Below are 233,833 nucleotides of genomic sequence, written 5' to 3' on the forward strand. Positions count from 1 at the left end.
GTTAGAAGCACTTAAAACCTCTAGCCTACTTGGTAAACTTCACCGGAGTCGGCTCTGTACAGTACTTGTTCCACTCTTTTCCCTCTACACCAAATCTCTGCTGAAAACTGCATATCCACAAGCTTACAACACGTTGTTGCAAAGCGGCACATTGTGAGCTTATACTGTAGATCAGTGGTTCTCAACCTTTTTAAGCCGCGACCCCCAAAATAATCATATTTTAACTGGGGAGTGGGGACCCCCCCACCCTACGAGCACTAAGAGTTGAGGCATTAGATTTTGTATAACACGGTTCTATTGTGAAAATAGCAGATCTACATAGATCGGCTATTTTCACAATTTCTGCCTCTAATATTTGACAATGTTTAATTTGCCATTTTCTAGTTATTGAAGTCCTTAAATTGTCACTTTAGAAATGTGCATATACCCTCTATACACTTTGTTTACTGTTGAGTGAGAAAGCAATGTTGCACATTAAGTTAATCATCTGAGGATCCCCCAAAATAATTTGGGGACCCCTCTGGGGGTCCCGACCCACAGGTTGAGAACCACTGCTGTAGATGTGCTATTTCCTGCAAATGTTCTCCTCCAGAATAGACCTGGACAATGGCCTCCCACTTTTACAATGGCGCCGTTTCCAGAAGAGAATCTCCCATTAATTTACTGCATAGATGTTTCAGAAAATCCTTAAATAAAGATTTTCATGCCTGGAACCTCGCAACCAGGCCCCTGATGAATCATGACCATAAAACATTTGATTGTTTATAAATATAATTAGAAAACACAAAAATAGATTGTTCGATTGTTCTTCCGCTTGCTTCTTCAACTATATTGATTTCATACATACAGTATAATGTCATTTTACAACCTGGACAATATAGCTGATAATGCAATTCTGTATGGAGAAAATGAATGGGAAGTTTACTTGTGGAAACTTACTCTACAGCAGTGGTTTTCAACCCTTTAAGGTCTATTACATATTAGCTGTTTGAGCCACGGACCACCATTTGATTAGATTTAGCCTCTCAGACCCAAAACGTAGAATATTATATTATCGTTGAATAAGATTTTGTCCACAATTCCACGCTGTCTTGATGTTTGTACCAGAGAGAGAGATAACAGACAAACATGGATCACAATTCTCCTATGTTCTCCAATTGTGTAGACTTCTTGTAAATTAAGTAATGTCGGATGTTTGACAATAATGTAACTCTTGAGAGCGTAAAATGAAACCAAGGGTCCATTTGGTTACCAACTTTAAGATCGGGACCACCAGGAACCCCCTCAAGGACCACGGGTTGAGAACCACTGCTCTACAGGGGACGCTAGAAGAGATTTTTCAAAAGGCATTTTCCAAATGGCACCCAATCAAATGTCCACCAATCAAACAAATACAAATAAATGTAACAGCTCCTGATCAGTATCCAACATCTGTTCCATGGAGGTGACACACGGCTGGCTACTGTACATGTGTGAGCGGTCTGAGGTCAGGAGTAGTTGACTTTCACACAGAAGGTCTCCTCCGTCTTCTCGTCCAGGTCGTTGACGTAAACCATGATCTCGGCAGAGCCGCTGTTGTGGCACGGTGCGAAGCGCAGTCCTATGGTGTAGCTCTCACCTCCCCCGAGCTTTAAACAACACACACACACACACACACACACACACACACACACACACACACACACACACACACACACACACACACACACACACACACACACACACACACACACACACACACACACACACACACACACACACACACACACACACACACACACACACACACACACACAGGGAACACATCAATGTTAATGTCTGTCACGGCAGTTCATCAAATGTTGCGGTGGTGGATGAAGTGCTCACATGTTTTACTTAAGTAAAGGTATCAATACTGCAATAATCTGTTGGTATTCCTGTTGGAATTCCCGAATACAAAGACTAAAAAAGTACAAAAGTATTGGCGTCAAAATATAAAGTACTCGTTATACAGAATGTCAGATTTCACAAGCTTTCAAATGTTTACAAATCTTTTGAAAATAGCAGATCTACAAGCACCCAATGTGTCGCATAATGACACATTGTGAGCTTGTAGATCTGTTATTTTCAAATGGCCGAAATGTATATATGTATGTAGCTGAAGGGGTTAGTAACTAAAAGTTTTCTAATAATTTATTGTAGTGGAATAAAAGTACACTATTTGCCTCTGAGAGAGTGGAGTAGAAGTAACAGAAATTGGAAATACTCAAATAAAGTACAAATACCTCAAAAAGTCTAAATTGTACAGTATTTGAGTACATGTACTTTTCCACCACTGAAAATATTGCACACCGCTGGCCTACTGGTCCAGGCACATATCACATGGGCATTGATGCCTGGCGGCGGTGCCGTTTCGATTCCCGATCTGGAGGACCTTTGCCGCGTGTCACTCCCCGTCTCTCCATGTCAGTCTACTGTCCTATCTAATAAAGGCATAAAAGCCCAAAAACAAATATAAAAAAAAAAAAAATATTGCACATTGAGCTGTCATGTGGTTGTTTGAGGGGTTTTGCAGGTACTGTAGAACTGCAATGAAACGTATCCATAGGGAACATAACAAAAATGTAATCTATAACTTTGTACCTAGGATGTGTTCTCCACTATAGTAAGTGTCAAACTTTATGAGATTTGTCTTGTACAACAAAATCATTGCGTGAGGGTGGCATATTGACAATGCCTGAAACTTTGTTGTTTTAACAACTTTGGGTTTGTTGTTCGTTTCTGCAATGAAGGCTACTCTTAACAGAGTTCTAATGTGGCTATTAAGGTCTCCAAAGTGAGCAAAAGGTCTCCGTTTGGTCATTCTGTCTGTTTTTTTCTTTTTTTACAGCATTTCAATAAGGGCTAAACTCGCTGGCTGTATTTTCTTTAATAGCCCGCAAAGGATACATGGGTCAATTTGGGGGATTTATGCTGTAATCTGCCCAAAAGCACAGCCGAATCGATCTCCCCTTTGCTTTGCTTCTACACAATTGCTTTTATTATGGCACAGCAGTTACTTAAAAAAAAGGAAACTGCATCACCACATTTCCTTAAAGCTATATAGTGCCTGTAAATTCTTTATTGAACACCTGGAGCCATGCTGACAAGATAAAAAGCCAGTAGTTCTGCTCTGCGTCCGCTATCTTTGCAACAATGTCCTCTATGCTGGAGAGAATCCATGTCCTAGTCATTTCTGTGTTCATGTAACCGCTTTCAACCTGCCATCCGTATTTTGGGCATGTCCTGGGCAAAGATTGCCAAAATCGTCCAACAATATTACAACATTTTCCAAATGTCACAAACTTCAAATATTTTTCCAATATAGCAGATCTACAAGCTGACAATGAATTGCATCACGTTTTGTGACTTTGTAGATCGGGTTTAAGTGGTTAAAACACCACGATTTCCATTGGATTCGCCATTTATTTCAAACCTTGGCAAATGACAGCGAACGCAAGGCAAAGACACCAGTAACATGTCTGCATGCTTTATTGAGTTGTTTACGAGTCAATAAAACTGCTATCACAGACACCGAAGCTAATGGCTCAACATATAAAATAAATCAACACCACTAATGGCTTCATTATATTTCACCTATGCAGTGATGGGCAAGCTACTTGGAAAATGTAGTAAGCTAAGCTACAAGCTACTCTTGATGAAATATAGCTTAAGCTACAACGAAGCTACCCACAGAAAATGTAGCAAAGCAAGCTACAAGCTACACGGCAAAAGTAGCTAACTACTACAAAGCTATTTTTTTTTTTTTTTTTTTTATCAACTTCATGATCAAGTACAACTTTCCACCAAACAAATAGGCAGGCAAAAAATGCTCAGTTCGGTTGATTATTATAAAACTGGAAACAAGCCCTTAAGTCTGGCTTTTTGTGTCATCCTTTAATTTACTTTTTTAAATTTACTTTACGTACACATTAAATGTGTACCTTTTCAGGCTGTGACCCCCCCAAAAATCATTTTTGAACTGGGGACCCCACCCTGACAATCAAATGGAATTAGGAGTTGAGGCATTACATTTAGTTTCACTCTGTTCCACCGATAAATATTGTGAAAATGGCAGATCTACAAGCTCCAAACGCCTTGTGTTTCAATGTGTGCCTCTTTTACTATAGTCAATTTGACCAATGTTTTTATAGATGATAACTTTTGATGCAGTTTTGGTCTTTTATTTATATTTGTATTAAAAATGTCTAAAAGGTCCTTAAATTGCCACTTCACTGTCATTAGTTAGCCGTGGACAAAAGAGTGCACTGCAGTGACTTGTGTGCTGTCGAAACAGTTGATAAGCTGCAGCCAGCGGTGGAAATGTACTTTTATTTGTACTTCAAGTAGCTTATTTTTAAAAGCATGTACCGGTATGCACTCTTGAATACATACGTTTATTTAAAAGCAAGTACTTTTTTTACTCTTACTTGTAACATTTTGACTGAGTTTACTGTGGATTGGAGTGTGACCAGGAGTACTCTGTACTCTTACTCAAGTACTTCGAGTACTGTCCATCTCTGGCTGAAGCCTGATTTATGCTCCGCCCCCGGAGATCTACAAGCTCACAATGTTGGCATTTGCAACGTGATGTGAGCTTGTATGCCAGTTGTCAGTGATCGAGTTATACCCACAGAGCTATGGGAGCCCTATTCTGGCGGCGCCGAAGGCGCCGCCAGAATAGGGCTCCCATAGGGGGAAAAAAAATCGGGTAATTGCGGATATAAAGTCGCCTAAAACGGGTACTTTCCTATATTAAATCATATTAAATCGGGTATTTCGCGGATATAAAGTCGGCTAAAACGGGTATTTCCTATATTAAATCATATTTTTCCTTTCACAATATTAATTCGGGCTTCACATTGGCTATGTTGACAACTCCAGGCAGTCTTTTCTGTTCATATTAACTCACCATTATTGCTCAGCCTCCAGTTCCCAATTCCTCCATCTGATGATCTGAGCTCTGAGCCATCCAGCCAAAAGTTCCCGTTCTGGTAGCATAAAGTCGGCTAAAATGGGTATTTTTCTTTCTCAAAACAAGGCGGGTCGGGTTCATATTTATTTACTAAAAAAAACATTGTCACGGGCACAGGCACACTAAGGCTACAGTCTTGCTAAGACAGCGTTGTTTTGTTTGGTTGTTTTGTTGCTGTCCGGCGTGTCCGCCTTCCTTTGCCGTCCGGGCCGTGGCTAGAAGTGCAAAGACTCGATGCAGTGGTTCCTAGCTTAGCCTATGCCCAGGCCATGGCGAGACCACGCAGCTGGGTAGGTCTGCATCCAGGGCCTCCTCGGCCCTGGGGGAAAGGTAGGAACCATTGCAGCGAGTGTGTTATAACCCGGACGGTAAAGGAAGACTCACACCCCACATTAAATGCGCCTGATTTATAATAATAAAATGAATAGTAGGATTAAACGGTGTGATGTCATTGTTCAGTCTTACTGTCTAACATGTTTATTTAGTATATCTAGTTAACATAAATAATATAAATTCTTCCAATGGAACATAAAAAAAAAAAAAAAAAAACGAGAGAAAAAAAAAAAAAAAAACACACTTAGAAAAAAAGAGACCCCAAAGGGGGTTGTTGACTATGGGGTCCCAGACTTTAACTATGGGAGCTAAGACCCCACTGGCACCCACGTAACTCGAACTCTGCCAGTTGTTCTCACTTCTCAGACGTTCCCTGAACATGGTGCGGGCATGCAGAGGTGGGACGTTCGCGAACGAATTGAATCTTTTGAACGGCTCTTTGAAGTGAACGATGGGATCCGGTTCGCGCAGTAGAGAGTGCATAGTAGAGAGCGCATAGTGAGACAGATCCTTGGCTCGGTCTCACTTCAAAGAGCCATAAATCCCTCTAGATGCGGGCTGAAGTGTCACGCTTTAGTCGCTGTCGCTTCTCGTTCTCAACACAGAGGAGGTTCGTTGAAATGAAGTGAAAGCATGCAGCGCTGTGCAGAACAACATGTTTGGGGATCTGTTGGGAATTATTTTCCTCACAAACTTTATTTAGCAGTCAAATTTCGCCGGGATAGTAACGTGTAGCGTTTGTTGCACGCTACGTCACTACTGGGTTCTAAAAATAGCTACGCTACGCTACAGCTACGCTGGTTCAAAAGGAGCTGCGCTACCGTGACGCTACTGAGAAATGTAGTTAAGCTATGTAGCGTCGCTACTTGTAGCTCGCTACTGCCCATCACTGCACCTATGTTGTTACATGATCAAACGAGAATGTACTGTAACCAGTTATTATTACTTGGCTTCTTGATTCTTGGCGACATCGCTGAACAAAATGCAGGCCTGCTCTTTTTGTTTAATCATGGAGCTCTTCTTATTTATTTTAACACTGGCATCCCTATTTGTATTTTATTTTAATATACAACAAAAAAACTTTTTCCCAGTTCTTTGAAGACTAGAGGTTTTGGGGCACCTACGTTGCACCGCCGATCCGATCGATATGTCTGAGTGATACTGTCTGGGACTGGGTTTTTGTCAGAGTACCCGTTGTACCCGTCTGTCTATGTGCCTTTTATACCCATTATTAAGTCCTTGCTGATGCACAAGCCAGTTTGGAGTAGATCGTCCTATATATGCGCATGATCATATTTGGGAATATCAGTCGGATCTGTGGCTCTGGACAACCAGATCTCCATATATGCCTATATATGGGCGTTTCGGCTTTGTTTATGGTTATGTATGATTGATAGTGACATGGCTGTGGTCTGCCCGCCGGGCCGCCAACCCTCCCATCAGTCAATTTTAATATAGGATAGCAGAGCTACAAGCTCACAACATGCTACTATGCGACACGTTGTGAGCTTGTAGACAGGCTATTTTCGAATAACTGAAATGTAAAACAGGGCTTGACTGGTTAAAGTAACTGCTTATATTCCAAACCTTCAGGGTCCAATTATTCCTTCTATCAAGGTTTGAGAAAAGAAACGATGGCCTTGCATGGCTTCACCTTCACTAGAATACATTGAATGGTAATTCTAATCAAACATTTACAATAATCTGTCTAATAACACATGCACTGAAAGCAGTCTGAATAGCTGTTTGCACAAATCTAATCAAATTCAGATTAGATCCACACAGTTTGTGGTATTACTGTATGTGCCTGTGAACACTACTGACATCTGAACAGAAGATGATGAAAACATATGTGTGATAAATGTGAGATTCAATACAGTTTTAGAATAAATCTTTGAGGCAAAGAGACAGGAAAAACTAACTGAGGTCTGTTTCACTTAGAACAGAGGATTTAAGTGGTTATGGGCTGCTGTCTTAGAGCCGTGGTTCTCAACCTTTTCAGGCCGCGACCCCCAAAATAATCATATTTTAACTGAAATGTGCAGATACCTTCAAACCACTTTATGTTGGTTTGTTTACTGTTGAGTGAGAAAACAATGTTGCACATTAAGCTAATCCTCTGGGGACCCCCCAATAGAACCACTATGGTAGAGAACCTGGAAGTGGTCTTCCTTGAACTGGAGCAGCTCTGGGTGGTCGGAGCGCAGCTGGAAGTCCCTGGTTCTGGGGTAGGGGTTGGTGTAGGTCAGCCTCCTGGAGCTCCCCTTACCTCCCCCCGCTGGGACACACACCTCGAAGGCCTGGATAAACACACGCACACACGCACGCACGCACGCACGCACGCACACACGCACACACACACACACACACACACACACACAAAATTGTACTGCAGGCACATGCACACATCAAAGAGCCCCTGCCCTTTTATCCGTTTGTAAAAAAGTGCCCTATCCAGACCATGAATGCAGTTTTCACTATGGTGAAAGAAATACTAATGCCCTCTTTCCATGCCATACCTGAAGGCAGCATTCAAGAGAATTGCCTTGTCCAAACTCTCCTGAACTTGAACGCAGCATCTTATGTTGAAAGACTTGCCCTCTCTGTGTAGTAATCAAGCATTGAAAATAGCAGACCTCCAAGAGCTGCGACGCGTTGTGAGCTATTTTCAATAGTTTCACCAAAAGGCCCTTTAAGAAATTTCAGCCCCTGCCTCTCTAGCATTATCTGCACGTCCCTGTTGTACTGCTATTATACTTGTGAGGAATTTCAACGGACCCTACTTTGACTAACCCTTCCACTGCCAGGCTTAACATATGGCAAGTCTGTTTCTATCCCTGAACCTAAACCTATCTGTAAAGCCAAGTCCTGACGCTGGAACAACCTCTTGCCAAGCAAGGCGCAGCAAAATCCTTCCTAGTTCTCACTAAGAGAGGAGTATGCACACCCCTCAACACAAATCTTGGCTCCTAGTCTTATACAGCCAGTGCAGCTCAATCCAGGCTAATGTGTCCCATTTGTCTGACTGCTAGCACAGCCCTTACAGTTAATGGCAAGAGGAGAAAATACACATAAAGGGGAAGAAAGATGTAGGGGAAGCACAAGAAAGAGGCAGGAAGGCAAACGGAGAAAAACAGTGAGACATTTCCTCTGTGCCTCAGTCGAGAAAAATAAATGTGTAAAAAGACGTGCTCTTTTAAACTGGGCTCCGGCTGACAAGTGGTTCAGGTGTTCAAACGGGCCTCTGTTCGAATAATATACGGTGGCGCAGTGCGGATTGAAAGCCACAAGGACCTGTGCATTCCGCATTGCAGTCGCGCCTGTTTTCCCCTAAATGATGCACTTAAACACTCTGAAATGGCTGCATAAGTCATTACTGGGGAAGGATTTTGCTTCCATTCACCATCTCTCTCTCTGTGTTGTTAATGGACAAACCCTTTTCAGTGACAACTTTGCAATAAAAAGAATCTCATAAATAGGGCATTTTATCTAGCATCACCAGCGCCTATGGTAATCTCAGACTTTTTCGATCTGCAGCCTGATAAAGGCTCTGATTTTATCCCTGTCCTCAAGGACAGTGATGTGATGAATGGCTCCCTTAAAGATGAGTCCCACTCCAACAACAGTGAATCCCAACGGAGCTCATCTGGGCCAGTCTGCAGGACCACTGTGCTGAGCTGGCACTAGGGCTGCCTAATATATCCATATTATATCGATATTGTTATGCAAGATTAGATACCATCTGGGATTTTGGATATCGGAAAAATTGTGGGCGTTATCTTTTCCTGGTTTTAATAAGACCTATTTTAGGCAGCAGGGGTGGAAAAAACTCAATTCTGCAATACACAATTCTGTTAATGTCCTTGTTTTGCTTCATGTGGCTCACAGCCTTTATCATGCTATTCGTCTACAGAATGCCTGGGCCCTTATACAGTATGTCTGTCCTATGACAGGACTGGGGTTCTCAAAGTGGGGTCCCTGGACCTTTGAGGAGCTTCCAAGAGGTCAACAGCAAAATGAGGAACAGTGTAACCACTTTAACCCTATTTTATACTTCGGCTAATAGCCAATCTCTAAGCGCAAAACTTGTTGTGATGTGATGTGTTGTGAGCTTGTCTTCCCTTATGGCGGCCCCTTGCACAATACCTTTTCAGATGAGGGTCTGATTCAACTATTCGAATACTTTGAGGTAGAATAATTCGAATACTAAAAATCACTATGTGTGAATGCCCTAGTGTGTGTGTGTGTGTGTGTGTGTGTGTGTGTGTGTGTGTGTGTGTGTGTGTGTGTGTGTGTGTGTGTGCGTGCGTGCGTGTGTGCGTGCGTGCATGTGAGCGTGCATGTGTCTGTCGTACCTTGGACAGCACAGGTCTGTGTATGTTCAGGCAGAGCAGCCATGCGGTCACCAGCCTGCGCTGCTCCACGTCCACGGCGTGCACGTACAGGAAGCGGCTGCCTGCACGCCACGCCTGCACCTGCAGCCGCAGCTCCTGCACCGCCCCGGGGGGCAAAACAAACACACCTGCAGGGTCCACCTGGGGACAGGGATGGCAGAGGAGAGAGAGAGAGAGAGAGATGAATCTTTGAATATTTCAAATCCTTCTAGGTTTTTTGAAAAGCCTTTGTTTGTATGTCAGTGGTGCTCAAGCTTTTTCATGTGAAGGACCCCCAAAATTATATGTAATTTGGCCACGGACCCCCATCTCAAAATATTTCGTTCCAGGGACCCCCCCAGAAGCAAAATTTGAGTTACAAATGTTCGCTTAAAAATACATATATTCAAAGATTTTCAAAAATAGCAGATCTAAGCTATCTGCTATTTTTCAATAGCTAAAGCATAAAATAAATAAGGCCCCTCCACCTTGGGCACTAGTAACTCAGTCCCCCCCCCCCCCCTTGAGACGCTCCTGGTGGGGTGTGGGGAGTAGACAATTAAAGATCATGAAAGGAAGTGGAAAGAAGAGCGAGCGGATGTGAGAGCGGGATTTGCAGTACCGCTCCCTTTCAGTGTGGAGAGAAAAGCTGTGTGGCGGTGAGCTTTATCCCGCTTATAAGGCTCCTCCAGTACACACACAACGCACGGCTGACCTGGCTGCCAGACTCACATCAAAGAATCCACAGATACATATGGTGAAATCCTTGGGGAAGTAAAAAGAAAATAAAAGACTGCATCTATCGAGTTTTCCAGTCAATACCCTATTTCTTTGAGGGGGGAGAAAACACATTTGGATCATATATTGTATACGTCCACAGCCGGCTGCAACAGCCCATTGCTTTTTGAATACAAAAAGCGAGGAGTATGAAATCGCCTTCCTTCCTTCAGCTGTGAAACTTGTTGCCCTCGTGGCTCCGGGGACCGCTTAATGTATGAATAAAACATTTAGACGGGAGACAGAAGAAATGAAGTAAATCTATACATGCAGTTAGAATTCTATAATACTGTACCTCGACTCAAACGATACGGAAAGTAGGGAAATTTAACACCTCAGCGAGATTGTTTTAATCGGGGGAACGGTTGAAATAGCAGTAATAGGATTCCCGCTCAGTCTTTACATGTATTTACATAAGCATGTACTCTACAAGAGGTATGTCCAATGTATTCCCGTCTTTCAATGTGTGCGTGCGCATAAATATCTCTGTACATAAACAATATCAACGAATGTAGAAGACTTAACAAAACAAACCCTAAGGCAGCATACTGTATACTGTATAAACCTGCCTTATTGTCAAAGCCTGGTTATTCCTAGTAAAATCAATAATCACAATTTGTGTAAAGCTTGATTTACTGTATACTGACAGGTAGTTGTGCACTTAAAATAGCAGATCTACAAGCTCACAATGTGTCGCATTGAAACTTGTAAATTGGCTATTTTTGCAAGCAATACTGGTGCAGCTAAGTACAAACTAGAAAGGCACAATTCCGGGAAAAATGTGTCCTAGTGTGGTTGGACTGATGCGAGTTGCGAGGAATCAGCTGGGAAATGAATTCCTACTTACCATTTAACCCATTTGTAGCCGATCCCGAGAATACTCGTGAAAAATACTCGAGTATTTAGAGTGCCGATCCCGAGAATACTCGCGAAATATACTGTACAGTATATACAGTAAAGCTGGCAAGCTTACCGTACGGTCCGTTGGAAAGTCCTGGCACGGATGGACTCGCCGATTCATCATCATCGCGCATCCACGTGCACACAATAGTGATTCCTTAACATGGAAGCCGACGGTCTATCTCATCTTTGATGTCCATTTTCTCCGAAAAACACTTTTGAAGCCAAGGATGGCATTGGATTCTCGCTAAAATAGCACAAGCTGAAAGGCAACGATCCGCCATTACTGCACCCACATGGGACGATGATCACTTCCCGTCGTCAAGTAAATGACGTCAAGAAGGAATTGTTTGCGCAATCGACTTCCGGCCTTCAAAATAAGAGACTGGCCGCGGACGGAGCCTGCGAGAGGCAGCCTGTACATTTTAACGCGTTCATGTCTGGAGCACAAAATGAGTTAATAGATATAGTGATGTGTGAAGCATGAGAAAAGGTACAGAAAAGATCCATTGAACTCAATGGACCTTTGGGATTACAGAGAGGTTAAATGAAAACAGGTTTACTTTAGGTGACAGAAAAAGGTTAACAGAAAACAGGTTTGCTTTAGGTGACCAAAGTTCTCGGCTCTAGAACAATAGTCTGGTTGCTTAAAGCAGTAGTTCTCAACCTTTTCAGGCCCGCGACCCCCAAAACAATCACATTTTAACTGGGGACCCTCCCACCCTGAAGAGCACTAAGAGTGGAGGCATTACATTTTGTATAACACAGTTCTATTGTGAAATTAGCAGACTATCGGCTATTTTCACAATTTCTATCTTTAATATGTTTAATTTGTCATTTTAGAGGTATTAAAAAAAAAGTCCTTAAATTGTCACTTTAGAAATGTGCAGATACCCTGCCTATACACACTTAAACTTTATGTTTGTTTGTTTACTGTTGAGTGAGAAAACAATGTTGCACATTAAGTTAATCATCTGGGGACCCCTCAAAATAATTTGGGGACCCCCCTGGGGGTCCCGGCCCACAGGTTGAGAACCACTGGCTTATAGCAACCACACTAATGATACAACTACTGTAAGTACAATGATACTGCGCATGCCACGGCAAGAAGTGAAAAGGATGTCCTGTACCTCGATCTCCCGGGGGTGTGACGAGAAGCACTTCACCTTGCGAACGGCCTGCCTCCCCCTCAGCACCAGTGATTGACAGCTGCGCTGGCCAGCCACACAGCTCACATCCACCCGCTCCAGGAAATGCACGTAAATCTGCCAGACTTGGGCGGGTGCTGCCAGCCACTTATCGCTACGGAGGGAATAAAATACATAAATAAAGACATCAGCGGGGACAATTGAGTGGTGTCGCCCACCTCGAGCGGCGGCATAAAGACAACAGGGGCGGAGGTGGTGATCGGTCAGTCTTAATGATTCTGGCTGACTTCAGGGAAATGACCGTGGACTGTTCCTTCAGGCAGGGAAGGCTCAAACAGCAATTTAGAAGACTCAGGCTTTGGCCGAAAAACAATTCCCTAATTTGTAAAGCCATAAAAAAAGAGTGTCTACGGTATATCTACTGTAAAAGTGTTAATCTAACTCAAATGGACACATTAAAACTGAGGATTTGACTGTGTAGGGCACTAATTATAATGTAAATCACAGATTATATGACCGCAATTCGGTCAAATTACTATAATCATTCATCATCAATCTGAAGCTTGTGGTCATGTAAAAATGTCAACTTTATGACTTTATGACAACCTACTGTAAAATGCAAGATGTCTATCTCCATACATGGGCATAAAATGGATTCTGTTAGAGTGGTTCCCTTGACATCACAACATACAATATATTTTATGCCCATACATGGAGATCCCTATCTGAACCAGCCACACGGATATGGGCCATGTCTGACATCAGGGATCTTCATATATGGGCATAAAAGGGATTCTGGGGAATACCCATATATGGACTTTTACATAGGTAATGTCACCTGTGATATCACCTGTGATGTCACAGTGATGTGTCAAGGGAAACAACCCATGGACTGTAAACATCTGTACACACACAGTTTCACGGTTTCACGTCTACACGCAGACAAGCTGTGACATTTCTCATGGTAAACTGTGTCCTTCGGTTGCAATAATAACGTCTCGATAAAGGATCAAAATAACATGAAACAGTGGACAGGTCGGTACTTTGCAGTGCATTGGAGTCCATTACAGTAACAGAGATGTAATGACTGTTAAAGAATGGTAGTGTAATAGCACACTAAAAGGTAAATAGTGATCGTTTTTGTACACAGCCTTGGGGGTTTGAATTAGGGACATACTGTGCCATGTGAAGCAATCAGCCACACTCCAGATTAAGGCAATTAACTTACACAAGGCCGAACTACATCACGTCTATTAATAACACTTACGTGTAAACCATAACATAGAACATTTTCACTTGTGGGCTGGGGCATCCTGGCACTTTCAGGTAAACATCCTGGGGCTCTCCTGAAGCCTAGAGTACACAGAAAAAAATAAATGACAATGAATGTGAAAATGTCTAAAAAACAATCCCCTATTTGTCCAAGCATCACAGAATCACTTCTAGGAATTGTGCTGAAAGGTTTGTCTATATTCTTATTTCCAGAGTGGGACATGAGAGGTAGTTACACTCCCTTTCAGACAGCAGTGGGGGTTCTCTTTTGAGAAAGAATGACACTTATACTGTACACTTTAAACCACACTCAGAGCCGCAAAATGGAAATCATGATGATGTCTATAGTTCTTACTGAGTGTCTAGAAAAGAAAAGAAATCGACTGCCGAAATCGTTACAAGATGCAGTGCCATGATTTTGTTAAGCGTTGGGGTTTTAATTTATCTAAGTAAATGTGCAAGGGTGTGTATCTTTGCTTTCCAAGTGTAAGCGGCAAGCTTCTCTGTCAAATGGGTGAACAGAAACAGACTGGCCTCCAGATGTACCTCCCTTCACACTGACTGAATATTGAATTACGTCAGTCCAAAAAATGATTGCCTGATGTGAACTCAACACCCAGGAGATGTATAGTGAAGAGAATGCAGATCATCTTGACAATCTGTGCAATCCTCTCTAAAAAGCTCTCTAAATTGTTTAAGGTAATATCTTAGTTACTGTACACAAGAATTGTTGTTGTAAAGAAGTTTTAAGCAATAGTAAACAGGTAAACAAGAAGTGTTTAAAAAGATTGCGGTTTCCGTTTAGCAAAGGAGACAGACGGTATTGTGAATGCGCCGTTACTGTAAAAGTACCGTTTGTGGAAGACAAAAAATCAGGACATCTAACAATAATACCCAATGATCATTATCAGTATTTAGGAGGAAATAATGCCTGTGGCACTCCAACTTTAAACAAATGTCATAATCATAGGCGATTTATCAATTTGCTATTAGTATTTGCATAGCACGATGTCAACTGTGGCCAGCCACTCTAAATTATTCAAACGTTCCAATGAGGAAAGTTGGAGAGCAGTCCTGGGCCAGTTATCTACAACAGGGGTCTTCAATGTTTTCAGCCCAAGGACCCCTTAGTTGAGAGAGAGGTGAAGCAGGGACCCCCACAACCTGTTGATATATTCCATTTAGTTTCATTGTTTGACAGCACAATCATCAGTGTATTTTGGATTATTCATGTCAATTTGTGTTTTCAGATATTTAACCACTTGAACCGTCAATACTTAATAAACTTGACCTTTCACTCTGTACTTAGTCTGCTCTTTTTCCCCTCTACACCAAAGCTTTTTGCCAAAAATAGCCGATCTACAAGCTCACACTGCGAGGCGTTGTGAGCTTGTAGATCTGCCATTTTTGGCTAAAGTTCTCAGAATATGGACCCTAGGGTTCAAGTGGTTAATATAAAAAAGGAGAAAACAAAGTTGCTATCACTCAAAGATTTGGAGGACCCCCTGTAGTAACTCTGGGGACCCCCCAGGGGTCCCGGACCCCCTGTTGAAGACCCCTGATCTACAACATCAAGGATGATACCGCCATAACCAATTTGTAGTATTGCTTTCCATTCGTGTGCTGTGTGTGTTCTCGTCCATGCTTGGAGCAATATGCGTGCCATCTATGACACCAGAACTCCAGGGAAACCGGTGATTTGCATAAATGCAGCTTGTTTTTACATCACATCATGCTGAGTGGTTGGGAAATGAATTAACTAATGAAATTAATCATCTGAGGTGGAGTCTGCGGCAATTACAGTAGCTGCTACTCCTTGGCTTCGTAGAGTAATTGAGAAATCTAAATCAAATGCATTTTAAAAAGGAAATTAGTTGTTGATTGTCTTTTCACTGAATCCAGAATTTACTCTCAGACTATTGTTATATGCAATTCCATTGCAATAATGCACAGAATTCATATTCTGGATAGGATGAAAAGCCTGTGATGTTAATAGTGTGTGCACTAGGGATGCAGAGATATACCGGTACGGATCGTAATCGCGATACAAACGTGCGCGGCTGTGCACACTATGTGAGAGCAAAGTGTGTGCTGTTAGATTTGGGAAACCCAACTGGTCTTCAGTGTAGCATTATTATGAATATATTGCTGCATGTTGATTGCTGTGGACTGTATTACACTACGGCCTATAATAGGCCTACATTACTGCAACGGATTGAAAAGAAGGCAAGCAATTTGTAATCGTAACTGCCTATGCTGAAATATAGCCCTTGCTGTAAAGGGACAGTCACGGAAAAAGTTATACTTTTTTATCAAAACATTATGTTAATAAACTTGTTGTCAAGAAAGCAAAGTAATATTGATAACATGCTCCTATTCCATTGTCTAAAAGTAGGACCAAATTTGATTTATTTTCCTTCTCTGAGAGGCTTTATTAAAATATGGGCCCTGTTTCCAAAATATTCTGCAAGTCTTTTTTTATAATATGAAAACATTTGTCATTCGATAGCAAACTATAGTGGGTTTCTAATGTCTTGGTTCAGTAATTCAGTCCTTTGCTCATTTATTGCTTGTGAATGTTTTATAAGCGAGCAAAATAAGAAATTGAACCCCCCCCCACACACACAAACAATTTGATTGAATCCTCTCACCAACATCTTAGTCTGGCAGATGACATTGGGGTCACTGCAGCGCACGGAGAGGTAACGCCCGCCGTCTGGTTCTGCCACAGGTGTGTCTGCGCCACAAAGAGCGGGGGGGAGGGAAGTCAACGGAACATCAGATAAAACAGCTTTGTTGTACGACAGTGTCGCTTGGTTAAAATTGCTGATACACAAGCTCACAACAGGTCACCGTTCTATTTTCTGTCCACCACACGCACAGAAATAACATCCGTATCATGTCCAGACACAGGTGGGTGGAGGCAGGGAGCTGCGTAATGGGGTTAATTGGAGTCACCTGGCGGGCTGTGCCAGGGGGGCAGGCGGATGGCCTTTTTCAGGAAGCAGCGCTCGGGGTGGTAGAGGCGGAACGACTGGTCAATGACATGCGGCGTGGGCTCCACGTTCACCTGGCAGATGGCCAGGGGCTTGCCGTCCTCCGCCCTGAACGTCACCTGCGAGGGAGAGGGGGCGGGTTAGAGGTGTCCAATAAGCAGGCTGATAGAACTAGAAAATCATGATATTTATGGGCAAAATGTCCATATTCTCAATCTCACATCACCTCATTTCCTTAGTTCCTCAGTAAATGCATTTTCTTAAAATCAGACTTGAAGTGTGAGTCAAAGTCATTCTACATTCTACATTCTACATCCCATCCCTGATATATGACTGACATACTTTTTCTTTATTTATTCAATTAAAATCCAGTTATTTATTTAACCAGGTATTACACCATAAAATAAAATACATTACTTTTGACCTTGAATGTTATTGGGCCAGTACAAGTTTCTTGAACATACAGCCATTCATTCTTGAGTTATTTTGCTAACAGACAGACAAAGACACAGACCAATAACAATACCCTTCCATACATTGCTGGCAGTGTAAAAACTGATTTTACTTGAACGGTTCATATTGTTCACTGAAGTAAATCCATTGTATTGAAGAATGCAGTATAGAGAAAAACATTATATATGGAGATGGAGGAAAAGAGAGGTTAATGTACGAAGGTTTGTGAGCAGGAATAAAATCCAGGGCAATAGTTTGTGCCATGCGACCTCAGCATCCAAAAAAGCAGATCTACAAGCTCACAACAAGTTGCATCCTTGATTTTTGGCGCACAACACTGCCATACAACAGAGCATAAATCGGGTCTTACAAGGACACCCTGTATTTTCCCCAGCCGTTTTCTACAGATGATAGTGTAGGACTATCATCCGTGATGATGCAGACTAAATTCGACTGCAATTTATGAAAACAGAAGCACACTTGGCAGAGTACCGGGCCAAAACGGAAGCGGAACAGACAGGGTAATATCCTCCCTTCTCTGAAGAAGATATATCTTTTTTTAAAGTATAAGAACATATTGAGTTGGAAAACTTTCGACTGTGTCAGCACGATTTTCTTTTTTTTTTAAATGAAGGTGTTCTTATTCCTTCATGTTAGACCTGCGCTGACTGAACCAACATCTTGTTAATGATCACCATTTGTCAGACAGACACAGCCCTCAGGAAGATGACAGCTGCGCTTTAAACACAGGCCAACTCCATTTAATGAAATGAAGCGATGTCGCCATGGTGCCATTTCCTTTCTCAGGTAGCCTACCTCATCTCTACAAGCTTGTTAAATACAGGTCTAAATATAGGAAAAAGCAGCCTTTTAAAGAATGGAGTTATATTTAAAGATTCATCAGAGAACGTGATAGAATGCTGTTTGGTATAATGCTACATTTGCCTTCACTCTGATCCCATTCCCTTCCATGCATTGAAGCCCCCATAGACCTATAGGATACACTTTGAAGTGAGCTGCATTAAAACAGCCCTCAGGATCTGTGTAAATGAATGTATGCATATATATATGGACTAATTACATCCTTACATATGCTAGCCTCTGCGCGCCTGCGCAGGCATGCACACACACACACACACACACACACACACACACACACACACACACACACACACACACACACACACACACACACACACACACACACACACACACACACACACACACACACACAGTAGACTAACACATGCTAATTGCTAGCCTACGCCATCCTTGCACACCATCTTCCCTTCAACAGGGTCTGATTATTGTAATGCTGGTTATTGTAAGACCATAACATTAGCAAATTCCACCTCACACTAGGGCATTCACCAAATATTAGAATATTTTTTTTTCTCTTTAAAAAATATATACCGGTAGTTTATAAAGCTTGGCTAGATAGGAAGTCATAAGAATGAGTCGTCAATGCCCCTGGTGGATGAATTTGTTAATGCTCTATACCAGGTGTTCTCAAACCTTTTTAGGCCATGACCCCCAAAATAAACATATTTGAACTGGGGACCCCCACCCTGAGAAGCAATTGGAATTGTAGGTATTACATTTAATGTGACTCGGTTCCACAGATAAATATTGTGAAAATAGCAGATCTACATGCTCACAACGCCTCGCAATCTGCTATTTTCACAATGTTTGCCTCTTGCTTATTTAATATTTGACAGTTTGGCCAGTCCTGTCGAGTATTCGACTATTCGAATACTTTGAGGTCGAATAATTCGAATACTAAAAATCACTATTCGTGAATACTCTACCTCTGAAAAAAAAAAAAAAAAAAAAACAACAACAAGGTGTCCAAATCCTTGATGGGGCCTCCATGTGAGGCCATGCCGGCCAATGCGAACCAGCCTGTACATCTGACTTTGGACGGAGCATGCCTGACTGACAGGCACTTCCAGCGCTGGCACCCTGACAGCAGTACTATTGGGGCCTGTCAGTTTTAGCAGGACATCCATTTGATCCAGACATGACCTCTGGATGGGACGGCTGTTCAGAGCCGTAGTGCCAAAACCCATGCACACACACACGCACGCACGCACGCGCACACACACACGCACAGCACAGCCGACTGGGCAGATTGGCAAGCATTGCATCAGCTACCCCATGCAACAGGGAGAGCTCCAGGGTGCTCAGCCAATACCAACGGCAGGATTATGGCAAGGCAGGTTTACATGGCGGGATTGTTGAGAGGGAATCTGATATGGAGCTCTGGGTGTTTTGATGGCTAATAGAAAGACTGTGCCGATAAGAGGATGCTTGGATTCAACCCCACGAGTGGAATAAAATCGTACTTGATTGCATTTATAAGCCACGGGATCTACTGTAGATGGACTGCACATATTTACCCATACTACTGTGGAAAGATTGCACACATAAACTTTGACTAGACTACATTTAATATTTATACCTGTTAATATCTCGTGGACCATGGAAAGGCAAGACCTTAAAATTTTTTAAACCTAATTTCTAATCGCTTTTCGTTAAGTACCTGTTTAATCAGTTCTCTCTACCTCCATCTGTATCTGTTTTGTGTTTAACACTGCAGTGCTGCTATGACAACTGAATTTTGCCTATATCCGTCTGTCTATCTAAAGAGCATTATTGAGAGCTGGTAGGCACAGGAGCTTCAGAACATAAATTATTTTGTTTCTCCCTCCTCTCTGCTTCTTGTTGCGTATAATGAACGGATGATCAAGTGCATGAAATGGACAAAAAATAGCTTCATGCATGCTTCATTTAAAGTAGATTAGCCAGACGCACTGCGCTGTCCTCCAACTTTTAAGCTCAACATTTGTCAGTTGGAGTAGACAAACATTGTTCGCAGAGATAAGTAATATTCAGCACATAATTTGTGCTTTACAAACTTGTTTAGCTTTGTGCAACTTTAGTTTTTATAGTTGACAATTCCAAGTGTTTGTGTTTGTTTTATGAGCAGTCGCTGAGTGGAGGGGTAAAAGGGTTCTGCGTGTGTGTCTTGATCGAAAATGGTATTTAACTAAATAGTGAATGTAGGCATCTCAAAAACTAAACCTCTAATGTGAGCTGAGCGTCTGATTGTTGTTTTGTTGCTGCTCATTATACTATATAGACCCAGCAAACAGATACAGGATTATGATGCATATACCTGCAGTAACAGAAATTTGGATGCAATTATTTTGGATGCTCTGCCTTTTATTCCTAAAATTGGATGTGGTGCAGCTAGGTGCGCTTCAGTAATACTCTCCTCAGGCTGACGGAGGGAAAGAAAACAAAAACCTCAATCAGAGAAATTATGCCGCTCTTATTGTGTGTGGGGGGAGGGTGTATGTACAATCTTCAACCCAGATTCATAGCTTATCATAATTCCAGCCTGGAGACAGACAAAATGGGATTTGAGCACCGAGACATTCGAGAATAAGATGGAGATGCAGAAATATAGAAGAGTGAGCTGAGGCAAAACTGCGTTACCTTGATGGACTTGGCCAGCACGATGTTGGACGGATGCCGTTTGGCCACCTGTGCATTTTCGCCTGCGGATAGGAAGCTCGGCCCCTGTGAGAATTTGATAAGAAACCGCATGGTTAGTGGAACTGATTATCTATCCAAAAACTGATATTCATCTCCTGAATGTAGGCTAGATTTGCCTAGTCCGAGACACAACTAGAAAGCACCCGAGAATGATAAGAAAACATCAGCATGGAACCAAACCAAAGGGCAGAACAAAACATTTGAATGCGGTCATCTAGCAGAGATAAGAGCAAATCCTCTATAAATGACATTTATCATCACTTCTCTTTGTGTTGCAACCACTGCCGGCACCAAATTAACCCTGGGGCAGGGGTTGATATTGCATTTGCATGACTTGCCCTTGGAAAAGATCAGCTGTGCTTATCCCTCAGGCTTAGAGGGAATACCCTGCAAAGTAAAATCCCCAATGTTAATTTAACTCTGAGTTAAATTCACACTGAGGATTTTGCTGTGTGCTGTCCCGCTCTAGTGGGCACATTCAGCTGCACAGTAAATAATGACAGAAATAAGCCAACATAATGCAGATATGGATGAGTGTAGAGATAACACCACAGCCAGCAAGGCTCCTCACTAAGACTTTCACTGCAGCCAGTAAGCCTCCTCACTAAGACTGTCACTGGAGTCCATTTTTTGATTGATTGATTTATTAATCATTGATTTATTAACAGTTAGCAAAAAGTGCAGCGATACAGTTATACAATAATGCTAAAAAGATAACACAACAAGCCCTGAGGGCATGTTTCCATTATAGTCCTATGTACCGTATTCAATTCATCAAGACATAGAATGCTATACAAGAAATCATCAATGCTAGGAACAGTAAAAATATATTACAGAAAAGGGGGCTAATTTCTTTTGGCAAGCTAGAAGACTTGTCAAGGTCCAGTTGCAAATTACAGACAGGTGCTCTTTTATGGTGCTTTTTAAGGGGTAGGGAGTCACACTTTTCCATGAGTGGTGGCAGGGCATTCCACATTTTGGTGGCATAATCGCAGAATGACATTCACCACGATGTACCCAAAACTAGTGTACAATCGTACATTCCTTGATTCACCCTCCCACCAATGAACCAAGCTAATGTGCACACTGTACCTGGGGGGCCATGTTGTGGTCACACAAGAAGCTCTGGTACTTCAAGGGTATGTGGACACTCTCCTTGGGGCGCAGGTAAACACGGGGGGGCTGCATCTCATCCTCCCCCAGGTGAAACATGTCCTCCTCCAGTGGGGTAGGCGTTCTGGTCAGCTCCTTGAAGTAGCGCCACTCGTCCGTGTTGGTGATGACACTGTGTGGAAAGAGGGTAAAGTTAATATTCAGAATTGGAGTACGCACCACACCTCGGTTGATCCAGCACAGTAAAATCCTCAATGTTAACGTTGTGGGAAAATATGTGTGTTTGCCAGACCCATGAAATGGGTAGGCCTACATAAGCAAATGTCGGTCTGTCCCTTTTCTATATAAAGGGTATATATGATGATGACATGATGATGACATGCCTACAAAAGGCATGATGTCATAAATGATGATGACAGACAGGGGGTTGGCAGAACCGGGGTCTGGCACAACCAGGTTGACCGCCAGACCCAGAGGGTCGGCCTACATAAGGCTTTGTCTGTCTGTCCTGTTTTTCTCCATAGATGGTCATGATGATGACATGATGATGACATGCCTACAAAAGGCAGAATGTCACAAACGATGATGACAGACAGACCCTCAGACCGACAGACAAAGCAAAAGGCTTTGTCTGTCGGTCTGTCCCTCCCTCTTTTCTCCATATTTGGTCACAATGATGTCACAAATGATGATGACATGAGGGAGGGACAGACAGCCTATAAAGGGACAGACAGCCTATAAATGTACCATTAAATTTATAGGCCCAGAGGGTTGGCAGAACCGGGGTCTGGCACAACCAGGTTGACCTGGTCTAGTTTTGAGTACAACTGGCACGTATGCATGTCCCACACTTGACTCATTGGTCAAGCTTTACGGAACACTTGAAATGAACTCATGAAAAGCACCGCTCACTTCACACTGGGTGTGATTTTTACAAGTTGCATCAGTTACAGTATGTCTCCTTCCCTCGCTCAGTCATGACATAATCTCTTAGGCATGGCGCCCTCTGAACTAATAGCAACAGCATGTGTGACGCCCGGGATTCGAAACCCGGATCTCCCGTGAGAAAGTCTAACATCTTAACCATCAGACCAAAGAGACGGAGGGAGATTCTAGGCTTTTGAGGCCATCACACTGAGGCAGTCACTCTGCTACACATGCATCTTTTGTAGTGGCTTGTAATAACGGTCAATTGTTACCTTTCAATTACCACCATAATTCAGACTGAATGTTCCAGACTGAATGTACTAGGTTCGAGTTTATGTGCCCTGTGATTTTGGTTAACGTGAGGTTATATTTGGACCACAAGTAATTATGAAGTATAAAGGTCTAGGAATAATGTGTGTTGTTAATAACAGATCCATGGAAATCCCGAAATGAGATAAATCAAACTGTTTGCGGGCGGGAGTTTATGGGCTGACTGAAGGCCTCGACCAAATTACAGATCAAAAGAAGCCTTGAAAATGAAAGGATAGCCTGGTTATGCACCATGTCAACTACGATGAATTCAATGTAAGAAATGATGAATTAAAAATGTGTTTAGACGCTTTGACAGTTTAGAACAAAGCTCTATAAAAGATGCAACCCAATAGGTGTAAGACAGCTATCTACTGCAACAAGTCGCATGTTACTATCTGTGCATAACCCTGTCCTCCTATATAAAAATTGCCTAAGGGATAGGTCGAACATGGAGCACAGATATCAAACGTAACATCTGGACTTGGCACAAACACTGTTCAGGGGACTGCCATGATATTAGTCACACTGGGGGCCACAGGTGTACCTGTGCCCTAATCCGTACTAAACCTCAGTCAGTGCAGTGTTACAGCAGTGTTTAACACTTCAAATGGCCATAACGTGGTGACTATTGCTCTTATCAGTGCAATACAGGGCGTAACAGCCTGAAACTAGACTATTTAAGCAGATTAAAGCAGATCCTCACTCACTCTTACATGCTTAACATCACTAACTGCTGCCACAAATGTCAGCTTTTCAGTGATCAAACTCCCCCAACCTCTCCTCCTTGTAGTAGTATTTAGCTTGTCACTTTGACAGCATGTCACTCAATGCAGGTTCATATTGCATGAGGTGTTCCAGGGGCGTCAATTGAGTATGGCAGGGGTATGCAGCTGCCATACCCTGGGTCCAGGGGGGAAAATAAAAGTTACTTTTAAATATAAATCCATGAATGTCTCTTTGTCTATCTGTGCTGGTTATTATGTTGTTAAATTACAGTAAAATAACTACAAATGCAAAATTTTACAAAATTGTAATTATATTCTCCACACTTGTATTCTCCCCATCTTGACAAAATGGTATATTCCCAGGTTCCGCAGGTAAGCTGCACAGGTGGAATGCATTATTGTTAATTGTGGCACATTTATTAACTCATTCTGAGCCCAGGACATTAACGGATTAGGGGGTCCAGAGTGCCCCCTCCCGGCCCCATTAACGGCCGCTGTCTTATTTTGAAGGCCAGAAGTCTAGACCGGAAGTACTTCCGGTCTGACGTCATCGGATCGTGCGCCGGAACCGATGCGTGTCCACGTGGAGTTGTGTAATGGCCGACCGGGAGCTTTTATAACTGTGTAAAATAAGCGAGCATCTGCCTCCATCCTAGCTTCTAAAGTGTAGTTTTGAGATAATGGGCATTAAAGATGAGATCGGCCGTCCACCTCAATGTTATGGGATGACTATTGTGTGCTCGTGGAGCCGTGATGATGACAAATCAGCGCGGATTTCGTCTCCGGAGCGTCGGCCATTGTACTAGGTATTTTTACTCGCCGTTACAGTAATATATTACTTTTCCCGCGACATCGCGTGGATGGCACTATAGATACTCTATTACTTTTCCCGCGACATCGCGGGGTTGGCTTTTAATGAGTTAACATGACAAGTTTAGCTGCACTTGAACAGCCGTTCCAGGCTGCCATATCCAGCAAGAAACCGTAGAAACGCCATGACCGTAGAAACACCATGACTGGTGTCTCCGTCATGTTGCTATACCTTAGCTTTTTCTGAACTGACGCCACTGAGGTGTTCATACTGTATGTCTTTTATCATGTAGTGTAATAACCGTGGACTTGGGCTCTGCTGTGTCATGCTTGCGCAGATGATCAAATCCATGCCACCAAATGCAGTGACAGACACTCATAATGTAATACTGGTTTGTCCCTGTATGCATTATTTATAAACATTTCAGAACAATAGACATAGTAATAGTAATAGATAGAAATAGTGTTGTTACAGAGAACAAACCTCCCCTTTCTAGAGTGCGTGGCATTCCAAAAGCAGATCACATTTCATTGCTTTGTAATTTGTATGTTGTTTGGGACCCAGCCATAGAAAACCCTATTATCAAAAAGAAAAGTAAACCAGAAAAAAAAACAACATCATCCGTTTTTGCCCAATAACTCCAAACTAATGCTGTTAGTGTATCGTATTGAGTTTAACCGTAACTCAAACAAGACAGAGCCTGATAATGGCACAGCCTTCCTGTCCAATCTTTAGCAATCAATTGCAAGTACACACCTAGTAAGGTGTGTACTTTGTGAACAATTTATTTCGTGCTGTGGGTTTTCTGCTACCATGTGTTACACTTGGCAGTGTGGGCACTGATCAGGTTTTGTAACCTCATGCACGTGGTATCATGAGCTGTGATTGGTTTAATTTTACGGGACTCACAGCCATCCAAACCAACTTGGCCCTCGGACATGCCATATAAATGAACCCAAAGAATGTTATGGTTTAACAGAGCAATAATCTCTCACATAATCATTTTATAGAGCTGCATGAACAAACCCAGAAATGGTCCAAATTTATTCTCAAAAATCATTGTAGGTAATTAAAGCTTCACATTCATCTCAATGGTGCTCTTTATTGGTGTGGTATAATGGAGAGGCTAAAACTACAACAGGGTTATTATCCTTTTTATGCAACAAAATAAAAATGATTACTGCAGTGATAAAGATTCTTATTTCTTTCTTGTTTACAAAAGAGCTATTGATAAAACAACAACAAAAAACAACTACTGTGATTTGTATTTGGTCCAAGATAGAAGTGGGGCAACTTCCCAAGGTCTAGAGTCAATACTCTGAGTACAATGCTTGGCTTTCAATTACCATCCGCAGCTTTCATACAAAGCTATAGAGGTCAATGCTAGTCCCCCAATCCCCATCAAATGGATTTGGAGGGAGAGTGTTACAGGAAAAAGATAACACACTCTGGCAGAGGGGAGTCATTTTCACCCTCTCCTCCACACTCCACTTTGCCTCTTTTCTTTGAGTGGGAGAATTTCACACACAAATACATAAAGGGACGGACTGCTTTAAACTTCAAAGGGTCCACACCCCCGGGGGCATGGAGAAGGGAATTTCGCGCAATAGCAAATGGAGAATTTATGAATTCTTCAGGAACCCACCTTGCTAACATTAGCCTTGTGACTAGACTACTCATTTTAATGAACCTTATTTGGATTTTTACCAAGCTGCAGCCACAAACCATTTTGCATGTATCGAGAGAGAAAGAGAGAGCGAGAGAGAGAAAAGAAGGGCAGCGTGCATGCATATGCATTTGTGTGTTCTACAGTACACAAGTAAAATCCAGAGTGTATTCTGATACCGTGAAAATGGCAACTCAAAAGAAAAGACATGAGATGCTGCTTATAGACAGAGAAAACAGCAACACAAGAGGCCAGCAGCATGAATAGATTTACTGTCGATGGAAATAGGAAGGGGAAAAAAAGGAAAACAGTAAGAGAAGCTGTGGGAAGATAATGAAACAACAGCATGAATGGAAGACAAGAGAAACAAGGTGTGTGAGAGTGTGTGTGTGTGTGAGAGAGAGAGAGAGAGAGAGAGAGAGAGAGAGAGAGAGAGAGAGAGAGAGAGAGAGAGAGAGAGAGAGAGAGAGAGAAATGGCCTCATTGCTGGCGACGCGCTGAGGAACTACACACAGCACATCCCAGCTTTCCCTTTGCTAGCCGCCAGCTATGGCAGGCAAGGGGCCCGGTGAGGCATTACACATGAACGCAGCCATGCAAAATGCATGGCAACAGGTAGAGAACGTGTTCTCTCTACTGTAGAGGAGCCTTCAGGCTCCCTACTGCTTCAGCGAGGCGAAAAAGAAAAAAAAAAGAAGCCCCAGCAGTGCACATCAAAGGTAGAACTCTCTGTTCCCCTCTGTCTCTAAAGTACTCTCAAAGGCCGGGCTCTAAATTTCAGGTTACAGCTGGGGTTTTTCCATGGGTTTTGTTTGTGTGTGGAAGAAGTGTGATTCATACTTTGTTGTAGAATGGTGTCGTGTGCTGAAAACAGCTGACCTACAAGCTTACAATGCATTGCAATGTGACACGTTGTGAGCTTGTAGGTTTGCCATTTATGGAGTATAATAATATTAATCGTAACTTAGGCCTGGACCTCACCTGGACCAGCAACAGAAGTATCTATGTGTATACTTTACATGTATATTGTATATCAAGTTGGCATGATCTAGTCTAATATTCTATGAGTCCATAATGCACCAAGCCTACAAATTAATGTTTTCCATATCTTTGCATATTAATCAATCACTGGGCCTAACTTTGTCCATGTCGGTATTTTGGTTACATAAAGCACTTATTATTTTGTTTTCTATATACAGTATATTTTGTACATCATGGAATCAATTAACCACTCGTTATTTTATACCTCGTTGCACAAGCTCTAAAAGCTCACAACGCGCTCACAAGTGTTTTAACATTTTCGCCTGGAAGGACACTATGACAATAGGGATCAATTCAGTCAATTATTGATTCTCGATAATTAGAAAATAGATATCCAACGGAGGATGCTTCAGGATGACTCATCCCTTGGCACAAAACAGTTGAAATCACGTTGCTTCAACACGAGAAAAGCTTGGTGAGCGGGGGCCGAAGAGGAGACGGACGCTTGGCAGCCCAGCTGTGCTGCTTCCCAATCCCCAATTAGACCTGGTGGGCCTTCTGGCTGCACTAATGCCACAGTGATTCATGCACAGCACAATCCAGCCATTGTTTGTCCACATGAAGTGTGCTCAAAACTGCTCATCCAAACCAAAGACATGCAGCAGAAATGACACAACTGGACCATGCTAGTCACATTATAAATCACTGGTTCCCAAACAGTGGGTCGAGAACATTTGTGGGTCACAGACCAATTTCTATGGATCACGGCTTGATCTTTTCCTACATTTAAAAAGAATATATTTGTTTTTTATGATTTAAAAAATAATCATTGTATACACTTACTTTTAAGAAATAAGGGGCACAGAGTGCCACCATTTCCTCCCATAAGCCTCCGCTCTTATTTTGAAGGGCTGGGAAATTCAAAATGCAAAATGTATTTTTTAGAGATAATGAGGATTATTTGATGGAAGATCCATGGGTTTCTATGGAGCAGCTTCACTTTGCGTGCACGCCAACGTGCGTTGTAAACAAATCGCGGAAATTACCGATGCACAATGGAAAGCCCAGACCGCAAGGTCATTTATAACCACCGTTATAAATGACAATGGACCATGCCAGTTGCATTAGAAATGACACTTGAACCATGGCAGGTTACATTCGAAATTACACAATAGACCGTTTACACTGTGAGCTCATAGATTTCCTATTTTCAAAACCATTGTATAGCTATAGCTACTGTAGCTACTAGCGCTTAAGTGGTTTAACAGCATAGTTGTTTCAGTAGCATTCCACATGTACAGTATGTAGTTCAAGGACAACTGATGTACTGCTGCAGGAGCTAAATTATCTCCGTCTCAACTCTCAAGTGAGGTGAGATGCATGAATTAACGCAGCACTAAGAGTGTGGTTGCCAATAAAAACCATTTGAATGCTAAATAAAGCACACATGAAAGAAAAAGAAAACACCAGGCAAATGTCCTCAGGTTCTAGTTAGATGCTGAAAAGTCAAACCTTCCAGCTTTTTAAGGACATTTAGTTGCATTAAACATGTATACACTGCACGCGGTATCCCAGAAGCCTAATGTCTGCCTTGGCCAAGAGGGATTCCCCTTTGGCTGCGCTGTAGATGTTTTCCCATGCAGAACATATGGGATAGAGTCCAGGTGTTTACACACACATTTTCACAATTTATTTATGTCCACACAAAAGGAAATGTATACAAGGACACAAATATAACGGTGCAGCAAGATTACATCCACAAAGTGAAGGCATACAGTATGTCTTCATGATACAACAAGCATGTCATGTGCTGCCTATGGAGACACTGCTCCATAGGCAGCAGTGTCTCCCCTAGCTTGGTGGCTGACAATCGTAGCAGAGACAGCACAACAGACAACACTATGCCAGCCCTCCTACCTCGTTTCTGGGCACCCCAAGTTGTCAAAACCCCCTTTACAACCAGTCATCTTGTATGCAAGCTTGCATAATGAAGCACATAGTCCCCAGAAGTTGCTAATGCATCTTAAATCTGCACCTAATACATTGACAACTTCTCACCCATATGAGCACCACACCCACGGCACTACCTGAGTTCGGGGTCTTCACTGTGGATCCGGACGGTCTGTGGAACATTGAAGGGGTTCTTAAGTACAAACTCCATGTACTCCGCAGTGCCCAGGCTGGCATAGAGCACATGTTGGGTGGTGATGGCCTGGCTCAGCATGTTGGCGATGCCCTCCATCTTGCTGCGGTCCTGGTAGGCCTCGATCACACGCAGGTCCCTGTCCAGCCGGGCTCGCACTTCCCGCCGAGTCTGAGAGAAGATGGAGAAGGTTATTTGGTGTTGAGTACATGTGTTTATATGGTTAGTTTAATCAAAACAAGACAAAAACCTTGCCATTAAGCACTTCGGCTTCCAAGTCCAGGGATGCCAGGCTGTGGTTGAAGATCAGGTAAACATAAATCCTACAGATAAGCATCAATGGAATTTCTAAAAGTTGCCAGACATGATTAACTATAATTACATTTTCATAGCTTTTCAAGACACATTTCTGATGGTTTTCTGTAAACTGAGTAATTTGCAAGCATGGATTGGGAAGGGAATTGGAAAGCAGTGATTTCTAAACTCCTTGTTGTCAAAACATTAGTAAAGGTTTCACCGACTTATTAACACATGAGAGCTAATCTGGCCACCTCGCCACTAAGCTTTGGATTGGGTCAAATTGAAATAGTTCCACATTCCTGAACTATGACATGGATTCTATAAACTAATAACATTATTAAGCCACCCCTTAGACCAAGACCAACTGAAATAAAACAAAAATATGTTTTTCACACTTTTAGAGAATGCGTGGTCATAATGGAAACTGTAGTTATATGCCAAAAAAGAAAGAAACTGTGTTATTCCTGACACTGGCATAGCATAGTGACCTCAGGCCCTGATGAAGGCTATTTAGGATCCTCCAGTGCACGCTGGGCCCTGATACGACTGCATCCCCTGCTTCCCCTATACCTATGCCACTGATTCCCGATATCAAAAGTCCCTAAAAGGCCAATCATAATGACTTCCTTTCGAAAAAAAACACAAGAAGTGATTGCATTGACAGGTACGAACTAATTACAATCAATAATATGATGACTAGTACCTGTCAAGCACTCTATGATTCATAATGATAGACAATTGAGGGCGGTGCTACTCTGTTGAATGTCAACAAGATGGCGGAAAGCATTAACATACTTTCTTAGTTATAAAGTGTACTAAAACATGTTTCAGAAAATATTTCAGGTGAAAAATAGGCAATGCAGTAACACAGACACTTGGTTCAGCACTATCTTGGTGCAAATCATGCGTGCCTGAAGGAGTTTACAATCCCATATCCTGAGGGAATAGGACAATCAGTTGAACATGTTGCACTGACTGAGTCAGTACAATTTACAATTTAGGCAATTGGCAGACGCTCTCAATCGACTTGCAATAAACAAGGTAATACATCAATACATCAACACGAATACATCAAATGCAAAGAAATAGTAATCTAAAAAACATAGGCAGACCACACACCATATAAAAAACGTTATAAAAAATTCTATCTAAATTACATGTATGGTCATTTAGGGTTGGCAAGTGCTATGGTAAGAGCTATGGGCCAAGGTGGAGTCTGAAGAGGCGAGTCTTCAGACCACGGCGGAAGCTAGGGAGTGAGTCTGAGTGAGTCAGTGAACAAGTGAAAGACACCCACCCAGCCAGTTTCACTAGGAAAAAAATACTATACATAATGAAATGGTTGAAAAAAAGCCATTTCAACTGTTCTTGAAGTCTCATTTGCAAGGATGAAGGTTGTTTAGTTCGAAATATTGTAATAAACTATTGTTTGGTGTTAAGTGAAGACTGTGTGCGGGATCTCACATTTTAAAAGTTTCATGCTCTGGTTGCCTGCTCCTACGCACCTGCTCCTAGGTGTGCAAAAAAAAAAAAAAAAGAAAAAGAAAAGGACCCTTTTCCACAAACGCTGTGTAGGATATCCCATAAGGTGCAGGTGTAGTGAGGCGGACGACTGATGAGGCAGACCAGTTATTTTAACAGTTTATTCAATTTTAACATCCTTAGAGGCTCAAAAGCTTGAAAACGTAGTCCATAAATCTTTGGTCAGCTCATCTATTGCACTAGAGACTTGAAAGGGGCCAGGTGCGCAAGATGCAGTACTTTCGATTACGTGCAAGCTGCTTTTCTAAAATAATGTAAACATTTGAACAAACCGGTACTTAACAAGGCATTTTTGGACAAACAGGTACTTAACAAGGTTCTTTCCTAACTAGGCTATCACCTTAAACTTTAATCAGGTTCCTCGATTTTACCAATGAAATTTCAAACCTTTTCCATAACCTTTCATGTGACTTTCAGAGAGAATATTTTACATCTGTTGCCTCAGAAGTCTGTTGTTTGTCTTATGCTTTTTGCCTTTGGCATATGGCTAATCAGAGCTTGTTGTTGCCAATATCGAAAGGTTGGGTGCATACTGCAGCCTGTATCCAGTCTTGCTTTCGAATATGTGGTGTTCGAAAGCCATACATAATTGAATATACACATTCAAGGCATTTTAGCAGATAAGCAATCTGCTTGCGCTTGTAAAATTAACATCCCCTCTGCCAAGTGCATACACACCAATGTGTATCACATGACTGATTTATACTCCATTGCGCAAGGGTGTCACATGGCAAAAAGAACATATCTACAAGCAACAAATATATATATACTGTATATATAATATATTTGCGTCATAGGACATACTGTACAGTATGTAGTAGGCTAAGGCTACACTGATGCAGTCCATGCAGTGCAGCACAACATTTTTATACAAATTACATAATTTCCATAATATTATACATGTTTTAAGACATGTTTCTATGAACATAATAAATTGCCAAAAATAATGTATATTCAAACCTCAAAAACTGTTCATTCTAACCTGGAACCTGGAAAACACTTTCTCTGTTGAGTATCACATTACTAGTATACAGTATACAGTGAAGCAAATGAAACAAAGTCTGATAACAAGAAGACTCAATGTCAGACAATCAAATATGCATTAGGTGCATGGTCAACATAGAAATGAAATTAGGTGGAAATGCTTAATAAGCAAGTAGAGAAACATTTTCAGCAGATATACTGTATATAGCAGCATATATGTACGTACTGTAGTCATAAGTGTTAAATGCCTGTGTGATGGCCTGTGTCATCAAGACTGACATGGTGACAGATAGAAAACCTTGCAAATGAGACACAGCCACTTTAACAAAATGTATAGGCCTATAATCATAAAATAATCAAAGAGCAGAATATTCTAATATTATTATTAATATTATTATTTTTTTCTTCAAAAAACGAATTGAATTTCAAACAACCACCAATTGCACAACACTTAAGGTAGGACAGTCTATCTGGGACAAAGCAATGTCACGCAGTGACTGCCACCTTTTAGGTGTGAAATCATTCTTTTGCATGGCCTCTGTGAAGTTGTGGCATGAATATTTCAGTGCTGTTCCCCTTGAGATGGCTGTTGCAAAGTGCCATGAACACACTACAACACTGGTCTCAGGAGAGGAAGTAGAACATGTGACACAGCAGCGTACCAAAGCCAAAATTGCATTTAGCACGTGTCCCCGTGGGTAAAAAAAAAAACAAGATGTGCCCGTGGGTAGTGGAACAATGAACACCTGCCTGTTCGGTTGCCACAACGCAGAGGGCTGAGGGGCATGTTCCCAACAGGCTTGTGCCACCGCCTGGCAGCCCGAGAGAGACACTTCACATCAAAGGGCCTCCCAAGACATATTTCATAACGCAGTGCACCAGAATAGAAGTGATTAACTTGCCTTAGTTGTCCATTTGAAATTTGAGTTAAGAGGACACACATGGACCAAAAGAGCAAGGCTGTGCTTTGGAGATAGGAGCTTGGCTAAAGAACAGAGTCGGACCTTACCATGACCTTAGTCGTCTTGACCCGGCTCTCCGCGTCTTTCTTGGCCTCCTGCTGGTGCACGGCGGCCATGCGGTCAAGCTTGCGCCGGCGGATGTCGTCGGGCTCGTCCGCGGCACGTCCGTCGGCCAGTGGAGACCCGCTTCTGATCCTGCTGTTGAGCAGAGCCACCAGGTCCCCGTCAACCTCCACCAGCCGCTGCGCCCGCGCCACGTTCCTCGCTGCATCAGACACACATCCCAAGTCATGAATATATTCATTTGGATCATGTAAATTACCTGTGTGCTTTAGAGGTTTTTGACTATTTCCCCAAAATCTTGTGATCCAAACAACACTCAGTCAGACATTGCCAAACTTGAAACTGGAGTGCTGCTGTCGAAATTCCATGTTCCCACGTAGAGCCTGAGAGGCAGCACTCGAGCCACATTCCAATCCCCAGAACTCGATGCGTTGCCATGCGATGCAGGACGCGTTATCGCTAGCTGCGAACGTGGTCACAAATATAATCTCAACAGGAACGGAAGCACAAGAGATAAAGTGAGAAAGAGAAAGAGAGCATTTAGAGGTAGACAGTGTGTGTGTGAGAGAGAGAGAGAGAGAGAGAGAGAGAGAGAGAGATGTAAAAAGGAGGTAAGGATGGAGACAAGAGGGAGACGTGGCCCTCTGGTGTGAAGTCGCGTCTCCCCTCTTCTAACATAACACAACAGAAGAGTTGGACTGTGTTGGTCCTCAGTGACAAGTTCAGCCAACCAAGAAGAGAGAAACTTCTTCTCTGCTCACTCACAGTGTCCACACACACACACACACACACACACACACACACACACACACACACACACACACACACACACACACACACACACACACACACACACACACACACACACACACACACACACACACACACACACACACACACACACACACACACACACACACACACACACACACACACACACATAATAACATCTCCCTTACACCACATCTCATCCCACCCCACCCAACCCCCCCCAACAGCTATCTTCCTCTGTGGACATTTTCCCCCCCTTTTTCCATTCCTTATCAGAGAAGCACTGGGGCTCACTGCCAATCACCTGAGAAGATAGTGCCCAGGTAACTGCACTACTTCCACAGCCACAGGCGGCCCTGTCACTGGAGTGCCAGGCAGCTGCTGGAGTTGAGTCGCACACCGAACGTGGTCACTTTCCATACATGGTGGTACTGTATGTATCGCTACTTTTTCTAAAAGGACAACTTTGTTTTTTTTACAACAAGGGTTCATATTTTAGATTGTACTAAAAAAAGAAAAGAAGAAGTGAGAGTTAAAATGTTTTCATTTGCTTCATTCTATTGATTTATCACGTTTACTGTGCTAAAATGTGGGGCATGCGTACGCATGGGGGCATGTGTACAAGTGGCTAAATATGTATTTCTACACACAATAAGCCAGCAGTTTCTTTATTGCTATTTACAGTAACACTTCTAGCCCCCATAATAAGTCACATCCAACCATGAAAGGTTGCATTGTATCTTGGGAATGGGCTTATTCTGTGTAAAATGACATATTTAGACACTTGTACGCATGCCCCGAACCACTGAAATAAGAATCTCTAAAACAATAGAAAGTAAATGAAATAATTTTAAAACTCATCGTTTATATTCTTTAATTACAATCTAAAATATGAACCCTTGTTGTAAAAAACTAAAGTTGTCCTTTAAGTAAAACAATTGGGAGTGATTCTTTCACCACCGCTTTCCCGTCTGGCTGCGGTGCACTGTAAAATTCTCTGTGTTCATTTAACTCCAAAGAGAAAGTAAAGAAAACAGAAGGTTCCATTACTCTTTTCTGAGTTACGGGTCCATTTGGGTCCATTTGTACTCTCTTCAGTCTTAAATGAACAACACTAAGGATTCTACAGTGTAGGTTTGCACACCAAAAACTCTGGAGTGTTCATTCAACTCACAAGAGAGTGTGAGAGCTGTGAGGTGTGAGGTCCATTTAATTAAAATCAACACTCCGGACTTTGGTGTGTGCATCAACTGCAGGCCGGTGAAAGCAATTCTGTGTGCTTGTTTGTGCAGTTAGTCTTTTCCACAAGTTATTGAGTTATTTGTGGTACTGTGTGTAGTGTAGAACACAGTGCAAGCAGTGGTACTGACGGCATGTCACAGTGAGAGCTGCTCCTGTTTTGTTGTATCCATTTGGGCGACTCTCTCTCTTGTGATACACCTTTTAAATGCTAGGAGTTAAAATAACACAAAGCATTCTGTTTGCATGTGCACATGACATGTTTGTGTGTGATCTTATTTGACATGCAGTCGTGGCAGTACAACACCGTAAATAAATGTTTGCTGAAATGCCAGGCGTTTCTCAGGTTTGTTTACACACCGCACACTGTGGAGTAATTCTGGACCATCCTCCCACACTTAATCACATCATTAGAAGCATTTATATCTGTCTCCCTCCTTTAGCTATTATGTGAGGGTGCTGACAGCTCCAATTGTGTGTGTGTGTGTGTGTGTGTGTGTGTGTGCGCGTGCGTGCGTGCGTGCGTGCGTGCGTGCGTGCGTGCGTGCGTGAGTGAGTGAGTGAAAGAGAGAGCGCGTGCATGCAATGATGCATGGATACTCGTAGTGCAAGCACACAATTGCATGTACATGCATGCACAAGCACACACGCAAACACACACACACACACCCCAGATATGCTTGTGCAGGCTCGATTAGGTTGCAAATTGAGTGGCTCAGTGGTGGAGCCAACAGACAAGATTGTGAAATTCACTAGATCTGGATGAGCTGATCAAGGCAGTCAGAGGCATGTTAGAAAACACACACACACACACACACACACACACACACACACACACACACACACACACACACACACACACACACACACACACACACACACACACACACACACACACACACACACACACACACACACACACACACACACACAATTAAGGCCAGTGCACACCAATGCAACTCCGTGCATCATGCAACTACTTGCAACCATTATTCCCAATGGCAGTTGCAAGGAGTTGCATTGGTGTGGACTTGCAACTGTTGCAAGGAGCTGCGTTTGGCCTTTAAAGGGCCTACACCATGCTTTTAAAACTATATTTTTTGTATAAATATATGCTCAAAATTGAGTCTTAGACAGGTCTTAACCCTCAAACACACACTCTTTTCAAATCTTTTTTATTAAAGGTACAATGTCACAATGAGGCAGGTATAGTGATGGCACCCCAAATCACATTCCAATCACAACAATCATTGGTACAAAATAGCACAGGATCTGAGGCGATCACGGTACGTACACATTCAGTTGTAAGGAAGAGAAACCCTGCCCATAAGAGATAATAAAAGAAAACATTTTTCCCCATATACCCAATTTAGTGTCAAGCCCTCAAACACACACTCTGACCATTCCTTTTGTTTCTACTAGCTGTCCTATAATTAGGCTCTCAAGCTGCAATACCAAAACGGCCTTTGTTTGCTCAGGGGCGCATCTAGCGGGGTTTTTTCCTCTCCTCTCCAACGTTGACAACAAATATATTGGGCCAATTAAAAATAGGATAATGTTGCAGCTCTGATTATAGCCTACTGTAGGCCTATGTTGTATGATATAAGCCTACTGTCAAATGACACAGGGCGACCGTTGCTAGACCAGACATTAGAGAACGTTAATCTACATTAGACAATCAACCCCACCCGCATTGTATTTATGTATAATGTATAAAAATGTATGAAATATAACGGCCCATTTATTTATTTATTTTGGCGATAATGAACCATCTGCGCTGCAGATGAAAACGCTCCAACCAGGAGGAAGAGGAGCGGGTCGAGCGATCAGACCGAGCGTAGTTGCCCGACGTAGGTGCACCGTCTCGGGCTGCGCTCGCGGGCCGCTCGCGGGGCCCGGGAGCCCGGCTCGCTCGCCACACGAGCTCCGGGGATCGCGGGGCGCCCCGCGAGCGGCCCGCGAGCGCAGCCCGGAGACGGTGCACCTACGTCGGGCACCTACGCTCGGTCTGGTCGCTCGACCCGCTCCTCTTCCTCCTGGTTGGAGCGTTTTCATGGTTCATTATCGCCAAAAAACATTGTTCTACCATGAGAGATACGTAGTATGCAGTGAAGAAAAGAATATAGCCTGGTTTATGGGCTGTTATATAGCCGGGGATAATGAAAGGAAGGACCGGGGTGTTTTAGCTCACTCTAGCCGCGGACAGTGACAGAAGAGGCGGGCTGTGAAGCTCTCTCAAGCCGGGGACAGGGAGGGGAAAACCGGGGGTGGGACAGCGATAGGAGAGGCGGTCTATCACGGACACGGAGGAGGAGGGAAGGGGGTCCGATCGGCATGGACCCCCTGCGGGCCGGGGAGCAGCATGAGGAGGAGGAGGCCAGCGGCGGCCGCTTAGCGGCGCTGGGACTTGGAGCGGCCGGGGAGGAGGGAAGCTCCATGGGCGGCGGGGACACCGTCTGCTCCCTGCCCGGGGAGAGAGACCTGGGCAACGGGGGAACGGCGCGGGCCGGGGCTGGTTTGTGGTTTGTGGCAAAGGCAAAGCCAAGATTGATCTGGGCTTTTCTTCACAGCCACAGACAGGACCATTGCCATTAAAAATAGTCTTTTGTTTCCTTGATAGAAGGGACGAAGCTTGGGTCCTCGCAGTCTATAACGTCACATATATAGTGCAATCCAGGAACGTTAAGACTTCTCCTTGGACAAGTTGATAGCAAAAATGTTGATAGAATAAAAGAAGGAAATCACTCTGTCTACTATACAGGGAGGCAGAGTGAGAGCACTGAGTGAGCAGCCCCAGAACAGTAAGCCAGCTGCAGATGGAGGTGGAGGCTAAGCAAATTAGAAACAAATGAGGGGCTGGGTTTACAACAGTAGCTCTGGTTTTTACCTGAAGGGCGGGGGGGGGGGGGGGGAATCCGTGTGACGTCACACGGATCAACTCTCACAACAGCACTGTTCTGAGAACCCGTGGAAAGCTTTTCAACTCTGCCTTCCCAAAAACAGAGAAAGACACAATGGTCAGAAATAGGACTTTGTGAGGATAGAAGTAAGCAATTTACCCCGAGTGAGAGGACATTATGCTCTGATAATGTCCTGTGTGAGGGGGTGATCGGACGAGGCGAAGCCGAGTCCGATAACACCCTCACACAGGACATTATCAGAGCATAATGTCCGACCCCGAGTGGTAAATAGCTTTTCTACCACTTTTTTCCGTATACATGAAAGAAAACACATAGTTGTAACTTGCAAGGATATTAAGTTACAATCATTATTGCCTATAAAACTTCCGCGACGACAGCAAATAGTTCCACAAACAACATCTTCTACTCACCACCAGATGACGCCAACTCCATGCAGAGAAAGATGTCTAGCATACAGCTAAGCTAACGTCAGTTAGAAGGACCGTTCCGGCCGTAAATAGAGGCTGTTCGCTTCCAGAAAGGCATAGGTTCAGAGAAAAGGGGCTTTAAAGTTGGCGGATTGCATTGGATCCAAATAAATCGGCGACGTCGTACGCACGTTAGTAAACATAGGACCGCTACGACCGTCATATGTTGGTTGGGGGAAAGGTGTTCCGACTACCTCCTGAAGTCCCCGGATGTACACTGAGGCGCATTGATCTCGTCCTCACACAACTGCGGCGGTTGTTCTGCCATAACCTCCGGAATTTAGCCAATCAGAATCCAGTATTTGAACATGTGACTAGAAAAAGTGGTAGAAGGTGCCACTGGGACCCCAAAAAAAGGTTTTAAAATAGAAAAAGTGAAATTTCATGGTGTAGGTCCTTTAAAGACAGACCAAGTATAAAAAGAAAAAGTACCTCAAAATAGCAGTCAAGTACAGCGCTTGAGTATTATGAACTTAGTTACGGCCCGGGCGGCTGGCGTAGCTGTCCGGGCACCTACTGTAGGATGCTACCGCCTGTTTGTCGCGGGTTCGACTCCCGATCCCAACAACCTTTGCTGAGTGTCTATATCCCTCCCTCACCCCATTTCCTGTCAAAAGCTTTAAAAAGAAACGTGGTTACTTTCCACCACGTGGCCTCAGGTTCTTACCGTTGCGTCGGAGGACACTGCGTCCCGCCAGGCTGCCCCCTCTGAAGCCCACGGTGCTGCCGTGAGGTGTGATGATGTGGGAGCGCGGTGGAGGCAGCTCTCTGCCGCCGCTCTTCTTGGCGTCCATCGGGCATCCTGAAGACAGCAGAGACAGGAATGAACCATTTAAACCCAATAGTGTAGTCTAGTGAAAGTTGAGAGGCAATAGATTATTGCACCTATTAATTACCTGTATTATTACACTTATTTACATTTATTCATTTATCCTCATTTATTCATCGGGTGTACATTTCCATAATTATGTTTCGTTATTTCTCATTTGTTTGATTTTCAGTATTCAGAGTTTGTTGCGTTGGGAGGAAAAAGGATTTGGTCTCAGCAGTTCAGCTTTCTGCCCTGAATATCACAGGTTATAAAACAGTGAGCTAGCTTGCCACAGGGTTTATACGATCCTACACGGTGAACAAGATGGTTTTAAAGGAGCAAAGAAGATGAATGCAGAGGCCTGTCCACATAAGTGAGAAAAATAATAAAATTTGAAAGTTCGCTGTGTCCCTCTAACAATGGTTCTATTAACTTTGGTGGAAATGAGGGATCATAGACGCCTCTGGCTGAAGAATGTATTCCCCATGAAACATTGTAAAGTATAATTTTGTTACAAAGGCACAGTGTGGCGATCTTTCAAAAGTTCTGGCCATGACAATCTGGTCTTTCAACTCATCTTAGCTGTGGCACCTCTTCAGGTAACAAGCCAAAGTTTGATCTAAAGCCAGATTCTGCCATTTCACACAAGAAACAAAATCTATTTTCTTTTAGCCCCGAGGCACCTCTCGCTCTTTGAGGCCAGATTCGGAAAATGTGCATTTTTCACCACAGACAAGGGCTGTAACTGAAAGTTCAGGTCAATCAATGGCTTTAAAGCCTTTCGGTCTGAACCAATGTGCTGTATGGAGACACGGCCAGGTCTATTCATTAGAAAGGTTTGGACGCGGGCAGCTGGCAACATGCTAGGTGTCACGCTGACTGATGGCTACTATTGGCTGCACTGGACACTGTTTGGCCGAGCGGTCAGTGTGGAAAACAGCAGATAGGAGCTTCCAGGGCAAACATGCTAGATGTGGTGTGCTACCGGATGCTGTTAACCCATTTAGGCCTATGATTATTGAATGCTTTAACCAGTGAAAAATAGCAGATATACAAGCTCACAGCGCGGCACCGAGTGCCGCGCTGCGAGCTTGTAGATCTGCTATTTTTGAAAAAAGTCATGAAAATGTGTGCAAATCTTTGAATATATGTATTTTCAAAGCGAACGTTTGTAACTCAAATTTTGCTTCTGGGTGGTCCCTGGAACTAAATGTTTTGAGATGGGGGTCCGTGGCGAAATACATATCATTTTGGGGTTCCTTCACATGAAAAGGTTTGAGAACCACTGACATAGTAGTCTCTCAAGAACAGACTAACTGAGCTCCAGTTAAGTGAAAAGGACCTTTTCTTTGACGATGGCTAGCCAGATTGCCGACACAGAAACATGGGTTTTTCAAAAGACACTTATAGAATCGGGTCAAAATTCTAATGTTCACGACTTTTCAAAAATAGCAGATCTACGAGCTCGCAGCGCGGCACTCGGTGCCGCGCTGTGAGCTTGTATATCTGCTATTTTTCAATAGTTAAATCATAAAATAATGATACACAAAATGTGTACCCGTTCTAAATGGGTTAATTCCTTTTATCAGGTGGTGCTCATCACAGGCAAGCCTGAAAAATACACGCCATCATGAAATGCCAAAGAAGACGTTGATAACTCTCCACACTGTGTTCAATTGGAAGCCCTTCCTATAAATTTGAATATGGAAATCACACCAATGACTGTAAGCGGCTCTATGTCTTTGTACGAATAGCCAAGCTGTCAGCTTGGTGCTCCTACACAGTAAAACCCTAAGTGCTAATTCACCCATTTGTACCACTGAAAGTGTACAGATGGAACCAAATGGACCCTGACGGGGTCCATGTGGGATCCCTACTGAGGATTTTACTGTGTATGTCTTTGTACAGATAGCCAAACTGTCAGCATGGAGCTCCTATCTACTCGAACCTGCCCCTTGGCACGTTCGGGTGGTCGTGAGCCAAAGGCTCCCTTTGGCTCGCAACCCCTTCTGTCTCCGTTCCCTGCTCCGAAACAGCAGCACCCCACCGTTTGTTCGCCCTCCTTCTCAGGGGCCGGTGGGTGAGTAAACACTTCTGGGCACGCTCGTGGTGGACTGCAAACAATGATCGATTGCAGGTTCTCTTCTCCAGTGCCGGACAAACACTAATTCATTTAACACTGGAGTCCTACAAGATCATTGCTGCGGGGAGAGGCTCTGCACGCCACACGTAACCACAAGTAATGGAGGTATCGAGGATGCTGTTACTCATTCTGTGTTTCACAGTCACAGCCGTGAATATACTCCCAAAATAACACAGGTATTATAGTCAATGATAACTTTTAAGATTTATTTTTTGTATTTTAAAGCTTTGTTTCAGATACATAGGTCAGTGTAGAGAAAAGAGAGACATGAAAGACAAGACAAGACCACTAGTCTGCCTGAGGCTCCTTCAAAAATATATTCTTTTTCTAATTTAAGGGTATTCCTAAGCGGCTGCTTGCTACGCAGATCCTTTACACAATCTGCAAATCGGTTGATTGAGGTGGCAATTAAAACAAAAGGTTACATTGCCACAATGCTCCAGTCTCATTAAGAGTTTCTGGGCTTTGGGAAGTCTTAGCTTAACACGACAAATTGTCCCTCTTTAATTGTGGTGGGAGAGATTTCGGCATTTTGTTTAAAAAGGCTTTAGGACACATCACAGAGGACACTTGACGAAGTGAATCTCTGCGGTCGCAGCAATTAAGTGGCTTTATCGGCCGTAAAGTGACGTCTCTGCAAGTTGGTGAGAGTTGGAGGGGAAGTAAAAGCAGCCTCCATGTCTCTCAGAGACCAGACTCCTTTATCAACACCCTGATAATAGGCAGCGAGGAATGAGGGAGCTTCTGTTGCCATGCAAACAGACACAGACAGCACAATTCTGCAGATTAATGGGCGAGGTGTCTGCCTTCCCTTCAACATCCATCTCCTATCCCCGACCACTGAAGTCAACCCAAATATAAATGTCACATTTGCTTGAGTTATACTCCCCAGTACTACTGTGAAGACATTACTTTTGCCGCTGTATATAAACATCTCCGATCGATAACAAAGCTCATAGAGAGATCCCATTCCCAGCGCCTCATTACGAGCCTTTCAGGCCCACTTCCGGTTGGACGGGCATACTTTTATGATTGATGGGTTCCGGCAATAAGCCTGCAAGAACGTGATAAGACGAACGCGAGTCACTTAACGCCCACGAGCAAACAAATGGATCAGTGATGGACTGACTTTGCAACCCCCGTAGTTCGACGTGACCATTCAATCACGCTAATTAATTGACCGTGAGCGGAATTATCACATGGATCATCGGAAGGTAACGACTCAAGTGCCAATCCACGTCGACATGGACGCCTTGCTCGTATTTCACTCGCTAACTGTTTAATCACATTTGCAGGTTGGTTATCCTCCCCGCTGAAATTTAAGCTGACGCCCCGGCTTTGTGGTCCCAGGGGGCGTTCAGGCCTAAGCTGTCCGTCCAGAGCTGAGTAATTATTGTAGAGGGAGTGCCAAGGGCCAAACTCTTATCAGATTTATTGAGTAGCACTCGCCGTCGTACTACATTACATTACAATACCGTACCTCTCTTCCCCGCTCCCTCATCACTGCTCCGCTGGCAATACTTAGGGTATAAGGCCACAACAAAGCGCTGATTTAGTGGGTCCCCAAAACAAATGGGAGCAAGTGCCCGAGGGGGTTTCAGAATGGTCTGCGATGTTCGATTTCTCCTGCCTTCACGTTCCAGGCCAGCAGCCTTTCAGAATAAGCATATTCAGGTCTGGCCTGCAGCGTAGACGGCCACAGCTTCTAATGAGCGCGACAAATTGTGCGTGCGTGCACCCTTCGGGCAAAAGCACATGGTCTTAATTCACCCTGCTAAAGTATTTTGTCAGGCGGATTTCATTGACATTCTGTTCCAATAGGTGTGCTTTGGGCAAGAGTCCCCTCTCCCGCAGCAGCTGTGGGTTTCTCTAAGGCTTATCAGGCCACTGCAGATGAGAACTGTGTGTGCGTGTGCGTGTGTGCGTGTGTGCGTGTGTGTGTGTGTGTGTGTGTGTGTGTGTGTGTGTGTGTGTGTGTGAGAGAGAGAGAGAGAGAGAGAGAGAGAGAGAGAGGGGAAGACGCCGCAAAAGGCTGTGTGGACTTTACACATGTCATATTTTTGTCATTTATGCTCTCTGCAGGTGTGGGATACATGGTTGCGTGTGTGCTGTATGCGAGTAGAAAAAGCTAGATTACGGTAGGCATTTGGTATCTGTAATGGGATATATGCCGCTGAAGTTCGATGTTATTATTATTTTTTATTTTTTTCTGATGCCAAGGTAGTAGCATGAGTTGTCACTCCAAGCTGTCACCCAAAACAGGACTGGATCACAAGCAATAAGGTGGGATGACATCTCCTCAAAAGCCCATCACACGGCACTGTGGCTGGTGCATAGCCGCAGGCAGAAGCAGAACACCAGTCAGAGCTGTTCTGGATTGAGTTCAATGGCCTATAGGAGGCTAAGCTCTGGTACAACGTCCTCGTTCAGCTAAAATAAGCCAGGTGTCAACGTGTCTGACACCTGCCAGTCATGTCATCGTAGTGAGATTGTAAGTATAATATGACAGGGCCAGTTGGACAAGGATTGATTTTGTCTCAAAGCAAATAAAAAATAAAAAAGTCGATGTGAAATAAGCTTGTCATTGTTTGTCCTGTGTCTCCGCCATATTGACGCAACCTAGCTGGTTTTTACAAGGGTCTACGTGTGGTGTACATTCTCATGGTTAAATTAACACATTTTACTGTGCTATAAGCAAAACATAGATGGGCAACAAAGAGGGCATGACCTGTGAGCCTCATATCGTCGTTGTCGGGTGGAAACCTTGTATGTCCAAAACCGTTCGTTTCGTATTTATCATTTTAAAAATGATTTAAACTAGTGAAAACGCCTCGCACCACGAGGCGTTGTGTGCTTGTAGATCTGCTGTTTTCACTACTTTTGTGCAACGGCCTTGTATGGTGAACCAGGGCTTTACTTTGCGAAAAAATGTACACATTTGAAAGTTGTGAGATACAAGGTTTCTGCCCGACAGTGACGATATTCAGCTTTAACCACTTAAGCCCTACTCATTGACCGGGGTCTGTACTTGAACAGCTCCTTTTCCTCCCTACACAAATACTCGCCGAACATAGTTCATCAACAAGCTTGTAAATCTGAATCTAAATCCCCGAATAGGGACACTAGGATTCAGACGATTTCAACGAAACAGCAGGTGGATCTAATATTTATTTCCCTCAGCATTGGTGAATTTCCAAACTGAGCAGTACTCTCCCTTTAGGGGACCAAAACCTTATCCAACAGTAAAGCATGCCACAATGTTACATTATGCAGGTAGGGCCTTTCAAGCTATTAAGCACGGTTGCTTTATAGAAATGATTGAATGGACCTGACAGCATATATCATTACCATTTAATTAATTACTTGTCAATCCCACCTCATCATAATTAAAAAGGATATTATTTGGTGTTTCGCTCTTTGTCATTTGGCTATGACGTTCTGTCACTCACCGTTTCCAATAAAGGCTAATTCTGATGAATTCCCACCAGGGCCAAAGTACAGACATGATTAATAGCACGCATGCTTGAAACACATTAAACTCAAAAAGAGAGAAAGCATTGGTGTAGGTTTGCTTCTTGAAATATTATTGCAGAGTATAAGTAGCTATAACCAAATCATTTTAGTGAAATCTTTTTTATCAACTGCTTTCAACCTGGCGTCCCCTATTTTGGGCATGTCACTATACCAACAAATAAATAAAAATAGTGACAATCTCACAACATGGCGCATTTGTGAGTCACCATATTGTATGACAAAATCTAACCTGGACCTGAGGCCTTCAAAATCCTGACCTAAGTTCTCTGAAAAACTTGGCCAATGTGACCCTGGGCATACAACAAACCTGTTGTACAAACAAACACTTTGTGCCAAGATGTAGGCCAGATAGGCCAGATGTAGGCCACGCTTCAGAGGCCGGACATTTTTTGGTGCCCGGACAAAGCCAAATGTTCCAGAGCACCGCTCAAAAATGAATGCTGTATAGCAACAACTACACAAAAAGGGGTTCCCGAATTGAAAGGTATAATACTGTAACACATGTTCCAGGTGGTTACTATAGTGGCTACAACCATGATGCTGATGCCAATGCATTGCTGCTTATAAATAGGCACATTAATCCAAATGAGCAAAACCGGTTCAACAGAAATATAAGTAACTGTTGCTCATGTGCCAATGCCTAACATGTCCATTGTCCCTCTTTCTCTCCTAGTTCTCTGAGCTCACACCCCAGCATACCAATCCACGCACCATAGAAACAACCTGGCCATGGTCTGCTAACCCCTCTGTCTGTCTGGAAGAAAGCGCATGTGGGTGAATGCATAGTACATGCACAGAGCAAGTGATGCTGTGTGTGCATGCATGCGCGCGCGTGTGCGTGCGCGGCCGATGGCTGTGCGTGCTTGTTTGAATGCGTTCATGTGTGTGTCTTGGCCAGCAAATCCCTGTCAGACTCTTGCGCAATCTGTCTCAGTGTGGGTAAAAGTCCTCATTCCTTAGGCTTTTCTTCAGCAAACACTAATGACTACGCCTCGCACCCCCTCACCGCCATGCAAATATCACCACCTATCCATTACACCTTGATGAGAGACAGACAATGACAGAGATGTGGGTGTGGGGGGGGCAGAGAGAGAGAGAGGGGGAGAGAGAGAGAGAGAGAGAGAGAGAGAGAGAGAGAGAGAGAGAGAGAAATGGACAACATACAGTACGGTAGGGGAGGTGAAGGTGCCAGAGAGGTGAGCGGAACAAAGAAATGAATCGAAGAGAGAGGGGAGGGGCAGAGAGGTGGGGGAGATGGAAATGGACAATATACTGTAGGGAAGGTGAAGGTTGCAAGAGAGGTGAGCAGGGGGGAAAAAAAGAGATGAATAGAAAGAAAAAGCTCTGCGAGAAACAGAGACAGAGAGAGAGAAAAGGACAAAGACTGAACTGGGGCGCTGTGGTGAAGGTGAATTTGGCTGAAGGACTGACAGACAGGAGAAAGCACTCACCCAACCCGTCTCCCTCTGCGGCGGAATTGATTCGGGGGCTGTCAGCTGGGAGGCACCAGGCGCGGCCCGGGGCCTGATGGATATCTAACTCCTTGATTGAAATTTACATGCCAGATACTCTCCTAATAACTCACCACGCTCTCGCCCTGCTTTGGGTGATGAAGAGGCGAAGAGAGAGCAAGAGAGAAAGAGAGAGAGAGCTAGAGAACGCGTGGGCACACCGACGTATCTTAAGCTAGCAACATTGGGATGGCGCGGAGCTTCCAAGGCCCACGAGACCGATGCATTGTTTATGAGAGGGGGGGAAACGTCGTCTCTCCGCCTGAATAACGGCAAGGAGACCACTATCGCACCACAATGCCTTGTTGAGGACAGATGGTATGACATCATTGACCATCAAGTGTGACACCAGTCACACCACCCAGTGACCCACGTACAGTACGACTCCATAAGTGTTTTGACCTAAAGCCTAACACAAACTCCTTACCCCCCACCAGTAACCCTGCCTAACCTCACAGAAGCAGTGACTAAACTAAAATAAACTAAGAAAAAACAAAACCATAACCTAAACAGACATTCGTCTAACCACAAACAAAAGTGACAACACATCTAGTGAAACAGTGGAAGGATTGTTCGTTATGACACTCATTTTGAATTTGTGAAGACAGTGCTTTTCTATTAGTATTATATGTATACGTTTCTCCCCAATTTAGTAATTGATTCCTCCCCACACACATCTCTGAGTGTTGTCACTGCTGTTGTACTGTCCTACTGGCTCACCTGCCAGTGAGGCCTCCCCACCAGGAGGATGTAGAGCCTTCATCCTACTCTTCCTACCCAACACTCCCTGCTGACTGCTGCCCCAGCCTGTAGGAGTACAGTATGTGCAGTGACGAATATCACCCTCCCCGGGGGAGGAGAGTGATATTAGTCCACACGGGCCAATTGTGTTTGTGTAGACATTTGACAAAGCCGGATGCACAGCAATTCGAACCCCCAGACTCTGCAGTGGTGGGCAGGTACTTAACCATTGCGTCACCTGAGGGAGATACTATACTTTTCAGAGGATATATACTATATAACTATGAACCATTGTGAGAAGAGTTCAGATCTTATGCAACAAACAAAAATGACTGACTAATGGGGTCAGATGACCCCTCTGACTTGAACTGGCCCTCTCAGCAGTTCATTAGCAACAGATAGCCTTGGTGGCATAAAAACTGCAACAAAAGCTACGAAGGACACTCGTGCTACCCGCTTGCCTCCTTTTTCCATACCGCTCCACCTAGCCCCCACCCCCGCTAGCCCCCACCCCCGCCTCCCCGCTCTCCCTCCTCTGTCCCACCGTCCCAGTCCACAGCGCACACGTGTGAGTTTTACATTATAGACATGCAATTGATCACAGCACAATAGAAAATAACAAATGTGTGCTGTAATAGCAATAAAATGACAACATGGCTATTTTATAGCGTCATTCCCACCGGGTAAAAATAGCGTTTTAAAAACAAATTCTCAACTAAAGAGGGTGATGGCATCATGCAGTGCGCATCGCGGCCGAAATTGATTAGCTTATGACTTTAGTGTTTTATAATAGACTAATAATCAAAATCTAAAAAGTAACTAGTAAATAAAGCGTCATGTTGTCAACAGCAGGACAACAGGACGGCAGTAGACGGCAGTTGTTGTTAATTATCGATATAGTTATCTTTATCGCCGCTTAATTATGTTCTATTTGTAATTGTTTTCACAGAGAAGCGCCTCTCTTTCCCCTTGTTAGTGAGCGCCGTGTTTTGCTTCATTTCATTTCATTTTGTTCCGAGTGCAAGGGTCAAAATCTAAAAAGTAGTCTAACTATAGTAAATAAAGCATCATGTTGTCAGCAGCAGGACTTTTTCTTCGTTCCATTTCCTTCTGAGTGAGGTCTTGGACAGAGAGGGAGAATGGGGAGGCGGGGGTTAGCGGGGGTGGGGGCTAGGTGGAGCGGTATGGAAAAAGGAGGCAAGCGTGCTACCCACTTCTGCCAACCTGGCAAAGCCGTGGATTCATGTAGCAAATTGGGCTCGTTCATCAGTGGCCAATGTCAAGATCCATAATATGAAGGATCATCTGCTCATATCCATTATCACTGGAGATAGGAGCGATCAACGGGCCTATTGAGTTTTAAAACCTTTCTATTCATAGACCATTTACTGCACCAACTTTGCCCATTATTATTCTCAATTGCACAGTTAAAAAAATATAAAAATAAATCTTTGCCTCCTGGAGAAGCTCCAGGTTTAGTCATTTCTCTCCATTATCTCCAGTGAGCGTTGTCATTCCAGAGGCTCATACACCCAGCCGGCGGCACCGTTGATCGCTCATGCGGAACAACTTACGTACGTGTCAGTAAAGTGTCACACACACCCATTCAGAATGCCAACCCAAATGTCAAAAACTGATGGGAAATGAGGACAATTTGAAGCTTCGCTTTCTTTCTCTTTTTTTGTCAAAAACATTTTTTTTTTCTCTTTCCTTTTTCAAGTCAGTTGTTGGAGAGGTGCAGAATGCAGCCAGGGCTGTGCTGTGAAGCGTCGCCGTGATCAGTCAAGAGGCACCACAGGCAGAGTGTCCTGTCTCTTCCCTGTCGTCCTCTGTTGTATTGTTGCATTTAAAGTCGGAGTCATCAATAATCTCTCCTCCACACATTCAAACAATGAGGAGAGTCATCGGACCGGAACGTCCCGATTGTCTGCCAACAAATAAGGCCCACTGGGTCAAGGCCATGCCTTTGTTTTACGTCCCCAGAGGTCCCACTCAGCGCTGTGTGTGTTCTTTTTGTTGTCGTATCTCGGCTTCGTCTCGCGTGATCCCCGCTACGTGCTGATGCACACATCCACAGGATCAACATAAACGAAAAACAGACAATACACAATTTCCCTTCCGGGATCAATAAAGTTATTTTTGTTTTGTTTGAGTTTTGCCTCTGAGAAAACTGTGAAGTCCTTACCGATGTTGCCTGTTCGCACGTGCAGCCGGCCCCGGACGAGGGTGTGAACGTTGAGGGGTGGCGCGGGGGACCTCTGCCGGCCAGGCTCGCCGCTACTCGTCAGCAGGGTGTCCTCGCCCACGTAGTCGGTGGTCAGTACCTCCACCTCGTGGAGGGCCTGCACTGCCGAGCGGCCCTGGCGCAACATGTGCTGTGGAAGCGGAATGGACAGAAGGTAATGGAGGCGATGCAAACACACGCAAGCACAGGATGACCTGGAAAACAGATCAGTGGTTCCCTAAAATGTTTTATCCTCGGAGTCTGACGAAAGCCGAGACCCCAGGACGCATGCATGCACGTGCAAAAGTTGACCTGATGGTGGTGCCAATGTGAAAAGGGTGGCATTTGTTCCTCGAGTGGGAATGTACACCGCAATCGGACGCTGCGTTCATGATATGCAACATTTTGTTCACAACGGGCCACCCCTCAGCTGTGTTGATTACATGACTATATAGATATTGTGCACCGAATTGCGTGGCAAATGTTTTTCCTTGGCTTCCAGAGAGTGTACATACAATGTTTTACAGGGTTCTTTGCATTTATAGGTACAAAACACTAATCAACCTGTTATATTGCCACCCTGAGGCTAATTTGAAAATTTCCAAGTGGCATTTATTCCTTGGCCTAGTGTGTAAAATGTCATGGAAATCGCATGCTGTGTTCATGATTAGAGGCATTTTGTTCAAAACTGAGCATTCCTGCAAACCTTGGAAGCCAATCTTAGACAAGCAGGATGGAATATGAAAAGACCCGTTTCGTGTTATGACTATAGAGATACTGATATGTGTGAATGTTTGGACAAAATCTGTATTCTGTCCAAAAATGTATTTGCACAAATCTGCCTCCTGGTGGCGCTATAAGAGGCCCATGTGAAAAATGTGGGGCAGATGTTCTGCTCTGGTACCAAAAGTGCCTTTTGGCCTGGTGGAGACAATTAATACCTAAAAAACAATTTGAAATATTTGACAAATCCTGAAAAGCTTTGAACTGCGAAAAATAGTCAGTAACCCTTCCGTCTCAAAGCACACAAGAACTCACCCAACACAACCCCCAGACCAGACCTGTACCAGATTACACGCATGCACACAAAAAAAAACAAGACCCAGACGATAAGCGGAACTCTACAAGCAGTCAAGCGGACAAACAGAAGGGAAGGAGAACAAGAAATGTGTGCAAGTGCACAGAAAAATCCTCAGTGTCAATTTAACATGGGAGTGTAGAGGAAACAGACCATTTTTACACACCAAGTTAAATCAACACTGAGGATGTTTTCAGCGTGAGGGGACAGAGGGAGGTGGAATCAGATTAAACCGGGTGCTAAATGAACAGTGCTGAGGCGTAAAGATAAAGTAAAGAACAGCTGCGTCAGATGAAAACCAATGCCACATACTGTACTGTACTGGCAAGAGAGACATTTAAGTCCAATGAATAAAAAATGGTGTTGAGCAGAGGAAGGCTGAAACAAGCCTTTAATCTGCAGCTTGTTTATTTAACCAATTTAGGCCTAGAATTATTGAATGCTTTAACCAGTGAAAAATAGCAGATATACAAGCTCACAGCGCGGCACAGAGTGCCGCGCTGTGAGCTTGTAGATCTGCTATTTTTGAAAAAGTCGTGAAAATGTGTGCAAATCTTTGAATATATGTATTTTTTAACGTTTGTTGTAACTCAAATTTTGCTTCTGGGTGGTCCCTGGAACTAAATATTTTGAGATGGGGTCCGTGGCCAAATACATATCATTTTGGGGGTCCTTCACATGAAAAAGTCTGAGACCCACTGACATAGTAGTCTCTCAAGAACAGACCAACTGAGCTCCAGTTAAGTGAAAAGGACCTTTTCTTTGACGATGGCTAGCCAGATTGCTGACAGAAACATAGGGTTTTTCAAAACACCTTAGAAGGATTCAAAAGACACTTATAGAATCGGGTCAAAATTCTAATTTTCACGATTTTTCAAAAATAGCAGATCTACAAGCTTGCAGCGCGGCACTCGGTGCCGCGCTGTGAGCTTGTATATCTGCTATTTTTCAATAGTTAAAGCATAAAATAATGATACACTATAATGAGTACCCGTTCTAAACGGGTTAATAGGATAAAATAAACAAAACCGATAAGAACTCCAGTATAGCCCTTAATCGTTGGTCAGGGGTCCAACATGAAGAACTCCCGGCACAAAGGCAGCTGTGTGTTTGTCGGAGAGAAGGCAGCCCCTCTGAGTAATGCCCTGCAGCGCCTCGGCTGTTTCATGTTTAAAAATCCAAACGTGCGGGGCTGTCTCCTCGTCTTACTCACGCCATTCTCTTTGAACAAAAAACCACAGCATTTGCATACTTCCTAAGCGTAATAGCTGACGACGTACTGAGTGGAATGCTGAAGCGAATTCATTTCAATTACTCTGAGCATGTGCATTAGCTTGCCCGAGGACGGGAAGTGGGTGCGCGATTGCCCGTTTCAAAGCACTCCCCACTTAGTTCCACGGAGCCAAGCAACATCAATAGACTACGGGAAAACAAATGAATTCGTTGCGAGGAATAATTAGAAAGATCTGTTATCCGTGCCAAGTATTTGGACATGCTTTCTAGCTTAGCCTGTTTTTTCCAGGCATGGGGAAAAAAGGCAGGCATCGCAGACACAGCTCTGAAAGAACTGCAGACAAAAATGGAACTGGGATCAATGCAGAGAGGGAAAAAGTTTTGTTGACTGTGTTTTTGTTTGCGGGGTAATTATGGTTTGGTTCGCCATCTGCTCCTATTTTCAGTCCCATTGCAGGCAATATCAAAAACAGTAGATATTACAGTAAAAGCACTACTTCTGAACTATTTCTAAAATACGTATTTGTTTTCGAGGAACCGCAGGTGGTAATATCTAAACCGTTTCAACCTGGTTTTTCAACATGTCATTATAGTCGCACTGTAACACCATGTGACACTTTTTTTTGTTTTTTTTGCTATCTGTCATACGATGAAGTATATAGGGCGGAAGTGGTTAACAGCAATGGTGGTTTGACACTGAAGTGGGTACAGAGTGAGCGCTGTACTTGGGAAGGGGACATGTACTGTACCTTGAGCTCGATGGCTGTGGAACCGATAAGGAGCAGAGAGCTGCTGTCCCAGATGTCCACCTGCATGGTGTGAAGGGCCAGGTAGCGCAGGAACCAACGCTTCTCTCCGGGTCGCAGGAAGGACTCGTCCACCAGGAACTGGACCTGCAGCCCTGGGCAGCCTGCGTGTCACATAGGAGATGGTGACTATGGACCATGAACTATGGTTCTATGCATTACAGTAAGCAAGCAAGCAAGCACACGCACACAAACACACACACACACACACACACACACACACACACACACACACACACACACACACGCGTGCGCGCACACACACACCAAGCTCGCTCAAACTTGTACAGTAGTCTGGCTCCTACATCCGCACAAACCTTTGTATGCAATCATGCCAATGTTATAATTCAAGCAAATCCACACAAACACACACAAGGCCACAGACACACAATAACTTGTGCATAAGCAAATGCACACATACAGAAAGAAAAGCCATGTGCAATAGGCAAACAATGGAGAGCTGAAACAGTTTTGTATTCAGAACGTCATCCATTATGTGCAACAGCAGCATCAACAACAGGAAGTGTGTTTCCTGCTATTGCGAAATTCCATTTATTTTCATAATATGCTTACCAGTTTGGAATGACCAATGCTGTATAGACTGATTTTAAAGAGCACCAACATACTCCCAATACATTTTATAAAAATGATAGTTGTTCATAAGAAGGTCTGTTTGTCTGTCTGTCTGTCTTTCTGTCCAAAGCTATACTGTAATTGCAAACTGCTGGATAGATCAGCGCCAAATGTCTTGCCCACACTGCTAGTAGGCAGTGTGGCTTTTTTTTTGGGGGGGGGGGGGGGGGGGGGCTTTTATGCCTTTATTGATAGGACAGTAGACTGACAGGAAACGCAGAGAGAGATGGGGAGTGACACGCGGCAAAAGTCGTCCGGATCGGGAATCGAAACGGCGACACCGCCAGGCATCCAAAGCCTAAGTGGTATGCACCTGGACCAGTAGACCAGCGGGTCTACATGGATAACCTTTTAAGATTTGATAACTAAGGAATTTGGACGTGGCACTAGGCCAGACACCAGAGGGGACTGTGAGGTCCATCGTAGGCAGACCACATTTGGACAGAAAGTCCTCTCCAAACCAACATCCTGACATAGGTGTACAGAAAAACACACACACTCATGCAGGGAGTTTAATTTCCAAAAGACGAATGCTGAACACATCCAAAAGTAATCACAGTCTATTTTATTTTATTTTGGTTTATTTGATGTTTTCCACATTTCCGTCTGTATACTGTTCCTTTCTCACTGCTAACTCCTACAGTTGGTCCTATAGGGAGACTAGACCATAATCCTTTTTGATAAGGGTGATGTCAAGGCTGAGTTTTAGTGGGCTGAGAAGACATAGGAGGTACAAACTATTTTTCCCAGTTTCACGCCCCAATGAACAGGCGCCCTGAACAAACCCACAGGAGTCACTAGTACAGCATCAAAGATCACCCTCCCTGCCCGGCTTCCCTTCCTTGAACACTGCCAATTGTGTTCGTTGGAACACTTAGCCAAGCTGCGAAGGTCAGGACACGAACCCCTAGTCTCTGTGGTGGTTGGCTGGAACTTTACCCCTGTACCACCCGAGCGCCCTGTCTATTTCATTTTCATCAAGTCCATTCTAAGTATTCAGATTCAATTTGAGAAGGTGAAGCGACTGCTTTGTGATTCTGTGATGAGGGCTTTGTAATGTACAAACTGAAATTTGACTCATCCTCTGACGGGAAGAAGTTCAGATGAAATTGACCCTACCCTCTAGCTCTACTTGAATAGAGAATGGGTGCAGAGTCGCAATGCACACGCACACTGAATGGACGTGCGCATATGCACGTGTGTGTGTGCTTCAGTATGTCTGCACGCAGGTTAATCATGTCTGCCATTCTCAGCCGTAGGTTAAGGCATGCATACATGGACGCACGGGTCGCACGCATGCTGTCCAGAGTGTTGTGTGCATGTGTGTGGCTGCGCAAATTCGACTTCCAGATTCCCCTTCCTGCCTCAGTATCAAAGTCCCTGGCTCCGTCTTCTTTATTCCCTGACGTTGAATGTGAGAGGCAGCCAGCCGGCTCCAAGTGAAATAATGAGGACCTTTGGTGACAGTCTGACTGTGTTAAAGAGACCTGCAAGGCCTTGTAATGCACACACATGCAAGCACACAAACTCACACATTTGTATTATATATACTAGTGAGGACATAATATTTTTGAGTTATACTTAAGTACATTTAGCTGAAGTTGTGGGGACATACTTGTGGGGATTATTGGCCCACACAAGTATTATATTACAAGAACCACACACACACACACACGCGCGTGCACACACACGCACACACACACACACACACACACACACACACACACACACACACACACACACACACACACACACACACACACACACACACACACACACACACACACACACACACACACACACACACACACACACACACACACACACACACACACACACACACGGCTGGGCTTGTTACATGAGCACACATACTGTAGTCACCATTCACCATGAAACGTTTTCTCTCCGTCGGTCTCACACATAAATCCTGCCAGTAAATCCCCCCCCACACCCCTGACGTGCGTCCTCGCATGGCCTGTTGCCCAAGCGAAGGGCTGTGCCAGTCAGCTAGTCCACCCGCTTGCACGTGCACAAGCACAAGCACGCACGACACAGAGAGCTGCTGGCAGCCCACCCACAGGGGGGCAGCACATTATCGACATGCATCTTTCATGTGACTGCCACCACGGATTTAAAATGAAAAAGAGCAAAGAAAAGAAAAGGGAACAGCTCTTCTGACAGGGGAGCAAGGGAGACGGGAGTAAGGGGAGAGACCAGGCGAGGGAGAAGGGGAGAAGAGATGGAGCAAGGCAGAGGGGAGGAGAGGGGAGAAGAGCAGAGACGAAAGGCGAGCCAGCCAGACGTGTCTGTGTGGCTGCAGGCGTCTTCTTCTTCCCCTCTAACCTTACCCCCCCCACACACACACCCACGCCTCTGCACCCTCCTTCCTCCCTAAACCCCCGCTGACTTCCTCCGCTTGGCCCATTAATTCTCCCAGCATGCCTTGAGTCTGTGTGCGGTGGGCGGGTGGCAGCAGAGAGCATAGGGGGTGACAGATAAAGAGAGGGAGGCAGGGGAGGTGGGGGCAGACGTGTGCATGTGCGCGCGTGTGTGTGTGTGCATGTGTGTGCTGTGTGTGTGTGTGTGTGTGTGTGTGTGTGTGTGTGTTCATGGACACAGGAGGGTGGAGGGAGTGGTAGCCAACAGACCAGACCCTCTGGGAGTGTACTGTATGTGTGTGCATGTGTGTCTGTGTGTGCATGTGTGTGCATGTGTGTGTGTGTGTGTGTGTGTGTGTGTGTGTGTGTGTGTGTGTGTGTGTGTGTGTGTGTGTGTGTGTCTGTGTGCATGCACACAGGAGGGTGAACAGACCGGACCCTCTTGGAGTGTACTGTATGTGCGTGCATGTATGTGTGTGTGTGTGTTTGTGTGTGTGCATGCGCGTTGGTGTGTGTGTTTGTCCACTGTATGTGAGATTAGTTTTTGTTTTGTTTATGAGTGCAGAGACCGGAAGAGGAAGGAGGATCCTTTCTCCTGGGTCCTCGTGTTCACTAGGAACATGTGGTCTGTGCACTAACTGGCTGATTCACCAGGCACCCTGTACATGTACACTGTGTTCGTATCTGTGCATGTGTTTGAGCAGCCAGAGCTGCAAACAGACAACGGCAAACGGCAGCTTAATTCCTACAGTATACTGCAGGGGTCTTCAACAGGGGGTCTGGGACCCCAAGGGGGTCCTCAGAGTTACTACAGGGGGTCATCCAAATCTTTGTGTGATAGAAACTTTTTTTCTCCTTTTTTATATTAACCACTTGTCTTGAACCCTAACATCCATATTTTGAGAACTTTAGCCAAAAATAGCAGATCTACAAGCTCACAATGCCTCGCAGCGCAAGGCGTTGTGAGCTTGTAGATCGGCTATTTTCGGCGAAGAGATTTGGTGTAGAGGGGAAAAAGAGCAGACCAAGTAGGGAGTGAAAGGTCAGGTTTATTAAGTATTGAAGGTTCAAGTGGTTAAATATCTGAAAACACAAATTGACATGAATCCATAATACACTGGCGATTGTGCTGTCAAACGATGAAACTATATGGAATCTATGAAGAGGTTGTGGGGGTCCCTGCTTCATCTCTCTCTCAACTAAGGGGTCCTTGGCCTGAAAACATTGAAGACCCCCGCTATACTGGGAGGGCCATGGTGGTGTGGTGACACAGCCCAGGACAACGGTCACACCGACTGCCCAGATGTCAGGAACTGGACAACCTGATCACTCCAATCAAACAATCGCAGTGGCTACTCACCCTGGCCACAATATGACTTCCGGTTGGTTCTAGCGGAAGTGGCGGAAGTGCTGTGTTTAACGGAAGTTACGTCATGCGTTGTAGTCTTCCCATGAAATTCTCACAGCGGAAGTTGAACGGTCTCTGCCTGATATTGTCACCAGGCTTTTCACTTCGCAGATGAGTAAGCCTGGCTACGCGAGGCTAGTGGCTACTTGGGGAAGTGTCCGAGCCTGCCTGAGATAGGCCTACGCAAATGTCAGAATCGATAAAAAGAAAACTCCAAGGCTAGGCCTGGCACTAATATGACTGCAAGTCGGGCTCTAGCAGTTTATAGCTAAGCATCAAATACGCCTCATACAGTTAGAAGGGCAGCTCTACATGTACAGTAACCATGCACAGACCCACGCACAGAACTGATGATGATGACTCATGTACCGTGTGGGCTGGGTCTCCCCAGGTTCGAGCCAAGTTTCCTCCTCATGCATGTCTGTCCCATGTCCAACACCACGCAACTCCTGTGCCTCAGGTTCCTTCCCAGCGCTGTCTCTGCCTGCCTGCCTCGCATGTCAACAAGTATGCCAGTCGAGTTGGAAACTTGGTTCAGAAAACCTTACTGATATTCAACATAGCCTTACCTTAAAGGGGATACCACTAATTTTCAACATTAAACTATGTCATTTATATAACTTAGAGCTGATGTGTGGAAGTAAGCACAAAGTCTCACCCTTTGCCTTCTGTGTTGCCTAGAACCAGAGAATATGTATGTCCCCTTTAACAAGATGAGCCAATGCGAATGCATCTTCATGCACACAACACTGTGACATAGGAAATAAGAGGCAGTCTGCGGGCAAAACCCTGTTTTTCAAATAGCAGAATTATAAAATATGGCTTTAGTGGTTAACCTACTGTATAGATTATCAGATTATGCTTTATTTAGGATAGTTGCATTTAGGGGAGTGGCAGGAAACTGAGACCAAAGAGCAGGAAGGACATCAAACCAAGGATACTGCAGTTATGTGTTGAACGCGCCATCCAATCACCTTAGTAGTTTGATATGTTCCAAACATCACCACAATATCCTAGAGAAACATTAGTGTGTCTGTGTACTGCATTGTAGAAAACAATATACAACCTTATTCAGAGACAATGCGATATGACGTCATGATGTCGCGAATGACATCACAATTGACTATAAGAATAGATGAATCGGCCTACTTTCTCAGATCAAGATCATAACAGATTAAATCACCACAGTATAGACCAGACTATAAACAGAGACTAGAGATTACAGACTAGAGATCAGATCAGATCAGATCAGAGAGAGCTCAAGGAACCAGACCTGGTCTTGTGTATATTGTTGAACGCAATTGACTCTCGCATGGCTCATACTTAATAATTATTAACATTGGCGGGTGAAGGTAGCGCACCCAAACTGAATCCTATTCAATATGGATCCTACATATTGAATCCTTCGCTACAGCATTATTTTCTGGATGTGAGCGCTGGACACTCACAGTGGACACTGAGCGAAGGATACTGTGGGAAAGTCCTTTGAAAACAAGTGCTACAGAAGGATGCTACATATTTTCGTATCATATAAACAGAGAACACTGGACAACTGAGTATGTGAGACAGTTAGTTACCACCTGTGCTGGAGAACAGGAGTCTCTACTTGAGTCCGTTTACTGAGTCCGGAATTCAAAATCTACTTGAGTAAAAGTATGAACGTTTTGGCATCAGAATGTACCAAAAGTAAAAATTTGAAAATCAGATCTACAAGCTCACACCGTTGTGTGCTTGTAGATCGGCTATTTTCAAATAGCCAAGGAATAAAATAAGGCTAGCGTGGTTCATGTATGTTTTATAATATTATAATCTATATCCTCAAAGTAAGTAGTAACTAAAGTTTTCAAATAAATGTAGTGGAGTAAAAGCACAATATTTGGATCCTAGATGTAGTGGAGTAGAAGTAAAAGTATTGGAAATTGGAAATACTCAAGTAAAGTACAAATACAAGTAAATGTACTTAGTTACTTTACACCACTGTAAGAGAGTGAGAGTGAGTATTATTCATCTCATTCTGTGGAAGAATGGCTGGGCTCACTTGGAAAACAAAGACACTTAATGTTATTATTTATAAATACCGGTAAGTATATTCTCAGAATATAACCAGGTCCAGGAATATGAGAGACACGCTCAGCCGTCCAAAACACACTGCTGCATTTTCTCATTTGCAGGGTAAAGGTTTCAATTATCTACGAAAACATTTCTGCTCAGCACAATCAATAGAATATTATATTCACACCAGTTTTGGTAATGAATCCCCCAGTGGGCTAAGAGCAGTCGTTTCACAGGAGTGAAGGTCTGGATAAACGGTCCTAAGACACTCACAAGCTCCCAAAAGCTGTTAATGAATGTGCCCCGGGTCTGCTTGAGGGGATTCTTGCTTTTCCCAGAGCAAGCTTTTTTAATTTCACAAATACATGGTTTCCCAGACGTTACCACCCAACGTACAGTATGAGAACATCATAATATTCACCCTGTCCACGGTCGCCTCGCGTCCAACGATTGTGTTGTTGCGTGATTATGTAAATCACGGCTAGACGTGTAATTACGGTATACCTTCAAACTGGGATTGGACAGGGATTGCTAACGTGCATCTGTTTGGGGAAGCATCTGACGTTTACATGGACAAACATTTCACAGTTGTACACACACAGAGCAGCAGGAGACCATGGTGTGAAGTACGCAGGGTGCATGCATGAAGACACATCCAGCCACTGCCTCGGTGAAGGAGAAGAGAGATGGACCCTTAAGCCCGTATCATAGTAGGGTCCGCGGTGGAAGGCTTTACACCGCGGTGTAGTCTTTTCGAGTCTTTTTGAGTCATGAAACTACAACGTTACATCATTCCTCGCGGTGGAGAGCTTTCCACCGTGAGTCCCAACACATCTCTCTGTTTTTACTATCAGACAGGCAGGCTCTACACCCCGTTCACTGATTGGTCGACCTGAACCGGTCTAGACGGGGTAAAGGACTCCACTGTGGGCCGTGACTATGATGGCCTGCACTTATTTTCTGACTTGAGGTGGAAAGCTTTCCACCTCAAATTTGCAGTGGATAGGTCTCCACCGTAGACTCTGATACGGGCTTTAAGCCCCTATCATAGTAGGCACCATGGTGATAATAAGCTATCCACCGTGGTGTAGTCTTTTTAAGTCATAAAACTACAACATTGCGTCATTACTCGCGGTGAAGAGCTATCCACCGCGAACCCCGACACATCTCTCTGTTTTTACTTTCAGACAGATCGACCCGTCACCCCGTTCACTGATTGGTCGATCTAGACCAGTCAGTCACAGTGATAGGACTTCACCGTGACTGACTATGATGGCCTCCACGTGTTTTCTCACTTTAGGTGGATAGCTTTACACCTAAAATTTGCGGTGAATAGCTCTTCACCCTGGACTCTGATAGAGGCTTTACACGTTCATTTGGCTACACAATAACACACACACACACACACACACACACACGCTTTTGCAAACACGTTCACCCACATCATCATCATCACATGCACTGATGTAAATTGAAGACTTGGGAGGTCATATTTCACATGTGTTAACTCATGCAAATAATTTATACTATAAGCTACTGTTCCTTTTGGGCTTTCTGGCTGCCTGGCTTGTAGAGTTATTACTCTGTAATTCTATATCAGTGTAGTATTTCTGAAATACTACACTAATACGGAAGGAACGTGGAAAATTAAACAATTTAATACACTGTTGAGCAAATTGATTTGAATACAATTATTTCCATTACCATCACTATTAAAATTGGATTTTAGTTTAGCATCAAACTAAACAGCAATAGTGTCTGTTGCTCCGTAATAATGATTTTGTACAGCCTTAAGGTCTACAAAAATCGCCAGTGAGTATCAACCTCGTTCCGAATAATTGCTTCATTTATCGCCGCGTACCATTCGCGTTCTGTGTGGATGTACTCACGACACAAACAGCGTTAGGAAAATAAATATTTTCATGTGACTTAATTACACAAGAAAACCCCCGCCTGGTTTATAGCACCCTCTATTCCACGCAGGAATCATTTATGCACTAACGAAAATAACACACATGCACCACGCAGACACAAGTGCACCAGCAGCATGCTAAAGCAGCCTGCACTTCACAGGGCGCAGGCATGGTGGGCTTAGCCTCCGAGGACTGATGCATTCTGCATGAACACAGTAAGCGGCGAGCGGATCAATGATCATACACAACACTTGCATCATTCATGGGCAAACTTCGACTGCAGCTGGTGCACGTTAAAGCACAGCACAGCCATCGTGTGGAGGGGCTCTTCAAAGACATGCCCTCCAGTGTCAAAGGTTCTTTGACAGGTCACGTCATGCAGGAAAATAACATATATTATACAGTAGGCACTATATAGACATACGGCACATTGCTCCTTTAAATTCTTTGTTCAGTGTGCCCGGAGGATCCAGGTCTGTGCAAACACCCGCGGTGCTTTCGATACGAAAAGCTGTTTGGATTTATAAGCTTATTGTGAGAACAGGGGTTACCTATAATTTTTTTCTGGCGCAGAAGAGACCAGACTTCCTAGGGCGGCAAAGAGGACAACACACAGTACAGTACAGTAGGATAGTGTGCAGAGACTATGGTGGATATGTTTACTTTGATCCCAGCTCTATTCAGACCTATTGCAGCCATTGCAACTACTGTACTGTAGGTCACTTTGAGCAGGGGTTCCCAACCCGTCCCATGCCAAGGATCCCCAAAAAGTCATGACCACTGGCTGAGGCCCCTCTATTGCAAAATGCCAAAAAATAAAGAAGAAAGAAAATAGCAAAAATATATTATTAGTACTTTTTTTATATGACAAAGACGGGAAAATATAAATCTCTCCGGACATCCGGTTGACAATGACACGGCAGTTCATTATAATAGAAAGATGCAATTGGAAATTGCAAGTGTGGTTGCCGTGACGCGAATTTCGCAAATGAAATTCGTCAATGGGGAAAATTAATTCACTAATAAATTAATGGCCATATATGGAGATCTCTGTGTCAGTCCTTGTCCCTTTTATACCATCCCTGATATCATCAATATTAAGCCCATATCTTGGAAGGCCCAAATATGGACATACTGTACTGTGTCAGTCTCAGTGATCTATGATGTCAGACATCTATGATGTCAGCCATATCCATATTTGGGAAAAGTAAAGATTTTAATGGAGAAAATTCATTCACGAATATATTTATATAAATTAAACTATATAACGTATCTCTTATGCACGCATGCGTGTCCCGATGAAGCCGGCCGATTTGACATATGGCACAAGTATGTGCAACCAAAAATGTGGGCGGGTGTAGCGTGGCAAAAAAAGTTTACTTAGGAGACGATTGAAGATGGAAAAGTGGCAACCACACTAATAATCATACTGTACTGTACGTTTTGAATCCTCTGATTCCCAAGCTCTCTCTCTCTCCCACAAACTCACACTCTAGTAAGTTACACCTGTTCAGGCGCTGCTTTGGGAGGTAAATGAGACAGCTTTATTGTGAAGGTAAGACTGGAAGAAGATAGTTGTAAGGAAATCCACACTGCGACTGTCGCATCCAGGTGAAACACAACGTTAATCATAAAGGTGGACACATTAAAACGTTACCAGTTGAACTCAAAAGCTCTAAGATTGCCACAAATTCTTCATCAACTTAACCAAAGCGGTCTCAGCCAGGCGAACGGTCGGCATGGTGCCGTCAGCCCTCATGATTGCCTATTACAGTATAACCTACTGCCTATAATTTATTGACCATTGACGAACCTGCTTGTCATTAATATGAATATTTTACAATAATGACCTGCCCAATTATATATATATATGTGTGTGTGTGTGTGTGTGTGTGTGTGTGTGTGTGTGTGTGTGTGTGTGTGTGTGTGTGTGAAATTACCACCCACATCTCCTGCTATATATATATATATATATATATATATAATATATATATATATATATATATATATATATAAAATTACATGCTATATTATTATCTTATATTGCAGCTTGTATTAGCAGAAATATCAAACTTTTTTGCTCTCTAAATTGCAAGTATGGGGGAGGAAATGAAATCCCCGGAAAACCCAGGGGCTTTCACCAATATAGACGTGTCCAATTGTGATATCTGAGGCATTGACTGCTGAGGGGGGTCGGGCTTTGGAGGGCGTAATGGGAGCTGTCAGATGAGATGGGGACCGTTTCGGCGCTCATCAACGAGGAGGCACAGTGGTTCGCAGTCATGTCATTAACGCAGGACAGGAGCTCTTAGACGCGGGTTTGATTCCTTTGGAAGTCTACTAGACACGGAACGTGAGGTAGCGCCGGGGATGCGGTCGGGCTGGGTGTGCGGTTGACTGTCTAGATTGGAGGCGGGGGCAATTAACCCATTTAGGCCTAGAAATGATTGAATGCTTTAACCAGTGAAAAATAGCAGATATACAAGCTCACAGCGCGGCACCGAGTGCCGCGCTGCGAGCTTGTAGATCTGCTATTTTTGAAAAAGTCCTGAAAATGTGTGCAAATCTTTGAATATTATGTATTTTCAAAGCGAGCGTCTGTAACACAAATTTTGCTTCTGGATGGTCCCTGGAACTAAATATTTTGAGATGGGGGTCCGTGGCCAAATAAATATCATTTTGGGGGTCCTTCACAGTGGTTTGAGAACCACTGACATAGTAGTCTCTCAAGAACAGACTAACTGAGCTCCAGTTAAGTGAAAAGGAGCTTTTCTTTGACGATGGCTGGCCAGATTGCTGACATAGAAACATAAGCTTTTCAAAAAATCTTAGAAGGATTCAAAAGACACTTATAGAATCGGGTCAAAATTCTAATTTTCACGATTTTCCAAAAATAGCAGATCTACAAGCTCGCAGCGCGGCACCCGGTGCCGCGCTGTGAGCTTGTATATCTGCTATTTTTCAATAGTTAAAGCATAAAATAATGATACACAAAATGTGTACCCGTTCTAAATGGGTTAAAGAAAGAGATACAATGAGAAAGAGAGACAAAGACAGAATGCTGCAGATGGTGTGGAAGTGAGCAAGCGAGAGAGAGACAGAGATAGGGAGAGATAAACCGAGACAGTCGTGAGCAGTGTGCATCTGCAAGGGGCATGCGAAAAGTGAGTAGGCGTAGGTCTGCGGATCATGGGTTGTGCGAGTGTGTGTGCTGGGAGGGGCAATGTGCGTTCAATATCACGCTCTGTCAGAAGCTGTAATATCTCTTCCGTTTCATTAGCCGCGACATGAATAGAATTGACATCTTTCAGGCCCCAGCCGGCTGATGGAAAGAGGACTGCCTCTGCGCCTCACAACGCAGCGGAGACGACGAGCATCGCAGCTTGGCACCGATTATGCAAAGCGTTAACATGGGAGAGGAACCCATCTACCATAAGCGTTGGCCGCATGTCTTCTTGGCAACTGCTGTACCAGTTTTTTTTTCTAAATGCAAAAGACCATTTGCTGTGGACAAATAGTGAAATGAGCAACAGTTAATTAAATCATGCATTTCCATGATTGTCGTTTGTCAACTGCACTCAATAGATGTATACAGTGTTACAATTGCCAATATCAGACCCAATACATTAGCTTGTGAAACATAAACAAAAGTAGACATACCACATACTACATCATTCAAATAACCAGTCGGAAACTATTCATGTGAGCACAGTCGATTTGATTTCAACCATAGCTTGCGTCCTCTGTAAAACACATTACCATCCGTCTCTAGTTTTAGAACCGTAGACAAAGAGTTCCAAAGGTTTGCCCCCTTTACTGAGAAGGCAGACTGTCCAAATGAGTTCTTGCACGTGGGGACAGTACTGAGAGCCAGCGCCGACAGTACTGTCACCATTTGCTGAAGCTTGTATAGTTGCTCTACCAGAGTCTATGATTCATTGTGATTCATGTGTCTTTGTCTTGCGGTTGTCCTGGATAATGATTCATTATGATTTATTATGTAGAACAACCAAACTCTTTCTACAACACTGCCACCAAAGTGTGGAATGCCCTGACACCATCCCTTAAAGGAGTAGTTCACCCCCAACATTACTTTTTTTCTATTGATTACTGACGCCATGGAGACTTGACTTCAATAATATTTGTTGTTATTTGTCGCTATTTGTCGTTATTTGTCGCAAGACAAAACATTGATTATAGTAAATTTACCCCCATTGATTTCCGGATATGAATTGAATACTCATGTACCAAGTGAAAACTTTCTCATAATTATGAAGATCCTGCCAACTCACTGAGTGCACAGCCTCTCTGTCTGATAATCTGGCTAGTCATATTATATCATACTGTATATGACCTCTCCATTCTTGACCTTCTGACCTTGATTGTGATTTTGACCCTTAATATTCTTTTTTATATTCTTACCCGCAATAATGTCTTGACAGACAGAGAGACAGACAGACACACACACACACACACGGCTGAAGTAATAGTGGTGTTAGTAATTGCAGCGGTAGCAGTAACTGGTCGAGCATACTATGTATTCATATATGCATATACATACTGCAGACAGAGAGACAGAGACAGACAGATAGATACAGTAGATAGATAGATATGCTCAAAGTGCTCAGAGGCAGAGTGAGGACAATCTGAAGCGGCGTCTATATTTAGCTTGTGGCAGGGTGATATATGACTGTTGGCTTATGCCAGAACTCTTTCAGCATGTCAGCGGAGAGGTGAGCACTATCTATCATCCTCGGCGGTCGACCCTTACCGGAGTTGAGTGTGTCGTCCTTGTTGAGGGAGGCCAGGACACAGGGCAGTGGCTGGCCGGTGTTCTGCTGAGCCCTGCCTGCACTCAGTAGCTTGAGTTGCTGAGTCGTCACCGGCAGGAAGCGGTAGAACTGGAACGTGAAGTAGACGCTGTCGGGCCAATCAGCGCCGGCACCAGGCGTCCCCATCCTGTCAAAGGTTAGATCAATTATTGATCCCAGAGTAACCAACACGCAGTTTCCTACTAAATGCATCCTGAAGCCTGATTTATACTTTGCTGTATTAATGCACAAACTTGCCGTTGTGTCTTTGGCCAACGACCGTGGCGTTTTTGAGGCAATGCACAGCGGTAACGTGATCCGCCTCTTACTAGCACAGCGGTAACATGATCCGCCTCTCGTTAGCATAGCGGTAACGTGATCCGACTCTCACCCCAAACAGACATAGGCTTGACGTTCTCCTACTAGATGCTCCCTGACGGTCGCAAATATTTTAAAATATATTTTCGTGATTTCCTGTAGTTCCAGACTAAATAGCATTCAGAGATTGTGGAATAACTGTCTGGCTACGCGGAACTACAAAATCTCTAAATGGACTCCCAACATGCCTTCGTGTGATGATCCAGGCCATTATGTGTGATTTATTTTGATGTGCATTAATGTTGCGCTGCTACTGTAAGTGTGATATTCTCAGCACGAAATGTAAGTGTTGAGTGGCATATTTGTATTATTTGAAAACGACTGGTTGAAAATGTTTTAACATGAGTGGGAGTAAATCACGCCACACTCAACGACTTCGGAAAACTAAAAAAAAGAAAACTCTAATATTTATTCCCCACACAATCCGCATAGATGCCCCATCAGTCAGTTTTACAGCTACATAAAAGCCCAAAACCAATAATTAAAATGAGCGCCATAGGATTTAGTGGCTAAAATCACTTCTTAAAGATGACCGTCCATCATGCGGCTGATTGAAAAGGCGCCTGCTCAGCGCTCCACCTATGATTCATGATGAGCGGATGACTTGGCATCGCATTAAAAACCAAGAGCCGTGTCGAAATCAGTTATTACATCTGCAGAGGACCAAAATCCAACTGCATCCAGCAGTCAAAGTGGTACACTTGTATGCTAAATGTCCCTTTCACACTTTTTGGAAACAATGTGTTCCTTGGCGAACGGGACTCCTATTGAGAGAGAAGAATGTGTTTGTCGTTAAAAAGAACCTCCTAGCGTTGTCTATTTTGCCTCCATCCAACGCCACCCTCTGAGTGCGATTTCACACACACAAATACACTCACTTCACTTAACTCTGGGTGGTCCACAAAAAAAAAAAAAAGAAAAGAAAATTGCCAACAAGCCAGCCGGCCCTCGACTCACTGCAGAATAAATTAGCAAGATTAGCGACGGAAAGGATTGCTTTTTTTCCCCGTTCCTTCGGAAGAGTAGATTAGCAATCAATCATTGCGTATTAGATAAGAAGCAGAGAGGAATGGGCATTTGCGGGAACCACTCTGCATGCTCCCTGCTAGCATGGATCGACCAATCAGAGCCGGCGATTTCAGAGTGGAATCTAATAAGAGCAGAGTATGACCTCGCAGTCAATCACGCCCTCTTGATATTCTCGGGTTCAAAATGGCTCCTGCGCGCCGACTTCACAGAGATGCCTGCATTAATATTCATTCTGTACACAGACAAGATTGATAATTACGGCAGAAATTACGCCGTCGTTCCGGGAGTCTCCTGCCCGCCATGGGAGCTGCTGCATGCCTCCGCGGCCCCCGATGCCTATTCATCATATTTATGAAGTAATACCCACAAAGAAACATCCCACCAAACCCCCCTCCACCCAGCCCACAGCGAAGCCCACTTCCCCCTCACCCCCCACCGCTTGTTAAGTAGTATACGGTTTGAGGTTGCTTTATTATTGTGGCCCTCGAGAGAACCAGTGAGGAGGACCTTGCGATATGCGATGACAGGTGCTGCAAATGACAAGACAAAGCTGTCAAGAAGCGGCCTCCCGACAGCCTCCAGCATGACGTCTATTGTCAAATAAAAGCTGGATCATTGCCAGACACCCTAGGGTGCAAGCCTACGGTGAATGTACAGTAGCAGTAGTACTGTGAATGAATACACGTGCAAATTGTTCAGGGAAATAAGACTTCCTTATTAGCCTGCATATCTGTACGTGCAGGATGCTTGGATATACAGCAGGCGTTTATCAGCCAACAGTTTCCAAAATGACTTTTAACCACTTCAGCCTGTACTGTACCGTGATCCGTTCCACATTTTGCAGGACAGTCCAGAAAATGCTTGTTCTGTTCCACAATTCAATGATAGAAATATTGTTGGTTAATTGCTGTTGAAAGGTTTCCTTGTTAAAAAAAAAAGAAGAATAAAATAGAGAGAGAATATGAGTGACATCCACTGCCCTTCCACTCCATCTGCCCTGACTGCCAGCCCACAGCCTGGGGTTTCCCAGCCTCACAGCAAGAAGTTGACGACACTATCAGCTGGACGAAGCCTTCCATATGCCTCTCAAGGTGTTGGAGAAGGTAGTTGCCGTCCAACTGCAAGACCACCTCAACAGCAACAACCGCTGTTTCTGCTCTGCCCACAGCACTGAAACACCAGTGGTGACAAACCACATTCTCATGACAGCTGACGCCGGCTCCCCTTCCCTCCTCATCCTCCTGGATCTCATCGCAGCAATCGATACAGTCGCTCACGCCATCCTCCTAAATCGCCTTCACTCCACCATCGGACTCTAACCTGGACTGGTTCCCACCCTACCTATCTGGGAGCGAGTGCTTCTCCTTGGGAGGCGCTAAATCCCGGACCCAACCCGTCACCTGTGGTGTCCCCCAAGAATCCGTAGTTGGCCCTGTTCACTCTGTATACGCTTCCCCTTGGCCGTGTTATCAGCAGCCAATAATATCTTTCCATTGTTATGGTGATGACACACAACTCTTATATGTAATTATATGTATTTGGCCACAGACTCCCATCTCAAAATATTTTGTTCTAGGGACCCCAAGAAGCAAAGTTTTGAGTTAAAAAAATATATAGGCCTTTTTATTTTTTAATAGCAGATCTACAAGTTCATAGCACAGCACAAAGTGATGCGCTATGAGCTTGAATAGCCAGATAAATGACACAGATGCAACAATGGGGGCCCTATCCTACATTACCGGTTTGCTTTATCTGTCTTTTAAGCCTGTCTATTTTAAGCCTATTAAATTAAGAAAGAAAAAAAAGTGATACACACAATATACCATCGGATAGTAAACTGAGGCATTTAATAATAAATAAACAAAAAATTGTCCACAGTAAGGGTTAATGTGGTTAATCAAAACCATAGATTAGTGAATTGTGGGTTTTCTCTGTACATTATCAGGCATATCACAGGCATGAGCTGAATTTGGTGACCACTGAACAGAAAAGACAGAGGTGTTTCATGTAAATGTCAATAAATGTTTCAACTCTGCAATTTCCTCCACCCTGGGGGATATCGAAGGCAGTTTTCTCAGCTCCTAAAGTTAAAAGAATAGTTCACCCCAAAAACGATTATTCATAGGTAGATTTTCTTTTGTTTTGTCGTATTTCGATTGCATTTGTGTCTCCATCCGGAATCAAAGGCAGTATATTTATTATAATAAAAAATTGGCTTAACAAAAGAACAAAAGTCTCCATGGGGTGAGTATTCGATAAAAAAGCGGTGTTCACTTTGCATGGTATGACACCCGTGCATATCTCCTTGTATTCTGTCCGTGACATCAGCCGTGTTGAGGTCGGTCTTTCTATGACATTAATCTCATGCTCATACGGACATAGGGACATTATAGGGACCTACGGTACAAACAAAGCCAGACATACTGTAGGAGCGGTTAGAACCGCTCAAATCACCCCTCCAAAAAATGACATTACGTTTTACATGGAACCTTTACAGTATGGAGTCGAGTTACGGTGAGCATGTGATGGACATGACAAACGTGGGCTTTATCGTGTGGCTGACAGAGATTATGACAAGATAGAGGGGCACAAAGAGGGCGTGTCTGTATCCATCCTTTCAGCTGGGCCCCTCCAGTGTCAGCCTCTGACAGAGGGGATGGCGGCTCCGGAGGTCTCGGTGATGCGCCGTTGACAGGACAGCCACTGAGATGGATAGTATTCACGGGTGCGCCGGCTATGAAAGTTGAGGGGATGATTGGCGGGACTCCATTCGTCGCACAAGTGCACCAGTGTCTCGGTCGCATGTCAGACAAAGCGTGGGGCGGGGTGGCGTCCTTGGCTGTCAAACCGAAAGTGCGGCAAGCATCTATCTATGCCCACATGCAGTACGGCTACGAAAGGCCTGTCACCTCAGCTCAAAGTGAGATGTCAGGGAAAAAGTGCAGAGAAATCACAGACTTCTTATTTCTGCAGACAGACAGCTTTCTTGATATAGAGTACGACTGGAGACTGTGAAGTCTCCATTTGTTGCATAAATTAACACCCACCATTCTGACTTTTCTAACCCCACCAATGGACACGTTCGCTGTGATACCTTGAATACATATAACTTGGCATTTCATTTCCTCTCTCGCACACACACAAGCTAGATCCATACCAAGCTCTCAACAGCATGCTTCAACAAATTGTCAGACCGGTGAGCCGCTGCTCCAGATCAATATGAGCCGAAGGCGGGCGACAACACCACGCGCTGCGCGGAAGCCTGATTTGAACCCGGCCCCCGTGAGCTCACCTGGAAAATGCCAAAAACTGGAAGACCAGCAGATTGCCTTGCAGGGGGTCTGCTTCCTCGCGCTGTTGGTCAAAGTGCGTGGGCTCCGTGGGGTCCAGGACCTCTGCCACCTGCCCATTATAGTCTAAGATGTCTGGGAAGCCGGCGGAGTACAAGTGGGCCAGGGAGCTCCGGGAACTGGCTGAGCAGGAACTGTAAGGGAAATCAGAAAGAAAACAAGAGCATTCAGTCAGAGCAGTGGTTTTCACACTTTTTGTGCCCGAGGCACACAATGGGCAAGTCAAACTCTCAGGGCACACCTGTAGGCATACACAGCTAAAATAGCTTAGTTAGTGAAAATGAGTGGTAAAATAAATACATTTAAAAATGTCTTACCAAAATAAAGACACAAAATACCAAGGCACACCTGGACGTGTGCCACGGCAGACCATTTATGGGAACCACTGAGAGAGCAAGAGCAAACGCTGCTCATTTGTTCTAAACAAACTAAACTACAAAGACTTGAGCAGATGTTATTTTGGTCCACCAGGGCTCCCAGCAAGAAGGGGCTGTGACTGTGGTACAGTAACATGGTTAGTATCCATGCTCAGGGGCGTCACAAGGGGTAGGAAAGTGGGACTGAGTTACTGGGGCCCAAGGTGGAGGGGCCCTATAGTAACTTTATCTATTGAAAAATAGCAGATATACAAGCTCACAGCGCGGCACCGAGTGCCGCGCTGCGAGCTTGTAGATCTGCTATTTTTGAAAAATCGTGAAAATGTGTGAAAGTCTTTGAATATATGTATTTTTTTAAGCGAACATTTCTAACTCAAATTTTGCTTCTGGGGGGTCCGTGGAACTAAATATTTTGAGATCGAGGTCCGTGGTCAAATACATATCATCTTGGGGGTCCTTGACATAGGTTTCTTGCACACATTTTCAAGATTTTTCAAAAATAGCAGATATACAAGCTCACAGCGCGGCACTCGGTGCCGCGCTGTGAGCTTGTATATCTGCTATTTTTCAATAGTTAACATTCATGGGGGCCCCGCAGTGAATCCTTGTACCCAGGGCCCAGAATTTGGTGTGACGCCCCTGTCCATGCTGCACCGAGCTATTGCACCCCCCCAAGCATTTTAGGCCTATAAGTAGGTGTAATTGGAATGATTTCCCTCCCAAGCAGGACAAGAATGGATATACATTCTGAAGAATGTCGTTTTGATTCTCTTCGCCTCATGCCGGTAGAGTACCGTTTCACGTCACAGGTGTGGACTTCCCAAAATCCGGCGAAGCAGTTAGGTTAGGGGAGAACGCACGGATGTCAGCATTATCTGTCAAACTGTCGCAGAGAGAATGCTTATGGGGAAGAGGACGACGGGTGCCAAATTGCTCCCCGGGGATTTTCGAGCTATAATTGGCAGTTATCTCTAATCACAGTGGCCACCTGTTTCTCCGAAACCATGGCAACAGTCATAACTTATCGCCGCCGTCGGGCGGAGACCTTGTATGTACAAAACCATTACTTTCCATCTGTGGATCCAACCTAATTACTATGTAGTGAGTCACACGCTCTTGTTAATACTTTTTATTGTTTGAATATTTATAAAACCCACAGAGTTCTACAAGCTGACAATGTGACACATTGTGACGCACAGTTAGCCTGTAGATCGTCTAGCTTTGCTACTTTTGTTTGTGCACTCGTTAGACGAAAATAGGGCATTCATTTATGAAAATAAATAAATAAATGGAGATACAAGGTCTCTGCCCGACGACAGCGACGTTATACTTCCCCATGCTGACATATAATACTTTGGTGCATGACAAGTGCAGGGCACAGATGGCGGGCTCAAAGTGCAGGAGGAGGAAAATGAAGGATGGTGTTTGTTTTTATTTGGGACGCTAATACAGATAATGACCGTGTCCGCTTGGTAAACAGACAAGCCCAAAATGTTACACTTGTGGAGGATTTAAGCCCACGCCCCTACGTCAAGCTAATTAGGGATTTCTCTTTTTTTTTAAACCCGTTCAGAACGGGTACACTACATTGTGTATCATTATTTTATGCTTTAACTATTGAAAAATAGCAGATATACAAGCTCACAGCGCGGCACCGAGTGCCGCGCTGCGAGCTTGTAGATCTGCTATTTTTGAAAAATCGTGAAAATTAGAATTTTGACCCGATTCTATTAGTGTCTTTTGAATCTCTCTAAGGTTTTTGGAAAAACCTATGTTTCTATGTCAGCAATCTGGCTATTGCCATCGTTAAAGAAAAGGTCCTTTTCAACTTAACTGGAGCTCAGTTAGTCTGTTCTTGAGACTACTATGTCAGTGGTTCTCAAACCTTTTCATTTGAAGGACCCCCAAAATGATATGTATTTGAAATATCTAGTTCCAGGGACCCCCCAGAAGCAAAATTTGAGTTATGAACGTTCATTTTGAAATTACATATATTCAAAGATTTGCACACATTTTCAAGATTTTTTCAAAAATAGCAGATCTACAAGCTCGCAGCGTGGCACTCGGTGCCGCGCTGTGAGCTTGTATATCTGCTATTTTTCACTGGTTAAAGCATTCCATAATTCTAGGACCTAAATGGGTTAAGGCGACGAGAAGCGAGGGAGACATTATCGAGCGAGCAAGCCTCAGCCCGTGGCTGCATTGATTTCACACTTTCCCATCTCTTCCCCTTTGCCAAAAGTGATATCTTAATTCAGTCCCCCCGATGGATTAATATTCAAGCCCATCATTTTCATTTCAAAAGGAGTTCCATCAGATATGCATCGCAACTCAAATTAAATTAAAGTTCTGTGAAGTTCATTGTTCTTCTCAATTAAGTGGGTCATTCATGCCACACTGAAAACAGTCTAAATTGCGTGTGGTTTGACTCCAAGTGAGGAGGAGGCAGAGATTTCTCAGACCAGTGAACTGGACACCGGCATACCTGGATCCAAACAAGGGGATTTGGGAGACAGTTTCTGTGTCAGGCTGTCTGCAGATTGTCTGAACTGACAGAATCCCCCTTGTTTGTGAGATGCTGTGGCTGTTTCTTTCTTTCTTTCTTTTCTTTTTCTTTTTTTTTAGGCCATCATCATTTGATATCCCACCTCAATAACTCTGCTACATTGCTGTTACAATGATCATCTGCTCTCTTTATCATTAGCAGGCTTGTAATTTCTGAACGTATTGTGTTGTAGTGATTATATCCAATTTGACGGATAATGTTTACAGCTGGGCTTAAGAATGTTTACAATGACAACGCCATTACTCAAAAAAGGCACTTAACAGCTGACAAAAATATTGTCTCAAATTGGCTTCAGGCAGAACACTGCTGCCTATTGACTGTATACTACGTGTACCCAGTGCACACATGCCAATTAGAGAGCCAATCGATCCCAGTAGATAGCCACACAGTGGAGCATTGTGGCCTAATGGTGGCCCGTACAAGGCTTTGGGCTGAGATAACAGGTTAGATAAATCAGGAGCATGTTAAAAGCATGCTCAAAGCCAACTTACTCACTAGTGGCTTTTAACCAACATGAGTGCCTTTAAGAGCCACCTATCTCTTACCATTTAAAAGCAGGTTTGAGTTGTTAAACAGTAAGTTGGCCAGGATTTACTGACACACACACAACACCACCAAGATACTACCGTATACATGATTTATTAGTTTCATCAAACACGGACACCAAAATAGGTCAGCATGGCCCTGCTTTCCTAATGTTTTGTACAATATGAACTGTCTTTTGTTCTGTAAGATCTAAAGGCCAGACTGTCAGACAAAAGCCAGCTTCTCTCCACAAGTTATTTTAGGCCATTTGTACCCTGACCGCCTGCATGGATAGTAGGGCATTCACGAATAGTGATTTTTAGTATTCGGATTATTCAACCTCAAAGTATTCGAATAGTCGAATATTCGACAGGACTGGCCAAACTGTCAAATATTAAGTAAGCAAGAGGCGAACATTGTGAAAATAGCAGATCTACATGCTCACAACGCCTCGCGTTGCCAGGCGGTGTGAGCATGTAGATCTGCTATTTTCACAATATTTATCTGCGGAACCGAGTCACATTAAATGTAATACCTACAATTCCAAGTGCTTGTCAGGGTGGGGGTCCCCAGTTCAAATATGTTTATTTTGGGGGTCATGGCCTAAAAAAGTTTGAGAACCCCTGGTATAAAGCATTAACAGATTCATCCACCAGGGGCATTTTTTTTAAGAGAAAACAATAAAAAATTAAAATAAGTGAATATTCGACTTCAGTGAACAATGTCGAATAGTGACTTTGATATTCGAATATTTGGTGAATGCCCTAATGGATAGCTCGACTACCATGTAGGGCAGGGGTGTCCAAAGTGCGGCCTGGGGGCCAAAATGCGCCCCGATGACAAATTGTATGGGTCCCGCAGCTTCATTCCTTAATTGTACTATAAACGGCCCGCCAGCACCATAAAAAGTTTTTATTTTATAGTATAATTTGTCAGGATTCCTTGTTCCGTGGCTATTTTATAGTATTTTTTACCTTGCACGTCTGGTTACATTTGGTAATGTGAGTCACACACCTGACAAAAGACAATTGATATTAAATATTGATGATGATAGTTAAATAAAATATTGTAATTGCGATGCATATGTATGTGACTTTATTATGGTCAGGAGATAGTCGGCCCGAGGGTGTTTTAATATGTTCTAATGTGGCCCCCTTTGAAAAACGTTTGGACACCCCTGATGTAGGGTATTTTAATCGTTTCTGTGTGTGCGTGTGAGTGTGTCTCTGTCCGTCTGTCTGTCTGTCTGTCTGTCCGTCCGTCCGTCCGTCTCTCTGTGATGGGAGTGATCAGTAGGCTGCCCCGAAGATGATTAACGTAACGTTTGGGGCAAAAAGGTCAAGGGCATCATCTAGGTCACATTATCGGCTCCAGGAATCTCAGGAATGGAGAGACAAGTGAACAAGAGATGTTGGCTCTGGGTAGAGTTTTTACAGCGGGTCTCTGAAAGATGCTAGCTATCTATATGAGTGTCTGTCCGTCTGTGTGTCTGTGTTTAATAGATAACCTCTTTAAGGACCTTGTCTTGCAATGTGTTTTTTAATGACTTGCCTTGGTGTTGGAAATGGGAAATATGCACCAACATGAAATATGCATGAAAAAAAACACATGGAATGTGCACACTCAGTTCAAACTGAGATATAAGTTATGAATAAGGAAACACTCCCGCAATTTGTCGGCACCCTAAAAAAAAGTGAGTAAGAGGTATGCCTTGGTATTTTATGACAACCACACATTATTATTACAGTATACTACACAAACTATACAAATGTTATGAATTAATATTTAATTGACTATATGATATGCTCATTTATATTCTAATTTCTATTTATTACGTGTGCCTGGCACTGCCTACCATGCAATGGCGAAACACTCCGCCATACTTATATAATTAATATTCTTCCTGCAAATTTTGGCACATAATAACTGCTGCATGATTTACGCCACCCCTGCAATATATACATCAAAACATGCGGCTCGGCCGGGAATGGTGTACTATAACTTTTCTTTCCGATCGGCGTTACCATGGCGACGTAATTCGCACAAAATGACGCCCAAAAACCCCCTTTGACTTTGAATGGGGGAAAACGTATAAAAATACATTTTGGCGCCACATTACTCTTCCATATTTTTGCCTAGCAACGTGATTTAAACTTTAAAACACTCAAACAACTTTGGACTTTTTCCGGCCAATAGGGACGAGCTATAATTGCTTAAGCCCCACCCCCTCTGTCTTCCTATTGGCTGGGCTTTAAACGGCCATAACTCCAGTTAGCAGCATCTGTCTCGAAACTCGGTGTGTGTACTTAGTAGAGCTGCCAATATTCCTCAGAAATGAAATTAGAATATTGGACTTATAAATTGTAAAAACACACACACATTACTGTGATTATGGTAAGCTTACATTTCATATCACACTCACCATACCCATAACTTTCACTAGCCCCCCTCCTCAAAAAATAAATAAATAAATAAATACAATAATAATTAATAATTCGAATATTAATTTTCATATTCAAATGTACATATTATTTCCATATTCGAAGAATATTCTAAATTCTAATATTAATTTAGTACTTAGTACTTAGACAGTCTGTTTGTAGACCAATAGGGACGATGGGAGCTGCAGGCACAACTAAAATTTCTTCAAATTTTTCTTTTCTAGTATATATATTTATATTCTAAATCTAAACACTAATGATTTTCTTTCACACATAAAAAAAAAATAGAAATAGCAGATCTACAACCTTTGTTATTTTTGCTATTTGTTTGAAAAAGTATGAAATCAGGCTTAAGTGGTAACATTTTACATTTTATATGTGGCAATAGTACATTTTTACAAAGTTATAACATGTTAGAGGCTATATTGCACTTTATGAATACCGGTGTGCCTATTCTGACTTGCCCTTTGGTGTGCCTTGGGTACAAAAAGTTTGAAAACCAAAGTATATATTTGGAACTAAAGTTCCACAACAGTTTTGCACAAACAAAGTCCAACAAAGGAACAATTTTGGACATACAGCACAAGGTTTCCACCGACAGCGAAGAGTTGTTTGTGTCAAAGGTGTGGCTGAGGTCGATATGTGAGCCTCACCCCCCCCCCCCCCCCTTAACTGTGCTCACCTGGAGACTTGCATGCCGAGGCTTATCACAGGCGCGTGGACGGGGGTGAAGGGCAGCTCACTCATGGGGTCCCCATCAATGGACATCCCGTCCCCATCGTCATCCCGCATGAGGTCCACCTCCAGGTGGGCGATGTTGCTGGCAGCTGGACAGGCCTGGAGCCAAGACGGGAGGAGGAGTTAGTGGTTAAAAGGTTTATCAGCCACTTAGAAAATCATAGTGCTTAATTCCCCGGAATGAGTGATGCTCTGTAAGATCTTGAGTGTTAATTTAAAGCCATACTGTGTAACCTTTTCAATTAAATAGAATCTTTTGATGGTACATTCTCCATTCCACATAAATGTATTTTTGACTGCTTCTCTAAACGTGCCTAAATATGATCAAATTAAATAAAATGTAATGTTAAATATTAATATTCTAATTATGAAAATGACATAAGCACCGGACATTATGTATTTATATATTTTAGCATTAATAAATACAGTTTCTTGATGACTTGGTACATTCCAAAATATAGCAATGAGATCCTACAGCATGCATTTTTCGCCATTCCATTCCTATCTATCGTCAAACACTGTAATAACACAGACACAGACCAACATTGCCAATGGTGATTGTTGGAGTGTCCGGCCAAGCTTGAGGTGCCGTGGAGGATTCCATCCTCCAATCTCTGTGGCAGGATATTCACCCATGCACCACCAGACCAGAACACCCCCCATTCGCATTCTGTCTTGCATAGTTTTTACAACATGACTCTGCAAGAGGATGTCTGTCTATGAGAGGGGCTGTCTGTGTGTCTATATGTCTGGAGTTAAGGTCTTTGCACACAGGCGCGTTTATCCGCACGGATAAAACGGACAATTTCATTTTTTTTAAAGAAAATAATGATTCTCTACGACTTCACGCACACCGGATCCGAATTAGCCGTGCGACGAGTGGCTGCGGACGTGCGTTTTTTTTTCTCATCGAACCCAGTTCGATTTGTGCGTCTTGTCGCATGCGGTAAAGAACTCATCACTCCTTTTATGACTCCTTTTGGGATCCGCAGCGCCGATTCCGCACAGCATTGTACACCAAATCCAATGCGTTTTATTCATGCAGCAAACGAATAAAACGCAACTGTCCTGTGTGCAAAGGGCTTTAATCTGGCAAACTTCTTGTGTACACTCACTGCCAGTAGGCTACGGAAGCACCTCTACAAATCTATGTTCACATTATGTTCAATATAAGCGGGCCACATGAAGTCCGAGATCCACACTGGAGCCACAGCGTTCCCATGTGGATCCCAACATCCACATAATTAGATTTTTTCTTTTTTTTTTTATGTCAGTTTGCTTCATAGTAAAATGTTAAACATTTAAGTTCATCGCGATTATTCTATTTGGGAACGTAACCGTGATACGTTTGCATTGTTTGCATTGTTCCACCTTGAGTATAGTGTTAGTTTCAAACCCAGTAGAGATAGATACAGCTGCTTCCCATTCAGGCCGGGAACACATTTTAGTGTATGGGAGGGGCTTACAGTACATGTACAGTATGTGGCAACATATTTGTGTTTGTAGGCTAATTTCTGATTTAGGCCTAACTGTAGGTTAGGCCTAAATGGGTTAAGACGTAAATACATCACATACTGTAATCATATTCTCATGCTTCATGCAATCAAGCTGCTTAGAATTACCCTACCCTAACCATAATATTCTTCATAATTGAGGGGTCAAATGCTTGTGATGTTTGTGCGTTGACTTTGTTCTGTCCTTGTAGTCCATCTGTTCTTCTGTTACACAGTATCTCTGCTCATTTGTTGACCTTGTCTCATCTGGCTCAAGTCTTTTTATACTTGCCTCTTTTCCTTTTGATCATTCTGGGACTCTTATGGAGAACATAATAATATTCATAAAGGGATTAATAACACGGACAATCATCATCATCATCATAATCATCACCATTGTTCCACAGAAATGGCAGTGGACCAATTTGGCTTTATTTTCAGTGGCCAACATTAATCCCCTCATATTACCACTGACATATGCATAACCTGCGAGGTATTAGCACTGATAATTAGCCGTGGAGAGTTAATGGTGTCATTTTCCAGCTGGGAGACTCTCTCCTGGGTCGGTTGTGATGTATGGGGCTGTTTCGGTCGGCAGGGGGTGGCATGGGGGGGGTGATGTTGCCTACTGGTGAAGGCGCATTACGGAGGCCTTCTATCAACTGCTTGGCTAATGACCTGGACCAAAGTCACGCTGTAACATAGCTACAGCATGCGCCATAATGAACCACGTTCCTTCCTGTGATGAAACAACCTGCGATAACAATAAACTAATGGGCCAGGACATGGAGGAAGCGCCAAGGAGGCCTGCAGTTTGAAATGCCATGAAAAGTAATGGGTTTCTTACACTTTGTGTGAACCCGCCGACGTCACGCCTACTATGTTGTTGTGTGTTCGAGATGGTGACATTGTGTGTCATACGCAAGGTCGTTCAGCTGCAGAAAAGAAGGACAAATTAAATAACTATTTTCTTGACCATTACACCTTGGTACTAGTATTGAGTATAAAGTGTCAACTGCATTGGTTCTCAACCTTTTCTGGATGAAAACCTAGAAAGCGTCCGTGGCCATTGGCTGGCTTGTTAAATGGTCCAATGGGAGTGCTGCATTCATTTACAGAGCATGTTATGATCAATCAAGCGATTGTGTTCTGGCTTGGATCAATGGAACTAACATACCGGTATATAATTCTGTAGTTCCCATTTAGCAGTGTCACAATGAAAACTCACTTTTCAAGGGTTTAAAGAAAAATACCATGACATGTTTTTTAACATATCGTCACTGTCGGGCAGAAACCTCGTATCTCCAAGTTTCAAATTTGTACATTTTTTCACGAAGCAAAGCCCTGCTTCATCATACAAGGCCGTCGCACAAAAGTAGTGAAAACAGCAGATCTACAAGCACACAACACCTCGCGGTGCGAGGCGTTGTGTGCTTGTAGATCGTCTTTAAATCATTTTTAAAATGGTAAATGCAAAACAAATGGTTTTGGACATACAAGGTTTTCACTCTGCAACGACGATATATTTTAATATGAATATTATATCATCATTACAGTCGTAGTGTTTTACCAATTATTTGGGGGCCCACTTGCAATATCCTCAAGACCCATCAGTGGGCCCTGACCCAGAGGTTGAGAGATACTGATCTACTGCATATAAATGATATGTCCTGTAGGCACTGTGGATATGTTTTATTGACAGGTGGCAGGTATGATCTTATTGTATTGTTCTGTTACCCACTACCCATCCCTGGAGAATAAATAGAGGGTGTTTTACAAAAGTGAACTGTGATAACCTCAGCTCAGTTTTTGCTACTATATACCGGTATTAGTCTGGAAAACATCTAATGAAAATCGATTGACTCGACGGCACCTATAAGATCGCTAGCTTAGCTTTGCTAGTAGTAGGGCTGTTTACCAGCAGACCAGTGCTCCGCTCCAATCCCCTGCAAAGCAGGTTTAGTCTACACTCACTGAAATGCCCTTTGAGCCTTGAGCAAACAAAATATGAGCTGGCATTGGAAGGCTACATACCGGTAGTTGTGGTATGACTGTCACCAAAAAAATAGCAGATCTACAAGCTCACAATGTGTCGTGCCACAGCACATTGTGAATTTGTGAGCTTGTGGATCTGCTATTTCCGTGTGGGTGTGCGACACCCACAAGCAACTAAATATAAATTAGGCTGGAATTACTGAAAGAAGACCAAGCCAGCCCCCTTGGAGACTTTTTAATTCAAACAGCATAATACAAACATGTAAATGCTTGATTCACAGAGTCCATACTGCCAGCAGTTTTCTGTCGACATGTCGGCAGCAAATAAATCAAAGAGGCACATGAGACACACATATGAGTGGGTTCACTTCAAACATCATTTTAGTGAAGCAAACCATCATACTGTGAAGCTGCCCTTTAGCACAATGTATTTTGTGGAGTGCATGGTTGGGTCCCAGATGTATGGGATGTAGCTCATGCATGGACCTATATCTGCTATTTTCCAAAACATTTCATGAGAGGTTTTCTTTTTAATCTTCCAAAAATGCATACTTCTACTTTTGGTACAGATACTGTACATTTGTCTCCCAATAGCTTTGCACTTTTACTCGAGTAAAGTTTTGTAAAATGTCTTTTACTTATATCAGAATATTTCTAAATTGTGATATTGTTATACAGTAAAATAAATCGGACGACTTCTTCTACCACTGTTTAAATTACAGAGGACACACTGCTTTCAAAGGCAAAGCAACCACGTCTGCTGGTCCAAAGCAGCACAAACACCACACAGTGAGACAAGGAGGGTAACCCCGTGTGGTTCCAGGAAATTATTCAGCAGAGTTATTAAAAATCTGCGGCAGATCGCTGACTTCCCCCATCTCCTGTCCCCCGGCTCTGACATTGGAACTTTGTTGAACTTGCAAAAAAAAAAGAAGCTTTTTTAGCAAGCTGAGCAGGTAAGGGAATGAAAATGTAGGTTTTCCTCACTAATAATGTTTTCTCCACGTAATCTATAATTCAGCAGCATCCGACATACGAATGTTTGCTTTGGAGTGGAGTGAGGGCAGTGGCGTCAGTTCAGCAAAAAGCTAGGGTATGGCAAAGATGGCAGTCCTCATGGAAAAGAGGCATTACATTTTGGATAACACGGTTCTATTGTGAAAATAGCAGATCTACATGCTCACAACGCCTCGCAGAGTCTGAAAAAAATAAAAAGCGAGTTTTGTCAGTTTTTTACACAGGTTTCTACGGTTTCTTTGGCTGAATATGGCAGCCTGGAACGGTTGTTCAAGAGCAGCTAAACTTGGCAATAAACGTGCCACAATAAACAATAATGCATTGCACCTGTGCAGCTGACCTGCGGAACCTGGGAATATACCATTCTGTCAAGATGGGGAGAATACAAGTGTGGAGAATATAATTATAATACCTTGCTAAAGTGACCATTTTGTTAAATTTAGCATTTGTAGTTATTTTACTGTGCAGATAGACAAAGAGAAATTCATGGATTTATATTTAAAAATAACTTTTATTTTCCCCCTGGACCCAGGGTATGGCAGCTGCATACCCCTGCCATACCCAATTGACGCCCCTGAGTGAGGGGCAGACCTGGGAGTGCAGCGCTGGTGAAGATGTTACGTTCACCCTGTTCGGTGTATGGCTGCGGCAAAATTATTCTATCAATTACTTTTAAATATTTGTTTTATTTGTATACATCAATGAATTGGGTAAACACTTAAGTGTTATTTTATGATTCTTTTGTTAAATGATTATCGATTGTGTATAATCGATTAAATCAATTGATTTGATTAACTGTTGTAGCCCTATCTTAGCTTTCTTGTAATTGTCTCTGGTGGCAATTCCTCATGATACATTTCTCCAGATAGTCAAAGACCCCAAAATAAACACTGTAAAATCAGTGTAAAAACAGATTTTACGGTGAAATCAGACAGATTTTTTGCTATACTCAATGTACCATTCATTTGCATACACCAACTCTCCCAGGTCACTAATCGATAAACCATATTTCCATGAACCGTACACAAGGACACGCATTTCTGAACGGAATTTTGAATCGGTTAAGCGAAGGGATAAAAAAGATGCAACGTAGACAAACAACAACTACTAATTACATGCTTGGACTAGGCTGATTAAAACAGTTTCTTCAGGCTATGTGTTAAATATTATGAATGTTAAAATATTGGAAATCTTAAGGACACTGAAGCGGCCTTTGTGCAAAGAATTGAAAAGCAAAGTCAGAGAATAATGCTCCTTTTGATTAAAAAGATGAGAAGGATCAGCTCTCTGCACCTCCCAAAACAAAGAGCATGAAGGGGCTCCTGCCAAGGTCTACATTGTGTGTGTGTGTGTGTGTGTGTGTGTGTGTGTGTGTGTGTGTGTGTGTGCGTGCGTGCGTGCGTGCGTGCGTGCGTGCGTGCGTGCGTGCGTGCGTGCGTGCGTGCGTGCGTGCGTGCGTGCGTGCATGTGTGCATGCGTGCGTGCGTGCATGTGTTTGCCCGTGGGTTTCGGTGTGTTTGTGCAGTACATGCCCACATTGGTATGTTATGTATGTGTGCATGAAAATACACATTTATGGTTCTGTGTCTAGTGCCTGTGTGTGCACGCTTACGTGCGTGTATGCAACCATTCGACGATGTGCGTGCATGCATGCCTGTGTGCCTGATGTGGGTGTGTGTGTGTGTGTGTGTGTGTGTGCGTGCGTGCGTGCGCGCGTACGTACGTGAGTGCGTGCGTGCGTGCCTGCATGGGAGCGTGTGTGTATGTGGGAGAGGGTACGGGGGTGGAATCTTACGACATGTGACAGCTGGTGGGCCGATGCCAACGGGGAAGGATAGAGCAGAGAGGGAAACGGCTGTTGCCACGGCAACGCAGCGCTGGAGTGGCTGATGGTCGGGTAGCGTGAAGTAGCGGCCAGCTGAGACAGAGAGAGCTGTTGAGAAACAATGCAAAACAAGAACCATTATTAACAACAACAAAAAGCAAAACATTAAAACACAATTGAAGAGCACTGTACTGTACCTGTTGCTACTTTCTTTAACCTCAGGTGTGGCATGTTATGTATACAACAACATGCACGCACACAACTGCATAGGATGCTACTAAATATAATCTACTTACCTGCTACTAGTACACATGTATAGACTTATGTATGCATGGTCATTTTACCTGTTAACATGTTTGATACTTTGTTTCTTTTGTTCTCCCCTGCTCTACACTACCTCTCACATGAATAATAATTTCATCCACTTCTTTACACCTGTAAATGTGTGACATGACAATAAAGATTCTGATTCAATGACACGACTTATTAGGGCTGGGAGATCATTAATTGCCCAGCCTAACAGCCATATACAGTATACTCGTGCTGCTGCTTTTTTACTATAACAACCTTCGACATCAGCTATCAAAGTGCGACACTTAACCACTTAATCTCTATATCAGTGATCCTCAAGCCTTTTAATTTCAAAGACACCCAGTTTGGCATGCATTAGGCCACGGAAACCCCACGACTCTGAGAGTGTATAAATGGAACCAAATGGACCGTTAATGGTCATTTTACTTCCATTACAGGCCAGGGGTCTCACTGAGGTCTTTCAGTCAGGCGGATTTTGAGGTAATCATTTCTGTGAGGTTGAGGTTAGGGTTAGGCATAGTGTTTGAGAGGTTAGGGTTAGGGTTAGGTCATAGGGAAGTGAGGTTAAAGTGAAGTTAACTGTTCACGTTTAGATGGAATCAAACCAAAACACCTGCAAAAAAGGGAATAGCCGTTGTATCTGTCTGTCTGTCTGTCTGTCTGTCTGTCTGTCTGTCTGTCTGTCTGTCTGTCTGTCTGTCTGTCTGTCTGTCTGTCTGTCTGTCTGTCTGTGTCCCTTTCATGCCCATACATTATGAGAACAACAACAAAATTAATTGGTGCCTTTGATTCCAGAGCCATTCCAACTGCCTAATGATTTGTCACGAGAAAAAGGTGCAGCAAAATAATAGTGGCAAATGTGTAAAAATGCATCCATGGCTGCAGTTTGAAAGTTCGACTTTTGGGTCTTTGAATTGAAAGTTCAACCTGAGACAGGCTTCATTGATTTCGCGTCACCTTCAGAAGTTTTAGTCTGTACAAGGAGTTCTTGGTTAATACAATTAAGAACAAACTCTTGCCTTAGTGGCACTGGCACTGATGTATGTACTTATTGACACTGACTTGTCATAAACCAGTAAGACCGCCCAAAGGGCATATATTATATATATATATATATATATATATATATATATATATATATATATATATATATATATATATATATATATATATATATATATATTATATACACACACATCTGACCTCACAGACTCCATAATATATATATGGAGTCCGTGAGGTCAGATTTAGAGGTATTGACCAGCTCCATATATGGAGATCTAGGTGATGATCCAGTTGTCTCCAAGTATGGATATCCAGTTTGATGAGGTCAGTGTTGTGATCTTCATACTGTATATTGAGATCCAGGTGATGATAGTTAGCAGTCTCGATTTGCAAATTAATTCTGTCTTGGCCATATATAGTGCGTCCATAAGATAAATAAAGTTATTCAGGTGACAGCTGACATGAACAAGTGAAAAATAAACAACTAAATACATTTAGTGATGTAAATGTTAAATCCCTGACCAAAAAAAAGGATAAATAATTAATGTGAAAAAGGACTAAAGCCACTCTGTTGTGGTGTTAAGCTTGTTGTTTACAGAGATATTCTCAATGGATAACTCCACTTTATAATGTAAAAGACACATAAAACCCATACTGTAAATGCAATGCAGAGCTTTCTACCACTTTTTCGAGTCACGTGTTCAAATACTGGATTCTGATTGGCTAAATTCCGGAGGTTATGAGAGGACAACTGCCGCAAAGTTGTGTGTCCGAGATCAATGCGGCTCAGTGTACATCCGGGGACTTCCCCAACCAACAAATGACGGTGGCAACGGTCCTATGTTTACTAACGTGCATGCTATAGTCGCCGATTTATTTGGATCCAATGCAATCCGCCAACTTTAAAGCCCCTTTTCTCTGAACCTATGCCTTTCTGGAAGCGAACAGCCTCTATTTACGGCCGGAACGGTACTTCTAACTGACGTTAGCTTAGCTGTAAGCTAGACGCATGGATTAGTATGGAGTTGGCGCCATCTGTTGGTGAGTAGAAGATGTTGTTTGTGGAACTATCTGCTGTCTCGCGGAAGTTTTATAGGCAATAATGATTGTAACTTAAGATCCTTGCAAGTTACAACTATGTGTTTTCTTTCATGTATACGGGAAAAAGTGGTAGAAAAGCTATTTACCACTCGGGGTCGGACATTATGCTCTCATAATGTCCTGAGTGAGTGTGTTATCGGACTCGGCTGCGCCTCGTCCGATAACACCCTCACTGCGGACATTATGAGAGCATAATGTCCTCTCACTCGGGGTAAATTGCTTACGTTTACTTTATTCACTATAATATAACAACAATAATAATAATTGCCAGACTCCCAGCACAACTAAATGATTAATGGACAGTAGAGACTGTATTTCAGATGCGTAGGCCTTCATAAAAACTGTTTTACGCAAACCAACCATGCAGTTAGTTTGACACTGCCGATTTTATGGTCCAGTCATCTAAATTGTGCAGATTAAAATGAAACTACCAGGAACATAATTCCTTTATTGAAAAGAACCGCAAAACGTGATTGTATAGCAATGTTTTATTTAGCTTGTAGATTGAAGGTAGGCCTTCATAAAACCGCCTTGTCATCATTTATGACGAGATTACATCAACATTGGCAACCTATTATTTAGTCAGGAACACTCACGTCAAAGTAAAGTTTATTTTGGCACTTGGAAGGGCTCCGCGTTCGGAGATGTTCCCTGAATTTCGTGCATGCTTTTTGAGCATGCTAAGCAAAATCAGGGAACGCTAAGCAAGACCCCCCATAGGAATACAATAACAGAACAATAGCAATACATGACACGTAACTTAATCAGACATACTGTAATCACAAGTATTTGAACTTGATCAAAGGTGGAGGCTGGGGGGGAGGAGGCAGCTAGCAGCAAGTATCCGAAGCTTCGGATAACCAAGCATAGGTAGAGAAAGCAAGCCGTATTTAACCCTGCAAGGCCCAGCGTTGCTTTTCGGCAACGTTTTTTAAATCATTTTTAAAAAAATGTTATAATTAGTTTTCCTGTTCTCTTTTCACATTAACATCACCATTAAATCCTATTGTTTAGTATTACAATGCCATTGGCCATGATATTTGCATATAAATACCCCCCACAGGAGCTGACATTCACAACTCCCAGAGAAGTTGAAATTCCAGCGTCTGGACGTAGTGGACGAACAACATCTCACTTTTTAACTGAAGCTATTCCTCACTAAAACATAAGTAAAATGCCTGTAATATTGTTTCTCATGATCATTAGAATGTCTAGAACACGTGCATATGTTAATATTGTGAAAAATATCCCCAAAATGCAAATTAGATCAGGATTTATGATGTATGGCTATAAAACCTTACAAAAACATTATTAATTTTTTAACATTACATTTTCCTGTGATTAGGACACCTACAACACCATCTGATTTGTTTGAATTCTTTTGGGCCAGTAGAAATTAATTCGGGCCTTGCAGGGTTAAAGGAGCCTTCCCTACTGAATGAGAGCTTTGATTGGAGTATGACATTGTGACGTAATGACCAGCTAATATGTGAATGAGGGAAAAGAGCTGACTGACAGCTGACTACAGCTGGGCGGGGCAAGTCTCTTGTGTCCTGCATAAACTCTAAACACTGAAACACTGAAGCTTCATAACTCTGTGGCTCAACACTCGCCTGATTTGAATAAAAGAAAAGCCAGCCAACTTAAACGGTGCACTACATTACATTACATTATTGTTTAGTTTAATAATTTACTACTGGCAAGATGCGATCAAGAAAATATAGTACTCATATTTGCTGTTTGTCATAAAGCGACACCGTTTGGAGACCCTACACAGACAGTGGCTTAGTGAGGAGGGTGGGATTCTTGCGCTATAGAACTGTCCCAATTATTCATGAATTTACCCACGTGTAAATCCTCAAACTCAAAATGTCACGTCGTAATCTCTTTCACATACAGTATGACTGAGCAGCAGCCATGTAGAAAAACTCCGTAATCACAGAATCAATATTTAGACCTACAGGTATTGAGCATTCAATCTTTTCCTGGGCATAAAACTGTCAGCACTATTATGTCGTTCAAAAAACGCCACAAATCCATGAGTCATGGTCATCAACTCCAATGACAACTGAACCCATCAAGAGAACATTTCTCATCATGAATGGATCGATTATTATTAATCATGAACCAAAAGCATGTCACATTGTTCATATCAAATCTGAGTTGCACAAAAAAGGTCCTCAGTAATGTGTGTGTTTACAGTAAAATTCTTGGTGTTCCTCTGTACACTCAATTATATTAACCCTAATAGTGTGAGAGGAATAACATACTTGCACATAATTTGAATTTGGTTATCAGGTATAGATTTAACCATTCACCGGAAGCAATTGTAAAGTGAAATGGCAACAAATAGCCATAAAAACAAAGGTGATGTCGTTAAATTAATACTGACGCATCGTCCTGACCAATCGCGTCTCTTTTAGGGGTGCAACAATTAATCAAACGAATAGATTTAATGTATTATAATGTATTATCGATCATTTAATACATTTATCCATCAATAATCAATCCCTATTTTGGGCATGTCATTATAGGTGAAAAGTAAAAAAAATAACTGAAAATAGCTCATCACGAGTTTGGAGATCGGCTATGTTCTACAATTTTGCATTACAAGGTTGTTCAAAGTATAAGTATAAGATAACACGTAGTTAATCTATTCGTTGAGATATCATTTTCTTATAAAAAATGTACGCTTGTTGATTATTCGAAAAAGTAATCAATAGAATCATTGATAAGAAAATAATCAATAGTTGCCGCCAGTGTTACTCAGGAAACTAATATGTTACTTATGACTCCTTCTAAAAAGTAATAATATTATATTACTTTTTTAAATTCATGGAGCCCAATAACTCTGAGAGTGTAGAAATGCATCTACACATTAGTACACTCTCAGAGGAACCCTAAGGGTCCCTGGACCCTACTTTAACAACCACTGGCACTAATCTACTTGTTTGCTTGGGAGTATCAGTGCATTGCTTTGACACAAAACAAATCGCCCTCTAGGACACAATAGATACTATATCGAGCCATATCGACCGGGGTGAGGGAGATATGTTCAACCCCTCATTGATCTGTTCTAGTCAAATGCACGCACGCACGCACACACACAAAAGTACAAACATATGCTTAGATACACACGTATAAACCACACAAACACACACACAGAGAGGGCGTTGCATCCTTCGAAGTGTCAATTGAAGCCAGTGTGTGGCGGTGAACAGATGATCTGCTTGGCAGTTGGCTGTCTCTCTTATTACATGTCGGGCCAAATGCTGGCAGCCACAACTACAGCACTACTAATTGCCTGCTCTCTGCGTGTGTGTGCGTGCGCGCGCGTGTGTGTATGTGTGTGTGAAATTCACACATCACGCAGAGTGAGAGTGCTGTCTTTCTCACACACGCTATCGCGGGCTGCGGTGACTCGATGTGAGATTGCACGCTTGTGAAGTTGAAACGGAGTCAAGCTCATCATATGTCTCAAGACAAAGTGAAGGAAATAGAGGTGAGAGACAGAGAGGGGGAGAGAAATAGTGAGCGAAAGAGAGAAAGTTGGAAGGCGACGGCGTACTGGAATGCAACGTGGAGGGGAGGTGGGGGTGAACGGGTGTGAACAACAGGGAGGGCGAACGTCTGCGAGGGCGATAATTATGTGCACGAGTGTGACGAGATTGAGGAGAAATAGAAATAGGAGGGAGGAATGGAAAAAATATTGTGCTGCGGGAGACCATGATTATTAGCATGATACATTAACCACTTAAACCCTCTATTCCTAGTCAAAAGAACCTGAGTTACAAGTGTACTGGACCCCTTTTTTCCTTCAACACGATTTTAAGATAACCCAATGTTATTCTCCATAGAGAAATGACTTCCGTGAACCGGGGGATGAGCGAGTCACGTCATGACTTCACTGCTCTATTGTGTGTCAATGTGTAAGAGCACAGACCAGAGTTACCGTTATCTACGAAAGCTAGGCAGGAACTATGGCATGAGACTGAATGCAGAGCTACCTCTATGCCAGCACTTCATAAACTGCAAAACAGCTCTGCCAGCCTTATAATAAAAACTAAAACTGCACTCTGTCAAGGTGCCATCGTGCGCACAAGTAGGCGATGTATGGCCTTCTTGTGCGCCAGCAGAGCCCAACTTGTGCGCCAGCCACTGGCATCACCACTGGCGATAACAGTGACATCACCACTCTCTTCATCAGGAATGCTGGTCCCTCATTGGCTGTTAATGATGATGTTGCCAGAAATGCTGGTCCCTGATTGGGCTACGGCAGTGATATTCAACTGGCAGCCCGTGGGCCAATCAAAAGGTATTAAAGATATTTGAATGGGGCGCCCGCTGGCCTACTGGTCCAGGCGCATACCACTTAGGCATTGCCACATGGATGCATGGCGGCATCGCCGGTTTGATTCCCGATCCGGACGACCTTCGCTGCGTGTCGTTCCCCATCTCTCCCCCCATTTCCTGTCAGTCTACTGTCCTATCCAATAAAGGCATAAAAGCCCAAAAACAAATCTTAAAAAAAGTAGCTATTTCTGAATTTGAGTGGCTGCTGTGTCCTTCTCCATCCATTAGTTTTGAGTGGATTTTGCCCATTTTCCATCTTCTCCAGCCACGTGTAGGTTTTACACAGTATGATTAACCTAGTCCTCAATAGTGTAGTGTCCTGGGCTGAATGAAGGTCTGTCTAGAATAGTGCTCTTATGAGCCGGATGCTCAAAACATTAAAATAATAATCAAACAAACACTTCACCTTGCCAACCTGCCTCCTATATATTCTTCTTCTCACAAAGATACTTCCATGCCAGGGAGGTCTGGGTATATTAGTATAATCAGATTCTGAAATATAATTCCAAATCAATTAATGATATCGATCCATCCATCCATTATAAAGGACTGGCAGAGAAATTATCATATCAAACATTAAAAGGCATAAATGCATGTATGAAGCAGGTCATAATAATTTACCATAATGGACATAATATGTCCATTGATATGATATGATATAGTACTTTACTTTATTGTCAGTTCACACTGAAATTTGTCTTGCAACACAGCAGCCATGTATGCGACACATAACATATATACAAACATTTGACAAAGGTAACAGAAACAAGACAGGTTTACATACATAAGGATAATATAGTCAAGGGCAGTGTCCACCGCCAAGCCTACCTATGGCCAAACTCCTGATTAAGCCTTAAAGTAGACTGATGGACAAAGGACCTTTTTAGTCTGACCTTAGTGTATGCTGGAACACCGTATCTCCTTCCTGAAGGCAGCAATCTATATTCTCTATGCAACACATGGCTACTATTAGAGGTAATATTTCTTGCCAACCTTAGGATGCTGTTATCATAATAGTTGTATATAGCCTCTGAAGTTGTTGTCCGACTATCTTTGAACAAATGTTCAGTTGTTGCAGCAGTTGTGACTTAAGGGCTGCAGACAAGCATCCATACCAGGTGGTACTACAGTACTGAAGAACACTCATAATGACAGACGTGAAAAACATAAGAAGAATCTGTCTACTAGCACCAAATGATCTTAAACGGCGGAGGAAGTAGATTCTTTGCTTTGTTTTCTTACACACAGATTCAATCTGATCTTTCCATGACAAAAGATGGTCTATTACTACTCCGAGGTATACATACGAACATACCTGGTTGATCTGTTCACCATGAATAGTAATGGGAGATCTGTGTGTATCTGGTGGTGCACCAAAAACAATCTCTTCTGTCTTTTTAGTGTTAGTTTTTAGTGTTGTTGTCAGTGATGTGTTCTAGATTATTTGGAGGGTATACGATAATGCTGACATGCGTGTGGTCGTGGTTATGCTTGCGTGTTTTCAATGGATGAAATGGAGAGGGCCAAGCTTTTTGTTTTTATTCTGCATGTCATACTACGTATAGGCTAAAGCGTAACACGGTAGAACACACCAATGATTGTTGTGTCCTATATAGGCCAATAGCACATAAAACAAACGGTTAACCACAAACACGCTGTCGCCCCCGACTTCAAGTCATTTTACAATTGTGGCCACCTGCCTTATTTAGTTGAGGCTTAAACACAAACACAGCTACCAACCTACCTACATACATACATACACAGTCGAACGCAGTTCTTGCACGCTCTGCTGGTGCAAGTAATTCAAAATTGTAAATTGTAATCATAAAGCACCGGAACCGGCTCATACATCGACGCTGTCGTTCCCGACTAGCAGGAGACGAAGCTTGGTCTGTTCCATAGCGGAGCCCCAGCAACAGGAATGGTCCCCGACATGTGCAAACATAATCGGGGGGCGCTCCCAAAATGCTGCCTATAAATACTGCAGGTTCCTTGTCATTCCGTGCTGTGGTGAACCAAAGTGTCAGGGATCAATAATTTATGCGAGCAAGAGAAAGTTGTCAGACACAGCAATGACTACAGACAGTGCTGGGGGGGGGGGGGATCCTGCTTGTTTACAGAGCTATTTCAGTATTGATTATACACCACTTGAGAGTGAGATTGAGGGGTTGGGGGGCACGGACAAGTGGGGATCATTTTGAGAGAGAGAGAGAGAGAGAGAGAGAGAGAGAGAGAGAGAGAGAGAGTGAGGAACAGTGTGTGTGTGTGTGTGTGTGTGTGTGTGTGTGTGTGTGTGTGTGTGTGTGTGTGTGTGTGTGTGTGTGTGTGTGTGTGTGTGTGTGTGTGTGTGTGTGTGTGTGCGCGGCGTGTTGGCACTGTGTGTGTGTTGAGATGTGATTGCCAATATCCATGGCAGGCTTCATATAATTTTTTTCCTTTTCATATCTGTATTCAGAAAGTTGGACGGCCATCAAATAAAACGTCTATATTATGGGCACACTTAGTTATTTCCTCTAATTCCTCAGGGATGGGGCTGGGCAAGGGAATAAATAATACAATGCATCCTGCATGAAACTTTAGTAACTGCAGTTTCAATCTATTTTTCTTTTCTTTGGTACAGTACATAGATAATTGGTCACTTTGGGTAACAAATGTACTGAAACCTGATCCTTGAACATTGACAATATGATGTGAGCACATCATAGTATAAATAATGAATAAAGCCTAATACTGTTAAGTACTTTTAAAGTCGCGTTCACAATGGACACAATACAAATAATTGTGCCACTTGAATCGGGGGGAACATGTCGCTCTGAGTCTGTTGTATTCAAACGGCCGATTATACGGTTCTGCACGGATTTGAATGTCTGTTGGTTGATGCTTGGTGGTGCATTGGTTGGCATGGGAGAGAGTGAGAATCTATAGATGCTATACGCTACAACACAGAGACACCCATGTACCTGTCAACCTACTCCAAAAATGTCAATTACTTCCACAATCACAACACGATAGGGAGCTCCACTAGCTCAAGTTTAACCCAGATTTGGCTCAAACAAGGGTTTAAATTTGTTCTCTTGCTATAAATATTTTTTGTTTTTGCCTATAGTATTTGTCTGTCATTAATAATATTGTTTCGATGAATTGAGTGTACACAGGACCCCAATGGAAACAAGCCATAGGCTGGTATTGAACTGTACGTCCGTTCCTGTGCTTTTTTCTGCAAACTGCAAATACAGTATTCAATCAAACAAACAATCTAAAGGGGATATCCTTTCAATACATCTGAAATCTGATAAACTCTTGTATCTTGCCTGGGCTTGGACATATATTGCTTCAGTTGAAAATGTTTCAAATGTTTGTGGGATTCACACATATCCCTAGATATGAAATATCACGCGATGTATCTTTGCACATATCTTTGCACATAGATATGTGACATATCTAGAAATATGTCTGAGATAAGTACTATGGCGATAGCCACAGTGTACCCGTCGAACAAAGACGTCAGTGCTATGACATCATATTGCAATGCGTTGTGAGCTTTTCTTCTTAGACATTTGGTATAGAAGGAGCAGACCTAGTATAGAGCCCCGGGGGACTCCTGTCTAAGTACATAGAGTTTAAAATACCATATACAAATACATACCTGTAGTTCAAGAACTAGTGGTTTAGAAGGCATTTGTAGAATCAGCCTCAGGTCTTAATGGGTTAAGGGACAGTAAATAGAGTCTCTTACATACAGATGTGCCATTTCAAAACGTCACACGTCATGCCGTTGCCAAGACGGTAGATTTCCAGTGGATTGGCAGAACGTTTTGCGTTGAGTTTAAATCTACCTATGAAAGTGGATTCTACTTTTCAATGGGAATGAAGTGGCTTCTTGCCATTTGCGGGTTTCTGCATCTCATTAAAGATTAGAAAGGCAAAACAGGGAAAGAAACCTGTGGAAAAAAATGCATTTTTGCATGGCATTTGCAGGAAAAGAGCAGTAAAGCCTGAAGACTTGAGACGGCACATCTGTAATATATGTCTACATACAATGTAATACAAATGAACACAAACACGGCAATTTTAAAAATGTAATCAGATCTCTGTCAACTAAAGCTTTATTTGTAAACAAACATGATTAATTATATTGATCTATTTTGTCTTGCTGACATCTGACTGTGTCATAAAGAATATGTTAGTCTAAAATGTATCTACTCCCCCCAGTCATATTAATACATTCCTCCAGACACCGACCAAGGAGGTGGAATTGCCAACTGGAGGTGGGATTTTCAACTCAAGCATATCAATCAACCTTAGACCTTAATTATAACTAATTAGAAAGCCTTGTACTTACAGTAGTGTTTAAAACCCAACCTGGAAAACATTACAGACAATTATATCTGTTATATACCCTCCTGGCTCATACTAATGTTTATCTCAGTTTTTATTAAGTTTAGTCCTTTGTACTGATAAAGTAATTACAGTATGCAATTTTAATATTCATGTGGATGTTGATAATGATAGCCTTTGCACCACATTTATCTAATTACTAGACTCATTTGGCTTCTCTAAGAGTGTAAATAAACCCACTCACTGTTTCACCAACACTCTCGTTCTGGTATATAATAGATGGCATCAAAATTAAACATTTAATTATCTTCCCAAAGAATCCTCTTTTAATGGGCCATTCTTTAATACATATTGAATTGCTATTACGGTACTCGTCATTAGACAAAAAAGTCTAGATGTCTATACTATAGTGCTGTAGCTACATTTAAGGGAAACATACAGTAGCATTTCATTAAAGGATTGCATTTACTTAAAGTCTAAATGCTAACTTTAGTTGCTCTGAAATTGATCATCTTATTGATAGTGTCACAGGCTCACCGCGAAAACACTTGAATCAATTGCCCTTCTGAAAAAAAGAAGCTAATAAAACAAAAGAGGTGAGCTCCATAACTACAGTATATTGATCCATGTATTCCCATAGCTCTCAGTTGTAACACAAGCTTCTCTAATGATCAAAATTCTAGCATTCGAGACAAAATTAATCACATCCTGCCAGAACCAGCACCATCTTCAAACACAGGAACCTTAAAACAATTAGTTATGTGACTTCTTACATAACAATAATTTACTCTAGTATTCTTGTCAGGATTTAGAGCAAATAATGTCACAGAGACAGCTATGTTGAAGTTACCTCCTAATTGCACAAAGGAAGTTGTTTTGTTAGAACTTAATTAACTGCATTAAGTTGTTTTAAGTCATATTTATCACATTGATCAATCAACCAATAACGGTTTGTTCAATCACTTCACCTACAGTATAATTACATACAAAAACAACACAGTGATGCCAGGTTGAAAGTGGGTTTAATTTAATGAAAATTAAAATGTAATGATATGCCCGTAGGTCGCAAGTTTACTATGAAAACGGTCACAGCTTGTCTGTGTGTATCTCAGTTCTATGGGTATGTCTGTGGTTCAATGGGTTTGTCTGTGGTTCTATGGGTTTGTCTGTGGTTCAATGGGTTTGTCTGTGGTTCTATGGGTTTGACTGTGGTTCTATGGTCTGTGATGTCAGGGGAACCACTCTTAAAAGAATGGGTTTGACGTTCTGATGCCCATATATGGAGATCGCTGATGTCATCACGAGTCACACTTGCAAATTAATTACGTCCTTGTCCGTTTTATGCCCATATATGGAGATCCCTGTCCCGATGTCATCAATATTAAGCGCATATCTGGGAATGCCCATATTTGGTAATGCCCATATATGGGCATGTTATGACATCACATTGTTGACTATCATGCAGGGGTCTGGTGCAACTGGTCCGATATACATCACTGGCCAGATGGCCAAGAATTGGCGCGAGGTCGCATGTCGCCCTGAGGCGTCTTACTAGTATAAAACTGTGTCACTATAATTGTGTCACGTGCGAATGTCTCTTTAGGCATTGATTATGAACCTCCAACAATGAAAGGCCTTATTGAGAGAACATTATTTCTTTATCACCTTGTTTTAACAGCTAGACAAAGGCTAAGTTTCACTTTTAAAGGTACAATAGATTTCATGTTGTTCCACATTAGGAACACAAACTGTGTTAGGCACTCAGGAGAACAGATAACACTCTACCGTTACACATACAAAACAGTTATTTATCTGCAACACCATATGTGCATATCACCGTGTCCAAGTGTGTTTTGGTCTTGTAGAGCAGAGAGAGCAGACAGCTACAGGTGCACCGTCTGTGGGCCAGCTTAATCAAAATGATCCAGCAGTGCAGACTGACTCATTATAGCCCATAGATCTAACAGTGAATCACAGGTGATCCCTCTTCTCTGCTCAGAGGCTGTGTGTGCGCGTGTGTGAGCGTGCATGTGTGTGTGCATGCTTGCGTGCATGTGTATGTGTGTGTGTGAGATGCAACTGAGGCTTCATCCCGGCAGAGAATAGCATCCATCAGAGGTCCTAGTCTACACCGACAGCCCCACTAAGGGGGAGACATCGCTCAAGCCTCATGCCATTCCAGCAAATTCCAGCTTAGCCAAGCACAGCCACAGACATGCTCAAAACAGCATACACAATCAGCATGTACACGTGCAAAATGTACGCGTGCACAGACTAAAAGACCTGCAAAGACGAACGCAAGCACGCACGCACGCACGCACGCACAGCAAAGACAAGCCAGCTGCATACATGATCTGTAGAACTTTCACTGCAGGATACTTTTTAATAGACCCAATATTTCTGGAGGGCTGGCTCTTTCAAAAGAGGCAGTATTAAACATTACTGTGCCAAGCAATACAAAATTCCCTTTGTCCACAGGTCTTTCCACAAGTAAGACACAGTGGAATAAACCTTTGTGTGATGTGGTATACTTGATGGTCAAGTAGGGCTGGGCGATATGATTTCAAGTAAATATCACGATTATTTTAAACTTTTCCCTTGATCCCTTGACAATTATTGAACTTTTTTTTAATATAATGAAAATAGCAGATGTACAAGTTCATAAGATGTCACATTATTATAGACAGGCTATTTTCGCTATCAATATTGGTGGTTTCAATATATTTTCGGTTAATTGCCCAGCCCTGTGGTCAAGATGGATTTACAGTAGAGCAGCTATTGTCAACGGGGTTAGTAGTACCCCTGGGGATACATGAATTGATCTAGGGGGCATGAGAACAGTCCTGTTGAATAGCTGAATGCAGTATAATTTCCCAGAATGAATCTATGCACCCTTGCATAGCAACAGCTAGGTTATAACCTTGCATTAGAGATCTGCGTTGGACTGATTTTCTTAATCCCATTACCGCCCGCTCCCGCTTGATTTCTGACCACTCCCGCCCGCCGCCGCAATGATTTCATTTTTGACTACCCGCACGGCCCCACAGACAATTCCTGTCCGCCGCTCCCGCCCGCAAAAAAAGAATTATGTGCATTTAGTCCAACAGCCTCCCTCCCAAGAAGGCACATTGAGATCCAAAACTATTACCAAAAAGAATAAGTGTGTGCGATGAGAGGAGCATTTGTGAGGGGTTGCACACAGAGGGAAAGTGTTTATATTGCGATGGGAGGGACATATATAAATAGTTATTGCGACCGTCAGGTCGCAGTTACTATCAAAACCTCCACCGGCTGTCAGTCAGTCTGTCAGTCAGTCTGTCAGTCATACGTCACACGTCAAACTTTTGCCCTTCACATATCTCCGCCACTGTTGCCCCGATCCATGCCAAACTTTGCACACACACTCCTTGGCTGCCAAACCACTACCTCCACCTCATTTCTCACATGGCCCTCTTCTAGCACCATGGGGCCGATTCTTGCAAAACACATTTTTGGACACTGCTCCTACAAATTTTGCCCTAAAATCACGCAAATCGGTACACAGTATGTCTAGACTCATGTCATCAACATGGATCTGTCACATTTAGCATCACCATCAGGCTGATTTTTTTAAACACATTTTTGGACACTGCTACAGATTTTGCTCTAAAATCATGCAAAGCAGTACACAGTATGTCTACAGTCATGTCATCAACATGGATCTGTCCCATTTAGCGCTACCATCAGGCTGATTTTTACATGCGACCTGACGGTCGCTTATCTCCCAATGTAGGGAGTCTTACTGGTATATAAAATAGTGAGTGACAATGCCGCCGCGACAAGCTGCGCACGGTAGCGTGAGAACAAATGAGAGAAAGAGAGAGAGGGAGAGCGAGAGAGAGGGAGAGGGCGAGGGACGGGGAGAGAGAGCGAGAGAGAGACTCCACGTACTGTAGGTGCGTGCGATGTCCTCAGCAGGGGAAATTACGTTCTCTACATATTCACATCTTGCTAAAGTAGAGATATAAGCTCTATGTCTCGTTTATTGCGGGAGAGTGCGGGGCGGGATTTTGCAGAGTCCGCTGGCTTTATTTTGACCGCCTGCTCCCGCCCGCAGGGATTAAAATACCGCCCACGCCGCAACTATTTGCGACGGGTCCTGCAGGTCCCGCGGGAGCGCTTCAGATCTCTACCTTGCATCGGCTGATACCCTTGTTACAAAGTACGCTAAAATGCTAATAATGTTGAGTCTCGTGGACTCAACTCATGCATGTTAAAAGTTTGGGAACCATGGATTTAGACCACTTTTGGTTGATATCTGGACAGAACATCAATGGAGATGTCAAGTGTGGCTGGAAATACAGGATATCTTGGCTCACTCATTCAGCCAGGAAGCACAAATACACTGAATCACTTAACTATTCTTATCTTAGCTTTACTAGATAAAAACAGTAACCCTTTAAGAGATTCAGAATCTTCAAACCGAACCATATATCCTCAAATGCCATCTAATTTGCTCCAACCAGTTCGAAGCAGTTATGATTGTCTTTTTCCTGGCATTATTGCTGTATGACCCACACATGGAGGTTCAAAAGCTGTGATAATAAATAGGCCAGAGAGTCTTACCCCAGGGCCCTGAGGTGATGCTGGAGGAGAAGCCAGAGGATGTGGCTTCTGACCTGAGGAGAGATGGAGAAAAACAGAGACGTTGGAAAGATTTAGGCCAAAGCTACATGGAGCTGGATATTTGTGAATCTAGACATTTTTTGGTGCTGTTGGGGCTTGTAGCCACACGAAGCTGGATATTTTGGCAGTGAATCTGGATATTTTTCAATCCGGATAAATAAGTGGAGACACTGAAATATATCCGCTTCACTGGATCCATGTAGTCATGATACCCGGATATCTCTGAAGACTTTACTGTGTGTGTGCTTGTTAGACCTAGATATCGTTGTCGTGTGGACCTAGATATTTTTCTATGTGGATATATGAAATATCCAGCTCCGTGTGGACCTAGATATTTTTCTATGTGGATATCTGATAAACCAGGATATATGAAAAATCCAGCTCCGTGTAGCCATGGCCTAAGAATACATTTATTACCTGCACTCTTAATGTTGTGCAATTTCAGATATGCCCTTTCTACCTGAGATTTCTTTTTTTTTATTTTACCTGGACCTTATGACCATTTTTTTTTTTACATAAAATGTAATATCTTTGGGACTTGCAGCCTACTGATTATTCCCACCAAATGTCATGAAAGCCCACCCCTTTGTTCTAGATTTTGACCATGAACCATGACATTTTCAACACAAAACAATCTCTTTGGGGCAGTCTACTGATCATTAAATAAGGAAGATGGCACACACTTCGGTGCAGGACAAACGGAAGCTCCCCATCCTCAACATTTTGATTAATGATCTTCATCAGGAAATTCCTGGTGAAGATCTTATGAAAAAACCTGGAGCGCAATAAACATAGCAGACCCTATCCAGTGTACGGACCTTATCAGTTTTTAGATGTTATTCTATTCCCACCACTAAAATTGGCACATCCATTCTCCAGTTATAGTATTTTGCAAACATCTGGACAAACGGGTGCAATCGGTTGAGAACATAATCTCTAACTCCATTTCCTTCCATATAAAGATCGAAAGTCCAAGCCCTGTTCTGTTGCTCACATACCGTACAGTACTGTAGCTAAATACAAATTATTTCCCATTATTTTCTCAGTGAACAGAGCAACATTGTCATTTCTCCCCAATGGGCTGTATATGTGAAGACTCTTAATTTCATAGCCTAGTTAGAGATATAATGGAACACTAACAGGTGCTTGCAGGGAAACTAATACAATGCAATCTTTATTTCCATTGCCTTGTTGTTGATTGAATTGCAAAACCCTGAACTGCTTCGAGCAAATTTCACAGCTAAACTACAGTATTCACTAATGCTGTGATAAATAAAAAAAGCTAGACAGTGGGTAGAAAATTTAAGCAAACTGTTTTAGACAGCTGTGATTTCAGTCTAATTCAATGTTGGCTTAGAGCTGAAATCCGGGATGTATTTGAATGAATAAATAGTTATTTAACCAATCTGTATGGTTAAATAACAGAGTATGTCAACACAATATAACTCCACAGGCTTCAGATGTCCACCATTGTGCCTTTACCCAAGCATTCCGAGTTAACATGACTTACCTGTAAGTATTTGTTTTGAGAGTTTGTTGAGGGACTTAATTTGTTCCATGTTGCCTGCCACACTGACTAGAGTCTGGACCCATGTCAGTTTGAGTTAAAACAGATCTACTGCCGATGCAATTGCCATGGCTCTTCAACGCCACCCTTTCTCACCTGGAGGTGAGTCATGTGCCAATTCTGTTTGTGGACTACAGCTCTGCATTCAAAACAATAGTTCCTACCAAGTTCTCCACAGTACACGTCTCCAAGGAACTCATGTGGGCCGAGCACCATGAAAAAAGGTTCAACAAAGTCTGTACTGCCTTAGAAGCGGCTGAAGAAATTCAGCATTCTCAGGGCGTTCTATGAAAGCTAGCCTCATTGAGAGCATCCAGACGAGCTACATCACCGTCTGGTATGGGAAATATACCCTCAACCGCCAATCGCTCTACAGAGGGTGGTGCGTAACTGCCCAGGATATCACCAGCCCAACCACAATCAGTTCACACTACAGTATGTCGGGCAGGCAACACCAAGGCATCATAGAGCAGCCTGGGCTACGGCGGCTGCGTGCGCAAGGGTTCATAGGTGACAGCGTTATGGATAACTCCTAACGGTATGGACCAGAGCTAGGTGAGACCCATCACCCTAGCGTTATAGTTCCAATAAATAAGGATAAAAAAAACAACTTCTTATGAACGATGTTGGTGTCAGTAAGTGATTTGAAGGAGGATATATGTTCAGAAACGCTGTGCAATTGTCATTTCTACCGGGTCAGGAAAAGGCAGTCTGTCTCCTTCCCCTCCCTGCACTATAGGGCTGTTAGCCGGGGAGAGTCAAGTCTGCCCTCTCGCCAGAGACCCAGAGAGCACTAATTTTAGCGTTTTTGTCCATTTCAATAAATAAGCATAAACAAACATTCACATGAACAATGTTGATGTAACAACCAGATTTGTGTGGAAATATAATTTTTATACACAGATTTATATATTTTCGTGTCGAGTCACTTCCTGTGCGAGCCCTGTGTGAGCCGAGGAAGTTGCTGCGGGCGAGGGGGAGAGTACAGTAAGTACAGTAAATTAATTTGATTGGCTTATTGCGAATCCCCACAATGAAATCATCAAAATATTAGCAAATAAAAGAGACAGGGTTTTTTTCTCCCTTTTTTGTAATGTCAGCGGCCATTTACAGTAAGTAAAAAATGTGAGTACTTTTTCCACCACTGTTGCATTACCACTGCTGAGCCGCCATCTTTCTTGTGGTTCAGACAGATAGTGTAGCAGCCAGGAGAAAGAGGCTGGCCAGTTACTGCCACAGACAGTGGGAGATCCCAGCCAGCAAGCTTGTGCTATGGGAGCCAACACATGGGCATGGATCACGCGGGCAGCATCCCACACCATGTGGATGTACTAAAGAAAGATGCGGGGGCGGAAAGCACCAGTGAGATAACCAGATGTGTGCAAGATTGAGATGACTTTAGAACGTCTTTTTATAAAAAGTTAACAATGACAATTACCGGTACATAAAATATGTTTCTGGTTCAAACACATTTCTGTGAGTGAATAATTTGATTTTTTTTTTAGTTACAGAGTTTGACTTTAAGCTGACTGGTTGGTAACCATGGTGATATGAAATCTCACTTTCTCTCCCAGACTTTTTTTGTCTGTCTCTGGTGGCCACTGTCTGGCTTTTTGAAAATGGCTTCTCTTGCCTGAGGTGACTTGCTACAGCACCCATCTGCTCAAAGTACGCCACGCATAGACAGGACATGGAGCAATGCTGTCTAGCCCTCTGTCACAATGTGCTCTGACATGTCCACTGCACTTTGTTCCTTATACTCTTCAGCATGCAGCATACTGTACAGTACTGTATGCATAACTCTCATTAGATGAACTGAACTCATCATGCAACTGACTGTGTGTGATCAATGGGATCAGGGATGCAACCTCTTGTCAGTCATCTTGCAGATGCATGGTATACTGTAAGTGAACATGTTGTACATCCAGACGCTGGATGTTTTGGAGGGAATGTTATGAAAAACTTAAAGAGGTGATGTGTCATTAACCAGTTAAGCCCTATACTTCCGTCAAAATCATTGAGATGTGCCTGTAAATCTGCTATGTTAAGCTGCATTAAATAAAATGGTATACAGCTTGCAAAGAAATAAACCGCGGAAACCCGAATAAAACGCGATCAAATCCGCGAAAAACCGCCAATTTTCGCGCGCGCTGCGTGCACGCGCGCAGCCGCGGGCGCTGCTCCCTGTAGCACCCCCTACTGCTCAGGGCTAGAACCACGCCTGACTTATAGGTTAGTTCTGGGAGTGTGGGGTTGAAAAGTACTATACTTTTCTATTTGCTAATGCAATGCAAATTTCTTCCAAATTTTTGGTACTTCCTCATCATATAGTACAAATAAAGCCAGGGGAATAAATATATGCACTTACAGATCTTTCACATGCAAATATTCTAACTAGGCAACCACTACAAAGACACACAGTATCCGGACAGATGGGCACATATACTGTACACACATACGCACGCACGCACGCACACAAGGAATCTGGGAATATTTTAAAAGTCATGACTTATTAACTCATTAAAAGCCAACCCCGCGATGTCGCGTGAAAAGTAATAGAGTATCTATAGTGCCATCCACGCGATGTCGCGTGAAAAGTAATATATTACTGTAACGGCGAGTAAAAATACCTAGTACTTGGCCGAAGCTCCGGAGACGAAATCCGGCGCTGATTTGTCATCATCACGGCTCCACGAGCACACAATAGTCATCCCATAACATTGAGGTGGACGGCCGATCTCATCTTTAATGTCCATTATCTCAAAACTACACTTTAGAAGCTAGGATGGAGGCAGATGCTCGCTTATTTTACACAGTTATAAAAGCTCCCGGTCGGCCATTACACAACTCCACGTGGACACGCATCGGTTCCGGCGCACGATCCGATGACGTCAGACCGGAAGTGATTGCGCGGTGGACTTCTGGCCTTCAAAATAAGACAACGCAAGTGAATGGGACCTGAAGGAGGCACTTTGGACATTATAATCCGTTAATGTCTGGGGCTCAGAATGAGTTAACAGTGGGTTGAGGTAATAAGTACATTTACTTATTAAGTACTGTATTTAAGTAAAATGTTGATGTATTTGCACTTTACTTGAGTATTTTCCATTTTCTGTACTTTTACTTCTACTCCACTAAATCTCAGAGGCAAATATTGTACTTTTACTTCACTAAAATTATTTGAAAACTTGAGTTGCTAGTTTCTTTATAGATTTTGATTATTATTACAAAACAAACATTAACCAATTCAATCCTACATACATTTCGGCCATTTGAAAATTGCTGATCTACAAGTGAGCATTGTGAGCTTGTAGATCTGCAATTTTCAAAGGATTTTTATACATTTGAATAGTGAAATAGGACAGTCTGTATAATGAGTACTTTCCACAGTACTTTTGTTACTTTAATTTAATACTTTGTACTTTAACTCAAGTAAAATTTTAATTCCAGACTGTTACTCTGTTTCTTGTATTTCTACATACAAGAAATAGTATTTCTTCATTGCAGTATTGATACTTTTACTTAACTCATTCAGAGCCCCAGACATTAACGGATTATAATGTCCAAAGTGCCTCCTTCAGGTCCCATTCACTTGCGTTGTCTTATTTTGAAGGCCAGAAGTCCACCGCGCAATCACTTCCGGTCTGACGTCATCGGATCGTGCGCCGGAACCGATCCGTGTCCACGTGGAGTTGTGTAATGGCCGACCGGGAGCTTTTATAACTGTGTAACATAAGCGAGCATCTGCCTCCATCCTAGCTTCTAAAGTGTAGTTTTGAGATAATGGACATTAAAGATGAGATCCCCCGTCCACCTCAATGTTATGGATGGGACTATTTTGTGCTCGTGGAGCCGTGATGATGCGAAATCAGCGACGGATTTCGTCTCCGGACCGCCGGCGATTCTTCTCGGTAATGTACTCGCCGTTACAGTAATCTATTACTTTTCCCGAGATATCCCGTGAATGGCACTACAGATACTCGAGTACATTTCGCGAGACATCTCGCGAATGGCACTAGATGAGTTAAGTGAATACTTTTTCCACCACTGCTTATTAACCACTTAAGCCCTATATACTTTGTTGCATAACAATGTGATGTGTTGTGGAGAATTTAGTCATTTTTGGAAAATGTTTGCCTACTGTATGCCCAAAATAGGCACCAGGACATGTAGGCAAAAGAGTGGCAGAGATTCATGCTTATAAATCTACTCTAAACACCAGCCATTGACATACTGTGGAGTCCTCCTTTGAAGACACTTAAAATGGCATTAATAAACTTGGCAAAGAACCTTTCCCCACTAACAAAGATGCTAATGTAATGTAATGAAAATGTGGCTTAATAAACAATTCTCAGATTAGATAAGTTAACAACACCATTAGGAAATCAACTGGCATGTGGCTGGGGTTCATACAACTTATTCTTGTTGTCAACGGGATTGAGTGCCTATGTGCAGCGTTTATTAAATCCATAGATAGACATGGTGCATATCAGCAGTTTATGTTTCAACAAGAGATATACATGTGGTGCATCATTTATCTTTGCCTCCACGCAAGACCTGGCATATTGATTCAAAACTCTATTTCACTAAGAAAGCCACTTGAAGGCCCCCATGTGAAAGACCTTTCATTACAGAAGCAGAGGGAGAATATTAGACTATATACTTTCACTGCAGTGATACTGTGTTGTACACAGTTATAAAATATGTTTATGAGCCAAACCTGGCCAATAACACAACTATGCCTTTATGAGAGGTGGAGGAATACTATAATGTCACTGTTGTTGCAACAAGCCGCAAATACTGTGGCTGTCTGTGTTTACGTCACAGCTCCTGTTCGGGAGCAGAAGCTAGCGTAAGATAGCAATGTCAAGCTTGTTCAAGATCAAGGGGCCATAGCAGACAGTCAAGGTCTTCTCCAGATATCCCTACCTCTGAATTTATCCCTTTATCCACCCCCCAGACCCCAATCATAAAGCATACTAATCATGCCGGGAGCAGGTGGTGCCATAGAGATAACACTGTGGAGGTGGGGGCCACATTATGCACAGAAGCCGGTGGTCTGGGTTTTGATGGATGTTGTTTAGAACTTTGGAGCTTCCTTCTGGGTATTACTGCGGATATGTGAGCACTGAGCACTTTGAGGTAAGGTAACTGTATGTATACTACCCTCCCCATCTCCCACGCAGGCACACACACACACACTCTTTTCTTCAAGTCCAGTAAATAAAACATCTCAGGTCAGGAAAATAAAGCCTGCTCAAGCTGGTTTCATAAGCAATCTGAGCGCCGAAAACATCACTTGAAGCGCCACTTCCTTTGTTCTTAGAAATCAACCTCGAAAGGACCCTTCTCTTTATTTGTGCGGGAAAACATGAAAGCGTTGAGTTTCACCCCACGCCTTTTTCCTGGGAAGCACCGAATGCGTCCCTAGAACACTGTCACGCTAAAACTGCATTGTGCCGAGAGGCTCCGCATTCAGCTGCAGCACCAATATGAGGATATTTACCCAGCGAGGGCGAGGAGGGCGGTCTCCTCCGACGCGCTGCCTGCTCCTCCTCCTCCTGCTGCTGTTGCCGGGTCCTCAGAGATGCCTTTGGGCTCAGTGCCTTTCCTTCCAGAGTGGACCACAGGCGGAACCGTACCACGTCTTTGTCATCCCCTACTTCCTGCAGCGGGGGAAAAAAAAAGAGTCATTAACGCATAAGACAGCTCTCAGCCAGAGCCAGCAGAGAAATGATAACTTAATCTAATCTTCCTTCTTTTCTTTTTTTTCCCCAAAACACCACTATCACTGGTTCTCCTTCAGGCATGCAATCAAGCGTGGCAAAATTGTTTGCCAAGATAGTTGCACACAAAATGACAGATGACATGTCATTAAATATCAGCTAACGCTTTGTCTGTTTCTTAAGGGAAACATATGGCCTCTGATAGCTGAAGTGGCTTATCAGACACGGCGTGGTAATGAAATAGTGAAATATTTCCACTCATTTGTTGGAAGAGCTGGCCTCCACCACCTCTCCCGAACTCGCCTACGGTACCTGAGCTGTGCTTGGAGCTGCGCCTGGCTCAGTGTTCTCAGACATAGTGGGTGCGTCTGCACTGTAGACCATGACTCCATAAGGGTTGGGCATGGCACTACCCTGCAGGGCAAGCTGCACCTCTTCTCCTTTCCAGTCACCAGCGCCCTGGAAGGGGCACAACGCCCCCCAGCGAAGGCACTGCATGAAGGCCGCACGGGACGTGGTGCTGGTGGCAGACAGCTGTGACACAGAGAAAGAAAAACAACATCAAACTTTACTTGAGGCAATCACCTCAATTCATCTCTGGAATTTCAACAGAACACATTCTCTATAGTGCAGAAAGTCACAACTCCAGTAATTCTGTCAAGAGAACATACAAAAGTTAAGAGATGGTCCCCAGTGAGTATTGCTTCTGCGTCTGACTAACAGTGAGCTCAGAGGCAGCTCAAAGCTGGCCACTGTTACTAAATGATCCGTCGGATGGTTGAGAAAGTTCAATTTGTTCCCAAATGATTGTACCACTGGAAAAAGTACGGAGATTGAACCAGTAGAGGAAAATCAATGAAATTACAATTGGAGAGCACAAGACTGAGATCCCAGGAGCTTGTAATGAAAACCGCAGTGCGTTGATATACAGTACAGTAGACCACACCAGCACATTGGCCAATATGATCAGTGACTCCTAAATTACTGTATAAAGTTATAGTTGCTGTTAAAGTTATTGAGGCTGCAGTAGCTCAGGTCTGGGAACCAGAAGGTGGCTTAAGGTCTTTACACACCAGGAGTGTCTTTTCTGTGCGATTAATTCACATTAACTCATGAGTACATCCACTTAGAACGTGAATGCAATTATGCAGCCATAAAGATACATCATTTATTTTTTTAATCAAGTAGATTGTTCACTGCGAATAAAAGCTTCAACCAGTGAGTGAGGCATCACCAAATTAATAGTTTGATTTGAAATATTCGCAGACACATTTTCAGATCCTTTATTCATCTTGCAATGTAAAGACTTTAGTGTCGAAGTGGCCGAGTACAGGCACTGTTCAATAGCTGCCTGCGGCTATGGGCGGCTGTAGCTCAGGAGGTAGAGCAGGTTGGCCAATGATCCATGGGTCGGCGGTTGAAATCCCGGCTCTTCCTGTCTACTGTACATGTCAAAGTGTCTTTGGGCAAGACACTGAACCACTAGTTGCTCCAGGTGAGCTGGTTCATGCCATGCATGGTGTATGAATGTGTGCGTGAATGGGTACCCATTGTAAAGCGCTATATAAATGCACCATTTCCCGTTTAAGGCTCCTAATATATTTAGAACGTGTTTAAAGCAGTAAGTAAATTCCAAGTAAATAATAATAAATAATAAACGTGTCCACACATATTATTATTTCATTTAGACAGGTATTAAGCCTCATAAATCGTGCCAATATTTAAATTGAAAAGGAAAGAGATTGATTATTTGCAATCTTTAGTAATCAGTTATTGTCGAGCCAATCTATCCTAATCAATCGACCAAGCTATAGAATCATAATGTGAAAGAAGTAAATTGCTTTGTTTATGGATGTTTGACAGACTGTATATACCTAAAGTATAAACCACTGGGGGTACATGGGTACACTACATGTACAGTTTTTAGGAGCAGATTTGTTGTGCTTAAACATGATGTACACCCTCGTGACATGTCTACTTCTGCCGTCCTGGGAAAAGTAAAACTGCCAAGTCTAGTGCTTTAAATCATTCACAAGGGACCTGTGGGTTTTGCTGAATCGATTAATAAGCCAGTCAGCCATGGACTGGGGCAATCAATCATAAGTCAGACAGGACAGAATACACAAGGACCCCTGCCTTTGCCCGCATCATTTCAAAAGAAAATGAAGCATTCTAATGGTCCATTCAAAGGCATCTGTCACAAGAGCATTATTGTAGCATATTGTTACTGTCGAGCAGAATCCTTGTTTCTCCACATTTCAACTTTTTATGTTTTTTTCCGTAAATGAATGCCCCACTTTGTCATACTACAGTGTCACACAAAAGTAGCTGATCTACAAGCGCACAATGTGTAGCGATGTGACACGTTATGAGCTTGCAAATCTGCTATTTTTGCTATTTGTGAAGGTAAAAAAGTGGTCATGTCTGTGGGATTAATAAATATTGAACCAGTGAAAAATATTTCAAAAGAAGCTTGTGTCTACATAAAAGGATGTGTTTGATGAAAAATAACAGTTTTGGACATAAAAGGATTATTTCCAAGAGCGATGCTATAATACCAAAATCTAGACACAACGCTTTGAGTAATAAACATGAAGGCTTGTGTTTTGCAAAAGTCAGTTTGTGTTTTGCAAAAGTCATGTTTGTATGTTCCTGGACTGAAGTGTTGTGAAGCTTGCCACATCCCCTGTCTCTATAAAAACAGAAAAAACATTGACTTTACTATAATATAGTCTAAATACAGCAGTGAGCTTGGCAGAGAATTCCCTGAAAGGCAGTGAATAAACAAACCCACTACTTGACAAAAAATAAAAATAAATAAAAAACACCTTTAAATTACTGGGAAGATAATGGTACAGTACACACTACAGTATGTGTCCAAATAATGCTGCCAACCTCCCAAGTGAGCAAATATTGACTGTGGAGCTGTTTAAACATACATATAGGTGGGTGCAGGGGCGTCACAAGGGGTAGGAAAGTGGGAGTGAGTTACCAGGGCCCAAGGTGGAGGGGCCCTAGTAACTTTAGCTATTGAAAAATAGCAGATATACAAGCTCACAGCGCGGCACCGAGTGCCGCGCTGCGAGCTTGTAGATCTGCTATTTTTGAAAAGTCGTGAAAATGTGCGCACATCTTTGAATATATGTATGTAAGTGAACATTTGTAACTCAAATTTTGCTTCTGGGGGGTCCCTGGAACTAAATATTTTGAGATGGGGGGTCCTTCACATGAAAAAGTTTGAGCATCACTGACATGAAGACATAGGTTTCTTGGCACACATTTTCACGATTTTTCAAAAATAGCAGATCTACAAGCTCGCAGCGCGGCACTCGGTGCCGCGCTGTGAGCTTGTATATCTGCTATTTTTCAATAGTTAACATTCATGGGGGGCCCGCAGTGAATCCTTGTACCCAGGGCCCAGAATTTGGTGTGACGCCCCTGGGTGGGTGAGTCAGACATTATTGCTGTTGCCTGTGGCAGAGCTGAACCGGGGGTTAGACTAATAAATCCTATCATTATCTGCCATTATGTACATCTCTGAGGACCTGAGGAGCGCAGCACATCTCACCTTGGACGGCCTCCCATCCGGCCTCTCCGAGACGGACCCCAAGATGCAGATCAATATTCTAATCCTCTCGAGACCCGAGTTTGCTGCAGAATATATCGTCGTTGTCGGGTGGAAACCTTGTATGTCCAAAACCGTTTGTTTTGTATAATCATTTTAAAAATGAGTTAAACTAGTGAAAACAGCCGATCTACATGCACACAACGCCTCGCACCGCGAGGCGTTGTGTGCTTGTAGATCTGCTGTTTTCACTACTTTTGTGCGACGGTCTTGTATGATGAAGCAGGGCTTTGCTTTGCGAAAAGATTAACACATTTGAAACTTGGAGATACGAGGTTTCAGCCCGACAGTGACGATATATTTAGACCCCAACTAGTGCAGACATAAAATGCCATTTCTTTGAATTGTAACTCCCCCGAAATATATGGCCGCTGTAAAACAGATAGCCGTATATTCGCCCCCCAGAGGCTCTGCCTGTTTTTCCATTTCACGCAGTCAAATTAATAAGATGCTTCAGACGAAACATTAAATCAAGTGAGTCCATTTTTTGAAAGTGATGATTTTGTGAAAATGAACCAACTGGAGAAAGATCGTTTTATGACACTGGGTGTAGCCAGTAAAAGGCAATTTGTCTAAAGTGTCCTCCTTTTTCTTGGAGAGTGCTTTCCCTGTCTACCATGTTGGTTCAGCAGAGAAAAGGGGAAAAATACATACTGTATACCATGGTATATCGCCTCTATTTTATGTGTACAAGTATTTTCTGGTGCAGGGATTACTCTGTATGTACAGCACATGCTGGCCATTTTTTTTTTCTTTTTTAAGAGAAAGGCAAATCAGGGTTACTTTCTGCATGGATACCTACAGCTCACAAAAAGCTCTGATCTGTCACGTCCCTCTTATCACACACTTACAAAGTCCTCCAATCGTGCAAAAACACAAGGACCCCCCTGTGTTTGATGGCACCAAACGGTAGGTTCCGTACGGAACCATTGTTTACTTAGAGATGGAAGGATGACCTCCCACTTGGGTAATGTCGCCCCCTGGCGATCATTCAGAGAAACTACTTCAGCTCCCGTACTAACGTAGGTAGGAAGGGCCTGTCACTCAAACCAGAGTGACCCGCCTCCCGGCTATAAAAGCCCCCGGAGGCGGAAGTAACATCCTCTTAATACCACTCTCTGCCACATTCAGTGAAACAGAGGGGCACTACGTGGGAGGTCATCCTTCCATCTCTAAGTAAACAATGGTTCCGTACGGAACCTACCGTTTACTGTCAAGATTCCAGGATGACCTCCCACTTGGGATTCTTAAACTCCCCTCTAAGCCACAACCTACTCTCATACCCCCACAAACCCCTCATACAGGTGAGCACAGCCCAAACGGGCGTGACCCATCACCCAGAAGGTCCCAGGCCCACCGGAACTGGGTGTGAAGGAATGAGAAAATAGAGAGAGACCCTGACAGACCGAAGTCCGCCTCATTCAACTAAATGAAAGGACAAGTCCGCCTTATAAGTAAGACACACTAAATAAGGAAAACCCAGGGTCCCCCCCACAATACCCCAGGTGGCTACATGCCCACCTGTGGGAGGGGAAGATCCGACTCCTCTATGACGTAGAGGAGGCAGCAGCACCCAGAACCGAATGCGCTAGCGAAGAGGATTCGATATCCAGGTGATAGTAGGCTGCAAAGGTAGAAGGCGAAGACCAATTCGCCGAAACACAAATCTCCTGCACGGAGACTCCCTTTGCCAGTGCCCACGAAGTAGCCACACCCCTAGTACTATGGGCTTTAAGCGCCACCGGCACTTCCACGCCAGCACTGGAGTAAGCCAGCCTAATAGCATCCACAATCCACCTCGAAAGAGTGTGTCTAGACACCGGCTTTCTGACAAGAACATTGCCCATTCCCACGAAGAGCTGAGAAGAAGCTCTAGAACCAGCAGTCCTGTCACAGTAGGCCTTCAGTGCCCTGACAGGGCACAGGCAATTTAGCCGCTCATCCTCCACCGAGACAAACGGAGGAGGATGAAAAGCCAGAAGAACTACAGGCTCCTTAGGAACCACCATGTTCTTAGGAACAAACTGAAGATGAGGCTTGAGCAACACCTTGAGGTCATTGTTCATAAACTGCATGCACTCCGAAGACACCGAGAGAGCTTGCAGGTCACCAACTCTTTTAGCCGTAGCCAAAGCCAGCAAAAGAGCCGTCTTGAAACTCAAAAATTTCAAAGGCATCCCTACAAGCGGCTCAAAGGGAGCCCGACATAGGCCCCCCAGAACCACCTGCAGATCCCAAACTGGGAACAAAGACCTAGTCACCGGCCTCAAACGTTCAACTCCTTGCATGAACTTGACGACCTCCGGGACTTTAGAAGGTGCCTTGCCCGCCACCCCCAGGTGACAGGCATTAATAGCCGCCAGATACCCCCTAAGGGTAGAAAACGCAAGACCACTTTTCAAGCGGTCCTGCATAAATTCCAGAATTTTCTGGGCTGACGCCACATGAGCCACCACCGGCGGAACACGCGACTCACACCAGTCCTCAAAGGCATTCCACCTTCCATCATAAGACGCCCTCGTCGAAGGCGCCTTAGCACTTTGAATGGTATCAACCACTTCAGAAGAAAAACCGGCCGCCAGCAGGTTTAACCTTTCACGTGCCAAACCCACAGGTCTAGGACCTGCGGGTCTTGGTGGAATACCTCCCCCCTGGCCTGCCTCAACAGATCCCTGCGCTGAGGCAGCTGCCAACCCGGTTCGCAAAGGAGAGGGGCGATCGCCGATCTCCACGTGCCCTTGTAGGGAGCCACCAGGAGCATCTCCAGACCGAACCTCCTGACTCTCTCCAGAGTGGGACGGATCATGTCGAAGGGGGGAAACGCGTACAGTAGACCTCTCGGCCACGTGTGCGCTAAGGCGTCCAACCCCAAGGGAGGACTGCCCTTCACCGCGAAGAACAACGGACACTTCGTATTCTCCGCTGACGCAAACAGGTCCGCCACTGGCTGACCGAACTTGCGAAAAATCTGGCTCGCCACCCTGGGGTGGAGAGACCAATCCTCGTAGCGAGGACCTCCCCTGGACAGGAGATCTGCTCCGCTGTTGAGGAGACCCGGGACGTGTAAGGCCCTGATTGACTTGAGGCGCGACAAGCACCAAACCGTCAAATCTCGAGCCAGACGATCCAGTGGCAGCGACGACAGGCCTCCTTGTTTGTTGACATAAAACATGGCCGTCGTATTGTCGGTCCTGACCAGAACATGACAATGCAAAATCCAAGGCTCGAAATGCTTGAGCGCCAGGAGTATAGCCATCAACTCCAAATAGTTGATGTGACGACTCCTCATCTCCAGAGGCCAAAGCCCCTGCGCTGTGCGCCCCTCGTAAGTGGCTCCCCACCCACTGAGACTGGCGTCTGTCGTGATCGACTTGTGGGAAACCACCTCGCCAATCGAGACTCCGCTGGTGAGGAACCCCTCCACCCGCCAAGGAGACAGGGCGATCGCGCAGGAAGGGGAAACCGTAACCTTCTTGTACTTCAAGGAGGGCGGGATCCCGAGTGATAACATTCATCGTTGAAAAGGTCTCATATGAAACCTGCCCAAACGCAACAGATGTACTGCGGAAGCCATCATTCCCGTCAGTACCATGCAACTCCTGTAAGTGACCTCCTGGCCTACTTGAAAGGAGTTGAGGCATTTCCGAAACCTGTCCACCCTCTCCTCTGAGAGACGAGCCGACATGACGGACGAGTCCAGAAGGACCCCAATGAAGGTAAGACGGCGTGCTGGAGTCAGCATGCTCTTGTCGTGGTTGACTATGAAACCTAATGCCTTTAGGTGAGCCAAAACCACTTGTGTGTGACGCGCCACTTTGTGGGCGGAGCTCGCTGAAATCATCCAATCGTCGATGTACGTAGCCAACCTGACGCCCTGCTGTCTCAGCGGCGCGATGGCTGCGTCGGTCACTTTCACGAAAACCCTCGGGCTCAGTGACAGACCGAAAGGGAGTACTGTATATTCGTACAGGCGACCCTCGAAGGCGAACCGTAGAAATTTCCTGTGTGGGGGATAAATCAGAACGTGCTGATAAGCATCCTTCAGGTCCACTGAACAGTGGAAATCCCCTTGCCTGACCGACCGTAACATGGTGGGTACAGTTAGCATCCTGAAAACGTATTTCTTCAGGTAAACGTTTAGCGCCTTCAAGTCCAGGATGGGACGTAGCCCCCCCCCCTTTCTTGTGCACCAGGAAATAACGGCTCCAAAATCCCAGGCGGGATTGGGTCCTGTCCAGCTCCACTATAGCACCCTTGCTTAGCAACGAGCTGATCTCTTCTCTCAAAAGATCTGCCTTTAAACCACGCGCCCTGGTATGAATAACCCTGCTCGAAAGCGGAGGTACATTCGCGAACTGTAACCTGTAACCCTTGGTTATCGTTCGAAATACCCAATGGCTCGGTTTGCATAACTTCCACTGGCTCGCGCAGCGTGCTAGCGTGTTTTGAGAGAGAGAAACCCCACCACTGTGCTTCCGTGACGGCGGAGCTTTTTGGCGGCCGGACCGGAAGCGGGAGACCTGCGTATCCGTATCCGGAACACCCGGAAGCGGAGCGCAGGGGTTCAATAGGCCGCAAGGCGGAAACACCTTCTGGTTGTACCGCTTGACTAGCGGAGCTTTTTGGCGGCTGGACCGGAAGCGGGGAGCGAGCGAATCCGTATCCGGTGAAACCGGAAGCGTTCGGCTTTCGCTCGATAGAGAGACAGGAAGAGCAAAACGATTCGACTGATAAGCAGATTCGCCCACAACTAAAGCATTCTCCCCTGACAGGGGAGGAACTTTTACGTTTAATTCCTGCTCTAAAGCCTTTATGTTTGTCCCTTGACACGGGCTCATAGTAGGCCGACAGAATTTCTGACTCATTGTTAAATTCATAGCATCGCCCACGCGAGGGAAAGTCCACTCGCGCGCATGAGGAACCATATAATTGTTTGACGTTAACATTACTGGTTGACGATAAAACCTGTGATTGATTAGATAGTCCTGACGGGACATCAACATTTCTACAGGAGACATGCATAATGGGGTCGTCTGTGCAAGTACGAGAGAGTTGGACAGAGGCAGACTTTGCTCTTTCAACATATTTATTCCCGATACAGGAGGCATAAACATTGGCATTTTCATTTCCCCGACGCGGGGTACAGAAAACAAACGCTCTCGCTTGGGGGGAAGGGGACCGAGAGACACCTCGGACCCCCGCCCCGACACAAACTCCCTCTTCAAAGTGTCATTTCCGCTGTCCCCTGCCGCGGCCCCCGCGGTAAGAAGACGGCTGCCTATTATCCCTGGACGTGCGGCGCTGCTGAGCACGTTCGGGAACTACAACCTTGCTGCGGGGCTTGTCAGGCGCCCTGGCTGCAGATGCTCCCCTGGAGGAAGAAGAGTGCTTTTTATAAGAAGCAGAGCGGCCCCTCTCTCTGGTGCGGGAGGAGCGGGACACCCTCCTAGCTTGCTGCGGTTCCTCCTGAGGCACTGTAGTGGACTCGACGATGTCCTTAGCCGCCTTGAAGAAGGTAACTCTACCCTGCAGCAGCTCCAAGCCTCCACCCATGAGGGTGGTGGGACTGTTCTCCATGTTAATGAGAGACTTGTACATCTCCCCGCGAGGACCTAGAGGCTTCTCGCCCACGTCCCTCTTAGGCTCGAGGTCGACATAGTCGAGCCAGCGGGCTCTCTCAGACTGGAGGTTGTAGTCCATGGACCTGCCCATCCACTTAACCGCATGCCAATTGACCTTCAGCATGATGTCAAATAAAGTGTTCAGTTCAGCTGTGTGCTCCCCCGTGGGCAGACCTTTGACCAGGTCCTTGGTGGAAGCGAGCAAGAGCTGGATTAGATTCAGGTCCTTAGCAGCCAGAGCAGCGGACCGGTAGGCGTTACGAGCCCTGTCCGACTGCATCTTGTCCTCCAGAACAGTGAACCCCGGCGGGTTGGTGCCGACGGGGCCGACAAACGGCCCGCACTTAGCCGTGCCCACATCCTTATACTGGGGTCTGACGGAGCCTAGAAAAGATTGCGCTAACAGGTGGTCCAGGTTGGGGCAGGTGGACATGCCTGCCTCCGCACCTCCGACCACATCCAAAACAGAAAAGGACAGCTTTCTGGGGTCTTTATGAGTCTTCCATGAGGAATGAAGAGCCTTGGTGAATCCCTTCACCAGCGGCAGCCTGGAGAGGACATACGGGGCGGGAACCGAAGGCTCCTGCCCGGGCATTTCGTCATCATCCTCGGCCTCATCAGGTCCGACTCGCGCCTGAAGGTCTGGACTGTTTTGTTGATGCTCACGTTGAGGGGAACGTCCCCGACGGTCACATCCGATCGCTTCTTTTTGGGCACCGCGCCCGAAGGGGTAAAGGCTACTGGAGGGATGTTAGCCTTCTTGGTCGCCTTCTTAGCGGCGACTTCGCCAGACCCGCCAGCTCCAGTGACAGTGGAGCTAGCTGCGGTCGGCTGCGCGGCAGGCGGTGTTCCAAGTAGCATGGCGCCATCTTGACCTGGAGTGGCGCGCTGTTTGCCAACCGGAGCTCCGGAAGGCAGCGCCGCACCTTGACCAACGGTGCGGGCCGCCTGGGGAAGGAAGACTGGGCTGTGGGGTTCAGAGCAGCAGACCCACCTGGTGGAGCACAGGCTCCGAGGCCTGCCCTAGCCAGGTAGAGGCGGTGTACCAGGACATCGTGGTCGAAGGCCGTGCAGATGTCGCAGAAGGGTCCTGCTCTCCCCTGGGGACATAGTGCAGAGAAGGCGTGTGCAACGCCCATGCAGCTAGCACAGAGAGGATGAAAATCCTGTCCGTCGATGAGTCCTGGACAGCCTGGGTAGTCACATTGCCTCGGCAGAAGGGCCAGAGGATCCATGGCGAAGCAGTGTAGCTAACGTTAACAGAGCTAACAAGCTAACAAGCTAACGGCTAAAGCTAGGCCACGCTTGATTCAGACAAAGGCCTGAACAAGCGGTAAGCAGTGTAGCTAACGTTAACACAAAGCTGACGAGCTAAAGAGCTAACGGCTAAAGCTAGTCCACGCTTGGTTCGGGCAGAGGCCTGAACAAGCGGTAAACTACTTTGTTAATCAGTAGAAACCCGTCGGTTTAAGACGGGACAAGAATAAATATTCTTAGGTACGGGTTTAATTCTACACTCGCCGGTGGGCGACTTCCTATGCCACCGCTTTAGGCTAAAGAGCGAAGAAATAAATTATAAGGCTGAGTTTCAACTTATCTGAATGTGATATCGCAGAGAGTGAAAAAGAGGATGTTACTTCCGCCTCCGGGGGCTTTTATAGCCGGGAGGCGGGTCACTCTGGTTTGAGTGACAGGCCCTTCCTACCTACGTTAGTACGGGAGCTGAAGTAGTTTCTCTGAATGATCGCCAGGGGGCGACATTACCCAAGTGGGAGGTCATCCTGGAATCTTGACAGTAAACAACCATTAGCATGGATAAAAAGAGGGCTATTGCTGGAGGCAGACGGCACACTGAAGCATAGTATGTCTCTATGCAGCTAATGCAAAATTTACACTGTGCCACGCCCAAAATAGCAGATCTATAAGCTCACAAGCGAGCTTGTACAGTGGCTATTTTGTGCGTGGGAAACCATCGTAAAACGAAGTATAAATCAGGCCAAAATTCGAATACACTGCTGGAATGGCATTGACTGGGAGGAACTATTAATAGATCAAGATAAAGGGAGATGAGGAGGGCCTCTCAAACTGATTTCAAGAAACTCTCATTTCCCACAATGGGATGAAGTCATTCACGGCATGAACTGAGCAAAACAAAAAAGAAAAGAGACAATAAAGCTGAGGGCAACATGAATCACAATCATGATTTTTCAATGGGATGGACATCAAAGCGGTGTTATTTACATATGAACCGCATAGAACGCTGACAGCTCGGGCAGCCAAACAATAGGATTGCGGGGAATCTCAACAAGGCTCTTGGGTTGTGATTTGGGGTAAACAAACAAGGATAATAAATTAGCTTCCTGCAGAGCCAAACAGAGAATTCATATTATATGGGTAATCCTTGCACGCGAGCACACGCTGTATGAATGGTAACCACATTCCATGGGAGACGTGAGATTAAGCTCTGTGTTTTCCACTTGATTATATGTGACAGTGACAATCAATGTTTAGGTACAGCATGCCTCGGGGAGACATTACGGCATGTTGGAAGCTAGCTGATGAGATAAATTGCAGGGTTATAATGTGAGGAAAAAGTCAGGACTGGCTTGAGGTTCAGAAACATCGACTTGACGGTGACCACTACTGTAACTCAGGAAGCCTAGATCAATACGGATGCCTGGTGGTGACAGCAGAAAGACATGTGAATCAATGCCATTATATTTCAGGGAAAATACTACCTTGCCCTTTGCACACACACTATTTTTATTGAAAAGCATTTGGACTAATCAGACAACTCGCTGCTTTCATTAAAAGTTGCTCATAAAAATGTCTTGCTACAGTAACTGGCCGTCATGTCAGGGAAGAGGGAGTGATCGATAGTCAATTTCCTCAACGTCTGATTAGACTGTTGATCTGAGAATGAAAGCCCATATTTAAAATAAATGTCATTAAATGGAGGGAAAGCAGCACTTGGTTACATTGGTGCATGGCGGCGTGCAAAACAGCAGAGGAACATTGCCCCCCGGCCAAAACAAGGAAAACAGCAAACCTTTCCTTTTTTCCCCCCTTTTTGTTTTTCATAAAGTTGTACAGAAAACAATAACAGTCTATGTCACTGCACACATAATTGCTCCAACAGGCAAAGCGTTTTCTAAGGGAAGAATCCATCAACCTTGTTTATAAGTGCAATAGGCAATGTAGTGGCATCTGCAGAAGAGAAAGCACTGTCGAAAATACAAATGGGTGGAAATAAAGATCTCTTGTCTGTGACCTGAAGGAACAAATGTAATCAAACTCGAGAGGGCACTTGAGGAACTTGGGGTAAGAAAAAAAAAAATCATTACAAAATATGTGTCTGCTTAAAGTAGGGTTATGCCAAAATGTGGCAGGTATCCAGAGTTGCGCATCATAAATCGCTGGTTTCCCAATGGAAGAAGGCATTACTACATTTGGTACCGATCGCTAAAGTTACCCAAGTTGACAAAGAACAGACTAAACAACACTACAGTACATTTAGAACAAGTCCCATCTCCCCGCTACCGTCTAGAAACTTGGTCGTAGGAACATTGTCTCAGCAAGATTCAAAGGAGAAGGCGAGACTTCCAACGACGAAGGGCTTTTAGTGTGGTTGGAATTAATCCTAAATTAGGGGGACGTGGGCATTGGTGGGAGACGGAGTCTGACAGTTATTACAATTACTGCAGTCTGTTGGGCTGCTCAACTCATTATTTCAGCCAAGACCCTGTGACAGGAACCGGCCCCTCAGCATTGCGTACTTATTCTCCACAATGAGAAGCCCCAGAGCGAGTGGGGAGACATGTAGTGAGATCATTAACTTAAGAGTACTAAACCACTCACATTTTCATCCATCTGCACAAGCATTTCAAATGAACCTGGATACTTTGTTCTACTCGGCTCACCATGGCTAAATAAGGCTCAGTGTGTTCAGATCTGGCTGTCGCTGATTGCAAGCCTTCAAGGAGAGAAGGTTCATGAAAGGCTTTTTGCACCATGCAAGCCAATTTAATATGAAAGAGGACCTTTGATATCAAGAGGTGGGTTATTCAACTGCAATAGACACAAAGTTATGTCACCATAAACAAGATGATAATTGCCTCCTTCATACATATTATACAATCTGCCCAGGCTACGGGCCATTGGGGGGGAGCACTCACATCACATCCAATCTAATTTGCAAGGATACTTTGTACTGAGTGGGGAATATATGAAACTAGAGGTTTGGGTCGCTACGCGGCCCTCACACCTACGTCGCACAGCCAATCTGACTGATATACCCATATCTCTGTATCCGTTTGTTCCTTTTAGGCCCATATATGGAGATCCTTGATGTCATCCGTATGCCCATATATGGGCAATGGGCATGTCCCCTTTTGTGCCCATATATGGAGCTGAGTGATTTGTTTATGATTATATTACTTAGTGTGGTTGCTATATATCCTCGCAAGCCATCCCGAGCTACATCATCACCAATGTGCTTCCTTTCTCTTTTGGAGAGGCTGGCTGTTGCGAGGCCCAGTTGCTATTAGGCAATGCACTATTATTCTAGGTCAGAGATTTTTTTTGCCAGCAAAGTGAACCTGCTTTTTGTTAACCTTTGCAGAACAGATCATGTCATGCTTCATTGACATCACAATCACATTATATAATATAAATTGTAAGTCGGAAATGTCGGTTCACCGCCATAGAGGACTTGAAACATCATTTCAGGGTTTTCAGTGATTACGCTAGAGGCACATGGTGCGTTCCTGTTACTAGTGAAAATAAGGAGTGTTAACAAGTTGCATGCCAAGGCCACAAGAGGCCGCTAGAGTGCCAGGGATAGTCCCATTGACAGGTCTAACATAGAGGGAGCCACGTAGCAGTGACGCGCGCGTCCACGTTGGTGCATGTGATCAATGTGACCCGGATGAAGAGAGCAACAATGTTGCTATAGGCTATCATTCATTTTAGAAGATCGATTTTTGGCGATTTAGCCGTAAATGAAACTTTGTCGCTGCCCTGGGAACACAGTTCAGAGAAAAAGGTCTCTAAAGATGTGAGTTTGTATTGGAGTCAGCGGCGCGGTGCGGCGGCGTTACCTGATTACGGGCCGATGTAAACAGAATCACGGCCCGGGGCCTGGATGGAAATTTAGACCGGGGCTTCGTTGAGGCCTCCGATTAATCAATTCATTTTATTAAAAAAGCCGGACTAGTTCGGGATCGGCACCCCGGAATACGTCGTGCCGCCGAAAGTATAGATTGAGTTTTTTTGGGGGGGCTCTAAACTTTATTCTAAACCATTTTCAATTGAATAAATCGTCGGACCATCTAGACTCGGTCGTTGGCAAGCGTAGGACGAGCCAGGACCACCCACATCTCTACAAGCAGCTCAGGGTAAGTAAAATAGCGAAAAAAACATTGTATTGGATTGAAAAAAAAGCCAAACTGCAGCGCAGCAAGATAGCTGAGCACATAGTGAAAGGCTTATGGACAAAAGCGTCATAAAAAAGTGGTATTTAACCACACTTCCATAATATACTGTACAGTATGAGTAACAACTGAAGTAATTTAACTTGCACAGCTGCACAGATTGCAAATGGCTGCGAGGGAGAGAGACTGACCTCACCGGCTCCATACAAGTGCCACTCAGAGTCAGCGTGAAAAGTGGCGAGGTGCCGGAATAAGGTGCCCGGCCACATGGCAACCATTAGGCTAGATGTGCAAACATGGCCCTGTGTCCCTCGTCTGCTGCCAAGGCAGACATATCGGCCTGGAGAAAGATGGTGCTCCTGGCAGGCACCGACAGGGAAAGACTCACTCTGGGCGCGATCGCAGGATGGGATTGATGCACTCCTCAGTGGGGGAGAACTGACATTCATTTTAACCCATTCAGAACGGGTGGGTACACATTTTGTGTATCATTATTTTATGCTTTAACTATTGAAAAATAGCAGATATACAAGCTCACAGCGCGGCACCGAGTGCCGCGCTGCGAGCTTGTAGATCTGCTATTTTTGAAAAATCGTGAACATTAGAATTTTGACCCGATTCTATAAGTGTCTTTTGAATCCTTCTAAGATTTTTGGAAAAAAAACCTATGTTTCTATGTCAGCAATCTGGCCAGCCATCGTCAAAGAAAAGGTCCTTTTCACTTAACTGGCGCTCAGTTAGTCTGTTCTTGAGAGACTACTATGTCAGTGGTGCTCAAACCTTTTCATGTGAAGGACCCCCAAAATGATATTTATTTGGCCACGGACCCCCATCTCAAAATATTTAGTTCCAGGGATCACCCAGAAGCAAAATTTGAGTTACACACGTTCGCTTTGAAAATACATACATTCAAAGATTTGCACACATTTTCACAACTCTTTTCAAAAATAGCAGATCTGCAAGCTCGCAGCGCGGCACTCGGTGCCACGCTGTGAGCTTGTATATCTGCTATTTTTCAAATGTTAAAGCATTCAATATGCCCAGGCCTAAATGGGTTAATTAGGGCAACAGTGTAGCCTCCTTCCTCTCTTTCCCCTCAACTATAGCTGCTGTGAGAAAGGACAGAGACCTCCAGGGAAGACTGACCTCCCACAATCAAGCTAGCGACTCAGCTAAATATAACGCCTCCCCACTCCCGATGACATTACAATGCTTAGGACTTTTGATTAACATTTAATTAACATTTGTATGACATTTGGGATCAGGACAAAACAAAAATATAACCTGTTTCTTTGTCTCATTGTGGCGCTATCGAAGGAGACCAGGACCGAGGGGAGAGCTGCACGACCGGAGGGGAGGGAGTCATTGTACGAGAGACACTTTTAATGAGCAATGTGAACGGGGAGAGCTTTCACGAGAGACTCTTCATTCCACCAACATCATTAAAGCCTGCAGGGGTACACACATAAACATGCAAATGTACACTCAAACATGCGCACGCTTAACGACACAGGCATCCGAGACGCACATGTAGGCATGCATGCGCAGCTGTGAACCCAAGTGAGGTCACAGGAAACACAAACAAGACATACTGCGACTACAGGGACGTGCTGGCCATTGGGAAAAGCGGGACAACTCCCGAACAGCCGGTTCTTTCCCGGACTGTCCAGGCCGGCCATTAGGAAAAAAAGAAAAAAAATGTCAGCCTTCGTTCCATTTTGGGGGCTGAGTTGCCAACAGAGTAAATCGTCACTGTCGGGCAGAAACCTTGTATCTCCAAGTTTCAAATTTGTACATTTTTTCGCAAAGCAAAGCCCTGCTTCATCATACAAGGCCATCGCACAAAAGTAGTGAAAACAGCAGATCTACAAGCACACAACACCTCGCACCGCGAGGCGTTGTGTGCTTGTAGATCGGCTGTTTTCACTAGTTTAAATCATTTTTAAAATGATGAATACAAAACAAACGGTTTTGGACATACAAGGTTTCCACCCGACGACGGCGAAATATAACTCATGTAATTGGCCCACTGGCTTGTCACTTGTCATGATCTGAAATGGCAAATCTTTGAGTAGCAGCAGCGCTATAGAGAGAGATCTCTCTCTGTAGCGCGCAATGAGGGCCTCTCCAACTATTTTTCCCGGGCTGAATCAGGGGCCCAGCATGTCCCTGGGCGACTATATAATATAGCGACACCTTCAACCATTCAACAGTATATGAGGTTGAGCCGGGTCCCTCAGGGCTCTATACTAGTGAATGTTCTTGTCGATCTGCTATTTTCCTGCAAAAGTTTTCCCCAGAATACGGATGCTGGGGTTTCAGTGATTAATAGAACGAGCCGCTGGCCATGTCGTTGATTTCTCTTCCACATGCTGTTTACCTCACATTCCCTTGGCGTTGGATGCCAGAGAAGGAAAGCGGAATGAATAGATAATTAAGAAAGTTAAATCAGTAAATATCTCCACTAATGGAAAAGCTTGCCGGATAGCAAAAACAAATTGAATGCTTGCGCATAAATCTGACTCCCTAATTACGAAGCTGCTGGTCAACAGGCAAGCAGCCATACATTGATTCAGCCAAGTATGATTTACCATCCCCCACTGTGGAGGAAGAGAATTAGCTTTCCTGACTTACATGTACAACCGTGTGTGTGTGTGTGTGTGTGTGTGTGTGTGTGTGTGTGTGTGTGTGTGTGTGTGTGTGTGTGTGTGTGTGTGTGTGTGTGTGTTAGGGAATTCACGAATAGTGATTTTTAGTATTCAAATTATTTGACCGCAAAGTATTCGAATAGTCGAATATTCGACAGGACTGGCCAAACTGCCAAATATTAAGTAAGGAAGAGAACAACGAACAACGTCGAATAGTGACTTTGATATTTGAATATTCGAATATTTGGTGAATGCCCTAGTGTGTGTGTGTGTGTGTGCGTGCGCGCACGGCACGTGCGTGTTATACGTTTTATATGAAGTTCAAGTTCATGGAAGAGGGGGGACAGGGAGGGGAGGTTGTTTTAGACGTCACACGTCATAACTGACTGCCTCTACATGTACTACTGTACAGTAGTACATGTACTACTGTTGTACAGTAGTACATGTAGAGGAAGTCAGTTATGACCTTGATAAAACGTTGAGTTGTCTGCTTGTATTTAAAGACTGCATCATGTGGGTCTTGAGATCCACATGGGACCATCATCATCTGGGATCAAATATCTTGTACGCAGTGAGAGTACTGTGTGCCCAGGAGGAGGTCCACGTCATTGTCAGACTGGCCACATGAAGTCAGAAAGCCATCTTATTTGGTGACAATCTTTGGTGAGCTGGATGAAGGAGGCCTCAATAAAGGGCACATCAGTACGTATGTTTAATCGCTTTCAGCCGAACTCAGAAAGGTCACAAATCAATGGTTAGCCTACACTTCCTCAGGCGTTCAGTAATCGAGTGTGCCAGTCACTGATCCGAGTCTGGGATAAAGGTAACCCACCATCACGATGTGACGGACAAAGACACTCATTAATGGCCATACTTTGACTCTATAAGTACAGGCTATATATCTCCATGGGCGTGCATCAAAACTGTCAGCGTCCCCTCTCCCCCGATAACAGTGTGTAACAGCTCTGCCGAGTCGCTAATTACTGTTCCGAGGATGTGATTTGTGCTGGTGAGAGACCCTCTTTGTAGCACTACAGTGGATGGTGTGAAGATGAAACCTGGTCTCTTGTCTCTACATCCTGCAAATGGATCGGGACCTATTTTTGTGTTGCTAATCCATTATTATGGGTCGCACATCATTTTGTTTTGTTTGTTAGGTTCCCTCATTTTTGATTATTTCAAAATACTTTATTTTTTTAAGAATACAATCAATGTTTCCCCCAAAACCTAAACTTTTTTTTTTAAGAATTTCAGAAAAAAACAATCCATATATTTAAAACAACTTTTAATAAATAGAAAAAATAGCAAGCTCACAGCACATCGCATCGTGTTGGGTACAGTAGATCAGCTATTTTCACTATTAAACAGGGTGTAAGTGGCAAATCAATAATGTATTTTTGTAAGTTTGGGTCCCGGGGAAACACCAACTTTCTCTTCTGGGTCTTGAGAGAAAAGGTCTGTTAACTCCTGCTCAGCATCTCCCTCCCTCCACCTCTTCACCGTCCTCTCCATCCATCTCCCATGGTCTATCCTTCAGGAGTCTGCGACCTGCATGCAGTCACTCATCCCCCGTGTCAGTGCCGGGGATGACTGCGGCTGTCACGCCTTTTCTGATGAATCGTTTCCTGGCTTGAGGACAAAAATATATGTGCATCTATAGCAGCTCGTCCACGCTTTGATTCCCCCTGGACTGACCCCTCCCTCCTCGACCTCCATTAGCAATGAGCTAGTGCTTGTCAGAGTACGAAAGTCGCCATCGTCTTGCATTAAGCTTTATTGCAACTGTATTACACGGCTGAATTGACAAACTGCGGCGAGCGACACGTCGGTTGATAAAAGCCGTGTTCGGAAAAGCGGGTGCCAGAGCAGGGACACCTTGGGATGGAGTTACGGCCAGGCTAAATTGGAGTTGACAGACCACAATTAGGGGAGCCGTCGCCGCCTCGGATGGCTTGTCACTGGCCTCAGCATCCTCACGGCCTGGTAAATCATGCACCATGCGTGCCGTTAGACTCCCGCGTTAGACTGGAAGACTTGAAGGCATGACACTCTGTGTCGTCGTTCAATTCTCCTGTCTTAGGGCGGCTGACGGATGCATTATTAAAAAAGGTTTGAGTGTTTCTTGTGAAGAAGTATTCTCTCCCATTGTTACGGGGATGATTCATGTTTGATGTGTCAGTGGTGGATTTTTGTTACTGAAGTGAAAGTAGAAATACCACTATGTAGAAATACTCTGAAGTATTCAACAAGAGTACAAGAATATATAAAAGTATTGGTAAAATGTACTTAAAGTACCAAAAGTAAAAGTAGTCATTGTGCAGCAATTTAAAAAAAAAGCTGACTTGGTCAGCTATTTGAATAAAAGTATAACGCAGTTCCAGCATCTCCGAATGGGTCCATGGGTCCATGGGGAAAAAAGTGGGGGGCCTTCTACTCTACTGCAGCTACTTCACAACATTTGTTTCCCCATTCATAACCCTAATTGAGAATGAGGCATGTTTATGTCTAACTATCATGTTATGTTGAATTAATACTTCATAATCATACCACCATACAGCGGTCTGCATAAGGAGCAATTACTCTAATAATATGTTTGCGGCAGCGAGGGAATTAAAGACTCCAGTCCAGAATCATTGTAATATTTGGGCTGTGGTAATTACTGTGCGGAGCAGTGTGCCGAGCAACTAATAGCAACTTTCAAACATGTTTTCACATTTCCTTTCCAACCCTCCCTAGACGTGTTTTCTCAAGCTTTCTTCTTTGGGGGAGGACATGGGTCGGCAGCCTGTGAAGCCCATCACTTGGAGGACTGCTGAGGACATGTGGTTCTCAAAGTGGGGTCCATTGCGGTTCCATTTGTATACTCTCAGAGACATGGGGGTCCTTGGCCTAATGCATAGTAAACTAGGGGTCCTTGAAATGAAAACCTTGAGAATCACTGGGCTAGGATGAGGAAAGCAAGAGAACAGGAAGGGAAAGAGTGGACATTTTGATGTGTTTGACTGGAGGCAAAGTTGGTTATTTGAAGTCTGCTAACCCCGGACGCTCTGGAGGAGAAGCCCATCAGAGCAAGCTGCCTGTTCTTCGCTTACCCAGCCACTTAAATTTGGTCTCCAACTGCCTCTCTCTTGGTGGAGACATGAAAGCTCCGCAGCTCAAAAGCTCTTGGGTGGGGGGGGGTGGGCTTGAGTGGTGGAGAAGAGAGGGTGGGAAAGAACCAGAGCTAAATGCAATTACAAATCCGAAGAGGCGAGAAAACAAGCATGAAAAGGCACGTGCTTTTCTTTTCATCGACGAAGGCAATGAGGTCTTACAAGAGGTCATTGCCTTTTTTGTCTGGAATACAGAGTTGTTCTGATTTTCTTTTATTGCAAAGACGAGAGGGTGGATCAATCAGCCTTGGAGCTACAAATGATTGGCACAGTGTTACTCCTGGCACAGGGTTTCTCCTCGAGTCAAACAGAATAACCATCCCAACGACCGGCAGACGGATACCACAGCGTATATGGACAGGACATCCCAAATCAACCATGTCAACCGACGGTTATGCCCCAGTACTACTAGTACTAAGTGACTGGATTATGGCTAAATGTGGACATGCCTGATGTCACTATACTGACATCAATCTGACATACAGTACATCCAGCGCTGGGTACTGGAACCTGTGTCAGCCCGATAAATGTTAAATGGACTGCATTTATGAATAGCACTTTCTCCAAAGCGCTTTACAATGTATTTCACATTCACACACACATTCCCACACCGGTGGCGGAGGAAACCAGGCAAGGCACCAACCTGCTCACCGTCTTGCTCAAGGACACTTCGACACACAGCCAGGAATCAAACCAGGATTTTCTGATTGCAAGGCTGATAACACAGTGTGTAATGTGTTTCCTTCCTGTTTTTTCCTTCATATTCACTGCGTTGATACACTGAACACATATTCAATCCATTCTTAAAGGTAGCCATTAAACGAAACGGGTATTTCTTACATTGATGCTACATATTATCATGCAAGCACCAGTTAAAGTTACTTTCCATCCCTCATATACTGTATGCACAGTGCACATCCCATAACCCACACACTGCACATCATTTTGGAGCTCATATCTTTGAACGGGTAAGGGCTAGTTTATATTTATTGATGTACTACTGTACATTCTCAGCTCATTCAGAGATCTAGTGCAGATAACTAGGGCCAGCAGCTCATTTTTATCTATTTGGCTCTTACTTGTACTGTGCCTCTCTCCTGTTTCATTCTCGCTGCTGTTGCTGCTATGACACATGAGTTTCCTTCTAGGAATCAATAGAGGCTTATCTTTATCTTATTCCAACAAAGGTGCTCTACTCATTTCATTCACCTTTAGCCCTTTCAGAATAAAACAAAAGCCACAAGTCTATTAAATCCTGATGTAAGAGCAGGGCCAATACAGAACAGATACACCCCATCCTTCCAACCACACTCCTGAGAAAGAAAGAAGCACAAAGTATGCTCCGGCAAATGTTCACTACACAGCACCATCTAGTGGCCAAGCAGATGCTCAAAGACAAAGTGAGATGGAAGAAGATGAGGGAAAAAACAGACTCAGTTTTAACTAAGAGTGCTCTCAATTTAAGGGGAGGTTCAAAGAGAGCCTGAAGATGCCAATGCTTCCACTGTTCCACACTCGACGCTGGACAACCAAGGCCTGATGTTTTCATAATGTGTAAATGATGCATGAGGCAATCTAGAGCAGCATCTGTGACACTACATTAACACAAATAATACCGTAGGAAATAGACAAGAACAAGTGGAAACGACAGCTGGAGAAGAAGAAGAACAAAGGATAATTCAACATTAGAATGCAGGCTCCCCAAAAAAGAAAAGAACACTCCAAACAAAATGAAATGCCTCTGAAGAGCTACCAGGACTACTTGGAGCCAGAATATCGGACACATTAAGAGTGGTGATTCAACAGCAGTGACACAACACCAAAACACATTAAACATTGCTTCAAGTCCATGTGACTCTGGGTTGAGGAAGAATACGTGAGCGCGTAGACTACCCGCTGCGCCGAAGGGCAGCATGGGAGAAAGCCTTCTGAAAGATGTTTCGGATGCCGTGGCATCGAGGTGACGTGAACCCACACGATCCCATGATCCCAAGGTTCAACAACATAAGAAGTTGAAAGCAGGAGAACGGCAGTGCTGACAGTGTGTACAGCTGCGTGCCCGGGGGCACACCTTTCCTCACTCGCTCACGTGCGGGCTGTCGAGTCAACAGAGACATAACACATCCTGTCTTTGACAGCTCTGACACCCAGGAGATAAAAGAAGAGTACACAACCCCAAGACACATTGAATAGCGTGTCTTGTTCTGTTAGAAAGTTTTGTCTCATATCATCCCATTCGAGGTGTGTGTGTATGGGAGGGGGGTTGATGCGTTTGGAGTATTTTCTGCTAAAGAGACATGCCGCTGTCTTCGGGGGTATTAATGCTTGTTTCTTAGGACTGTGATGAATAATTCCGTGGCAGTCTCAGGTCCTTAAAGGGTTCTTCAAATCATTCTGCCTTTAAGTGAAGCTAGACAGGAAAGAGGGAGAGACAGATGGGGAGGGAACACAAAGCAAAGGTTGTTTGGGATCGAGACTCTAACCCGATATGCGCTGTAGGGCGCATTAGAGCCTAAGTGCCTGGAATGATCTTTTAATTCATCTTTCTCCACCATATTGTGGCATTGAAACGACAAAAAAAAAAAAGAAAAGGAAGGAAATCCCTGGTATCCATTTTCACAAACAAGCCTGAATAGCTTTTATTTCAGGTGCCCGAGGTGGTAGGAATGAGTCCACAAAATGCAAATGCGCAGCCATACTGTGATGGCAGAGTAAGTTGCTTGTTTTTCTGCTGCTTTTAATTGGAGATCTGATGACCTGTGCTTGTGGAAGGGACAACACACGCAGAGGAACACAATGAGGGGGGGGGGGCAGTCCCAGAATGCATTAACCCATTTAGGCCTAGAATTATTGACTGCTTTAACTGTTGAGAAATAGCAGATATACAAGCTCACAGCGCGGCACCGAGTGCCGCGCTGCGAGCTTGTAGATCTGCTATTTTTGAAAAAAAGTCGTGAAAATGTGTGCAAATCTTTGAATATATGTATTTTTAGAGCGAACGTTTGTAACTCAAATTTTGCTTCTGGGTGGTCCCTGGAACTAGATATTTTGAGATGCGGGTCCTTGGCCAAATAAATATCAGTTTGGGGATCCTTCACATGAAAAGGTTTGAGAACCACTGACATAGTAGTCTCTCAAGAACAGACTAACTGAGCTCCAGTTAAGTGAAGGAAGGACCTTTTCTTCGACGATGACCGGCCAGATTGCTGACATAGAAACACAGGCTTTTCAAAAAAACTGCCATTTCTGAAGGATTCAAAAGACACTTATAGAATCGGGTCAAAATTCAAATTTTCACAATTTTTCAAAAATAGCAGATCTACAAGCTCGCAGCGCGGCACTCGGTGCCGCGCTGTGAGCTTGTACAGTATATCTGCTATTTTTCAATAGTTAAAGCATAAAATAATGATACACAATACAGTGTACCCGTTCTGAATGCATTAAGTGCTAAAGGCCCACCCACACACATAATTATAGAGATCCGTCTCTGGCTCGCCATGCATGCCATCAGCGGCTGAGGGTGCTCTGCTGTAGAGACAACTTCCCTTGGGATGTGTTGATTCCCTCCGTCTGCCTTACCTCCTCTGCTGTTTATGCACACTAAATGGCTGCTTCTTTCCCTGATAAACACTCATAAGCACATTATGAAAGGGTATGGCCTGCTTTTGGAGCCATAAAATTCAAAAAAATAATAATAAACAACTGCGCTGTGCATGCATGCGAGTAAGTGCATGCGCATGTGTGTTTACTAGGTTTGTCTCGCTGCCCTACAAAGAATCCCTCCACGTGCCAAGCTTTTAAACTGCGGACCATTTGGCGCAGGTCATTTCACAGCTTGGCCACAGGTGCAAACTCCAGGTTTTTTCTGAATGCACAGAGATCAGTCTGTAGGCTAGCGGTGAAAACTATTCAAATGACGAACAGTACCTGAGGGTGGCACCTGTCAGTGTTTTCCAACTTGGAGCCCCCCTCCTTACATCTGACAAAAGCTATCACACACACACACGCACGCACACGCACACACACACACACACACACACACACACACACACACACACACACACACACACAGTACATAGACATGTTAACCATTTAACTTAGGCCCTATATACAGTACTTCTTGTATAACAAGCTCATACCGAGCGTGTCGATTTGTATCGCAATCTTTACTTGTAAAAAATAAAGAATTCCACCTGCAAATTCTCATCTTGCACTGATCTCCACTGTATTTAACCACCGCATTGAGAGCTTGACCTGTGCTGTTTTGCTATTTTTGAGAAAAGATACGTTAAAATGTTTTCATTTACTTATCGTTTTAGTGATTTTAACGAATATGTCTTTTTAGACACAATAAGCCCATTCCCAAGATGCACCGCAATTTTTCATGGGCAGATGTGACTTATGGGGGCTGGTGTAAATATTAACAAATAAATTGCCGGCTTATTGTGTATAAAAACACATATTTTATTAAAGTCACTAAAACAATAGAAAGCAGTAAGTGAAAACATTTTAACACTCATCTTTTCTTTTCTCTAATTACAATCTAAAATATGAACCCTTGTTGTAAAAATACAAAGTTGTCCTTTTAAGCTTGGGTGCCAGAGCATTATTTGCGTGTGTCGTTATGTTCTTATGATGCGTAAATGTGCCCCGCGCGCAGTGAAGAGGTAACGAAGAGCGGCAGGCCGAGTGGTCCAGCTCAATACGTTCATGATTGGATCGGTTCTCCTCTGCTGCCTTTCTGGCGTCCTCTTGCTTTTCATCCCCTCCATCAACCTCCTCTATTCTCCTCTCCGCTCCGTTTGTTTACTGAGGTTGTCTGGCCAAGGATGCCTTCTTTAATTTCCTCTGGGAGACGGTGTTGAGTCCTCCAAGGACAGACAACGGTGGTGAATGATAGGACAAGGATGGGGGAAAAAATCAACCAGGATAGGACGTGTGTCTGCATGTGCGTGTACGCGTGAGGGTACGTTTGAGTGTGTGTGTGTGTGTGTGTGTAGTGGTGCGTGGTGTCACCAAGTGTGTGTGCTTGTTAGCGAAATGTGACGGCTTCAGGGTTGGACAAATCTTGTCCTTTCTATTTGGTCCTGTGTTTTGTCCCTTTGTTCAGGGACATTGATTGGTGGAGCTGAGACCTTGTCAGAGATGCAATACACCTGAGCAGGCTGTGCCCAGGAGGCTGTGCAGTACATCAGACTTGCAATATCCACTCTCTCTATCGTCCTTTGTTTGTACTTTGTGTTTCACATACATACGCACACTCCTCACCACTCATACAGACATTTTTTTATGGAAATAACAAAAACAATGGAACTTGCACAACCAGTTTTACACCTGTAAACCTGTGATGCGACAATAAAGTATTCTGGCTATATATTCAAACAATATACAAATCAGCGAATCCGCCCGCCCCGCAGCCAGCATTAAAAAAAAAGATGATAATCATCACCGCAATAGCTCAACTTTATATACGGCTCTTCTAAGAACCCAAAGTCGCTTTACAGAAAGGTCTACAGTACAATAAATAAAACAAATGTGTTGTTCAAAATGGGGTTCTTCACTATTATTTGACAGCAAAAAAAAACATTGGGGGCATCATCGGGGCATGAATGGCATTTCAGGTTTTATGACAATCATATTTATACAGCGCCTCTGCCTCACAATTCAAACAGACAGCAAAAGACGGATAATATTAAATGCTGTTGGTTATTGATTAATCACCAGATTCAAGAGATGGGGGCGACTCAAGGTGAGTGTGGTTCATTCAGTCAAAATCCATCTCATTTGCGTTTCAAATCGTATCCTTTGACTGGCTGGTGATATAACTTAACTGACACAAAGTATTTGTAAACAGACTTGTGTGGATGACAGAGAGATATAAGTGAAATCCTGCTCAGGGACACACGCTGCTAATTGCTTGTGCATTGTCTGCTCTGCTGAGTGTGTCAGCGAGTGTGTGTCAGGGGCATGTACAGACATGTGGTTCTCGGCCCCAACAGGAGCGGAATTGGAGCGGAGGGCGGTCCTCGCTCGAAGGAGCGGAGGAGAAACCTCGCTCCAAGCCTCTCTGGCACATTTTAAAACTCGCTCGCTCACGCTCAATTCAAGTGTATTCAAAACGTTGTATTGTTATTCTTATTATTACCCTTATTAAGAATAAAAGGCAAATAAGAGCAGGTGATTATTTTTATGTATTTTTTGCATGAGTGCATGCAAAAATGATAACTCTTAATCTTGACCGACCCCCCCGCACCGTGGTCAAACCGTGGGGTCCGCGGGTAACGGGTCGGCCTGCGCATCACTACTACAGACTTATCTGCTCCTCCGAACACTCAATATCAGCATTATACAACAGCTTATTTAACCAGTACTGCTGCAAGTCAAATGATTTCCCCCATTTTCCATTAAAGCAGCCCTCAACCCATACATTTGACAGTTGACAATCTTCAAAGGTTGCTCTTATTGCGACCGTAGGTCGCACTTACTACAGAAAGCTCCACCAGGTGTCCGTGCGTCAGTCAGTCAGTCAGTCCGTCCGTCACACGTCAGACGTCACACTTTTGCCCTGCTCATATCTCCGCAACCGTTGCCCCGATCCATGCCAGATTTTGCACACACACTCCTTACCTGCCAAACTACAACCTCCAAGGACCCCCGGAGTTCCAGGGGGACCCCCAGGTCCCTGGGGGACCCCCAGGTGTAAAAAAAAATACCAAATGTGCAAAAATGACCAAATGACCACCCCCACGGGGCGGCTCACGGGGAATTCCCGGGGACCACCCACTCCTGCTACTCCAGAACGGATGCAAAAGTGGTGGCGCCCCCAGTGGAGGACCCCCTCCACTGCAGCTCACATAAAATGCCCTAACTCGGCCTAGGAGCGTCCGGGAGAGCCGGGGCCGGTACCTATTCGTCCGCCAAGGCAACGCAGAGACCCCACCCCTCATTTCTCACATGGCCCTCTTCTAGCGAGACCTACGGTCGCTTATCTCCCGATTAGGGAGTCTTACTGGTGTACAACTATTCAAAAGTTCCTCAGATGGACACCAAACAAAGCTAGCAACAGCCCATAACAGGACAATAATGAACCCTGAAGTGCAATAAAATCCCAGAGGCTTATTAAAATCACCCCAAGTCTTCACGCAGTTACTTACAGTGGGTCTTTATGTACTTACTATAAAGCACTAGAGCGAGGAAAGGCAACTGCACAAACATCAACCCTCTCCAGTCCAGGGATTTTCCCCAGAGACCACTGCTCTAACCATTTTCACTGCAACATTTTACCACTGAATCCCAAAGGAGCAATGTTCCTTCATTCTACCAGGGTGAGCTCCTATTCGAACATCAAGTAACTAGAAAGCGCATATCTCCGTCAGGCTGGGTCGCCTGACCAGGACTGTAGAAGTTGTGGGCAATATCATGAACAGCATACACAACATTCAAGTTCACCAACCCACCCACCCCCCCCCCCCCACCCACACACACACACACACACACACACACACACACACAATGGAAATAAGCTATTAAGCTTGATTTGTGTTTTAGTCTTTTGACAGATAAAATATAAGTTGTATGCATTTTGGCAATAGACGCCAATAAATCAAAAGTCCAATAAGCTTATGTTGCCTGCCAGAATTATTCAACTGTTAAAGCAGTTTTTCACTCTTGAGTTGGTACCAGAGGGTTGTAGAGCACTCGTGTCAGGTACTGTATTTACTAAGTTGATGCAGAAACGTATGTGATTGAATCCATTACAGGTGTTCTGTCAGGTGCCATTATCCCCAAAAGCTCATGAAATAGCCTATCTGCTCTCCTGTTCTCTTAAACAGTTGTGGGTCATGGGCTTATTTCAGACACCAGGTACATTCCAATGACTCATGAATTTGGTTGTTAATGTACTTGCACTGCATATTTAGATTATGTGGTGATATACAGTGATACCTGGGAGGACCATCTAAAGGGGAATACACACCGGACGCGGAGGCGGCGCGGAAGCGGCGTGTCAAAACATACTGCCCCATTATTTTCAATGAACTAACCCACACCGGCGGCGTCAGAAGCGGGTCTGCCGCCTCGCCTGCCGATACACCGCTGTTCTATTTCTTCAGCGTTGCCACGCGGTGAACATGTTCTCCCATGGTTCTACCCACCGGGGGAAATATGTACTGTGTGGCAGCGCGCCGCATCCAGTTGGGGTTACCGCGCGGTAGAGTTCTCAAACTCTGCCCGAGCCCGACCCTACCCGACATATTCGGGCCGAGCCGGGCTCAAAATTTATGCTAATTAGTCGGGTCGGGCCGAGCCTCGGGTTCAGTAAAAAAAAATGAAAAAAATAAATAAAAAAAAGTTAATTCTTTTTTTTTCATATTTAATAAAGGTAAAGAACATGGCGCTGACTGGCGTTTCACTCGCTTATTTACTATGTGACCGCACGAGCACTCGGAGCACACCACTGGCAGCAGACGAGGCAGAGCAGAGTGAGTGAGAGACAGAGAGCCGCGGTCAGCGATGCTGGCAGCAGGTTGCTAATAATAGCAGGCTGGTGTTGCGCACCAAAACACCATTCAATCTACAAACCCACTGAAGTCTGCTTTGCATCACGATCTGACTTGTTTAGAACTTGCAGATCAGTGCTTCTCTTATCCAAGCCAGGGTCATAAATCAGCGACAGCAGCAGCTATACGATGGTGGGGTTAACAGGTCGACTCAGAATTTGTCCGAAACGAAACAAAAGAAAGTGGAGGAGAGACTCACTGAGAGTTGAGTGACAGAGACGGCACCTGCAGAGCAGACAGACGCATGCGTTGCACCGTGTGAACAAGATGAGGAGGATTAAGGATTAAACTTTTCTTCATGAGAGAACATGCTAACATTGCCGAACCAAAAGTGGAAAGGTAGGCTAATCTCACTCTCTCAGCCTACTACTCGCTATAATAACACATGGTACGGTCACCGCGGTGGCGGCGTGGCGCCACCTGGAGGCGTTTTTAAATTTGTTTATTTTCCTTCACTCGGGCTTTTTAGGGCTTCGGGCTTAAAATGATGAAACTAGTTAGGGTCGGGCCGGGCCTCGGGCCGACCCTGTCGGGCTCAGTTAGGGCCGGGCCTTAATTTTCAGGCCCGTTGAGAACTCTACCGCGCGGCACTTCGCGTGAGCCGATAACGCGACGTGCCGCTGCGCAGCCGCCCCTCATCCAGTGTGTGCTCCCCTTAAGTCTTATTCATGCTTTGTTCCACTCACTAAGGAAAGGAAATGTGACTGTAAACCTAGCGGAATGTAAAAACTATTGTTGACATGTCTTGGTAAGGTTGTGGGTAGGAAGGAACATGTGCAGCCTGTTTATGCCCAAGTTTCATCTATTGATGAGTTTATTGTTTCCCACTGCTAAAAAGAACTAATGAGGTTTTTGTGTTTGGTCCTTTATTACCGCAGTTTTTCCTCTGACTGACTTGCTGAGAGCAAAATCAAAATTAATTTGGTCTGCCTCATGTCAGCAAGCTTTTGGTAACATTAAAGCTTTGTTGTGTTCTGCTCCAGTTATAGCTCCCCGAATGGATCAGCCTTTCAAGCTTCACATGGATGCAAGCCATATTGGCTTATTGGCGTACTCCTTCAAGCTAATAAACAATATTGAACGTCCAGCTAGATTCTTTTCCAAGAAGTTCAACTCCTACTGTACCGGCTGAATTACTCCGAAAAAAGAAGCATTGGCATTAATCTTGGCTTTGTTTGTGGCACCGTGTCTACCTTGAGTCCAGCATTCCAGTTTTAGTACTGATTGACCATAACCCACTTCATCTCTTAAAACCTATACGATATTGTGTTGACCCCAGGGGTCCATACTATACACTATACACCAAATCTCTTCTGCAAATGGCTGATCTAAGCTCACAACGTGCCATGTTCATCCCCAGAATAGGGACGCTAGGGTTCATGTGGTGAAGAGAAAAATAATATGTTTTATGGCAAATGCCTTGTCCCATGCACCTTTGCTACTCTTCATAACTAACATCTTCTGCACTGTCCACAGAAGCCTCTGTTTCCCTTCCTCTTTAGTTGCTCCTACTGTAGGTGCCTAGGTTGGAGATGCCGGATCAGCAGAGGGGAGGATGTGTAACGCTTAATATACAGTCCGTCATGATGGAGACACATGCTGAAAATGAGCATCTCCAATCTCCAATTTGTTTATAATATAATTAATGCTCAAAGTCGACACACCCTATTCAGCTTATTTGATTTGCTTCATGAATACATTTGTATACAAAAGATGTTTTCAATTAAAGTTTATTTAACACTGTATAACACTATATATCTGTCTGTCTGCATGCATGCGCGCGCGTGCGTGCGTGCGTGCGTGTGAGCGTGCGTGTATGATGCATGTGTGCATCCCGTGTCACTGTGTGTCCTTACCGCTGTGTCTCGGCCCAGTTGAGCAGAGAAGACGTACTCCAGCTGGAAGACAATGGCCAGAGCCTCGTGATTGGTCAGCCGGAGCTCCAGGCTGCTGCGGAGGACCAGACGACAGGACGCTGAGCTGCAGGGAGGGAGAGGGAGAGAGGAGAGGAGAGGAGAGGAGAGGAGAGGAGAGGAGAGGAGAGTCAGGTCAAATGTATAATCCGTAGTACGTCAGTGCCTGGAACAACAGATCTATAAGCTCACAACGCGTTGCATTGTGACGCGTTGTGAGCTTATAAATCTGCTGTTGCTTGTGTAGGACAGTGGTTCTCAAACTGTGGGTCGGGACCCCTTGGGGGGGTCTCCAAATTATTTCAGAGGGTCCCCAGATGATTAACTTAATGTGCAACATTGTTTTCTCACTCAACAGTAAACAAACCAACCTAAAGTTTAAGTGTATAGAGGGTGTCTGCACATTCATTTCTTTAAGGACTTTTTTAATACCTCTAAAAGGACAAATTAAACACTGGCCAAATTGTCAAATATTAGAGGAAGAAATTGTGAAAATCGCGTTGCGAGGCGTTTTGAGCATGTAGATCCGCTATTTTCACAATAGAACCGTGTTATACAAAATGTAATACCTCAACTCTTAGTGCTCGTCGGGGTGGGGGTCCCCAGTTAAAATATGATTATTTTGGGTTAGGCGGCCTGAAAAGGTTGAGAACCACTGGTGTAGGATACGTAATACGACAAAGTATAAATCAGAGGAAGAGAGAGAGGCCAGGGAGGAAGTTCGGGGCAGCCGGTTGGCGAGATCAAGCCAGAGGATTGATGGGCTGGGAGGCAGGGAGAAGAGAGGAGTCAGATGTAAGTAGGAGAGGTGATAATCGGAGAGGACAGTCAGAGGAGGCTCAGGCAGTACAACGTCAGAGAGGTGAAACGGAAGAAACTCACAGCCGGGTCAAAGTGGACATGAGGAACTCAAGAAGAAGGAAAAGGTGTGGAGGCGGGAGGGGCGGAAAAAGGTCTCCAACTCAGACAGATGAAAAAGCAATCCTTCTCCATCGAGTAAAAGCACGGGTTCAGACCAAAGTGCCTTCTATTGCTTTTAGCCATTTTTACAACATTCTTTTTTATAGACTATGAAAAGAGAAATGGAATTGAACAATCCCTGGGAATAGGGATTGTAAAAAGGAGCTAGCTACACACTCGCATTCCTCTTTTAGTGAACGTCCCCCCCTCCACCCCTGTGTGAGCTACACACTTGACAGGTGTAACAGTTCAACTGTTTCATGGACGAGAGCATTACCGTTGCTGTCAGCAGAAACCTCTTATCTCCATATTTTAACTTTTTATGTTTATTTATTTTCTTTTCATAAATTAACGCCCTACTTCGTCATTCTAGTGTTCCACAAAATCTTAAAAAAAAATGGTAGGCTTGAGCTTGTTTCGAGTTTTCAGAACATTTTCTTTTTTATTTGAATCCTGAAAAGTAACAGTTTTGGACATATGAGGTTTCCAAAGGAGAGCAACGATACACTGCAAAATCCGTAGAAATTGACCCGCAAGAATTAAATCAATGTGCAGGAATTTACTGTGCAATTAGCTGAGTGCTGGCCTAACACCATGTTAGAAAGCCTTTTTAATTTTATTTGTATTCTATTGACAATCACTTGATTTCTTTTTTCATTCTGTTCTAAAACACGCCGGGGCCACAACAAGTGAAACAGACTGTTGGCTTTGAATGAGAGAGGAAATAAAAAAGGCATATAATGTAATTACCACCTACACTTTTGTTATCATAGACGACTGCATTTCTTCATTTTGTTACAGGCTGAGGTTTCTGTGCTGGAAGCTAAACACGATGATCGTTTTTTTAAATTATTTTTTTATTTTGTTTTGTACCTTTTAAGAGGCGACAGATGCCTAACTCGCCGCGGGTAATGTAATGGCAGGTATCATCTGAATGACAATTACGGTACTCCATGTAACACGGTAATTGCGTGGGGAGGTGCTCTGATTGTTTAGTGTGTGTGTGTTGAGTGTTTTGACTTCGTATGTACTCTGCATGTGAGTGTGCATGCTCTCTTGAGTTTATACGATGCCCACATAATCACCCACATAATTGCCATATGTGCTAGCATCTCGCATAAATAGAGATTCTCAGTGGGAAAAATACTCCACGTTTCAATTCAGATACACTGGTGGGTTGGCTATCAGTTGTCTGTGTTTGGCTTCTAAGTGGGCATTCAGTTCCTTCCTTGTTATTACTAGATGTCCTGTCCTACAACCAGTTAAACTGACTGACTGTCTGACCCAGCTGACGGCTGGTATCGACATAGATAACGCCTGTCTGTAAATGGTCTGCATTTCTACAGTGCCTTTATCCAAAGCTGTTTACATTATACGTTACTGGGCGCTTGGGTGGTGCAGGGGTAAAGCATCTAGGGATGGGACGGTATGAAAATGTCATAGCGATTTATGATATTATCGCGATAATCAAAATCCATTATCCTGGGCCGGAACATTTGCCAAAAAATAGCAGATCTACAAGCTCGCATCGCGTTGCAAAGCGGCGCGTTGTGAGCTTGTGGATCAGCTATTTTTTGGCAAAGACATTTGATAGAGTGAAAAAAAAAGACTGCATCAAGTACGTACCAATTATAGAGGGTTTAAGTGATACTGGATATGCAGCTAGGTAAGGTGAATTGATCCCAGTGCATGACAGAGGACGATATCACGATAAATTAAATCTCTACGATACGATTATCGTGAGAATCACGATAAACGATAATATCACTTATCGTCCCATCCCTAAAAGCATCCTTCCACCACTGGGGAGTCTGCTACTCACTGGGCAGTAGCAGTGGCAACATAGAAAAAGGGATAACAATAAATAAAAAGAAAAGAAAATGCATTACGTTCACCCATTCACACACCAACAGAGGAGGCAATCGTGCAAGGCATCAACCTGCTCATCTTGCGCTGCTAAAGGACACTTCGATACAAAGCCAGGAGGAGCTGTGGATCGAACCAGGGACCTTCCGGTTCCCACCAGACTCCACCTCTTGAGCCACTGCTGCCCTACAACTGTGCCCTATATCAGTGAAATGGCCAGTTCATATCAAACGCTGCAGTAGAACGTTCACGTTGCGGAGTTGTGAACTACAATTTGTCTCAGGAGATTCAAGTTCTTGGAAAATAATGGTGATCTTTTTTCATCGGGACACAGCATAGTGTACAACTAGGGCATATGTTTATGGAAAATAAGTATCTACAGTATGTTTGTGTTTGTCATTTTTCCACATTTAGGCCAGGGTAGCTGTAGAAAGTTTATAATAACACATTTTGATTGTTTTGGATGGGAGTCTGCAATTTCATTCCATCTCATCGTGAATCTTGGACTGGACTTAAAATGACTGACTGTATCCAAAATTTGTGGAATAATAATTGCACAGTGTGCACAGCAACTTCTATGGTTGGCAGTCACATACTAGTGTGTGTGTGTGTGTGTGTGTGTGTGTGTGTGTGTGCGTGTGTGTGTGCGTGTGCGTGTGTGTGTGCGTGTGTGTGCGTGGCGTGCGTGCGTGCGTGCGTGCGTGCGTCTGTGCATGTGTGTGTAGGCCACTTTCAATTAGGTATTTTCCAAACACTGTGCTGTCAGTGGAATCTCTCCAAGCCCAGTGGGAATGGCCATCATTAGGAAATGAGACAATGCTCTTAAAATACTTTCTGGAACTGCACCTAAATTCTAAATGCAGTGTAAACAATTTCTTCATCTGACCTAGCAGTATTCTTGGTTTGAAACCTTTTGGAATATAGAAAATGTCTACATTCTTGTATTTTTGACCATCTATAAAGTGGTACCATATATGGGTCTATCAGTTGGATTGGTAGTTCTGGACAACTACCTAAAGTCCTCGCCAATGTGCTTGCCGTCGAGTTTGAAATCAGTATATGAAGCTTAAGTATGCTGTAAACTCATATCCCACACATACCAACCCATCAATATCATCATCATGAATTGACCTGCTGTCCCCCATGCTATGGGTGCACTGAAGCCATCTGTCCCGACCATGTGCTTTTGTTTTTTACTGCTCATCTTAGGCGGGCAGAGGGTTGGCCTAAGGAAACCTCCACCACTGAGGCGAGAGCAGACACAGTTTGATGGGGTTGTCAGGCATCATGCGGTTTCTGAAAAAATATATAATAATAAACCCAGGGGGGAAAGGCAGCGGCAGCAACATCTGCTTGTTTGACGGCGAAGAGAAAATATACACTGGAATACCCTTGCTTCCTTTATGAGGACTGATGTTTGTATGGCAACAATCAGGGTGTGTGTGTGTGTGTGTGTGTGTGTGTGTGTGTGTGTGTGTGTGTGTGTGTGTGTGTGTGTGTGTGTGTGTGTGTGTGTGTGTGTGTGTGTGTGTTTGTGTTTGGAGCAAGGTCAATGTCTAAGGGTTTTGCAGAATGTATGAGGTTGCGCACGATTGAGTGAAAGAAATGTTTTTAAGGTTATGTAAGGGACTGTGTGTATATGTGTGTGTGTGTGTGTGTGTGTGTGTGTGTGTGTGTGTGTGTGTGTGCGCCCCCACGCGCGCGCGTGTGTGTGTGTTCACGCGTGGGCAAGGATTTCAGCAGCAGCTGGGATAGCTAAAGAATATGGCTTGTGCAATTCAGCAGATTATACAAAAGCTATAAATCCTTACACCAAGGGCATAACAACTGACTGTGAAGTTGTTCATTATTGCCCCCTGTTGATTAGGAGTCTCAGTGTCGTGTTCCTCTATTGTGTATGCATTACCTTCTCCCCTCTCAAAGGACCTTGGGGTTGTTTGTGGGAAATTCAATGTCAGATGAAATGGTGCCCACGTGGCAGGGAGGTTTGTTTTAGGTTTATGCAAGTTGTCCCTTGGTTTTAATTCAGGAAACATTCCACTTAATAATGTATACAACAGGTCAAAGGCTTTGCTTTGTTACGTTGTGCTTCTTATGTCTGTGATTACAGTATGCCAGTTATTCTCAACCTTTTCAATTTCAAGGACCCCCGGTTTGAGATTAGGCCACAGAGTCAGACCCCCATCTGACACGATTTGTATCTCTGGGACCCCAGTCTACACTGTATTGTTAATTTAACTTAACTCTGAGTTACAGACCTGTAATGGTCCAACTATATTGGTTTCTAACGATTAACGTATTGACTGCCAAGGCCAGAGTTTCCAGAGTTTAGATGAATTAGATTTGATTAAAAATAATCCAAATACGGATCGCAGATCCGCAGTGCCTAAGTGCCTCCGGTTTGGGACCGGAAACGTAAAAAAATGGCTTGGTTGGCGTATCAAGCCCGTAACAGGATACAGTGTAAACACGCGCGTCTTGTTCTCACCTGTTCTTGGTTGGGGTGTTCTGTCTGGAGATGCTCCTGCTCCCCGTGGACTGTGGATCCAGCACAACCACCTGGGGCTTCTCCATGAAGCCCCAGCCGTTGTGCACCCCCACGTGTAGCCTTCGTTCCTGTATGGCAACCGTCCTCTGTGCCCCCTCTGGTCCCAGCTGTTTCTGGAAGTCATAGAAAAGTTAAGAAGATTATGTTCCAATTCCATACGAGCTGATATCCTACAAGAAAAATAAAACTTGAATGGCATCCGGGGTTAGGAGGAAACATGGAGGATTATGCATGTAGTTCAGTAGCTAAAATCCTCAGTGTTAACCCATTTAGGCCTAGAATTAGAAGGATTCAAAAGACACTTATAGAATCGGGTCAAAATTCTAATGTTCACGACTTTTCAAAAATAGCAGATCTACGAGCTCGCAGCGCGGCACTCGGTGCCGCGCTGTGAGCTTGTATATCTGCTATTTTTCAATAGTTAAAGCATAAAATAATGATACACAAAATGTGTACCCGTTCTAAATGGGTTAATTTAGCTCAGAAGACTCTTCTGAGATAAATTAACAATGACGATGTTACTGCATAGATTAGACCATATGTTTGACCTAACTTTATTATTCAGAGTGACTGGGCAGCAAAGCACTAATCTTTCATAATGTATAGCCTACTGTAGCAAGTAAGATGTCATAAAAGCCATGCAGGTAGCGTTAGTTACATTAGGAAACCTGGAAACACATTTGTCATCTCTTATCACACCAGGCTGGTGTCGCTAAGAGACAGAGACAAGGCTCAGTGGATGAAAGAGATCCATGCTTGTGGCTTCTGCACAGTCCCACTTTAATGGTTACAATCTATTCCTAAAGGAATCAACTGACTTTTCAAGCCTTCTAATCTCTTTGATCAGCAACATTGCACACTGCAACGTGGAAGAGTGTTACAGTATAACGTAGGAGTTTCAACTGTGCGTGTTCAGTAGCGATCGTGTAAGACCTAGCAAGTGCTAATCCTTTTGAGATTGTGCAAAACTAGCCTGTTCCACCCACTTAACATGCATAGTGGCCTAAAGCATTAGAGTGTTGCAAAAAGGGCGGGGGAGAAAAACATTCCGGAAACACAGAGCAAACTACATTCATATTTGACACACAGACCAGATTTTCTTTTTCTATGGCTCATCTGAAAGGTGAAAAAAAAAACACATGGCTTCACCAAGGTCTTGTTACGCAACACTAGACTTCCACTTCCAACCCACAACTATCTCTCGCTCTGTGCAGGAAGGATTACAAAATGGACAATGAACCTTCTGGATTAAATTCATTTCATCATAAATCATAAATATAATGTTCTAAACCAATGTCAAGGCTGTGGGGACACCAGGGGGGAAAGGCTACAGTGCGATAAAAACTGGAGAATGTAGTCTGTGCCAAACAAAGAAAGGATTAGTACATCTCCTCGTGAGGATCTTTTGCTAAGATATAAAATGAGGAACCCTATACATTCCTGTGGGTTCATTTAACTCGGAGGTATAAATCTAAACAAATGGACTCTTACGGGTCCATTCATATACCGCAGACACACATACATGTCTTGGAGCTGTACATAACACAGGTATCAGCATGGTAGTGCAGAACATACAATAAGAAAATTCAAGTCAGGATGTCCCATTATTTAGTTTTTCAAGCTCCCAAGCCACAAAAGGAGCCCATAACAGCTTTGTTTGCACCTCTTAACACACAACATCGATTCCCTTCCCCACAAATGTACTAGGGTTGTGACATCACTGTACGTAGCTAACATAATTCTTTATTTGTAGAATGCTTTTACAAAGAGATGAATTAACACAGAGGATTTTACTGGTATATGATTAGGGGTGGGCGATATGGAAAAATACAATATCACAATATTTTTCCAAGCTGTATCACGATACACGATTTTATCACGATTCTTTTTCATGTTGGTTTTTATGGTTATTTTTCAAGTTACTTGACAAAAAGTAGACTCTCTGGGGTCCTTTTGGGAGGTCTAAATTTTACTTTACAAGTATGTAACTCTGACAGCATACAAATGAAACCAAATGGACCCTTACAGGTCCATTTGGTTTCATTTGTATGCTGTCAGAGTTAAGTGGAGACCTTGACATTTTAAAGTTGAGAACTACTGATTTAGACCAAAATGCAGGTTTAAATTAAATTCTGCAATGAATCTCTGTATTAATGATTAAACAGGATTTTAAACAAGGCTCCATCAATTGTATCACGATATATACGATACCTTTGAAAAGGCATATCGTGGAGACATTGTATCTGCTCAACGATAATCATCACCATATCGCCCACCCCTATATACTACCAGCACAAACATCATCAGACAGAGTAAAATATTTGCATGAAACAACTATAAAAAGGATCTTGAAGAAAAAACATTATAATATTGCAGAGGTGGAACAAGGATTTTAAAGAGATGTTTGATGTGGGCCTTAAAGTTCAGGTGAGGGTCCCCCAGGTTAGTGACATCTTCATGGCTCCCCGTGCCTGCAGTCAGACCCCCCCCGGCACCCCGATGAGAGAAAGTATCTGAAGGTTAAGTGGCACTTGAAGCATACACTATAATCTTCATGGCAGCTCAAGGTATTTTAAGAGAAAATGTAAGATTGAAGCCTTGTCGAGAGCTCTTCAACAAGAGGAAACATTTTGGCTGTTGATTCGGGCCCTTCTTCTTTGGAACAGGCTCTGTGCATAGCCGTGGGCCCTGGTTTCCTCATGAAACCAGTGTGTTTTCCAGTTCAATATTTGAAAATTAACCATGTTTCTGGAAACCTGGAACTAAAATTATGCACAGTGTCTGCAACAGAGTCTATTGTGGACAAAAGGAAAATAGGCTACACTTGCCCAGACTGCAAAGGCACCATGTACAAAACACACTTGCTGTTGTTTACTTGTGGCCTCGAGCTGTATATATTACCATAATAATCTAAATTAAGCATGTTAATGTGGTGGTTACGCAAACTCCTAATTAATTAATAAGCCAATAATCATCTCAAATCAAACATCGGGGGAGCTGTTGTTTTCTCCAAAATTGTGTTTTTCGTTTAGACTAATAATAATGCAAATGCTTGCCTTGGTTTAAAGCAGTCATTATGAGTTGTTTGTGGGTGAAATGAATATATGCAAATGTGGAAAGAAATCAGAAACAAGTGTTACACAAACTAAAGCAATAGGAGTCTGCATTGTCATGGCACACACTAAAAACCTCAGTTTTAGTTGTTCCACTTGGAACTGTGTACGAATGGAACCAAATGGATATGTTAAATTAACGCCCCGGATGTTACTGTGCAGTGGCTTCGCAGGTAAGTGCTGGCGCCAGTGCGGCGATGAGTGACAAACATTACTCTGACCCAGAGTAGCAGGGCACGCTGAATGTGCCTCATTCTTTCTCGTCTCAGCCTTTTCTCCCAACTGTTTCAAGCTCGCTGTTCCCTCCTTCACGTCTCTCACTCCCACACTCTCCTCTCTCTCTCTCTCTCTCCTCCAGTCATTCTCCTCCAGTCGTTCTCCGTCTGTCTGTCTCTCTCTCACACACACACACACACACACACACACACACACACACACACACACACACACACACACACACACACACACACACACACACACACACACACACACACACACACACACACACACACACACACACACACACACACACACACACACACACACACACAGTTGAAACGTGTTTCTATATCCACCCACACCTTCTCAATCCAATTAGCATATCAATTGCGAGTTGGTTTTTAAAATCAGCAGCAGAAGCTGGCCGTGTACTGTAGCCTACAGCCCACGTCCTCTGTCGCTCTCCTGCTCCCGTCGTTTTACATTTCGCTCTCAGCTCTCTCTATTGCTCTCTCTGTCTTTCTGCAAGCCTTCATCATGGAGCCACACTCTTTCTTTCACTATCTGCTCAGCACTGCACGCCAAATAACAACCATTATCCCTTCCGTTCTCCCGCCATCACAGTCTGTCTCCCTCCAAACTCTCTCTGTATTTCACTGATTGCTGTCCCTTCCTGTCTCCCTCTGTCTCGCAGTTCCTCTGAACAGTAAACATAATCCTCGACAAGCCTCTCCTCTTATTTCAAGTGTTTTGTTTATCCTCAGTGGGAAAGCGGACAATTTTTACATCTGAAGGCTCTCTGCTCAAGACCTGGTATGCCTTCTGAGGGTTGGCTGCCACCAAGACCCAAGGCACAATAGCGGGAACTTTAAGAGAAAGGGAGACAGAAAAGTCGAAGTGATACGCCAAGTTTTGATAATTACAACCCCTGGCGAGCAGTAGAAAGTTCATAATTTATTTGAAAGATATATAGAAGAATGTGGAAATGGCAGCGCAGCTGATTAGCATTGTCTGCTTTACAGCGGAGGCAGCTCTGCTTGGGCTCAGGAGTGTTACGTAAATGCTGTGCACTTGGACTGGAGCACGCCAGGGGCTACTAAACCGCGGCGCAGCTTGGCCCTGCCGCCACGCTACATGTGCCGCGCGTTGTGTTTGCGTTGCGGCGCGACAAGCATGGCAATTACCAGACAAAGCCGCTGAATGCACAGGCAACACAGATCACATCCCTGGCAAGTCACTTCAATTATGTTTGCGGCTGCTCAACGGGGCAGCAGGCGGCGGCCACAAGCGATCCTTTTTACCGGCGTCAGTTCTTTTATTTTATTTAACACCTCTCGCGAGTGACTGTATGACGAGTGCCGTATGACAAGATGGCCGCAAAAATAGCTTTCAGCTATATAAAGATTATAATTATGATTGTGTCTTTTTTCCCCCCGCCTCCAATCTGTCAGCCATCGCCTTTTGTCGACCGCAGTCACACAGAGCCGGCGGCAGCCAGTGGGGAGAGGCGACATTGTCTCTTGTCAGACAGGCCTATAATGAAGTGATTGAGAGAGAGAACGAATATGGGAAAGAGAGAGAGAAAGATGTTGGGATGCTTCTAAATGAGGAGTGGTGTTTTGGACCTCTCTGTGCCTCCCCACCAAGTTTCTCTTTTAGATCATCACTGTCGTGTGGAAACCTTCTATGTCCTGTATATTCACTGCTGACACCCCCTTCCTACTTTGTACAGTACATAATAGTGTTTTATATTTGTTGATGATATTGTATTTTGGTGTTATTTTTATGCCCAAATGTCTGACTGTACCTCTTACTGTTTGCATTTCTGTCAAATATAGTAATCATTCAATCGATCAATCCTAAACCGTTACTTTTCAAGAAATGGAAAGAAAAGAACCAATGGATACAATGTCGTTTTTTGTCACAAACTTAATACATTTTATTGAATAAATATGTATAAAAGCTACAGATTTAATCAATTTCAACCAATGTCATCAATGCCATTCATTATACTGTACATTAAGTCAAAGGGCGAGGCCGCACCATGTCTTGGCCGTCTGGCCAGTGATATGGAGACCCTTGGTACCCATATATGGAGATCCATGTACTGTATATGGAGATATGCTGTGAGACCCCAAACATGCTTACTCGGTTATTCGTTATGTGAAAATCCTATTATGTCTATCACATCTGACATCATATACATACAATCCCTTTTGTGCCCATACATGGAGATCCCTGTCTGAACCAGCCACACAGATATGGGCTGTCTTCCACCATATATGGGCATTCCCATATGAAGTCCTGTTAGATATGGGCTTAATAGTGATGACATCAGGGATCTCCATATATTGGCATAAAAGGGATTATGTTAGAGTGGTTCTCATGACATCACAAAACATACAATCCCCTTTATGCCCATACATTGAGATCCCTGTCTGAACCAGCCACACAGATATGGGCTGTCTTCCTCCATACCACAGTGTCAGGCGTTATAGACAGACAGAGATACGGTCAAGCTGTGACCATACTAAACTGCGACCTACGGTCGCAACCAAGTCATGTTTGTGTTGTGTGCTTGCAGTCCGGCTATTTGCACTACTTTTGTCTTGCGCAACACTGTCGTACAATGAAGTATAAAATAAGGCATTCATTTAAGATAAAAACATAAAAGTATGAAATATGGAGATAAAAGCTTTCCATCTGACAGCAAATGTATGTTCCTTGCTCCATTTTAGCAATACGTAATGTCTTTCTACTCCCTCTCTCTCCCCTCTTGCTATTTTCTCCTTCTCTCTATCTTTCTAGCTACCCACTGCTGTCTGCTGCCATCACAGATTCTGCCCTTCCTCATCTGAAATATGAATATTTTACAGCTAAGAAGCTTAAAGGGGAACAATGACACCCCCCTCCCCACACGTTAAAGTATACCCCATTGGCTGTGTCAAAGAAGAGGGACTTCATCTGAACGAACAGGGGCACATGGCCAAGATCTGCAGCCCTCTCCACATTTCCGTTTCGTACACGCACGTGCACACGCACGCACACACACACACGCACGCACGCACGCACACACGCACACGCACACGCACACACACACACACACACACACACACACACACACACACACACACACACACACACTCACTCACTTTCTCTTAATTCCGTGCCATACTTGCCTTCCAGTTCTTTAAAGCCCTCTATAAGGTTCATGTCCTGCCTGGTGTTTGAACCTGGGTATCCTACAAAGGAGTTTGGTCTCCTTTGTAGGATACCCTCTACTGCTCTTTGTAGGATACCCTCTACTGCTCTTCAAAGACACAATCCCCTGCTTGGCCAGGGGCAGTGGTGGAAAAAGTACTACATTTTTTTTTACTTAAAGTTGTACCATGTAACTTTTTTTATAAAACAAATCTTAAAATTGTCCTAACTCTTAAATCGCTAAAGTTTTAGAACACCCACTCCGTTATTTTCAGCTTCTGAAGCCTTCTCTTTATATGTTTTCTATGATCCTGACCGGGGTCCGGTTTTCGTGCAAAAATTACGTCATCATACACAATCGGCCAATCACAGCGAGGGTTATACACTGCCGGCCAATCACAGCGCATCTTGAAGTGGGGTCGCTAGCTATCACAATAGGGCGGCCATATTTGTAGGCGCCCGTGTGTCTCTATCTATACTCGGGTGAAACACTCCGTTTCTCCGGAATGCCTGAACGCACAGGAACCAGGGACCCCTCTAAAGATAGATCTCGGCGAGGTGGAGGCAGACGCGGGGGTGACGCGGGGGTGTGAGGCCCGGTCCGCGGCGAAAAACGGCCGAAAGACGTGGACGCTACTGACGCTACTAAAAGTTCACTGGACAGTCCCTCCCCCTGGCCCATCATGAACAGCTCCACCCACCTCACCTGCTCCCACTCAGCCCAATCAATTCCCCTATAAATACTGCCTTGCCCTCAGTCCTGTTGTCAGCAGCAGCAGAAGAACACCAGAGCTCTGTCTGGCCTGAGACTGGTCATGCGTAGTTGAAGTGAGTTGTTGCTATAATGACATTGCCTTTGTGTAGTTGTTCCTAATGAAATTGCCTTTGTGTAGTTGTGGTTGTTGCTATGTGGTTAGTGCTCAGAGTTCTTAATGCTATTGCCTTTGTGTAGTTGTTCCTAATGATATTGCCTGTGTGTAGTTGTTGCCATGTGGTTAGAGTTCCTAATGCTATTTATTGCCTTGTAGGTGTTGATATGTTGTTTACTCAGGGTTAAAGTGTTTGTCTCTATGGCAATTAATTGTTTTATATTCACATTATTGCATTGTACTTATGTATTGTATTCTCTTATGTTTTTGTAGAATAAAACCATGACCATGTTCAAATATAACATCCTGGTGGTCCTCCTCTTCACACTCTGACCGGTGTCTCCATGGCAGTGTTAAAGTCCCTTTAAACCAGCCCCCTAGAACTACACCTTTCTTTCATGGTCCTTCGAAGCCGAGAAGTGTAACATCGCCATGGCTCAAGAGGAGCTCAGCACCAGCCTAAGCCGTTACCTGGAGGGCAACAGCAGGATGCAGGAGAACTACAAGAGAATGCAGGAGAACTACAATAGAATGCAGGAGAACAACAGCAGAATGCTGGACGTACTGTCCTCCCTCCAGTCCAGGCCTCCAAAGGCCCCTCCTGTCTCCATGCCTGCTCCCAAGGCTCCCAAGGCTCCCAAGGCTCCTGTGCCCAAGACTCCGCCTCCACCTCAGGCTCCTGCACCCAAGACTCCGCCTCCTCCACAGGCTCCTGCGCCCAAGACTCCGCCTCTTCCTCAGGCTCCTGCGCCCAGGACTCCGCCTCCTCCTCAGGCTCCTGCGCCCAAGACTCCGCCTCCTCCTCAGGCTCCTGCGCCCAAGACTCCGCCTCCTCCTCAGGCTCCTGAGCCCAAGACTCCGCCTCCTCCTCAGGCTCCTGCAACCAAGACCTCGCCACCAGTGCCCCGGGCTCCTCCTCCTGCCTCCTCGTCCCCCCGGGCTCCACCTAGTTCTCCTCCTGCCGGGCTCCCTAGTTCTCCTCCTCCTGCCGGGCTCCCTAGTCGTCCTCCTCCTGCCGGGCTCCCTAGTCGTCCTCCTCCTGCCGGGCTCCCTAGTCGTCCTCCTCCTGCCGGGCTCCCTAGTCGTCCTCCTCCTCCCGGGCTCCCCAGTCCTCCTCCTGCAGCGCCACCCAGTCCTCTTCCTCCGCCTGCAGCGCCACCCAGGGCTCCTCCTCCTCCTGCAGTGCTGCCCGGGGCTCCTCCTCCTCCTGCAGTGCTGCCCAGGGCTCCTCCTCCTCCTGCGGTGCTGCCCAGGGCTCCTCCTCCTCCTGCAGTGCCGCCCAGGGCTCCTCCTCCTCCTGCAGTGCCGCCCAGGGCTCCTCCTCCTCCTGCAGTGCTGCCCAGGGCTCCTCCTCCTCCTGCGGTGCTGCCCAGGGCTCCTCCTCCTCCTGCAGTGCCGCCCAGGGCTCCTCCTCCTCCTGCAGTGCCGCCCAGGGCTCCTCCTCCTCCTGCAGTGCTGCCCAGGGCTCCTCCTCCTGCAGCCAGGGCTCCTCAGTCTCCCCCTGCATGTGGGCCCCCACAGCCACCACCGGAGCCTCCCCCAGCACCTGGGCCCCCTCATTTGCCACCACCTGAGCCTCCCCCAGCACCTAGGCCCCCTCGTCTGCCACCACCTAAGCCTCCCCCAGCACCCATTGTTCTTCATGGGGCGGCCCTAGAGCCAGTGACTTTTTTTCGGGTAAATACTGTCGTATTTGGGGCGGCTGTGGAAAAGTTCACTGGACAGTCCCTCCCCCTGGCCCATCATGAACAGCTCCACCCACCTCACCTGCTCCCACTCAGCCCAATCAATTCCCCTATAAATACTGCCTTGCCCTCAGTCCTGTTGTCAGCAGCAGCAGAAGAACACCAGAGCTCTGTCTGGCCTGAGACTGGTCATGCGTAGTTGAAGTGAGTTGTTGCTATAATGACATTACCTTTGTGTAGTTGTTCCTAATGAAATTGCCTTTGTGTAGTTGTGGTTGTTGCTATGTGGTTAGTGCTCAGAGTTCTTAATGCTATTGCCTTTGTGTAGTTGTTCCTAATGATATTGCCTGTGTGTAGTTGTTGCCATGTGGTTAGAGTTCCTAATGCTATTTATTGCCTTGTAGGTGTAGGCGGGTGCATTTATGAAAAAAAAGCACCTAACCCCAAAAAAATTGCAACAAAAGGTTTTTCAACTGTTTTTGTGTAGTATTAGGTGTCCTTAATAACATACTAAAAGTCTACCAAAGTCTGACCACTGGAAAGGTGTCATTTTCAAGATGGCGTCCAGGATGGACAAACATTCATTAAAATACTCTAACTCCTTCATTATTTACCCTAGACAAGTATTTTTTGTGTCAAACCCTATGTTTATGTGGCCTAGGAATCCATTGGACTTGTCCAAATTGCAAAAATACAATTACATAATTACGAAATCCAATATTGTGTCTGTGACTCTATTATAACCCACTGAAAGGGCCAACCGTTTCAAGTTACCCAACTTAATATGTATTAAATACCACATAGTTATTTCTTTACTTACTTTACTGTACTTTACTGTAACTTACTGTGCTGTACTGTACCCTACCTTACTGTACTTTACCTTACTGTACTGTACCTTACTCTGCTGTACTGTACTGTACCTTACTGTACCTTACTGTACTCTACCTTACTGTACTGTACTTCACAGTACTCTACTGTACTGTACTTTACTGTACTGTACTTTACTGTACCTTACTGTACTGTACTTTACTCTACTCTGCTGTACCTTACTGTACTGTACTCTACTGTACCTTACTATACCTTACTGTACTGTACTTTAATGTACTCTACTGTACCTTACTGTACTGTACTTTAATGTACTCTACTGTACCTTACTGTACTGTACTTTAATGTACTCTACTGTACCTTACTATACCTTACTGTACTGTACTTTACTGTACTCTACTGTACCTGACTGTACCTTGCTGTACTGTACTGTACTGTACTCTACTGTACCTTACTGTACCTTACTGTACTGTACTTTGCTGTACTCTACTGTACCTTGCTGCACTGTATCTTACGGTACTGTACTCTACTGTACCTAACGGTACTGTACATATTCTGTGTTCTAAATCTATGCATTTTATGTGTTCTAGATCTATGCATTTTATGTTCTAGATCTATGTTTTTGATTCTATAGTGTTCTAGAGAACTCTCTCTCTCTCTCTCTCTCTCTCTCTCTCTCTCTCTCTCTCTCTCTCTCTCTCTCTCTCTCTCTCTCTCTCTCTCTCTCTCTCTCTCTCTCTCCTCTCTCTCTCTCTCTCTCTCTCTCTCTCTCTCTCTCTCCTCTCTCTCTCCTCTCTCTCTCTCTCTCTCTCTCTGCATCTGAAGCCCCCCTTCCCTCTTTATTATGACACTTCGCTATATCTATGAATTGTATGTGTTCTAGATCTATGAATTTTGTTCTAGATCTATGTTTTTGATTTTATAGTGTTGAAGATCTCTCTCTCTCTCGAAATATGCATAAAAACACAAACTGTAGGGTAATTATGCATTTTGAAAAGATGACATTAACTCTATTGCTTCCAGCATAGCATGCACTATGTATTTCTACATAATGTGTGGTTGCCTGGCATATGGTTGTGCTGGGATAGGATGCTGGAATTGGCTTTTGGTCAGTCTTCATTATGGTGCTGCTAGGATGGGAAGACTTGGAGCACAGCGTGTCATGAGCTGTCCCATCTGCACTCTTTGCTAAAATGCTCCAGAAAATACATTTGTGACAAGTCAATCTGAACCCTATCCATTCCACACTCCTCAACTGCTCCTGCCAAGACCCAGTAAACACCTAGGTTTACTAGGTTGGTTATAACCTTATTATAACCAACTGTTTTATCATAATTGTACTTGTAATCACTTGACTATAATTTATATATGCTAATTGGATTCCTAGATCATCAAAATATGAGGTTTGACACCACAAATATTTGTCTGTGATGAATAATAAAGGAATAATGTTTTTTTTAAGGAACTGGCGGCGGCCATCTTGAAAATATGCATTTCTAGTGGTCAGATTTTGGTAGACTTTTGATATGTTATTAAGTACACCTGGTACTACAATAAACCATCGAGAAACCTTTTGTTGCAATTTTTTTGGGGTCAAACCATATCTGCACCCGCCTATTGATATGTTGTTTACTCAGGGTTAAAGTGTTTGTCTCTATGGCAATTAATTGTTTTATATTCACATTATTGCATTGTACTTATGTATTGTATTCTCTTATGTTTTTGTAGAATAAAACCATGACCATGTTCAAATATAACATCCTGGTGGTCCTCCTCTTCACACTCTGACCGGTGTCTCCATGGCAGTGTTAAAGTCCCTTTAAACCAGCCCCCTAGAACTACACCTTTCTTTCACCACTAGTTGAGCAACTTACACAGTATAGCTTTAAGTAAAAGTATCAATACTGCAATATAGAAATACTCCGTTACAAGTAAAAGTCTGAAAGTATGAAAGTGTTGGCATCGAAATGTACATAAAGTACCAAAAGTAAAAGCACCAAAAGTAAAAGAACCAAAAGTTTGAAAATAGCCGATCAACAAGCTCACAGTGAGCTTGTAGATCTGCTATTTTCAAATAGCCTAGGTATAAAATAGGGCTAAAGTGGGTTAATGTGTGTTTTATAATATTATAATTTACACCTGCAAAGTAACTAGTAACTAAAGTTGTTGTGTGTTTTATAATATTATAATTTACACCTGCAAAGTAACTAGTAACTAAAGTTGTTGTGTGTTTTATAATATTATAATTTACACCTGCAAAGTAACTAGTAACTAAAGTTGTTGTGTGTTTTATAATATTATAATTTACACCTGCAAAGTAACTAAAGTTGTTAAATAAATGTAGTGGAGTAAAAGTACAATATTTGAATCCGAGACGTAGTGGAGTAGAAGTAAAAGTATTGGAAAAGGGAAATACTCAAGTAAAGTACAAATACCTCAAAAGTTTACTTAAGTACAGTACTTAGTTACTTTACACCACTGGCCAGGGGATATGGAGCATCAAGCAGCACTACTTATCAACGTACAGTAGATGTACAACCCCACTGGTTCTCAAACTGACCCCCAAATAATCATATTTTAACTGGGGCCCCCCAACCAGTGGTGGAAAAAGTACTCAAATGTTTTACTTAAGTAAAAGTATCAATACTGCAATGCAGAAATACTCTGTTACTAGTAAAAGTCCGGAATTCATTTCAAAATATACTTGAGTAAAAGTACCAAAGTATTGTATTAGCAGATCTACAAGCTCACAACACGCCGCGATGCAAGCTTGTAGATCGGCACACACACACACACACACACACACACACACACACACACACACACACACACACACACACACACACACACACACACACACACACACACACACACACACACACACACACACACACACACACACACACACACACACACACACACACACACACACACACACACACACACCTCTGAATGGAGCAAAGGCAAAAGGGGGTAGAAAGTCAGAACGTAGCTAATTTAGGTACTGTAGTTCCATTTACATTGTTGCTGAACAGTCAAAAGCAGCAGTTTTGCTGTAGAGAAGACTTGTTTTAGGGTTGTTGTTTTTTTTGCCTACCAGATAACGGCGTAGCACCAGTCAGCGTGGAAGTGAAAAGAAATGTGCTAAATGTTCTGCTTAACCAGGTACTCCCTGGAGAACAGAAAGGGGGAAATAAATCAATATTTAAATAAATAAATACTAATAAGGGTTAATCACATGGCTGTGCGCATGCAGAACAGCATCAGCGAGTAAAAGCCATCTACATAATACAGATGTGGCCTTGGAAGGCTAAACAGGAATGCTTTCAGCACAAAAAAAGAAAATGCATTTATTATGCCTCTGCAATTTCTAAGAAAATTAAAAAAAAGAAATATGTTAAAACACAAGACTATTTACCTTTGAAATCATAGTAGGCACTGTAATAAAGTTGTCCCTGGGAGAAGATATCTGTTTGCGAATAAAGAAAAACACAAAAAGGAGCCACAGGGATGTGCTGCACGATGCTTATAGATTTGAAGCTGTTATTACCCCAGGTGAAACCTGGCTTGCAGCACAGACAAGACTTGGCAGAGCCTTCTGAAGAAGGTTTTTACCTTTATGTTCCCCTCCTGCTTATGTGAATTACAATTCCACGGAAATAGAGAACAGAGATGCAGAATGCACAAATGAAAGATTAGCATGTGTGTCGTGTGTGTGTGTGTGTGTGTGTGTGTGTGTGTGTGTGCGTGTGTGTGTGTGTGCGTGCGTGCGTGCGTGCGTGCGGGCGTGCGTGCGTGCGTGCGTGCGTTGTGGGGTGTTGGGTGGGGGATCAGTGGATTAGCATTTCACCTGAGTTAACCTGAAGCAGTGCAAACAGTGTTATCGTTGTCAGTTGGCCAACACTCCAGAATGTCTTCAATTCAATTTACCAACGCAGATCTGGAGGGCGGGTGGGATGGGGCTGGGGTAGGGAGTAGGGATGGGACGATATGAACATTTCATATCACGATTATTGTGACAAAAGAAATCGCGATTTACGATATTATCACAATAATCGAAATCCATTATCCTGCGGCGGAACATTTGCCAAAGAAATAGCAGATCAATGGCTACTGCTTGTAGATCGGCTATTTTTTGGCAAAGAGATTTGGTAGAGACTCTAGAGAGTGAAAAAAAGACTGTATTAAGTACGTATATTATAAGTACGTTTTACCAATTGAGGGTTTAAGTGGTACCGGATATGCAGCTTGGCAAATAAAAGGTGAACTGATCCCAGTGCATGACAGAGGACGATATCACGATATATTTAATCTCCACGATACGATTATCTTGAGTGTTTTTATCGCGATAAACGATAATATGGCTTATCGTCCCATCCCTAATAGGGAGGGTGTTCGGGGGTGGTCTGGGGGTGGCGGGAGGGTACCCACGGCTGAAGATGAAAAATTGGTAGACAAAGCTGGTTTCACAAGGAACCACTGTCAGATGAATAACATGGAACCGCTGGAAAAGAAAAGGAAGGCCATTTAGACCAAATTTAGAAATAATAGCAGCTGGGGAGAGAGATAGAACACAGGCGGCGGCAGGCTCATTGTGTGATCTGCGTTTGAAGAAAATGAGGGTGGATTTTTAAGGGAGATAAATGGGTTTCTGGAGGTTATGTCTTTGTATTCAGTGAAGTAAGAACGCAAGCTCTATTTAACGGCTCCAGCTGAGGGTTTGCGACAGAGCACTGCAGTGGGGCCTAGAACCTACAGTATAATGAATGCAGGTCAGTAAGCCCTGGATAATCCCTCGCACAATGAATGGAGAAATTCACCGTTCTACAAGCTCAGATTGTAAATAGTCTATTTTTGATATTTTTCTAAAAGAAAAAGAGGAAAATATAAATAAAACTAAGCATTTGAAACGTTTTCTAACGTTTTGAAGCTTCGCACAAATCAGCGATACCAGTGTTGATGTGTTTAGATGGGAGAACAATTCAAACGGGAATAATCATGTTGAAACAACACTTATAACAGCAAAACAAATCCATTACCGGTGTCGCAGCTCTGAGAGGTAATACAAGTGTGAGTTTGTATTCATCTGAAGAACTTCAGCTCTCACTGAAATAGAGTTCCAATGAAAATGTGTAATTAGAAATATAAATGAATTGCTCCCTTGATTCAAAGGCTAATTATTTTCCAAACATTATCTTTTCACACAGAAGTAATTGAAGACTTTACTGTGCGGCAGTGACTGGAAGTAGAGCAGCCGTCTAGGAACTTGAAGGTTCCTCATTTGATCCCAGGCTCAGCCTGAGTTTACTTTCAGACATGCACTGCATTATGGAAGTTTTCCAGACTTTAAACGGACAATACAATGTATGTATGTATGAACGCAATGTATGGAGCCCCCGTGAAGAAAGTTCTTCACCAATGTGTTTGTAAAGGTGTCTCGTAACACATCTCACAAAGATGTGTGTCCCATCTAGAGAAAAAGAACACGTACGCCAGACTCCTCTTCATCGACTTCAGCTCAGCATTCAACACCATCATTCCACAACAGCTGGTGGAAAAGCTGCGGCTGCTGAATGTGGACCATGGCACCTGCAACTGGATCCTCAACTTCCTGTCCCAGAGGCAACAGAGAGTCAGGGTCGACAGTCAAACATCAAAGACCATCACTGTGAGCACAAGATCGCCTCAGGGCTGTGTCCTTAGCCCCCCCCTGCTGTTTGGCCTGCTGACCCATGACTGTACTGCCAAATTTGGCAGCAACCACATCCTCAAGTTTGCCGATGATACAACTGTGGTGGGACTTATCAGTCAAAACGATGAGTCTGCGTACAGGAAGGAGGTTGAACTCTTAACAACTTGGTGCAGATCACATAATCTTTTTCTGAATGTGGACAAAACAAAGGAGATGGTGGTTGACTTCAGGAGAGCCAGTATCTGCCCTCACACACCGCTGACCATCGACGGTGCCCCTGTGGAACAGGTCAAGAACATCAAGTTCCTGGGGGTTCATCTGGCAGACGACCTGACCTCCACCACCAACACCACTGCCGTCATTAAGAAGGCCCAGCAGAGGCTCCACCCCCTCCGAAAGCTCAAGAAAGCAGGCCTTCCCACTCCTCTCCTCACCACCTTCTACAGGGGCACCATTGAGTCCATTCTCACATACTGCTTCACTTCCTGGTTCGGCGGCTGCAAGGAGCAGGAGAAACATCAGCTGAGCCGGGTGGTGAAGACAGCGGGGAGGATCATTGGTGCCCCTCTTCCATCTCTGTTGGAGCTCTATACGGAGCGCTGCACCAGAAGAGCTGTCAGCATCATAGGGGACCTCCATCACCCCTCACAAGGCCTTTTTGACCTTCTGCCCTCCGGGAAGAGGTACAGAAGTATTAAGGCCAAGACCAGCAGGATGCGGGACAGCTTCTTCCCTAGTGTAGTGAGGACTGTGAATGCGCTGCGCCCCCTGCCTATCCCCCCCTCCCTGGCCAACTGACTTGCATTGTTTGGCTGTGATGGTCTGGACATGATTGCACTTTTAAAATGCACAACAGCACTTTACTGTGCTGAATGATAATGTTTTTGAAGAAGATTGCACAATGGCTCGTTTCATTTTATTTTATATATATATACTTCTTCCTAAATGTTGTCTACGCTGTTTTTAGTTTTAGGACCTTTTATGTTTTTAGACAGGCTTAAAGTTTTTATGTTGCACTGCAAGGGACTGAGGGGGAACGTTATTTCATTTTCTTTATGTATGTATGTATATGAAGGAAGTGACAAATAAAAGTGATTCTGATTCTGATTCTGACTGAAATTCAAACTAGGGGTTTTTCATGATTCTGAATCGATTGCAAGCATTTTTTTTGCACGAAAAACTTGGGCTAAAAATGGTCCCACAAAACTATAGTTTAATGAGGAGTCATCACTTTTCACAGTTTTGTGAAAGACATTTTTAGCCCAAGGAATGTTTTTTGTGCAAAACAAATGCTTGCAATGGATTCAGAATCATGAAAAACCCTTAGTGACCCCTCACATGCTACTTAAAGCATATTTATTTGTGTGTGTGTTAACCCCAACCCCAACTTTCAGCAGCTGTCACAGATTCTCCTAGGTAAACTGAATTTCAGTCTTTGTGAGATGTGTTTCTAGACACCTCCATAAACACATTGGTGAAGACATTTTTTGGTAAGGAATTTATTCCAAGACTTTTTAAGATATCACCTGACATGTTGTGGTGTTCATTAGGCCTATGTTTCGTTTTTGTTTTGCATGGGTGCATCAATGGGAGACCGCATGTGGAGAACTTGTACTGTATCTGTCATTATGTCATGTTCTGTGGAAGGAAATAAAAAAAGATTGTGTTTGATCATCGTCTCTCCCTCAGGCTGTGCCTGTGTTATATTTACATGGGAGTAGCTAATCTCTCAAGACATAAATGTATTTTTCTATGGGTTCCCAGATTCTGGAGTAGCTAAAGTGTGCGTCTACTACCCAGACCCCGCCTCTCCCCTTATCAAACAGAGTATTTACAGTATCTCAATGTGTGACTGAACGCATCTGAAACGGACATTCTACTGTACTGTATGAACAGCTAACACCGGACAATGTCTCGACTTGATTCCCCATACATTTTCCAGTGTTCATATGAGAAAGTGGCTTTGTGTCAACTTCAAGTGTCCTTACGCAAGATACTGAACCCTTAACTGCTCAGGATGAGCAGATTGGTACCTTGCATGGTTGCCTCCACCATTATTGCATGGGTGGATTTGCATGGGGAGAATGTAATGCACATTGAAAAGCACTTTGGAAAAAGGTCGCTATTTAAATGAAGACTATTAACTGCCGCGGTTGATTAGCTATGCTTATGTTATTTCAACTGGAGTATATATTAACTCGAGGGTGCAAACTGAAGGTTTACTGCATACAGTATGATATGAGAGTGGAGAAAAAACAAGAAAAGACCCACCAACATCACCTTTGCACGAATAGCACTGGTTCTCAGCGTCGGGTTCCGGTACAACCATGGATCCAAATGGACCTTTAAGGGTATGTAACTCAGTCTCTGACAATGTACAAATGAAACTAAATGGACCCATTCACGGTATCAAAATGATGGTTCTTGAAATTCAAAAGGTTGAGAATCATATAGCACGCTTCACGGCCAACCAGAATGTACTAGTCTACATCTGCATTTGTTTGCGTTCATTTATGTTCACGGCTGCCTGTGTGAGGACAGCTAGATCTCTCACATGGAGGGTGAGTCATCAGCATGCTGCTCTCATCTGCCAAACTCCCCCACCCAGTCCTTAACAGATTTAGGCCTAGAATTATTGAATGCTTTAACCAGTGAAAAATAGCAGATATACAAGCTCACAGCGCGGCACCGAGTGCCGCGCTGCGAGCTTGTAGATCTGCTATTTTTGAGAAAAGTCGTGAAAATGGGTGCAAATCTTTGAATGTATGTATTTTCAGAGCGAACGTTTGTAACTCAAATTTTGCTTCTGGGTGGTCCCTGGAACTAGATATTTTGAGATGGGTGTCCGTGGCCAAATACATATCATTTTGGGGGTCCTTCACATGAAAAGGTTTGAGAACCACTGACATTGTAGTCTCTCAAGAACAGACTAACTGAGCTCCATTTAAGTGAAAAGGACCTTTTTATTTGAAGATGGCTGGCCAGATTGCTGACATGGAAACACAGGTTTTTCAAAAAAATCTTAGAAGGATTCAAAAGACACTTATAGAATCGGGTCAAAATTGTAATTTTCACGATTTTTCAAAAATAGCAGATCTACAAGCTCGCAGCGCGGGCTTGCATATCTGCTATTTTTCAATAGTTAAAGCATAAAATAGTGATACACAATATAGTGTACCCGTTCTGAAATGGGTTAACAGATTTTAACTGGCACAACGCTTCCACTGATGGATCACTGCTGCCCCCCCGGTGAAACACAGCCACCATTCACAATGCCCAAAACTATCCAGTCAAACACACACTGATCCGGCCAGCTGGAAAATGTTCCCCCTCCTTCCGTTTTCACAAAGCCATCGGATGGCTTTTATCGAAAGTGCCTCGCAGCACCATGACTCTGTGTGCTTGTTTTGGTGTTGTGGTGTTTGTTTGTTTGATTGATTGAGCCACCAACCAGGGGTCTGGCACCAAATTCTGGGCCCTGGGTACAAGGATTCACTGTGGGCCCCCTATGAATGTTCTTCATAGGGGAAGGGGGTTTAACCCATTTAGACTGGGAACGCATTATTACGCATTATTTTGTGCTTTAACTATTGAAGAAATAGCAGATATACAAGCTCACAGCGTGGCACTGAGTGCTGCGCTGCGAGCTTGTAGATCTGCTATTTTTGAAAAATCGTGAAAAAATGTGCAAGTCTTTGAATATTTCAAATCCTTCTAAGGTTTTTTGAAAAACATATGTTCAGTGGCACTCAAGTCTTTTTCATGTGAAGGACCCCCAAAATGATATGTATTTGGCCACGGACCCCCATCTCAAAATATTTAGTTCCAGGGACCCCCAGAAGCAAAGTTTTAGTTACAAATGTTCGCTTAAAAAATACACATATTCAAAGAATTGCACACGTCTTCACGACTTTTCAAAAATAGCAGATCTACAAGCTTCACTCAGATCTACAGATCTGAGTGAGCTTGTATATCTGCTATTTTTCAATAGCTATAGAGTAAAATAATTAAGGCCCCTCCACCTTGGGCCCTATAGTAACTCAGTCCCACTTTTCCCCCCCTTGTGACGCCTTTGCCACAAACATCACTATTTTGAAGGTATCCTCAACCTGTGAGGCAATATGGCTGTTCAACCACTTGAACCCTGGCATCCCTTTTCTGGACATGTCATAATAGGCGAACATTTGGAGAAAATAGCAGATTGACAAGCTCAGTTTTGAGCTATTTTTGGATTTTGGTAGAGGCAGTGCTTAGATTTGTAAATGATTAGGTGCCGGAGCTAATGAACCCGACTAAGCGCTTCACTTCCCTCCTTTCTCTTCTGTCAAGATTGCTAGAGAATGGGGAAATGGGGATGAATATTCTTTAAAGTGATGTGCGCCTAGGAGTGCCATTCACCCTAAGTGGATGCTGGACAGCACGCACCGTTTCATTTTGTGCATGCAACGCGCATATGAAGCGTATGTTCAACAGCAATGCCGTTTTACTACTCACTACTCACTCTCACTTTTGTCAGGCATGTTCGCATCATTATTTCTATGAAGACGTCTATGGTGGTGAGTCACAGCGAAGCCGCTATGCACGCACACTCTCTCTCATTATGGTTCATGCTCTTTCTCTTTCCCTTTCTCTCTCCCCCTCTCTCTCTTTGGCTGCTATGCTGCGCTATGCAGAGAGAGGCGATACGATACGAATCGATGAATGTGAGAGCGCACTTTCGTGCGTGTAGTCCTCCCGCACGGGGGGGGGAGTCGGTCGGTCGGTCGGGTCGGGCAGGGGGTGGCAGGGGGGCCCTTTCATTTGGAGAAGCGCCAGGGCCCGGGGATTCTTAAATCGCCACTGTTCTCATCAAGTTGTAAACATTGACAAGTATTTTGACATGAGGATGACTGTAAAGCAGTTGATTGTGCCGTGTCAAAGACAAAGTGCATGATGTCCATTCTTCTGTGAGACATTTAATAGAACTCACACTCCATAAACCCATTTTATGCTTAATTTATTCTCATTCATACTAGTGCTGCTTACTGAAAATAGCCAATCTACGAGCCCACAATGTGTCACATTATTGTGACATGTTTTGAAATGCAGATCAGCTATTTTCAGGGAGTGAAACAACAAATTAAAAATCAGGTTTCAATCTTCAAAAGCTCTTGTGGTCCTAGGAAAGCCTCTCCACAACAAGAAACAGGACATGTTTCCAGTTGTTTGACAAAGTGTTGGTATTTTTGTTCATCTGGGAGTCAAATGAGACAATGACTAAGCTTAAAATACAGACTGTCGACTTTAATCAGACTTTAATCATTTCAGCCAAGTCACTGTTTTCATGTGTCATTGTGTCAATTTACAGTATTCAGCCGTGATTATGCCTGTCAGCAAACATTTGTAAAGCTATATGAAGTGCATGATTGGCTGTATGAGTAACAATAATAGTGGTGTTAGTTCTCAAACTCATTATCATGCAGCAGTCATCTTAACGTAGAAATCTTACTCAATTTATGGACTTTATGACTAAAGCCCAGCGGAATTGAAACTCTCAAAAGAACAGCAAAACCTTGACTCAGATACGATGTTATTAAAAGATAATAGAAGACATTATTTACAGCGCTGTAACGGTCACACACATGTACATACGTCCTACACCAAAGACACACAAGACAAGACTGACTGAAATCTAATTCACCTCAGTGTATACTGTGTGTGTATATATATATATATATATATATATATATATATATATATATATATATATATATATATGTATATGTGTGTGTGTATGTATGTGTACAGTATATATACAGTATATGTGTGTGTGTGTGTGTGTGTGTGTGTGTGTGTGTATATATACAGTATAGTATATATAGCATCCTTAACCTCCAAAGTCAACTAGATTGGAACTTTTTAAACTCCTACAATGATTGCCTACTGACATCTCTATCACGGTAGCACTATTACTTCCAAAGAAAACACATTATGGACACTGACAAACATTAGTCCCGTCTTCCATACTTCCATTACTGAGCATGTTATTCCCTCATGGAGTTGTCAATGTGTCATGTCAAAAGACCAGGCCAGATATACAAAAGTAGACCACACAGCTTTGTTCACAAACTGTACAACCGTAACTTGTTAGCCACAGCTCCAGAAGTAGTGTGGCACACAGAGCTTTACACTATTATTCTGTATGGTTTCTAATCACTGCAGAGGCCTGCAGTTTCATTAATACGTGCTGCGGGCCGGTCCTGTCAAATCCTAAATAAAATGGGGGTGCAGGCATAATCATGGGCACATGTACTGTAGAGGTGTCACCAACATTTCCCTGAGAACCCTATCCTATCTCCTTTGTCTATGTTCACAGCAGCAGTCCTATTTTTGAGTGATTTCTTTTTTGACTTTTAGGGGGTAATGGAAGAAATCTCTCTCTCTCGCGGCCTCGTTCTTAAATTATTGAACGATTTAATTATTTAATTAGCCTAAGGCACGTTGTTCCGCCTGCGGTGTGGCGTTTGTCCTCCCCTGATCCTCTCTTCCGACTTTTCTACCGTGCTCTTTTGATCGCGAGCCAAGACGCTGAGACGACTTCTGACGCCTCCATGCAGCTGCAGAGGCCCTTTCATCAGGGAGGACGCAATGCCCCCGACTGATTTTGGGGACGGAGTAGGTCAGGGATTAGTTTACTCCAACGTCACTCTCCAACTGGGGTCTACTACACGTCATTAAGTGAGCTGTAAACATATGGAAAGCAGTCCCAGTTTTCACATGAGAAGTACATAAACTGGGGCGTTGCCTGTATGGCAAAGGGGGAATGTAAAAAGAGACCTACATTCTGTGATTCTGTGCGTGTTGTGCTAAATATATCTCCGCTTATTGGGAGCCCGTGTGTTGGCGTACATTGGATTGACAGTGTGAGATGATAATTCATTGCACACTGTACTGTACGTTTGAGGGTTTCTTACGCTCCATATCACTCACTGTCTGCATATTTGTGCACGCAAGAGCCTGAACACATGGTAACGCACACTCGAAAGTGCACAAAACATGCACGCAAAACTATACAGCACAAGGTGTCAGCATCACTTCTGTGAAATCCTGATGACAATCCAGATGGAGTCACGCTTTTAAAGGTCACACGCCGACACACACTTTCTCTCTTTTCTCTATCTCAAACACTCTCTCCCCCCCTCTCTCTCTCGCACACACACACACACACACACACACACACACACACACACACACACACACACACACACACACACACACACACACACACACACACACACACACACACACACACACACACACACACACACACACACACACACACACACACACACACACACACACACACACACATTAATTAAAAGCTGCTGTCAAGAAGGATTGTGCATGCATTAGCACCTTTCACAGATGTGAGAATTTCGTCACCACAAAAGTTTTACCAACAGTAGTCAATCTGGAACACTTTTAACTAATCCACAAGATTTAGGAGGAGAGTTGAGAAGACCTTCAAAGCCCATTGTTCAAATGGGTGGAAGGGGTGTGTGCATTCCAAAGTGAGAGAACTGATTCATTCTGAGGTGTCACCTAATGCACAATGGAGCAGAAGTTGCACTGTTTCTACTTTGTAAACTTTCTTTTTTATTAATTTCTTACTGAACACGGCCAGAATACATAATGGTTTGGTAAAAAATAAAAAAGACTCTTGTTTGCTCCCCATTAGACACCGGCGCGTGTCGTAATGAAGACGTGACACGACGTATAATAAAATTTTGTTCGCCGCCCGAGGGCCTCTGGAGTCCCAGCTGAACACCCAATCAATCCTGATATAATGTTCCTTCACCTTTCCAATGACATTCCTGTTAGCGTCTTTTGAGCGACAACAATGCTTAGCGTGGCAGCGTCCCTCAAGGGACGTCAATGAAAAATCTACACTTTTCTTTTCTTCTTGTTGACCATCGCAGTATGGCACGCAGACAAGTTGGAGATTAGATTGACATATTGGCAGCTATTGTGGAGTGAATTCTTGCAGCTCAATTCCCCATTAATCAATGTATTACACGCTGAGCCACAGCGATTCTTTACCTTTGATACTCCTCCAACGGCAGCACCTGTCAAGCGTCTTCTTGGCGGTTTCACAACCTTCTATCACACACACATAACACTTGGGAGGTGTTTATTGAGTGACACAAGTTCAGCATAATACAGTGTCGTGACATCTGTTTGCAAAGGTAACGTTTATGCTGGTCATTGACTCATAGAGATTCACACCTACAGTACGTCATTTCATGACGTTCAATCCAAACAATGAGGCATAGAACACATCTTTCCAATTTCCATATAGGCTTTCATTAAAATATGTTTTGTGATGAAAGAAGACTGAATTGTAAATACCTTCACCTACAATACAGCTTACAATAGAGGTAGTCATTACACAAGGCTGAGTCCATTAAAACATCAACAGAAAAGGCTCACATGCCACAGAGAGATATTGCTTGGATCAAAGGTCTGTCTATCAAACTCTTTGGAAAGTGATAACCTTTTTATTTTCCATTCCTTCTTTGCACTAAGTTGTGAATCCCAGACATCCCTTTTCCTGGCAGAGTAACACCTTTTCATGTGTTCCATTAGCACGCTAAATCACTCTTCTGTACTTCCAACCCCACTGGCAAATGTATGAATTGAATTGAATATTTTTGAGCGATGCTAACCGCTCCTACAGTACGTCTGGCTATGTGTGTAGGTCCCTATGTCCGTATGAGTGTCTGTATGAGCATGGAACTCCATGTATAGAGTTAACCAACGTCATGGACAGAACGGCCCATACAAGGAGATGTGCACGTGTGTGCGATTTTTGTTGACCAAATGTACAACACCATAATAAAAGAAAACATTAATTGAATCACAAAGAAATACTTGTTTCATTGTGGTTCACCAAAAAGCTCAACATTCAATCACTAGACGAACAGTAGAGGAACAAACAACTACACAAACAAAGCAGTACAGCAGTGCCATAGCATCTGTAAGCCTGTAAACCCCAGAAAAAGCTATCAAGAACACAATAGAAATCACATACTATGAGGACCTGCTGTAGGTCTTCCCAGGTGGAGATTGGTATCCACACTTGAGCTGCTTGATTAACTGCACAACACACAATCATTCCCCGGAGTCTGGGATAAAAAAGTCCAGCACAATAATGTCAACGAGTTACGGGAGATGACAGCGTCGTCATATCAATTCTCATCCCCTCAAAGACACATTTCACTTAGCCAGGAGTGAGAAAATAGGGCCAGAGCAACGCCACTGTACAAATAATTGTCGCCGCATGGCCGCACCTGTCAAACATGGTTAACTGTCCTACTCTCCACGGACACGAAAAAGAGAAGGGAATAGATAGGCTCCATTTAGTTTAGGAAATGGTTTGCCTTAAATTGCAGCGGCAGCTCTTAAAGAGCTTGCGCCAGCAGCCGGGATTGGAGTAATGGAAAGTGAGATAAAAGAAAATATCAAGCTGTGGAAAATAATCTTTGCGAAGTTGTCAAGGCTATTACTGCTGGAGTTGACCTGCTGCCTAGCGATCTTGTAAATTGAAGAGTGTATAGAGCAACTGTCTTAAAAATGGATACAAATGTCATCCGATTGTGTCTAGAAGGTCTCTAGAATAATCCCTCGACACTGCACCATCATCATTAAAGTCTTTGTGTGGCCCACTGGTTTAAAGCTACAATCCGTAAGTTCTTATAGCCTCTCCCGGTGCAGAGGGGTCATTGCAAATGTAACACCCAGGACTTCAAACCAGGTCTGGCGTGTGGGAAAACAAACATCTGAAGACTGAAGAAGATCCACAACAGGACTGACAAAAAGCTTCAAATGTACCTGCTTTTGTGTGCGGGCTCTACCGTTTTCTTTTTTTACTGAAGCCAATCTATGTGCGTTACCTAAGTTCCGATTCAAAACAAACATCACCCATTTTTGCCCTTGACCAGGGGAGATATTAGGAGTATGAGGTTCAGGATGTACTACTTGTCAACCAGTAGGTGTCCAAGCTGAAACCAAGGTCTAAGAGTAGGAAGAGTAGGGAGACGAACTAACTACACGTGCGTGTTATATTGTAGGAACATAGAGCAGTGAAGTCATGATGTCACTCGCTCATCTCCCGGTTCATGGAAGTAATTTCTCTATGGAGAATAACATTGAGTCATCTTAAAATCCTCTCATATAAGCATTGCGGTCCAAAAATAAACAAACAGTCTTTGCGATATTGTCGGGGAGGAGGCTCTGTATGGTTTATGATAGTCAGTCACTCATATTTGATACAGTCTGTTTCTAAAGAAAATGTAACTAATTTGGCGACAGAAACATTAGCGTTTTCTTCATATCCATATGAGTCAAACTGCTTAGTTCATTTGTTTATGTTTGGGACACAGTTCTTATATGACGTGATATGAAAAAAAGTCTATGGGAATTCAGAATGGGGGGAAAATACATGAACCAGGTAGGATGGGTAAATGACGTCAGACTTCACTGCTCTATAGTCTACCATACAAATGGATGAACAATAATGTTTCATAGAAAGGATGTAAACATACTGTATTGTATCGCATTGTATTATATTGTATGTCAATATAATGTCATATTCAACCTTCGACCATGGCAGCTTCTATCATCCTCTCACACTGAATTGCTTCTTATAACACCACCAACATTAGCAGAGCACTGAATACTACTGACCTAGCTTATACATCCTAAAACTCTAAATCCTCAGTGTTCATTTACCTCTGTCAGGGAAAGGATTAATTTGGTTAAATTGTTACAGAGAGAGAGTTAAAAATGTATAAATTAAAACTGAAGTGTAGCTTTGTACAGTAGCCTACCCAATCCAACAGCAGACAGCATGTGTAGCTGTCATGCCTCTTTCCTTTTTCTTCTTCCTCAGATCACAAACAAGAACAATGTATGCATACTGTATGGCTTCTGGATGCATTGTGGTACAGCATACACAAAAATGCAAAAACTAAAAACTATGCTAAATAGCACTAACAGTAGTTATTTGGATCATAATCATAGTGAAACAGATGATCAGATGAGTCAGAAGTTGTTAAATTCATTGGCCTTCAAAATGCCCACCCTCTCTAACTCAATGTCACCTTCATGTCCCATAATAAAAGGGCATGTTCCACTTCATGCTTTCTTTTTGAGGGAGTTGTATAGCTTTCTGAACTATGACCAGCATTAGTTACCATGGCAGTAGTGTCTGCAGGCACTACAGGTTGGGGTTACAGATACAAAACACCACAACTCATTCTCCAAAAACTGATTAAAATCCCCAGGCTCTTCCCATTTCTTCTCATGTATGGCTACAAATCAATGTAAGTAAAATGCTCCTATCAGTATGAGAAATATGGGTCAGGAGTGGGACTGCCAACAGCTGATTGGTTGCGCGTAGCAGCAAACAAGATGAATAATTTCACTGCACAGCTTGGAAATAATGACAAGTTATGGTCGCCCCAAAACCACTGATATTGTCAAGCTTTCTCTAGACATCCATAATCATACGTTTTCAAAGTCTGTGCTTAATAAAATCAGAAAGTAAGAAAGACAGATTAAAAGGGTAAATTATTCATATTAAAACACATATGAACTTTGGTGAATGGTATGTATCTGGTTGGCTGTAATGCACCATCTGGCCGTCATCTTGAATTAGATTCAGAATAGAGTAGAGGGTAGCATGGGCCCAAGAAAGGAGACCTGTGACCCGTCCCACAGAACCAAGGATATTTGGACCGAAACAAATTACTCAGAGAAACATTCTGATTTATTAGCCCCTGCCCTAAACATCCCAGAGAATGATTGGATCCGGTCTGAAATGAAGCTGATTTAAATTGGATCTGATCCTAAATAGAGCCGGGGAAAATGTAACTGATCTGGCCGGGACTTTAGACCCTTACTTTGTCCGATGCTATATTATGCTTATTTTCACCATTACTTTTTCTTCCCGCGGCAATTGGACTTTATTCGTCCCTTCCCGAGAGACACGTCAATATTTTAACGGCTTGGTTTTTCTGTTTTTTTATTTCAGCCGGTCTTTAAGGACCCCCAGTTTGATATGCATCAGACCACGGACCCCTGTTTGATAGGATTTTCATCTCTGGAAACCAAAATCTAGAAATGTATAATCTACTACTTTAAAATCCCATAATGGCCCATTTGCATGCCCAGCTGTAAGGGTCCATTTGTATACTCTGAGAGTTACGGACCGGTAAAGGTCCATTTGGTTCCATCAATCATTTACTGTAGCGTGGGGCCCCCTGGAACCCCCTCATTGAGCCTGGCCTTGTGTTTCACCTCTGTGGGCTCCAACAGCGCCACAGGGAACTGAGGTGGGTGGTGGGAGCAGAGCCTTACCGTGTTGTGGCAGTCATCGTTGACAAGCTGCAGCAGCTGCCTCTCAAACGTCTCTAAGGACGGCCGGAGGGACACGGTCAGTCTGTCCAGGGTGTAGGACAATGTCTCCAGCAGCTGGGGTCTCAAGAGAGCATCTCCTAGAGGCAAGATGAGATGGAAAACAATAATCTACATATTAGATAGTATTATACAGCAGGGGTTCCCAAACTTTTTTGTCTCAGGGCACCCCATAAATATTGTTTTAATCCAAGGCACCCCTACATTATAATTTTCACTCCCAGCACCTTATAGTCTTGTCGGGTGGAAAACTTGTATGTCCAAAACCGTTCGTTTTGTAAACAGCCGATCTACAAGCACAGGCCGCCTCGCATTGCGAGGCGTTGTGTGCTGGTAGATCGGCTGTTTTCACTAGTTTTGTGCGATGGTCTTGTATGATGAAGCAGGGCTTTGCTTTACCATAAGACGTACACATTTGAAATTTGGAGATACGAGGTTTCTGCACGACAGTGACGATATTTTAGTGATTATGTTGCGAGGAAAACGTTGAGATAACAGCCGTTTTGGTTAGAACTGACTGAAAATAACTTTGTACTTCAAGTTTAAAATGACACAAAATATTTTTTCAAGTGTCCAAATAAATTTCAAATATTATCAAATTATCTCGCGGCACCCCTGGACTGCCGTCGCGGCACCCCAGGGTGCCCCGTCACCCACTTTGAAAACCCCTGTTATACAGTATCTATCACTGTGTGTGTGTGTGTGTGTGTGTGTGTGTGTGCATGTGTGTGCATGCCACGCATGCATGCGTGCATGCGTGCGTGCGTGCGTGCGTGCGTGCGTGTGTGCATGCCTACGTGCCAAACCCACAAGCCCTCTAAGCCCATCCTTTGTCACGACCAGAACAACCACATAGCTTTTTAAAAGTTGTGTGAAGGTGTTTTGCAGGCTAGGCCCAGCGCTTTGGGTGCATTTCAATGCGTTAATTAGAATCTGTGTCACCTGGATTTGCTGTGAGCCTCCGAAACTCCATCTGAATTAGTGCTCCATTGATTTGCTGTGAGCTGCCCAATACCCACTGAAATATTTATAAGACAGCAAGAGAGGGAGAGAGAAATAGAAAAGGAGATAGAGGTGGGGGAGACCAATTCTCGAGACAAACAACCACAAAACCATTTGGATATGTGTACACTTTATCCGAATCAATTGAGAGGTAACCCAAAGCCAGGCAACGGACGCAGTGGAAGGGCCTTGTGAGACAGCTCGCAATCACTCCCTTCAGCCACAGCAGAGCGGAAAAATTGCGGGTGTGATTGTAATCTCTTCAAGTGTAATGTACTGTTGCCATCCCAGCATTTCATTGAGACCCTTGTCTCGGGAGGTGGACGGCTCGGTATGCAGTGTGAATATCAAGTCAGCGACTGCATTCTTAAAAGGCGGCTTAGGTCCTGGCTGCTCACAGACCCAGAAAGAATGGAGGGGATTTGGCCGCCAACATACCTCTCACTGACTCCCAATGATTATGTCTGCACTGTCAGACTTCATTACATTCAGCCCTTGGAAACTTGATTCTAAGTACTGCACGCAGACATTTCCATTTCTGATAGACCAAGGTCTCCAGTAAAGGCTGGCATTTTCAAACTGTTTTATGTGCTATATAATCTTAAAGACAGAAACTGGAGAAAGACAACTGCATCTGATCTTTTTGTATTCCTCTTTTTTATAATTTTTATCCCACGATTGTGTAACCCATTTTCACCCAGTGCCAATTGCCTATGTAATCCTGGGCTCTGCTCTCCCTCTGCCGTGCCTGGGGAGACAACGGACTGACCTCATGCTTCCTTCTATGCATGAGGAGTCCAAGTTGCTTCTTTTCACCTGACAGTGGGGATTTCCCTGGTTTGGACGTAGCGCATGGAAGGAACACGTTATTCCAACCAGTTCCTTTCCCCTCCATCAGGCGGGCCAGGGGGAGGCATTATTGAGCACAGGATTACCGCATGTTTTTGTGAGGGCATCAACCCTAGGAGACACGGGGAGAACATGCAAACAAAAAGGCCCTATCGCCAACCCCACCTAGGGTGTGGGCGCTGATGACGCGTATTCCTTTCAGGTGAGGTTGTTCCAAGACTTCCTACTAATCCTGTATCCTGGAGTGGCATCATGCAGGTGTCTCAGGCAGGGCTGCACAATTACTCTAAAGTAATCGAACACCATGATTCCATGTTCTTGAGTAGAAACGTGTCACTTGGTTCCACTTGATCAGCTGTTGCACCTTGCCCTCGTCTCCTCACTGCTACACAAGGGTTGACAACCAGAAAATTGTACACCCCGTCTCCCCATTCAGCAGGCTGACAGAGCCATAATACCATCCCAGAGGTCTTTCTCTTTACATACCATTTACATACCAATTACTTAGCAACACAAGAAATAATATATAGAAATAGATACTGTATATATTTTTTCCAACAAACATAATATTGTGAGTGTATGTCATTACAATATCAACCTTGAGTCGGAACCAAGGCATGCTTTCTTAAAAAGAAAGCATGGGGAGCATTTAAGTGAAAAGTGGAAAGAAGGAGGGACCGGGACACTGACAGTGTGTGTGTGTGTGTGTGTGTGTGTGTGTGTGTTTGTGTGTGTGTGTGTGTGGGGGGGGGGGGGGGGGGGGCAATTGAGTGCAACAATATGTATCCACATTAAACAACATTAAACTACTACTCAGTGAGACAAACATGTTTTTGTTTTATATTGTGCAGGGCACATACTGTACCTCAGGCAATGTTTTAACACATCGCTTACCAATTATGCTCATTAAAATAAATTGTCATCTCTGCCAGGCCAGACAGCCGAAGGCCGGCCAGAGAGTACTGTATGTTTTCTCCCCTCTCTGTCTGTCCTGTTTGTAAACCGCTGGACTGATTGTCGAGAAAACTCTCGCCCAAAATGTTCAAATGGGTCTCATGGTGGCCCGATAACAGGCCTCATTATGTACAAAAAGGCTTTAAAATCCCCTGGATTACTAGACGCAATTCTGCATATCCTCCTGACAAGATTTTAAAACACACGGTTTGCTACTACTCCAACACAGAGATGTTGTCCAAAACTCACACAAAGTTGTACACTTTATCTCTGTATTCATGTGACCAAGATGTGAAACTTTTCATATAGATTAGCTATGCCTTGCTTCCAAAATGTTAAAGTGTAAAATAGGGCCTGAGAGGTTAAGTTTACACAAGAGTAACAAACCTTCTATAAGGTCAGGAGACCATAACAAGCTGTTCATTTGGTGGTGTTTCAAACACAGAGATGAACTAATGAAGCGCCATACACAACAAACTCAACAATAAAACCACTCTACGACCATCACCAGTGATTAACACCATAATAATCACGGTGGAGTCAATTATACAACCTGGCAAAAAGAGGCATAATAAAATAAGCCTGCCTGGGAAAAATAAACGACTCCTTTGGCATCCGCGTCTCTTTCAATTAACACATAATTGAAGGAATCGGATTCCCTGAAATGTTTGCACTATGAAGCCGCGTGCATTGTGATTCGTTTTAAATTGGATGATAAGCAACATTAGAAAGACGAAATTGGATAAGAGTAGATTATCTCTAGGTCGCTACTGCAGGATTTTTCAGATGCTTTCCTGAGGTTTGTTGCCTTTGTTTTGTGTTGCCTTTCACACAAATATTCTTATCAGCATGAGGCGGCATGAAATGCATTACATTTCAAAAGCCCAAAAGCATTTCTCCTCCATAATAGTTGTAATAAATAAACAGTTCATCTAGCTAGCAGGGAAAGTGTTTTCATCAACTTGAAGGTCATATATTTGTAAGGACAAAATGAAAAATGGGCAGACTGAATTATCACCTCAAACTCAACTCAACTGAAATGTATTTGTACAGTCTCAAAGGGTTTTTTATAGGACCACATTTAACAAAGGAAATAAAACACCCCTACCTCCATACTGGGACCCTTCATAGAGTGAGGAATGTCTCTCGACTCTCTTTTCCCTTTATGGGAAAAGAGAAGAAACAAACTAACAAAAGAATAAACCTATAAATTGTCCAGGCTGGTAGAGTGACAGTAATTGTAACAACAAATATTATTATTAGTGATACTGTATCTTCTATAGATTCACGAACTCTGTATCTGTGTCCCGGGCATAACTAGGGCACCGTCTGAACGAATGACTTCACACTTGGCGTGCGTACTGCTGATGACCTGGGGTGATGTGCACTACCGATTTGGACCGGCCGTTGTCCAGAATCGAAAAACTAGTATCTGATACTCTGTCCACGGGTCTGTGGAGTACACTACACTCCAAAGCTCAGTGTCTATGATGGACTGGGTGTAGGCATCGCCTTTCACGATTAGCCAACCCAACACATCGGCTTCATGGATTGGCAGAACTTTGCACTCAGCATGTTTTTTGCATATGTCCATGTATGTAATAAACACCACATCAGCAGTTTTTGACGACCTCAGGGTTCCCCGTAACTCCATATTTAGTCGATCGGCCATATGGTAGTGGGTAGCACCCTGGCTAATCTGAGAACCACGGGCACAACGGGTGTACTGAAAGCAACTAGAAAGGTACAATTCCAGGGGCACGGTGGCGCAGTGGTTAGCGCTTCGCCTCACAGCTAGAAGGTCCTGGGTCCGATTCCCACCAGGGGCCGCTGTGGGCGCTGGGGGCGTGTTCCTCCCTCCGCGTCATCAGTGCCCACACCCTAGGTGGGGTTGGCGATAGGGCCTTTCTGTGTGGAGTTTGCATGTTCTACCCGTGTCTCCTAGGGTAGATGCCCTCACAAAAACATGCAGTAGTCCTGGTTTCTATACTATTTCCCCCTAGCCAGCCAGGTGCTCCCCAATTCCCCTAGCACGACAGGGGGAGAGCGGAAACCAGGACTACAGGTTAGGTAGTTGTCACTGGGTGAGAAAAATGGGTTGCAAAAACCGTGGGAAAAAATATAAAAAAATAAAAAATAAAAAAACAAAGGTACAATTCTGGGAAATTGCAAGTGTGGTTGCACTGACGCGGGTTGCGAGGAATCTACTGGGAACTGAATTCTGACATACCATTTATATTATATCAGTCAAAGAACATCAGTCTATATTTATAATGAATAAAACACAATGAGAAATATCAATATGTCTCTGTCTAATGCAGATCGGTTGAGGATACAAGATTATCAATACTGAATCCAAACAAATTAACACGTTTAACAATCCTCTCAAGTATAATACAGGATAATTGCATAGATCCTGTTGTGGAGATAACGATGTACAAATGAGAAGTGAGAGGTATATTCTAGATTTGGCATAATGTTATATGATTATGTAGGCTGTGAAAAAAGAAATAAACAGCTAAATGGAAAATGTGTTGAGACATGCATATATGAGTCAGTGCATCAACTTTACCGGTATAGTAGTGTGTTGAATAAGATTAGAATAAGTAATACACTGTCTGCATGTCATCTTATAGTCGTAAGAGTAGTAATAGTAGTAATAGTGGTGTAATACCTTGATAAAGCACCATTGAGAGCTTATGTGCCTGACTGCCTGCCTGCACTGATTTGTAAAACATGTTAGAGATTAGAATGAATCCTCATTTTGGCAAAAAATTATCCCATTCTGCTTCCAAGAGATCATCTATTGGTATTGGCCCCACAAATACACATTTCTAAGGTTGTGGAATTCCAACACAATCGAAAGAATACACATCTCAACTGTTGACTTTTAAATACCTACATTTTTCACTTGATTACAGCTTTGTCTTTTAAACCACCTTTTTAAAGTATGGTTAAGAGTATGGTTAAGAAACTAAAGTGAAGTTGTGTTTCCATTTCAGAAACAAGTCATGTTTTCTTTCAATGGGGAAGAAATAAATTAAACGCTGCCACCTTTTGAACAGTATCAGATTTAGGTGAAGTTTGATTTAATTCGTGAAGGTCTGTTCCTCGCCAGACACTAAGATGTATTACCTGTTATAGTTCACATACCCATCATTGCAATCTGTATGCTAAAGTGAACTGGCCGATTCTGACTGCCCTTTAGCTGCTTCAGTGATACACCTTCATCTATAAATCAATCTTTCATCAGCTCCCTCGGTTCATAATTCACCATCACATCAAACCCATACAGCCGATGATAACAGGACTATTTAAATGCCTCAGTACCCAGAATCTGCACTGAGTTTGAAAAAAGGGTCTTCATGTACTCTGCTAGACTGCTCCCTCTGCCTGGAATGAACTTCAATAAACTTTGAAACTGTCGGTTTTCATTCCAGTACCCAAGCTCAGTGGGTTCTTTGAGGGGGTCAAAGTGTAATAGGGGTCCTTGAAATTAAAACGATTGTGAACCACTGACTTATCTGATTTCAAAGCTCAAACTATAGGAATTCTGAAGAATGAGATGGGATACTGAATGAGATACTGTATAGCTAGCTGTATTATATTTATTTTTCATTAATGTGACCTTCCCTCCCCAGCAACTGCCTTACCCTCTAAATTGCTATACAGTCTATATAAATGTAAGTGACTTCCCCAGAACAGGTGAGTGTTGCATGCATTAAATTGGCTATGCCAACTCCAAACCGCCCAAAGACACAATGGCAGCACTATTTGACCTCACTAATTGCGAAAACTGAACTTGAAAAGGTGGAGGGCTTTATTCGGCAATATAAATGTAAGTGCCAGGAATATATTTAACATTCCTAATGATCAATAAAAACCAGTGAACCCGCCGCAACGACCCCTCTTACATGAATGACTGTAATGTGAGTGGACATGCATACTCTACCCAAGGGGCACATTTACCTGTTGGAGAAGGCGTCAGTCCTGGAACGTTCTCGTGCCCAGACACCAGCCTGTTCTCTGGCAGGAGATGCATCACGGAGCACAGGGCAGGGTGGCCTTTCACCACACAGTCCAAATGAGCGCCATCAATGATTTTCAGGATATTGCCGTCTAAAAAAAAAATACACACACGAGAAAAAAAAAAAAAACATGACTTCTTCATCTCAACTACTGCATCACATCAGTGGGTCATGTAGTGGTAATGAGGTGCCGTGTCAGTCATTATTATTATTATGGAGGACGTGATATTGTGCAGCACATCCAACTAACCGCCCTCTCACACACCAAAACAAGTGTCACCTGTCCAACCTGGTGCTTTGTTGGCTAATGTTTTTATGAAAGTAGTGCGCCGATTGTCGGCACACAGACAAAGCCATTTTTCAATATTCCATTTGGCTGTCGGCGACCTAGGTGTGATGCTCCATTAAAACCCATTCAGGCCTAGAATTATTGAATGCTTTAACCAGTGAAAAATAGCAGATATACAAGCTCACAGCGCGGCACCGAGTGCCGCGCTGCGAGCTTGTAGATCTGCTATTTTTGAAAAAGTTGTGAAAATGTGTGCGAATCTTATGTATTTTTAAAGCGAACGTTTGTAACTCAAATGTTGCTTCTGGGTGGTCCCTGGAACTAAATATTTGAGATGGGGGTCCGTGGCCAAATACATATCATTTTGGGGTTCCTTCACATGAAAAAGTTTGAGAACCACTGACATAGTACTCTCTCAAGAACAGACTAACTGAGCTCCATTTAAGTGAAAAGTACCTTTTCTTTGACGATGGCTGGCCAGATTGCTGACATATAGAAACATAGGTTTTTCAAAAAAACCTTAGAAGGATTCAAAAGACACTTATAGAACCGGGTCAAAATTCTAACTTTCACGATTTTTCAAAAATAGCAGATCTACAAGCTCGCAGCGCGGCACTCGGTGCCGCGCTGTGAGCTTGTATATCTGCTATTTTTCAATAGTTAAAGCACAAAATAATAATACAAAATAATGTGTACCCGTTCTGAATGGATTAAGGGTGGGGGTGGGTTTGGGGGGAGGGAGGGATATGTCATTTGCGGGGGCCCCAAACAAAAATGACGACCATTCAGCTCGGAGGAAGCGCCGCGGCGTCGATGAGCTGCGAGATATGAGCAATGAGGTAGACATTGTCATCGTTCAAACGGGTCACCCAATGACAGGTGTCGACCCGCAATTCCTTTCATCAGCGCGGAGTGAAAGGGGGCCGTTTGGAAGCCGAAACGAGGCGGCATTTGATGCGCCACGTGTGCGCTGGCTTCAACCGGGCCCGGCGCGCCGCCGCAATAATCATTCATCCCCGACAGCTTTAACACGTTTAGAACGCGTACACATTATAGTGTATTATTATTTTATGCTTTAACTATTGAAAAATAGCAGATATACAAGCTCGCAGCGTGGCACAGAGTGCCGCGCTGCAAGCTTGTATATCTGCTATTTTTGAGAAATCGTGAAAATTTCAATTTTTACCCGATTCTATAAGTGTCTTTTGAATCCTTCTAAGGTTTTTTTTTAAAAACCTATGTTTCTATGTCAGCAATCTGGCCAGCCATCGTCAAAGAAAAGGTCCTTTTCACTTAACTGGAGCTCAGTTAGTCGGTTCTTGGGAGACTACTATGTCAGTGGCTTTTCATGTGAAGGACCCCCAAAATTATATTTATTTGGCCACGGACCCCCATCTCAAAATATTTAGTTCCAGGGACCACCCAGAAGCAACATTTGAGTCACAAACGTTCACTTTGAAAATACATATATTCAAAGATTGCACACATTTTCACGACTTTTTCAAAAATAGCAGATCTACAAGCTCGCAGCGCGGCACTCGGTGCCGCGCTGTGAGCTTGTATATCTGCTATTTTTCAATAGTTAAAGCATTCAATAATTCTAGGCCTAAATGGCTTAATAATTACACCTTCAACAGCAACAGTGACAATCATTAAGGGGAGCTCCATTCACTCCCGCTGTCTCTTTCATCAATATGACACAGATGGATCTGTAGCGGGACTCATTATACCAAACAGAACGAGTGGGCGTGGTCGAGGAGGTGAAATGATGCAGAATGTGTTTTGGCTCATAATAATGGTAAACAAAAGAGGTGTAATGATGATGGTTCACTGGAATATCCGTCCTGCATGTGAATCGCTTCCATGACATCAGCAGCTCTGCACAATGTGAGGCTGGTAATTATAATGGTGCAAAACATTTTACTGGTGGGATGAGAGTAAAGGTGATGCTCACACAAAACAGTTGTGTTGTCCCATATCAACCCTAGCATATTATCTACAGTACTGTAGGTAACACAACACAACAGACAGACAGACAGACAGACAGACAGACAGACAGACAGACAGACAGACAGACAGACAGACAGACAGACAGACAGACAGACAGACAGACGCACACAGTGTGTACTGTAATTAATGTATGAAAGTGGATGTATAGCCATAGTTTTGAAAGAATGTAAGAACATCCTGTGCTAAGAGAAAATCATATGGATCAAGCCCTCCCTGAATACATAGCCTATAAAAGAATTAAACATGAGCTCCAGTTTGAGGTCACGAGAGCCCCAGCTACGCACAGGGAAAATCTAGAAACTGAGTTCAATGCCAAGGATAGTGGAGAAGACTGACAAGGGCTCCAATTAATTATACCCCCTAAAAGGGATATTCCACTTTCAAAAAAACTTTTGGTCATTGTATGGTCTAATCAGGCTTGTATGAACACCCTGAACAGTTTTTAATTTGCTTCATTCAATATTTAGATATTTGATGTAAATGTTACCAGCTCCAACACGCCCAGGCCCTCTCCACATACACACTCATTGTAACTTCAAACTCCATTTTAACCATGATAGATTCATTAAAAACACCCATTATTTTTTCTGGTGACTCATAATACCCTCCTAATACGTGAGCAGACCGTGTTTTTTCAATAACTTTTTTCATTTATTTTCAATAAAATATTATTGTATTTAATGTTTTCCATTTTCCCAAAGAATTATTAAAAATAAAAGAAAAAGGTTATTGAAAAAACACGGTCTGCTCACGTATTAGGAGGGTATTATGAGTCACCAGAAAAAATAATGGGTGTTTTTAATGAATCTATCATGGTTAAAATGGAGTTTGAAGTTACAATGAGTGTGTATGTGGAGAGGGCCTGGGCGTGTTGGAGCTGGAAACATTTACATCAAATATCTAAATACTGAATGAAGCAAATTAAAAACTGTTCAGGGTGTTCATACAAGCCTGATTAGACCATACAATGACCAAAAGTTTTTTTGAAAGTGGAATATCCCTTTAAGCTCTTGATGAAGACCCCGTACTGGATTATTTTTTTATTGCAGTCTTGACTTCCAGTAATGTTCCAAGGGTGCCGAGGCCTACACAGACTTTGTGATCAAAGAGCGTTAGGTCAGCGCTCTGCACCGCAAACCGAAAGGATGGAAGGCAAAGGCAGCAAGGTCTTGCACAACAAGAATGGTTTATTCTTTGTGACTTCGATGTCAATTTACATGTTTATGATATGAATATTTGATGTGAGTGTGCATCACATTTTACGAGTGCTCAAATCAAATCAAAAGTTCTTTCATCAAAAACTTTGCAACATATCTTCCTTCATATAGTTGTCCTTTCCTTCTTTACATAACCTTGTAAGAGTGAGAACAGAGGAGAATATGGACCTGAGACACATATGGACCTGAAATCACAACTAACCAACGTTGTTGTTTCAGCCATTTAGTCCAGCATGTTTTGAAGATGTCCAGCCCTATTTCACCAATAGAAGAAATAACAGATACATGTTTACAATGTAATGAGACACGCTGTGAGCTTAGATCTGCTATTTTCGAAAGGTTTGGGACAGTTTGTGAAAGTTTTGCCTATAATGGCATGCCCAACATAGGGATACCAGGGTTCATGTGGCGTAGAATCACTGTGATCTCTCCCAATGTGTAAGTTTTAGTGGCTGCTTGACACTCATAAACCAATACAATGTTGTCTAAAGGGATGTTCACACCAAGCACTATAACAATACACTACAAGGTGCAATTCTGTGAAATTGCAAGTGTGGTTGCCGCCCAACATGTTAGGCAACCACACTAATAAATGAAAATACCGAAGAATTCACATTAGGCCTACAGGCTATCACTTACTGTATGCTATATGCAGGCCTGGAATTTTGTCATTTTCGGGGGCAAGGCCACTTGGCCTTTGGTGGTGTCCATTGTTTGAGGGCACAAAGGCTAAATGCCAGGGCAGGAAGGCCATCAAATAAAACATGATTTTAGTTCATTTAAATAATTAATTTAATTTATGGGTTAGGGTTAGGGATGATTTTACGTAGACTATCTGCTGTGAAATAAATAAACACAAGTGCACTTGAATTTCGCAATGCCAATTATAGCCACATATGAGGTCAGAACTGTGATATCACCGGCAAGCCCCAACATAAATGTGCGTTCAAGCTCCACAGTTTGCAGATTGCAGGTCTGAGGCAATACTAAGAGGCTTTTCTTCGCTGCATATACCGAATTTGTGATAAAATGCAGATTTTTGTGAAGACCCTTACTGGCAAGACCATTACCCTGGAGGTTGAGCCAAGTGATAACATTGAGAACGTCAAGGCTAGAATCCAGGACAAGGAAGGAATCCCCCCTGACCAACAAAGGCTAATCTTTGCTGGCAAGCAGCTGGAAGATGGCCGTACCCTGTCAGACTACAACATCCAAAAGGAGTCTAACCTTTCCACAATAGAACTGTGTTAAAATGTAATGCCTCAACTTTTAGTGCTCGTCAGGGTGGGGGGGGGGGGGGGGGGGGGGTGTCTTATTATGCTTATTTGTGGGGTCGCGGCCTGAAAAGGTTGTAAACCACTGATTTAGAGTGACAGCGAGATCCTAACCAAAAGCAACATGCCACTGACATGCATGTGCATCCCTTCCCAATGTGGTCAAGGATGACCAGTTGATTTGCACATTCTACCACCCACCTGCTGGAACCTGGTGTGACACTATGTTTGCGCTATAGACCTCTCCTGACTGTATGGTTGTCTGTTTCACTTTGATATCAGTCCCTCAAGGTGAAAGGATTATTTAATCATTATTATGTTATGCATTCAAACCCACACGTGGCAGTGGTTGAATGTTTGTATGCAACAGGGCTAAAGTTGAGTCTCAATTAGGGATGGGACGATATGCAATATTATCATATATCGTGATAAAAAATACTCACGATAATCCAATCGTGGAGATTTAATTTATCGTAATATCGTCCTCCATCATGCACTGGGATCAATTCACCCTTTTATTTGCTGAGCTGCATATCAGGTACCATCTAAACCCTCTATTGGTTAAAGGTACTTATAATATACGTACATGATAGTCTTTTTTTCACTTTCTATCAAATGTCTTTGCCAAAAAATAGCCGATCTACAAGCTCACAACGCGTCGCAGTGCGACGCGTTGTGAGCTTGTAGATCTGCAATTTTTTGGCAAATGTTCCGCGATACGCGATGAGTAGGAGGGCAGCCGCGGTGACACAGAAGCCGCGGGTGCAGATCTTGGTGGTAGGCCAGGATAATGGATTTTGATTATCGCGATAATATCGTAAATCGCTATTTCTTTGGTCACAATAATCGTGATATGAAATTTTCATATCGTCCCATCCCTAGTCTCAATACCACACCAGGAACATGTGGACTGGTCTCAAATGGACTATCACCGATTACAAAGGGAGACACAGCAATGCAGGGGACTGAGGGAAGGTGTCAGCATCTAATTTAACACACTCTATGCACGCTTTGTGGATAAAATCCCAGCCATGGCTTTGCAAAAAGACCAGGACCCATAACCCACAGGAAATATCTAGGCCAGCTATGTGTAACACCTTCAAAAGGATAAACCCACACAAGCACCTGGCCCAGATGGTTGAATCCTCAAGGTGTAAGTGGACCAGCTGGCTCCTCCACACTGACTCTTAGCACTGGAGCCACCCAGGGCTCCCTGTTCACTCACAGTTGTGTGGCCACACACAGCTAAAACTCCATCATAAAGTTTGCTGGCAATGGCCCGATTATCAGCCTGATTATAGACAATGAAGAGACGACCAATAGAGGGAAAGTGACCCCCATCTTAATCATCCAGCAAGAGGCAGCTGGGTGCACACACTACCACTTTCACTGAAGTGGAGAGAGTGAGCAACTGAACTAACTGCAAGTAAGATCAATTTATACAATTGGCACGGGCCAGTGTCGCATGCCGAAAATAGCAGATCTACAAGCTCACAATGCATCGTGATTGTGAACTTATAGATCTGCTATTTCGGCACAACACCGCCGTACAATGGAGCATACATTTTGCATTACAACATTGCGGAGAAATATTGCAGCGGTCTGAAAGTATCTGAAAAACTGGATTATAAAGTTGTTTAATAGATTGCAAAGATGTGAACTGCAGCATTATTTGTGGGCTGAAACACAGGGATATGGTGGAACTATGAATTGCTGTACATGGAAATACTGTATTGAAATGCCTGAGGGAATAAAGGAAAAAAGCTTATCTGCCTGACTGCCTATGGCTGAGCGGAATCTTGCAAAATGTATTGGCTCAGAGCAAAGTATGGAGTATTGACAAAGAAAATAGTACTGAACCAGTAAATGTTCTTGCTTTTTTATTTTCCAAATAAAAGCACCGCTAGTTTTACATATAAACCAATGACTGAATAGTGTTGAACACCACGTTGAACATTTATTATTCAACAGCGACATCAACATAGTCTGATGCTGACTTAACACATTATTATTATAAGACAAGTAGGTCTATAGCTCACCAAACGGAAACAATGCACCAGAAACAATTGCTATTTGTTGACCAAATGGACCACTCCATTTGATTACATTTGTAGACTTAAATGGATAAATGAACAATGAGGATTTTACTGTGCACGGCACTTTGCTCCATTGATTTTATTTTATGCCGTTTACCTTGATTAACAAAATAATTGGACCCAATTGTTTAGAGTCTGGGAATATATACAGTATAACATAAACTCGAAATGTTGCAGCAATAACCTCTAAATGGAGAGAGGGAATTGTTATTGATACTAGGAGAGAAACACAATTTTGTTTATTGAACATATATAATAAAAAAGTAAAAAATCAACTATGATAGACATAAAAATAAAAGTACCCTTTCTCGTAGTGTCAGTATAAAGTCGATAATCATCCGATATAACGTCACACACAGATGGAATGGTTAGATGTTACCTCCGCTGACCCCCGCAGCAGCAGTTTAATGTACACATCAACTCCTGATACATCCATACGTGGGGTTTTCCAGTTCAGACTGCTTTTTAAACTTTTTCTTGCTAAAAAAAAAGAAAACATAAAATAAAATAAATGAATAGCTGTGCTGTAAAAAACCCCAGCGTATAGGCTTTATGAGAGTGATAAAACCGATAGACACCATCTGCTGTGATATTGCCCCGTGGCTCATCCTGGATGCAGTTATAAAAGTGGTTCACAAGCCAACAGACTTCATATTTTGGGGGAATTCATTGCTAATTTAAGTTTACCGTTGATGTGAAGAACATGAATCGTTATATCAGTGAACATGTAATTACTACAAACTCGTGCTTACAATGGAGAATCTTATGAAACCAGAATGAGTTTGGTAACAGATGGCTGGCTTGGCTTTGAAAGTAGCTGAAAGGTAGGATTTGTGTTTCATTTATTGTGATTGGATTGTATCTTATTTACCATTGCACAAATCTTAGTGAAATAATGGAAGGACCAGTGGTTGACAGTAACAAAGTACATTTACTTGAGTACTGTACTGTACTGTACTGTACTGTACTGTACTGTACTGTACTGTACTGTACAGGGGGTGGGCGATATGGTGATAATTATCGTTGAGACGATACAATGTCTCCACGGATGTATCATATATATCGTGATACAATTGATGGAGCCTGTTTAATCATTAATTAACAGAGATTCATTGCAGAATTCAATTTAAACATGCATTTTGGTCAAAAACATCAGTTCTCAAACTTTCAAATGTCAAGGACTCCACTTAACTCTGACAGTATACAAATGAAACCAAATGGACCCGTAAGGGTCCATTTGGTTTCATTTGTATACTGTCAGAGTTACATACTTGTAAAGTTCAATTTAGACCTCCCAAAAGGAACCCAGAGAGTCCAGTTTGTGTCAAGTAACTTGAAAAATAACCATAAAAAACAACGTGAAAAAGAATTGTGATAAAATCGTGTATCGTGATACAACTTGGGAAAATATTGTGATATTGTATTTTTCCATATCGCCCACCCCTATACTGCACTGTACTGTACTGTACTGTACTGTACTGTACTGTACCTGTTGTGTTCGGGTAGTCGTTAGAGCTCTCGCCTTTGGCCCACAAGGTCATGGGTATGATCCCGGGCACCGCCAACTCAGCGTATGAGTAACACGGCTTTGGTGCAGCAAGTACTGGGAGCTGATGGTAGGTGTGGCACTCCACCTCAGCAATCTCCCAGGGGTCTAGCGCATTGTAACGGGGATAGACTCCCCCTTGTTACCGGCTGATACTGACAAAACGCCACCCCCGACCTACTTGACTTGTACTGTTTTTTTTGTCATTCACTACATTCTAAAGACAAATATTGTACTTTTGACTACACTACATTTCAAGATAGGGAAAAAGTGCATTATCAGTGAAAATAGACAATCTATAAGCTGATATCTTTGTACTTTGTATTTATGAATACTCACGCACACCGCACATGCAGCGCTGTGTGTGTGTGTGTGTGTGTGTCTCCCCCCTGCCCCCTCACGCACCCCGCACATGCAACGCCTGTGTGTGTGTGTGTGTGTGTGTGTGTGTGTGTGTGTGTGTGTGTGTGTGTGTGTGTGTGTGTGTGTGTGTGTGTGTGTGTGTGTAAATCCGTATATATGGAGTACCCTGATCACGGTCATATTACAGATGTCATAGTCTGGCCTGAAGTTGGGCATGGCTGACACAAAACTCCATATATGAGCTTAAAAGGGACACAGATAGACAATACAGAGATCTCTATATACAGTATAGGCATAAAAGAGACAAAGATAAAGGGTTTGGATGAGGCAACAACGAGAAGAGGATTGAAAGACACAAGTAAAATAAAGCCAGACAGAGAAGCCCAAACCAAAGAAAGATTCTGATATTGTTGGAGAATGTATTATTTGCCGGGCTGCTCTGGAGTTTCATGGATGGAAATGTGAGAAAAAAGTGAGAATGCCATTCTGGGATTGGGCCCCAGGGAGGAGAATGTAGATGCAGACCTGATAAATGCTTGAAAGGAGACCTTTGCTTCCTTTTTCTCCAGTGATTAGTCCTTTGCCATGATGAGTGATGACTTACTGCTGTATGTGAAATAAAATATAAGTGTGGGTGCTAAATTAAAAAAGATAGATAAGATGGATGTGTGTATTAACTAGGCTAATTGGTCAGCAGTGGAGACAGAAAAGATTTCCTGGGCCAGGAAGTCTAAAAAAAAACAGCCCACATGCTGAGATCAATCTTTAATTAAAACGTTGCCAAATAGTGCTCAATTAAAAAGCAGCAAACGTTTCAGTCCTTGGCTATAATCAGGACATTACAGAAAATATTTTGCACTGATCTCTGCATGTGGTCTGCATTAGGCTTTCGCTTTCCAACCTGTCTTAGAAGACAAACTTACCGACACACCCAAGACAACTTTTTGCCCCAAGCATTAGCACAAGTGCCAGGGGCATAAATAAAGACAACACAGGCAGTGCGCTGGGGCCTGTTGGGTGTATATGGGGCTTATATGAGCGGGCCTTCCAACATTGTTTTGGGGGGAGAAAGATTGACACCTTAGATATATGCCTGTGCTCAAGTTCAAAGGAGAACTCACATGAAATTTAAAAACGGTACCATTTGCTACAGTATATGCCCTCAAGAAGTCAAACCCATCCCTGTGGCTGAAATAACAAAACAATAGGCTTAATGAACTATTAAATCAATAGAAATACATAGAAATAAACTAGGAAAAATATCTATTAACAAATAATGTATTATTTCTTTGATATTTGTCATACAAACAGTGTATACCAGTAAGACGCCTAATACCAGTAAGTCGCCATCTGTCTTGACCATCTGTCTTGGCCATATATGGATTCTGTTAGTGTGGTTCTCCTAACAGGGCATCATCTGGGATACAATCCATTTTATGCCCATATATGGAGATACCTGACAGAATCCATTTTATGCCCATATATGGAGATGCCAGTGCCAATTGTCTATGTAATCCTGGGCTCTGCTCTCCCTCTGCCGCGCCTGGGGAGACAACGGACTGACCTCATGCTTCCTTCTATGCATGAGTAGTCCAAGTTGCTTCTTTTCACCTGACAGTGGGGATTTCCCCGGTTTGGACGTAGCACGTGGAAGGAACACGTTATTCCAACCAGTTCCTTTCCCCTCCATCAGGCGCCCCGGCTGGGCAGGGGGAGGCATATAGAGACCAGGATTACTGCATGTTTTTGTGAGTATCTACCCTAGGAGACACAGGGAGAACATGCAAACTCCACACAGAAAGGCCCTTTTGCCAGGACGTTCTAGCTGTGAGGCGACACCGGAGTGTTTTTTGCAGGTCTTTCAGTCCAAGTGTATCAAAAAAGCACCTCGGTTAAGGTGGAGACGACCTCCCTGGTTAGCATTCACCAGGTTAACATTCACCAGCGTCGGCAGGTTAGCATTCACCAGCGTTAGTTTTACTGAGGTTAGGGCTAAGGTTAGGTTTAGGTGTATCTCCGTCCCCCTGACTTTCCGGCAGCCAATCACAAGCTTCAGTTGCCTTAACCCAGTTGCTTTTTTGATACACTCTGACTGAAAGACCTGCAAAAAACAACTCTCCCGTGAGGCGACAGCACTAACCACTGCACTACCGTGCCCCCTGTGTCCGCCAAAACATGGAAGAGAATTAATACCTGGCTGTGAATGTGTTAGTAGAAACAGGAAACAGGAGAGAGAGTCGGAGTGACACGCAGCAAAGGGAATCGAACCTGCGACAGGCTGTCAGGCATTAGATCCTATACCTGTATGTGGTATGCAGCTCAACTGCTAGGACAGCGATGCCCCAGCAGCTTAGTATCTCGACAACTAAATAACTGGGAAATTGTAAAAGATGCACCAAAATTCACATCAGACCAAACCGCTGAAATCCAAACGTGCATCCAAACATGCTGTACAGCGAGCCAAGCAGGAATACTTCTTGGAGAAATCTCCGGCTGTATCAGCAGTCTGGGCTCAGATCTGTACCCATCCTCAGCAGTCTCTCTCGCACTGTCATCAGAAAGATGGCTTATCTTCAGAGCCTGACAGATATATTGGTCTGCAGGATATATCAGCCATTATTGGACTTTTTTTATGACACCAGTATCGGCAAATATGCAGTCCTGATTTTGAACCACTTTCATTATAGGTGGACATTTCAGAATTTGCCGGTTCTGAAATGTGGCAACATTCAATAGTTTTTCTTTGTTTATTATCTGTATATGTTGTTGGGGTTGCTGTTGTTGCTAATAAAATCTACCTTTTTGAATGATTATAACATTGGTAATCAGTGGATAAGGACTCTCCAAAATCGGGATCAGCATTGGACCCAAAAACCTTGCATCTGTGTGCAAAAGCTACTTTTCATTGAGAAAGGGAAAAAAATATAGGTTTGTGGGGATTAAAAGGGGGATCAAACATTGATGAAACGAGCTTGAGACAGATGGCAAGCAGGTGTCAGTAACTTTTTTTACCCATCATTTATTTCTTGTCATTCATTATGCATCCAGCTAGGGGTTTTCAGATGATGCAAATATGAAAACTACCCCAAAATGTCCTTCCAGCGGTACCGTGGTACTTCAGAGTGGGGCGACTGGGAACTTGGCAAGAGATGTGAAGCCGAGGAAAAAGAGAGAGCGAGAGACAGTCACACACACACGCACACAGAGGCTCAACATCAGAGTGAAGTGGGCTGCGGATTTCAAGGAAGGCTGTTAATTGTTATGTCTGAGTCAGAGTGACATGGCCATGGTCATGCCTATTGTCAGAGAGACATGGTCCGCCGGCCGGCCCACCCTTCCAATTTTAATATAGGATACAGCTTAATTAATAGTCAAGGACTATGTGACGGTTGTTTTTTTTTACCAATACTGTGCATTGCACACTGCATCGCCATAGCATCTCGTCACAAATACATAGAACACACACACACACACCCCAGCAGCAGAAGTGCTTTAGATTAGGACATGCTACTGTGAACACAATGTAGCCTGACGACTCCGCTGCCATCTGTTTATCCTCTCATCACACAAAGTGGTCCCCCGGAGCATTCTTCTTCCTCCCTCTCAACTTCTCACCAATTCCTCTACCGCTTCATTGAGAAGTAAAAGTTCAGAGTGACCCCCATAAGCAACCATCTCCGCCTCCTCCTCCCATTCTCTTATCTGCGGCTTGTTCCTTCTCTTTTAACTTTCTGGAGTTTAGTGTGCCCCAAAGCAGCTGTTTTTTTTTTATCTCACCCGTTTTCATCTCCCCCATATCTCGGGCCATCTGCAGACGTTCAGTCAGTCAGTCAGTCAGTCAGTCAGTCAGTCAGTCTCTATCTTTCTGTCATCCCAATCTGTACCTGCAAGGTCAATACGGGGGGAAAGAGCTTCAACTTTGTCTGTATAATACAGTATGTGATAATGTGTGCTACTTTTCTGTACACCCCTCCCCCCACTCTATTCTCTTAACTGCACTCAATCACTGCCACGATCGAGTGTTTTTTCTTCACTGAATAATTTGCTGAATATTCTGCAGGGGCATTCAAAAGACGGCCATGGGTTTGCTAGAATTGGAAAATAATCCATGTCCAGGCACGACGATCCACTGCAAAGATATAGGCTTCCTCGTCAACCTTGTACACTCTCCCATACACATACCGGTACATTACAGCTTTTTTTTCCTATTAATTCCTAAAATAAAGGGGAAAGCTTTTTTTGTTCAGGTTATGTCATCAACGTGTCAGGTGACGTCCAGTGGAATCGGAAAATATTTGGTGACCCATAGGCTAGCAAACAGCGGTTAAAACTTGTCAAACTAGTCACATGGCAGAGAATGAGTTAACACATTGGCTGCCGTTGATGTAATAACGCATGGCTTTTCCTCTAGCACCACCTTACAATATAAGCTCCCACTGCCCATTTGTAATTTTCTTTGCCAACCAATTCAGCCCAATTCTCTCCACTTGGGTGTAAGCAGCACAGACTATAGGGACTGTTAGTACAGATCGTATATAGTCTTAAGGCCCATTCCCACTGGGCCAGATAACAGATACAAAAATCTCTTTCTCCAGATACTTTTCCATTCAAAGTGGATGGTAGATACAGATAAGAAAATAGCTGCCACAGATAAAAGTATATGTGGCAAATATCTGTGGTAGATATATTTTTTATCTGTATCTACCATCCACTTTGAATGGAAAAATATCTGGAGAAAGAGATGTTTTTATCTGTTATCTGGCCCAGTGGGAATGGGCCTTTAGTCTTGGTAATTCTCTGGGAAAAGATTTTACTGGTGAAATTGCCTTTGATATGATGCCATGTTGGTCACCTCTCCCTTATTCGAAATAATGATTTTATTTATCTAAGTGGGACTTAGTAAAAAGCTGGTAAAAAGTGTCAGTTTAAATAAACAAAATAAAACACCCACACAGTCACACTTTGTGAACCTCATGTTGTTGATGCCATGTGATATATGAGATTATAACCAAGCTGACATGTGATACATGTGATACATGTGATACATGCCATGTGATATATGAGATTATAACCAAGCTGACAGTTCCCACACGTGACCGAATATATTGATGCTTTTGAAACACAGATTCACAGCTACAGTACATACTGAACGCTGGAGCAGATGCTTGGAGACAGGATTGAGCAAGGAATCAAAGAAACATTTTGTCCTTGTGCTAATTGGATTTTCTTTCAAGTGTCAGCAGCAACCAGATAATAGAGATGCATCTGATGCAACAAGGCAGAGGTTCAGGGACCCCCAGGGGTCCTTGAGGGTGTTCCAGAAGGTCCCCAGCAAAACGAGGAGCAGTGTAATCACGGAAATCATATTTTATACTATGGCTATTAATTTCCAAAACATCTAGAAGAATAGAGAAAATGTTTAAAATATTGAATAATACAAATTCCTTCTCTTCTTATAGGGGTTCCTAGCACAAAATCTTTTCAGATCTGGATCCACGGTCAATTACATAAAAATGTTTGAGAACCACTGCAATCCGAGACTTGGGTTTTCTACACAGTCAGACAATGTGCTGTTTGCAGCATTGTGGCATCACGGCCATCATGATGTCTACTCTCACTCAGTATTCAACTGCAGCAAACGACTCTACTTCCTGCCCTCCAGAGCCAGAAGGTTCAGTAAGAGCAGCAATGCTTCTCACATGCCAAGTTGTTTTATTGTTAATGTTTCATATCATATTTTATAAACTGCTACTCCTACCATATCTGTATCTCAGAGTTAAATTCAAAATTCTAAAACAAGGAGGACACACGTTCTACGCCATAGCATGTACCAGATAGACGCGCTGGGGGGCAAACTGGAGCCGGAAGATCAATAATGCAAGTTAATGAGAGCCAGGTGGACACGCGTATGAATAAACACATTTGTCAATGATTGTGACCGATTGTCAGGTAACTATTCCATGAAAAGAAGACATCACACAGTTGTGTGTCTCTTGTTTTTCAATGCATAGTGCACACTAGGGCATTCACGAATAGTGATTTTTAGTATTCAAATTATTCGACCTCAAAGTATTCGAATAGTCGAATATTCGACAGGACTGGCCAAACTGTCAAATATTAAGTAAGCAAGAGGCGATGTTCACAACGCCTTGCGTTGCGAGGCGTTGTGAGCATGTAGATCGGCTATTTTCACAATATTTATCTGCGGAACCGAGTCACATTAAATGTAATACCTACAATTCCAAGTGCTTGTCAGGGTGGGGGTCCCCAGTTCAAATATGTTTATTTTTGGGGTCAAGGCCTAAAAAGGTTTGAGAACCCTAACAAATTCATCCACCAGGGGCATTGACAAATCATTCTTATGACTTCCTATCTAGCCAAGCTTTATAAACTAGGCTATATATTTTTTAAAGAGAAAACAATAAAAAAATAAATTACAAAAAAGCGAATATTCGACTTCGGTGAACAACGTCGAATAGTGACTTTGATATTCAAATATTCGAATATTCAAATATTTGGTGAATGCCCTAGTGCACACTATATAATTTTATTGAGGTATCTAAAGAGCACTGAGTAGGTTTCTGACTGGGCAGTAGACTATGAAACGGGCTCTGGCAGATAGGTCAGGTTTCCAGGCTGGACAGCCCATACTGCCCAGAAAGAAACTTGGACAGTGTGTTCTACTGCTCTTTAAATACCTCAATAAAACTATAGTGCCGTTTTACTTTCCCGAACTGATTATTTGACAAAGGTTGCAATCATTCAAGTATAATGTTTATCCTTGTCCACCCAGCCCTCAGGATTAGTACATTCCATGAACCTTTTTGTTCTTTCCTTCTTTACACAGCACTGACTATGGCATCGTATGTCTCTATAGACGGGTTTCTCGTTTTACAAATATTACTGGGTGTGTGCATTCAGGGGGCAAAACTGATGTGACTTAAACACACACTTTATTAAATCTGCTGTGTGTGGTTAGAGTCAGCGAGAGCAGTGAGATGCGGGGCGTGTGGACATGAGCTCAAGTACTGTATACAAGTCCATTCCAAACTAGAAACATGCTTTTCAGATATGTTAAGTTAGCTAAAGAGTGATGTGTTCTGCACCTTAGCTGTGCAAAAACCTGTCTATGCCTTGTTCCCCTGTTAGTGTTATTAGCCACTGTTATTTGTCCATTGTGTTCACCTGTGGCATGTTGACAAGCTCCTCTACTTTGTGAGTAGCTCTGTTCCTGCCTGTTACCTGTTCTATCTGTGTATCTATCAATATCATGCCTGTCCAAGTAAAGTCCTGCATTCATCTGAATACACCTCTGGCCGATGTTCTTTTCTGCAATTGGGTCCTATTCTCTCCCGACACCCCTGAGAGACTGATATGAAACAGGAGCTATTTCTGGTCACAATTTTAGTTTGTCACTCTGTCACCAGTTTGGAGTAAACATGGCCTTCTGCTCCTCCAGTCACATCATACAGTACATCAGTGATGGTACAGTAGGCTGCCAGCCAACTATGATCTTAGCAGAGAGGGACCACTTCAGATGCAGTTTTGTCTAGTGTGAGCAGACCACAATTCCAACTCTTCAATTCCAACTCAGCATGCTCAAGGGGATTCTTCCGGGCTGTGACTCCATCACCTGCACTGGAGAACAACCATTCTGCAGTCGTTCCAGGAATGAAGAGTTAGTTATCTGCTGTGAGAGGATACACAGCCTCTCATATTCTCAGCTCCTCTGTAAGTGGCAGTGATGGGGACTTCTGGTAAAACTTTACATCTTCCTGGCCTGAGCTCTGGCAAATGCTGACTGGGTTGGAGCTGTAATATTGCTAAACACTATTTAGAGTAATGCATCATTTATAAACCGTCGTACAACAGTATCCTGCATTGAAAATAGCCGATCTACAAGCTGCAAGGCCTGCTTGGTGACACGAAAGGCACCCACAACGTTGGCATCGGAAACAAGGTTAAACCCAGGTCACCGGCAAATATGGCACCTTTGGAGTTGGGAGTGAGAGTGCCTTGGTGTACGAAGTATAAACCAGGCTTCAGGTGGTGGTGAAGTTCTCATGGAGTTCTTCACATTTTCACATTTAGCTTCCTCTTGCTACTATGGCTCCTGTCTTGCAACTTCCTCTGGGGAAGATAAATACTTTTAATACCCTTAATAAATAGCTTATAATTTGAAACTGTGGAAACAAATTGAATAAGATTTATTGTGTAAATAATACAGTTCCCTGCAAAAGTATTGGCATCCTTGGTAAAGATGAAAAAAGGCCTCATTAATTAAACACTGTGCTTTATAATAATTTATTGGCCCCTATATATTTTTGCATATTTTTGCATAAAATATATAGGGTCCAATACATAATTATAAATCACAGTGTAATAATAATGATGATGATGATGATGATGATGATGATGATGATGATGATGATGTTTATTGTTTGCGACCATAGGTTGCAGTTAACTATGAAAACAGTCACATCTTGTCTGTATATCCGTGAGTAATGCCTCAATGTCTATAGCTGCTGACCTGTTGTGACATCACATTGTGACATCACATTCCGTACTTCTCCCTTGTATGTCCATTGATCCCTGATCTCCATATATGTCTATAGCTGAACTATGACATCACATTGTTGTGACATCACATTGTGACATCACATTCCATCCTTGTCCTTTGTGTTCATACAGTATGGAGATCCCTGATGTCATCAATATTAAGCCCATAGCTTGGAATGCCCATATATAGACATATTGTGTGAGTCTCATGTGGCCTATAACATAATCTATGATGTCAGACGTCAGTCATATTCATATTTGGGAAAATATTTTGCCAACATTTTGTCCAACTTAAAACATCCAGCCGCAACTGAAATCACACTTGCAAATGAATTCCATCCTTGTTGCAGCTCGTTCTTGATTTACATTAGGAAGAAGACCCAGAATGGATCAGTAGATCCAGATCATGCAGTCCTTCAAAAACGGCCTTTATATGTAGTGTTTAGGGGCGTTACAGTAGCTATGCTAATGACAAACAATCAGCCACGCAAATCCAATTTAAGATTAAGTGGAATTCATCATTCAACACATCTGGGCTGTAAGAGCAGAGATAGATGGTAAAAAACGTTGTTTATACTATTGAATCATGAACACACCCACAAATAAAGCCATTACCTACAGAAGAAGTTTAGTTTTGCTGTGAAAAGGGTTTATCGTTTGTTCCGGGGAGATACTGCAGTTCTCTGCTGGCTTTGGAGTAGCTTGTTGAGCTCTTAATGAGTATACCAACAACAGTGATGGGGGACATGCTCACCTGCGGTTCTCAAAAGTGAAATGTCTAACGGCTTGATGAGTACACGGCCCACTTAAGTGGAGAGTGAAGGCAAGCAATACAGTTTGACCTGCAAACCACTGGGAGAGGGAAAAAAAAACTAACTCACAGTGTAGAAAACTAACTCGCAGTGCAGAAAATGGGCCCTTACAGTCCATCTTTACACTGTCAGGGTTGAATTAACACGTGATATTACAGTGTATGCTCACCTAGCTCTCTACCTTGCATGATTACATGTCTTGGAGAAGGAACCTTCCATTGTTATGGAAGAATAGATGTTGTGGTTGTAGTAACGAAATAAATAATGAGAACAGAACAAAAGAATGACCTTGGGTTTGTTTGCCCTGCTTTCTCCACTGTATACCAGACAACAATGTTGCAGACTGTGTGTGTGTGTGTGTGTGTGTGTGTGTGTGTGTGTGTGTGTGTGTGTGTGTGTGTGTGTGTGTGTGTGTGTGTGTGTGTGTGTGTGTGTGTGTGTGTGTGTGTGTGTGCGTGCGTGTTCGTGTAAAAACACAGGTCCACAACCTTATTACCTGCAAATAAGATACAGTACATACAATCATAATAAGCATGTGTTTACAAATAGTGTCAGTGCTTTACATTTATGAAAAAGGGAAAGCAGAAGACGAGATTTCTGTCCAAAATACAGCGCAATCAAGACTGTGATTGCATTTTCGATGCAATTTAAAGCAAAACTGAACATGTTTGCTCATTATACAAGTACAGTATATAAGCAAAACAAACCGTGGGTACATATTTGAAGTTCTCCAATCAAAACTCCATGTGTTGGGTACAAGGTACTAGCTACGGTAAGTAGCGAGGCAGCAGACACTGGGAGCGTGTGTGTTGCCGTCTCAGTGGAAGTGAGAGGAGGATAAAAGTAAAGTGTTTGAACATGAAAGCATGCCAGCAGAAATGGCAGCGATACGGGTCCCCAAAAACAAAACTAAAAAGGGAACATTCTCCCATGAAACAACAGGCACACGGTTAATAATTCACCGCACGTAAGAGTCCATTTGAGAGAAGCTTTTCTAATATTCATGGGATATGATAGCCAACAAAGGAACTCTGGCTCTCGCTGCGTACCGTGTAATTCATACGGTGAGGTGGTATAGCAGTTTGTAGTGGATACTGGAATTTGTGTTTTAGGCCAAGTAAAGAAATGCCAAGAGACAGCCAACTCAGGCATTCAACAAATAAATCTGTTTCCTTTGGTGTCTAGATACGGATGGGAATTTCTCTCATTTTGGAACTCCATGTTGTTTCGATGGCCTAGGGCAGTCTGACTGTTGTCTGTGAACACAAACAACTCTCTCCCAGAAGCCACTAACCAGAGCAGTAACTCATAAACATGCGATAGAATCATCATGCAAAATCTGGAGCTACTCCGCGGAGGATAAACTGGGAAAGATGCCAGCGGTGACTGTAGGAGCGGGGTGGGCGAGGGGGGGTTCCGCTAACATGGTTACCATTTCTGGATCTGTTCTTGTTTGCCACGGAGGAAGGATTCTCAAAAGCTAAACAAACACTGTGAGGCTCCAATCAATTCGTCCATGTGCAGCACTGTTGTTAGAGTGCCTCCAATTGAACTGAACAATTTAATTGAACAAATATCAAAATTGAAGCATAACAAAAATAAAGAAAGAAAGAAACCTTGAAGTCCTGGCATTAAATGGTAATTGGCGCATCAAACCACTTCACAATGTGATTCTATTCACCGACTAACACACACACCATGCAAAGCACCAACTTGCGCGTTGGAAGCAGAGGCCTTTCCCTTTGCCAGGCTACAGTTGTAAATCAATGTTTGTAAGAATTTCTTCTTAACTTGTTTTGCCTGGTTTAATAAAGGTTCAATTAAAAACTAAAACACACAGCCAAGAGGAGTCGGGGGTCAAACCGGGAACTTCACATTCCATGGCAGCCACTGCCACCCTATACTGTATACCATGAGTCTTCAACAGGGGGTCCTCAGAGTTACTACAGGGGGTCCTTCAAATCTTTGTGTGATAGAAACATTTTTTTACCTTTTTTATATTAACCACTTTAACCCTGACGTCCATATTCTGATAACTTTAGCCTAAAATAGCAGATCTACAAGCTCACAACGCCTCGCGCTGCGAGGCGTTGTGAGCTTGTAGATCGGCTATTTTCGGCAAAGAGGTTTGGTGTGGAGGGGAAAAAAAGAGCACACTAAGTACAGAGTGAAACGTCAAGTTTACTAAGTATTGACGGTTCAAGTGGTTAAATATCTGAAAACACAAATTGACATGAATCCAAAATACGCTGTCTGTTTTGCTGTCAAACAATGAAACTATATGGAATCTGGGGGTCACTGCTTCATCTCTCTCTCAGCTAAGGGGTCCTCGGCCTGAAAACGTTGAAGACCCCTGCTATATACTTTGTTGATCAGCGTCCCCCAGGGCTCCAAAATTTTCCCTCTACACCAAAAATAGCCAAAATAGCAATCTACAACTGAGCTTGTAGATCGCCACTTGTGACAGTGAGCTTCCGATGGGGTTCATGTGGTAAAAATGGAATTAATGATGAAACGAATAACTTAAACAAAACAATCTAGGATTCCAGTCCTATACTGAGAACCTCAGCCGTTTTTTCCCACCCACACGCTAATGTATACAAAATGCATGTAGACAGTATTTCTGTCTAAGTGAAGGGAAACCGTGTGGAGTGTGTGTTTATGTACCGACGGGCAGCAGCATCTTTATTAAACAGTGCAGGCAGACAAAACAACACGACATAATTAAAGTCAATACAATAGGGGCCCACTTGTGTGGATTAGTGTCTCAACAAGTGTCCTCAGAGAAGCACTGATGACATAATCCAGTTAAACTGTATGGAATGAAATGGGGGCACCTGGTGGCTCAGTCAGTTAGTGTTCACACCATATGGAGGTTGACTCAACCTGGTGTCCATATTTTTGGGCATATCATTATAGGTGAAGCTATTAGAAAATAGCCGTGTTATATGGTATTGAGTGGTTAATCGATGGGTTTGAATCCAGTGCATGATCCACAGGTCACATGTCATTTCCTTTCTCAGAAAGTATATCGTCGTTGCCGGGTGTAAACCTCGTATCTCCAAGTTTCAAATTTGAATGTTCTTTCGCAAAGTAAAGCCCTGCTTCATTGTACAAGGCTGTCGCACCAAAGTAGTGAAAACAGCAGATCTACAAGCGCACAACGCCGCGTTGTGTGCTTGTAGATCGGCTGTTTTCACTAGTTTAAATCATTTTTAAAATGAAAAATGCAAAACGAACGGTTTTGGACATACAAGGTTTTCACCCGACAACGACGATATGCACCCTTTTTGTCTTTCCCCACTGTACTAATAATATGCCCTAAAACTGTATGCAGTGGAAGTGGAAGGCATTCGGTTCAATAGTAAAACCATAAAACTTTGGGTTAGGCATCTAAAATCGGTATCAACAGCAGTCAGGTTAATACTGCAGCTGAGCTACAGCCCTTTTAAAACATTTAAAAGGGCAGTAGATAGACATACTGTACTAGTATGGCCAAGGATGGAGAGTCTGCCCAAAGATGGACCAAGGTCAGTTGGACGAAACATTGTAGCCTATTCGCAATAAAATACTTTTTTGCTGGACGGCAGTGGCTAAGGGGTAGAGAAACCGCCATTAGAACACAGAGGGTTCCCAGTTTGATCCCGGGCTCCCCCAGAGTTAGTGTCGAAGAGTCCTTGAGCAAGACTCTGAACCCCTAGTTGCACCCGGTGAGCAGGTTGGTGCCTTGCATGGTTTCCTCTGCCATCGGTGTTTGAATGTGTGAGTGAATGGGTGAATGTAATGCACAATCTCTGTAACGCGCCTTGGATAAAGGCTATGTTTTGGGAGCATTTGTCAAAATTGGCAAATCAACAAGCTCTATCTACTATTTTTAGTGAAGAGATTTGGCATAGATAGAAAAAAGTCTGAGTACTGTTGTAACTCAGGTCTGTCTGTTTCACTAAGACTAAAGGGTTTAAAGAGTTTCAAGGCACTTACATTCAGTGTTTTTCAGCAGGGGATGAAGCAGGCTCCTGGGTGTTCCGTGGTGAAGAGTCAGCCTGAGACACAAAACAAAGAGAACTTTCCAATGATAACAGGATTGAATCACTGGTGAACAGCTAGCATTCATTTGATTATCTGCTTGTCATCATATCCGGTGGTAATAGTGGAATCAACAATCAATATAATTCTTACCAGATATCTTACCAGATTGAAACTATGACTTGTTGTCATCATAGCATATTTCTGTCCTGACAAATGGGTCAGATTTTACCTCTCAAGAGAGTTAAATTAACTGTCTTTTTACTGTGTGTTTACTGTAAAGTCTTGGGTGACCCATAAGGGTCCACTTGATTTGTACACTCTCAGAGTTACAAATGGGCTAGGGTCTGTTTGGTTCTCAGAGACTCTCAGAGTTAAATCAACACTGATGATTTCACTCTGTGGTTTGCGCTAATCACCTTCTGTCCCCGTCTGCGGCCCTCGCCTCGGCCTTGCCTGCAAAGAGCTCCAAGACGGTAAAGCCGCAGCCCAGGTCCTGCTGGGAGCCGTCTGGCCTGGCCGACAGCGCCACCAGCTCCACAACAGCCACCGTGCTGGGCAGGCGCAGGGTCGTATGGAAATACAGCACCTACAAATGACAAAGTGACACGCAGCCTGAAGAGCAGCCAGTGGAAGTCATCCAACACCCAGCATGTCAGAGTGACTGTGTCGGTATACAGCGTGCGTGTGTGTGTGTGTGTGTGTGTGTGTGTGTGTGTGTGTGTGTGTGTGTGTGCGCGTGTGTGCGTGCGTGTCTGTGCCTGCGCGCACACGTGCGTGTGTGAGTGAGAGAGAGAGTGTGTGTTTCATTTTGTTGCAAAGAAGAAAAGTGAATGTCGTCGCTATCGGTAAGAAACCTATGTCCATATTGTAAATTTTTATGTTTTTTTTAACCATTTTCATAAATTAATGCCCTCTTTTATACATCATTGTATGACAGTGTTGTGCAAAAGTAGTGAAAAGAGGTGATCTACAGCTTGTAATGCAATGCGTCGAATGTTGTTGATCATCCATTATGTCCACCTATGTCCAAAATAGGTATGCCATTATGCCAGGTTGAAGTCTTTCTGTGTTTTTTTTTTTTAAACAATGAAAAGTACAATCACAAGAGCTTGTAACGAAAAAATATACTTGGATCCATCTTTCCATTTCTTGAAAAGTAAGAGTTTTGGACATTGTTTCCACCCAACAATGACAATATTCTTTTGTTTTGTTTTATTCTTTTGTTTTGTCATAGTATTTGCCTACAGTACATCCATATATCTCCCCCTGGCCATATAAGATAAAAAAGTAGGATTATGGTGCTTCTATAGGATCAATGGGAACAATAATAGAAGAAAGAAGAAAGGATCTGGGCAATGGGAGAGGATGTAAAAGAAAAAGACCTGAATATGTTGGCGTTTCTGTTAACATTAAAGTTCTTTTAAATGTACATCCTCTCCTCCAGTTTTCTGGAGGACAGTGCTCTGATCTTTTCTTCTTTCTTCTATAAAAGAGGATAGCAGCTATAATTCTACCGTACAGGATTTAGTATAAATATTATATTTCACGCTCCAAAGAGTTGTGCATCCAATATGCTTCCATTTTTAATATCTGATTTTAGGACGTTGCCATAATATTGCACAGTATGTCGACTTTCTCAATAGCTATGAATTTAAGGGAAGCAGCAGAACCAAGGTTTGAACTATATACACACTGTATAGTGTATACATAGGCCAAATGAAGCGTAATCTAAACGTGATAAATAGCTGGACAAAGTAGATATAATAAATGAAAACATGGATTATGGTATTGCCAAGCACTGCAAGGTATTGATCGATTGAAGACTATTAGAAGTTTGCATAGAAAAAGGTACAGTTTCATGACGGTACAGTTCACTGGTACAAGGTCAACTAAGAGGAGATCCTAGGAAAGCACTTGGCTTATTTACACAGGAAACCATTGAAGTATCTCATATAAGAAAGAACCCATGGTTCTATTGCTCCCCCTAACGTCATAGACATAGTGGATTAAACAAGATCTATTTTTGGTTTACAGAGGTTATGTGTTATTAGAACAAAACAATAAAGTCTCTAAGGCAGTGTCAAGCCCAGTGCAGTCAGCATCTACATTAGCCGGTCCCCTGAAAGGAGACCACCGAACAGCCAGGGCTCACAGCACCAAAGAACAATGGGGGTGTGGGCACTGAACGCATAATGCCATTCTCAAGAGATGTACTGTATGTCCCCTGGTGAAGAGACGCTTTACATGTGCGTAGGGGGTTTGGGTTCGCTATTCTTACTTCAGAAGAAGATGGTTGGGCCTGTTGGGAGCCAGTTGGAAGCCCATGCCAGACAAGTCCATTTGTTTACAGTCTCTGCTCTGCCATTCAAAATGGGGAAATAACACCTTACCTACAGTGAGAAACGGCAATGATTTACATGTGCACGGGGGCCGCAGATAATAAAGAGACCAACAAATTCTCTGTGATCCATCGGTCCCTGAGCGCAACGAAGCCAGCTTGTTTTTCAGACATAAAAGTAGAACACGATGATGGAGAGAGAAAAGCGGTAAAAGGAGATGAGCTACTTTGAAATACAGAGGCAATTTCTGGCAGCCCACGGTGGTAGAGTGTTTTCATTTGTGTGCACCCCCCTCCTCGTCCTGCTCTCAACCACTATAGTCATATATTTAAAATATAAAACCACAGAGGCTGCATTCAAGTTAGCCACATCAGTCATTTATCTTGCCGCAGGGTCCATTTCAATTACCCCCCCAAGGTTTTCACAAAGAAAAATACAAATCTTCCCTTTCGGACAGAAACCTTGTATTGTAAACCTCTGTGTTTCATCTTTTTACGGTTTTCTCTTGAATGTAATATATGAATACTGTGTTTTATAATTTGTCATACGACAAAAGTCGTGAAAGATAGCCGTTCTACAAGCTCACAACGCATTGCAATGAAACGTGTTGTTACAGTAGCTTATAGATCAGCTAATTTTGTTGTTTTCATCTGTTTTTGTCTGTAATGTCATGCCCAATATAGGGACGATGGGTTTGGTGTGTCTGCGCCTGCGGGTTTTATAAATCGTCAATGTCAGGCAGAGACCTCATATCTCCAAGTTTCAAATTTGTATGTTCTTTCGTAAAGTAAAGCCCTGCTTCTTCATACAAGACTGTCACACAAAACTAGTGAAAATAGTAGATCTACAAGCACACAATGACTCGCAGTGTGAGGTGTTGTGTGCTTGTAGATCAGCTATTTTCACTAGTTTGAATCATTTTTAAAATGATAAATACAAAAGGAACGGTTTTGGACATACAAGTTACCACCCGACAACAACAAAATATTGAACCAATTGAACCATTTCCTGAAAACTACGGCTTTGGACGACATACTGTACAAGGTTTATGCCTGACACTGACAGCGATGCAATACAATACACACTGTCAGTGAGGGGAGTAATGTCCTCTTTTCCCCTCTCCTCCCTGCATGCACATGGTTAGCTGCCGTGGCAACGGGCATGCTCACTGAGGACTGCAGTTTGATGAAAAGCTCTCCTTTTGGACGTGACTTGGCATTAATGATCTGAGCAGTGGTGGACAGTAACCAGGTACACATTTACAGTCGAGTACTACTTGAGTACTACTGTACTCAAGAAAACATCTTGAGTATCTGTACTGTACTTATTATACATATTATTGGATAGTTGATGACTTTCACTCAACTGCACATCAAAGATAAATATTGTTCTTTTGAATCGCCTATATTTCTAGGGAGGGGAAAATTACCATATGAATAAGGCCCATTTCAAATGTTGTGAACAAAGTCAGATCTACAGACTCGCAACGACGCGTAGATCAGCTATTTTCACTATTATTGATGTTAGTTTGTTTTTCTGCAAAATCTTTTGGCAGAAAATGCCAATGTCAATTATGTCAATACAGATAATTATGTAAGGGGGATATTTTCCAATTTGCATTCTGGCATTCTAAGTTTTTCAATTACAGAAGTGGGGAGAGCCGGGGGGGGGGGGGGGGGGGGGCATTCTGGCAGATATGGCAGTGAAAAACATTGGCTGAGTTTGCAGAAGACAAAGAAAAGACAACACTATCCACCAGGCCAAAATGCCTGTCATTCAATATACTGTACATTCACCTTTCTCATTCATCTTAAACTCCCAAATCGAAGCAGTGTTTTCCAGTGAACTCCTGTTGAACCGCTCTAGCGTAGAATAAACATGAGATGTGGGGAATCCAGAATATTGTCTTCAACTAAGTTTACCCCTTTCCATGCAATGACACTTTATTTGCCTTGAAGTCGAAGACGCAGTCCCTAGGTTGAGGTTCAGAGTCATTGCTGATTTAAAGGTGCAGCCGTCTTCCCCGGTGCTTTGCTGCACCTCCAATTGATTCATTTCCCAATCTCTGAGAAAAGTGGACACTTATCTTTCACACAACACATACTGTATACATGTATGTCCATCTAAATAATTCACAATTATTCATATTTAAAGATGCAGTGCCATGATTCTTTTCTCCTCTAAAACATGATGATCAGGTATTATGATTATACTAGGAGGAAGATAAAAAAAAAAAAAAAGAAAGAGTTAAAACCCAGCAGTTCATTATGTATGCCTGGTTGTCAGGTGGGTGGTGACCCAGCTGAAGTTAGCCACACCCACAGTGTTGGGTGAATGGTTAAAGGGAAGGGGATGATTATATGATGTCATTCAATCTGTGTTTTTCGACTGGGCCTTTTGAGGCCCAGTCTTTCAGCTTTCAGGAAGTAAACACAAATACACGGGGAAGACAAATCTGCACATTATAACCCCACCCGGCGGTCTATTAGAATAATGTTAACTTCATAGACACATACAAAACAGAAAAAGTAGAAAATTATGGGACCACCTCTTTAAGTGAGGGATGTATTAGCCGCTGTGAGTGACAAGAAAGCAAATGCTCATGAATAGTTATGAATATGGGGAACAAAGCAATAAAAATAAAATAAAAAATAAAAACCTGTTTTCAGAGACAGTTTTTTCACAGTTTAACATTTGTACAGTATGGAAAACTAAGCCCTGCCAGATGGTCCAATAACTCAATTAAAAAATATATATGCCTCCTCTGTGTTTCCAATACAGCCATACGGCTGCTGGAATCTCACCACCACTGCACAATACTGCCTTAGTTCTCATCATCAAACGCCAGCTATCCGTATCAGAGTTATTGGCGAACGAGCTGCGAGCAACTTTGAAGTTTCTTGCGTTGGTGGAAAAATACTCTATTTTCTATTTTGTGATTACATAGTCACAAAAAACATTGCAGGGAGAGTCAAGACCCGCACACAACCTCCGGGTAAGTCAACGTCTATATGCAGTTATTCTCGCCGGGAGATTTTAAAAGTAGTACATTTTCTCTTGCTTCAGTGTCTAAGGAATCTACTTAAAGGAAATTGTGCGTGTGCCATGCCTTGTGACATTTATTAGAGAAGTCAGCTGTGTGGGTGTGCCTGACCTCAGGTTAGGAAACGGTAAACATCTAATTGGATTCATAGTTGAGTTCCACAGAACCAAACAGGGTGTTTAAATAGCTATAGCAGTGTCTCCCAAACCTTTCTGGATCACGGCCCAACTTGAAAATCTCGAAAGTGTTCACATCCCACCCATCTGATCACTTAAACAGCAGCCGATAGGCTGTTAAGTGGTCAGATGGGTGGGATGTGTGCATTTCCAGATACATTTTATTTTAATTATAAATAAGATCAAAGGAATGTGCTCCGGCTTGGATCAGTGATACTATAGGATACTTTAAGTTCCTATTTAACAGTATCACAATGAAAACATCTTTTCAAGGTTAAAAAAATATATATTTTTTAAATTATATTTTGTCATTCAAATCTTAGTGTTTTGCCAATTATTTAGAAGGGCCATTGCAATACCCTCGCGGCCCACCGGTGGGCCCCCGGCCACAGGCTGGGCATCACTGCAGCTAGGTATCATGTCAGAAAGGATCCTGTTCTGCAATAATGTTGGCTGATCGTTAGAGAGGGCAGAGAGGGGAAAGGACATGTAACACCTGCTGGAATCAAAACAGGGATGTTGTAATTGTTTGACTAACTATCTAGTACAGTACGTTGCCAGCACCCCCCAAAACAACCTCCCTTTTTTCACATATATAATGATTATCTTGCAATTCTGCTTTGGGAAACTGCTATGGCTGTTCTAAGAGGTGTAATTACATTCCTTTTCTCTTATTAAAAAACGCAGGAACTTCTGAAGGAAGAACAGTTGGAAGGATTATTGAAGCAATTACAGACAACCCTCTCTAATTATTTTTTCAGATTAAACTCATCACAAAACTATCAAAACACAGGCTGCGCTCCAGAGAAGCTTGGATAAACAAAGTGATTTCTTTACAATGAGATTTCAACAGTGAGGGTTTGACTAGTATTACAAAAATGGCTACCTTCTCGGTACTGCCAATCATAATTTGGAGAAATCCTTGAGAATTTAGGTAATAAGTTAGGTAATATTATGAATACATGGAATAAGGAATGACTCACTGTATGTTTTTAAGATGCATTCCTATCTATAAATGCACAAAAGTCTATGTGAGAGAGTGTGTCCATATTTATGTCCAGAACCGTCTAACCGGTTGACTTCAAACTTGCCATGCATATCGACAAGGATCTGAGGGAGTGATGTGCCGAGTAGACAGTCTGTCGGATCTGCGCAGATTGACTGTCCAGAGGGTTAGGTAATGTCGGTCTATGAGCTACTCAAAATATTCCGCCCAATGTACCCATCTTGATTTAAAGTTGTACTTGTACCTTTACAACTCTTTTTCCAAACAATAAATAAATGACTATAATCAATTACGTTGCGGATTCACACACACACATTACGGTTTACCATCTTTGACCCTAGCAGCTTCAAGACAGCAAGACTGAATGGATCATTCCAACATCAAATTAACTCACACGTTTAGCAGTTTATATGCTTATAGGATGTTTTCCATTTTATACAGAAACCAAACATCACTTCCTAAAATATGTAACGTAATTACCAACTTGGTGCCCTATCAGTCAGACAAGACAACGACTATCACTATTTTAAACTAACCTAATCTAAACAGCTACAACTGTGTCACTCAAACTGACTCACTCTCACACAGACAGACAGACAGACACACACAGACGGACACACACGTCAAACAAATTTCAGTCACAGGACTCGCACATACAAACAACTTTACCTCATCATAACACTAAATCACATAAAGATCCTTGCAAAACAACAACAAAATACAAACAGCATACTCCTCAGAACTTAAGAAAAGGAAATGCCACGATATTTGCCTCCTTCCTGACGCCACAGGGGCACCAGGGGATGTCAACGGGAGAACAGCTTGCTCTCTGGCAAAGGCGGGGCGCGACATATGTTGGACCTAATGAGAGGTTGTACTCTGCAGTGACTGTCAACAAAGCACTAATCGATTGTAGCGGGGGTAAATATTCCCCCCGTAAAGAGGGAAGAGGCGGGAGGAAAGCAGTGCTGGGGCAACATTAAAACATCATCATCGCTGCGCCATGTGGCCCTGAGTCACCATCGCTAGCAGCGCTATAGCTGGGGGATTATGACTGGGGTGCCTCTGTGGGTGACAGATAAATTAACTATGTTAAGGAGAATGAGGGGTGGGCACAAGGGAGTGCAGGGGGTAGCGCGAGGGGCGAGAGACGGAGAAGGGCTGAATAAAAGAATGTGGGAGATAGCGGGCATGTGGTCCAGATGTGTGTGTGTGTGGGGGCCGTTGGGGGGGGGGGGGGGGGGGGGTAGAAAACTGGCAGAGAGGAAGGAATGGGTTGTGAGAAAGAGGGGGGGGGCAGTGAGAGGAGATTGTTTGTTATACAACACTGAGCACATATCATTGCGTGTCCCTGCGGGTGTTAAACCATCCTGGCAGTTTTTATGGCTGCGTAGGATGATGCTGCATGGCATCTGTCAGCATCGCAAATGGGAGTGTTTGGATTGGAATAAATCCTTGAATCCTAACAGGAGTGGCAGGAGGTGGTGTGGTGACCACAATTTATCTATGCACCTCGAGATTATTTCGGGATGGCTGACTTGATCAAAACCACATCCTAAAAAGGCTTTGAGGTATTTAGTAATGGATGTGAAATTAATGCTATGAGACGATCACATACTAAACTGCGATCGCACAGATCTCCATGTATGGGCATAAAAGGGATCGTATGTATGATGTCAGATGTCAAAGACGTCATAGGACTTTCACATAACAAATAACTGAGTAAGCATGTTTGGGCTCTCACAGCATATCTCCATATACAGTACATGGATCTCCATACAGTATATGGGTATCACTGGCCAGATGGCCAAGACATCATCACATGGCGCGACCTCGCCGCTTGTTGCCCTGAGGCGTCTTACTAGTGATAAATTACAGTCCTAATATTGCACACTATTAGGTCAATCAGCATATTCCAGGAGCTTGTGTCACACTGACAGCAGGCAGAGGAAACCAATTCTTTATTTGTATTTTTATTATGTTTTCTTAAAGCTATACTGTGTAAGTTGCTCAACTTGTGGTCAGTGGCCGTTTTTAGGTTCTCACACCCCCGCGTCTGCCTCCACCTCGCCGAGATCTATCTTTTGAGGGGTCCCTGGTTGCTGTGCGTTCAGCCATTCCGGAGATACACTCCTTCACCCATGCTTCACCGTGCACCCGAGTATAGAGACACACGGGAGACTACAAATATGGCCGCCCTAGCGACCCCACTCCAAGATGCGCTGTGATTGGCCGGCAGTGTATAACCCTCGCTGTGATTGGCCGGTAGTGTGATGACGCAATTTTGCCACGAAAACCGGTCCCCGGTAGGGATCATAGAAAACATATAAAGAGAAGGCTTTAGAAGCTGAAAATAACGGAGTGGGGGTTCTAAAACTTTAGCGATTTAACAGTTAGGACAATTTTAAGATTTGTTTTATAAAAAAAGTTACATGGTATAACTTTAAATCAGTCAACAGCAAGTATGTCATTTTTTTGGTGAATTAATCAGGCTTCAGGCTATACTCGTCCCTCAAGGATATGGACCGGCTATAGTCAGCCAGTCTGTCCGGCTTATGGAAAGCACAAATTGATTTGAAAGTTCAAGACAAAAATAGTCCTTGGAGAACAGACTGTTTTATGAATTTAATTAAAACATCCATGACTTATTTACGATGACAGAATCAGCTTAAGAAGCTGAGATTTTTATAGAGGGTGTATTGGCTCAAAGTTGGAATTAAACAAAATAGGTAACGATGAGTATTAAGTAAGTACAATATGTACTGTATGTATGTATGTATGTACTGTCTGTACAGTATGTATGTACACACACACACACACACACACACACACACACACACACACACACACACACACACACACACACACACACACACACACACACACACACACACACACACAATGTCGGGAATAATGTTAAGTATACTGTGACTCAAAGTCAATGGGTTAAACATGCATTACAACCACTGTGGTCCTTTAAAGATATGTTGGATGAATGCGCTGTGGGGAGGGGAAAAAGGAGGAAAGAAAAGAAAATTGATTTCATGGACACCAATTCCTGGCTCTTGGTGGCAAACAAGCAATTATGCAGCAGCTCTCACACATGGTGACACAAAGCAAATGGCGAGGCTGATTCTTCACGCGTCCTTGAGGTGGTCATTCAAACACTCGACTTGCGGGCACGTGGGCCTGTGCTCGAGCCTGGAGGGGGAGCCGAGACAAAGGGGCGGCAACGTGAGATGTGGTTCTGTGCACAGAGAGCTTCCAAAACCATTGAGCTGCATTTGACCAGACGTTGTTGGCAGACCCCCTGGAGGATACCCAACAGAATACAGCTGCTGCACTCTGCCAGAAGCACCAGTGTCAGCTACCTGGCACCTGGATGCAGGCTCTACATGTCTACACGACTAAGTCAAGCATTCATATGAGCTATAGCTAGCTGCTGTAGCCAAATGTATTCATGCACATGTCATGAGTATTGTGTATGTGTCAGTGTCACTGTCTGTTCTGCACATGTATATATTGTATAAGATGAATAGAAACAGGGTTTCAAGTGAACCCTGACACACTTCTCTTTTAAAGCTAAAACAGCTATTATGAGCTGAATAGCAAATAAGAAAGGCCTCAAGTATTCAGTATTTTAGTCATCCAATTTGTACTCAATGGAACTCCTTTCCGCAGTGCACTGCATAAGGACCTTCTGAACTTAAAATGTCCAGAACCTCTTCCCTGAGATCGTGCAGGCCATTTTAACAAGACTTCCAAGTCTGTTCTTAATGTAAAGACTGTAGTTCCAAACCATGCAATAATACAAAAGGTTAAATAGATTCAGTGAGACTTTTGTGAAAGAGTCATCGTCTCAGTAGAAGATGTTAAAGAGTAAATGCTGCAAAAATAACTAAAAGTCTTTCGGCAAAGCTCAGATAAAAATGCAATTTGACCAAATGTGATGAATAATGCAGAAAGCTACAGTTCTGCACCAAGTCAACACAGTCTATAAAATATTGATAATTATCACACTGAATTGCACATCATTAATACATGTCGAGTCCTGACTTCCATCTTCCTCCATGCTTGAAAGGCCTATGTGCCACGGCCAATTTGCAGGGAGACAAAGAGAGGGAGAGTGATGTCAGCACCACCGAGTCAATTTCAACTGATAGTTCAAGTACAGTAATGGGCTCCCTGGTGGCTAACCTTGTAAAAGAAAATACCACGTACAGGTAAATAAGGCTATGGTAAAGTACTTCCTGTAGCCGGGCCCGGTTTCAAATGGGATTGAGCCTCTCCTCCCACCTTTCTTGTCTCTCTCACTGTCACAATGAGAAATGACAGGCTGTCCCCATCACCCTCACATCTCTCTGCACCTACCCTGCAATGCTCTGGCATCTCATTGGGGAGGCACAACTCACATTGTGAAAACCTCTGTTAGGCCATACAATTGTTGATGACCTTGTGTGTGCTTTCTGTTAAGGGCATAGCCGAAGGGGCAATCTGTCTAGAACAGCAACTCTCAAATATTTTCATGTCAATGATCAACAAAATGGATTTGACCGTGGAACCACCACCACCATTCATCAAAATTCTATTAAAATAGCTGATCTACAAGCTCACAGCATGTCACAATGTGACACTTTTCAAGCATGTAGATCGTCTATTTTAGAATATCCTCAAAAAATCGAATAAGGTTAGAATTATTGAATGCTTTAACCAGTGAAAAATAGCAGATATACAAGCTCACATCGCGGCACCGAGTGCCACGCTGCGAGCTTGTAGATCTGCTATTTTTGAAAAAGTCGTGAAAATGTGTGCAAATCTTTGACTATATGTATTTTCAAAGCGAACGTTTGTAACTCAAATTCTGCTTCAGGGGGGTCCCTGGAACTAGATATTTTGAGATGGGGTCCGTGGCCAAATGCATGTAATTTTGGGGGTCCTTCACATGAAAAGGTTTGAGAACCACTGACATAAGAGTCTCTCAAGAACAGAACTGAGCTCCAGTTAAGTGAAAGGGACCTTTTCTTTGACGATGGCTAGCCAGATTGCTGACATAGAAACATAGGTTTTTCAAAAAGTCTTAGAAGGATTCAAAAGACACTTATAGAATCGGGTCAAAATTCAAATTTTCACGATTTTTCAAAAATAGCAGATCTACAAGCTCGCAGCGCGGCACTCGGTGCCGCGCTGTGAGCTTGTATATCTGCTATTTTTCAATAGTTAAAGCACAAAATAATGATACACAATAATGTGTACCCGTTCTGAATGGGTTAAGTATTTTGTCATGCTACACTACCGAATCCCCAGTTCATCATTTCACCCCAAAGAATGTGACTTTCCTACCATTCCGTCACACCGAGGAGAGAGAGAGAGAGAGATGGGGGGTGGGAGGTGGAGGAAGGATAGGAAAAAGGGGAATAAGTCATTTGACAGGCATAGAGGAACCAGTGGCTATCGGTGCGACAAATCCTCTCCATGTGAAATTCAGTGACTGTCAGCAGCCCAATAGAGATGGGAGCGTGGTTAGAAAAGCAGAGAAGAAATGAAAGGGATAGAGGATGTCACCGCTGTGCTTGTCCTTTCCTCCTGGCCGATAATGTCACCGTGTACTAGTTAGGAGGACAGGTCAGCCTCTATTTGGCATACGTGTCTGTTTGAGTATTGATTTGACGGGCCCTGCTACTAAGAACACACGTCTGCATTGACATTTGCCTGTGTGCATCTGAAAGGAATAATGACCCTGGACATTCAGCGTTGTCCGTTAACTCATTTGCTGCCATTTAACAATACCTTCGTACTCCAATCCTGCCAAACTGTCTCCATAGACTTCCATGTAATTCATAGTGCACGGATCATGCACACCCATGCCTAGATAATGCACCACGTGTGTCCACATTGCTCACAGCTTTCAAACAAAAGAATCCGAATGGAAATCCGTTCAGGCATTCATGAGATAGCAGCCACTATGTTTTACACTGTTGTGAGCTTGGAGGTCTGCTACCTGCTACCTGAGTTGTATGGGGGTTGTATGGGGGTTAAACAAGCAATTTCGCGATCGCTATCATGCCTACTAACGTTTTTGGGGTCAAAAAAAAAAAAAAAAAAAAAAAAATCAAAAAAATCAAAATGGCGGCCATTCTCGGGTTCCTCGGGCGTGGCAGGGAGGGACATCCCAAAATTCTCGGGTTCCTCGGGCTTGGCAGGGTATGAGTTAAACAGGAAATGGAAAAGAAAGAATTACATAAACATCAACCATCATCAAGCCAAATATGAGTAGTAGAATTCTCATGGGGACCCACTGCAAACGTGGCCCACATTTGCTAATTAGGGAAGTTCCATCGCCGCATTCGGGTTGTTGTTTTGTTTCCATTGTGTCTAAATTGCTGGGGATCGTGCATTCCATGCCCCGGTATTAGGAACAAGGCCTGGTTCAATGCACCACAGGTATTAGGTATTAGGAACAAGGCCTGGTTCAATGCACCACAGTATTAGGTATTAGGAACAAGGCCTGGTTCAATGCACCACAGTATTAGGTATTAGGAACAAGGCCTGGTTCAATGCACCACAGTATTAGGTATTAGGAACAAGGCCTGGTTCAATGCACCACAGAAAACACCTACTTTAATTTTTGGAGGGTGCTAATGCGCCCATTGGTGTGACTCATCTGGCATGCAACAACACACACCGACACACAGAAACATGGTACACCTCATCGTTGATATGGCTTTTTTCTGGCTTAGGGCTCGTATATGTATGTGTGTGTGTTAGTATGTACGTATGTACGTATGTACGTATGTATGTATGTATATGTATATATATACACACACACTCGACACACACTCGACACGCAGGTTGACTCGCGGCTTGCTCACGCAACCCTGAAATGCTTAGCCTGGTCCTCTCCACAAACAATACTCTGATGCGCGACTAGGGTTGGGGACGGTAACCGCCGTACCGCCGTACCGCAGTATACCGCGGCCTACCGCGGTGTCAGGGTCCTTACCGCGGTCAAAAAAGACAATAAAGAGGCAATTTTTTATTGAGAACGAGCGAGTTTTAAAACGGGGGAGAAGCAAGGACCGCATGCGCTCCATGCCGCTCTGCTCTGGGCCGCGTACCACATGTTTGGAAGCTTAATGGGCCATCAGTTTCCTTTTCATCGAAAATGAAACTAACGCTAGACCCTATAGGTTTTGCCGTCACACGGAGACAGAGAAATCCCCGCTGGACACTGACTGGAGCAGCTGTCTCGTAGCAGGCAGCAGCGTTAAACTTTCTCCATAATATCCACATGACACAAGTATGTTTATACATACCTTGTGGCAGATTCTTTTTGAGCGGTGGTCACAACGCTCCTATACGTGGCCGTGTGTGTGGGTCTGTCTGTCTGTCTGTCTGTCTGTCTGTCTGTCTGCGTGTCTGTCTGTCTGTCTGTAGCCTGCCCTGCAGTAACCTTTTCTGACCACACATGTTAAGGGAGGGGCGCTGTTGTTCAGGCCAGGCCAGACCAGGCACACACACACACACGCACACACACACACACACACACACAGGGGGGAAGGGGGGGGGGAACCACCGCTCAGTTCACACGGGTGTGATTTTTTTATTCATACGGACAGAGAGCGAGCCGCGAGGACTAAAACCGAAAATGAAACCAGCTTCTACTTTTTCCAACGTCGGCGATTTTACAACCTTTTGTGTCAAGTCTTGTAACTAACCAAAACCTGTCGGGGGCAGCCAGAATGTGCCGCTCCACAGCCCGGGTTATACATCCCTGTACAGCACAGCGGGTCTGGCTTTGAAAGGAGCAGATCTACAAGCTCACAACACGTTGCATCCGCGACGCGTTCGAGATTGTAGATCTGTGCACTGTCAGGTTACTATAGTAACGTAGGCTGCTACTGAGGCTTGCACAGATCTAAAGCTCAGAACGCGTCGCGGATGCAACGTGTTGTGAGCTTGTAGATCTGCTCCTTTCAAAACAGACCCGCTGTGCTGTACGGGGATGTATAACTCGGGCTGTGGAGCGGCAAATTCTGGGCAGATGATTGGAATATTTTGGCTTATCGCCGAACCTATTAATTGATAGATACGGGGGTGCGGTAATTACCGCAATACCGGCGGTAAATGGGAAGACGGTAACCGCGATAACAAAATGTCGATACCGAGCCACCCCTATGCGCGACACGTTGTTTTTAGATCGTTATTCACGTTGAGGGTGCATCAGAAGCATAAATCATGCAAAGACAATCCCAGTTTGTTTACAACTTTATAACACCTATAAACACAAATATATCTGTTGAGGTTGTTGTCAATCTGTGAGTCTAGACGCGGCAGTCAACGTGCGGGTCGAGACCCCCACAGAGGTCTCAAAACTTGTCTTAAGACTGACGGTGTGTGTGTGTGTGTGTGTGTGTGTGTGTGTGTGTGTGTGTGTGTGTGTGTGTGTGTGTGTGTGTGTGTGTGTGTGTGTGTGCAGAACAAAGAACAAAAGGTCAAAAGTAAGTCAAGGGTGAAACCTGAAGTAGTGGAGAGGTGAAAAAACTCCAGGGAGCGACTGTGACCGAGGTGAGCACGAATTAAAGTGAGAAATGCCTCACTTCCTTCAGGCGGTCCCAAGCTACCGCCAGTGGCAACAAGTCCAACATCCCCCGGCTCCCCGTCAAACATGATCGACCGCTAATCGCGGAAGCACCTCCATTAGCACCTGTGCTGCTGATCGCTCACCCATATCACACTCCCATCAACCCAAGCACACAGTACAGCCCAGGGTAACCGGCAGCTAACAAGCTCCAACTACGGAGTTTGGTAAAGGTCGGCTGACACCTGACACGATATCAATCCAACGCGTGGAAGTCCATGTGTCAGGGACTAACCCGAGGAAAGCTAGAGTGGCATCAAATTACTGAATAGCAGAACTCTGAGTCTGACTCTCTCTCTCTGTGTGTGTGTGTGTGTGTGTGTGTGTGTGTGTGTGTGTGTGTGTGTGTGTGTGTGTGTGTGTGTGTGTGTGTGTGTGTGTGTGTCTGAAGAATGGCCAGGATTGGTGAGGTACTGTCGACGTTCAGATTCGAGACAGGTTAAGGTAGGATTGACGTGTCTAACGCCAGAGTCAGAGCCACATTCGGAATGACAGGATAGAAGAGAGTAAAGTCTCTCTCTCTCTCTCTCTCTCTTTCCATCTCTCCATCTCTTTCTGTCCATTCATCCCCACACCTAGTCCAGATAGACTCCAGGGAGTGTGTGTGTGTGTGTGTGTGTGTGTGTGTGTGTGTGTGTGTGTGTGTGTGTGTGTGTGTGTGTGTGTGTGTTTTTGAGAAGTACAGGACGGAAATGGACTGAGAAAGGAAGAGACAGGAAGAGTTACAGACAGAGATGGTGGGGAAAAATGAATCAAGTGTACGACACATTCTCTCTCTCTCTCTACTTGCTACTCTCATCTCTGTCCACTGTCAGTAGCTCTGAATCTTATGGCTCTAAAACTCCCACGATCTCACGTGTGCACTGGCACACACACACACACACACACACACACACACACACACACACACACACACACACACACACACACACACACACACACACACACACACACACACACACACACACACACACACACACACACACACACACACACACACACACACACACACACACACACACACACACACACACACACAGTATGGTGCTGGATTACGTGGCACACCGCTCCAGCGTGTAAAGCTGTTAAGGAGCAGCTGTTCCACTCGATGTTTGTTCCCCCAGGAACTGAAATATTGATCAGTTCCTCAGCCAGCCAGGCATCTCAGCATTTGTGCCCCTACTGTCCGCATTTATAATTGACGTGTATATCTGTGAGTGTGGCACGTCAACAGGGAGAAGGAATTAACCCATTTAGAACGGGTACACATTTTGTGTATCATTATTTTATGCTTTAACTATTGAAAAATAGCAGATATACAAGCTCACAGCGCGGCACCGAGTGCCGCGCTGCGAGCTCGTAGATCTGCTATTTTTGAAAAGCCGTGAACATTAGAATTTTGACCCGATTCTATAAGTGTCTTTTGAATCCTTCTAATTCTAGGCCTAAATGGGTTAAACGGCGTGGCTGAAGGCCCGCTCCTTACCACAGGGCGTTGTGTGTCCATCCATCATGTGGCTTTTAAAGCAGTGGTTTTTCACACGGTCGGTACATTTACAGCGGGACATTGGGGATTCGACGGTGGACACAGGAAGGTAGTGAGGGCACTGAGAGAATTCTTTGTCACCGAGATTACCACATGAACCCTATAGTGTGCCCTATTTTAAGGTGTGCGTAACAAACTTGTTAAGCTTTTGTGAGCTTGTGAATAGGCTATTTTCAGTGGAACGATTTGGTGTAGAGGGAAATAAGGAGTGGGCCAAGGACAGACACCAGGGGATCTCACTCAGTGATATATAATAGGGTTTAAGCAAGTATAAATGGAACACTCCACCTTATCTTCACATAATTGGTCCTCTCATAATGCTATCAACTGTACCTGTGCACCTGCTTCTAATGATATCAACGCACTTAATGCGAAATATTCACGTGCTTTCAGACTCTTCAATGCAGAAAGTATCCAGGATACTTGGATATTCAGTATCCAATAACTCACCAATGCAGAGATATTAGTAGTAAAATGTCGACATCTAGTGGTCAACCTCAGAGGAGCGCAAAAATAAAACCTGAGGTGACTCCCAGCCTCGAACCAGATGCCAAGTGTGCTCTGTTCCCCAGTGTAACGCTACACGCCACTGACCCCGACGGAGCGGCGCGGTATTGGGCGCCGATGACCCCCGTGAGTCGCCACCGAGGCGAGCGCTAGCGAGCCGAGTTGCCGCGACGAACGGTGGGAACGGCGCCCAATCCCACTCAGCCGCGTTACCGAGTTATGTGCCGTTATGGACAGAATAGTAAATATTCAGTCCCTCACTATCAACATCTACCCCACTATCCACGTGATAGATAAATGCACAAAAAAGGAGTCACTTCATCCGTTCATTAGCTCAGTCAGTAGAGCACGGATGCAACAAACCCACGGTTTGGGTTCGATTCCCCTGAGGGGAATAATATTCAAGGCGAGAGATATCGGCGCATGCGTACTTCAAAGTATCCACGGAGGATACTCCTCCGTGGATACCCAGTGCATATTCTCTGCATTCAAACGTCTGAGAAATGGTGAAAAAGTCGGATTGAATGCGAAGAGAGCAGTCGAAGCCGGTGACCTGTGGATAGTTCATTTAATCTGCCTAAAAATCTGTTGGGATTCCAAGCTAATAGAAACTGCAACACCCTTTAAAAGAAAAAGGAAACTACAACCTTTCTCTTCCTGGAAAGTTAGCATACTAAAATAGAAGCCCAATATTTTTGATTGCATCAATAAAGACAATATTTTTTTAATCTTGTTTGAAAAACGACCATCGATGATGGCATGAGTCAGCACATTTTCAAACCATCCAGTCCTCCTCTGAGAGACAGTGTGTAGACAGAAACTACTCAGTCCAAAAGTGAAAGTTTGTGAGCACTAGAAGTCATCGGGTAAGCCCGACCCCCCAAATACCCGAGGGTGCGACCCGGACCCTGCTCGGTATTAGCCTGACTGCAAGCGCCAGACTCAATCACACACTTCGTTTTGGGATTGAGTCTGAGCCTGGGGACGGAGATTCTACTTCAGCGGGGGCGGGGTAAAGCCTATTGACGTCACACACACACACACATACACAGCCCCGTGTGTCGCCGTGTGTCGCCGACGGCGACGCGGCGTGACATTGCAAAAATACGTTATTTCTCATAACATATTATATGACTGCATGTTTACGTTAGTGCAAAATGGTATTAAAACGTAATGAAACGGCACTATTGTATTGTTTATTAAAAGAATTCGAGTCGAGTCTGACTCCGCCATGACAGTTTTCACGGACCAATCAGAGTCCACTAGCGGCTCACGTGGGCAGAAGAGCACCAATCAGAGTCCACTACGGAATCTCACATGGGCAGAACAGCTGAAAGGATTTTACTGTGGAGCTGTCATATCAAACCAGTGCAGGATCGCACATCAGATATCATTGGGGATGATTTGTCTGTAAGAGGAGATGAGGTCTGGAGGGTTTTTCAGCCATCACTGACAACGCTCGGCTGCGCAGAGACCAACAACGCGTGCCAGATGCTACAGGCAAATTTGCTTCAACTGGATAATGCTGATGTCTGCCACTCATGCACTAGTCGGAGCTCAAGTATGGTACATTGTTTCCTGTGAAACCCGCCACAAAGTTCTTCAGAAAGTCACTGTTCAAAAAGCTGAACTGGAGAAGTTGTACGACCGATGTTCAAAATATCTGTCTCTATTATTTTGTGTGTGTGTCTGTGTGTGTGTGTGTGTGTGTGTGTGTGTGTGTGTGTGTGTGCGTGCGTGCGTGCGTGCGTGCGTGGGTGCGTGCGTGCGTGCGTGCCACTTGCATCACACCAACAGGCCCTATTCAATGACCTAGAAAAACGGGGTTAAACAAATAGCGTCCACTTTTATGAAGTCAGGCCGACTGCCTAACAGCACTGTACATATGAGATGAAGCCAGCAGCTCCCTACGAATGCTGGTGGTTAAAATGGAGAGATCAGAGTGAGAGATAATATGGAGAGATGCACATTGCTCTCTGCCTCCTCCACAGTCTCTCAGTCAGAACTCTCTCGCCCAACGCTACCAGTGACACAACAGTGCCCTCTGCTGAACAAAGCTGGCACTGCTTTAGCTTGGAATGAAGCAGGAAAGAGTAGGCATTGGAAATTAGCAAATTACCTGGAGAATTTATTGAACACACCAAGTAGTGGTACTGGGGCAGTGTTGGAAAAAGTAGACCTACTCAATTTTTTTACTCAAAAGTGGATTAATTTAGAATATAATCATTTATATCTGCTAACTAGTAACTAAAGTTTAAAAAAAAAATGTATTGGAGTAAAAGTACAATATTTGGAAGATGTAGTGGAGTAGAAGTAAAAGTATTGGAAATTGGAAATACTCAAGTAAAGTACAAATACCAATAATTGTACTTAGGTACAGTACTTAAGTAAATCTACTTTATACCACTGTACTGGGGCCTGGGGGACCAGGTAATGACAGAGAGGAAAGGATAGAACCAGTGATTAGGAACAGAACGCATGCCCCTTACAAGATGAACCAACAACAACTCTCCCACTCTGTGCATCAACTTTAGTGCAGTGGATGCACAGAATTTTCATTGTCTTCAAGGAGGCACAGTGGAAGAATCTCGAGAGCCGACTGTTGCTTACATCATGATACCGGCCGGGGCGGCATAGCTCAGGGGTAGAGAAACAGTCATTAGAGCACGAAGGGTTCCCAGTTCAAATCCGGGCTCCCCCTGAGTTAATGTCGAAGAGTCCTTGAGCAAGACTCTGAACCCCTAGTTGCTCCCGGTGAGCAGGTTGGTGCCCTGCATGGTTTCCTCCACCATCGGTGTATGAATGTGTGTGTAAATGGGTGAATGTAATGCACAATCTATGTAAAGCGCCTTGGATAAAAGCGATATATAAATGCACTATTTACACCAACGCTTGGTATGACACTAGGATCCTGGCCTTGCAAATATCCACCATCACATACCTGTGATTGGCAATAAGAGTCAGTCATTTCATATTTTTTATGCAGTTAAGTAAACAGCTTCTTTTTGTGTGCATTTTTCATCACCAGACAGTGCTAGCTATGCTTCGAGGCAAAATTACTGGTATTTTTTTATTTATTTATTTATTTTTGGGCGGGGGGTTTACAAGACCCACAACAGCATCAAGAATGGACGTGAGTGAAGCTGCGTTTCCAAGTGAAGCTCTACGCTTTATTATAGGTTTCGCTTGACAACTCAAAACAACTCCTGAAGCATACGGCACACAAAGCAGCACACATCGTCCTCACTGCCATGACAGCATCTTGTGTCTGGGAAGACAGCGGAATACAGACGTGGGAGGGAGAGCGCGGGAGAGAGATTGTGAGTGAGAGAAAGAGAGAGAGAGAGAGAGAGAGAGAGAGAGAGAGGGAGGGAGAGAGAGAGAGAGGGAGAGAGAACGAGGTAAAAACAAATTTAGTAGGAGCTCTCTCTCTCTCTTCCCCTCTTTAATCACTTTGGTTGTTTTTGCACATCTCTCTCTTTTCACCCGATATTAAAACCAATCCATCATGGTTGACGGGGAGGGGGCGGTGGGGTAAGGGGGGTGTTGGTGGTTGCAATCTTCCAACACGCTCCCGTGTAGCTCAGGATAGAATCCCCCCACTGACATTATTTGGATATCAAACAGCAATTTGCCACTCATAAACACCAACATGAATGCGAGTGCATCGGGCCAAATCCAATATAATATAAGAAGCGTTTGTGGCTCTTGCAGCACGACACAGAGAGGGGCAGGCCCACTTCATCACCCTGATAAGATATCATGTGGTTCATATTGTTACCCTGGATGGCTAATAGGACTGGAATGCTTATTGGGATGCAGAGAGTGTTTTTACATAGGCTCTGACTATTATAGTGGGTCATCAATCTGTGGCTATATGCTGCCAAAACCTTGTTCAAATCAATCAAAAGAACATAACACAGAATGATGAAAGGAGAGCGAGTCTGTGTTTCTGCTTATGGAGGAGTATGTTGGCAAAACTGCTCACCATGACTCTTTGATGGTCAATTAAAAAGGATTACTGATGTGATTGGAGTGTGCAGGAGTGCTGAGGAGGTGTCTCAGATCACGACTAGTGTTCTGAGACACAGTGAACCTGTTTTTTGTTAACCTTATGACTGAAGTTGGCCGGTCTGGCCGGATATCTTGGACAATATAATGACAGGATTGGTCATGCTTCACTTGACATCATAATATATAATATAAACGGTTAGACAGAATTAATTTCACAGTGGATTCCTCGTGACTCGCATCACTGCAACCACACTTCTCAGAATTGCATCTTTTTAGTTATTATTTTCAACTTCTAATTATTGCGACCGTCAGGTCGCAGTTACTATCAAAACCTCCACCGCCTGTCTGTCACGTCACACTTTTGCCCTACTCATATCTCCGCCATCGTTGCCCCTATCCATGTGACATTTTCCACACACACTCCTTGTCTGCCAATCCACAACCTCCACCCTTCCAGGGACCCCGCAGCTCCAGGGACCCCCAGGGACCCCCACCAAAAAGCTAAAAAACTACGAAATTACATAATTGCCCCTATCCATGTGAAATTTTCCACACACAATCCTTCTCTGCCAATCCACAACCTCCACCCTTCCAGGGACCCCCGCAGCTCCAGGAACCCCCAGGGACCCCCACCAAAAAGCTAAAAACCCTCTCTAACCCTAACCCTAACCCTTTCTTTAACACATTTTTGGACCTAAAATCACTCTGCAACCTGACGGTCGCTTATCTCCCGATTAGGGAGTCTTACTGGTTATCTACCATGCACATACAGTAATTTGACTTTAATTGGATTTGTCTAAATACACCCAGTACCGTCAGGTCGCAGTTACTATCAAAACCTCCACCGGATGTCAGTCAGTCCCTCCATCTATCCGTCACGTCACGTCACGTCACTCACATGGCCCTCTTCTAGCGCCACCATGAGGCCGATTTCAAAACACATTTTTGCTCCTACAAATTTTGCCCTAAAATCACGCAACTCGGTACACACTACTCTAGACTCATGTCATCAACATGGATCTGTCCCATATAGCGCCACCATCAGGCCGATTTTTTCAAACACATTTTTGGACACTGCTCCTACAGATTTTGCCCTGAAATCACGCAAAGCGACAGTATGTCTACAGTCATGTCATCAACATGGATCTGTCCCATTTAGCGCCACCATCATCAGGACGATTTTTTCAAACACATTTTTGGACACTGCACCTACAGATTTTGCCCTAAAATCACACAAAGCGCTACACAGTTTATCTAGAGTCATGTCATCAACATGGATCTGTCCCATATAGCGCCACCATCAGGCCGATTTTTTCAAACACATTTTTGGACACTGCTCCAACAGATTTTGCCCTAAAATCACGCAAAGCGGTACACAGTATGTCTACAGTCATATTATCAACATGGATCTGTCCCATTTAGCGCCACCATCAGCCCCATTTTTTCAAACACATTTTTAGACACTGCTCCTACAGATTTTGCCATAAAATCACGCAAAGCGTTATACAGTATGTCTAGAGTCATATTATCAACATGGATCTGTCCCATTTAGCGCCACCATCAGGGGGATTTTTACATGCAACCTGACAGTCGTTTATCTTACTGGTGCGTAAGTGCTGACATGTTTTCCATTTATCTAATAGAGCCTGTCTGCTTGCTCAGGGGATAAATTGAATCTTGATATATATAATAGATAACTTTACTTTACTTGACAAAGAAAAGTAATAATGTGATGTAAGTTATTACGTTTAAGTTTAAGTACTTATTACATTTTGAAAGAACCTTCCCAACGCCTGCTAACAACCAGCTTTTTTCTTTCTTTTTTCCATTTGATTGACAGAAAAACATGCATATAACCAGCTGCTCAAACTCAGTTTAGTTTAGAAAATATATTCCCAATAGAGAATGAAGTGTAAACTTCAAGGTCAAGGTGGGACTGGGTGAGCACCCAGAGGGATTGTCTCAGGATCAGGGTGTTCTGGTTCACAGTTGATAACACTTCACTGGTGGGGAAACAAAAGAAGCTCATTTAGGTATAAAAATATATTCCTTGAATAATTTCCTGCTCGTTGTCTATGGAGCAGCTCCACAAAGTATGTTACAAAGATATCCTAATTCGATATGGACTCAGGGTCTTACCTCTAACACAAATTTGATAATGAATGTGTTCGCCCTGAACTGAATGACTTTGTAAAGCAGGTTAGGCCACAGTTATCATACAGTACTGGATGTTACAGATACAGAGGCATTCACACCTTCACAAATGATTAATATCTGCACTGTCTAACTTTAAAACAACCATGATGACTATGTTAACCATCTGTCAACGTGATGTCCCTCTTTTAGTTATAAACACAATTTCAGAAATAGTGACATTAGCAGATCTATGAGCTTGTTATTATTCGTTTTCATTAGTTGTTTTGTATTGTAGTATTGTAGTATAGTACTGTATAATTATGTAGAAAGTAGGGCTTAATGGTCTAACAGCCAGTTATTGTGTTATTGTTTTATTTCAAATAAAGAAGCTACACTTGCTAAATTACATTTTCAGACTTTGCCATTCAGACAGACAGCCTTAGTTTGCACCAAAAGTACATCAGCAAGTAACAAATTACTGTAGTTGCGAATCTGATAACTTTAACTGTGAAGAAGTGAGTTTTAACAGTTATTATGATCATTACAACATTATTATGATGAAGCATCACAGATATCTGTCCTTATGTGGCCTCTTGGTCTCAAGTACAATTACCATTGATGAATGACACAGACCCCCCTCGCCCCCATGTCATCTTTAACGAAGCATGTGAATCTAAATTAATTGTGTCTGCGAGTCATTGGTTGGAAACAAATTCCGTTCTAAGTAGCCCTGAATTAGACATTAAAGGCAAAATGCAGAGTTTGATCACAGCAGTTACAAGACAAGATGGTAATGTAAAAGGCTGAACTTCAGGGGATTTAGGTTTTGCCTCTGAACTGGCTAAACGGGACTGCTCCTATCTTCAGTTTTTGGATAACATCACTGTACAATTAGGATTGGATCTGTAATGGGGCGTCCGATTCTGCATCCAGATAACATCGCTGGCTGAAGTCTTATTTCACAAGTTTCAGCCTTTGGAGGTTAATTTCATCAACACAGTTGTTTTGATGGCCCAGATGTTTGCAATAATCATCAAGACTGGATATTCATTTGGCTTAGGTATGCTCATAACAGTGGCTCACTGGTTAGCACTTAGCAGAGACTTTCTGTAATGAGTTAACATGTTCTCCCTGTGCTTCTCCCAACCCAGATAGACATGTTAGGTTCAGGAGCGTTGTAATAAAAGAGCATGCATGCTCAGTGGACCTAACCTGTAAAGGCTAACAAGCATGGCAGGCTATAAAGGATAAGATATTGGATTGTACAGCGAAGACGAGTAGACGACGCCCATCGAAATCCATCCTTTGTTGATGAGACGACAATGAAAGACACTGAACCCAACTCGAACCTCCCAGCTATTATGACTGAAGGTCCCAGCAAGTGCACTCTGTACCAAGAAGACAGACTAAACTGACGGCATAATTCCAGCGCATGAGTCAAAACCTGTCTTTTGTGTTTCACATCATAACACGTTATAAAGTTCCCTTTGTGATTTTTCAAGAAGTAATTGGAAATTTCATCATCAAAGCACCTCTCTCAAAGTGTACATCATACATTTTGACATCAAAGCCTGTTTCTTTTGTATCTTCTTTTCAGTGATCATAGACAAAAAGGCCACCTTCAAAATATCGTGAAACGGTAACATGAAAGGAAAAGAATATATATCTCACACACACACACACACACACACGCACACGCACACGCACACGCACACGCACACACACAGTATGTGTGTATCTGTATTAAGCTGTTTGTTTACTTTGCATAGCATTGAACAGCAAGCATTAGACATTGGACTTCAGTCTGGAGCATGCAGGAACCAATGCAATCCAGTTCACAGCTTCACAGGATGTAATAATAAGATTCAATGCAATTATATACTGTATGAATACAGTGGTCTAGAACTTTCTTTTTAACAAACTGCGCAAGGTGTCGTGATGAAACCAACAGCCACATCATGGAAAGGATGTATATGATTTAATATAATACTGTATTGCATTTTCTTTTCTTTGTATTGTGATGCTTTATGCTTGGACCCCAGGAAGAATAGTCTCCACTACGGTGTAGACTAATGGGGATCCTTAATAAACTAAACTAAACATCACAACAACCATGCAATGAGAACTGGAGTGTCGATTTAAATTAACACTCCAGTTTCTGCGGTGCCATCAGCTATATTAAAAGAGAAAGCGTATAATGATGGCTCCATGAACACCCGCTCAGCAGAGCATTTAACAGCATGAACAGGAAATTAGAAATTGAATGAAATGCAAGTTTCTAAATACACTGTTGAAGCCATTTCATTGGCTTATTGTAGGTTACACATTGTATTTTACATTAAGCGGTGCTACGCACTCAAGCCAAACACCTCAAGGAACACCATCAAAACCAGATGTGCTGGTCTGTGAATTAGCCGATCTACAAGCTCACAGCGCCTCACATTGTAACGTGTTGAGCTGATAGTTATTTTCAGCGTCTGTCATGTGATCGACACCATCATGTGAAAGTATAAAGCGTGCTTAACACAATCAGAAAAGCACTGGACTGTTAACAAATGTAACATTTCTCCACTAAATATTGCTCTAACCAGGGGTGTCTTCTAAGTGAAATGGAGATGTGTGTGTGTGTTGTGTGCGTGCGTGCGTGCGTGCGTGCGTGCCTGCGTGCGTGCGTGCGTGCGTGCGTGCGTGCGTGCGTGTGTGTGTGTGTGTGTGCGCGCGCACACGTCTTACATTGAGGATGAGATGAAGAGTGGCCTCTGCAATTAATGCTAATGTGATATTCAACCAAAGGTCTTTAGAGGGGGCCAGAAATAAAAGTGAGAAATAAGTGAGCTACTGAATTGGGATGTGCTTGGGTGCCTTTCTAAATGTACTTATGTGCAATGAGGTTTTGAAGCAGAATGTGTGCATGAACCGCTGCTCCTTGCAAGATAGCTGTGGTAGCAGCGATGATGTTTAAGGTGATTGATTGGAGTAATTATGCCAGTTGGTCCTTTGGGTGAATTGACTGAATTTATCAGAGCTAGTAGCAGAAACTCTGCTAGCCTACTAACAAGATTAGTTATCTAGTTATCAGGAGGGCAGGACTGACCTCTGGTAAGTTGTACTCGAGCTGCGAGTCTGCATGACATTAAAGTGGGTCTCAGGTGTTAATGTGAAATGGCCAGCTATGAACATGGCAAAGCCTCTATTGTGTACGACTGCCAGCTTTTTGGTGCCATCGCTGTTGTCCAATGTCCACATAGCCACAATGTACCACAGCATGAAACATTGGCAGGTTGAGGTTATTACAATTACACACTTACATGCATGGACAAGCACTATTAGTCTATTATAACATAAATGTTCTGTACAATCATTGGCCAATCAAGGAAATTGGCCACTGTGTTGCCATATCATGTTCAGCAATACTGAAATCCATTTCTGCTGCATAATATCTTCTAACTCAAATGCATTGGTCCCTTTATAAATTGGTAACAAACAAATAAATAAATAAATAGTGTCCTTTTTTAGTTGTTGGGGTATATTTGATAAAGCACATAACTGGAAATCATCCTACAGTATGCAGTTAATCCATCCTATTAGGAGTGGTGTGCACTGTGCAGCTATTGAACAAGCCTGGTAAAAACCAGACTGCACAACACCACCCCCTGGCGGTGGTGCAAAACAAAGTGTGTGATAGAGGCTGGCACCACCAGGCTACTATAGATGCCTTAATGGTCCACGTCACATTGATATAAACCAGTATGCGCACGCCGGTCGGCACCAAATGAACCCCACCGTTCATAGGATGCAATGGATGGCACTCGTGTTTAAAAATGCATTCCATCAAACTTTCAGATGCCGTTTTTCTCCCAGTGTGGAGGAAGAATGCGTAGGATTTTTACTGTAAATTCTCACTCAATACAACACAATATAATCCTTAGTTTCTGTTGATTGTAAACAATAATAGCGATTCAAAACAGTTGTCCTTCAAACCCCACCTCTATTCACCGTCATCAGAACAGAGGGAGCGCTCCTCATGATCACCCACCCGATCCACTGGATCACCAGAGCGTCTACTGCTCGCCCAGCTGCAGTCCATGAAGCCTAATTTATGCTCCGTCCTGCGACGGTGTCGCGCGCAGACCTCCAAGCTCAGAAGGGTTGCATTGGTGACGCGATGTGAGTTTGTATATCAGCTACTCTTGACGCGGAACACCGTTGCGCAATGAAGTATATATGTCTCGATAAGGGCGCTCCCATGGGAGCACCTCACTAGCACACAAGAGGAGGTTGAATAACCAGTGCTCCCCAAAACAACAGGTTTGGGGATCTGTTGGGAATTGATTACATGATACAGTCAGCTGTGCATTCAGTCTCAATGTTTGTAAACAAATAATTGGCCTATTGAACAGCACCCAGGGAGTAGTTGTGGTTCAGTGTTGCTCAAGGACACTTCAACTGCAGGTGGAGCTGGGATCGAACTGGGAACCTTCCAATGCCAAAGTGACAACTCTACCTAAGCCACTGTTGCCCCAATGAACATGCTGTTCACATAATAGACAACACTGGTGTCCTCATTTTGGGCATGTCACTTATTATGCGTGGAATTTGTCCAAAAAAACTGCCTAGTCATATGTGCCTAATTTACTCAGGAACACATTTTCCCTCTTTTCTTTCTTTCTTTTTTAAAATGTATATTATGCATTTTATTCTATTCTCAAAGGTTATTTGTGGTGTTTTGCCATTTCCATTCCGTAATATATTGTTATCTGCAGCGGCCATTTCTCATGGATGGCTGTGACTGTTGTGCTTACTCTGGGTACTGTTATAGTGCAGTATTTTGTTTTCTGTTGTTAGTTTGGTAGAACTTTGTTCTCTGTGGTATTCTTAAAAAGAGCTGGATTGAAAGTCAAAGTGTCACAATCTCTGTTGTATTCCCCCTTAGTTGTGAACGGAGTTTGTAAAAGGTGGCAATTGCAAGTCTCCCATGGCGCTCAACAAAGTACCATGGGAGAATTTCCGCCTTTTACAAACTCTGTTGACAACCAAGATAGTTCAAACCTACAAAAAGTCAAAAATACATAACACACAACAACTGTGAGAGCCTGGGGTATAGATACAGATGGAAAGTTCTCACAGCGGAGACACCCGTTTGTAGCCTACCCGATAAACCTGGGCAGAAAAAGTAAAACAACAATCAACTTCACCACTCTCAACAACTACTGTCACAGTGTCCTTGTCCAATAGTGGAAACAGTAAAAGACCAAGATTATACTGGACAGTACCCAGGTGTAAGAGGGGTGGCTGGGTTTCATAATTCTTCACTTTTACAGCCTCTACTTTATCATCTAATTTTTACACACCCACGCCTGAAACCCAGAAGACAGAGAGATGCAAATGCAGTGAGGTGGTGGAATGATGGGCTGCACGTATTGTAGTAACATCCAGGAGCAGTTTTAGGGGTTTGGTCTCTTTCTCAAGGGCACCTCGGCAGTGCCCAGGAGTTGAACCAGCACCTCTCCTGCTACCAGTCCACACTGCATATTGTGGGCCATGCAGGCCTTGAACCGACGACCCCGGTTTTAGATGTAATTGGAGTACCAGACACGGCGGACAGGTATCAAATGTATGCACATTTAGAACAATAGCTTCTCAGGATTGTTGAATGGAGCATTATACAGTACATCAACATCAAATCATGGGAACCAGTCTAAAACATTGTGTCGTATTGTGTGTAAACCCGTTCTAAATAGATAGTGCAGTACTTCCATGACAACTGAATTTCCCTCGCAGAATCAATAAGGGGGTCTGTATATCTATCTATCTAGCTTTAAATTTGGTAATACAATTTACAATTTAGGCATCTAGCAGATGTTCTTAATCGAAATAGGCCTGTCAGAGCAGATAAAAATATAACATACAGTATCACTGCGTAGTACTGTGTGCCATGCAAGTGTGGTTGTCAGGTTATATCGATGGAAGGACATCATAATTGTACCTCGTTGAACTGTATCTTGTGACCACTCTTCATCCGCTGGGGGGAGCTCTTCCATGTCTTCCCAAAGAAGTGCTGGTGAGTCCAATCAAACAGTGTCACTCGCAACTGGTAGGTGACATCTTGTTGCTCCTCTGAATTCTCCTGTGTTTAAAAAGGAAAACAGGCGAAGTAAAATAAAATGAAAAACAAACACACTCGTGCAAGAACTGTGAACACAGAAATATACATTTACGTGTGCAAATGAAACGAGCAGAGTACACCCTAGCAAACTCCTATTTTACCCTAACAAAATCCTACCTACTTCATTCTAGCACCCACCAGTTTTTGTAGTAACCTATTGTTACACCCAACCCTAGCAGCCACTAAAGGGCCATTTATAGTTACGTATGTTTGATTTTGTGTACGTTTTGGATGAGAGTACGTACAGTAAATCCGTCGACATGCATAGTTCCTCTACGTTATTTACGTGCCGACCCGCTCTCCACTCCAATTCTGCTCCCGTTGGGGCCGCGCGCCACATGGAGGTGGTTCTGCACACACGTGTAAACTGAAGCATTTAGCCAAAATATATAGAACCACAGAATTTCTTGACCCGATGTTTGGTATTAAATACGTGGTAACAGTCTGGACTGGTTCTGCTGTCTGTCGGCAACGTTATCGCGGTAAATGCAACTCCGCGAGGGTACTCCAGACCCGGAGTAATTATAACAAAACTATTGCTGCACTGACTGTCACTGAGTAGACCTGTCTCGCTATTGGAGGAGAGGCGGTGTGACTGAGTGTGTGTGCACGCGCGTGTGTGTGTGAGGAGTCGAGGCGTCCTCTTCACGTGGTTGCAACGATGTTCCTTTTTTCCCCGTTTCTTGATAAAATATATTTCTTATTGGGACACATAGTTTGAGAACCGCTGTCATAGAGCAGAGGAAAAGTAATTTTCCTCACTACTGCCCCCACGGTTGACAAAAGTTCGCCACGGTTAGTTCATGCTTACGTACGTTTTTATCGGTTTTAATCCGTCGGGTTGAGTGTTGTCCGTAAGGGTACGGACAGAGAGAAAAACAGACAGACCAACGGACTAAATCACTCTCCCAATCTGTTTCTAGTGTAGACTTGAGTAAATGTACTTAGTTACTAACACCACTCTTCATGTCATATTAGCTATTTTATACAGAGTTTAGGTCCTATTTTGCAGTGGCTGGCTCGCCTGGATGGAACTCTAAACTGTCTAACCCTAAACTTATTTCTCATTTTATCCTCAGTAAAACAAATACAACTATACATAATCCGGCCCACCGAGCGGTCAGCGTGAGGTTGGCGGAAAATAATTAGGGCGAATGGCTGGGAGGGCGAACGGATTGGTTACCGTTCAGATGTTGTGCTCCAGTTCTTGTTTGGTGTATTTGTGTGCGTCCATGAGAATACACCACAAACAAAGTAGAGATGCTGCAATCTAGATTTTGTACTTTCGATACGATTACCGATATTGCAGAATCAATACCGATCCAATATAGCACACATTTTATATTTATTGCGACCATAGGTCGCATTTACTATGAAAACCTGCAGCTAATGTGCGTCAGTCAGTCCCTCAGTCAGTCACGCCTCATGTCACGCTCCATATATGGCCAAGAGAGTCACACTTGCAAATGAATTCTGTCCTTGTCCCTTTTATGCCCATATATGGAGATCCCTGATGTCATCAATATTAAGCCCATATCTGGGAATATATGGACATATTGTGTCAGTCTCTGTTGTTTCCGCGTGACCGGTCGCTTCTCGCCCTTAGGGTGTGGTACTGGTATATTAAATATGCTATATAAATAATAAGTACAATAAAGTAAAACAAAAATAAATGCACATATTTATGATCGTTCATTTTCGCTGCGATCCGATCTACGTTTCTGTCTGATATCGGAGGCATCCCTAAGACAAAGTTGTCTGAACTGTACTGTGTTGACATCAGACCGTGAACATTTTATAGGAGAGAAGTTGTCGGGTCCATTTGTGTTCTGACACACCTGGGGACAAGCATGGAATTTGAACTTTTGAGAAATTTTGAGATGAATCACTGGAAGGCGAACTAGCTATAGAAGACGGACTTCTACCATTGGTTTCTATTAATGGGAACAGAGTTGTTGTTTTTTGCGAAACAGGAGCAAATGAAATATAGTGCTATATTGCGTTATCAATTATATTGCCCATCTCTAATTATAACCAGTCATTTTTCATATCTTTATTTAAAGTGGCATCAATATTAAGCTCATATCTATTGTCACTACGCCAACTGGCCAACCCATAAAATGCTGTTTAAATACCAAAATCACACCCGTGTGAACTGAGCGGTGGTCCCCCCCCCCCCCCCCCCCCCCCCCCGTGTGTGTGTGTGTGTGTGTGTGTGTGTGTGTGGCCTGGACAACAGCGCCCCTCCCTTAACATGTGTGGTCAGAAAAGGTACTACACAGGCTTGAGGCTACATACAGACCCACCCACATACAAACAAACATACCTACACACACGGCCACGCTATGGAGACGGTGTGACCACCGCTCAAAAGTGACTGCACTGTAGTAGTCACTACAGCTTCTAAATGATGACTTTCTTTTTCTTCAATTTTTATCTGCCTTAAAATGACATGCTTTACATTTTGGGGAGTTAAAAAAAAGTTGTTTAAACTTTAAAATATCTTTACAATTTAAAGATTATATAAGCCACCAATGTACCAATTGAAATAACTTTAAAGGCCCAATAGCCGACACAGTGCAGTTTCCTGTTGAATTCTTTAAAGGGACAATATAACCCAGCATAGGCCTACAATAAAATGTTCCAATTGCCAAAGACTAATAGCAGGATTTGCAGCTCCTACCAATTTAAAGCTTGTAAGGTTTGGATGCTAAGAAACCGGGGAAACTCTTTAAAAAATAATGTCTTTGGTGTGGTGGTTGTGACCCAGAATGAGTCTAAGAAAATCACAGCACATGCCATGCCACCAAATCTCACTCCCAGGTTTTGAAAAGTTGCCAGTCCCGATTTTATCAAATGGTGGTCCATGGCCCCCCAATACATCAAACTGGGGCTGCTGCTTAAAATGAATAGGGTTGAGAATCACTGTTCTACATGCTACTACACACCCTATGCTTTAAACTAAAACAAACGACAACCTGTTAGACCAATTTCTCCATCTCATTATTCATCCCTCCCTTAATCCCCCCATCTCTCCCATGTAAGTGTCGTGTATCAACTTGAGATACCGAACTGAGTCTAACCAGCAAGACAAGAATAATGCACCGAATGCCTGTAACAGCAAGACACGAACAATGCATTATTTATGCTTTAATCGACGAAGTATCTGGCGAGAGTGTCAGTGTGTGAACTCACAGTTGTGTGCTGTTCTAAGTGAGCTGCAGCCACTCGGCTCAGGGAGAGCTGGAAGCCCTCAGAGCGGCTGAGGTGACTGTCATGGACCAGGTGGACGGTCTGGCAGTGCGGCGGTACCGTCCTGGTTCTATCAAACAGACCGAGCCAGTCGTGCGTCAAGGACATCGTGTCCTCCTCCGGTTCTGCCTCTTCTTCCCGGTTTAATGAAAGTGAGCGTCGCTTTGCAGGCAGCTATACCCTACCTACCGAACCGTTGCTCTAAACACGGTGGGTATTAAAAACTGCTTTTCAAACTAGGAGCCGCCATATTGAAGCTAAACGCCCCAACATCACAAATAGGGGGATTATAGTAAAGTAGAGCGATGCTTTCATTTGGAATAATTGGCGAGCAAGAAATATTTTATATAAAATAAACGTTGGATAATAATTGTCGTTGAATTTATTTTAATTATATCGATAGAAATAAAATAAGATACATTAAAATGCTGCTCAATGTCAAGTCTCGACCCTCTCAATTGGTATGTCCCAACGCCATGTATCCATGGATGCGTCAGTTTCTATGGTAAAGTCCACGTTGCTATGCAGTTCTTCATCGTGGCATATTATACGGAAAACAGATAATCCCTGGAAATAAGTGTCGCCATCTTGCGAGCCTTTCCTGTGGTTGAGTCTGCCAAATATGAAATATAGACTTACACATAATTAACGAGCAAATGAAGAAAAAGGAAAGGGAGAAAAAAATCCTTGAATAAATTGTAGCTTTTCCAGTGGATAAAGACAGTAGACTACAATTAATACATTTGCTAAAGTGTTGCAGTGTAAATCCGATATCCCTTAAAGTGACTG

At 43.5% G+C, this 233,833-nt stretch overlaps 1 protein-coding gene across 1 annotated transcript; it reads right to left on the minus strand.

Moving 5' to 3' along the window:
- Positions 1–1,487: 1,487 nt before the first annotated feature.
- On the minus strand, positions 1,488–229,840 carry nphp4 (nephronophthisis 4; the record flags this gene model as incomplete). The annotated part of the gene is made up of 29 exons (XM_080732808.1): positions 1,488–1,628; positions 7,483–7,626; positions 9,682–9,861; positions 12,507–12,678; positions 13,792–13,877; positions 16,448–16,533; positions 16,755–16,911; positions 20,747–20,830; positions 21,899–22,091; positions 29,429–29,655; positions 33,320–33,537; positions 39,401–39,535; positions 49,659–49,848; positions 52,758–52,918; positions 65,970–66,157; positions 70,709–70,900; positions 77,358–77,512; positions 83,714–83,851; positions 99,458–99,510; positions 106,591–106,750; positions 107,123–107,344; positions 137,703–137,826; positions 143,074–143,246; positions 171,137–171,273; positions 177,968–178,117; positions 200,174–200,235; positions 200,638–200,807; positions 229,613–229,753; positions 229,808–229,840. 29 exons carry the CDS (start codon positions 229,838–229,840, stop codon positions 1,488–1,490), a joined length of 4,272 nt encoding a protein of 1,423 aa, XP_080588934.1.
- Between the last annotated feature and the right edge of the window lie 3,993 nt (positions 229,841–233,833).

The sequence above is a fragment of the Nannobrachium achirus genome, assembly GCF_963921795.1.
Source record: "Nannobrachium achirus genome assembly, chromosome: 9".
In the NCBI taxonomy this organism is placed as follows: Eukaryota; Metazoa; Chordata; class Actinopteri; order Myctophiformes; family Myctophidae; genus Nannobrachium; species Nannobrachium achirus.